We start from the raw sequence: 288,358 nt of genomic DNA on the forward strand, positions 1-288,358 counted from the left end.
AAATAAATTATTCCCTTTATACAAGCTGATGAGCAAAGCAATGAGTTAAGGGGGAAAACGCTTTTTTTTTTCTTATTTTTGCTGCCTTTTTATGCATAAAATTAAAACGAAATTCTTGTAATAACTTCCGACTTAAAAGGATTTCATCGTGGTATACAGAACACTTTGCATTGAAAACATTAAACTATTTTGGGATCGAATAAAACTTCGAAGAATATTCGAGTTTTTAGGTTTTGAGTTATAGAGAGTCGACTGTATTAAAGAACGTGTTTTGCTAATTACCCATATTATCCGGATTTTTGCTTATCCGGATTATTTCTAATCCCAGTTAGTTTGGATAAACGAGGTTGTACTGTACTGATTTTATCAAGAACTGTAAACAAAGATGTTGACTTTCATTCAAAATTGAAATATTCTCTCCCTCCTACTCTCTACGTGACAAAATAAAGATAATGATTTTTGCAATTAAAGTTTATAAGAATAAAAAGTTAGGACACACTATTTGTCAGAAAATAACCTTTTTCATTATTCGGAAAGAAGTACAGAAACTATTGATTTCTTCAAGAAAATAGAAAGAAAATATTAAAATTCACTCAGTTGCGCTTAAACTTCCGCGTTGGTTTGAAAACAATGCTCACGTAAATTGTTCAGATAATTAAAAGTTATCCGACCTGAAATTCTTATTTCATTTATTGACTCTTGTATAATTTACATATTACTGTTGTATTCCATACACAGTACAATTAATTAAAATTATCCTAGAAAATCATTAGCCTTAAATCCATTTTAAATAAAAGAGTATCCCAGGGGATTATGCGACCTTCTTGACATTTTTGAACTGCCAAACTTGTCCTTTACAATTTGAACCGAGAAATCTTTCACTTTCTGGGCATTTGGATTCAGCGTACATTAATATGTCCTTTTAAATGGATCAAAGTACAATTGTGGTAAAGGAACATAAATGTTAATATTAGCCACATATGGCATAAAGTAATTTACAGTAATGCTTTATTACGTCGATTCAATATAATAACCCTTAAGATCCCATTTGTGCGACTTTTTGAACAACTTACAAATGTAACGAAATTTCCCTTTATGGTTGCAATTGCCCTCATGAAAACATTATTTTGTATAATGCCTGAATGTCAACTCTAGTTACACAAAGTTATTGGCTAATTGTGTTAGATGGGATAATAGACTGAATCTTTACGCAGCAATTCACTCTTGAACTTATTCCGTTCAATATGTCTTTATAGACGCATTATAGTTTTTTGTACCTCTATTGTTGCAGTCTGTTTTATTTTCTTGTGAAAAAATAAATTCCTGTGATGTGATGCTAAAACGTTTCAGTTCATACATAAAATTGTTCTGTATTATTTTTTGCGCATACAGATTACATAGTTTGTCAATTCAAAATAGGTTCGAGAAAAAAGATATATATGTATAATAGATATGTATAATATGTAATATCTTTTGCTTTCATAACAAGCAATGAAAAACAAGTTTTGGTGCCGAATTGCATTATATGGAGTAAAACTGAAGAATAGTTACCCTACATAACCCGTTGACAACGCTTTCTCCCAAGAAAAGGAACGAAAAGAAATTGTTTTGAAAATGAATATCAGATTTCTACAGTAAGTAAAATTTATTTACTTTTTTAACAAAGGATTTTTAATTCATAGGCTGCGATAAATACTGTACCACTGTGGTAGTCAATGTTGGGACACAATTAGTTATTGTATCAAAGTTAAGTTGGATTTTTTTAAAAATCAAACTTTCATTTTACAGACTACGCAGCCATAGTTAATGTTGGGGCACATTAGATAAAATCCCAAAGTATAGTTAATTCGGATTGATTTTTTTAATAAGCGCTTTTAACAAAGGTTCAGATGTAATGTATCTCAGTAGCAGATAATTCTGAGGCACTAATGCAAATATCTACTCTAAGTTCACATAGTGTTTCAAAAAGTTTTTTTTTTTTTTTTTTTTTTTTTGACGTCATCAGGTGTTCATTCAACCTTTTACATTTTGGGGACTCTATTAACTAAGAGTTTTCATAAAGGAACCTCTTATAATAGCTATGTGATCTATTGCATCTTAGTTAAAGTAGTTGAAGAGCGGAAATTTCACTAATGATTTGATTTTATCCATAAAATATTTACAGACATTTATTTTCACAAGTAAACCGCCTTTTAAGAATCCGATTGTTTATAATCTACTTTTACTAAATTTTGGTGCTTTGGAAAAGCAAACAGTTTAACTTTTGGAACCCTTGTCATAGTTCCAGGGAACAATAGCAGGACAGTAAGTAGAAGTAAGTTAATACGAAATATACGTTAAAGGCTCAATTTAACGACCTGGACACACGTCTCACTAGTAGCCAAATTGTTCAAAAATACATTTTTAAGGATCAAAAACTTGACAAAATCGCATTCTATATTACATTTACCTTTCTATCGTACAAGCTTAATTACTCATGATACATCCTGAGTGTCCCAATTCGAGAAACTTTAAAAATCTAAAAGTATAAAAGATGCTGATAAAAAAAAAAGAACAGTGCTTTGAAAGTTACTGTAGTTTCCTATTACTGTAGCTTTCACACACACAAAGACACAGAATCTCAACTCAAAAGGAATTTATATAATTACAAGATAAATAAATAGGCAACGAACGCAGCACAAATGCTGTAATTTTAAAAATATATTTTGAAGTGTGATAAAAATAATATCTAATATCACTAAAAAATATACCGCTGAAATATTTCCTTTTTTAAGCAAAAAATATTTTTTAATGCTTGATGTATAATATTCATGCATTTTTAGATACTAAACAAGAGGTTTATCTATTAATTTTACTTACTGAAAAAAAGTTTTAGGAATTTTTAATGAAAACTTTTTTACTTACTTCTAGGGCAGCTAGGAATGAAGATTCTCACCACATGTTGGAGTATATTTTGCATATTTATCACACTAAATGTATCTAACTGTTCCAACTAAATGTTCACACTTCGTAGAAGCGAACCATTTAAATTTTTAAATGTTCCAATTATTTTAAATCCATAAACATAAACACCTTCATTCATCAAGTCTCAGAAGATAATTCGGCGAAAAATACTATCCGCCAAGAAATTCTGGGGAAAACTTCTTAGTAAGAAGTATCACTTCTGAAAATTTGTAACTAAAACATTTTCTTAATTTAAATATACTTTCGCTTTAGTAAGGATCGCTTTCTTTCTCAGTAATCAAAGTAAAAGTTCCTCAAGCGCTTGCCAAGTAGATTTACTTAAAGCTAATGCCCTTTACCGAACGTTTAATTAAACATAGAGCTCCGGCAAAATCTAGACCCCCCCCCTTAAGTAAACACAAGCACAAAACCACGCTTTAGAACATCAGTAATAGAACTGTTGCCAATTTAAGTATTTAAAACTTATCACTCGAGACGTTCATTCGTAACCGTCAATTTAACTTGACAGTTTCCAACTGCTACAATCTAATTGCATTTTTAACTAAAGCAAATTTATATGTTTGGGATTTCTCAAACGGTTTCTCATTCACTCTAATTAAATGAAGTACAATTTTCAATGAAAATTCATGCATGTTTTAAAGAGTGATTTAAATTTACTGTTATAAAATTTTATCTAGTTCTTTTTTTCTTTCTGTTAGAGGTCATTCAAAACAAAAAGGCCATCTATTGGCAAAATAATGCAGTAGCAAAGATGGGGGGGAGGGGGGGCTTAGTGATACTAATCCTCCATGAAGCATTTCAAATAGACGTTGCCCATGTATAACTGCATGTCTGTATGCACTTACGTCTGTAACATAAGTACCCCCACCCCCCACCCCGTGAAGTGTTTGTCACTACGACACTGATATCAAATTCATTTGTTAATGGCATTACATTTCAACCCGTCGGCTGGGTGGCGTGGTGGTAAGGCCTTCTGCCCCGTGGTCCCGGGTTCTAACCCGTGGTATCCAGTCTGTAGATTTCTGAGACGCAGAAAACCGTCAGTCCATGTAGTATGATTAAGCGTCATATAAAAGATCCTTTGGGTATTTCTTTGCCTTTAAATACCCTCGGCAAAATTGAATTCCTTGTGTAGTTCCACATCAATGAGAGCACAGGTGCCTCCATCGGGTAGAAACTGAGAACCAAAATTGTCTGGTGCCATTGATATCCGCATCTTAATGGTGGCGTATGAAAGGCTGGATGGCATTTCGGGGTATTGCATTAGGTCTGTTTAAAGGCTAAGGCACCTAACGCAGTTCCACTTTCAGCCTGTATGAGGCAAAGAGAGCAGGGTGAGGCAGTGAAGAAAAGGGATGCAAGTGGACATTTTCAAGTTTTGAGTAAAACGCGTTTAAAGATTAGCTCCTAGATAGGTTTTCATTGAAATTTTTTTCTAAATCATGCTGTTCCGCAGCACCTACCAGGACAACTAGTACCATCTCTTGCTCGAAGACAGAGGAGAGGTTCACCTACTATGTGTACAGGTTATCTCCAAATTTTTAATTTTGCCACTTACATCCCTTAGCTTCTCACTGCCTCATATCTATTCGGCGTCCTATCGGCAGTTGTCCCTTCCATTTTTTAAGCATTCGAACTTAATTAAATATATCCTGAGCATTTGCTATTGCTATTACATGACAGTGCATTATAAATGACGGAAGGTCCTATTTCAGGAAATAACAGACACCTGAAAAACAAACGTGCCCCAGCGGTAACGTATTTGACCCGTGAACTAGACGACCGTAATTTCTAATCTCGTTGTTATATTGGCTGTTCTGAGAAACGAGAATGTGAGATAGTTGTTCTTGTAGTATTGCTCTCATCGAGTTGCTTGATGAGGGTTTTCCTGGATTTCTCCCATTGAGTACATAAATGTACAACAGACAGCATTAAAATTTTACCAGGCTTTCCTCTAAAGTGCTGGGCACCGAAAAAGCAAGCCATAAATTAAACTAGGTCTGAAGCAATTTAGCCCGTTGAGCAGGACCGGATTGAAATTGAGAAAAAAAAAAAAAAAAAAAAAAACTAGCACTAAGACTCATTAACGTTGCAAATATACTCTGTTGGCCTGTGGTGAAGGGCCTTACAGATATTGTTGCAGCGGCGGTCCAAAATGGATAGATCCGGGCCTGCCATTGAGGTACGTAAATCACTAACATTTAAAAAAAGGAAAAAAAAAACGTGACCTCACATCGTGTTCAAAGAAGAAGTAAATTTTGAAAGACTGAGAATCCCTGATCTGTATACTCGAATCAGCTTGCGTTTAAAAAAACTTCATTTGTTAAAAATTATTCTGAACATATTTCCTTAATGGTATCGCAGCAAAACTAAACATTTCAAACCAAAAACAACCTTTATCAAGTCTACTTCAAAAGGTAAACCAGTTCCAATCGAAAGTGACGAATTCTATTCATTTGAACTTAATGTCCGCTTCAAATCAAAGTACTCTCATATCAGGACACTAAGCTAAGTTTTAATTGCAGCTATCCCCATTGCAACAATCCCCCCCCCCGACTGTTTCTGGACTTGATAGTAATGGAATCATAGACGCAGAAGTCTTTAAACGGGATGCGGGCCTCAGATCATTCAAACGGCAAATCTGAGTGCGGAATAAGTCACGGAATTAAAGAAAATTACGATTGGAAACTGGGTCCCGAATACTAAAAGATTGAGATTCGCTGCTGTTAGAGGTTAAATTTATAACTAACTTTTCAAATAGTATGCAATTTAATAATAATAATAAGAAGAAGAATAACAACACTAATAATCAAAAAAGCTTGTCCTCAGTTTCGATATTTTGCACTTTTGGAACTTTTAAGCTCAATGTCTGCCACAAAGGGGGGGGGGGGGTAACGTCGCTTTTGGAATCAAAGAGAAACTTCATTATTTTAAATGCAAATTACTCATAAAAAATGCAGATTATTTTGTTGGTTACTTACGTTCTGAAGCAAATATTATGAAGATTAAAACTAAAAAGTTGTGCTACTTGAAATGAATGAAAGTTTAGAAGAAAATAATAACAATGATAATCAAAACGTAACTACTCTTTTTCGAATGCCATTAAGTAAGAAGGAAATATTTTAGATATTTATTCATGCACAGTTTATCTAAGTTACGCCTGTAAAAGTACCATGCTATTTTACAAGTTAATTTCTAAAAGTATCGTTAACAAGATCAAAATTACCACAAAAAAAAAAGCTATCTAAACCCTATTATGTCACAATGAAAGTTAATTAAGAAGTAAATATTTTTAACAAATTATTTACGCCTTAAAAAATACAACCTATTTGTGTATTGAAGCATACAACAATACCTTATTTCAAGATCGAGTCTCAGCAAATATTTTCCTTAGAATAATTACTTCTCAAAATAAATATACCCATGTGCGTCGAAAATATTAAATCCCTAAGTTAATTTTCCATTTCGCTATTTCTCGCAAGGATTAAATCATTTTTTTTTATTATTACTATTTTTACAGCGACAAGAATTTCGCTTTCATCTGAGGATGAAATATTAGTATATGCTAAGTTATTTTGTTTTTTTCTCTCCTATTTTTATCGCGTAAAAGAACGGACAACTTGATCTAACTCGGAGATAAGGCATGCGCTTCTTGATGTAGGAAAAAAAACTTTATTAAATGAAACTGTTTGCAGACGAAGGATTTTGACTGACTTTTAATATGGCTTGTGTCGACCGTCGGTCCAGTAATTAATTTCTCTATCATTAAGCATACACAGTGAAAACTGCATTTTGATGTTCTTAATTTAAAAAGCGGATGGCTTTAACGTATAATTTTATGTTAATTTTGCTTACTTGTGAAAAAAGAACGACGAGGAAGAGAATGGAGCTTGTTTATTTTTCTGATGTTCTTACTTTAAATAAGAAACTAAAACTGAGTTTATCAAAGATAAGAAGTTTTTATAGAAAGAGACAGATCGATTTTTTTTTAATCAAAAAATTTTCTACTAATAATAAAGCTGAATGTCTGGATCTCTGTCCGGATATCTGTCGGGATGTCTGGATGTCTTCGACCCACCTGGCGCCTAGACCGTTCGGCCGATTTTCATGAAATTTGGAACAAAATTAGTTTATAGCATGGGGTGTGCCCTTGGGTGGTTCAAAAATACATGTAAAAAAAAGTTTCTCCTAGATTAGAAATTAGCATTTATTTATATTATTTCATTAAATAATTTCTTTCTTTATTTTTGCATTTGTAAACCTTTTGTCTTCTTTTTTAGGGCATTTGTTAAGGTTTTGAGTTTTTCATACCCTTTGCATTTTAAAATTTACTATCGGTTTTTCTCATTTTTATAAAATGAGAAAAACGCTTCCTACAGTAAGTTTCCTTAACGAAAACTTCTCCCATAAATCTATCAGAGCATAGTCACTCAGTTAAGCAAGATTTTATTAAAGCTACAACTGCTAAAAAAAAAAGCTATTTTATCTTTTTTGAAATTAGAGAAGATATGTCTGAAGAAACGGAATCAGTTTTCTTCAATCCCTTCAAAAGCTTCTCCAGACATTTTTTTTCTTTCACTCAAGAGACGTTCTTTTTCATTTTAAACGATCGAAAAACATTTAATAATCCAATACAATTCTGATCTTTGTATTTTTTCCAAAATAGAAGTTTTAAATTACATTAAAGCTCATGAAGAAAATATTGAAGTATCAACATAATTTTCCTCTCTTCATTCTTCTTCCTTTTTTATTTTAATACTTAACTTTTATTTAAAATATTAATAAAAATGAATTGTATCATTTTAACTTATGTATGGGAATGTGGGGCAAAGGAGAATAGTTAAGATGACTGAGCTTTTCCAAAATCAACATAATGGAAGTGTGTTTTGAAAGTTTCAGTATATAAAAAAGAACATTATATTTTTAAATAAAACTTGCATTGAAACATTATTTTTAATTTTTGGCAATAAATTTACGCCTTAAAAAAAGTGAAAGTTTTAAACTTTTTTTTTTCCTTTTATGTGGCAAAGTGAAAAATAAAATATTTTTCTAATGAAATACTTTCTATTCGTTTAAGAAAATATTTTCGATCAAATGAACCAGTAAACAAGAGGTCGAATGAATAAATGAAAAGATTCTGAAACATTAAACGAATAATTGAAAATAATAATTTGTTAATATACGAAGAAAAATAAACGAGCGAGTAAAAGAAGAAATGAATTAAAAAATAACTGAATGAATGAATGAATAAGTGAATCCCTAAATGAAGGAATATAAATGAATTAATTAATAGATAAAAATGTAAGTAAATAAGCAAATGGTTGCGTGAGTTAAGAAATGAACTATTTCACTCTGCCCTCCGTTTGCTTGAGTAATTGCAAAAATTATTTGAAATACAAATAAGCTTAATATTAACTAAAATAATATTGCACCGAATATTAGGAGGTCTACATTAATATTTAACTATTAATAAGAAAACATTTATAGTTTTCTAGTAACAAAAATAATTTTTCATTTACAACAAAATATTATAATACGAGTCTCAAATTTTTAAAATTGTCTGTTTTATCAAATGCATTAATCTTCGGTGACATGGTCTTCCCGACTTGATTCGACTGCATATGGTACTACTTAGTTATAATGCTACCAGATAAGTGGTGCTAAAAGTCGACTTAATATTTCACCATTTTACTTTGCCTCACATTTCCCTACATAAAAATTATTTTAAGACCGAATATTTGATTTAGATAAGTATTCTTGTTCAGCTATTGGAACTTTTTTAAGGAGTATTTTGAAGTGCTTTTAAGAAGTTTTTGTCCTTGTAACTTTGAATATAACTCACACGTGTTACTCCCAGAGGCATCAGAATTCATGTCTTAATGTTAATTGTTTAATTTCAAAGCTTTTAATCTGAAAAAAATATTCGGTTTTTATCCCCTTCTTTTTCTTTTCTCAATTCTTCAGCAGAAGAAAGAAACATGTGCTTAAATTAATTTGCTAACAATTAGGCTTCTTAAACTTTAGGAGCAATCGTAGGATTCTTTTTTTTAAATTAACTGTTAGAACTAATAAGGTCTATTTAAAGCAAAAAGGTCGTTGAAAGAGTGAATCAGAATTTCTCCGACTGAGCACACTGCGTCCTCTACCGGCAAAATATTGAAAGTAGTTTCAGCTTTCAGAATTATGCACTTGGTTGCAACTTATAGGCAAAGATAGTTTTTTTCTCTTTAAATTGCACTCTTATAAATACTGGTTTAAGAAAACACTAAAAAAACTAGAGAGATACAGAGCACTTAAAGATATAGATCAATTCATTTTCACGGGTGTTTAATTGTTATTCATAGATTTGTAATTTATTCTCGGAGTTTTAAACTTTGGCAGTTTAATTGTGACATATTCAAATACAAGAAATCATTACGTATTATAGTAGTAAGTATCATATTTATAAAATTTAAAAAATATGTTATACTTGAAAAGTAATGATTTGCACTCGTAACGGCTGTGACAGTACTGTCACTCCCGCTACAAGTACAAATCATTATTTTTAAACACACGAAAACTTTTCTCAAAGTTGAGAGCTTCATATTATGATACATAATCAGTGGCGAATGCAGGGGGGCGGCTATGAGGCTGCAGCCGCCCCCAGACTAGAATTTTTTTTCCATTAGAATTATTTCTTATTGTGCATGTATCTTAAAGTAAAATAATAAAATATATAATTTCCTATATCCATCATCATTTTATTCGTTTTCACTCAGGTTTATACACGAATTTGCTATAGTAATGGAGATACCTGTTTTCCGAAATTTCCTTTCGAATTTTGGAAATTTTTCCCTGCCTTTTCAAAAAAATTATTTATTTACTCTATAAGAAGAAAGACAAAAAAAAAATTTCAGACCTCTTTAATTAATGCGCTTAGTGTCAATTCTCAGAGTTTTATCTTCTTTTCCCTTTTTTTAACTATTAGTTCACGATTTTTCTGGTTTTCTTACTTACATTTAGTATACTTGCATTTGTCGTGGACAATATTTCTCATAATCAACAATTTTTGCATTCAAATTGTTTAGAAATAATGTCTAAAAATTTTTTGTTTTTTATTTAATTTAATTTTTTTTTATTGATATTTAAATTTTAAAATTTTACCACTAAATAACAAATTTTAGGAAATTTCAACTGTGACTCAGAAAATTTCATTAGCTATTGACACTTCCTGAAAAATAAATATTTTTTTTCAAACGACTTCGTTTACATCAATGAACTTTTGGTGATGTCAAGGAGACATACATTTTTAATGATCTCAGCCGCCCCCAGAACTAAATCCTGAATTCGCCACTGTACATAATTGTTCCTTGTATTTCCATCTATACCCATTGAGTGCCAAAGTTTACAGTTCTCGGAATGAAGTGCAAATATGTGAAATGATGATGTTTGCTGTGTTTTGAAAATGAATATTAATGAACGTCGACATACAAAACATTATTAAATTGCAACTTCTCAATCAAAACTGTGACACAACAAACAAAGAAGTAGCTTTTTAACACCCCTTCCACTCTTTTTTTATTTCTTTGGTAAGTTTGAACTAGATTAAAGATAGAAGAAAAAGTAATTATTTATTTTGAGATTTGCACCTTAACTGTAGTATGGTTCATTATGCGCGATCATGAAGTCCTCAATATAAGACATTAAAGGCGTCACTAGTGCTTCCTTAAATTGATGCTATTGGTTATACACCGAACAGAGTGCCTTTTGTTTTACTCATTTGGAGGCAGCACCATACACTGCACACTCGATGTTAAATTCCATAAACCGAATGTGTTCGGGCTTGCCGCCCAGACAGTTAAGAAGCGAAGCATATTTTCGAGGTTTTCGGGAAAATATAGATGACGCTCGATTTTACGAACTCTTTAGGGCCACGAAAAAGTTAGTAACAACAAGAGTTCGTAAAGTCTAAACACATTAAAAACGTATGTACTACTTATGGTACGCATGTTTTCAACCCAAGTTACATCAATAGCATTAGATATTTCATTTTTCTGTTTTGCGCCAAATAAAAAAATGATGGCTGACCAGCCACCGGATGTCCTATGGATGAACACGGAAATCGGGAGATTCAGATCGTATGGACAAGGTCTGCCTTTGCTTACCGCTTTTAAACTAATTTCTTTCTTTATAAAAGGAAACCAAAAGACGGAGGAAGATGAAATTACAATTTAACTTCTTCTTTTACTGTCTTCATCCCTGAGATTTCTGTTTCTGGTGCTGAAATTCTTAAGAAAGAGGAACTTTGACTTTTTACGTCGAGATGAAAAAGAAATTTATGCCGTTTCCAATTCGTAAAAAAGAATGAAAAAACATTGTTTCAATTTTCGGGACAAGCGAATATTTCAGAAAATCGTGAGAGTTCGTAAATGAAAGGTTCGTAAAATAGAGCGTCAACTGTGTGAATTCTAACTGGAGAACTCTTTCAGGTACTATAATAAAAGTTTAAAGGCTATTTTTGGCAGGGCAGAACTGGGAGGAAGGGGACAACTGCATTTATATATATGCAGCAACAAAAAATGAAAATCTATTTCTTTGTCCGCTAAATTTGGCAGCTTTAGACTCTTGCTGCTGCATCTACTGGACAAAGTAGAAATATTTTTTCATTTTATTTCGCATATAAGTGCAGCTGTGCTATTCTTTCCGGTTCTCCTCTAACAATTGTTCTACATATAAAGAGAAGTAAAATTATCATATAATGTGCACGAGTGTCTTGGCATTCACAATTGCGTCTTGTAATGGCAAAGCACACAATTATTATTATTATTATTATTATTATTATTATTATTATATGTTTTTTTAATTTATTATTTTATTTTATTTTGTTCAAAGAGTTCAATCTTAAATACTTTTGGCGCAAATGAGCAAACTGTATTGAAAAAAAAATCAATAACAGTAATGCCAAACTTTGCAATGGCGCGATTTATCATTCAAAGTAAGAATATTACTGAGTGAAAAGTGTCGGAGATTTCACCTCAAAGTTGCATTTATCGGAAGAAAAATGTTTCACTTTCAAACACAAACACCGGTGAAAAATGAAGCTTCCTGATTTCATATTTGGAAACAAACAAACGAAAAGCAAAAACCCGAGGGCAGGCGGACCGATCCCACAATCGGGAGAAATAGAGAGAAAGTGAAAGTCCACTTCTGCCATATAAGCCAAACCTCAGGTAGCTGATCCATCAAGTGTAATGCCTTTCTGTCCGGCGCACAAGTTCTGTTCCACGTAGGGGTCAACATTCTTTTTGCCAGAATCGATTTCGGAATCGCTATCTCTTCAGTTTCTTTCGTTTGCTGGGGAAATAGGATCGATGGCAAACATCGAAAAGAAAATACCAGATGCTACATATTGGAAAAATCGAACGCTGCTGTGTTTGTTCTTTGTTTGCTTAGAGCTCGACTGAGCTGTTGTGACCCTGAAATAAAGATGTCACGTTGACTTTCAAGGTGGCAATGTTTTTCGTTTGATTAATCAAATGGAAGTCATAGAAAAACATTTCTTCCCTTTCAATTAAATCAGCAAGTGCAATTTAAAAAATAAAAATTAATTAACTCTGTTTTTAACGAGTAAATCATTCGAATTCAAGGATCACTTACAAACCATTTACGATATTAGCCTGGAAGATGGCAAAGTGGTAAGGCGTTAGCTTCTTACACCTAAGTTTGCTGGTCCAAATCCGATCCCAGTTAATGGATTTTTACGAACCAGAAAGATGTCAGAGTTCATGTTATATAAAAAAGCAGCATGTCAAAGATTTCTCGAGGAGCTATTTTGTTTGAATGTCCTCAGCTAAATGAATTTCCTGGGGAAAATTCACATTTTTAAAACGCAATAAGGACCATCTGGTAGAAAACTCTCAAGTAGTAATGGCATCTGCCAACAGTGCTGCTACCTGTTGCCAGTCTCTACTGAATGTACTAAGTCTGCTGATGATACGCAGCCGCATTAGAAACAAACATTAATTGCATTTAATATCTGAAAAACAGTTCCTTGTTGAATTTGAATTTGCAAAAATTGTCAAATTTTTAAACAGCAATATCACATGCGTCATATTCCCGGAATTAAAACACTTGTTAAACTCTTTCTCACCATCGGCAGCATTGCCATACGTTAAGCGGTCATTTCTTTCTGTCAAAAAGAAAGTTTACAATTATTTCTATTTAGTGGTGAAGGTAGGAGGAGGTGAGGAGGGAACTTTCGAGCTACACTACAACCCCCCCCCCCCACACACACAGAGTAAAGCAAGACATAAAAATGATCCCTACACCTCGATTGTTTTTCACGAAAATGTTTCCTGCTTCTGCAGCAAAAAGATTCGGTACATTCTGTGAAATTCTGTTTCTGTTCCTCAGAAACTTTCAGCCCCAATTAAAATTGGTCCACTCCTGTGCTTGTTTTCCTAATCTCTTTTCAGAGCCAAACTTAGCGAGAGATCGTTAAGTTGTGTGCTAAATGTCGTCAAGTCTGGAAGGAAATCTCCCAGAGAACGAACGGGAGTCTGAGTTTAAATATTATTTGATTTCTGTGCTCGAGCAATTGGAAGATGCGCTTAATTTCATTATGTGCTTCTGTCTTAGTTTCTAACAATTCGTAAGTACAAAGCTCATGCTGAATTTCATTCCCTTGTAGCGCCCTGCTCGGCACCCACTGAAGGCGGCTGACTAAAAAAAAAGAGCAATAGAGCAGAGTGGAATGTTCTTTCTTTCTTTCGGTGCTTAATTGCACAGGTTTATTTTGATGAGGACTACAATCTGCGTGCCTTGCCTCCCTTACGCATGATATATTTTCATTACACATGACATAAACAACACATGAAAGAATTTACATCACAAAGAAGAGAAAGTACAACCGGAGCGAGGGTGGGAGTCGAACCCACCGCCTCAAGTGTGCCAATGTCAAGCAGTCACTCAGACCGCTCGGCCACTGAAGCCCCGAATGTTAGTTAAAAAACCAATTTTCAATTTTGTCTTTCGTGGGTGTGGTGGGCGAAGCAAGCAGGAGCAATACTCTCTTATTAAGAAATAAAAACATAGTAAATTTGATAATAATACTCGGGTGCTAGCTGTAAGTTTTAAACAAAAAAAAAAAAAAAAAAAAGGTTCAGAAAATAGGCATTTATTTCCTGAAAATTTTACTTAATCGCGTTTTCATGGAAATAAAAAATATTAATTAATTTTTTCTAGAAAAAATCTCGTTTTCCTAGCATTTCGACACATTTTGAACTTGATGAATTTCATTGCCTTGTAGTAACTGTATTATCGACACAGAAATCCTTTTGGAGTTATCCTTCCCCATTCCAGCATATAAATATCCGAAAACTGTTTTACAATTTTATTTCCTAACATGTTGTGATTTTTAACCTCATGAATTTATATCCGTGAACGCCAGCCACTGTAAATCACGTAAAAACTTTTGCAATTGCGGCGCGAAAAAAAATCCATATTTTATATTCTCAACCGAACTTGTTCGTTCATGCGCAAAAGACGAAAAGCTTTAGGCCGATTGAGATCGATACTATGAAGACTCTGATCTTGGGGCATTGCCCCTTCCTCATACTACCGTATTTGAAAAATACTTAACTAAAACCATAAAGTGATTTCGATGTTGGGCATAAAAGTACATGCAATTCACCGAAACAGCAAACTTCGTATAAGATATAAAAATAATACGATTGATAAATATAGCTGCCGTAGAAACTTGGACGAATGAATGCAGTTGAATTAGAGTTCCCAAAATAAAGAAATTTCTGCGATAAATTGCAGAAATATTTATGTTTTTGTCGTTTGGAAGTTTTGTTCTGCGAGTTTCAATTAAATGCAAATTTTAGAAACACGATTTTATAATTCATTTGCCTTTTTTATGAGTATAAACAAAGACCATATACTTCAGCATTCAATTTTTTATCTCTCTTAATGTCAGATCATGACTTTGAAGGAAGAAAGGCAAAACAGAACGAAAAATATAAGATTGCGTGATAAATCAGACATATTTTTAATGCCTTGAGAATTCTTGCATTTTGATAGCCGATGCAAGAAATTATGTAAGATTATACAAATTTCAGATACAATTTTTTCTTTCTTACAATCTTATCCTGTGGTGCCTAAACTTTTTCTGCCCGAGGGCCACACTTTGTATTTAAATCATTCTCGCGGGCCAGAACTCATTTAACATTTCAAAACAGTTCATTCTTTTCTGAATAATTTGGGAAAGTATGAAAAAGGAAAGAAAATAAAAAACGAATAATTTTGTTATCATCATTACTTGATGCTTATTTTATTGAACGCATGTTTTTAAGATACCAATTTCTAAATATTTGGCTCAAATTTGGGACGCAATCACTAATCTTTTTTTTTTTTTTTTTTTCGGTTTGTAACATTGAACAAATCAACGGACCGCACGGATCAGTTCACCTTTCTTGATCATCTATTTGGCACGCGGGCCAGTTGGGCACCACTAATCATATCTATCTCATCTCAAATTTATTCAATATTATAGTAAAGTCACATAAAAAATGGATTTATATATATATTTTACCCACCATTTTTAAAAATATTTTAATAAACATTTCAAATTTAAGAACTTTTTTAGAAATATTCAAAAAGTATTTTCAACAACATTTGACTCTATATAACAAATCATTGTTATCATTATTTTCATCTTTTTAATCTCTTTATGTCGGATGTGCCCGATTGGGTGCAGTAGTAAAAACGTCGTAAAAAATATTTTCTTGTTCAAAGATCATTCAAAAACTAGTGAACTTAATTAAAACATTCCAATTTCATTAACGTCATGTAAATAGTGGGATAGACTACATTTTGGAGAAAGTTATTTTTAAACGAAAATATATATTATAAATGATAACTGTGTTGAAAACTTGTATTTGACCCATTTCTTGTGATGTCTAACATCAGTTATTTTTCTTTTTTACTTAGAATATTTTACATTGAAGTATTTTATTTTGTTAAGCAAGTCTCAAGCTTGAAATTAAGCTACAATACTTTCATGTACTTTGTGTGTGTATGTTTTTCTGTTTTTTAAGTTCAAATAACAGGAAAAAAATTTTTTTTTTTTCAGTCAAAAATCAAATATGTTTTTCCCAAATTATTTTTATGTTATTAGAGACGCAAGACAAGATTATACAGCAAAGAAATATTTCATTTTTGAGCAGTGATTTTCCGTTGTTACTGAGACTAAAATAATTTTTTTAAGGAAATAATAAAATAAACTAATAACTCTGTTGACTGAAACAAAGAATAACAATCGAGGAGTTACACTAAATAACTGTCTCCTTAAAAGAAAAACTTAAAAAATTGTTTCGAAATCAGCTACACAATTTAATCTATCGATGAGTTCGCCAACTAAGTTTTATATGAATTGGCTCCTATTCGGATAGCTGTTCAAGCTGCTTGATTTCCTTTCCTTTCTCATTCCCCCCCCCCCCCCAGTGAATCGATTATCTCTGACGATAAAATAATCCAAATATTTTTTTTTCATTCGATTGTTAATCATGAGATAATACACGATTCTAAATTTAACATCTACATTTAATAGGAGAGCATTATAAATCACTTTGCAAAAGAATAAAATTAGGAAATTCCAAAGGAAGAAAGAATTATTTTCCAAGGTTTTGTTGATTTTGTTGCTATGGAAACAGAAAAGGTTAACTATTTATTATAATTAAATTACAAACATTTTGGGAATTCTTTTCCAGGAAATACTATCCTTCGAGCAGATAGTAAAAGTATTTTTGAGGCAATTCCAAGAAAATGCAAAACTTTTGATGTCAAAATCAAGACAACACGATGACTTTTTTTTCTTTCATTTTTCCGTTACTAAATTTAATTAAGCTTTCCACGACATTCTATTTTTTTTTCTTTTTTGAGGTGAATGGGAGGAGGGGCGGATTTTGCATCGTCATAATCAATTTCAGAGACAAAGAGAGAATATGAAGGCAGTTTCAATTAGAAACTCGTTTATCTAGATCAAATTTGTAGAGTTCAAAAATTTTAAATTATGATAAAAAAAATCCACACTAAAGTTCGTCAAACATTCACTTTTATTTTGAACAGGGTTGATAGTGAACTTAAGTAAAATTTTCTGAAGACAGTGTGAAATTAACGGAAACTATAAAAAAGCTTGACTTTCCCCCCTCCTTCGTAAAAACTCTTCAAATATGCATACAAAAATCGTTGAAAGCATTGTATTTTTTAAAAATAATTTTTACTTTTAGAATGTGTCATCAGAACAAAATTTCAGAAACGGCAACCCAAAATGTTCAGATAACAAATATCCCTGTTTGAAGCTCCTGCTATAAGTACACAAATCCAATGTAGATTGTACAATCAATTACAGAAATCTAACAAACATTCTGGCGTACTTGGAGCATAATCCCGACATCATTTCAACTGAACCATTAATGATAAAGTATTTTAGTGAACCGAGGGCACAGCCGAAGACAGTGGACCAATTCTGTATTTAGAATTTTTTTTTCAAACAATTTTTTATGCCTTGAAAACAATATTACGTAATTTTGTTACAAAACACGATTTTTTATAGCAATAAATGATAAGTCCGCCAGTTAAGGAATTTGTTTTGCATATTACTCACATTATCCAGATAGCCTTTGATCCCAGTTAGTTCGGCCAAACGAGATTGTATTGTATGTATATACAGTAGGGTTGTCCGAAAATATCGTTTGAAATTTTCAGGCACTCTGCAGTTTTGCTCCAATACATCTTAATGTAACTATAGCAAAATTTAATAACAAGCAAACAATATTTAAATGTAGTTCAAGTTTCATAATTTGTGTCTATGTTGTTGTGTTTTGGGCCTTTCACTTACAGTAATTCAGCTAATTATTTGTATAATATACATAAACGACTAAATTACCGCTAAATAACTTATATATGTTAAGATGGGATCTATATTTGTATGTAAAAGGCCAAAATAACCACAAACTATGTAACTACGTATCTCTGAGCTACCTTTGGCCATTGTTCTTCTGTGATTAAATTTTGCTATAATTATTTTTTGATCAATTTGAATAAAACTGGAGAGCGATAATCTGAAAATTCAAAACCTCGATATTTTTTTGGACCTATTCTAGTTTTGCACACTTTCTAATTCGAACTTGAGTGATTTGAATTATTGGAGAAATTTTCCATTTCTTGCTGCGTTAAAATTGTGTTATTATTTAGAATTTTTTGAAGTGATTCTGGTGAAAGGGGGAAGAGGGGTGCAGATAAATTATAAAATACAAGATTTAGAAAACAATTGAAGTAAAGGCAAAATAACTGAAAAGTTAATCCGCACAAATTGCTATTGGTTCAACTAGACAGCCTTCTGTATTGTTACAAATTCTATAAATAGTAATTATTGTAGTAACGTAACCTGTAAATAGTTTCCCGTAATGAATATACAGCCCCTATACCTTAGGCTGAAGTATATGATCCCCTATTTTTCATTGATAAGATTCGTGAATGAATAAAAAAGAAGAAATAAAATAACGGACTACTATTTTTCGAGAAGCATCTGGAAACTTGTGGAATATTTGAGAGTTCTCTTTCGGTGTGTATAAAAAGCGTTATGCATGATAAAAAGTTTAGTTTCGATTGAGAATTTGTACTGAGAGTGTATTAGCTCTGTTTATTGCAAGGCATTTCGCTGTGTTGTTTTTCGTATTTGGAAGTAAATACGTGTGTAACCGTTGAATTTACGGTGTTGTGTGATATTTGCTTAATTGCTGATGATTAATTTAGCAGTTGTTGACGATCTTTCCTGTACATAGTGGAAATAAATTTCCTGTGCTTTTAATCAAGAACTGTGTCGTCCTTTCAAGAAAGTTGGAAGTCTCGCCGGATCCGTTACAGTATTATAAGAATTTTGGGGCATGTTTGAACCCAAGCGAAACTCCACACGAAAGCTTGAACTGAACAACACGTTTTTTTTTCTCTGAAGTCTCATAAATGCTTGAAGTTTGAAATAATCTTCTTTGAATCACAAACCAGTCAATTAAAATTTTCCAAGTCAAAGGCTTTTTTAAAATGGTGTAAAATCAAGCTAGATGTAGCAAAGGGTTAGATACAAATCTTTAAGTCAGGGGTGATTCTCAACTTGTAGTCTGGGGACCAACACTGGCCCTCGAGTAATCTTCATATGGTTCGTGAGCAACATAAGGAAATTAGCTTACAATATTTTAGTCTACTTTCCCAGAAAAAGTCAGATTAAATATTAAAAAAAAAATGAAAGGCTTACTGCATCTAAAAAAAATGTAGCTAAAAACAAAAATAAAATAATTAAAATCAAAAAATTAAAAATTGGAAAGTAGAGTATTTAAATTGGGAAAGTGTGTGTCCTACCCCCCCCCCCCCCCCCCCAATAACATCGGAGTGAATAGTCCGATTCGATTCAAACAAACTTCTTTTTGTATGAAAGATCTCGGAGAGGACACCTCTTTCCAATACATCATTTTCTGATTTGAACAATTTTCCATCCAATTTTGAACAGTTCAAATCCCTTAACATAAGTGCCTATGGGGAAACAAAAAATCAATACAGATCCGGAACTTAAAGGCGGATTTACTTCAACCAAATTTTGTTGGAAATAGCTCTTGATTCCAGACATTTTTCAATCACATTTAAAAAAAATGAAAATGCTTAAAAAATTTGAAAAAAATTATACTTGCTCTTTGTTAAGAATTTAATAAACAGATACTGAATAGAGGGATCTCACTTTAACTATGCTACTAACCTCAATCTTTCACACATCATAAGAGTGACAAAATGCTTCATTCAAGATTATCAAAAATTTAACTAAAGTAATTAAGAAATAACTGTAGCCTAAATCAAAGTATGTTTTTTGCATGACAAAAAAAAAAAAAACCTCTTCTAAACCTTCCTATAACGGACATTCTCAAATAAAGAACATTTCTTCAAGTCCCAGTCCTTTTATATAGGTTTTTCCATATTATTCACTCTAAATAATGTAGATATTATAACATTTCTTTTTTTTTTCATTTGCTATATTTTAATTCTAAACCTAAAAATTAATAATCATTTTCCCCATCAAGTGTTGCTGTTTGTAACTTTTAATTCTCAAATTTAGAAAATTTTTTACTTAATTCTAGAAAGTTGTTCTCTAGTTTATCGAAGTCAGAAATTTAAAGCAACATCACTTACCTGTTCGAGCAACATTTAAATTAAAAAATGTATAACCAACGAATCTCTGTATGAAAGATTTGTCTGAACAAAATAAATAACTAAATAAAAAAAATAGAATTTTTCTACTGCTACACTTATTTATTGCTCGCTATATTTAGATTTTTTTCTTTGATATCATAATCTTATTTTTAAACTACTGTATTGGAAATAAAGCCTTCTATTTTACTGGATGTATTTCTAGTGCTCTATACATAATGCCAGGCAAGTGATTTCTTTTCTAACCTCTTAATTCAACTACACACTACAAATAAAATTAAATTTTTTTCGTTTATTTAAAACAGAAATGTTGCCCAGGAGAGTGACAGCAAAAATCCAACATACCCCATTTTTGAACTTCAAAATTTCAAAAAGAACTGCAGGCAAATCATATACTTATCCAACAAAATGGTGAGAATAAAGTATTGTACTAAAGCAGATTAAAAATTCCTTTTTCTTTTTTTTTCCTCAATAAAATTTGAACTCATTCCTAGGCCAGGAGAGTGACATGAAAACCTTAGGATAAACTTTAAAATGAGGTGCCTTAATCTTTTAAATAATGAAACAAACTAATAGAATACTGTATTACATCTTTAAGTATTCATAATTTAGTACAACAAATTGAATTTGTGCAATGTTGACATAAAAATTTTAAATACATTTGAGAAATGGATTGGGAGGCGCCAGGAGAGTGACTTTCTCATTCTTAAAAAAATTATGCAGGAAAAAACAATAGAGTTGCTTATTGCTTTAATAAGAATGGAATAACACCTTAAAAGTTTTTTAAAAAAAAACTGTCTGGGTGAAACAATTCTTGTGTTATGCTTCTGAGACATGATACCTGGTAGGATTTTGGAGAATCACCCTACTGCTATTCATCATCAAGAATTCACCAGAGAGGAAATACTGGGTTATTATTTGTGAGTAACTTTTGAAGTAAATGTCCCATTAACACGTTATTTTTTCCCAGACTAGATTTAAAAAATAATATATTTTTTTTCAAAACAAGGTGTTACTTTTTGCAAGAGTCCCAGAGTAACTCTGGTTAAGTAATGATTAACAGTAAGGTAATTAAAATGATAGATACTAGGACAAAAGAGAAAAATTAGTTTATGAATCACAGTAAACATATGTTTCATTTTGTGCTCATGCTTTTAATATTTATAGCATTTAAATAATCTTGTGACCAATCCTGTGATCCTGAACACTGATTTTAAATACAACATGCATAGCTATATGCAGAAGTAATGTTATAATTCAAAAATTATAACTTCTATATTTTCAACCAAAACACAAAGAAATTGTAAGAATTCTTTTATTTATCAAACTAATTACACATTCATGAAAGACAATTTTGCAGAACATACGTTTTAAGAAAAACACACATGCAGAATGAAATTTGTAAAGTTACATATAATAACACACATAATCTACTTTAATATTGCTTACTCAGTAACACCCTCAATCATTATTATACAAATACATTAATGATGGAAACACTTTAGAAAAAAAGAATATACATAAATGCAGATCATTCATACATACATACATACATATTTACACTATAGAAAACAATCCTTCACATTTATTCAAAGTTTAAAAAAAAGATAGTTTAAAATTAATGATAGCTGTTACCCAACACAGAGTAAAATTTTGACACTATATTCAGATTCAGTTTGGTGCAATATGTTTTATTTACATATGCATGTGTATAGTAGCATTTGAAGCCACCCTCAAAACTGTAAAGAAAACGGCGAACTGACTTCTAAACAACAGCAATAGTACAAAAATTTACAATTTTTATCCACAAAGCTTTCAGGGTGAAAATAGAATAACAATTTTTTTCAGGGCTTATAATAAGCTCACCCTGACAAGTTTGGTCTTATGAATTTCAGTAGAACAGGGAAAAAGTGGATATTAATTTTTCTTGTAAATCAATTCCAAATTAACATTTTAGAAAATTGTTAAAATTTTTATCAGCAAATACATAAAGTTGATTACAGCAAGCAATTGGCATGGCAAGTAAACGGCATATGTTTCAGGAAAACAATTTTGCAACCATAAAAATTGTGTGCCAAGTGGCACTTTAATGAGCTGTACAGTGACAGAGCCAAGTATAAGTAAAAAGTTCTTTATAATTCATCATCCTCCTATTATCCCACACTAAAGAAAGAATAAATAGTATTGCACCAAAATACTAAAAAATTACACAACTAATTACGAATGCGATTTGTTGTGTTACCAAATTCCTTAGAACTTTCACGCTGTTAACAATATGGCTTGTTTTCAACAACCACGTCACTATCCATTACCTAATTTTTCAGTATTGCTGCAGCATGCTCAAAAACTTACTAATACTAACTTTTCGGTGCAAAGTAGCACACATTAAAATTAATTTTAGATGGGACATTGGTGCTTAATTATCTGATTTCAAAACAAGGTTTTTTCAATAAAAGTATTATTGCAGTAATAAATACCTTTAAACATTTTTTGCAATATTGCAATTTCGGAACACATTCTAAAACACAACTTAAGTTGTATTTTGTCTCTAGAATTTTATATCCATATTTTTCAAAAAGTAAACACAAAATTTTTTTTAAAGTGTTTTCCAAGGAAATAGTCTTTAAATATTGAAAGTTCATTGTTTGCAGTTTTTAGTTTACATAACTTCTATTAGTCTTTTCTTTCAGCACAAAAAGAACAAAATAAAGATAGTTATAAAAACAATTAGGCAGTGAAGCAAATTCATGTTTGTGGGGTCACCAAAACTTATGAGAAAATTGAAATTCAAAATAAATTGTTTAACATTTAATTATCTTGTCCCAGTTATTGTTATCTACCATATAAATAAATGAGACTGAAAACCAAAATGATGAGTGATGAAATCAAAGTAAAAACATTTTACACCATAAATGCCATAAAAAATGCCATTTGTCTTTTCAGATGATACTAAAGAAATCTGGAAAATAAAATAGAAAACAAATGAGGGATAGAGGAAAAACTTCACTGGACAAAATATTTTTATTCTATAACATTGCAGAAAGTTAGCTATTTAATTTTCATTTAATAATAATTTAAAACAATTAACATTAGAAACATTATAATAGTGTTTTCATGCTGCATCTTAAAACATAATACCATTTTTATTGATATTGAAGCAATAAATTATAATAAAAAAAAGATATAAGTAATGATTTTTTTAAACCAAAATAAAGCAATTGGTTACGTAAAATAAATTTAATTTCAAAATCAATTATTATAAGTTGTCATACATAAATTCAAATATAAAACTAGTATGTTGTGGCCATCATGAAACTTTCTTCTATATTTTTCTTTTTTTTTTCTGATCCCTCCCCATGCTTGACAATATGCAATATTCCCAAAAAAACAAAATTACACATGCAAAAACTAGACGACCATCCCAATGTCTGAATTATTGCAAAAGCAAAGCAAAGAGCGAAAATTGAAAGTTATTTTAAAAGCCTTGCTTGAATTACTTATAAATATTTCATTTGTTAACAAACATAAGATGGCAACAGTTAAAAATTTTAAATCATTGAGATAATATTTCCGATCATTTCCATACAATTAAAATCACGAGAAATACGCAGACGACAATCTATTACGATTTATCTTTCTTATTGTTGCATTAATAAAGCTATTTTTATTCCCCCCCCCCAAAAAAAAAATCAACACCTCTTGGAGCGATTGGCGTCAAAATTGAACCAAAGCCTGTTTACATATGGATTAACATATATTCCAAATTTCAACCAGAACGTAGTATTACTTCTTGAGATAGGGAACTCACAATGGAAAAAAAGAACGGGCGATTGCGCTACTCCCTTTCTAGCTGTTGACACCAATATAAAATCAGCTCTTATACCCACTAAGGGCTACTTGCTGATAAATTTTTCTTTCATTCCGTTCATTATTTCTTGAGATACAGCAATCACAACTGACGACAAAAAACGTTCAATAGCTCAACCCCCGTTTGAGTTATTGACACCAAAATTGAATCAGCACCTGTTCCTGTTGATGGCAACATATGGACCAAATTTTGTTTGATTCCGCCAGTTACTTCCTGAGGAATAGCAAGCATGCGTAACTCAAAAAACGTCCCATTGCTCCACCCCCCTTGGAGGAATTCACGCCAAAAACCAATGGGCACAAGTTCACATAGGGGCACATATGTGTACCAAATTTCGTTCGATTTCATGCGGTAGTTTTTGCTGTAGAGCAGCCACAAAAAACTGGTCACACACAGACGTAACACACACACATAGACAGACAGACATTTTCCAAAAATAGTCGAAATGGACTCAGCACACCTTAAAACGTTCGAATCCGTCAAAATTCGAAATTCGAAAATTTGCACGAATCCAATACTTTCTTCTATATATTAGATATAGAAGAAAGTAATGAGCAAATTACACTATATGCTATGTTAAAATTACATTTTGTTCAATGAATACAAAGGTTTTGTCAATAAGATTTTAAAATAACTTTTTCATTCAAAACATAACTTCATATCATGGCTTAAGTTAAATTAGACATTAAAACTTGGTACACAGGAACTAATTAAATTAAAATAAAAAAAAACACCCGACCCTAATTGCTGACCTTATATTAAGATAAACTTTGCAGGTCAGTACACCATAAAACCTTACTATACCTAGTCATAAAAGCAGACCATATGTCATAAGAGAGTCATAAGTCATACCTAGTAAAATTTGCTAGTCATAAAAGCAGAATGAAGAGGGAAAATTGAAAATCCGTTTAAAAGCCTTTCTTATAAACTGAAATGAATTACAATATTTTATTTGTTGACAAATAGAAGCTAGCATTGGGGGAAATTTTTAAATTCTTGAGCTTTCTTTCCTTGTCAGCCAACAATAACATCACTATCAACTGGCTGAAAAAGGCTTAGGTTGTATTTAAAATGTTCTAAAAAGAGATCATTCAAGTTAGATATAAGTTGAAAATTCCAAATTAATTTTATCAGATGCAAAAAACTTTTGTTCTTGTGATTGGTTTATTTGCAAGTATGCTTTTACTACTACAATTGAGAAAACTCCGCTAATTTTTGAAGTTTTTAATTAATATCTTAGGAAATTGAAATTACACAAACATGATACCTAGCTAATATCACTCTCGATCAAGTCTCCCATTTCGAACAAAAAAAAAAGGATTATCAAAATTGTTTAGGAGCTACGGTCCTACAAACAAATGCATACACACACAAGTCAAACTAAAAGCATAGGGTGTTTAAAAGGAATTGAAATGTGAAAAAGGAATCGATGTTTATTGAAATGGTAATGACCCAGTTTGATTACTACAAGGCACAATTTATAAAGAGATTTAAGAGCTTTTTTTTAACCATACACCAACATATATTTATAGCTTTATGAACAAGATTAAATTGAATATCATACTGACCGAAAAAAAATTTTAAACATTGGAAACAGTTTTATACATGTGTAACATGTTTTTATAAATAAATAAATAAATAAATAAATATAAATATATATATATATATATATATATATATATATATATATATATATATATATATATATATATATAGTTCAAAATAAACATTTTACATTTCATTTTGAAATTTTTTTATTCAACATGATTTGAAAATTGTAATACACATATTTTTAAATTGTTCATATAAATTTTTTAATAAAAAAACAATTATAAAAGTTTTTTTTTTGTGGTAATTTTTTCAAACATAGATTTGAACATATTTACATGCAAAAATAAATCAAAAGTATTTGAAACGCACCTTTAAGCTACATTTGTTTTGTATCAGTAAAAAATGAGATCTAAAAGTGAATGTACAAAAACTTTACTTATACAAAATTACAAAATCCTCCATAATTTTTCTACCTTCTTATATCTCGGACAATATTTTAGAATAATTATATGAACAGAAAAGAAAAAAAAAATCTTATTTTTTGATTTTTCTATTCCCAGCAAAATTTATAATAATTTTTCTAGACGTTGAAAAACAAATCTTATGGTTGCAAATTTTAGACACTGTAAAATTCCAATTTTGTAAAAATATCACTTATCAATGTCAAAATATTCCAGAATTTAGAATGAAATCATGTTCATAAAAATGCATCTGCTAAATCCCCCTCTCCCTCCCAAATTCCCAGTTTTTTTAGTGGATAAAGGTGTTTTAACGTAGATGGACATTACCAATACCTTTTCTTTCTTTTCTTTTTAAAAGGAGGTTTAAACCTGAACTTAGCCAAACAAGATTTTTACTATTCTTTTGTTACCTTTCCAAAATAGTGAAGGGATGGGACTGTACTTTTTCCATGCACAGCAAGCAATTAACCAAATGCAACTCCAACTCATTATGATTAAAAGTGCTCTTATGTTTTCCCAATTGAAAATTCTGTTGAGTGTCGCTAACAAAGCAGCAAAATCTTTAATGGTTTGAAAATGAATCTAATGCTTACCAATATATTCAATGCAACAGTAATTGCAACACTCTTTTTAACTCTGTTTAAATATTTATTAGAATATAACTTTACACATATTGAACACAAAAGCTGGCTTTTTTAGGCCTACTCTAAATGGATCAGATTGGAGGGGAAAAGGAAGACTGTCCTTAGATCAGTGTCAGAAGTAAGTTGTAATTAGTTGTATTTTATGACCAAAAATATTGATTTCATGCTCAGCTTTTCTACACTAATTTTACACCTAAAGTTAAGGATTACTTTGAAGCTTTTCTTTTTTGCCTCATCATAATTAAGACCCGAAGGATAAACTTGAAAAAAATTCCATGACTTTCCTAAGACTCTTCCATGACTTCATAAAAATTTTCATGACCTTGTTACACGACAAGAATAGTGCTATTTAATATCAAACTTGTGCCAATTTTTGGAAATGAGCATTAGCAAAAGTTCTAGGTGAATGCCATTACCTCATCGAAGCACTTACTTGTGACTGAAAAAATATCAGTGTGCACCTAAAAACTAAACTATTTTCATTTGTCTTCATCATATAAGTTTAAGTAAAGTAAAAATATAGTGAATAGAATATAATAATGTTTAAATGTCAAATATATACATATATATATATATATATATATATTACAAACAGGCAGAATGATAATGAATGGGACAAAGGTTGAATGAGTCATTAAATTTGCTGTAAAAGTTGCCTTTTAGTGTCAACAATGCATTTAATCATCCACATAACTTGAAAGTATTTTGGTTCTTTAAATTGAAGCCACATTCCTTAGTAAATTCATATTTCTAAACCAGTCACTTTATTTTATTTTTTTTTTAAATTCAGTAGTGATTTATCTTTAGATTCAAATGTACTTGTTTACTTATTTGCCCATTTTTAAATGCATACAAATTAATAGGTTCAGAAATTTTAGAATATTATGTTTGATTCCTGATGTTGAACATAGCAGATGGTCACATGGATTAGTTTTGCGGTCCCTGTTTTAGAGTATTAGAGTTCCCCTAAACCTGTCTTTTATCGCCTGATTAAAGATTTTTTTTCTAAAACCTTCAAAAAATTAAGATAAACTCTGATAAATTTTATAATAAAGTTTTTACAAGTGATGGGAACAAATTCGGATGCAATTACATTGCGTTTTTTGAGTGGGCGTGGCAAAATGAAGCACGTGCAAGTTCGCTACTTCAGGATGTAAGTTATAAAAAGTTAAGAATAATGGCAAATTCAAAAGAAGTGATTCCCAAGCTGTAAAATCACATTGCAAAAAAAGACGAGCTGCTGCTAGAAAAGTGGATTCAATGCGATTTCAAATTCAGATTTTTTTTTGAGATCGTTCAATTTTTCAGTTTTAATATCTTTTACTGTTAAATCACTCAAGATTTCTAATGCTACTTTAAGCTACCGTCACTTTCTCTTTGCCCAGAATATTTTCCCATGATTTTAAATAAATTTCCATGACTTTGAATGAAAATTTAAATTTTCCAGTACTTTTCCAGGTCTGAAATTTGATTTTTTTCCCATGACTTTCCAAGATTTCCATGACCCGTACAAACCCTGTAATGCACAATAAATACGTCCTCACAAACTTTGAAGAAACAAACCAACAAATTAAAAAGAAAAAGAAAAAAGTATGTAGGTAGCAAGAAAAAAGAAAATATTACCAGCATTTCTTGTTCATTGTGTTTTCACGCTATTATAGATACAATTCTTTTAAACATTCTTGAAGTTTTTTTCTAGCATGTTGAACTTTTTCTTCTTGCCTTTTTATATCCTCTTCATTGACGACAATGGCCTAAAAACAGTTGAGGTGTTTTAAGTTAGTTACAGCAAAAAAGTCATACATAATGTATGTGCAGTCAACTCAAAAATTTGCACTCCAAGGGTAATGGGAAAAAGTTTGAACTTTCTAAAATTTAAATTAAAGAAAAGTGCACAGTTGTAATTGAAAAAGTAGAAAACTAAAATTGAATGGTATTAGCCAAAAAAATCATTTATGGTCATATGTGTCAATAACTTAAATACTTAATTTTACTTCTTTGTTATTATGGCTTTTCATTCATTACTAATATCCCAACTTGTAAACAATTTCCTGCATTCGACAATTTCTCGCCCTGTAACTTCTTGATTTCTGTATAAATTTTTAATTTTGTAATAAAACAAAAGGACAGCAATTTTGTACATCTTATTCCCCCAAATAAAAAAGCAAGGGAGCCAGAGTGATCATGAAATTTTCCCATGTTTTTACGGAAAAATATTTTTTTTAACTAATAACATTTGATTTATGGTATTGGATATGGAAATATGACTTTTAAAATTAGGTTTGCTTGTGAAGTAAAAACTCACAACAGAGTGAAAAATCTAACAGGGCTCATTATGCGGCAGAACAAACCTTTTATATCCAAAATTGAGAGATAAATAAATAACTAAATGATTGGATATCCGTTTCAATTTCATTGATAATGCACTTAAGTGTGGAAGTTCATATTTGGTCAAAAACTTTCATAATACTATTTCAGGATTGAATAAACAACTTGCAGTTGCCTCATTTAATCATAAAAAGCATGAAATCCCAAAACTTTTATTAAATGCTGCAAAACTTGAATCATTTGAGATTGTCCATAAATATGTCATTTGTTTTCTCAAATATATATACATAAAAAAAAGAGACCTTGCCAAGTTTAATTTGAGACTGAACCATGGACCAACATGGATGTTGGACCATGTTTTTCTTTTTTATATCCCCTTTGCATGGAGGGAACCAACAACTAAAATAAATTTGAGAAAAAAGTAAATTATAGAAATAATGTTTAAAACAAACAGATGTAAGGTTGTATATGTTGAGAAATCTTCTAACATTGAAAACAACTGAAACATTTGCAGCATTTTTTTTATGTTTAGTATTTTACATGAAGGATTGAAAATAGGATTAAAAGAGGAGGAAAATAGGAAGAAAAAGAGGATTGAAATCTCAAAGAAGGCATACAATAAGGTGAAGCAGATGTTTGCGTTGGTATGTGCCCAACACATTTTTGGCAGAATTTGAGGTGGATGAAGATTTGAGGGGGGGGGGGGGGGGGGATAGAAGGTATAAGAAAACAAAGGTTGAAAATTTTAAGTAAATGGAATAATATCATATTTTAAAGAAAAATCGGAGCATTGTGAAGTCTGAAAAAGGCAAAACAGAAGGGAAAATTTCAAAAATCAACAGAAAAAAACCGATATTTTGACAAAACCCAGAAGATTTCATCTCCGCAAAAAACATGCAGTTTTTCTAATATTCATATAATTAATTTCTCTTGATTACAATTTATTTTAAGCTATATTTTATGGAATTAACTTATAAGAAAGTTTGAACAAAATAATGTTTAAATACAATTCTTAATGTAGGTAATTCATTATATTTACCTGTACTAATGGTTGTTCCGGATTTATATATACACTGGGATTTTTATCTAGAGCAATTCGGGAATTAGTCTGGCCAACAATAGGTTGTCCACTAACATGTAAAGCTGTAGCAATGCTTCTTAGCAATGTTTCTTCAGACAGATCTGGTCCAATTCCTAAAATTTATTAGATTTTGTTTTCAATTAACAAAATATGGAATTTATCATGAAAAACACAGAAAACATTCTGTTAACATAGCCACATGCAAAAACAATTCAGGGTATAAAATTGTTGCGTAACTCGCAACACTTTAAATTGGCGAAAATGGCAAGTATTTGTAAAAACTGAGAACCAATTACTTTCAGCTCCATAAGACATTTTTATTTTTTAAAAAATAGCTTAAATGTTTGTTTTATGATTTGGGCTTTTTGACCGACATGCCTTATTCGATAACGTGGGATATTCGATTACACAGAGAATACAAGAAGCCAATTTTTTGAAGTATTTTGCTGGTATTAATTCATTATAAGTACGATAAATGTTAAATGACTTTTTTGTTACTTGAATATCGACATGCCTGTCACCAAAATTAAAATAATAATTTTTTTAATGTGACTGATAAAAAAAAAATACACATCTATATAAATAAAACAAAGAATATATGTCTATATATGTGTGTGTATGTATGTTCCCAATACAAATCCAAAGTTTACGTCGGATTTTGACCAAATTTGGCAAGGCACCAAAGAAGGAAAGTGCGTGTGTGTGTGGGGGGGGGGGGGGGGGTTCGAATGGCAAAAAAGTATTGAACCATTTAAGTTTTAATTTTAGGGTCCTTAAGTGGCTCTTCCTACCCGAAATAATTATCCGATGTTCTTGATTCAGTTCCCATTTGAAAGCTTGCGAAAAATACTCCTGATATTGATTTTCTCCCTTTGAGTTCTAAAAATAAAATAAGACTGTGAAACCACCGGGAAAAAAGTTAAAAGCATTTTTAAGCCTAAAATGGAACAGCATTTTCATATCGGAAAATTATCCTTTGCGCGATTTCATTTTAAATTAGCATAAATAAAACTATTCATAAGGTTGCCACTTTTTTTTTCTTGACTCTCACAAAATAAAATTTTGTTTTTGTTTTGAGATAAAAATTCCCCCCTTTGATTATTTTTCACAGCACAACCCACTTCATATCACAAATCTTAACAAAGCTACTAAATGCTGTCGAAAACATAGTTGCCTTTTGGGGTGGGGGAGGGGGATACAAGCCCACCACCTTTCTTTTTCTTTAATTGTTAGGAAGATTTTGGCAGTAAGAGCTAGGTTTTGTATTTTTATGCTACTGATGAATGGAATTCGACTCTATAACAAGCTAAAAGCAATGATTTTATTTAAGTTTTATTACTTTTTAAGTCATTTCAAGTTTTGTATAGTGACATGACAGCATAAAATTTCATTCAAGAATAGAAATTTTTAAAATTTTGCTCACCTTTCATATTTTTTGGGAGTTCAAAATTCGTAAAGGCTTCTTCATCCATGTCAGATGCTCTCAGGCCTTGTAATCTTTTTTCCCAAAATAGCTGAAACAAAATTAAAATAAATAAAAAGAAAAATCAGAGTATTCATCATATATCAGAAATCAGAATAAATAAGCAATTAGAAATGATTCGATTTTACTTCCCCACTAAAAACAGATGATTTGAGGAGGAAAAAATATATAAAACTGTTACATATTTATATACAGTAGAACCTCTCAATAAGAGACACTAAGGGGACTGAACTTTTTGTCCCTTTAATACAGGTGTCCCTTGTTCGGTGGTAGATTAACTGGTGTGTGCCGTGTACTTAACTCAGTATAATATCATTACAAATGTTATTAACATTTAAGATCAAATATTGGAAATGTTTTAAATATGCTTAAAAAAAATTCATAGTTATTCAAATTGAAAACAAAAACATTGCTGTGAAAATCAAAATCAATTAAAGTTACTAATTTATAGAAATATTTTTAAGTATTATTTCTTAGACTTGCTTCATGTGATATAATTTCAGAGGTCTGGCCTGAGGATATTTGGGTCCGTTAACGGACCCTTCACAAAAATCCGATCAACCAAAACGGACCCTTCACAAAATCCCGATCAACCAAAACGGACCCTTCACAAAATTCTGATAAACAAGAACAGATCTTTCACCAATTGTTTATTGAAAGAGCAAATCTGAAAGCAAAATAACGCATATTAAACAATGCTCCTGCAAGCGATAAATAATTGCTACTGCCAAATAAATATAATGCTTATTGTTTGTTTCTTGGAAAGAAATTAACAGCTGAAAAAATAAGTTTGGTTTTAAATAATTTTGTTTGTCTGTTTTATCACAACTAATTAGTAGTAGTGTTGTTATAAACTTTTCTGAAAAGGTATTGGTAAGCACTTTTCTCCTGCTCATGATTGAATAAACAATAATAATATATATCAGCGAAATGAACTTCAGAACTGCAAAGGGATAGTAAGGGTGGGAAAAAATATGATTGCTTCAGATAGGTTCAAAATTATCGCCATTTAGTGTGGTTTTAAACGAAATTCTGTGCTTTTTAAGAGTGTCTTGGGTCAAAAAGGTAAATGCTGAACCCCCTTGTCTGAATTTTATTTATTTATTTTTTTTTTGTTACAATTATTTTAAATGCTGTACAGAAATATTTCTAGTATAATTTAACATATTGTAGAATGGTAGATAAATATTGCTACATGAGAGAGCGATGCCGCCCCCTCCCCTTCCGCCAAATACTAGAAAAAAAACCCAGAATGATATTCTCAACATAGAAGAGGAAAACACTCAACTTTAAGTTTAAATTATACAGTTTGTGCCCTCTCTAAATTCTAGAATTTCGGGGGGGTTTTTTGCGAAATTATCTGATTTTTCACAAAATTAATTCACTTTTCACAAAATTATTTGATTTTTCACAAAAAACGGACCTTGTGAAAAATCCTGACAGACCCCCTGAATTTACAATGCAATGTAATTTAAATAACAGTGTGATCACATTTTAAGTTTTCTATAAAAGATAAGTCATGGGCTATCCATCCGAGCCAAACCCATATGAATGAATTGCTGAGAGGGGAAAAGCATGATTGTAAATTTCAGCACGAGTTTTAAAATACAGATTTGCTGTTTTAATGTCGAGGGAAACTTCTATCGGCTAGTTTTTTGACAAAAAATTATCTTTATTTCAAGGAATTCAACAACATACAGTAAAACCTGTAAAGTTGACCACCCTTGTAAGTTGACCACCTGTCTATGTTGACCGCTTTTGTCAGGAACGGAATTAGTCATATCTCATATAATGAAGGAAAACTTCTGTAACTTGACCACTTCTCTATCTTGACCACCTGTCTATCTTGACCACTAATGTTCGCCAAATTTGGTTCGGAGTATTGCAAAAAACCCTTTGTAAGTTGACCACTTGGTTTAGTTTTTTTAACTTTCTTCAGCAAATTATTTTATTTTATTTTATTATTTATTATTATTATTATTATTATTATTATAGCTTTCCAAGAATGTTTCTAATGCTTTGATGACAGAACAGCATTTTACTAACTAAACAGCAGCATAAAGCTTAATGCTGCTCTTCATTCTCCGTTTTTCATTTGTTGTTCTATTTGAGATAGCTTTTTGTACTCTATTCAATGAAAATAAGTGTCAGTAGTTCAAAGTCTTTCCTTTCAGTTGCAATATGTTGTGACAACACAGGAATTGTGCTAAAAAGAGTAGTCCCGGATCTATATATTTTGATTCCCCTGCATCAAAATATGTAGGGCCCCACCCTAGTGGCCAGCAGTGTCTATTAGTAAAGTGAATAAGTCTTAGTGCTAGTTTTTGTTTTTTTTCTATTTTTTATTTAATTTCTAAGGCCGTTAGCTCCTTTAAGGACGCGGGCCTCTCGCACTGCGGGTACGCAGATCTGGGCTCGCAAATGAGTAAAGTTACATGTTTCTGGTGCAAGGGATTAAGAGATAGGACATTTTTATTTTGCCTTTATGAACTGGGAGAGTCAAGCTTGTTGCTCTTTGTGCTATAAGTTTTACATAAAAAAGCTTCAAAAGGAAAGTTAGCTAAACTTTAGATTAATAAAAAAGTATGAAATATTAAAATTAACTGAAAATGGAAAAAGCCAGAGAATATTAGCTGGCATATATGGAATTTCTAAAACTAAAGTGTCTAATATAGTTAAAAAAACAAGGAAAAACCAACAAAATTATTTAAATAGTATTTTTAATTATTGTTTCACTGTCAATAATGTTAAACAATGAAAGTGAGTTGAACAGAAAGAGTAAGGGAGAATTCCTTAAAAAATGAATACATGGTGCAAGAAATGACAAAAAATAAAAATTATTACCGCCCTTTATAAGTTGACCACCTGTCTAAGTTGACCGCTGAAGTACTGCACCGCGAGTGGTCAACTTACACAGGTTTCACTGTACCTGCCAACCTCCGAGAAAAAAAAAATCTGGAAGATTTTTCTTATCCAGAAGATTTTAACGCAAAATAAAATCAAACAGGATACTTACCCTCTTTACATTTAACAATAAACACCTACTTATGAATTTTATATCAAGTGAACTTACTTTCGTTTAGTAAAAATTACTTACGTTGCTTTCTTTAAAAGTTTCAAAATAACGTTTACTCAACTTAAAAAAAGAACAAAGCAAAAACAACACAAACTGAGTGAAAAAGAAAAATGATAAATGGCGGCAATATCGTTCTCCTAGTTGCCCCCACAACGCTAGCTTCGATTGGATCTTGATGAAGTATTGCACTGTGCCAACATGAAAATCCGTAAAACTTTCAGGAAATCCGGAAGAGTTGGCAGGTATGCAACATGTTTATATTTATTTTTATAAGTAAATTACTGCAATTTTTCTATGTGACTGTCCATTAATCAGAGGCAAATACATAGTGGTCCCTATTCAAAGGGACTGGGACCAGAAAAAGTGTCCCTTAAAGGAGGTACTACTGCACAATGATAATTTGAATAATTCAATGTCTTTCCTTTTCTGAAAAACAAAAAAATTTAGAAGCATTTTTAGCTAATCTAGAGTTTTATTGCAAGCAGAACGTAACCTTTAATCAGTGCAAGAGCACTCAACACAGAGCAATAAACGAATCTTTCGCTCAGAACTTTCTCCTTCTGTGTTGAGTACTTCTTGCACTGATTAAGGATCTCCATGGTAGATTTGAAAAATCTATTTAGAGTATTTCCTGACAAACTGTGCTTTATTCACATTGTTTCATTTAACTCCTACTTTAGCACAAAACATTTTTCATCAAATCTTTCTTCATTAAGCTCCTTTGTTTCTGACTATTTATTTGGTTCCCCAATCAACTACTTAAAATCCTATTGTATACCTACTACTTTAATTGGTGACATAGCTCAGTGTTTGTTATAAATAAGAAAGGTAGTGCTTCAATTCAGTTTTTACTATTGATCATGTTCAAATCATAGTCACATGCTAAGAGATTGTTAGGGACACGGACAGTGCTTTAGAAATCGCTTTCCACTCTGATAAGGATTTTTATCTTAGTAGGTATTTGATTTGAAGATTTGGAGAGATGGTTATCCTTAATCTGTTGAGAATTCTTGGGCACTGTTTGGAAGTTACTTTTGTTCTAATAGCAGTTTTTTGGAATGGTTGACTTTCGTTTGCAGCGATTTTCTCGACCTGTCACCTCCAACCAGCTCCATCATTGCGAAAATTTTCTTGAGGGAGGGGTGGGGGGGGGGGGTCGGAGAGAGAAAGAGGATATACTTCATGACAATTTTATCAGGAAAGAAACAAAAAACCATGCCTGCTTAAACATGAAAAATTTAATTTTTCAAAGTCAGGGAGGCTTTAAATGATGGGCATTTCTGAAGTTGCTACGGAAATTATATAAATTCAAATGTAAAAAAAAAATATTGGGAATTACAGTATAGGACATCAAATTTGGACTGCTTGGAACTGCGACCTTTCCGGATATTGGAATTTTTTAGATTTCGGATTTAAACTCACAAAAATATAAAAATGGAAACTGTCCTGCCGTATTTGAAACGTTTTTCCTCGTTTTGCTAATGTTTTTGCAAAATGTCTTTTAATGAAAGTATACTTAGTAATGCTAAAACAAAAGTCAGAGATGATTTGCAGAGACGTATTGTCTGCATATGTTCTTTTTCATAAAAATACAATGTAGTGATTAATAGGTACAATAAATAAATCATATCGTCACTAAAAATAATTACATACTTATGAGAAGAAAAAATAATCATTGTTAACTGAAAATGGATGTTTTAAGATTGCGGTACAATTACAGCAAAATGCTTATTTACGCATACCTAACCTTTTCATCAATATGTGGCATTAAAAAACTGTCTACTCTCCGACCATTACGAGAAAAGCTAGTGCTGAAATGTCTTCAACTGTCTACTGCTATATCAACGAGGCGAGTCTCATTTTTCCAAGGGAAGCTTAGTGTTGGAAAAACCCGTACGACTGCACAAAGGCGAGCAGACGAGTGGCGAAATGGAGCCAAAAAGCATTTTTGCCTACCCTTACAGAAAATGAATGAAGTCCGTTTCTATGGCAGTAGACGGGCTCAGACTTGATGGCGAGAGCTTTTCTCGTGAAAGCCACAGTACAAAAAGTTGAATTAACAATACTGTGTTTTCAACAAGCAATAGTCGAATGTTAACATTCTTAAACTTTTAAAACTGTAGAAAAAAAAAGAAAAAAAAATTGTTAAAAAATAAATAAATAAAATAAATTATTTTTAATATTATTATTTTTGATATTTAAGGGGAAAATTGGGGTTTCATACTCTACTAATACAAAAATGATTTGAAATTTTGCGATTCATACATATGTAAAATTCTTTAAAGATTTCAGTCGTATTGATATTTATTTGGTCATTGTATGGTACGTGCAACAGATGACTGGGCGAACGACGGGGAAAAACGGAGGGGTAAGTGTACAGATACCAGCATTAGATAGTGAAAAAGTGGAAGAAAACTTGTGCTAAAATTTTAATAAATGGGGAATGCCAGCACAAATTTAAAAGGTAAGGGATGCAGTCCCCCCGGTGCTCCGCCTCACCTATGCAACTGAAAATAAACATAAATTGTGATAATTGAAGTGCTTCAAGAGCTGACACGTTAGACAGATGAATTATTAGGCAGCATACTTGTTTTGGCTTGTCTTGAGGACCATGCTTGAAGTCAGTTCGTACTTTGCTCTCAGCACAACGAACAACAGTAACTGGTTGTTTAAAAATCGAAGCAGTTTGTCGAATGGGCGGCACTAGTGAAGCGTCGTTACGTATGCCTCTGTTGTAATCGAATTGGGTCCCTCTTTGACGCTTGCTTTTCCTCAGCAGCAAAGAATTGATTTTGCCGGTCCGATAATCGAACGTGCTTAGATCGACAGCATCTCCCAAGAAACGAGCCAGTTGTGGTTTACTGCGAAATCTTTTACCTGAAGGACTAAAGAGAATAAAGTACTGAATAATTTTGATTGAAACAAACATATATGTTTTAGAACAAAATTACTATTATGACAGGTAACCAAAATTAAAGAAGTGCAACATAATTATCAATAACAACCGAAGGTGGGAATAAAATATGATCGATAAAAGATGAGAGTGAAGTTCAGAAGTTTCGAAAATAATTAACCTGTAATAAAATACATCAATCTTTCCAGACGACAGACCACTTCGTCTAATTATTTCTTCCCTTTTCCATCCTTTGGGAAGTGCAGTGCACTCAGTTGTAGTTGAAACACAACCTCTCATAGTCAATTGTTTTGGATTAATATAATACGCTAAGTTAGTCAATTAAACGAAATATAACTAAGCATTAGCTTTTGTTACGGATGACAACAAATAAAGTTCCGAATTTATTAAAAATTGCCCGATATTTGTTGCCAAACAGCGGGAGAAAAAGAAAATTTAAATCAACGTATTGCCAGGTTACTATTACGTGGAAAAGTCGAATATTTAACTTCTAAATTATCCATTATTACTTGTTAAATACTTAAATGAGGAAATACGGTGAGTGTATTACGCCATAAACATAACTTAATACTTTTAATGAGCTAGAAATACAAAACTACTTTAAAAATAAGTCCAAAATATTAATACTAGAAGTTTAATGGCAACACATTAAGATGTAAATAAACAAACATCCGCAGCCGCAGGTTTGAACGTCGGTGAACCGATTCATAATTCTACGTTTGAGTAAATCAGTATCAAACACATTTTAGGGAGAAATGAAGACATAAGGATTAGTAAAATTTTCATAGTCCATAAAAATAAACAGTAAGTAGCTATACTACAGAACAAACAAGCATTCAACATTTATAACTCATCAGCATATGCTGTAGTTTAAACAGCTGTGTATTATTGAGAACGACTATTTTCATTGATTTTCGTTATTTTTTAGTTTGTTAGTAGCTAAAGATAGTTTCAATCATTTTGAGAAGCATCAATGCTTCGAAATTCTAATTTTCAACTGAAATGTGTTCTATGGCTGTAAGATATGTTTATGGAATCCAACAGCTGTTGTGGGCGTATTTTCATTTATTCAATTCTTCAACCTCCTTTTTACTTTAGGTTATAGTTTAATAAACTCCCTTACTCATAAAAAAAGCACTTTGCATTTATGCTTCATTTTTAAATAATACTCCAACTTTCGTCTACCTTCAATAAGTGATGACTTGTCCTTGAAATGATGAAACGTGTATTTTTCACTGTCATACCGATTTTTATTTGTTTGCGAAGAGATAAGAATTCAGTAATAATTTACTCTTGTTATAAAGTTATTTAAAAAAAAAAACTTTTATTGAACAACCACTATTTTTTTTAGTGCCTAAAAGTTAGCAAATTTTTAGCCATTGTTACCCCTTCTAAATATGTAAGTGAATTCACACTTTATTACCTTAAGTTAAAAATTCTGCTGTGTAAAAATGTTTTCCTTTTTTACAAGGTTTTTTCCAATGATGGGTTTATATTTCAGATTTCAGTTGAAACAACCATGGTAGTAATAAAAGTGCCAAATGAAAGTAAGTATGAAACTTCTGTTACTGCTTAAAAAAATAACTTAATTTTTTGTTTCTTTCTGTCTCCATTATTATTTTTTCTTTAATTTTTTTTTCCTCTTGAATATAACTTTTAAAATTAATCATGCTTTCTTTGTGTGTGTTCATTGTTCATTTTTATTATTAACATTTATTGTGATTTTCATAGCTTAGAAATTTGTTTATCTATCCTAAACTCTAATTTCTTAACAATAAAAAAATAAATATTTTGTAGTTGAAATTTTTAATGTCAGTTTTGAAATTGACTTAATCTTTTTGGTGTGGCTTTTTGATAAATGGACTAATTAAAATAGATTATTAAATTTATCTATTTTATAAATTTGATTTGATGCATCAATTTTCTACGAACATTTGGCTTGTATAAATGAAACGTCCTTTAATTGTACCTATCTGACATTTTCTGTAAGATATACTAAATTGATTATTATTACTTTATGACTACAATATTTAAGCTAAGTGTTTAACCATAATTTGAATTACTGATCTCGCACTTATATACAAAATGATACAAAACTCTCCATTATTTGTTAAAAAAGTGTTTTAATATTTTAGATAAAACGTTTGCATTTTTGAGAACAGTTAATAAGAGAAACTGATTTATTTTGAAATATTTTTTGTTTCCTGCAATAGTAATTAAAACATGATAAAAAAAATTTTAAGTCGTACCAACTGCTTTGACACTCAATTTCTTTTAGATCATCCGAGAAGTACACATCAATGGATCATTGATGATTCATGAAACTAAGTTTTTTAAAAAAAGGGCTTTCTAAGAATTAATGAATTTAAATTTTTCTTTTTATATTTCTTCTGCTTTTGTTGAGCTCTTTTCATGAAATATTGTATCCATCGACTCAGGGGCGGGCAGTTCACTGCTGCTATTGAAGTTTTATGATGATTTATCTAATGTCCGCAGATTGCAGAAAGAATTTCTGCTGCAGGTGTTGCAAGTAGGGATGTGTTTGAAAAAGATGAACCATTAACACGGGTGGTTGATTACACAATGGTTGAGAATGTTAGAGGTTAGTGTTGGGTTGCCCTTATTCTGGTTGTTCTGCGGTATGCTTTTGGATAATTTGTGATCACTTGAGTACAAATGTGAGGAAACACTCTTTTAGAACTTCCATTTAAGCTGCTGACTTTTGATTTGCCAAAACTGCTGCCTGGTCTAATTAGCTTGTCTGTGGATGTGGTCAATCAACTAGTGAATCTACTGGAGTGGCTTACGGTAGGACCAGTTAACAAGTAGCTCTCATGCTTCTGGTTCAATCCGCCAAGCCCAGGTTAACAGCTCGTCTTATTCGAATACAGCATAGATCTTTGAATTTCTATAAGGGAGAGGGTGGTATGTGTCAAGTAGATGTTTTGTTTTTTTTTAATTTACACAAAAAACTAACCTTTTTCATTTTATTTTCTCAATTTATTTTTATTAACCATAATCTTACAACTAATCCTTTCAAATATGCCTGCTTAAATATTAAGAGATGTGACAACCTTTTGTAAACAAAATGTTTAAAAATATGCAAAAACTGTCTACATGTGCCCCTAAAAAGGGTACATGTGGACATGCTTGGGGCACATCATTTGAATGCCAAAAAAACTCAAGGAAAAAAAACACAATATTAATAATGTAACATGACAAAGACAAAGGGCTTGAACTCATATGAACAGGAAATTTTCTTAATTCTCTCAAAACTGTTTGATTAAATTTTTCTTTTGCCACTTTCAGAAAACACTCTTGACTGGTTAGGATTTTTGAAATTCCTGGCATGTCAAAATTTAGAAACCTGCTTGGAATGAACTTGTACTCTGCCATATTATCTAAACAGTTTTTTTTTTTTTGTAAATTCATCGATATTTTCTACATTACAGACTCTGACTAAATTTTTGTTCTTTGGTCTAGAAAGAGAAAAGTTTGGACACTACCTCATCTAGTTATTTGTCTTCCTTTAATTAATACCAGCTATTCTTATTATTTCTCCAAGCATTCAGAAACTTTCTATTTATAGCTTATGCATAACAAATGCAAGCATTCCGGCTTACTGTACTTATTTAAAATGAGTTTATAAGGCACAAAGATAAAAATTTTTCTTCTTCACTTGTAAAAACATGTTGACTGTTGCACTTCGATCCAAAATTAACTACACAGTTTATACACAAGCAAATTGTGAATGCAAGTCATTGTTAGGTATTTAAAAATTATTTTAAATACCCTATTTTTTCAATTTTCTGTAATAACTTAGAGATACATAACATTCGAGGCACATTTAGACTGTGTATATAAGCCTCCAAAGCTGTGTCTAAATCTGCCCCATAGCTAGATGTTTATACAGTAGAATACCTTTATAACGCCGACCTGTATAACGCAATTCTCTATAAACCGCACAACTTTTTAGAAGTAAACAATAGTTTTTGAAGTTTAAAAAATCCCTCTGTGTTGCTTTGAAAACATAAAAATGGTTAGGCAAATTAAATTTTGAAACAGTTTTTCATCTTCCTATCGTAATTCAAAGCTTTTAAATAAAAATTGGTACTCATAGTAAACAAAAAATACCAGATGGCTCTTGAAAATACAACTGTTATGCAAACCATGAAGCTAGCAGAAGTGCAGGATATTTCACTTTCTTGTAATAAAGAAACATAATTATTTAAGAATGACTCATTGTATAATTAGTGCTTTAATTCTCATTGCAGATAAAACTCATTCTGAAGTGCTAATATATAGATATATTTTAAATATTAGTTTAAAAATTTGTGAAATGAACTATATAACGCCAAAACCTGTATAACGCAAAAGCTCTGGTCCGAAGGTGTGCATTATAATGGTCTTCTACTGTATATTTTTTATACCTAGAATAGTAGAATTTTTGTTTGAAAAATTTGATTAATCTATCATTATTTTCATTTAATAAGCTATTTACTTTTATATAATTAATTTTTAAAATTCTACATAAAGGTGTATTAATTAGTTGTGTCCAAAAAAATCCAGCATAAATTGCTTTTTAAGCATCAAAACGGCATGATTGATATAAATCACAAAAGTTTCCTGCCAATAGCTTCAAATTTTCTTGGGAAGTGAATCAAAGTGCTGCCATTGAAGTAACTTTTTTTTCTTTTCATAATTTTCATTCTTTTAAGTTTGAGAAAATTGAGCTATCCAAAAGTTTCCTCTCTCCTCTACTCTGGTTGTACCACAGTGTAATGATAAGGCCAACTCAAAATGTATTTTATTTTTTTGGTACACTGCTTAAAACGTTTTAATGATGTGGAATAATTAAGTTATATTGTACCTAAAGTGATGTACTGTTTGGCTCTGATGAGATGAATTTTGATGTAAAATTGAATGATTCCATGTACTATAGGAAGGGGGGAGGGGGAGTAAAACTAGTTTGAGAAAAAGCATGCATTTTTATTTTGTTGGCATTGTTGTTGCACCTTTGGTGATCAATGAACTTGTTTGATTACAATTTACTCGTCAGAAGTTGCATCCATTTCAAAAACATTGTGAACATTCTGAAGGACCCAATTGAACATTATTCTCATTTATAAAGACGATGAATTGACAAAAATAAAGAAAAATCTATTCAGAAATTTTAATCACACTTGAAAAGGAAAATTGCTCGTAGTATATAAGATTAAAATAAAAATTGTGTGAAATCTAAGAATTATCCTATAACATACTGCGATGGTAATCCAACTTAGCAAATATACCAATTCCTCATCTTAATGTTTGTGCTTCCCTACGAGTCACAAACTCTCTCACAGTATCTCCTCATCTTATCAGAGCCAGACTCTAATGCTGTGTTAAAAGCAATGTTTTTAATGTTACTACTCTGTGATACTCAGGCCCTGGAATGACCAAAAGAATGAAGGTAATAAATTCCGGATCTGAAAGTTTCTCCTCCGACGAAGGTGGGTGTAGTAATTTTTTATGCATGCTGCATGAACACTGCAATGCATGGTGCAGTTGGCTTTGGGAATCAGTCATTTGTTGAAAACAATCTTCAGAAGTTTCAAATCAATCATCTAGAGCTTTCTAAGCCACCCCCCCCCCCATACTCAACCAGAATTTCGTTTCGGCGGAGGTCCAACTAAATATAAAGCAATTTAAAAAAAAAAAAAAAAACTATACCAATAGCAGATATCTTCAAATCTAGTTTTCAAACCGTTAAAATTTTGTTTTCTCCGTATTTTTCTGAACTAGGATGATTTTCTAAATGTTTGGCGTGCAATAAGTTAACTACTCAATGCTTGTAAAGTTTAAAATTTGAAATATCTTATTGGAGAACTTTGCACATCTCTGCTTGCTTTGCGTTCAAAACCAACGGGCACTAGCCAGAACTCACTCCTGGGAGATCTTTTAAAAAGAGAATTAAGCTGATGTTTCTTAACTAATAACAGACGGGTAAAACGGCACTCCCATAAGAACGGGGGGGGGGGGGGAGAACGGTGTCATTGCAGGTGTTGAAAAAAATAATAAAATAAAGAATTGCAACATTTCTTGTGCATTTTTCATACGAACCAAACTCCCAATCTGACACCTCATAAATAAGGTGAAGAAACTACTGGACTTGAGGTCTTTCTGTCCCAATCGAAGCTGAGCTGATGGGATACGAAAACCTTCTAAAACTACTATTCTAGTCTACACTTATCACGTTACAGGGACAAAAGAAAGAAAAAATGCTGAAAATTTGAGAAGTACTGTCTGTCCACGGATTGTATGGAAAGGCAAACATCCGGTTTACAGGGAGAAATGGACGTTATCTATTAGTTTTTTGGAATGTCAGCTTTTGCAGATGTATGTTAGCCTCTAAATCAAGCAGAGTCTCATTTAAATAAGCGGAACACGCGTATCAAATTTTTACTTTTCCCCCTCATTCAGATTGACTCGTCTAAAGTGGATGTTTGCCAATTCCATAGAATCCGTGATTGAACAGTAGAGTTAAAATTATGTTTTTGATTGTTGTTCAATTATTTCAACCGGACTGTTCCCACCATTGTTTCAAGACAGCAAACCAGTGTCTAATACGTAATCTAGCTCTTAGAAGCTGTGGCTTAGAGCTGCCTACAGAACTCTTTGCATGTACACATTAGTACTCAAGAAGCAGTAATGTATCTCTCACTTTTCGTAATTAAAGTTGATTCACCAAAAAAGAAAAAAAAAATCGATCTGGGTACGCAAAAACAAATACATAATGTGGCCAATCCTGAGAATTCACAACAATGTTACCAAAACCAAGATATTAAAGGATTCTTATGACATTTAACTGAAAAAATGTGCTGCAGTTCAAAGAAGAAATAAGGATCAACAAAGTCAAAAGTTTAAGGTTAAAAATTAAAACATTGGGTTCTGGAATTCTACGATCTGTTCAATTGGGTTCTCAGCCAATATCAGCAAACATCAAATCACGAAGTGTTCATCAGAAGAAACAGAAATAAACATTCCAATGTGCGGAACGGTTTTAGATCTACCGTCTGCTTTCCTAGTTCTTCGCCAGCTGTGAGTAGAAATACAGTAGACCTTCGATTATCCGAACTTCTACTATCCGAATCGCTGATTACCTGAACCGCTTTTAAAATGAAAGCCAAAAAAAGAAAGAAAAAAAAAAAAAACAATTTGAAACGTACTGCACTTTGCAAAATTGATGAGTCTGTGTACCCTGCTATTCTCTCCACGCAGCAGGTTAAACAGTTTACTTTGTGACACTCAGCAAGCAATGACTTTCATTTAGAGTACGGTAAGTACATACTGTACTAATGTATTAATTTATATCACTTGTAAGTGCGTTTAACATATAAAAGTGTTGCCTTTTCATTTGATTAATCAAAAGCTCTTTTTATTAAAAAAAAAGTTTCTTCCCCTCCACTTTTGACATACGTACAGTAATTAATTGAAATAGACTCTTTTTTCGGAAAAACTACAGTCATCCGAATTTTTTATTATCCAGATATTCGGTCCCAGTTGATTCGGATAGTCGGAATTCTACTTTACCATTAAAATAATGACGAAAGCTGCAAATGACCTGAAGGAAAAATGCTTCCATTACAAAGCTGAGAAGTAAAAAAGCTGGAATTTAGAAATTCATCTCGAAAAATGCTTTTTTTCCTTGCCCAAAAAAGTGTAGATAAGACTCTCTGTTGGGAGGGCGGGCAGAAGATTTTCCGCAGATGCACCCCTTTTTTGGTCAGTATCTAGGCTGTTTAACCTTGATTTTGAACGCAAAGCAAATAGAGCTACACAGTTTTCTCTCATAACAGATTTCGAATTTAAAATTTTATAAGCACTAAATATTCAATGTATGGCACACCAAGCATTTGAAAATGAACCATAGGTGACCAATTATATAATTATTTTAAATAAATACGACGAAAATAGTATTTTAACATTTTGACAAAATTTATTGAAAACGTTAAAAAAACAGTAAATTGTCAAATCTTTTATGCATTTGTGACAAAGGAAGGAATTATATCACACATCTCAAATTTTGTATCTGACTTTAGGGACACCAATGGCACCTTTTCCCGACTACCCATTATCGAAGATAAAACACATACTTTTTTTTACTAATTTTGCTTAGAATATCAAAAAAACAGCATTTGGTCGAAACTTCAACGCATTTGCGGCAAATCAAGAAATTGTCCAACAAATTTTAAATTTTTTGTGCACACTTTGCTCCACCAATGCTACCTTTTCCGCACTGCCCATCTTTGAAACGAGTGAAAAAAAAAAGTTTTTTTCGGCGCACCTTACTGTATGGGAAAGAAAATTATATGTGAAAAACGAAACAATTTCGTTTTTGTTCTTTCTCACCTCTGTGAAGATCCTGACCCCTTCAGTATTTCTCTTGGCCCTATGTATCACTTATTGTAATATGTGCAATAGTTTCGAAAATATGATTTTTTAAAATTCACTCCATCATTTGTGCTCTCCCTCTATAACAACTTAATTTATTGTAGTTTTAATACATAAAACGTTTTGCATCTGAGATAAAAACAAAGGCTAAAAATACATAACATTGCTATCTAAGAAAATTGTTCTTGCTGATGTTATCAAATTTTGCAGACGGGATACAAAAATATGTTCGTATCAAAATCATTTTTTCCTATTCGTGTGTTTGTTTTAGAGACATGTACTTGATAAGGAAATATTATGTCACGGAGTCTTATTAATCCTGTCTTATTTCCGAAAATGCAGTGATGTTACTCTCGCGGTAAGTTTGCTGACAGGTTGAACAAAAAAAAAAAGAAAGAAAGAAAGAAAAAAAAAAAAAAAAAAGGAAATGGGAACCGTAACTGATACATTGCAAAATTAAATCGTCACTTTAATTTCATACAACACCTACTTTAAAATTTTCAAAAGAACAAAGCTACTTTTGATTGACGTACTTTGTTGTACTACAAAGATTAATGAATGCTTGCATGTTTAATGAGACGAGAATTAGAGCTGTTTCAAGTTCCAACTGTCTGACCGTAGACGGCTTTTGCACCCAGTGGTTTAACCGAGTGGTGGGAAGGGGGGGGGTGATCATACCCCCCCCCCAATGAGGCTAAAAATTTTATGTGTGCACGCCCATGCAAGGTCTTAAAATTGCGCTTTACGGCCTTTAATTGCGAGAATTTTCATGACCCCCCCCCCCTCCATGAAACATTTCTCGCTACTCAACTGCTGCATCCAAAAAGTGGGGGATTAAAGAAGCTTGGGGGCGCGTCCTTGATACTGAGGGTTTTTTTTTTTTTTTTTTGTAAAATCGTGCTTTATTGTAGGGATTTTAACATTACTGAATAAATGACCTCCAAAAATGGATTATGGCCTCAAAAATCGTAACGGATGGCTACCGTAGACTTCCCACTTTCATTTCAAAGTTCCATTCTTATAAAATAACATGAGAAAAGTCATTGCAATTGGAATTTTTTGTTTTTATTTTCGTTTTACAAATCAATCCACCCAGTTAAAAATCAAAACCAATCATTGATTTGTAACTCTGAAAAGTGAGGGGGCAAGACGCCTATACTTTGGAAGTGTGGGGGCAGTTGTCCCCCTGTTCGAGCCACCTATATATCCGACCTTAAATAGTATTTAACTTTTTAAGTACTAAGAGTACTTAATCTAAAAACAACTATTTTTGAAGAGTGTTGTTCAACATTTAAGTGATGAAATATGTTTTTGAAGCAGAGAGGAATTCAGCAAGGTCGTTTGCGTCCTCACATAATAACAAAGCACTCATTAAAATTCACGCTATGGTAGGTTTAGGTACAGTCCAAACAAACCAACTTAACATTAAAATTCTCCATTCGCGTGCATTATAGTTTCTGTCGTAAAAATATAGATAAACCACCTGTTCTGCCGCAGAAGTAACTTCAACTGTTTTATGTCAGAGATGTCGACAAAATAAATGTAAGCTGACGTTTACCTGAGGGCGTTCATGAATATTCAACAATTTCTTTCAGCTTTGTGTTAAATGGAACCAGATCATTAGAATATTCGGTATTACCATATATCTGAGCTTTCGGGAGCTTTTTTTTTTCCACCCGGAGTTGCTCCCTTTACGTTAAAAAGATGGTCGACATGAAATCATTATGCTAAAGTGACCTTGAAACTGCGTGAAAAAGAGTAGAATTTTTATACAAATGCAACTAGGCTTTCATTTGTTGTAAAACTCTACCTTTTCCACCAAAGAATGCAATAACATAAGAGACTTTGAACCAGGAAACAAATAGTATCCCGCAGTTTAAATCAGTTACAGTACTGTCTGACCACGGATTGTATAGAAAGACAAACATCCGGTTTACATGCGGAAATGTGGACGCATCTATTAGTGTTTAGGGAAGTCAGCGTTTGCAGATGTAAGTTAGCCTCTAAATTAAGCAGAGTCTCATTCATAAAAGTGGAGCACGCGCATCAGATTTTTTTTATTTCTCTCCCTCATTCAGATAGACTCGTCTGAACTGGAGGTTTGCCAATTCCTTACACCCCGTGGTTAGACAGTACTGTTTCATTATTAAATTGAAACATCATGTTTATTGACGATAATACTACTTTTGTGCCAAAATATAAGAAATAAACGTGATTAAAAGCTTAAAATATGTATAATATTGTTTTTTACGTTATTCTATAATGCGAAGTAAAGAGAAGTGTTTATGAAAATTTTCAACTTTTTTTTTTAATTTGAATTTAAACCCTGATTTTAAACAATGATCACGGCCGGCTCATGTAGTTCTGCCTCCCTGGGTGATATTGACAAGTGCCGCCCCCTCCCATTTAATAAAAATAATATAAAACACTAATATATTAATAAAATAAAAGAGATAGTAAAGTGCTTAAAATTAATGTGAGTTTCTCGTTCAATTCCAAACTGGGTTTTGCATGTCCAAGCACTGGTACACACTTTAAACTATTTTTTTTTTTTTTGTATCTTTTTTAACATTAAAGTAGTGCATCTTTTGACACTAAAACATATATTAATGTTAAAATCACGCATTTTGCTGCCTCTAAAATTAAATTGAATTTCTAGTTAGTTCCAAACTATGATTTGCATATCCAAGCACTGCATGGTACACACTCTAAATGATTTTTTTTTTTTAATTAATGAAGTAGCAGTGAATCTTATGGCACTGAAACAGATATCCATAGTTAAAAAAAATGTTTCAACTTCAAAATTTGCTGCGGCCGCCTAAGTCGCCTATCACAGGAGTCGATCCTGTCAACCATGATTCAATTTTGAGTAGTTACTTTGTTGATGTCTGTAATTATGTATGTACCAAATATCAAGGACACATGAAAAACCAAAAAAAAATTTTTTTTTTGACTGTCTCTGTTTAAACTGTGACTAATTTTGTAGTGACGTCTGTATGTAAGAGGGTCAGTCAGAAAGTTAGTTGCACTGCTCAAGAAAACAAAAAGAGGATTGAAAATTTACAATAACTTTATTGTTATCTTAAAATTCCATTAAAAATCTACTTCTTAATGTAACCACTTCTGTTATTTAAGCATTTGTCGAGGGGTGGTAGAAGTTTTTCAATGCCCTCTGCAAAGAAATCCCGTTCAATGTCAGATAACCATTATTGGGTTACAGTTTTCACTTCGTTATCCGAATGTTATCGTCAGTTAGAAAGTTCTTGTTTCGTGAGAACAAAAACATCAGGAGGTGAAAGGTTAAGGCAGCTAGGGGAGGTGATCCCACACTTCCCACCTAAATTTGGTCATCCCTCGCGCTCAGCGTTGCCAAAATATGTACGTCCATTCTCAAACATGTTGCACCATTTCACGATAGCTTATAATGACATTGTATTTTCACCGTACACTTCATGTACTGCCCATAAATTTCGGTGTAGTTGCACTTTTTTGCCAACAAAATTGAATCACTGCACGCATTTCCAATTTGGACGCTACTTGCAGCTGTTGAGATATGTTTGCGACTGATTATCGAAAAAACTAAGCTTGCCTTGGGGAAGCCACTTCGTCACGTAATAAAGGTACATGTCTAAAGAAGTGTTACCACAGAATTGCATCAAACTTGCCTTTGACGGAACAAAGTTATGAAGTAGTGCAACTAACTTTCTGACCTACGTATAATGTATATGCATACGCATCTCGCATTGCTTAAAAACAGTTAGGCATGGAAATTTCGTTTGTAGGTTATTTGGTGATCCCCACTTCCCCCAATTAACTCGAATTTGAATTCTGAAACTTTGAATTCAAATTATGTTTTTCGCAATCACGAGTTGCGACAATACCCTACTCATTGGAGTTATTGTTTCTAGAAACCAGGGTTGGCGGAATTGGACCCAATTGGGTTGGACCCAATGGGTTTTTTTGAAAAAACCCACTTAAAAAAAACCCATTATTTAACCCACTTTTGGGTTTTTTTAAATTTTCTGAGAAGTTTTTTAAAAAAAATTATTATTTTAAATACTTTCACAATTTAAACTTCTTTCTTATTTGTTCTTCACCACCACAGACAATGAACATAAAAAATGAACTTTGAACTTTAATAGTATTTCTTAATTCTTAACGGCATTAAAAAAATACGTCAAAGATTTTAAATAAATGTATTTAACTTTTTTCTTTAACTGGTCAATAAATAACTCAAATTATATTGACCAAGTCTTGTCACTTCTGATTTTCTCAATATTTGTAGATTGTACAGAGGAAACTAATCTAGTTAAAAGGCTTTCACGTGAATTAGTTTCTGTTAACCAACACGTCACAAATCTCGAATAAACACAAGGTATATTTTTTAGAAATAATCAGATTTTTCAAACGGTCGACAGAAAACAGAACGGGTACAGTATTTTCATTATCTTACGAAAAGTTTAGTATTTCTTACTCTGTACACAGAAATAGAAAAACAGGCAACATAAAATTCAAAGAAATGTCTTGATTAAGCTGGAATTTCGTAAAAAGGGATTTAAACTACTTGAGGTTCTACAGTAGTTTTGCATAACAAAATGAAATACAATAAAGTAAAATGCAAAGAAAAAATGTAGTAATTAAAAACAAACAATAGATTTTATCACTTGAGAAGTAACTTTGCCTTAACTGTTGGTAATAATGAAAATTAAAAAACCTCAAACTTCATCATTCTTGGGTTTTTTTCGTCTTTTATACTCCTCTTCAGAAAACGCTAAATTTTAGCTAGTTTTCCAGCTTTTTTTACCCGAAGACACTTTTTACACTTTGTCCATATACTTACGCTACAATATGCTACAAGTACCCCACATTTTCCCTAAAAAAGACAAAAAAACCCACATTTATTTTTAAAAACCCAACTTTGGTTGGGTTTTTTTGGGTTTTATTTAAAAAAACCCAAAAAACCCTGGGTCCATGGGCTTTTTTGAAAAAACCCGGGTTTTTGCCAACCCTGCTAGAAACGCCCCCCCCCCCAAGCATATCCCTCCTCCCGGTTGGTTAAGTGTGTAAAGTTGAGTGTGTGTGTGTGTAGGCTTACGTGTGGTGCACGTAGGCGTGTGTGTGTGTGTAAAGGCGCGCGCGTGTTTGAGTGTGTATGTGTAGTTATGAGCAAGCGTGTGTAGGACATGGATACCACCCCCAGCAGAAGTAGATTCCATGGGACAGTGCTCAGGAACCGCGCCAGTGGACTGAGAGACCCTGGTACAAGCTGAAAAAGGAACCACAACATCAAGGACGGTCAAGTGAAAACAATAAGCAATCGTGATTGCTGAAAAAAAAAAAAAAAAACGGGCTGATATGTGCATCACATGACTTCCTTTTACTCCAATTTAATGTCATTTCCCCATTATTGGCAATTTTAATGTGATTCAATTGTTTACTCTCTAAATGTCACCAACAGTGGCCAAATTGAAACCAAATTTAAAATTTAAAAAAAAATCGCCAAATTTCTCGCGAAGTTGGCGACCAAAAAACTAGCGATATATCGCCAAGTGTCCGACAAATTATAACACCACTTGAGTTTAAATGGAAATTAACAATGATTTCCCCCTAAAAAGGGGCAAAAGACCCCTTAGGAACATCCGAGTGCAGCCAAAAGGGAAGGTGCACAACTAGGCCCCACTAGGAGTCTTCGTACCAAATTTCAACTTTCTAGGACATACCGTTTTTGAGTTATGCGAGATACATACACATACAGACGTCACGAGAAAATTCGTTGTAATTAACTCGGGGGTCGTCAAAATGGATGTTTCGGGTGTCTGTAGGTTCCTAGGCATATATCCACGTGTGGTTGGGTCGAAAAAAAAACTCAACATTCATTCGGGGTTGAGAAAAATGGAAATTAAAGCCGATTTTTGAGTGAATTTTTTTGCGAATACAATACTTCCTTTTTTGTAAAAGGAAGTTAAAAAAAAAAAAAAAAAACAACTTCGAAAACTTTGCAACCCTTCCCTGGGTTTAAACTAAGTTGTCCCAAATTTTGCAGTATGGGTGCTAAGTGGCTCCTGAACGTAGCAAAGTGACCATTTCGTATAATTTAAAAGTCGTTTTCAAATTCGTGGTCTCCTGTAATATTTACCTCATAAGGTCCGTGCTTGAATTGTGTTAATTCAGGATATACGCTATATTAATAACCCTTATATATCATGTTCTATTTGATCGAGAAAATTAGTAAACACTTCATCTTGTGTAATAGAGAAAAAAAAGTTTTTTCGAATGACATATAATGTTTGTTGGAGCTCTTTCATCCACCTTAATAGGCCATTTAGGTAAAAATTTTAGCTTGAAACATTAATTACAAAAAGATAAAACTAAACTTTTGTATAACGTCATAGCTGTGGGGTTTCCTGGACCTGGGACAACTTCAAACATAGTTTAACAAATTCTTCAACAAGTTTTTAGAGCGGACTACTGACCCGCTGGCACCTGTCTCTAAAGAAAAGCCAATAGTAATTAGTGGTTTAAAATGAAGACCTTTGATATTTGCAGTTGCATTTGTGTACAGTGGAGAAGTCAGCCTATAATGGCGATTTTAGTGAAGCATATTTTTTTTCTGTGTTCGTGTATATGTTACCGTTAAAGTATATAATGCAGTTATTTTATAGAACACCTAGTTATTCCATGAAATAACTGATCGTGTCAGTTGAAGTGTGTAATATGTTATTAATTTGACACTTCAACTAGTTATTCTATGAAATAACTAGGTATTCTATAAATTAACTAATGAGAGACAGTTAAAGTGTAAAATTAACAATTTATCTAGAGTGAAATAACTATAGGTATTCTATAAATAAACTAATGATAGACAATTAAAATGAAAAAGAATTATCTAATTTATGCAGCGTATGACTGGTATTTATGGAAACGTACCATTAAATCATTTGTTACAAGAATTATTAGATGACACTTGGAATTACAAAGAACATTATTTCTAAAACAAAAACATTTTTTGTTGACACAATGGGTTTTGGGTTTTACACGAACATTTTTTAAATCCCGGACCAGTACCTGAACTTTGAGTTGTAGCAACTGATCGGTGTGATATTTCTACATCCTGTGCTTCTTCGGTTTTAATTAATTTTTGTTCGCAGACACTGAACTGGGAATATAATTGTTTTATGCAGCCGTTTCTTGTGCCCGATTGGAAAAATCCTTCTTCGATTATTTTTATGATGATAGCTAAAATAGATTTGGCATCACATTTTCCTCTGTCAACTACAGGCACTGGGATACGGACGGGAAACCCCATAGAGGCTTCAGAATGAGATTTATCCGACATTAATTTCATCTTTTTCGCTTGAATTTCTAAACATTTTTTAGATTTTTCTCTTTCTTTTTGAACATTAAATTCATTAAAACTTTTTTTACATTAATTTTTACATTTAAATTTAAAACATTAAAACACTTTATCGGACTCCAGATTTTTATTCTATGAAATAACTAGTTAAACCATGAAATACAAGAGAGTTTTACACTTTAACGAACACGATCAGTTATTCCATGAAATAACGAGGTATTCTATAAAAGAACGGATTTCATACTTTAACGGTAACATATGTATGCAATAATATTTAATAAATATATTAAATTTTTAAACTAACATTTTTTATTTTTTACAGAAACGAGGTTGCTAAATAAAGAAAAGGAGGTAAGTTTTTCAGATTTTTAATCAACCTCTTTTTGTAAGCCAGCGATTCCCTGCCATTTCGCTCATACTTAGTGAACCTATTTGATCATTTCTAATTTGTAGAGAATCGAACTGCTCGTGTACGTTAATTTGTTTTTTAAAAATATCTTTGTGTTAGAGTCAATACCCAATTATATTGACTACGTTAATGATATTATCTTTTTAACACGCTTTTATAAGCTTCACCTGTATGTATGTATGTATGTATGTATCTTGTAACGGAATCTTGCAGCTCAAATTTCGCCCACTTCCTGCGATCGGATTCTTTTGAAATTTGGCACGCGACCTCAAACCCGATGACAATGCAATATTCTATAATCAAATTAATTAATTAACTCTTTTAATTGTTATTTTCCTCCAGTTTTAATCAATATTTTGGCATAAATCCAACAATGTGAAAAAGGAAAAAATTTTAAAAATACATTAAGAAAAGCTCGCAAAAATTATTTTAAAATATCTACAAAAACCTTTAATTTTTCTGCATCAGACAAAATTTGTTCCAATGTTCCAAGGTAATTAGAACATGAAATATAATTGTTTTTAACTAATTTCATGCCAAAATTTAGGTGAGCCTTCAATTGGAAATTCATTGCTGATCAGACCATTGTTGAACAAAACTTTTATTCAAATGCATCTCAAATTTTCAAAGTAATATAAATATGATTTCCGCAGACATACATCGATGACTCACAGTAGCTTCCCATCGGGGTGCCCTTGTCTTAACTTTAATTACCTCGCACTCGTTTTATAAATAATTTCGTCAATTCAACTTTTACGAAAAGAAGTTATTGCAATTTTACCTTATAATTCTCCAACATAAGACTAAAAAACAGAAAAATGAAATAATAGTTTAAAAAAATAAAGAAACACGCTTTTGCAGTAAAATGAACTAAAAAGTGAAAAATAATCTGTGGATGATAGTAGTTGACCAATCACTTAATTTTAATGTAATACAAAAAAGCGTGGGGGGCTTCTTATCAGTTGCCTTGAATTTCTTCCATTTGTTGTCCATGCAAAAATGTAAATGGACGGTTTTACCCCCCACGGTTTTTTGTATTACATTAAAATTAAGTGATTGGTCAACTACTATCATCCACAGATTATTTTTCACTTTTTAGTTCATTTTACTGCAAAAGCGTATTTTTTTTTAGTTTTTAAACTATTATTTTATTACTTCCTTTTACAAAAAAGGAAGTATTTTATTCGCGAAAAAATTTCACTCAAAAATCGACCTGAATTTCCATTTTACTCACCCCCGAATGAATGATGAGTTTTTTTTTTTTTTTTTTTTTTTCGACTCGACCACACGTGGATAAGTGCCTAAGAACGTATAGACATGCGAAATATCCATTTTGACGATTCCCGAGTTAATTACAACGAGTTTTCTCGTGGCGTCTGTATGTAGGTATGTGCGTATGTATGTCGCATAACTCAAGAACGGTATGTCCTAGAAAGTTGAAATTTGGTACGTAGACTCCTAGTGGGGTTTGTTTGTGCACCTCCCCTTTTGGTTGCACTTGGGTGTTTCTAAAGGGGTCTTTTGTCCCTTTTGGGGAGGGGGGAACCATTGGTAATTTCGATGTAAACTCAAGTGGTGTTATAATTTGGCGGACACTTTGCGATATATCGCCAGTGTTTTGGTCGCCAAGTTTTGTCGCCAGCTTGGCGACAAATTTGGCGATTTGTTTTTAAAAATCTGATTTCAATTTTTCCACTGTTGGTGATATTTAGAGAGTAAACTATTGAATCGCATTAAAATTGCCAGTAATGGGGAAATGACATTGAATTGGAGTAAAAGGAAGTCATGTTTTGCACACATCAGCTCGTTCTTTTATAAAACAATTTGAAGGCAGTTTTGATGAATATGTAAAAAAAATCTAGCGGAGTCATTATTTCCTTCGAGCTGTAATTACTGCAGAGAAAGCTGTTTCAATGTGCATAAATCACTTTGAAATGTCTTAACGGATAGCATACAGTAAGTAGTAGAATTTGATGTTGTAGCAAAACCATAGAAAAAGAGCACCCTACTGTTACTGTAGTTAAAGTTACCAATACTTTAATTTTTTACCTAAGAGAAAACTAGCATAGTCAAGGCTCTTGATTTTTTTTATTTATTTATTTATTTTTATTTTTATTTATTTTTTTTTTGTGTGCAAATCTTAAGAACTGTTAAATTTTTTTACCGTGTTGAATGTATAGAGATAGAGAGAGAAAGCTGGGAAGTGTTTAGTGCTTTATTGAATCTTATGTTGAGATGCTTGTAAACTACTACTAACCATATATGGGAATAGTTGGGGGAAAAAAACCGGAATTTTTTTAATCTCTTAAAACATTTAAGAGAAAAAAGAGAAAAAATAACTTCTTTCTTTCAAAAGAAGTCTTTTTTTTTTCTCCCCGTTTTTTTTTCCTGAAAAAGTTTGTTTTTACTTGGAAAAAATTAAAATGCTGAAATATCAGTGCATTTTATAGCATTTTGTGTATGTTAATATATATTTTAGTTTTTCTGTGTTTCTTGATTTAAAATAAGTTGATCTCAACTATTGTAACAAATATTTAATGTTATCTGATCGTTAATATCTTCTACTATCAACAGAACTAGATTTGGAACAACTTATCACTTTTGTTGATATCAATGTATTTTATTTGTTTTTGTATATTTTATAATGTATTTAAAGCAATTGATAGGTGCAGGGGTTTCGGAGGGTGTCACCTGTCATAAATCTAACCTTTGTATGAAATAACAAAGGTGAAAATGTTTGTCAGTGATGCGCCATTCCACTTTATTCTTTTATCCTCCCCAACTGCGCAGACACAAAAAAAAAAAAAAAAAAAAAATGTCTAGTCTCGTCCTAGATTTTCTGACAAGTGATGATTTTTTGATAGAAGCGCTTCAAATCGTGCGACCTCGACCATTTAACTGCTGATCTAGTTTGGATGGAGGTCAGTGACACCTGTTCTAAACCCCCAAGATCTCTCTCTCTTTTTCTGTCGGTACTTCGGGTTCTTCAGTTTTTTCCGAGTAAACATCCTTTTCACCCATTGCTTAGCTGCTCCGTAGAATTTCTGCCTTTGTGTGTCCGTGAATGGGAAATATGCAAATAATCCTTTTCAGATTTGTTTGTTGTCATTTGAAAAGAGGTTAAACTGCGAACAAAATGTTCGCAGTTTAACCTCTTTTCAAATTCTTGTTGACGTTTAGTTTGGTTTGTTGGTCTTTAAAAAGTGTGTGCGGTAAGATTTAGCTGTTGTTCGGTTTTCATGTTTCAAGGCGTTGACTAATAGTCTTAATAGACTTTTCAGTTGTCAATATCGTTTAAATTTAGTTTTTTTTTCCTACACTGCAACACGTTATCTTCTGTAAGGTAGCAACTCTCTTATGTCGTATTATGTTTTATTGTATAACTAGTGGTACCCGCACGGCTTTGCTCGTAGTTGAAAATTAAAAGGTCATTCGGTTCGCCTGTATATTTACAAATAATGGATGACGAATTTCTCGCCAATTGGCTATGTGCATTCGCTCTCCCATTCCACGTCATGATAATTTCGTAATTTACTCGTCCATCTTATGATAATTTTACTCAGCAAAATGTTCTTAAATTTGAAATAGAAAAAGAACAAAATCGAATTTTCTAAAAATTGCTTCGAGGTGCACACCCCCATGCTGCAAACTAACTTTGTGCCAAATTTCATGAAAATCTAGACCATCGAACGGTCTAGGCGCTATGCGCGTCGCAGAGATCCAGCCATCCTACAGACATCCAGACATCCTCCAGACAGAGAGACTTTGAGCTTTATTATTAGTAAAGATTGTGAAGCTTTTATGTATTGTTTTTGTCTACTTTGTTACTTATATTGATGTTAAATTTCCAGAATTTTTGTCTATGGTAAATCAAAATTGTAACTGACAATAATGTAATTTTTTTAATATTTAAATAAAGTTCCTCGGAGACCCACTTGCTCAGATTATCTGAGCATTAAAAACCGATAAACCAAGCAATTGGTAGGTAGATAAATTGCTTCTTTTTTCATTTTAATTATCTATCATTAGTTTATTTATAGAATACCTAGTTATTTCATTTTAGATAAATTGTTTATTTTACTTTAACTGTCTCTCATTAGTTAGTTTATAGAATACCTAGTTATTTCATTTTAGATAAATTGTTTATTTTACTTTAACTGTCTCTCATTAGTTAGTTTATAGAATACCTAGTTATTTCATAGAATAACTAGTTAAACTGTCAAATTAATAACATATTACACACTCTAGCGCACACGATCAGTTATTTCATGGAATAACTAGGTATTCTATAAAATAACTACAATTTACACTTTAACGGTACATATCCACTAAAATCGTAATTTATCTCTCAAATGACCGAATGCAAATAATGTATAAGTTATGAAAAACGAATAATTTATAAATTATATTTTTTCTATGTTATCGAGACATCAGGATCTTAATATGGGGGGGGGGGTATCTAAAGAATGAACCTAATTTATTTGGAAAATATCGCAAATGGAAATACGTGATTGAAATAATGTCATTTCGTAATTATCTAAACATTCCAGTGTTGAACAATAAACGGACAAAATTTTGGAGAAGTGTTGTGGTTCCCTATCGACTCATATGCCCAGGGGTGTACTAATAGGAGATGATGGGAGGTCACTGGGACCTCCCGAAAATGTTCTTATTCGGCAAATTTTGTCTGACGATTCGGCAAAATTTGGAATTTCATTCAGCAAAATTTAGAGCTCCATTCCACAAATTTATCATTATTCGGCAAAATTTGGAATTTCATTCGGCAAAATTTAGAGCTTCATTCCGCAAACTTATTATCATTCGGCAAAATTTAGAGCTCCATTCCGCAAACTTATCATTATTCGGCAAAATTTGGAGCTCCATTCGGCAAACTTATCATTCGGCAAAATTTAGAGCTCCATTCCGCAAACTTATCATTCGGCAAAATTTGGAATTTCATTCGGAAAAATTTAGAGCTTCATTCCGCAAACTTATCATTCTGCAAAGTTGGGAATTTCATTCGGCAAAATTTAGAGCTTCTTTCCGCAAACTTATCATCATTCGGCAAAATTTGGAGCTCCATTCGGCAAATTTATCATTCGGCAAAATTTAGAGCTTCATTCCGCAAACTTATCATTCTGCAAAATTTGGAATTTCATTCGGCGAAATTTAGAGTTCCATTCCACAAACTTATTATCATTCGGCAAAATTTGGAGTTCCATCGGGCAAATTCAGTTTTAGGCCTGTCCGAAATTTAACTTCGGGGCGCACCTGGATATGTCTCATCAAATAACAGAAAATCTGCTGGAACAATGTTCACAATACGTGACACACGCGTTCCTTACGTCGCCATTTAATAGTTTTACAAATAAAAAATGTCCGTAGTCCACTGCATAGCTGATGATTCTTGAAACGGATAAATTTACATTACGCCTTATTTTTTTAAGACCGGTCCTAATATTTCCTGGATATGCCATGAGAAGTATCTAAATTTTTCATTTTTTTCTTTTTTCTTTGCATTTTTTCATCTTTCGTACTTTAGCTTTATTGTACTAGCTTGCTTATCTGGTTTCCTCTGAAAATAAAGCACGAAAATAACGTCTAATTCCATTTCCCTATTGTTAGTATGGAATTCAAAGCGCATTTCTTCAAATACCTCAAAAACTCAATGGAGTTGTTTCCTTCAGTCAAAAGACTTTTAGTCAATAAAACTGATAGAATGAGCCAAAAAAAAAAAAAAAAAAAAAAGTCGTGGTCTTTATGACGTCACAAATGATGTGGTTTGGCGAATCTGTCTACCGCGTTTCCACGTTATGATGATAGAGAAGCGAGTTAAATAATGCGCTCTATGCTTAGGTAACCATAATAGTTAACTAACCATATCGTTGGCAGTACACGTAAGTAAAGAAGCGAATTTAATATTGTGCTCTGTGAATGGCGTCAGTGAATGGCATTTCATCATTTGTGAAGCCATCGGCAGACGCGTAAACAATGAAAGCGCACCGATTAAAATTATTTTTAAAAAATAGTAAACTTAGTCATGTTATTTAAAAAATAGTCACATCCTATGTTTTCAAGCATGCTCTTTTCAGAAAAAAAAAAATGCTTTTAAAATTTCAGAAACGACCCCATTCTGCAGATGTTTTCCTTTACCTTCCCGTGGCAGAATACTGACTCTTTTGTTTTTCATATTTTAAAGGTACCATATAAATCAAATTTCTGTCTTTATAAAGTAGGGGAATGTGGGACAAAGTGAAATGGTTAAGATGACTGAGCTTTTTCAAAATGAACGAATTGGAAATTTGTTTTGAAAATAACAGTTTATGAAGAAAGAGCATTGTATTTTATGATAAAACTTTCATCGAAACATAATTTTTTATTTTTGGCGGTAATTTGGAGCCTTCAAAAAGGAAGTGGAATTTTTTCACTTTTTTTTTTCTGGGGCAAAGTAAAAAATGAAATATTTTTCTAATGAAATATTTTCTATTTGATTGTAAAAAATATTTTTGATCAAATGAATCTGTAAGTAAAATTTTGAATGAATAAATAAAATTAAAATAGTCTTACAACAATATACGAATAATTTAATTAATAAATTAATTAATATACGAAAAAAAATATGACTGAGTAAAACAGTGAATGAGTAAGAAAATAAGTGAATGAATGAATAAATAAGTGAATTACTGAATGAAGAAATGTAAATAAATTAATTAACAAATGAATACGTAAGTGATTAAAAAGTGATTGACTGAGTAAACGAAATAAGCTATTTCACTTTGCCCCATCCACTTTGCCCCGCATGCACTCGACTACTTGAGCAAAATATTTAAAATATAAATCAGCTTAATATTAACTAAATAAATATTGCACCGCATATAGAAAAGTCACAATTAAATATTTAAAATGCTAATAACAAGAACTTTATAATTTTATAATATCAAAAAAAAAAAATTTTTACTTACAATAAATATTGCAATAAGAGTAGCAATTTTTGAAAATTGCCTGTATTATCTTATGCTTTAATCTTCGGCGGTATTTTCTTCCTGACTATAATAGACTACATGTGCAACTACATCGTTAAAATATTACCAGGTAGGTGGCGCTAAACGCAGAGCAAATATTTCCCCTTTTCCCTTTGCCCCGTTATTTCACTTTGCCTCACATTCCCCTACTTCTGAAAGGTCTCTGTTAGAAAATGTCGTGTTAGGAATAGGATATATGTGTATACTTATTGAGCCATCTTTGTTTGGAGGGTTCAACCGAGATTGTGGAAATGCTGGGTTGTCGGGAATGAGCACACAATAGGTTTTGTTTGCGGGTTGTTTTGTTTTTCGAAATGCCAGGGGTGCCCACAGGGGGGGTTATGGCGCAAGTTGCGCCAACCAATTTTTTTTTGGGGGGGGAGCGGTGGGCGGAATTTTTAATTTTTTAAATTTTTGAGCAATCACGATTGCTTATTGTTCTCATTTGACTGTTTTGAATTTCTATGATTTTATTTTCCCACCAGCACCCTCTGCCAGCACCACCGTCGCGTCGACCGGCCTCACGATGCTCTGCTCCTCTAGCGAAAACCGTCTCCAGGTTGCGTCCATATCCTACACACACTCATGCCTGCGCACAGATACAAACACACACTCCTACACACACATACACACACTCATGCCTGCGCACAGATACAAACACACACTCCTACACACACACATACACACACTCATGCCTGCACTCAGACACAAACACATATACCTACATACACACACACGAACGCCTACACACAAACGCGTACACACACAGCACTGCATACACAACACGCACACACATGCATACATACACACACAAGCACCCACACACATGCGCCTACACAAACACACACGCGCATTTATACACACATACGCTCGTGATTGCGAAAAACATAATTTGAATTCAAGATGCCAAAAATTCAAATTAATATTTTATTTAAATTTATTTATTGAGTAATTTGAATTTTTTTAAATTTTTCTTTTATTTATTTATTTATTTATTTATTTATTTTTGTTTATATTTCATTTCTTTTATTTATTTAGCTTGTGTGTGCGTATGTGATTGGCGTAGCACAGGACTTTTGTAATAAAATAATAATAATAATTAAAAATAGATAAATAAATAAAAAAATATTTAAAACATGAATAAATGAAATTAAAAAAAAGAAAAGACGGTTGACACTTTTTTTTGGGGGGGGGGGGGGAGATGGTCACCCCTGCAGAGTGCGGCCGAGTTTTCATGAATTTAGCGGGTTGTCTAGTGCCGAGTTTTCATTGCTGTACTTTATTAGAGAGATAAATGAATATGTGCGCAATATTGTGCAAATGGTCATTTAGTACTGTTGATATAGTACCAAACTGAATCCTTATTTTAATAATTTAGTTTGGTTTGTCAAAACATTTCTGTTTGTCTTTATTTTTGAGCTTGTTCCTGTATTGTTTTTGATTTTTTTAAAAAAAGGAAGAAAAACAGGAACATACCCCTAAACATAGCAAGTAATTGGGCTTGTACCAAAAATCGCTTTAAAAAATAAATTTCTGTTAACAGAAACATATAATTTCGGAAAGGTTCGGATGATGAAGGTTATGTGATCTTCGGTAAAAATGAATGAAACCCTATCTTCTCTTTAGATTCATTTTCCCCTGGAGCTCGCGTTTTTTTTTTTTTTTTTTTTTTTTTTTTTTTTTTTTTTAAATAATCAAAGCATTTTTTAGCCGAATCATCACGTGCAAAGTAAATCCATTTATTTTTTACTATTTAACTAGTTTCATTTTTCTTTTAATTGATTTTGTCAGGTCTCACTAAAATGTGATAAGTTTTATCTATTAATAAACTGAGAGTTATCACAGAAATATTTTCTTTACAACGAAAAAAATAATCGTCATTGTTTGATTTGGGTCTGTTTTGTAATAACATCTTTTTTCGGCCATGAGTTTCAGATTTTATGAAAAAATACGGACGAGAGTCCAGACCGTAATTTAGAATTGTTTTGTATCTTGTCTTTTATCTTTATGACCCAATGGTGGAAAGCAAAAAGAAAGAAAAAAGAAAGAAATAATACTACAATGAGCAGTTGAATATTTTTATCGTATCTTCAACATTTTTACCTCAGTGAAAGAAAACTGTTCAAAATAGAGTTGATATTCTAAAGTTAAATTTTTGATTGTAGTTTTATTTTTAAATCTTTTGGTTTGGCATTGGAAATATGATAGAAATAGCTTTGCAACTTTTAAAAAAGCGTTCAAATCGGTTATTTATATCTAGTTGCTTTTTATCTAAGTCATTGAGAAGGGAAAAAAAATATCAGAAAACTTATATTAATTCAATTTTTTATATTTGAATGACTTACGTTTTGTGAGTTTACTAAAACAAACTTGAAGTAGAAATTTTGTAACTTTTCTCTTATTTTTGATTCAAATGATGATTTCGTTTTCTTTAAAATAAATAAAAAATCTGTACATTGTATTAACTGAAGTCTACTAGTAACAGTATAGTAGGGGAATGTGGGGCAAAGTGAAATAGTTGAGATCACTGAGCTTTTTCAAACTGAACAAATTTAAAATTTGTCTTGAAAATTCGAATGCATAAAAAAAGAACTTCAAACTGAACAAATTTAAAATTTAAAGTAAGATAAAACAACGTAAGTAGAAGCAAATTTGTAAATTAAGCAGACACGTGTTTCGAAGCCAAGAGCAGATAAGCATGCAGCTTAAAAGATAAAAACAGCGGATTAGCCAAACACCAATGACAACGTTATAAACCGATCAGGAACCAATAGGAATGCAAGCAAAGGCCAAGAGCTTTCTCTTAGGTACGAACCCAGAAAGAAAGAATTCAATTGGACAAAGATTAAGCCGAAGCTGAAACAAAAAGAAAAGAAATTGTCGGTAACCGTGAACAGCAAGAAAGGAAAAGCATAATGGAAAACCGTGAAATAAAATAAACAGAAACAAAAAATATTCGGAAAAAGGAAAAATAAAGATAAATAGAAGAAAATTGGGGGGGGGGGGGTTGTCAATCAAGACAAAAAGGTAAAAATAAACAAAGGAAGATAGATAAAAATGAATGAAAAAAAGGGGGGGGGATGGGGAAAGGACAGTATTAAAGATATGGGAGCCAAATGTTAGAAAAATATGGAACTGCACTAAGATCGTTAACTAAGTTAGAACTGTTCCTCAAAATATGAAAGGATTCCCAAAAGTCAAGATCTGATGAATTGGGGCATTTTTGGATAATCTGATAAGAGTTAAAATCAAAAGAATCCCAACAGTGTTGAGCAATACTAGACTTATTTAATTGTTGTTTTTTCACATAATTTTGATGCTCTTTCAAGCGAATTTTTAAAGCACGCCGAGTCTGTCCAATATAGGCAAGTTTACAACTACAATTAATTCTATAAATTCCACAACAATTAAGAGGGTGAATAGGATCCTTAAGAGAAGAGAATGAAAGTTTATTAATAGGAGAGAACACCACCTGGAATTGGAAACGTTTTAGAATCTTAGCAACCTGATAGCTTACAGATGGAAAGAATGGCAAAACAACCAAATTCTTTCTGATGAAGGTTCGGTTAAGAACATTAGTTTGGGATTTATTTGAAAGTTTTTTATAAATGGAATCAATCAAAGTTGGCGGATAGTCTCTATCAATTGCCACAGCTTTAAGATAATTAAGTTCCACTTTAAGAAGCTCCGACGAAGAACAAATATTAATTGCGCGATAAACAAAAGAATTGAAAGCATCAGAATATTTTTGATTTGGAGGATGAGACGATAGTCTATGAGGAGGTAAAGAAACAGCAAAAGGTTTGCGATAAACAGTAGTTTCAAAACCAATTTCAGTACGAGAAACAAGTACATCAAGAAATGAAATGCAATTATTCCGTTCTTTCTCACAAGAAAACTGAATATGAGGATCAATGGAGTTTAAAATAGAGGAAACCTCATCACTCTCAAACTGATTCTGGTTCATTAGAACAAAACAATCATCAACATACCGAACATAAAATTGAAACTGCAGTTTTTGGAACAGCTTAACCTCAAAATAATGCATGTAAATGTCACTAAGAATGGGGCTAAGTGGGTTTCCCATAGCCAGACCATCTAACATAATATAAAATTTCCCATTAAAAACAAAAGAACATTGCTTAAGACAAGTACGGGTAAGGAAAATAAAATCCTCAATTTTCGTACTGGTGAAATGAAATTCAGAAAGTCTTCTACGAAGGCATAACAATGAACCATCGACGGGAACGCTCGTAAATAAGGAGTTAACATCAAAAGAAGCCATAAAAGAATTATTTGGAACGAAACTATGAATTTTTTTAACAAACTCAACAGAATTTTTAATAGTAAATAAATTGTGACTCCTAAGGGGACAAAACACACAGACTAAATATTTTGCAAGTTTGTACGAAGCCGTACCAATATTGGAAACAATCGGCCTGAAAGGAATACCAGCTTTATGCACCTTAGGTAAAGCATAAAATCTAGCACAATTAGCAATAGATGGAACAACAGAGCGTTTAACATTTGAAGGAATAGACTTAACAGACTTGACAGCAGATGAAATAGTTTTTAACTCTTTATCACTAGGATCTTTAGAAATTTCAGCATATGGCCCAGAAGAAATCAAATCATTAGTTTTATCAACATAAGATGATTTGTCAAGAACAACAATTTGGCTACCCTTGTCAGCTTTGGTAACAACCAGATCAGAATTCGAAACTAAGTCTTTAACAGAACGGCTAACAGTATTAGCAAATACAGGTTTAGAAATTTTCGAGTTAAAGTCAATATTAGAAGCTATAAGATGCCGAATCGAATCTTTTTGAGAGGAAGTTAAGGCATTAAATTTAAAAGCTTTCTCAACAGGAGCGATAAGCTTTGAAAAAGAAGGATTAACACTCACAGCAAAATTATCATTACATTTTAGAGCCTCAATTTGAGAATTACTTAATGGAACGCTAGAAAGATTAACAACAACATTCTTATTAACAACAGGTAAATTATCAAGAGGAACGACATGAGAAGATTTACAAAGCATAGCTAATTTCTTTTTCAAAACAATTTGATGTTTATCAGAGGAACGAAGGGTTCTAGACCAAGAATTTCTATTAATAATGTTAAAGTTGGGAATGGAATTGGAAACCGAAAGATGTAAATCATAAAGTTCACGTTCAATAAACGATAAATGTTTCCTAGTTTCCTGGATCGAAGCTCTGAGTAAAGCCAATTTCGACCGAAAGATTACTTTGTCAATTTTGACAGAACGTGGTAAATTACATTTCAAAGAAATAAACTTCGGAATAATTTTCTTGCGCCTACACTCTTGAAGAAATTTTAAATGGTTCAAAAAACGAAATTTCTTAATCCGAAGATTGGCAAACCTATTGATTTGAGATATAATCAAAAGCAAAACCAAAACCAAATGAGAATAAACAAAATCAAACAGTAACAGAATGAATAAGAAACAAAAGCTTCGACTTAATCTTTGTCCAATTGAATTCTTTCTTTCTGGGTTCGTACCTAAGAGAAAGCTCTTGGCCTTTGCTTGCATTCCTATTGTTTCCTGATCGGTTTATAACGTTGTCATTGGTGTTTGGCTAATCCGCTGTTTTTATCTTTTAAGCTGCATGCTTATCTGCTCTTGGCTTTTGTTGGATGTCTTTTCATCCATAAGCTCATTATTTTTTGCATTGAAAAAGGCGTTCCCTGTAACGCCGAAACACGTGTCTGCTGTAATTTACAAATTTGTTGCTTCAACTTACGTTGTTTTGTCTTACTTTACTGTTCAGCACAAAAGTATTTATTTATCAAATTTAAAATTTGTCTTGAAATTCGAATGCATAAAAAAAGAACATTTTATTTTAGATAAAACTTCCATTGAATCATTATTTTTTTTTTTCGGCAGTAAAATTTTGCCTTCAAAAAAAAAAAAAAAAAAAAAAGGAAAATGTTCATTTTTTTTTAATGGGACAAAATGAAAAATTAGATATTTTTCGAATGAAATATTTTCTTTTCCATTGTGAAAAATATGTTTAAGCAAATTAATGAGCAAATAAAAGGATAATTGAAGAAATGAAAAGATAAACTAATAAATAAATTAGTTAATTGATTAATACACTAAGAAAAAATCAATGAGTGAATAAAATAGTGAATGAAAAAAAATAAGTGAATGAAGGATTTAATAAGTGGAAAGAATGAATAAGTGGAATTAAATAAAGGAATGGGAATAAATCAGTTAGAAAATGAAAACGTTAGTGATTTAGGAACTGAATGAATGAGTAAATAAAATGAACTATTTCACTTTGCCCCGCATGCACTTGGCTAACTGTAAAAAATATTAAAAATACAAATAAGCTATATATTAACTAAGCAAATACTGCACCGACTATTAGAAGGTCCCACTTAATGTTTAAAATGTTAAAAAGAAGAACTTTATCATTTGATCATATCAAAATAATTTTTGACTTAGAACAAAATATTACAATTTAAGTATCCATTTTTAAAAATTGCTTGCATTATCACATGCTTTGATTTTCAGAGGTAATTTTTTCTTGACTATAATAGCCTACATATGTTACTACATAGTTAAAATATTGCTAGTTAAGTGGCGCTAAAAGCGGAGTAAATATTCCGCTAGTTCACTTTGCCCAAACATTTCCCTACATATTTAAAAGAAAGTAAAGTTATAATTTATGCCTTTAAATCAACGGCTAACTGAGGGACAGCTATATAGAAACTCTGAACATTTTAACTTTAACTGTAAGCTGGATAAGAAAGGGTTGTTAACTTTTTCCTACTTACACCACTAGCTATAAAAAAATTCCTTCCATTGTGATAGATATCGAGACCACTGATCAATGATGTAGCTTTTATCAAATGTATTTTCATTAACCTAACCGTCATTTTTTTAAAAATAATATTCTGGATTTAATTATAAAGCATCGACATTGTAAAAATATCGTTGTTATAGATAACGTATACCCTTAAAAATCGACATTGAGAAAATATCGATGTTTCGGAAATATCGGCATTTATGTTGCACCCCTCTCCGAATAGTTTTATATCGGTGCCTGGTGCGATATTGATGACAAAACATCGATGTTAGGATTTAAAACGTCGATGACACTGAAAAATCGACCGAAAAAAAAATCGATTTTTCATAACATCGATCTTTTGATAAATATTTAACGTATATTTTTGAACACATTACAGACTTAGATACACGATGATCACTAATAGTAGGGGAGATAGCGACAGTTTTTAATACATTATTTATATAAAGCCAGAATTTTTTTTAATCTTAGATTAGTTTATTTAAAAGAAGAAAACGCGAGTCTACCAAAAAGTTATCGTTGCAATAATTAATAAAAAATTTTGCAATATGTTGCAAAAGCTTGTGAAATTGTCTTATATATATAAGGCTGAAACTCGGTAATATTATTGATTACGTATAAACATAACGAAAAATATATGTCTACCGCGTCCGAAGCGTTGCCGTGCCGTGTCTACCACCCACGCAAGGTGCGAAAAAATCAGTCAATTTTGACTTAAATATTTAAGCCTAAATTTTTTTAAAATAATTTTTTATAATGTATAAAATATAAAAACAAAAGTCTACCAATTGTGTTATGTTGCAAAGGCATGATAGACGCCACGGAATGTCGACCTCGTACCTCTATACGTACCGTTTATAGGGCCGCTAGCGCTCGCTCAAAAAAGTTTGCTTATCGTCCAGAAATTTAAATAAATAAAGCTGATTTATTTTTTAATAAATAGTTAAAAAACTATTTTCACTAAAATTTTTAGTCTACCGTGACTAAGAGGTTGCATAGTCTTTGGTAGACGTTGCTTAAAATGTAAGGTAGTTGGAAAAGCATGATTATTTTATCTTTTCATTCTTTATAAATGGAAATTTTTCAATTATTATTACTTTTTTATGATTACAATTTTCTATCCTATTTAAATTGATATTCATACTTTTGTTACATTATTCATATATATATATTTAACTTCTTCAAAAATATTTTGAATCACCACCTTTTCAAATACATTTCTTAAATGGGGAATTAAAGCTGTTTATTCATCTACTTCGAAGAAAGAAGAGGGGAGAGGGGAAGGACACGCCTATAATAACCTTGGGTCTGGGGCCTGGGCCTGAGTAAGGCCCCTATAGTGGAGGAGCCAATGCATCCGCCATTTTGGAGCAAACTTGATCCAGTGCTTCGCGGCGATAGCATTGCTGCTGATGTTTATATTTCTTTAGCATATGTTAAATTGGATCAACAGATAATAGCCATCTGCAGAACTGAAAAATCTGCCTTACTGCATTTACTGGAAAATAACAGATTTTTTAAAAAATCATAAGCACTTTTCATAATGCACTCAAAAGGACAAAATAACTTTTCTGGGTCAGAAAGGACAATTTAAGAATTCCTGTAGTTTTCAAAAATTTCCAAGAAAATGACACCACAAACAAAGAAAAGTGCGGTTCTAGTCATGTAGAGAATGTTTTACCATTATCTAGCTTTCAATCATAAATTTGAGTGTTGAAACACGCTTTTTTTTTTTTTCTTAATGGGAAAGTTTGGTTTAAAATGACTTGAGCGCACTTTTCTTCGTTTGTGAAATCGTTTTCTTCGAAGAATTAAAAACTACAGGAATACTTAAATTGTCCTTTCTGACCCAGAAAAGTTATTTTGTCCTTTTGAGTGCATTATGAAAAGTGCTTATTATTTTTTAAAAAAAAAATCTGTTATTTTAAAGTTTTTCGTTTTCAAAAAAAAAATTTACTTTAGAATTTGATTTTTTAGCGTTAAGTTGAACCTTAAGGTTAAACAAATCATTTAATGAAATTCTGAAGTCTGTAAGTGGTCTAGTTGTTGAGTATACGCAAAAGAATGGTTCACAACATAAAAGTAACTTGGGATAAAGATCCTAATACGTCTTTTTACTTAGCCCCGTTATCGATTACTGGCATAGATGCATAGATGAGGATAAAAACCCTAAGAAAGCAACGACTGTGAATAAATTTCATTCTTGCTACAGAGAGGACGTTATTCAAAATTTTCATTATGATTACTATTAACATTATATTTGCAAGGCAACAAAATTCGTAACAATGGATTTTATATTTAAGCATTTAATGGGGAAATTACATCAAGTTTGCTATTTTCCATCCTAACCGAAATAATGATGTTATTTCAGAATTTTAAATTTTCAGCCTTAAGTTGTACCTTAAGATTAAGCAAATCATTTAGTAAAATCCAGAAGTCTCTTAGTGATCTAGTTGCTGAAATATAAGCAAAAGCACGCCTCAGATTACTCCATGACAATCAGGCCAAGTGTAATAGAAGTGCTTAAAAACATCAATTCTGAACCACCAAAATTTCTCATCTATGATGGATTCTTTTTATTATATCTAATGAAAGAAATTCCATCATCTTATGCTATGATATTGAGAATATCATTAAATATGTTCAGCAGTATTCGTAGTAATTGTTTTCGACACGTAGCCCGTTTCCTTCCATAAAAGATAACGAACATATCGTCGCCTCAGAGCAACAGTAATATATCTAATCCCAGAAATAACACTAAGATATCTTACTATTGTTCTGAGGCGACGATATATTAAGCGGAACTCACAGAGGACAAAAAATTCATATAGGAGACTTTGCAACACGTCCCTCTGACTTTTTGAATCAATTAAAAAATATTACTTTTAAAGAAGATTCGCTAGAATATTTACTAAAAAACTAGGAACGAGATAACAAAGCGATTTATTTTGAAGATAAATTTGTGTATATTAACTACAAACAGTGCAATAGATTTGAAACCATCAACAGAAAAGTTGTAAAAATAGTAGATCATATTCAATCGTGCCCCAGACCGCGAAGAATCCGACACAAAAATGATTTACCATCTTTAATTTTTGAAGAGCTGCAGCCTCCATATGACGTCCACCTACGATGTTCAGATACTGATGTATTAGTTATAATATTGGCTAACATGAAGTATTTGAATTCTTAAATAAAGGTCTGGATGGAAGTTGGCGTTGGAAAATCATTAAGATGTATCAATGTCTCTGAACTTTACAAGAATTTAGGCGAAATCGTTTGTTCCACCTTGGTTGCTTTACACGCAATGACTGGTTGCGATCAAAATCCGGCTTTTTTCCGAAAAGGAAAAGTCCGGCCTTACGCTCTATTTACAAAGTAGGAAGAATACACAGGAGCGTTAAAAAATTTGAGTAAGTATCAGCCATCGCACAATGTAAAATGCATGTCACAAATTCGAATACAACTCGAAATTTCGGAAGAGTTGTGCGCCGAATGTACAGACAAAATAAAATGGAAAAAATTAATGATGCAAGAACAATTACGTTTTTAAAAGTTTATAAAAATTTCGAAAAAAGATAAAGTAATTCTCGAAAACGTGAAGAGTTTTCATCCGTCATCCTTAACCCTATGTTAATCTGAACTTCGTGAACATTTCCTCAGAACAGCTTGCATTTCGCAAATTTGGACAAATTCTCATTTAAAAAATCTGACAAGCTTATCACCTCTTGATTGTGGGTGGAAAATTGAGGACAACTGAAAAGTTTTTAAATGGTTTACTGAAAACAATTACCGCAAGCAATAAAAGATGTTACATTCGAAGCACAACCTTCTGCCTCAGGTAATCATTTTTTTTTTCAACCAGACTTGACTTTTAATAAAATTCTTTTTTTTTTATCAATTGTTTTCTATTACAGATATTGATAATTTTACCGAGACAGCTAATAATAGTACCGACATTCACAGTGATGATGATTATTGAATTGACAATGATGCTAAGTTGAGCGTAAGACATTTTGAATATAAATTCAGCAACGAAAGCGAAAACGAAAATTATTTGAGCGAGCCAGACGTGAGCGGCGTTCACCTGATGAATAGTTCGTTTAAATAAAATTATGTTCCTTGCTACAGTTTTATAGGTTACAAGTGGTAACCGCACGACTTTGCCCGTAACAGAAAAATTAAAAGATCTTTTGGTTCGCCTGTATATTTAAAGAATGTATGGTGGATTTTCTCGCCAATTGGCTTGTACCCATGTTACAGTTCCACGTTATGATAATTTCGTATCTCGCCAATTGGCTTGTGCCCATGTTACGGTTCCACGTTATGATAATTTGGTAATTTACTTGTCCATCTCATGATAATTTTGTTCTTAAAATTGGAATAGAAAAAGAATCACATTGAATTTTCGAAAAATCGCTTCGAGGTGCACACCCCCATGCTACAAACTAATGTTTTCGTGAAAATCGACCGAACGGTCTAGGCACTATGCGCGCCACAGAGATCCAGACATCCTCCGGACATCCAGACAGAGAGACTTTCAGCTTTATTATTAGTAAAGATTAATTAATATGTAAAGTACTGTTTATTTGATTATTTTTAATTATTTATTGTTATGTAAGATCGATGCAAAAAATTTTATTTCATAAGTACTTGACCATAAAAAATAAATAAATAAAAGAGGCATAATTTAAAAGGTCAAGACATTATTAATGAAAAATAAATTTCACTATAATTTTGTACATAATTTTAAGTTTAATGAAATATTTTTTAATTTTGTTTAAATGTTAAAATTATTTTTTTAAATATGCTTAAATTATTCATACATTTCCAACTACTTTATATTATAAGCAACGTGTACCAAAGACTATGCAACCTCTTAGCCACGGTAGACTAAAAATTTTAGTGAAAATAGGTTTTAAACTATTTATTAAAAAATAAATCAGCTTTATTTATTTAAATTTCGGGACGATAAGCAAACTTTTTTGAGCGAGCGCTAGCGGCCCTATAAACGTTACGTATAGAGGTAGTAGGTCGACATTCCGTGGCGTCTATCATGCCTTTGCAACATAACACAATTGGTAGACTTTTGTTTTTATATTTTATACATTATGAAAAATTATTTAAAAAAAATTTAGGCTTATATATTTAAGTCAAAATTGACTGATTTTTTCGCACCTTGCGTGGGTGGTAAACACGGCACGGCAACGCTTCGGACGCGGTAGACATATATTTTTCGTTATGTTTATACGTAATCAATAATATTACCGAGTTTCAGCCTTATATATAGGTATAAGACAATTTCACAAGTTGCAAAATTTTTTATTAATTGCAACGATAACTTTTTGGTAGACTCGCGTTTTCTTCATTTAAGTAAACTAATCTAATATTTAAAAAAATTCTGGCCTTATATATATTGTCGTGAAATTTCGGTCGCTATCTCCCCTACTATAACAAATATTTCTAAGTGGCTCGGTGAATTCTTTTAGCACTGCCTTAATGCCTTAAACTGTAGCTTATATTTCATAACTGTCGAAGCAAGGCCAATAATTTTATTCATTTATATTATTTATTAATTGTTATTATTATTATTATTATTTTTTTTTTTTTTGTTACTTTTAGCAGTGCAAAAGAATAAGTTCCCGATGCATATATTCAAACATGGCTCCAGTGTTTTTGCAGAAACATCGATGTTTCGGTCGATGTATCGACAGTAAAACTTGACCACGCAGATATGGCGGATGAGCTTGAAACAAAAACATCATTTGTATCTTTTCTTTTTTTTTTTTTAAATACCATGCATTGCCTTCAGTCTTCGAGTTGAACCGAACCATTTCTTTGGTCATACGTCTGGTAAGTGCTAATTCTATATTAGCTACCAGTTTGTTTGGCACTCTTTGCTTCCTTAACAGGTTTTCCACCTCCAGCTCAATCGCTTCCTATTCCGGGCTGATGAGTGCTAATAAGCACGAAACTGCAGTCTTCGGATGGAATGACTGAGCTGGTGGTGTATTTCATGCATCATTTGTATCGTTTGTAGATAGAAATCCAGAAAGCACAGACTGGTGACAGACGCGTTATCGCTGATCCTATCTATTACTAAATGCAGTAATATGTGCTATATATAAAAAATGCTAGATGCCCACTTATTTGAATATCGATTAAAAGAATATGTAATGCGTTTTCAATGTACTGATCCATTGTAATTTATCACTTTAATCCCGGATAATAGAATATCCCGTGTATTAGAATGATTTTTCGTGGCAAATTGGCAATTCCATTAAGCGGGCTCCACTGTAATAGCAAACAACCTATTACAAATGATGTTTCCGCTCTCAAGGTCATCTGCCGGTTTCTCCATGGTCAAGCTTTACCATCGATTTTTTAAGTCTTGAACAGCGGTATTTTGAAACGTCAATGTTTTCCCATCAACGTCGCTTCTCTGTTTCATATTATATTCGATCTTTTATTTTAATTAAAAAAAATAATATGTATATATGTGTGTGTGTATATATATCTAATTTGAATTCTGACACTTTGAATTCGAATTATGTTTTTTCGTAATCACGAGTTGCGGCTGGACCCTACTCATTGGAGGCTCTTGTTTCTAGAAACGGCTCACATGTCCTCCCAAACCTGTCCCTCCTCCTGGGCGGTTACGTGTGTGTGTATGTGTGTAAGGACTTGTTTGTGTGTAGCCGTGTGTGTATGTAGGAGTGTGTGTATGCAGGATATGGAAGTCACCCGCCCAGGAGGAGGGGATTCCGGTGGACAGTGCTGCTAGTGGAGGCTAGGACCTGAGGAGCAGCTCCGTCCTCCGATGGACTGCGGTGCGTGTGTGTAGGTTTACGTGTGGTGCACGTAGGTGTGTGTGTGTGTGTGTGTGTGTGTGTGTGTGTGTAGGACACGGATGCCTCCGACCAGGAGAAGCGGATAGCTCAGGACCAGAGGGCCCGCGCCTGCAGAGGCCCCTGGTTCATTCTGAAAAAGGAACCGGACATCAAGGACGCTAAAATGAAAGCAATAAACAATCGTGATTGCTCAAAAAAACATCAAAAAACTCATCGAGCGCAAACGATCGATGTTTTAACCAAAACATTGACATCGATGTTACGATACCATAAGTTTTGTTACTGCATTTGCCGTTGAAATTCATCATTCGAATCGTATTTGATACCATTGTTTCTGGATAATATGTCATTATGCCATCAGCCCCAAATGTCTATTTTGACCTCTTTTCTTTCCTACCCTAAGATTATCTTTAAAACCTTTTTTTTTATTTTTTGTTCAAATTCACTGCACGATTGTCTAAAAGCTCCGTTCCATGTGATATCTATTTTGTGACTGCGACCCGTGATTATTATTATCTGTGATTATGTTTCTGCTGATGCAAATGTAAAAGAACAATTCCTCGATAGTTCCGTTTAAATGAGTGTGAATCGTGTTCAGCGTATTTGATCTTATCGTTTATTGATATTTTATTGCATTCCTTTTCGATTTATTTTCTTCTTTCGTCAAATTTTATAGTTTACTTACCGAACAACTGATGCTAATTTACAGTATGTTCTGCGATTTTTTTGTAGGATGGTGTCAGGATGCGTAAAGGAATTCTTTAAACAGGTTAAAAACAGGTTTTCAGTGTTTTTTTTTTTTTTTTAAATAATTTTTGCCTTTTCCTTTTTAGTACTATGAATGTGGAAAAGTGGAAAATAGCGCTTAAGAAATTAATTTTTTTTTCTTGCGTTTGTGTGTGTGTGGAGGGGGGGGGGGGATCGTAGCTCATGAGCGGATGAACCGATTTCGATAGTTCTTTTTTTTTTTGAAAGGTGACTTAATCGAAAGTGTTTTTTAGCTTAATCTCGCCTTTGCAGAACTTTAACGAAATGAGATATTAATGAAAAACCCCGATTTAGCGTTTTTCGCTGTTTTGGTAGTGAGAACTTACATTTGAAATATTGCACCAGTCGAAAGAACGAATTTTTTTTACTTATATTGAAATTTGTTTGCAACTTCTAACAACAGAGGAGTTGTGATTTTGTTTAGTTAATTTTAAATACAACTCAAACCTTTATTCACGCGACTGGTAACGATTTCATTGTTGGAAGATGAGAGAAAGCTCAATGATTTGAAATTTTTATGTGCTGCCAGTTTTTATTTTTTAACAAATAAAATGTTTGTGATTCATTTTAGCAAGCAAGGCTTTTGGAAGGATTTTTAATTTTACCTCATAATTCTGCCTTTGCGATCAGCAAAACTTGGTAGTTGTGATTATTTTTTCTTTCTCGTGTTGCTCATGTTATCTAGGGAGAAAAAAAAATGTCTTAGCACTTTATGTGTGTTTTGACCCGCGAAATTCATCTTAATATGAGGTCAGTCCTAAAGTTGAGATTTTTGGATTTGTATTATGCTTCTTTTTGGCTTTTCTAGGCATTCTTCAAAAGAAAAAAAAAAGCTTGTCTAAATTCTCTGTTTACTGTTTGTTAAAATGTTCCCGTATGTGTAATTTCGACGATAGGGGAGAGTCTTTAGAGCAGGAATTAGTAAATGGAGGGAACAAGTCCAATCATTGGCTTAGCAAAAGCTGAGGTAAAGACCCAAAGTGACGTGACTCAACAACGAGGAATGGTTGAAACGTTTTGCGTGAAACTAGCGAACGAAACCCGAGTTCTTTCAATGCTTTGTTTTAAAATCTACTACGTGACTTGGTGACTTTGCTTTACGAAAGAAAGTCTTCACTTCCTCCATTTTATCTCTTCTCGATGGGAGAATCAGGAAAAATGGGACAGTGCTGAACTTATGCCGAAATAGAATGTGAAAAATTATTTCTCGCTTTTTAAAGCGGATTTAGTAGTTTTAGACTCTTGCTATCCCATCCACTGAATAAACTAGAAATAATTTTTTACCTTTTATTTCAGCGTAAATGCAGCGCTGTCCCATTCCTCCATACTCTCGGCTAATGTTCTTAGCGGAGCCTTCTTTTAAGAATGTATCGTATTCTTAAGGATATTTTTACCGTAGATGATTTTTTACAGAAATTGGGCATTTACCGTTACGATAATACCTTCCGTGACAAATTTCACTCGTGGATCGGACTTGAATTCGGTAAAAAAAAGTTCAGCTCCGTATCCGCGGATCTGCATTTTTCACGATCCTTCACATCAGTTGTTGCAATTTTATTTTCATTGTCAATTTTTTTTTACTTATTTATTTAAAAAAGTACGTGAAGCAAAAAAAGTACTTTATATATATATATATATATATATATATATATATATATATATATATATATATATATATATATATATATATATATATGAGGTAGGGGTTTTTTTTTTTTTTTTTTTGACTCTTAAGAAAAAGTATTTGTATACTGCATTTTATTTTTATGAGTGATTGCGGCTGTCCACTAATTCTTCCCCCTTCTTTTTTGTGGAGGGGGGATACACTTATTTTTTTTTATTTTTTAAATTTGATTTTTTTTTGTTTCCCAATTATTTCGACATGAACTGCTTTGAAAAATAGCTCACCAGTTTAATTAATTCTAAAAATAAAAATATTTTGGGCATAATTTGTTTTTTAGAATTTTGCATTTACATTTAGAACGAAACCTTTTTTTTTTTTAATCTTCAACCTCTTCACACCTGTGGTCCGGTGTACCGGACATTAACTTTAAACAGCTGCTAATAATTTAATAATTGATTAAATTAATTGATATTTTTTTGTGGTTGACTCTTTACATCCTAGTTATTATTATCTTAGCAAAAATTTCTCGTTTTGGGATTGGAAGATTAGGATTGAAACTTTTTTTCAACCATGGAGTCTCGACGCAAAGACGAGTTTGTTTTCTTCTGATTTTTAAAAGAATAATCTTTTATCATTTAAAATGCTTGTTTTATGTTTTATTATTGTTTGGAGAATAATGAAATTTGTGAGGTTTTACGGTTTTTTTAAGCTAAAATCTTTATTTTAAAATATATTATATCCGGTATATTGGACGTACTATAACTCTTTTAATTTTTCATTTACAATATCATAAAAAAATTTTTATAAGATAAAAAAAAAGTTCAACTATTTCATAATTCCGACTGAAAAAGGGGATGAAACATGATTTTTTCCTCCCTTTTTTGTTTTTTGATAAAAGTTGAAGTAAATGCCTCAAAGGTGAATTTTAAAGGTTAAGCATGTTTCTGATATTTTTTCAGACCAATTTTGTCCTTCAAGGCGACTTCTCTATTCAAGAACAAACACCAGCTTTCGAAGATGTCGAATAACAATGTGAACAAAATTGAGAAAAATACTTCGATTGTTAAATTGAATTGCAAAACGATTGCGAAACGAATGATTAAGAAATACATTTTGTCTCTCTAAACTGCTAAATATTATCCCTGTACTTTGCGTAACTCTTGTTGCGTTTTCTGTTTATATGAAACTGCTCTTCATGTTATAATGAATATCTGTTTAAGAATGCGTTTTCATAAATGAATGTTTTGATTGATTACTTTAGTGTTCCAAGTCTGTTTGTTTATCATAAATTCAAACATTATTTAGAGTCTGAAAAATAAAACGAGACTATTCTGCCGTGCTAAACGCAAAAGTGGTATCCGCAGCTGAGTTCAAAATGACAAATTCCTGTTTAAAATTGTGTGTCTCCATGTATTCGATTCAGATGAAACTTTTTCATAATTTGAATTTAATGTTTAGCACGGCAGTATTGTACTTAATTGCAATTTGTTACGTGCAAAAGACATTGTAAATTTGCTTTAAAATTGTTAAAGAACTGTCACCCTCCCTACCAGAAAATTAAATCTGATTGTGTCTGCAGCCCTTTATTTAGGGCTGCGGAGTCGGAGTCGGGAGTCGAAGGTTTAAAATTTGTAAAAGTCGGAGTCGGTTCCTTCTGCCAGTACTTGCGGAGTCGAAGTCATAATATTTCGAGGTAAAGGAGTCGAAGTCGGAGCCGGTCATTTTCTCTCCGACTCCGCAGTCCTGCTAAAACTGTCCAATCATTGTACCACCAAAAATATTAATTAAAAAATTCTTCCACTTACGAAATAAAGTACATTATTTTCACCGCATGCTTGCTTTTAATAACGCGTCATGTTTGCGTATTCTTATCCAATCTTTATCTCTTTAATGTACTCTTGAAGCATACAAGCTGGTTATTACCTTTATATTGTGACAGCTGCTGCTAGATAATGTTGAACCAGCAAACGTCAAGATCAAAGATTTCCTTTCTCTGTTCCGCCACACTTCGCTTGTTACTGTTAATGTCTTAAGCTCTAAATAGAGGATGAGAGCTAGAGCTAAGTGATTCATGACGTTTACATTACACACTCTATGATTTAAAAACTGACTCTCCATGATGTAGTTTTCCATATTTTTACTTTCTTCTATATCTAATATATAGAAGAAAGTATTGGATTCGTGCAAATTTTCGAATTTCGAATTTTGACGGATTCGAACGTTTTTAGGTGTGCTGAGTCCATTTCGACCATTTTTGGAAAATGTCTGTCTGTCTGTGTGTGTGTATGTATGTGTGTGTGTGTGTGTGTGTGTGTATGTATGTGTGTCACTTCTGTGTGTGACCAGTTTTTTGTGGCCGCTCTACAACAAAAACTACCGCATGAAATCGAACGAAATTTAGTACACATATGTGCCCCTATGTGAACTTGTGCCCATTGGTTTTTGGCGCGAATTCCTCCAAGGGGGGTGGAGCAATGGGACGTTTTTCGAGTTACGCGTGCTTGCTATTCCTCAGGAAGTTACTGGCGGAATCGAACAAAATTTGGTCCATATGTTGGTATTAACAGGAACAGGTGCTGATTCAATTTTGGTGTCAATAACTCAAACGGGGGTTGAGCTATAGAACGTTTTTTGTCGTCAATTGTGACTGCTGTATCTCAAGAAATAATGAACGGAATGAAAGAAAAATTTATCAGCAAGTAGCCCTTAGTGGGTATAAGAACTGATTTTATTTTTGTGTCAACAGCTAAAAAGGGGGTAGCGCAATCACCCGTTCTTTTTTTCCATTTTGAGTGCCCTATCTCAAGAAGTAATGCTACGTTCTGGTTGAAATTTGGAATATATGTGAATCCATATGTAAACAGGCTTTGGTTCTATTTTGACGCCGATCGCTCCAAGAGGTGTTGATTTTTTTTTTTTTTTTTTTTTTTTTTTTGCGAATAAAAATATTTTTATTAATGCAACAATAAGAAAGATAAATCGTAATAGATTGTCGTCTGCGTATTTCTCGTGATTTTAATTGTATGGAAATGCCACGGAAATATAAGTTCGTTGCTTGAGGCACCTGGGGCCCTGCCCCTTATCCTCTGGTGTGGTATGTTGATAGTTCCCCGGTTGGGGCCATGGCTTTATTTTGGCGCAGAAGATGGTTGCGTGGATGAACGAGAGATGGTGGCTTCCTCTAACGGGAGTACCATAATGGTTAGCCGAAGGCTCTTCAAAGTAAATTTCAACTAAAGTTCTTTATTTAAATAAGTTTAAGTATTATTTTTTTTTCGCTTCCTACATATTTTTTTTAAGTTTAATACTTTTTTTTCCCCGTGGGGGATTTCTAGGCTATTTGAATGAATAAAAATAAAATAAAATTAAGACAATGATAAAATGTTGATAAGAAATTTAAAAAGAAAATAGTGAAATGAAAATAGATAGGAGCATGCTCCCAGCCAGAGTGTAGCACAATAACTAGAGTCGAAAAGAGGTATGAACCCGATAAGGGATTCACGAAATTGTATGGAAATGATAGGAAATATTATCTCAATGATTTAAAATTTTTAACTGTTGCCATCTTATGTTTGTTAACAAATAAAATATTTGTAATTAATTCAAGCAAGGCTTTTAAAATAACTTTCAATTTTCGCTCTTTGCTTTGCTTTTGCAATAATTCATACATTGGAATGGTCGTCAAGTTTTTGCATGTGTCATTTTGTTTTTGTTGGGAATATTGCTTCCTCGTCAAGCATGGGGAGGGATCAGAAAAAAAAAAAAAAAAAGAAAAATATAGAAGAAAGTTTCGTGATGGCCACAACATACTAGTTTATTTTATCTCAATCGATTATGGATAGTTATTCGCAACTCTAATAAACTATAGGGGGCGCTGCAGCTACTGTCTAATGGCGGATGAAAAAGGTAAAACAAACAACTGCCGTAACTTATAACTTGCTTTGACTCTTTGTAAATGATAGTAATTTTTCATCGTGTTTGTGGGAAGCTTCCTTTTCCATTCTTCTGAAATTACACTACACCATTAACTATCTGAAACTTGTACTTCACCCCAAAGAAAACACGTGGAATGGAATGTTTTACCTTTTTCTTTAGTATTGTTAATCACCGCAAGGTAGCGTATTCGAGCTCTGGAGTTTCAAATTTATTATTTTTTTATGGAATAAAAATCCACCTGATACTGAAAACAAATGAAGCAGGCACTTCTTTTAGGGTTAAATAGGTTCAGATAACTGAAGAGAGAAAGAGTATTATATCTAGGGCTTTATTTCAAACTAGTGGTACCTTCACGGCTTTGCCCGTAGTAGAAAAATTAAAAGGTTGTTTGGTTCGCCTGTATATTTACAAATAATGGATGATGAATTTCTCGCCAATTTGCTATATTAATTTGCTTGCCTATGTTGCGGTTCCACGTTATGATAATTTCGTAATTTACTCGTTTTTGCGTCAATAATTGTTCTTACTTAATTAATATCTCGTTTGTTCAAACATTTTCTCAGGAACAATACTTCCAAAAGCTGATCAATATTAATTGATTATTCGGGAATATTATTCGATTAAGCTGCGGTCTTTAACATTGCATATATGGGAAAATATTCGGTTCTAGGACGTTTTATTTGTATAAGCGGGGTATTAATTTATCCGTTACCCGATTAAGCGGGGATGACAGTATTCTACTCTTAATACTAGTCACTCTACCAGTATCTGTAGCAGCAGTTGAAAGGACGATTCCAACATTTAACATGTGAGGACCAATTTAAGGGGCAGTACCGGTCAAGAGCGTCTAAACGGTCTATTTCTGTATGATGTCAACACACAGCGACATCACAGTCACTGATTTATAAATAACTAAAAAAAAATTAAAAAATAAGAGACATTTTAATTCTCAAACTTTAAAAACTTTTTCTTTAGAAATTTTAGTGGATTATCAACACTATTGTAGGTGAAACACATCAGTATTTATTTTCCTAACTATGAAAATATTTTAATCATATAACTCATCCGTTAATTCTGAGATTGTTCATCGCTTTTAAAAATACTCTGAATTACAAATATTAGTGTATTCGTATTTGACAATAATAGATAATAACTGACGCACACAAGGGAGGGGTCCAGGGGGTCCGGACCCCTCCCATAAGTCTTGCTTTTTTTCCCAATTGATTTCGAATCTATGTATTTTCTACGTAAAATAATTTCAGAGGTAACAAAATTTCAGTTCTATTAAATGAACAAATACAATCCTCATGTTAAAAGATTTTTTTTAAATATTGCGCACTTTTCCTATAAAAAATTGATATACGAAGCAGAATGGTGATTATAAATGAATACACTGTAATAACCATGGTTTAAGTTTTGTAATTACAAATTAAACTGAGATTCTATGAACTTATATAACCATATGGTGCTTCTGTAACGATGAATTCACTTTGCTGAATCCATTTTTTATTATAAGAAAAGTAATTCCTTATATTATTATGCTTTCTGATAATTTATTAAAGTACATTTTATTAAACAATGCTAATTATTTACTCAATACTTTATTTTTTACTGTTTTTCGTTCTCGAGAATCGAAAAAATCAAGTCAATATGTTTAACGGCGTATTGGGGTATGAGATGAGAAAGAGGCTTTTGATCTTGGACCCGCCCCTTACAAAATTCCTGTGTGCGCCACTGGATAATAATAATCAGTTATTAACAGTTAGCATCATCTATAATGAAGTCTATTTAATTAGCGATTTAATGACAAGTTGTTAATGTGATAGTCTCTTTGACGAAAAAAACTGAGCTCCCTCTCAAACAGAAACCTAGCTACGCCACTGCAAACTATTAACGAAAAACTAAGGGTTCCGCGAAAGAAAGGAAGCATTTAAAAGGGTTCCATAACCAAAGAAATTAAGAAACGCTGCTCTAACTTAATTACGGCGGGAGTTATTTGCGTTTTTAGCTCGAATTTTTTTAGGCTTAGCTGAAATTTAGGCACTATTTTCTTCATTAAAAACATCAATAAAAAGTGAAGGAAGTGTCCCACAGTTTTCTTTTTGACACCATTGTAAAAAGCGACATTTATTACTCCAGATCTATCTTGACCCATGGTCGAAAAACTAAGCTTCTATCTCCAAAGGAAAAAAAAGTTACAAGCCTTATTAAATCCTCCATTTAAGTTGTCAACCATTTTATTTTCGCGTTTCCACGGTTACGCTTTTTGAATCCATTGTTTATTTTCCATCTCATTTTCATTTCTTAAACTTTTTTTATTTTATGTCTTCTTTTTCATTTTAATTTCTTAAAAGAATTTTAATATCTGTCGTCATTGTTTGGAAAGGAAATTTTGCATGATGTTTTTTTCTTTTATTGATTGCTTCATTGTTGAACATAAATCACTTGATAAAATTTTTTTTTTTCAAGGTACACCGTGCAAAGCCGTTCAACGCAGCTAGTTTATGATAAAAAAGGCCATTGTAATGAGCCGATACTTAAATTTTTTTAAAAAATATTTATTCTATAGAAGCGAAGCTTCTGAGTAATGTAGACGCGTTACTATGGAGATGTTCAGTTTAGTATTTTAGCATTATCACACTAGAGTCACTACACTAGTGGGGTGGTGATTCATCACCGCACTAGAGTCACTCTAGTACGGTGATGGGTGATTAGAGCAGCTATATAAATGTAGGGGCCTTGGCTAGTATCTTTCTCATTAATAATTTCAACTTCGAGATCTAGTTAAGCCAGCTCTAAAACAGCGTTAAATGGACGATGCAGAAAAAGTACACGTAGTTGGTGACGTAGTACCTTAACTGTTTGCTTGTTTATGAGTTAATATTTCAACTGTTTACTTGTTTTTTGCTGTAAGGAAAAAATCGATATTATTTAAAATAATTCGTTGACTTCGAATTAGCCATGCATTTTATTCTTGTGTTGTGACCCAGGGGTTTAAAGATATCTGTACCTAATCCCATTTTCGATGTTACCAAGATCTTTTATGTCTGCTGTTTTTCAAATCTTCTTTTGAGCTAAAAGAAAACATTTGAAATCATTATGTCTTAAACAATTTGTGTGCTTTATCTATTTTCAATTAACCAAACAAGCAGTATCCACATAATGTTCTGAGTGGAAACGAAAAGGACTTACGTTCTTAAACGAAAACTTTTCGACTTTTTTTTAAAATGGAGAATGTGGAAAGTAGGAGGAAGAGGAGTTCATCCCTTCCAAAAGTCGACACCGGTTTTCTGCAGTTGGCAACGTCATTTGATTTGCCACCAGTGCGTCAGGTACGTAAAAATAACAATTCGTTAGATTAAATATTTATTCGTAATACTTTACCAGGATATTTCGATAATTGGGAATCTGGCGATCTTTCTTCATTGGCGTCAAATTTTGGCTCCAGCGCGTGAGCAAGAGATATTTTTCTTTGCAAATCTAAACAAAGACACCAGAAACATCTATTCACATAGGGTTACTATAAATCAACAGCGTTACCAAAATAAAATTATTTACGCCAAAAATGAGACGACCGCGCCAGATTCCCAATTATCGAAATATTTCCCTCTTGGCGTAGAAATATCATTTCGCGGAACATGTCAAATTGGCGAAAACATTTTTTTTTTAATTGAAATTGCTATTGTGCATCTTCGTCCTCATACGGCGAATTGTTATTACGCGGAGCATGCCGAATTGGCGAAAACATTTCCCATTGCCGAAGTAGTTATGGTCGTTTTTGCTTCTCTTACTTTAATTTTACATTTTGAAGGATTTTTTTTAATTTTGTTTTTTTATGTCTTGATATATTTATTTCTTGAATTATTTTACATTTAAAAGCTTAGTTTAATTATTTAACTTTTTTGTTTTTTGTTTTAATGTAACTTTTAGTTTTTAAGTTTATTCACATATTTTATTTTAAAAATAAAGATTAGAACTTTTATTCTTTCATAATGATTTAATGCATTAATTTGGCTGAATGTTTTGCATTTTATACAATTCTTATCTTTTTTCATGGATTCTTCTGTTTTAAAAGTATGAATGCAATTTTAAAATCCTGCAGCAATGTTTTTGGCAACGCTGATGAGCAGAAAAACGCTTTTCTGTGACTAGTTTGGCGAAAAATGCAAAACACTCGCCAAGTGTTCTAAATTATGATAATTCCCTCGCTTGCTGCATGTTTAATACTGTCATTATTTGTTATTATATTTATTACTGCAAATTTGGTCAAAGTTGCATAGAAATTATATGTTTGGCAATGCATATATCATTTTATTTTTTTGATGGACTTGGCACTTATAAATAAAACAAGACTGTAAACGAGTCTTCAATTAAAATAATAAAAAAAAAATTAATTTGAATTTTGACATTTGGAATTCAAATTATGTTTTTCGCAATCACGAGTGAGTGTGTGTTTGTGTATGTGTATGTAGGTGTGTGTGTGTAGGAGTGTGTGTATTTGTGTGTGTAGGAGTGTGTGTATTTGTGTGTGTATGCGTGTAGGCGTGTGTGTGTATATGTGTGTGTGTGTAGGATATGGACGCAACCTGGAGACGGTTTTCGCTAGAGGAGCAGCATCGTGAGGCCGATCGACGGTGGTGCTGCAGAGGGAGGCGGGGGAAAATAAACTCATAGGAATTCAAAACAGTCAAATGAGAAGAATAACCAATGATTGCTCAGTAAAAAATCTCCTAATAATTAAATCAAGACATCAAAAAATAAACTGATCCGCGAAATAAAGAGAAGAAGCCATAAAATAATATGAAAAGTTTCGTTAAAATAAGCCGTCAACCAAAAATGCGCATACTTTCAAATAACCATGCCAAAATTTTTCGTTGAATTGGTTCTAAAGGATAGGCTGCTAGGATTTCGTGTAAAGAGGAAGTTACTAGTGAACCACTTTGTATCTCCGATTTGGTACTCTACCCGGCTATGAGCAAATAAAAGTCTCAGATGTCAGGTCTAACAGAAAGTTACACCTTAGATAAATTTCAATGACATTGATTAAATTAACATCTGCTGTACCCTTCTAGAGGATTGAAACCGGTTGAACTGTCTTCCCCGGAATATTCTGGATTCGGAGCGAACCAGCCTTGTTCTCGGAAAGACCGGGGAAAGTCCAGGGAGACACCCAGACAAATTCGCACAGATTTAATATAGATTTTATTATTATCTTATGTATTTTTCGATATTCTTTTTCCTCTATGAATTTGGTACTTCAGTTTGAAAATGTTGGTTGTTTAATTGTTTTAATCAGCGCTTTGCTGGAACTTTGTCGGTTCAAAAATCTTATTGGTTAATTAATAAACGCTGCCATTGAATTTTCTTTATCTTTATTTTACAGAAGCTATTTTGAATAAAGTATACATTTAAAAAAATCATATAAGCTCAGAACATTGATTTGATGTTTTTAGACATCGAAGTTTTATTTTCTATCTTCACCCCTCAGTTAAGTCCGCCACTTCTTAATATCTGAATTCGACGGTAATTTTCGCTTAAACGTTTATGTTTTTGAGGCTCCTATTACTACGAAGAAAACAATGGCATTCGAAAATCTCTATCAGTTGTTGCGAAAGGAATCCGAGCTGTTGAAAGATGAAGGTATCGCCATCTGTTATTCTGTTGAAAATGGAACATAAATGCCATCTGTCCATCCCTTTTTATTGAGTTAAATACGCGGAAACGCAGACATCTCGCTCGTATTAGAATTGCTAATCTCGTGCCCAGACATTGAAATGTTGCTTTTGTTTTTACTTCTTATCTTTATTACGTCACGAGACGCTAGAGTGTGGCTAGAGATTTTTACAAGTTTCCTTGTTAAGGTATCCGACTGCGTTCGAAGGCATTTTTTCGAAAAATAGCTCGAACATTTTTTTAAATGTTATTTTTTAACTACATATGTTTCAAAACTATGAAAAAAAAATGTAAAAACAAGCTTTCAAAATATTATTTTTTTTTAAAAATGGACAAATTTGGAAAAATAGCTAAAAAAAGTCTTACACTAACAGCTATGGACAAAATTTGGTTCTAATCACGCATTAATCCTCGTAGTAATACATTTTTATGACATTAATGTGTGTTTTTCTCCAAAATATTTCTTATTTTTGAAAAAAGTTCTGAAGTATAGCCGAACAAAGTTCAGAAACTGGTATTTTTTTCATAAACAAACGCTTTTGTTTAAACTTGTTCACATGAAAATATTACTCAATAATGTAATTCAGCTTAGCTTTTAGAGGAAAACATCAAGCATATTACAGGGAACCATCTCAGAAAATTTCACATCAACACTCGAATAACTTTTTGAGATATCATTGTTACAGTAGACAGCTTTCTTCATTCTTCAGAAAATGTATTTAAATACAACTTCCGGTCTGGAGTTTAGTGTACAACTCTGTAGTAATGCAGCTGTAACTCCAGTTGTAAGTCACGTAGAGTAAAAACTAAGACAGTTTTGGAAAGCTAATGAATCAGACTACAAATTGAAATAAAATTTAAAAAAAAAAAAACGAATATTTTATCAAAAATGTCGATTTTAACGCAGTCGGATACCTTAAATAACTTTATTTTCTCATATAAAATGAATTTAAATCATGTTTTTAATTTTTTAACGATGAAAATTCTAGTTTTCAGTGATTTTTTTCCTCTCTAATTTTGAATGCTTATCTATTTTGAAAAACACTAGGCGGCTCCGTCCCCTGCTCACTGCCGCTCACCAACCAGAATTTAAGTAAAGAGCAGAGATCCTTATAATTACTGCAATAATTAAATCCCGCTCCCACTCGAAGACAAAAAGAAATACGCAAAACTCAGTTATTAAAAAAATCTTCTATAATTAACAAAAAGTTCTGTCTAGAACTAGACGAGCCTACTTTCCCGTATACCCATACTACTTTCTAGTACCTGATCAATATTCTCAAAAATAGCTAAAATCGCAAATGTTTTCAAACATATTTTCAAAATACTTTTATTTCTAGGAATAAAATATTCCTCATTCATCTAAAAAAAATTAAATGCGTAAAAAAAAATAAATAATAATAATAAAAAAGAACAAATGAACAAAATAATAGCAGCAACTTTTAAACAAAGCAGCTAATACACTTTTTTCCGTTAAAAAAATCTTTAACAGCTTTCAAAACGAAAAAACAATAATTAAAATTAATAAGCTCATTAAAATAAATACATCATATCAAAAAAAAAAAAAAATCGTTTCTTTTTCCCCTGTTGCCAAAAACAATTTTTTAAATGAATTAATGCACTTACCAAAATAAATAAAAAAAATAAAATGTCAACTTAAAAAAATAATTTTCGGAGTCAGGTGCCCCTAAATTCTCGGAGTCGGAGTCTGGAGTTTGACGTCAAGAGCTATTTCCAACGAAATTTGTTTGAAATAAATCCGCTTTCAAGTACGGAATCTACATTGATTTCAGTTTCCCCGTAGGCGCTAATGTTAAGTTTTTTTGAACTGTTCAAAATTGAACAAAACATTGTTCAAATCAAAAAGTGAAATATGGGAATGAGGTGTCCTCGCCGAGATCTTTCGAACAAAAAAAAGTTTGTTCGAATCGGACTATTCATTCAAAAGTTATTAGGGGGGGGGGACGGAAAGACAGACCGACCGACAGACTGACAGACATTTTTCCCCATCTCAATACCCTGCTTTCCAATTTTTAATTTTTCGATATTTATTTAATTATTTTATTTATTTTTGATTTTGTTTTGTTTTTCACGACATTTTTAAGATGCATTAAGCCTTCTTTCATGCTTTTTTCTTCTTTTTCTGACTTTTACTGGGAAAGTAGGCTAAAAACAAGTCAGATCAACAATAATTATTTCACAGTCAAAACCATAGCTGCGGAGTCGGAGTCGGATTCAATCTCATTTTGGGGTAATGGAGTCGGAGTCGAATATCTAAGAATCGGAGTCAGACATTTGTCCTCCGTGCATACATTTTTGCCAAAGCTACGAAATCAGAGTCGAAGTCGGGGAGTCGGAGTCTGATTAATTGTCGGGCACAGGAGTCGCAGTCGGTGTCAAGTGCCCCTAAATTCTCGGAGTCGAAGTCTGGAGTTTGGCGTCAAGAGCTATTTCCAACAAAATTTGTTTGAAGTAAATCCGCCTTCAAGTACGGAATCTACATTGACTTTCAGTTTTCCGTAGGCGCAAATGTTAAGGGATTTGAATTGTTCAAAATTGAACGGAACATTGTTCAAATCAAAAAGATATTTTATATACAAGTTTTTCATCAAAAGCTTTTCCCTACAAAGCTTGTTTGAAGCAAATTCGCCTCACAGTTCGGAATTGCCTTGAATTTCCCCGTAGGCGCTAATGTTAAGTATTTTTGAACTGTTCAAAATTGAACAAAAATAGTTCAAATCAAAAAGTGAAATATGGGAATGAGGTGTCCTCGCCGAGATCTTTCGAACAAAAAAAAGTTTGTTCGAATCGGGCTATTCATTCAAAAGTTATTAGGGGTGACAGACAGACAGACCGACAGACATTTTTTCCCATCTCAATGCCGTACTTTCCAATTTTTAATTTTTCGATATTTATTTAATTATTTTATTTATTTTTGACTTTTTTTTTTGTTTTTCACGATATTTTTAAGATGCATTAAGCCTTCTTTCATGCTTTTTCCTTCTTTTTCTGACTTTTACTGGGAAAATAGGCTAAAAACTGAGCGTATGTACCTATGTATTGTATGTATGTCCAAGTTATTTCTCCCGAAAGCTAATGAACTGACCATCGAACAAGTTATCGATAGATTCGTATTCGCAACTCCAATAAACTATAGGAGGCGCTGAAGCTACTGTCTAATGGCGGATGAAAAGGGTACAAGAAGTTCCGTCTAGAACTAGACGAGCCTACTTTCCCGCGTACCCATACTACTTTCTAGTACCTAATCAATATTCTCAAAAATAGCTAAAATCGCAAATGTTTTCAAACATATTTTTCAAATACTTTAAGCTGATTTCTAGGAATAAAATATTCCTCACGCATCTAAAAAAAAATTAGATGCGTAAAAAAAAATTAAAAAAATAAATAAATAAAAATAAAATAGCAGCAACTTTTAAACAAAGCAGCTAATACACCTTTTTATATTCAAAAAATCTTTAACAGCTTTCAAAACGAAAAAAAAAATATTAAAATTAATAAGCTCATTAAAATAAATACATATAAAAAAAAATCTGCGCATATCTTTATGTAGAAACATTAACGACTTCGAGTTTATTCGCCGAAAACTGAATACCTAAATTAAAACTTAAGAGTAAAAATAAAAAACAAGTCAAATCAACAATAATTATTTCACAGTCAAAACCATAGCTGCGGAGTCAATCTCATTTTGGGGTAAAGGAGTCGGAGTCGAATATCTAAGAATCGGAGTCAGTCATTTGTCCTCCGTGTATAAATTTTTGCCAAAGGTACGAAATCAGAGTCGAAGTCAGGGAGTCGGAGCCCGATTAATTGTCGGGCACAGGAGTCGGAGTCGTAGTCAAGTGCCCCTAAATTTTCGGAGTCGAAGTCTGGAGTTTGGCGTCAAGAGCTATTTCCAACAAAATTTGTTTGAAGTACATCCGCCTTCAAGTACGGAATCTACATTGACTTTCAGTTTTCCGTAGGCGCAAATGTTAAGGGATTTGAACTGTTCAAAATTGAACGGAAAATTGTTCAAATCAAAAAGATATTTTATATACAAGTTTTTCATCAAAAGATTTTTCCTACAAAGTTTGTTTGAAGCAAATTCGCCTCACAGTTCGCAATTGCCTTGAATTTCCCCGTAGGCGCTAATGTTAAGTTTTTTTGAACTGTTCAAAATTGAACAAAAATAGTTCAAATCAAAAAGTGAAATATGGGAATGAGGTGTCCTCGCCGAGATCTTTCGAACAAAAAAAAGTTTGTTCGAATCGGACTATTCATTCAAAAGTTATTAGGGGGGGGGACAGACAGACAGACCGACCGACAGACAGACAGACCGACAGATAGACAGACCGACAGACATTTTCCCCCATCTCAATACCCTTTTTTCCAATTTTTAATTTTTCGATATTTATTTAATTATTTTATTTATTTTTGACTTTTTTTTTTGTTTTTCGCGGTATTTTTAAGATGCATTAAGCCTTCTTTCATGCTTTTTTCTTCTTTTTCTGACTTTTACTGGGAAAGTAGGCTAAAAAACAAACAAATGCCGTAACTTATAACTTGCTTTGACGATTAGTGAATGACAGTCATTTTTCATCGTGTTTGTGGCAAGCTTTCTTTTCTATTCTTCTGAAATTACATTACACCACAAACTGTCTGAAGCCTGTAATTTAACCCCAAAGAAACCACGTGGAATGGAATGTTTTACCTTTGTTGGCAGTAGTTTTAATCACCACAAGGTAGCTTATTCAAGCTCTGGAGTTGCGAATTTTTCCCGTCTTTATGTTTGGCTATTTAACGTAATTCTCCGGTAATAATTTGCGGAAATATCAATTAAAAATTACTAATTATGATGCTAAGATTTCGACATAAAATCCCTATTTTTCGAAGGCTCCATTCAAATTACACTGGCCTCAAAAAGTTAAGGTACAACCGGTTTTTTGCACCTAATTTGCAAATGAATGAATGTTAAAACAAAAAATTTGGAGGATACATGCTGTTAAAGTTCATCGTTGAATTGTATTTTTTTTATTCACTTTAACAACATGATCACACGCAAGAGGGCAGCACCAGCTGGCATTACTTATATTCAACGAAAGTTTTTCCGAGCCTGTTACATAATGACGTCAAATGCAAAGGCGTGGTAAACGTCAAGTTTAAATCCCAGGATTATGATTCGTCAAAAGTGATAGCGTCCTTTGCCATTTTGCAATCTTGTTTTCGTGATTTATCTTGCTCTAGGAGTGTGTGTTCTTCAAGCGGCGATGATGTGTGGAGGCGAGTTTGTTGGCGGGCTATTTTTGCCTTTTAGAAGAAAACGTAAAAAAAAATTGTATCTTTTATCATCGTAAAATCGTAAAAGATTCGAAACAAAGTGTATAGTGTGATCATCATATATTTTAACCTAGAAATCATATGTCAATTTTTTTTCATAAAACGCCATCAACGAGAAACGACGAAATGTCCTCCTTTTGAACTGACCGCCACCAAAATGAATTGAATGAGTCTGTAAATAATCTCAGACTAATTAGTAATCTCACCGTCCCAGAGAAACGACGAAATGTTTTCCCTTGGAACTGACTGCCACAGCAAAATATATTGGATGAGCCTGTGAAGACTCGCATACCAAAATCGAGAAATAACCATCCCTGAGAAATACGTTGATTCTACCAGCAAGTCTTACGTTGGGATCGTCGCATCCCTTCGTATTTTGTTTCATATATAAATTCATCTCTACATTGGTGGAACTGATTATTGGTCAATATGTGCTCACTGATATCTACATTCATCTCCACATTGGCGGAACTGCTTATCGGTCGATATGTGTTTACTGATGTTTAAATTCATCATCTACGTTGGTGGAATTGCTTATCGGTCAAATATGTGGTTACTAATGTTTTAAATCCATATCTACATTGGTGGAACTGTTTATCGGTCAATATATGTTCAATGATGGTAATTGATTGGTATTCTATGAAATGATATTTAATCTCGAAATTTGAGAATTTATCCTTCGTTAAATTGTGTTTTTAAATGAAGATTGATAATTATCAATTTATGGTATCTTATTGTTTTTTTTATATTTAAAATAAATGGCTTGTTACACATTTATTAATCATTTTATAGTCACCTTCACAACGCAAATGATATTAATATGAAGTTAAATGGTAAACAAATGAAATATTCAAGTTTAATATTTTATTTAAAATTTTATACATTATGCCTCACCAATTTTAACCAAAGTTTTTACATTCTTTATAAGTATTTTACATTTTTATGGTGCCGTGTGTGCCGAACAGGGGTTATTGATTTTCAATGAAATTTTGGGGACCACTCTGAATTGCATTATATAATTTATTGCATTTTATGATTTTTATTATTATGTTTGAATATTTATGTGTCATTTTTTTTCATGAATGCATATATATTTTTTTGAGTTGCATATATATATTTTGAATAAGTACTAAAATTTATATCATGGCAAATTCATTGTTACCCCTTATCCCAACATTTTCTGGAGAAAACTCCGAGAATGTGCATGCATTTCTGGATAACATTTGTGAAATTGCTGAACTCGAAAAATGGTCAGCTGCAAAGAAAATAATAATCTTAAAATTGAGATTACGAGACAAAGCACAGGAATTTATTTCCGAAATCTTAAAAAGAAATGCCAATGCTACATTTTCCGAGCTTTCTCAAGAGTTAAAGAGAAAATATTCTTACACAATTTCCTTCGAATCTGCTCAAAAGGATTTCTGGGGTATATCACAAAAGCAGGGGCAATCCGTAACGGATTTAAGTGAATGTGTTGTTAAAGCCGCCGATAGATTTTTAAACCCAAATAACAACGCAGAGAAGGATCTTTTGGATTTAGTGGATAAATCAAAATTTTCCAAATTTATTGATGCTCTAAGGCCCGACATCAGAATTGAGGTTCAGAAGCAGGGTCCCAACACTTTCAAACAGGCACTTAAAATTGCGAAGCATGTTGAAAATGCCCTTAACAGTTCTGGGAATTTCTGTAACCCCCAACTGGAAATTAATGTTTTATTACAAAGCCAGGAGGAAACTAATCGAAAAATTTCCATTTTGACAGAATCTGTTAACAATTTAAAAAGTTCAAAGGGGATAAATGAGAATGCTGCAACTTTTAATTATGATGTAAATTCTCTTCAGGTGAATAGACCAAATAATTTTCAAGATAAAAATTTTAATCAGGGTCCATCAACTTCACAAAATCAAACCAATTTTGAAAATGTTCAATGTCATATTTGCGGCCGTAATCACTGGACCACTAAATGTTGGTACTTTCCAGGTAATTCCAGGGGTCACAATCAAAACAATTTTTCCCAAAGGAACCGCTCAGGCTATAGAGGTTATCACAACCGGCAGAGAGCTAGGAATTTCAGGCCATACAATAAAGGAAATGCAAATAGAGGAAATTTAAACTAGAAGGGGGTATTCGAGGTTATGCTAGCCATCAGAATTCGGAACCCCATAATCATGTCAAAGTGACTGATGGATGGCAGGATCCAAACTTTAAAGGAGAAAAAAATTTTTCAAATGAGATCAATGATATTTTTTATAGAGATGATGTGAAAATTGTGCAGGAGATGGGAACCTTACAAAAATTTGATACTCACAATCAAAATGATAATGAATTACAGAATTTTACTAATAAGGTACTAATGTCTTGCACCAACTCTGATAATGCATTACCTGTCATTGAAATTACTTTTAAGGATTTTAAATGCTATGCACTCATGGACACCGGTGCGAACATCTCAATCTGCCAAGGTTCCGTTTTAGAAAAGATTAAAGAGATCTCAAAATTAAACTATGTATCAAGGGGTGTGAAAATTAAAACCGTGAATAACGAAAGTATAAGTTGTAGGTCAGCGGTAGATTTAAAATTCAAAATTCAGGGAAAATGGTTTTCAAATCTTTTTTTCACCACAAATTTTTCTTGGAATACTAATTATCAATTTATTTTGGGATATGATTTTTTCCAACGTAACAAAATTATTCTCGACACTGTAAATAAGAGAATAATCACTGACAAAACTAAATTAGATTTCGTTATTATTTCGCCTAATGAGCAAATTAAGCAGGCTAATGCTATTACTGCAACCAATGATACCATTAGTAATGATGTTCAGGAACTTTCAACCAATTATTTCAAAGTGAAATCTGCCCTTAATGTTAAAATTTCTCCTAATTCTTTTGAAATCGTAAAAATGTGTATTCCTAAGGAACTTAGAGATTCCAACCTATTGCTTTTTTCACCTGGCAAGATTCAGGATAAATGTAACATCAATTTTTCTCTACATTCTGCCAAAAATGCTGAGGGAATGTACATCATCGTTGACAACAATTCGGACACTGAATTTATCATTCAAAAAAATCAATGCTTAGGTACTGTTCAGGAAATTTCTGAAGATGATTTTGAACAACCTTCTGATTGTCAAACCGCTCATGTAAACAATTTAACAATGCAGGAAATTAAGGAGTTAAGAAAGAAAGAACTTTCTCCCAATGATTTTTGCTTAGATCACCTTAATGACAATGACAAAAATAAAATGACAAAATTATTAATGGACAACTATGAAGTTTTTTCAAAAAATTATTTAACACTTGGTTCTACGGATTTTATTGTACCTGAATTTAAACTTTTTCACGACTTTCCTCTATCAACTAAACCATACCCTTTACCTCGAATAGCTAAGCAATTTGCTGAAAAGGAGATTAATAAGCTTTTAGAGGCCGAAATTATTGAACATTCCACTAGTAGTTATTCTTTCCCTTGCATTTTTGTAAAAAAACCATCAAAATCAAATGATCCCAATGCAAAACCAAATTTCAGAATGGTAGTTGACTATCGCCTTTTAAACGCTATTACTGAACCATTCAAAATTTGTTTACCAAAAATTTCAGAGATAGTGCAGAATATTTCTGGTAGAAATTTGTATTGTGTGCTTGATTTAAAATCTGCTTTTTTCCAAATTTTATTAAGAACCGAGGATAGGGAAAAGTTGGCCTTTTGCTCTGAATTGGGGAATTTTCAGCCTAAACGACTTCCTTTTGGTGCTAGAAATAGTGGAAGCTACTTTTGTGCTCTTTTATCACATTGTTTAAAGGGATTAAAAGGACCTAACTTACAATGGTTCCTTGATGATATTGTTCTGGCAGCTGATGACATGTCCCAGTTGTTAAATCTTCTACAACAGGTTTTTGATAGACTGAAACTTTTTAACCTGACTCTTGACCCATCTAAACTTCAGCTGTGTAAATCTTCAATAACCTATTTAGGATTCAACATTGACCATAATGGCTATTCTCCTTCTGAGAATAACATAAATAAGGTAAATAAATTTCCCATCCCAAAAGACACCAAAGAAGTACAAGCATTCTTAGGCATGACTAATTACTTCCGACATCTTGTGTTTGAGTATGCTGAAATTGTTGCTCCTATTGTTAATTTGACTAAAAAGAACACACCATTCCTATGGTCAAACGAGTGTCAGGATGCTTTTGAAAAATTACAGGATGCCATTTTAAACAAGCCAACACTAAAAAATTTTGTAAAGGATGCTCCTTTATTTTTGGTTACTGATGCTAGCAAAATTGCCATTTCAGCTATACTTATGCAAAAAATCAACAATCAATTTTTTCCAATTGAATTTTTTTCTAAGCAATTGTCACCTTCTGAATCAAAGTATTCTTCTGTGAGGGGGGAATTTTTCGCTATTTATTCTTCTATTAAACATTTTAGGGAAATTTTATATGGAGTCAAATTCACTCTTTTTTGTGATGCAAAAGCCTTGACAGAATTCTTACACATGGAAAAACAACCTGACGTGGTATGCAGATGGATTTTATTTTTAAGTGACTTTTCATACGACCCACAATTTATCCCTGGGGCAAAAAATCCAAGCGATTTCTTAAGCCGCGTATATGAGGAAAATCAAATGACAGTTAATAACATTAATCTTTTCCAACCAAAACATAACTTGTCGAAGGACATTATTTTCTAGGAACAGCAGAAGGATAGGGAAATTTTAGAAATTATTGGAAGATTGCAAAACAATGATAAAAATACTTTGGAAACATTTTGTTTAGATGATGACAAAATTTTACTTAAGGTTGTTGAGGTAAAGAAGAGGAATAAAATTCAAAAATTTAAAAGGATTTATGTTCCAACTACTTTAAGAAATGCTACTATTGAAAATGCCCACACTCCACATTTTGCAGCTCAGAAGACATATAATTTTTTGCAGAAGTTATATTTTTTTCCATCCATGTTTACTGCGGTTAAAAAATTTTGTCGTGCTTGTCCCAAATGTCTGGCTAATAAGAACAAACGTAATAACACTGTACCAAAATTCATTCCTAAGAAGGATTTAAGCCCTGGATCATTTTTATCTTGTGATTTGGTAGGTAAATTATGTAGGTCGGTTGATAACAAATTTTTTATTTTTACAATTGTAGACAATTATTCCAGATTTTTAGAAACTTTCTGTTTATCAAATATTTCGTCTACTAGTATAATTAAATGCCTGAACACATACTTTTCATCTTATGGAGTGCCTAAGGTAATTTTGACTGATAATGGTCCCAATTTAATTTCTGATGAGATTGAACAATTTTTCAAGGGATTAAACATTGAGCATAGGAAATCTTCAATTTACTATCCCCGTGGGAACTCCACAATTGAAAGAACCCATCGAGTTTTAAAGGAATCTGTTGCATCATTATCCGAAAATACATATGAATGGTCTCAAAAACTTCAGATTTTTAAATTACATTATAACGCCAGTAAACATGGTGTCACTGGTTTTTCTCCTGCTGAACTATTTTTGGGTAGAAACATCAATGTTCCAATGCAAATATTTTCTGATCTTGAATTAGTGTCTCATTATGATGCATATGTTAAGGAAATGGATAAATGTGCAAATGAAAATAAAAAAGCCGTGGCAGAAAATGAAGAAAAATATTTTAAACAACACGCAACCCAACTAAAAGGTAGAAAAATTCACAAATTTCAAATTAATGATAAGGTATTCATTCGGGTTTTGAACAAACCGGGTGCTTTGATGCCTAAATATAAAGGGCCATTTACCATTGAAAGAATTTTTAGAAATGACAATTATTTGGTAAAGCCGCAGGATACAAATGATAAAAGCATTAAACTACATGTTAGTAAAATTTTTCCTGCTGAGTAGGGGATTTTTTTTTGTTTTGTCTCTTCATTTATTATTGTAATATACATTTGTATTGTTTCTGCAAAAGATCTATATGATCACTCTAATAATTAATATCAGATTAGCTACCTGATATACAATTGCAATAATGGTTGATCATTGTCTAAAATTAGCTACTTTGGAGAATGTTTTAACTAACAATTGCAATATTTGTTGTGATTTATCATGGAAATTTTATAGAACATACAATTGTTACAATTTGAAGGTCGAACAGTTTTTCAGTTTAACTATGTTGTCATATATATTAAGAACAACAATTTTTTTTTTCGATTCAATTTTTTTTTTGGAAAATTCTTTAATGCTAATACAGAGTGGTTTTCACTTCCATTGAAATTTTTGGTGACTTGCCATTTTGTTTTTGAATGTCATGTATTTTTGAAATGTTTACACATTACCACAAACATTTGCTCTCCCCATCTTCGTCTTTTTCCTATAGGGGGGGGGGAATGTTAAAGTTCATCGTTGAATTGTATTTTTTTTATTCACTTTAACAACATGATCACACGCAAGAGGGCAGCACCAGCTGGCATTACTTATATTCAACGAAAGTTTTTCCGAGCCTGTTACATAATGACGTCAAATGCAAAGGCGTGGTAAACGTCAAGTTTAAATCCCAGGATTATGATTCGTCAAAAGTGATAGCGTCCTTTGCCATTTTGCAATCTTGTTTTCGTGATTTATCTTGCTCTAGGAGTGTGTGTTCTTCAAGCGGCGATGATGTGTGGAGGCGAGTTTGTTGGCGGGCTATTTTTGCCTTTTAGAAGAAAACGTAAAAAAAAATTGTATCTTTTATCATCGTAAAATCGTAAAAGATTCGAAACAAAGTGTATAGTGTGATCATCATATATTTTAACCTAGAAATCATATGTCAATTTTTTTTCATAAAACGCCATCAACGAGAAACGACGAAATGTCCTCCTTTTGAACTGACCGCCACCAAAATGAATTGAATGAGTCTGTAAATAATCTCAGACTAATTAGTAATCTCACCGTCCCAGAGAAACGACGAAATGTTTTCCCTTGGAACTGACTGCCACAGCAAAATATATTGGATGAGCCTGTGAAGACTCGCATACCAAAATCGAGAAATAACCATCCCTGAGAAATACGTTGATTCTACCAGCAAGTCTTACGTTGGGATCGTCGCATCCCTTCGTATTTTGTTTCATATATAAATTCATCTCTACATTGGTGGAACTGATTATTGGTCAATATGTGCTCACTGATATCTACATTCATCTCCACATTGGCGGAACTGCTTATCGGTCGATATGTGTTTACTGATGTTTAAATTCATCATCTACGTTGGTGGAATTGCTTATCGGTCAAATATGTGGTTACTAATGTTTTAAATCCATATCTACATTGGTGGAACTGTTTATCGGTCAATATATGTTCAATGATGGTAATTGATTGGTATTCTATGAAATGATATTTAATCTCGAAATTTGAGAATTTATCCTTCGTTAAATTGTGTTTTTAAATGAAGATTGATAATTATCAATTTATGGTATCTTATTGTTTTTTTTATATTTAAAATAAATGGCTTGTTACACATTTATTAATCATTTTATAGTCACCTTCACAACGCAAATGATATTAATATGAAGTTAAATGGTAAACAAATGAAATATTCAAGTTTAATATTTTATTTAAAATTTTATACATTATGCCTCACCAATTTTAACCAAAGTTTTTACATTTTTTAATAAGTAATTTTACACATGCATTAAATGGTTTTTTATTGAATGCATCATAGAAATTTGTATAAGTGTATTGCAAAAGCGATTTATTACAAAAAAAAATCAATCTTTGTGAAAAAGTCCATTCTTGAAAAAAACAGAACATCACAGTTTTATGTAGTAAAATGTAAGAGAAACAATACAAAAATAAGTTCTAATAAGAAATGTCCCCCCCCCCCCACACTAACTTGAATTCATTGGCGGCATCGGTTTTCCATTCTGTTAAGTTGTTGGACTCCGGATTAAGAAGCGAAGACCAGACACAGAGTAAGCCTTGTTCCAGCTCATGTAACGACCTTCGAGGAGGATTTAAAGCATCAACCTGTCTTCTAAGATAGTCCCAAAGATATTCTATCGGATTCAGGTCTGGAGATCGAGCTGGCTATTCCATTCGTCCCAAACCGTGATCCTCAAGATACTCCTCAAAAATCCGAGCTCGGTTGAGGTAGTGCTTTATAATCCATCAGAATGAAGTCATTACCAATAGCACCAGCATATGGGCGGAGATATGGATCAAGGATCTCATCCCGATATCTCAGACCAGTCAGAGTTCCTCCATGGAGCACATGCAGCTCAGTGTGACCACCGAGCGATATCCCTGCCTAAACCATGATTCCACCACTTCTATAACTATGGTCTTTCAACAATTTTGGATTGGTGGTATCTATTGTGCTGTTCCCTCCAGATCAGTAGACGCCCTGAATCACTCTCCAATGTAAATCTGGACTTGTCTGTGAACAGCACAGAAGCCCATTGCTGCTGGGTCCAGGAAACATGTTCTCTTGCCCAGCATAAGCGGATCCTTCGCTGTGATCCGTTGAGCGGAACACACACAACTGGTCGTCTTGCATAAAGACCTGCAGTGTGAAGACAAATTCCCACCGTAGCACCAGAGATTCTTCTTCCTGTTGCTACAAAGTGGTGTGTAACGAACTGCGGCACAATAGTGGTTCTTCTCCTTCGGGCCGAAAGAACTAGAAAACGGTCTTCTGCAGGTGTTGTAGCTCGTGGTCGGCCTGGAGCAGGTCTTCTGGACACATAATCTTCGGATTGATATCGACCCTAAAGTAACTGAGCAACATCACGAGACACATTGAAACGTCTAGCAACATCAGCCTAATGAGAAATTTTCTAAACTCTATTGACTATTGTCACCGAAACTGCCAACAACAGTTGAAAACTAACACAACTTACACACAAAAGTACGAAAGCTCGATATTTGCATATTTTTTCTCACTCTTAAAAATAAGTTCTTTTCTGTAAAATAAAAGTGCTAGCAGCTTTTTTTTTTTCATAAATGGATTTCAAGTTCGTTATTATCATTCATGCAAACTATGCATTTTATTGTTACTAACATTTTTTTTTATGGTGAGCTCCGAAAAACATGTTGTACCTTAACTTTTTGAGGCCGCAGTGTATTATTCAGTGCCTCATCTCGACTTTCCGTAACAATGCTTTTATTAAAATTTGTAGCAATGATGAAAATCATTGAGAAAACCATGCTGCCATTTTTTTTTTCGAATATGGTCAAATAAAATTCTGACTTTTGTTTTGAGGCTTTTCCTGTAATCGGGGGATTTAAAATGTTTCCTTTCTGGTTATTTTTCTGCAATCTGCCGCAAATTTTTACTGTTTTTTTTTTATTTTGTTCAAGTCTGATTGTTGAACACGCGTCACTTGACATAACTTTCATTTTCGAGGTAGACCGTGCAAAACCGGGAGACGCAGCTAGTAATAAATAAAATGCTTTGAAAAGCTCCCTTTCTTCGGGTTCCAAACTAAATTTTACAAACTTGCGCAGCTGGTGATGCTAACGGGCTTCTGAGCACTTCACACTCTAGAATCCAACGTACAACACTGCTCTTAGTTTAATTGGTTTGCAAAATTAACATTATTCAAAATAAATATTCATAATAAAACTTTATGAAATATTCACATTAATATAAATTAGTTAATTAGCTGTTATTAACACCATTAAGGTTAACAAAGAAATACCACGCATCTCGTTACAGCATCCAGACACTACAGTTTCAAGCTTATTAGTGACTAGCAGTACCCGCACAGCGATGCCCGTGCTAAAAATTTAATGGAAGTCCGTTGAATAAAAAAAAACTGACGCCCCCTCCCCTTCTGATGTGAAATGATCGTTTTTCTTTGTACACACCTATATGTGTATTGTATGCGTACCAGGGTTGGCCGAATTGGACCCAATTGGGTTGGACCCAATGGGTTTTTTTGAAAAAACCCATTTAAAAAAACCCATTATATAGCCCACTTTTGGGTTTTTTAAAATTTTCTGAGAAGTTAAAAAAAAAAATTAATTTAAATACTTTCATAATTTAAATTTCTTTTTTATTTGTTCTTCATCACAGACAATGAACACAAAAAAATGAATTTTGAACTTTAATAGTATTTCTTAACACTTAACAGCATTAAAAAAATACTTCAAAGATTTTAAATAAATATATTTAACTTTTTTCTTTAACTGGTCAATAAATAACTCAAATTATCTTGACTGAGTCCTGTCTCGTCTGATTTTCTCAATATTTGTAGATTGTACAGAGGAAACTACTCTAGTTAAAAAGCTTTCAGGTGAATTATTTTCTGCAAACCAACACGTCACAAATCTCAAATAAACACAAGGTATATTTTTGGAAATTAACAGATTTTTCAAACGGTCAACAGAAAACAGAACAGGATGTACAGTATTTTCATTATCTTCGAAAAAGTTTAATATTTCTTACTCTGTACACAGAAGTAGAAAAACAGGCAACATTCAATTCAAAGAAATGTGTTGATTAAGCTGGAATTCAGTAAAAACTGATTTAAACTACTTGAGGTTCTCCAGTAGTTTTGCATAACAAAATGATATACAATAAAGTAAAATGCAAAAAAAAAAAAAAAAATGTAGTAATTAAAAACGAACAATAGATTTTATCACTCGAGAAGTAACTTTGCCTTAACTGTTGGTAATAATGAAAACTAAAAAAAATCTGAAACTTCACCATTCTTGGGTTTTGTAGTCTTTTATACTTTTCTTCAGAATATGCTGAATTTTAACTAGTTTTCCAGCTTTTTTTACCCGAAGACAATTTTTGCACTTTGTCTATACACTTACGCTACAATATGTTACAAGTACCCCCACATTTTCCCTAAAAAAAGACAAAAAAACCCACATTTCTTTTAAAAAACCCAACTTTAGTTGGGTTTTTTTGGGTTTTATTTAAAAAAACCCAAAAAACCCTGGGTCCATGGGCTTTTTTAAAAAAACCCGGGTTTTTGCCAACCCTGATGCGTACACATCTTTTCAAAAAAAAAAAAAAAAGGTTTTAAGTTTCTTTGGAATTTAAAACTTTTCGTCAAATCATTAAATTAGATTTACAGTTGCTTTAAAACTCTATTTAGCGAGTGAAGCGGTTGTTACTGCAATTTAAAATATTTCGCCAAATAAACAAAAAAAAAGACATCAAATAATATCTTTCAAATGTAAAATTAATTCCGCGGCTCTATTGTTTATCGCCAAACTAGCTCAGCAACAACGCTATCATAATCCATCCGTCTAAAAAAAAAACATCCCGTGGAACATTCAAAAATCGTCGTCAGAAAAAAAAAAAAATGTCGTACATTTCACTCGGATAAAAACAAATCAAAAGTTTCTTTTCTTTCAAAACAAATCGCCAAAACAATGAATTACATTAACGGTTGCCTTAAAACAATAATCCTAGACTGAACTGCTCAGCGCCCAATGTGCCAAGCGACCACGCTACCGGAACCCAGCCCTTTTGCGAGTGAAGCGGATGTTTTTTCTTTGGCAATAATAAATGTTTCGCCAAACAAACAAAAAGGTATAAAATCACATTAACAGTAGCTTTCAAATCTTTACATATTAAGGGCTGCGTTGCCCGGCTTTGCCCGGTCTACCTTGAGAACAAAAACTGTGTCAAGTGACATATATTCAACAATTAATTAAAAGAATAACTTAATAACTTTAAGAGTAACTTAAATTAAAGGAAAAAAACACCATGCAAAATTACCCTTCCAAACAATGACGACAGATATTAAAATATTTTTAAGAAATTAAAATGCGAAAGATGGATTTTAAAAGCGTAACCATGGAAACATGAAATAAAATAAGTTTAAGAATTGAAAATGAGAAAGATGAAAATGAACAATGGATTCAAAAAGCGTAAACATGGAAACGCAAAAATAAAATTTTTGAAAACCTGAATCAAAATGTCGTATTTCGAAATTGATTTAAAAACGCTTGTAACTTTTTTTCCTTTGAAGATGGAAGCTAATTTTTTCGACCAAAGGTCGAGAGATATCTGGAGTAAAAAATCTCGGTTTTTCCAATGCTGTCAAAAAGAAAACTGTGGGACAAATCCTTCACTTTTTATTGGTAGATTTAATGAAGAAAGTAGTGCCTAAATTTCAGATAAGTAAGCCTAAAAAGATTCGAGCTAAAAACGCAAATTACTCCCGCCGTAATTAAGTTAGAGCATTGAAACAAATTGTTTAGAACGCAGAAAATTCTACCCTTTTCAACGATATATAATATTAATATGTGCAAGTAATTTTTCACCCCTTTAATAGCCAATAATAGGCAATTTACGTGAAATTTAGGCCTAAATTTGAATAAAAAAAAGAACTATTTATCGGATTTTTTCGAATTATAGCCTATGTTACTCAGTAAGAAAGCACCTTTCGTATAGTGAAAGAATTTTTCAAATAGGTGCAGTGATTCCGGAGATTACCTCGAACATATAAACACACAAAAATCTGCCCTCTCTCTTTATAATATTAGTAAAGATATTGATCTGGAACAGCCATAACAAGAGCTGGAAAATAAAACCTCTCGTTACAACTGAGATTACTGTTGGGGGGGGGGGGGCACCAGCGAGGGTCATCAAATGTTACAAATTCAACAAATGGAGGTAGCTCTGTGCATATCATAAAGGATAGACTACGACAGTTAAAACAACACAAGCTTAACAAACGATGCAATCGATTAAAAAGTGCAAACTTATCCCACATAACACAAGCGAAGGTGACGTCTAGAGCACAAGGTGATGTGGCATGGATCAATAAAAATTATGTAAAAGATGGCGACCCTAACCACTGGACCACATAGGTCGTTGGAGCCAGTCTTTCCATGGGTTGTAAATCGATGTTCTAAATAAAGCAAATCGAAGTGTCAAGTTGAGTAGTAATGGAAATGGATGAGATCTCCGTGGATCTGACGTAGAAGCTTCGCTCCGAATGCCAGAGGTCGTGGGTTCGATTCCCAACGGTTCCCTGGATTTTATTTTCTCTCTTTGTGCTGTAAATGTTCCTTGTGTGGCCTTATATAGTATAACTTCGATTTAACGATTTCCTCATGATAGTTTTCACTGGTCCGGATTTCACTGCATTGAGTATCTATGGTCCTCGATTTAACGATATGCTTGATTTGACGATAACTTTTTTTCAGTTCCTTGACAATCGTTAAATCGGGGTTGTACTATATATATATAAATAAAGAAGTCCAACCTCTCGAGCCCAGGGGTGCCCTCTATAGGCGAGAGTGCACCCCTTAAGTAACCCCTCCCCCCAAAAAAGCGAGAGCTCCTCCCCCTCCAAAAACAGTAAAAATTATCCTCAAAACAACGCACCCTAAAAAATTCAATGCCGCTGTCTACGCCATCCTCCCCCCCCCTCCCCTAGGTAGGCATCCCTGCTCGAGTCAATGGCACCCTGTATCTTCATAGGCTCATAGGGGTTATAAACTATAACACGACAACAAAAAAAAAGCAACTACATGAAATGCGATCTACTCAAAATTGCCAGTTTCAAGGAACTGCTTTTGTCATCAAAGCTAAAAACATTTTTTTCGAGAATAGAAAACAGAGGAAACAATATCATTTCTCAAAAGCAGAGGCATTGCGGAAAACGTTCGGGCAATAACACTCGAAGGCATTCCCAAAATTCTTTTTTTTTTCTTCTGAGAGTGGATTCGATGAAAGAAATTGTTGTTTGGTGAGCCGCGGAAAAAAAGGAATACCTAAGAAGCTCGGCAGGTCGTCACTCCTTTTGAATCGGTCGGCCAAGAAGAAAAGCGGCTCAAGATAGCAAATTAGTGTCAAGTTTAACAGCGCCACCTGCAATGGAAAGGTTATTGCGGGATTGAGTATTCGTCCGGTTGACAGAAAGTTTCAAGATCCCAAGCAAGACGGTTGAGCGCTCACTGGATGTAGATCATCCGGAAAATGAACGAGAAACAAGAACTAAAGAGCAATGGGGTAGTTGAAGTCGCCGATGGGGTAAGCAATATAAGAAATATTCTTTCTAGAAAATGGGGGGAATTCATCTTACATTTAAGTGTCGAAAGAATTAATTACGTTCTAATTCCTAAAGGTGTATTTCAATTATTGAAAAGACGAGAAATACATAAAGAGAGAGAGGGAGAGTATTGCTTTTCAACTTTCGTTCAACTTTTCGTTCTTAATTCTTCAATTCCGCCAATAACTCTTAATTTTTAGCGGTTATAAATTGTTCAAAATTCTCGAAAATTACTATCAACTTAGTGGAATTTGTTTTAGAATCAGACATTCGAAGCTTTTTGAATGGAAGTATTTGTTGTTCATCTATGCTATTAATTTTGTGTGTGTGCGCGTCTGTCTGTGTGTCTGTAGTCCTACGTTCTCCGGATTGGCAATGTCTCCCATGTCGATACTAGTACCGGTGGATGCAGGACATCCAGGGAAAGCTATTCTGCCTTGTTTATCACCTCTAAACCTCAAGGGACGTGAGATTAAAGGCTGGACTTGCAAAGGTAAAAATCATTAAGATCCTCGTCACTCGCCGTAGGCGGTATTAAACCTCCACAGGGTGGCGAACGTGCGCAAAACGAGCAGGAACTGGAGCCCCCTAATCTATACTTTTAAAACCCTGTGCGCGTCTATGTGTGGATGTGGCCGTCTGCAACCCTATCTCCTACAGACTGGCAATGTCTATTAGATCTATTCTAGTACCGTTGGATGCACGACATCCAAAGCGATTCTAGTGCGAGTTATGGGAAGTTATCGCAGCCTTCTCAAGAATTTTGGGACTAAATGAAAACTTCGAGATAAACAAGTATTCGATTTATAAGGCTTCGATTTAACTAGAGTTCACTGTAGAGTTCTTAATTTATTCTTTTAGTTTTCAGTGCTTGTAAAATACAGAGAAGTTTCAAAATTTATTCCAAAGTTTCTTCAGTTTCATGTAGCTCGATGCCATTTTTATTCTTATACCTTGTTAACAAGGTTCATAATCTTGCAAGGGCGCCCAATGGGGGGAAAGGGGGGCTTGAGCCCCCCTTCGAAATTAGAACTTCCTTACTTTCAGTACTTTTTTCTTTGCAAAATTGTAAAAACATTTCTTCTCCAGCCATTAATGAATAAATTATTAAAAATGTCAATTTTTAATGACTCTAATCTGTCCTGAAATCTGCTTCCATGGGGAAAATATCCTGCTAAACCTTGGTTAAAATATCTGAGCCCCCCCCCCCCCTTACAATTTTGCATATGAGCGCCCATGTAATCTATCATATGAATGCATCTTTAACCCCGACACACAAAGGAAGGGGATTATAAGTTTTACGTATCTGCGTGTCTGTCTGTGGCACTCTAGCGCCTAAACGCATGGACCTATTTTGAAAAAAACAAATTTGTTTGAAAGCAGAGTTGATCGAGAGTGTTCTTAGCTAGGTTGCATCTTTGGATGACATTAATTAACGAAGATATTAATTAAAAAACCTCTAAAAGGTTTTTCGCGATTTTTGCAGTGAAAACATAGTTAAATTTTTAAAAATTTAATACCAAAATGAAGATATTTTTTTTCTGCGTCTGATAGAATGTGTTTGAAACTTCCATGTATCATAGAATTCGAATTATAACGTTTTTAAAGCAGATTTTAATAACTGCTAACTACCAAACGGCACGATCTTGAGGGTCACGGATTTAGACAAAATCCTAGACATAGGTCGATTCCTATTAGGTATGGACCCAGGTAAAGGTAAAGCGGTTTGACTGCATAGGCCCTAGTTCGACTGCAACGGGGGTCCAAAGTTGCTAATTTGGACCGAGAATTGCAATGGAGTTTTTTTCAGAATTACCATTTTTACCCCTTTTTCTGCTCTTGTACAGCAGTATGAGCAATTTGCGTGCACTTATTTTTGAATTAATTACGTTGAATACTTATTTTTAATAAGTGGTTCTCATATTTAAATTGGCACTACTTTTAATTTCAATAACTTGAATGTCAGAATAACATAGTTACAGGATATTTATCGTTTGCAAATGAAACTAGTTATTTTCGTTTTATATTCGCAACTCCAATAAACTATAGAGGACGCTGCAGTTACTGTCTAATGGCGGATGAAAAAAAGGAAAATAAACAAACGCCGTAACTTATAACTTGCTTCGAAGCTTAATGAATGACATTAATTTTTCATCGTGTTTGTGGAAAGCTTTCTTTTCCTCTGAAATTACATCACATCACAAACTGTCTGGAGCCTGTAATTTGCTCCAGAGAAATCACGTGGAATAGAATGTTTTACTTTTTTCGGTAGTATTGTTTATCTCCGCAAGGTAGCGAATTCGAGCTCTGGAAATGCGAATTAATTCTCTCTTAGTAAAAAGTATTTATCGTTTGCTAATGAAAGCATTTACTTTAACTGGACATTTATCGTCTGCTATCAAAGATATTCCGCAGTGCTAACCAAAAAATGGGAGAGAAGAAAACGCTTTAATTTATTGCACATGACACATGAAAAAACAAAAATACGAGATCGCTTCGACTTATCAAGTAACTAAAATGATGCCCATAAATACATATATTTTCTCCCTTCCGCTCGTTGTACTAACAAAAGATGCCAAATGCGTTGGGACATCGAACATAGTGTCGATGTCTGAAATCCCAATCGAAACGCCATTGCATTTCTGCGGCCAAACTAGCAACTTTGGACCCTCGTTGCAGGCAAACTAGGGCCTATGCAGTCAAACCGCTTTACCTGGGCTCATAACTTGTGGGAATGGACCTCTATCTAGAATTTTATCCAAATCCGTGACCCTCAAGGTCGTGCCGTTTGGTCGTAAGCCTTTATTCACGCAATTGATAACCGAATTCATTGTTGGCCGGCAAGTAAATTAAAAGCAATGATTTAAAATTTTTATCTGTTGCCAGTTTCTATTTAATAGCAAATAAAATACTTGACATTGGTTTTAAAAAATGTAAGGTTTTTAAAAGAACTTTCAATTTTTCTTCTTTTTCTACAGTTGCAACTCAGTCGGGGGTTTTGAAAATTTTTAATTTTATCGTTGCTTGTAGAAGTGTTTAATACAGATCGCTTTGTAGTACAAGTTACGCAATTCGCAAGCTCATGAAACTTCATCTTCGTAGCCTGCTGCTCGAAAGCTTTTCTTTCCACTGATAAAATATATAGCACAGAGCTTTGTGATGGTTTTTATGCCTAAGGTCTAGTTTAGGCTGTGGTCCAATATATATAGGCCGTCTTCCCCCACTTTTTATAAGTACCATTAAAGAAAATTATTGTATTTTCAGTTAAAACATACTTAGTGGTTGATAAAGATAAACAATATGGTTGAATAGTCTCTCAAAATATGTAATATCGAGGATTTAAATGGGGGAAAGTCTAACCCTGGAGTTAATAGCTATTAGAAAAATCTTAGAAACTTCGCTTACTTATAGATTGAAAATGGTCGAAGATATTGATGACAGGTACTCTTGGAATAATATTCGTAACCACACACCCATTTGGGTTGGTTCTATTGGGTTTTTTGAAGCAAGCCTTTGTGAAATGTGTCCGTGTTTACATTATGTATTTGAAAGCGTCATGCTGCGTCTTTAACTTAGGCGTTGAACAGAAAAAAATGATGCCAAGGTAGTGGGTTTTGGTTGGTAAAACTAAATAAAACTGTAGGTGTGCTACAGAAAAATTGAGAGTAAAGTAAAGATCTGAAGGTATGAATTATTCACAGCGAGTTGCATCATTCGAGAGGATTCATCCATTGTTATCGATGAAGTGCTATGACGAAATCTTTCATAAAAACGGTGTCAAACAAAAACGTTTTCTTTTACCCAACTTTTCATTTCGGAACCTCCTCAATTTCATTGAATCCTGAGTGAAGATGAGTATTAGCTCCTCGCCACTTAGATTCTTTGTGATTGGTATCCTATCTTTTCTTGCGTGCACCACTCTAAGCGTGGATCGCTATTACCTCTTGAAAAAATTGATGCCTAGTTTCTTACCAGGAGCATTTGAATTCGTATTTGTCGTGAATTGGAAATAAATCAATTCATAATAACTTTGGGTGATTTATTTCCAGTGATTCATAGGAGTTTTACCTTCAGTGATCTTGGTAGTGAACCTTTAGAGAGGTTATATATGACCAATTCCATGCCAGATCAATAAAGAAATAGGTTTATTTTTCACCTCACCATTTTCTGTATTCATAAAATTTGGCGTAAAGGACACATATGCGAAGGTAAGTAATTCTGCCAATTTTTAGATTTCTGTTTTGAAAATTGCTCAAAATATAGGCCAGTAAAAAAACTCAATGTGCAAAAAGAAGTAGATGTATGTTCTTTCAAATGATTAACTTCTCTCCAAATTTTAGAGGAATGAAAATTCAAAAACCATAGTAAAACTAAAAAATGGAGTTTTCTATTGACAGATTGCAAGATTTTTCACAACAGATTCAAGGTCATTCACCGTGACTTTTGACCTTGAATATCTCAAAACACTTGGAATTTTTTGAAAAAAAAAAAAAAAAGTTTTGTTACCCCAACACTATTTTCCACTGCACCAAAAATTTGCACCTACCGCCTTGTCTAGTGGTCATAATAGTGTGACTGTGGATTGAGAGGTACCGGGTTGAATCTCGGCTCAGGCACGGATGTACTTTCTCTCTTTCCTAGCCTTGTCCTTTCTTGGTGTGATTGTGTTGCTATGCTGTGAATGGTTGCTTGCGTTATAATTTGTATAGCCCCCAAATTTCCAACCTAGCTGACACAAGACAACAACAACAACAACAACCAAAAATTAAGCTGGCACCGCAACGGCTAGGTACTGCAATAATAAGAATAATAAATAAATAAATACATAAATAAAAACAAAAAAACCCACTGTGTAAAAACCAAAAAAAAAAAAAAAAACTAAAAAGAAAAAAAAAAAAAAATATATATATATATATATATATATATATATATATATAAGCCCAGTAGTTTAGAATTTTATTAAGTATTACGGAATAACTACTCTGAAAATAGTTTTATAATCGATACACAAATCATAAATTTAAAAGAAGTATAGAAGGATCAACAGTCGGGGCTCATTCCTTTTGACCAGTAACGGAAACCTGTAAAATTTTAATGGGTCCGACTGTTGATTCTTCTATTCTGCTTTTGAATTTATGATTTGTCTTATATGTATCGATTATAAAACTATTTTCATGGAGTAGTTATTCAGTAATACTTAATAAAATTCTAAACTGCTGGGCTTCATTTTTTTCTTTTTAGTTTTTTTGGTTTTTATGCAGTCGATTTTTTTGTTTTTATTTAATAAATATTTTTTATTTTACCCTTTTTAGTTAATTTTGATTGACTTAGTTATTATGATCATAAGACGGAAAATTTCGCAATCTTGTCATTTTATTGAGAAAGTTTGTATCGTGAGGATTATTAAGTAATTTGCCGGTGGTCTAAACTACTGATTATTAGTCCCTCTAGGGACCTTACTCGGCTTAAAGCTACATATGCTATACATTTAGCAAAAATGCGCGAACTTAAGTCAACCACAGCTATGTAAACAGCCTTCTTAACTCATGATGACGCGAGCGCAGAAAAGTCGTCAGTCAAATCTTTCTCCCAAAACTAAGAAAGCCCGTCAAGACAGTACACGTCACGAAACTCAGTCCCCTGAATCACGACAAAAACAAATGCAACACGTTAGAGATGAAATTCGTAGACTTAGTAAACGAAAAATTTAGACAGTAAAAATGCTACCTACGTTTGTCGCACGCTATGTAGCACGCAGGTAGTGTGCGACATGATCACGAACTGACAATATGGCGACTGGTTGTTGATATGATGAATTTTGATTACTGTCATGTGTTTAGTGACACTCCCAAAGTTAAGACAAATCGATTGACGTAAGATTTATCAAAATCGGCCAAGGGGTTTAGCCTGTACAACGCCACATGGGAACAAACTTACATGCATAGATTCATAAACACATTACCTTTCTTTGCGTCGCGCACGTGCAGTCGGGTAAAAAAGGAATGTTTACATTTTTCTGCGGATGCTCTACATTATCTCTGTTATATATAATACAATTGTTTTTATTTTCGGGTGCATTATTCATGAAATAGACATATTTTGACAAATCGACATGTTTTTTTGATTGTAATAGAATTTTATTTGATTAGCACCGTTCTTATAACAGAAAGAATCCTTAGTTAGTTTTTAAACATTTAGTTTTTCTTTTTTGAGGAGTTACATTCAGTTATTGTAATAAACTTCTCTGGCGGGCATCGTTCCAAAAAAAAAATTAAAAAATATTGTTACAAATCCTGTAAATAGTAATTATTGTAGTAACGTAACCTGTAAATAGTTTCCCGTAATGAATATACAACCCCTTTTTCATTCGGCTAAAGTATACGACCCCTATTTTATTTTTCTTTTCATTGATAACGGTCTACGCATTTCGGGAAGCCGAAAGAAACGTGTAGAATGTTGTGGAAAATTCTTTTCGGTGTATTTAAGCCGTTAGCGATGGATAAACAGTCAGTTTCGGTTGATATTTCGAACTGAGAACATTTTGCTCTGTTTATAGCGAGGCATTTCGCTGTGTTGTTTTCGTATTTGGAAGTAAATACGTGTGTAAACGTTGAGTTTACGGTGTTGTGTGATAATTGCTTAATTGCTGATGAATAATTTAGCAGTTGTTGAAGATCTTCCCTGTACATAGTGTAAATAAATTTCCTGTGTTTTTATCAAGAACTGTGTCTTCATTTCAAGAAAGTGGAAGTCGCACCGAATCCGTTACAATTGGCGCCCAACGTGGGGCTACTTCAGGACTTTCTTGCAGTAAGTGTGACTTTGGACATTTTTTTTTCATAAAGACTTTTTAAATTTGGACTTTATTTTTATGGTGATTACTCGCGCAATGGATGAACAATTAAAACAACTTCTGGAAGCAATTAATGCTGTGAAAAGTGACTTGAGCGAAAGTATGGCGGCTAATCAAGAACAATTAAAAAGTGATCTGACTGCAAGTATGTTGGCAAATCAAGACCAGTTAAAAAGCGATTTAACGGTGCTGAAAAAGGACTTAACGTCTAACCAAGAAGAAATTAAAAACGACCTTATTTCGGTAAAGACTGTGATGGAAAATAAATTTAATGACATAGAGCATCGAGTTGATGCTATTGAAGAAAAATTTGATACCGTTGAAAGCCGATTCAATGCTGTAGAAAATAAATTTGAAGATGAAGATAGAAGATTTCATCTACTTAAAGAAGAGATCTTTAAGGACGTGGAAAGGAGATTGGCGACCGCGGAAAGCAGCTCTGTACAGTTTGGCGCTCCCACATCGGTTGCTCGACCGTCCATTAAACTTGCCACATTTGATGGGAAAACTTCGTGGCAGGTTTACAAAACTCAATTCATGATAGTGGCGGAAGCGAACGGATGGGACTCTGCTACCAAGGCCTGTCATCTTGCAGCATCCCTGAGAGGTGACGCAGCGGACATTCTCCAGACCCTTCCGGACAGCCAGCGCCTGGATTTCGCCGCCCTCACATCTGCGTTGGAGCTTCGCTTCGGTGAGAAGTGCCAGAAAGATTTCAGCCGACTCCAGTTGAAGTCCCGTTTCCAGAAAACCGGGGAAACCCTGCAAGAGCTAGCGGCGGACGTCGAGAGATTGTCTCATCTTGCTTTTTGTGACTGTCCTGCGGATGTTCGAGACAACCTGGCACTCAACTACTACATCGACGGGGTTCGAGATCCGGAAATCCAGAAAGCTCTACGGATGGCGGATGTCAAAGACCTGAGTTCTGCTGTTGTGTATGCGATGAAGTTAGAGGCCGCCCAGCAAGCAACCCGCAAGGATCGCCATTCAATCCGCGGCGTGAAAACTGATGAGCCTGATCCGGTTTCGTCACGTTTTGCTGAACTGGAAAAGCAAATAAAAGAAATTGCAGGAATCCTCAAAAGGACTTCGGCTCCCAAGGACCATAATGGGCAATCACTTAAGTGCTGGAAATGTGGTGGCGAGGGTCACTTACGAAGAAACTGTGAAGCTCGTCAAGAAACCAGAGGGAAGAGCACCTCTCCCTCGCAGGTCCAGGAAAACTAAGCCATGGCAATCTCGCGGGGCGGAGGTCGCCAAATTGGAATGAGCCCCATCCCAAAGTTTTCCAGATTTCATCGACGAGTGGCGGCAGTAATGGACTGTTTGTTTACGCATATGTAAACGGGTTTCCATGCGAATTGATTATTGACACTGGAGCCAATGTTACGATCATTAGAACAGATGTGGCTCGTCAATTTGGACTCAACATTCTGTGGACGCCGCCCTGCGTTACCCTCCAAACTGTGACAGGTGACAAGATCGAGATTGAAGGTAAAGTGAACTTAGAAATTGTGTTTGGAGATGCCATTTACCATCATACCGCATTCGTTGCTGCTATCATAGACCCCTTCATTCTCGGATTGGACTTTTTAAAGAAGTATGACTTCAACCTCGACTTCAAGACTAACGAGCTGCACTCGACGAGAGAAGACATAGCAGTCTTTCCCGCAGAAAGTGATGTAAAATCCGCTCATCAAATAATTGCCCAAACAGATTTATCAATTCCCTCAAGGTCAGAATCATTAATACCCGGCTCCATTGAAGAAAGCAATAGTTTTAGATTTGGACTCATTGAATACCCCAACTTAAGCAATAACCCAAAAGGAGTGCTGGTAGCATCTACGCTTGTGGACCTTTCTAAGGATGTAATTCCTGTGAGAGTCGCCAACGTGAGTGAAAGGCCAAGGAATATCCGGAAAGGCGAAGTGTTAGCAACTTGTACTCCCGTAAACTGCATCATTAGAAGAATCAATTCCCCCGAGACTGTGTCTTCTGAGTCCTTGACATCGAAGTTAATTGGGAGTGCACCCTTATCGAAGGATCAAAGAACTGCTGCGGAACAATTGGTGGACGACTTCAAGCATCTGTTTTCATCTACATCGGAGGATGTTGGCCGTACGAATTTAACGCAGCATAGGATTTACACTGGAGAACACCCCCCTATTAAACAGCATCCAAGACGACTACCGTTCGCTAAGAAGGAAGAGGTTGAAACCCTTCTGAAAGAGATGAAGGAGAATGATGTAATCGAACCGTCATCCAGTCCTTGGGCCTCTCCCATCGTCTTGGTCCGAAAGAAAGATGGCTCCACCAGATTTTGTGTCGATTACCGACGACTGAAGGAAATCACCAAGAAAGACAGTTACCCTCTTCCACGGACAGACGACACCTTGGACACTCTTTCCGGACACAAGTGGTTTTCGACCCTGGACTTGAAGAGCGGCTACTGGCAGGTTGAGATACACCCTGATGACCGAGAAAAAACAGCGTTTACAACTGGACAAGGCTTATGGCAGTTTAAAGTGATGCCCTTCGGCCTCTGCAATGCACCAGCTACGTTCGAGCGTCTTATGGAGACAGTGTTAAGAGGACTTTCTTACGAATCCTGTCTGGTCTACTTAGACGATATCATCATCGTGGGACGCAGCTTCGAAGAACATCTGGCAAATCTTAGGAAGGTGCTGCAAAAGCTTAAGGAAGCCAATCTGAAGTTAAGCCCGTTCAAATGTAATTTGTTCCGCCGGGAAGTGAACTACCTTGGTCACATCATCTCTTCTGAGGGTGTGCAAACCGATCCAGAGAAGGTATCTGCGGTCAGGAGTTGGAGTCGTCCCGAAAACATCCATCAGTTGCGAAGTTTCCTGGGGCTCTGCACGTACTACAGGAAGTTTGTGAAGGGTTTTTCCAACATTGCACGACCTTTGCATAAGCTGACGGAGAGCAAGCAAAAGTTTGAATGGTCCAAAGAATGCGAAGATGCATTTCTACGACTGAAGGAGGCTTTAACATCAACGCCTATCCTCGCCTATCCTCAGCCTGAAAAATCCTTCATCCTGGACACTGATGCGAGCAACGAGGGAATTGGAGCTGTTTTATCCCAAGAAATTGACGGAAATGAACATGTCATCGCTTACTGGAGCAAATGCTTATCAAAGTCGGAGCGAAATTACTGCGTCACCAGAAAGGAGTTACTGGCCATAGTGAAAGCTGTAGAACACTTCCATCATTACCTCTACGGCCGAAAATTTCTGCTTCGGACAGATCATGCCTCGTTAACTTGGCTTTTGAACTTCAAGAATCCAGAAGGCCAGATAGCCAGATGGATACAGCGGCTCCAGGAATATGACATGGAGATCAAGCATCGAAAAGGGTTATCTCACGGTAATGCTGACGCTTTATCAAGGAGACCCTGTCCTGAGAACTGCCACTATTGTTCCCGAATCGAGAAACAGTATGGAACGACTAGCCCTACCGCCTATCAGGTGACAGTGACTCCAACATCATCAGAACCTGATCCATGGAGTGATGACCAAGTTCGAAAAGATCAACTTGAAGACCCCGACATAAAACCAATTTTAGAGTTCATGGAAAGTGACAGTCGACGCCCTAGCTGGCAGGACGTTTCCATCTTCAGTCCTGCAACAAAAAGATACTGGGCTTTATGGAACTCACTCCATTTACGGAACGGCGTGCTACACCGGAAATGGGAATCTGACGACAGCAAGACATCTAGGTGGCAGTTACTACTTCCTCGATCCAGGATTTCAGATGTTCTGAAAGAAATACATAGTAGTGCGACTGGAGGACATTTTGGTGTCTTGAAAACCCTCAATAAAGTTCGGGAGCGCTTCTTCTGGAGCAAGGCGAAGGATGACGTGGAGAAGTGGTGCCATTCTTGTGACGCCTGTGCTGCTCGTAAAGGACCGAAGAAGAGAAGCAGAGGGAAGCTACATCTGTACAACGTTGGAGCTCCTTTCGAACGAATTGGGATCGACATCCTGGGTCCTCTACCAAGAACTGCTGATGGGAACAAATACATTCTTGTTTCCATCGACTACTTCACCAAATGGCCGGAAGCATATCCCATTCCAGATCAAGAGGCTACTACCGTAGCAGAGACTCTAGTCCAACATTGGATCTCGAGATACGGAGCACCTTTGCAGATTCATTCCGATCAAGGGAGGAATTTCATCTCTGCTGTGTTTAAGGGCCTATGTCAAATTTTCGGAATTGAGAAAACTAGGACAACACCACTACACCCACAATCGGACGGCATGGTGGAGAGATTTAACCGCACAATCCTGAATAATCTCTCACTTATGGTATCCAGAAATCAACAGGATTGGGACAAGAAGCTACCTTTGTTCCTGCTGGCCTACCGCAGTGCTGTCCACGAGACTACCGGATATGCCCCATCTCAGATGCTCTTCGGACGAGAGCTTCGGCTACCTTGTGATCTCGTCTTCGGTCGTCCTCCGGATGCGCCTTCATCGCCTGAGGAGTACATCCAGGATCTCCAGGCCCGGTTGGAAGACGTTCATAACTTCGCACGAGAGCGAATCAACATCGCGGCGGAGAAGATGAAGACCCGATACGACACAAGGTCTACTGGACATGAATTCAACGAAGGCGACAAGGTTTGGTTATGGAATCCCATCCGACGGAAAGGTCTTTCACCCAAATTGCAGTCGCATTGGGATGGACCCTACAAAGTCGTTAACCGACTAAATGACGTCGTAGTGAGGATCCAAAAATCACCTAATGCAAAACCTAGGGTTGTACATTATGATCGGTTAGCCCCATACTATGGCCATAGTTCATGAGTATTACGTAAACAACCATGGTTGATAACATCTTATTTGTAGATAATTTTTTTGCTTTTAATGTTTAGTAATATTTCTTGTTATTATTGTGTTTCCTATGCATTATTGATTATTATTTAATGTGTGTATTTGTGAACATGTGATAGAAGTTTGGCACCCTTTCTGGGGATTGTACTGCCCGGGACGTGCAGTCCTTAGGAAGGGGGCAATGTTACAAATCCTGTAAATAGTAATTATTGTAGTAACGTAACCTGTAAATAGTTTCCCGTAATGAATATACAACCCCTTTTTCATTCGGCTAAAGTATACGACCCCTATTTTATTTTTCTTTTCATTGATAACGGTCTACGCATTTCGGGAAGCCGAAAGAAACGTGTAGAATGTTGTGGAAAATTCTTTTCGGTGTATTTAAGCCGTTAGCGATGGATAAACAGTCAGTTTCGGTTGATATTTCGAACTGAGAACATTTTGCTCTGTTTATAGCGAGGCATTTCGCTGTGTTGTTTTCGTATTTGGAAGTAAATACGTGTGTAAACGTTGAGTTTACGGTGTTGTGTGATAATTGCTTAATTGCTGATGAATAATTTAGCAGTTGTTGAAGATCTTCCCTGTACATAGTGTAAATAAATTTCCTGTGTTTTTATCAAGAACTGTGTCTTCATTTCAAGAAAGTGGAAGTCGCACCGAATCCGTTACAATATTCATAAAATGATTCTTTCATGAGAGTTATAATGTATAAGACTTTAAACAAGTTTTGAATATTGTTGGGACAAATTTCAAACCTCGGTTGCTAAAAGAACCTTGCCGTTATACGTAAAGCTTTACCATTCGATAAATTGTGAAATATTCGGAAGAATAGTGTTAAAGCAATAAAATATATTTTTTTCGAAAATTTCTCAATGGGAGTGTTTTGAGATATTCAAGGTCAAAAGTCTCGGTGAATGACCTTGAAACTTAAATCTGTCTTTAAAAGGTTATGTAAATTATCCATAGAAAGCTCTATTTTTAACTTAACAATTGATTTTTGAATTTTTATTCTTCTATAATGAGGAGAGAAGTTACAGTCGTTTGAAATAACACTTTTCCTTTTTTTTTCGCACACTTTTAGTGTTTTACAGGCTTATTTTTTGAAAAATTTCCGAAATAGAAATCTAAAAATTGGCAGAATTAGCTACCTTGGCATATGTGTCCTTGATGCCATATTTTATCGAAATCGAAAATAGTGAGGTCAAGAAGGTGATTGATTTGACATACTATTTTTTTAAGTCGGGCTACACAGCTGGTAAAATTTTGATCGATCACCGCGTTGGATGGTTCTTCCTTTTAGAAGCTTGCTTTGACAATGGGGTTGTTTCCTTCAGTCAAAAGTAGTACTTTAATCACTGAAATTAATAGAATAAGCAAAAAAAAAAAAAAAAAAAAACAATAATAACATGAACCCAGAAAATTCTTTCATTTTTCCAACAGTTATTTTTTAAATAATTTTTTTAAATGTCCGATTTTTCGAACAAGGCGTGGTCTTGATGACGTCACAAATGATGCTCTTTGGCGCATCTTTGTACCCCGTTTCCACGTTATGATAATCAAGAAGCGAATTAAAATTGCGCTCTATGCTTACTATCAACCATATCGTTGCCAATACACGTGAGTAAAGATGCGAATTAAATATTTTGCTCTGTGAATGGCAACACAGAATGGCATTTCATCATTTGTGATGTCATCGGCAAGAAATGTAAACAATAAAAGCGCACCGATGTAAGTAATTTTTTCAAAATATTAAACTTAAATAAAATACATAAAAAATAGTTAGATCCTATGTTTTTAAACATGTTCTTTCAGAAAAAAATACTTTTAAAATTTTGGAAACGACCCCATTGTCTCAAACAGAGTTAACTTACATTTGCATTTAAGACATTAAATTTAGTTATTACAAAGGTTTTCGCTTTTTACGAAAATAACATGAGTAAATAAATGATTGAAAAACCGAACAATAGAGCTTTTTTTTTTCTTATTACTGGTATTATTACTGTGCTATTTTACTAGTATTATTAGTGTAAATTTCCGATTTAATTTGAAAATTTTGTTCTCGAAAAGAGGCTTATTTTCCTTTTTTTTTTTTTTTTGTCCTTAATGTATTCAATCTCTCAGCATATATTCAACTCAAAACTTTGGGATAATGTTTTGTATTTTTCGGATAGTACAGTTAATTTTTGAAGTTTTAACTGTCGCAGAAAATTTTGTCTCCTGTGTTTTCTGCAAACTTTCTTAATTCTTCTACGACAAAAGTTTTACTGCTTAAAGGGAACTTATAACAGATCAATTTATTGCACCGGATATCCGCTGTACAATCGATTGTTATTTTAAGTATCGTTCTAGTTAGTTGCTTCAGGATGTTGCAATTTTGGACTGGGAAATTTGCCGCCTGTTAGTTTTGAAGCTAAGTGTCTATGCGAGAGACATACGTAACCCATGACTTACCCTCTTCAGTTCACATTCTTTTAATAGTTCTTTGCTTGATTATGTAATTGATAGATGGTAGAAATCTTTCTGTGATATCTGCTTTCAAAGAACGTGATTTGTCTATTGCAGATGCATAATTATAACGTCTTCATTTCCGCAGTTCACAATAGGTAGAATGAGAAGGAATTTTTTCATCGTTTCTCACGTGAGAAAGATAAAAGAGATGCTTAAATTCTTTTATCTGCTGTTGTCAGTTGCGAAACGAGATATTGCTGCTTCTACATTGTTAGAGCACCTTTGTTGGGTTGTATAGTTTGGAAAGTTTATGTATCAGTCATAAATTATTCGATATCTCGAAAATTAAATTCAAACAAACACATTTAATGAACTCTTATTTGTATTGTTTAAATAAATTGAAATGTTTTAAAAGTAAGCAACTTAAATTAACGATTAATTTTATTTTATCTATTTATTTATTTATTTCCGCACTGTTTAGTTAAGTGCTTTTATTAATTTTTATTTTAGAATTTGTATTTAAATGTTTTGTACACACGTGTAAGTAAAAATAATGTTCTACTCAATACATACCCTACTATTGGCTCTAGTTTTAGGAAGAATGTCTTTTGACTTTGAAAATCGTTGATTAGCTTTCTAAATTACCTTGTTTTGCACTTAAACCCCGCACTCATTTTAGCTACGTTCACGCATTTTCCATTTTTACTCGTATACGTTATTTTGAACAAAATTTCTAAAATTAGGATGCTTGTGAACAATGATAAGCTTTTGATAATTACAGGGTGACAAGAAATAACTTGGAGACACATACTACATTGTATCTTTAATGCTAATGAAAATATTACGACCAAACTTCAAAATAAATATGAATACATTATTTCTGTCTGATGTAATTACAAATTTTTGAAATGGCTACCTTTAGCCTTAATACAGATCTTTCAACATGTCACAAAATTTTTGGCTATGTGCCGTAACACACTTTCATTTTAACTCATGCCTTGCATAAAGATTTCTTTAGGCCTACCAAAGTTTTATGAGGTTTAGCGCACACCCTTGTCTCTACGATAGACCAAATAGAATAATCCATTGAGTCCAAATCTGGAGACTATGTTGGCCACTCTTGATCTTCATTGAAGTTCGGAAAATGTGTCTTGCGCCAATCTTGAGTGCCTTTAGCTCTGTGTGCAGGTGAGGAATCCTGTTAGAAGGTCCAGCTTTAGTTTCCAAAGAACTTTTGCGACCAAGGTAAGACAACATCTTCCAAAATGCGTTTGCGGTATGTTTCTTGATTAATCTTTATCCCTTGATCAACAAAAACAAGTGATATTTTCCCACCGGCTCATATCCCACCCTAAACTTCTAGATTGGGGTCATTGACGACGTTTAACAATGCATGAAGGTCTTGGAGACACGGATGTGTGCTAAACCTCATAAAAACTTTGGCACCCCTAAAGAAATCCTTATGCAAGGAATGGGATAAAATATCAGTAAGTGAGTTGCGGCCCGAAGTCGAAAATTTTGTGACACGTTTAAAACTCTGTATTAAGGCTAAAGGCGGCAGCCACTTTGAAAGTTTGTAAATATATTAAACAGAAATAGAGTATTTATATTTATTTTGAAGTTTGGTTGTAATATTTACATTAGCATTAAGGTTATGAGGCATTATGTGTGTCCAAGTTATTTGTCACCGTGTACAAGTACGAAACTGCTCTAATAAATGTCAGAATGTCATTAAATCAAAAACGTTTACACTGAGCTGGATGCTTCTGAAAATGCATGAATCAAAACTTGATGGTGATAGTAATGATATTGAATTGTGAAATTTCGTCTTCCATTCGCTGGAACTATTCGAAATAATTCCTCGTGAGCGTTTCTTGTAGTGATAATTAAAAACTAGTTTATTCTGATGCGCCTAGTTTAGAATGTTTCTCGGTTGCGTATTAAGGTGACCTCGAAACATTAGGTAAATCCATCGTCTGTGACCTGCATTAGAGAGTAGAGAGTGATACAGAAAAACACGGAAGGCACACACCGGTAGCTAGACTTTCTACTCGTTCTATTTTCTTAAACGTGCCAAAATGGAATCCTTTTTTATCTTTTTCGCGTTTTCGTCACTAATACGTAATTCTCCGACTTTTTTTGGATTTCTGTTTGGAATATTCTTGATTCGTATCAGTCTTGGGAATTTAAAAAAAAAAAAATAAAAAGAATAAAACTAGACCGATTTTATGATTTCATACATCATCTTCACCTGCAAAACTTGTTTTGCCATTTTAGGGTCTTATTTTAAACATGATGACGTAGAATTGAAGCTAATGTGACTTCGAATCCGATTTGCGTACAAGTTAATTTGAGTGGAAAATATTATCTATCGTTGTTATTTTTATGTTCAGCATTCCATGATTCAATCTATAAGATATACAGCTTTGTGGAAAAAATCTGTTTGCTTAGAGATAAAATGTCTTGCAGTTAAGAAATAATTGCTGTAGAATTAATTTTTCTTTTTCCATTAACCCTTTAAGGCACTGTGGTTTCGTTTGAAGCCATCTAATATTTTTTTTCTTCAGCCAACTGTTGAAGCCACTGTTTCAGTTGGCTGAAAAAAAGCCGACTCATAGGAAGCTAATTCAAAGGTTTAACAGCATTAACATATGAAAAATTTCTCCACGATTGAGGAAATTTAAAACTTTATATTTTTAAGCAAAACAAGTCATTACACAAAACTAAGTATTTCGTTAAAGTGAGTAAAAATAAATTTATCTTTTAAAAATTAATTTTATCTTTTTAAATGTTAAATAATCTGCCAAATGGAATGATTATTTATTTATTTATTTATTTTTAAATGGTAATGTAATGAATAAATGTTTTCTCCAATTTTGCATGCTCTACATTATTATAATTTCCTCGGAAAAATGCTATCGTAGCGTTCATTTTTATTTGTTCACTAGCAAAAATACCCGGCGTTGCCTGTGTCAATAATAATTGTGAGTAACAATCGCTACTTTCATTCATTTTCTATTTTAACAGAAAGAACTCGAAATACACCGCTTTGACGTGATTAAAAAGTTGAGCTTCTTCCTTACGCATAAAAGTAAAACAGCAATAAGTATAAAGAACGAAATAGTATTCAGTTAGAAACGAAAGACCGACATTTAAGCATATAAAAATTTCAAGAAGTTCCAAAATATGAACTGACAAAACAAAGATCACTAAACAACCGTCTGCTTTATTTATTAAAAAAATAGTACACACAAACACACACTCACACACACAAAAAAAAAGCTCTCTACTATGTATCCTTAAGTGTTCATAGAGTTTCCGAATATTTAAATGACTTCAAATTCATGTTTGCTCCTGAGAAGCCTTTATTCAAAATTTCATTATGATTACAATTAATATTACTGTTGTAAGGCAACGAATTTTCGTAACAATGGGTTTTATATTTAATCATTTAAAGGGTAATTACATGAAATTTACTATTTTCCACCATAACGTTTTTAAACTAAGATTTTTAGGGTTAATTATAGCCTAAGTTGCTCCCTGATAATGTAGCTATCTATGGTGAAAAAAAGGTTAAAATCGGTCCAGTAGTTTTGAAGATTACTCCGAACATACATACATACATACAGAAGTAGCCATTTATGTATTACTAGCTGCGTTGCCCGGATTTGCCCGGTCTACCTTGAAAATAAAAATTGTGTCTAAGTGATGTATATTCAACAATCAGGGTTAAATAAAGAAATAAAAAAACATCATGCGAAATTTTCCTTCCAAACAATGGCGACACATATTAAAATACTTTTAAGAAATTAAATCAAGAAAGATGGATTTTAAAAGCGTAACCATGGAAACACAATATAAAATGAGTTTAAGGAATTAAAATGCGAAATAAAATGGTAAACAATTTGAATAGAATGCGATTTCTTGAACTTGATTTAAAAAGAATTGTAACTTTTTTTCCTTTTGAGATAGAAGATTAGTTTTTTCGACCATAGATCGAAATAGATTTGGAGTAAAAAATGTCGCTTTTTCCAGTGGTGTCAAAAGGAAAACTGTGAGACAATTCCTTCACTTTTTATTAATAGATTTAATGAAGAAAGTAGTGCCTAAATTTTAGCTAAGCCTAAACAAATTCGAGCTACAAAAGTAAATAACTCCCGCCGAAAAAAGGTTATAACTTTGAAACAAATTGCATAGAACGCGGGAAATTCTACTCTTTCCAACGATACATAATATTAATGCGTGCAAGTAATTTTTCATCCCCATGTTCGGGAATTTATGCGAAAATTGAGCCAAATTGGAATAAAAAGAGAACCATTCATCGATTTTTTTTTGAACTGGTCTGCAAACCTTTTCAGGACTCAAAGGAACAAACTGAAAATTTCAGCAAAATCGGTCGGGTAGTTCTCGAGTTTTGCGAGTTCAAACACACAGACGCTTTTTAGAGACTTCATTTTATACTATGTAGAGAAGATGAGGATACAATTCCTAAGAAAGCAATAAATGTCATGCTTGCTCCAGAGAAACCTTGATTCAAAATTTTCATTATGATTAATTTTAGTTTTGTTATTATAAGGCAACGAATTTTCGTAACAATGGGTTTTATATTTAATCATTTAATGGGGAAATTACATGAAATTTACTGTTTTCCACCATAACGTTTTCAAACTGAGTTTTTTAGGAATAAACTATAGCCTCAGCTGCTCCCTGATAGTGAAGCTATCTATGGTGAAAAAATGGTTGAAATCGGTCCAGTAGTTTTGAAGATTACCCCTGACAGACATACATACACACAGAAGTAGCCGTTTATGTATAAAGATGACTGCTTCCGTTAGTGCTCTTTCCATTGCTCTTTCTGCTTCTTATATACGCGAAGTTACTAAAGATTTCTCATTTTCTGGTTGCAATGTTTAAAAACTGCTTCAGGTTCAAAAGAGATTGTGATTTCTTTTGGTGACACTTCCATTTTTTTCCCACATGCAAATGATTTTCATTTTAAATGCCGGGTGATTAAGCGGTTGCTTCAGGTTTCAAAAACCATGGGATCGAAGGACGCTCTTTCCATTGTCTTTGTTCCGGGTAAGAAAATAAAAAGGTTCCTCTAACCTTGCACTTCCCTTCTTTCGTCTCATTACTATCGTTTTTTTTTTTTTTTTTGACTTATGTGCAATCATTGTTGTATCATCTTCAAATTGCCAGCACGCGACACGGCATTATTTACGTTTGATCTTATGTTATTGAGTTTAGCTAAAGCTGTGTTTGATTCTATCGTTATTTATGCAGTGTGTATGCTTATTGATGGATGCCAATTGGCACTTTTTAGCATATTTTCCCGTAATTGTATCGTAAAAGGCTGAAAACTCGACAGTTAAATAAATAATCCAATAAGTAAAGTAAGAAAAACAACGTTAAAAAAAGCACAAATTTGCCAATTACAGCAGACACGTGTTTCGGCGTTACAGGGAACGTCTTTTTCAATGCACAAAGTAATGAACTTATGGATGAAAAGACATGTCTTTTTATCGTTGTTTTTCTTACTCTACTGTTCAGCACAAAGGTATTTATTTATCTTATTTATCTAATCCAATAAGTGTTGAAGAATTAATTTGTTTACAGTATAGGATGTTGATATGTCTATCTGTCTTCCTAATAGTTTTTCAAGAAAGTCTTCGATTCGGAGGAAAAAAATTTTTCTTCGAATAATTTCGACTCAAACAGCGTATTCTCGTATTTCGTTTTTATTTTTCTTCCTTTAAGTAATACTTTTTTTTTTAATTTGGGACACTTAAGAAAAAATATTTTTAGTGCCTGCAAAGAAATTTTAAATCTAACTTCAAAAAAAAAAAAAAAAAAAATGGGAGAAGAACTTCTGAGAAGCAAAGGGATGTAAGTGGCAAAATTAAAAATTTGGAGATAACCAGTACACATTTTAAGTGAACCTCTCCTCTGTCTTGGGGCAAGAGATGGTACTAGTAGCCCTGGTAGTTGCTGCTATACAGCTTGATTTAAAAAAAAAAATCAGTGAAAGCCTACCTATGATAAGATAAATAAATACCTTTGTGCTGAACAGTAAAGTAAGACAAAACAACGTTAGAAGAAGCACAAATTTGTAAATTACAGCAGACACGTGTTTCGGCGTTACAGGGAACGCCTTTTTCAATGCAAAAAATAATGAGCTTATGGATGAAAAGACATAAGCTCATTATTTTTTGCATTGAAAAAGGCGTTCCCTGTAACGCCGAAACACGTGTCTGCTGTAATTTACAAATTTGTGCTTCTTCTAACGTTGTTTTGTCTTACTTTACCTACCTATGATGTTATCTTTAAATGCGTTTAACTCAAAACTTGAAAATGTCCACTTACATCCCTTTGCTTCTCACTGTCTCAAATATATCATTTAAATAAAATGACACAAAAGCAAAATTATGACATTTTAAAACTCAACTTATTCTTTTATAAAGTGAACTTTTTGTGCGCATTTGTTCCTTAATTTGTTGCCAAAAACTCTCTATCGTTTACAAATTTAGTGTAAATCAAACGATAGATACTAAACCGTACGATATCTTAGCTTTTAATTAAAACAGTTGTAGACTATTCAGTACAATAATTTTGAAATTTTCCCAAAAACGTGCAAGGAACGAACGCTACACGATCTTGTTCAGTTTATAGTCTGATCCAAAAGAAAGTAAGCAAAATATTTTTCTTTTCTTTTTTTCTCGATTTGCATTGGAGATTCCATGTTGAAGATAGTAGGAGATAGCAAAAAAAGGGTAGGAGAGAGTGGGTGAAAATGTTAATTACGACGAACGAGTTAATGCATATTCAGCTCTATTTGCTAAAGAGCAGTCTGGATCTGATAATAAAACTTCCGATGTGTGTAAGATCAATTAAAATAGTGATGAGGAAAGGTTTTTTGCTTTACCAATAACCGTTATTTGTGTTTTGCCCCAGTGTAAGAATTTCACCTCTTTCAACTCAAACATAAATGAGCTCGTTCAAGATCAAGCGTCATGTTATTAGAGCCAATCTTTAAGGAATTAGAAACGATAAGATTTACGTGTGAATCAAGGAAGAAGGATGTTGAAAATTTATTGTTTGGTCTAAAAAGAAAAGAGTGCAGTGCAAACCTTTATCAAAATATTCTAAGTAAATAAAATGGATTGGTCCATCTTTTGTTTCTTAAAGTTTTTACAGTATTTTACTCTTTTTAAATTTTCTTCTTTTAGATTAATTTTATTCGCTGCCATATTTGTGCCAGCGATTCTATTTTATGATTCGTTTTGTGGTTTTCGTCATTTTTCCGTTCTTTAATAAAATTCCATTTTTCAAGCTAAGGACCTTTTACCTGCCATAATACTGCTAATGAAAATTTTTTTCCCTAGCAAATAATTCTTGATTGTAATGCGAGTAGCCATCAGAAACAATTTAATTATTTTTAAAATATATTTTCACAATACTGATTATTTTACTGAAACACCTCACATGAAGGGATTAATTACTATAGACAGTTTTGTGAATCTTTAAAGTGGAAAATACTCATTCAGAGCCTTTGTTATCTCCGTGAGTTATCATTTGTGTTTGAAAGTTGTTTTATATATTAAAACAAGTGACGTAGACATTTCGTGGAAGGTTTTGTCTCGCATTGCAATTTTTAAGTCCCTGTGTTTGGAGATCATTGACACAATTCTGAAAATGATTTTGTATATTATTACGAAATGTGTTCTGCATTTCGGGAATTTCCTGAGCTTCAAAGCCGACAGGTTAAACTAAATGGATCCGACAATAATCATAAAAATGATTTTTTTTTTTTTTCATTTTTTTAATGTTTAATTCGACCTTCGACATTGTAGATATGTCATTTTTATATCATTATTTTAAATCTATCACTGTTCATAACAGAATTTGAAACTTGCATTCGTCTTCATGGAATGCTTTTTTTTTTTTGCTTTGGCACATTACTTTATTACAAAATAGCATATCATGTTATTTTTACTGTCACATTCCATCATTTACTAAATGGCAGTGTGAATGAATGATTTCGAAAGTGTTATAAGCTTTTTTGAGGGGTTTATGGAATTTTTTCTTATGAAACGACGATGATGAAAATAATATCCGGAAAAAGTGCCTCCATGGTAAGTTTATTACTTACCATTTCTAGAATTGTATTTCATTAGTGTGTTTCTGAAATCTTTGATGTAGAGTCCTTATAAAAGGTCGTTATAGAGATTTTTTAAAGTCGCATCTTTCTTCGAAACTTATTTTCTTTCGGTCAGTTTATACGTTTCTGAAAACTTTCAGGAAAAACCTAATGTGTACAGCTTATTTGTATTTGTTTTGTGACAGTACAACCGACACAATTTGTGAAAATTTTGATGGTGAATTCTATGACACAGTCAAACTTTATGAAGTCTTTAAAAAGATATTTTATCTCTTGTTTATTTCAAAGTATAATTCTTAAAATATGAAATACAGCAAATTATTTTGAAATGCTTAGCAGAAAAACAATTTCAAGCTTTAAAAGCAAAGCCGACTCACTTTTTAATTGACAAAACAATCAAAACTCCCAAATGGGAGGACACTGTGACCTCCTAAAAATGTCCTTAGTCTTGCAAATTTTGTCTTACTATTAAGAAAATTTGAAAATGGTAATGCAACTTTAAAAGTAAATATATAATACAGAGTTTCATTCGACAAATTGAAAATATCCCCCCTCTCAAAAATTTTAGTTTCGGACGCTTCTGATTATTACCAATGTTATGGATGCTTAGATAAAATGCTCCATTTTCTTTAAACTCGCCTCCAGAGCCTAAATATTATTATCTAGTTGAAGCTTTGTTTTAAAAATCACATTTATGCAATCAACAGCTATCAATTTTCTGCAGACGTTTCGTTTGCACGAACAATAGCTCACAGATTTTCCGTCGCCGATAAGATATTGACATATTTTCGAAATCGCATTCTTTATTGATACAATCCCCATTCTTATAAACATTCCTACTCCTTGTAGGTACACCTGTTTTAGACTCCCCGGAAAAGAATTCCTTGTATTTGATTAAAAATTATTTTTCACTCCTTGCTGCAACAGTTGCTGCTATTTATATATTTGTGACTTTCAAGCTTATATATTTTTTGCTCTCCGCTTCTGTGAATGAAACGTATCGGAAATTGAGGGAAGCCCGTATTTTGGCAAGGCTTGTCAGTTCTCCTATGCAGCGGCTGCTTCGTACTTTTGATTTTAAGTTATTGTTCTTGTGTCCAAAGGTTGGATAATTCACAATGGTACGTCGCAAGTGGGTATGTTATTAAAAATTGTAACTTTAAAAAAATATTATTTTAGGCATTGTGTACGTGAAAAATTATAGCATAGAGAAAGCATCTTCAACTGAAATTTCATAAAAATGATAGAGATCACTTCTGAGTAAAGAAAACATCTGCAAATGAATTTCGAGGAAGTCTTTTTAACCAAGCTTTAGAGATGAAACTATTTTTGAGCGGGGGAAAAAAAACATAGCCAACTTCAAAACTGCAGATTGAAATTAAAAAATATCTTTATTCTTTAAACACCATCGACAATATAAACATAATTTTTGAAGTTCGCACAAAAACAAAAATTAAAACCACGAATTCATATTTTCCCGAGAAACCACTCAAAATTAGAAACGTTTTTTTTTTTTTTTTTTTTTTTATCATGGCACAAACATGCTATCATCAATGTATAATGTATACGAGTGGTATTAAAGCATCTGGGTCCGTTTAAAGTTATAATTGTAATTGAATTATATGGCTACAAATGATTTTTTATCTAACGTTTTTGCACCAACTTCAAAAATTATGTTTAAAAGTATTATTGATGGTGTTCAAAGAATAAAAGTATTTTTCACTTTTTTAAGCAATTTCAATCGGCAGTTTTGAAGTCAATTCTATTTTTTTTTTCAAAAAAATTTTTTTTTTAATTCTTTTTAGTGTAAGTATATTTTAAAAATAATGTGACGTTGTCATCACGAAACTTCACCTTCTTTTTTCATACAGCTACTAAAAATCCCCTACTAAAAAAAAAAAAAAAAAAAACTATATACGTGCCTAAAACTTAAAAAAAAAAAAAAAAAAAAAAAGCCTTGTTTCTCCCTGGGATTTCTTTGTGTGCTAATTTAGTTAGAAACATTTAAATATTAATGGTTTCCCGTACTAAAAAATTTATATTTCACGACATACAAGTTCCTCGTTATAAAGATCCTATGTCTCCTTACTTAGCTCCGTTATCTATTATTGGCATACATGAGAATAATAAAATATAAAAAAATGTTGATGTTAATATCTTTATATTTATATTTTTTTCTAAAGCAACCAATAAAATTAAAATTAAAAATTTGAGAGAAGAAATGAGCGGTATACCGCTTTGTAAGAATAGCTTTTACTATATTTCTTTTCCTCAATTTTTGGTTCAAGCTCAATTGACTGCTTCAGAATTAGCATAAACATAAAGATATTAAGATCAACTTCAATTTTTGAGTGTTTCAATCAAGAAATCATATATTTATTTTATTGCGTGCTTTTTAGTGCGAACCAAACTTATAGAAATAGTCTCTAGAATTAAAAAACATTTTAAATATCTGTATTATAACGGTTTTACGTTTCGAAATTTATTTGAGGTGTGACTTTTTTAAATTTAAAACATATTTGCTTGTTACCTATTCTCCTTTAAAGTTTTTTGTTTTACAGTTTGTTTAAAGTGGATATTAAAATGTTTATCATAAAAACAACTTTCAGTATTTGCTCGTTGTTTGTAACGTTGCATATAGTACAGTAAAATCAGGCCAAAAAATGGCCAAACCCAAACATCCAAAAAAAAGGTGAAACCTGTTGCAAATTATTTCTTACCCTTCCAGCAAGAAGGAGTAAAAAGTCCCAGCTCTTTGCGCGTCTGATTTTCGGGGGCATGGGGGGAACGAAATAATCCTCTATTTAAATAAAAATAATTTCTATTACTTAAAAAAAAATTCTGAAACCTCGCAGAAACCACTCTATAATATTTAAACAATAAACTCTCACATAAAAAATTCTAATTAACAGGGGTGCACAGGCGGGGGGGGGGAATGGGGGAGGGTGTCCATGGAGCAGCTTTACGTCATTGGAATTTTGAAGGCAGTTTTTTCAAGGGGTATTTCTTTCTTTATTGAGGACTTTTATTCTGGATGGGTACTCCGTCACACTTCAGGGGTGCGCCATCGCTTTGAGGGGGGGGGACTCTGAATTTACATTCTAAAATCAACTATTGCAGTGAAGTTCACGAAAAACTTTCCATGACTTAAACTTTTCCGAAGTATAAAATGCCTCACAATGATATGGTAATGTCATAATGATAATTCTAAAAGATCTAAGCGAGCTCAGTAACCAAATTATTTGTGACTGGAGTTATTAAACTGTTTAGAGCGCTGGAAAACAAAATTCCTGTGCAGCATAAAAAAGTCCAAATTGACCAAAGTTTCCCTACTTCTTCTTGATTAACTTACTTCAACTTTTCTTCAATCTTTTGCCATCACCGTAAGGCTGGGACAAACCGGAATTGCCAATAGTGAGACGGGCAATGCTGCAATTCTGCACCCTCTAAGTCGGTGGGGGTTCTCATTTGCAAACACCAAGCTACCTCTCTTTTACGCAGCTGGTTATGTGAATTATGCTAAAAATGCAGACATATACTTGCAACACTATCTGAAACTTTTGAGTACATTATGCGATAACAAAAATTTTATCACATCAAACATCAGCTAAAACATCAGCTATCCAACGATCTAACGCAGTGACAAATTCAGGTGGTCTAGAACCTGTAGTGATTCAACGATAGAACAAGTTTAGATGAGAGCAATGAGCAATACAACAATAGAATGCTAAATATTTACACCTTTCTGTCTCCCAGTTTGGAAATCACAATCCGTTTCTAAAGCCCCAGAAGTTTCTTCCCTCTCAAGTTGGTATGGGTATTGCTCGCTGATGATAAGGTGAGTTGCGATGAGACCTTTAACGTTCGGGTAGTAACATCAAATCATATTGAAGGCAAACAATTTTTTGTCATTTCTTTGTAAAGGAGGTAAGCAGTTATGTCTTTAGCTTCTGTTACGAGAGTAGTTACTATCTGTAAAGATGTGTAAGCCCAAACCATCTTTTACACCGAATGGTATGAATAGTAAAGATGGAATAACAAATTGCTAAAAACTTCTCGTACGAGTTATGCGCTGATCCTCCATCAGTATTCGATGAATCTGGTTTCAGAAGAAAGGAAATCCTGTATCGTTAAAGTACTATTATCTGATGCATTAAAGGTTCATCCAACATCACAGAACGAACAGTTGGTGTCATATATGAGGCAGTGAGAAGCAAAGGGATGTAAGTGGACATTTTCAAGTTTTTAATAAATCGCGTTTAAAGATAAGATCCTAGGTAGGCTTTCATTGATTTTCTTTTCTAAATCATGCTGTATAGAAGCAACTACCAGGTCTACTAGTACAATTTCTTGCCCCAAGATTTCTTGCCCCAATGGTTGGAGAGGTTCACCAACCATTTGTACTGGTTATCTCCAAATTTTTAATTTTTCCCTTTGCTTCTCACTGCCTCATATGTAATAAATGGAAGATACCTGGTTGAACATATTTTTGGTAATGATATGTAAGCTTCAATGAAATATGCCAGCAATGCAGTGTGTAGGTCACTTGTAAGTATGGGAAAGCTAGTGTCATTTTTGATGGGTGCAAAGAAAGCACCACAAAAATATAATCTGCTTCCTATTACAACAGCCAAGCCTTCTGCTCTAGAAGACTTTCTGCGTCTCAAATCTTGTGCTTGCTCTGAGGGGTTCATTGGATACAGGGCCGGATTAAGGAGTCGGAAGCCTTTAGGCATTAGAAGTGATGGGGCCCCCTAGAGCTATCGCGAGGTCAGAAAACAGGGGCGGAGGTGTGTAGCGTCTAAATTTTTCACACCCAACGCGCAACACATATATTTTTATTGAATACAAACAAGGAAGGAGCGCCCTCCCCCCCCTTTCTTTTGAAGAAAATTTAACTTTTTTTTTTTTGTATTTGCAACTTTGATATTTCTCCGGGGCCCCTCAGGACCTCGGGGCCCCTAGGCTACTGCCTACATTGCCTATTTGGTAATCCGGCCCTGATTGGATATAGTGAATGTTTGAAAAGTCTGAAAGTAGACTGAAGTGCTCAATTATATGCACAAACTGTGTTAGACATAGCTGCAACAATAACGATTTTGCTGAGAATCTAGATTCCAAAAAACATCTTGATGACGAAAGCTTTTTGTTACAAGCTTAGGAGAAATCATTTGAAAGCAAAAAACAGTTCAACGTTATTTTTCTGGCCATTTAATCAAATGTGCACCATCAGAGGGGGTGGGGGTGGGAGGATAATATTTTAGTATATAATTTCGTTTTGGGACGTAAGCTACTGTTCTTATGGGGTGGACAGTCCTGATTTAATGCATTTTAGATTTGCATGAAATGATACTTCTACTTGAAATAAAAGGTGGGGGGGGGGGGGTTGAAGATTTATTTTATTTGGCAGAGGGGGGGGTTGTAGCTTTGAGAGGAGGTGCACCATCGCTCTTGGAGGATGGACACACTTGATTTCTAACAATTTTCTTAGCATAAAATAATGTTTCCATATGAAATGTATGGAGGGGGGTTCGGGTGTACTGCTTCGCTTTACGGGGATAGGGGGGCTCTGTAGCATTGGTGGGTTATGTCATCCCTCTTGGGGGTCAAACACCTTTAATTTCATGCTTGTAAATTTAGTATAACATAATATTCTCTCTTTAAATATACGCTAAAAATTCTGGAAAAATACCCAAAACAGCAATTTTTAGATGTCCCCCATTCCAAAACCCAACGCACAATGGGGTGGGACTTTTTACCTGTTCTTATTGAGAGGGTAATAAACAATTTGCACCAGGTTTAGCTTTTTTTTTTTTTGGATGTTTGGGTCCGACCCCTATTTTTACTGTACTAATATTCGTACAGGGAAAACACTGGAAAATTTATCTCAAAAGTTGTACCCTGATTTCTTACTAGTGAATACTCACCTATTTCGAAGCATTCATATACTTGTCGACTAAAAATATGTTTACTTTATTATCTACTCTTACGACGTTGCCCGTATATTTATTACAGTAACCCCTCGTTATATCGCGCTTTTTGGGGGACAAAGAAAAAGAGCGATATATCCGAAAGCGCGATATAACGGATGTCATTAAAAATAGTTATAAGTCCAATATACAAGTAAATTAGCATTCGTTCTTTTTGACATGATTCTCTAATGGTTTCGATGTAGTTCACAAACGTACTATCACACCTTTTGAAATTTAAACAAGATTGAAACTTAAGTAAATTTTCACCTTCAGAAAGTTAAAAACATTAAATGGTGAAGGAAGACGATCTTTCTGAGCTGAGCATTCCAATACCCTCTTATTCCGAGTAGGTTTTCTAATCCGTTTTACTTGCTGTAGAAAGGATGTGAAAAGTAAAAGAAACCAGATTGTTTCCAGGAAACTATTTCGCCCGTCCAGATCATTATTCCCTTCTTTGATGCAAATCCTGGTTTGTGCAACCAAGTACAAATCTTTTCTGTACCAAAAGAAGGGCGTATGTTCTCCTCTACATGGGCTACTTTGACACTTGCTTGATGCGTCTCACTCCTTGTAAAGGCAATGTATCAATATAAAAGAAGATGTCAAGTAGTTTACAGACCATCTTAAACTGAAATATACTGTGCGGGTATGTACATTTGGATGACAGGGAATTGCTGCTGCTTTTCCAGCGAATTCAGAAGAGTTGCTTCCTTTTGTTCACTGACAAAATAGAGAAGAAAGAGACCTTCTCTGTGCAATACCATATGTTTTCAGAAATGGTTTCAAACTTAAAGCAAAGTTTTTTTCTTATTTTAGGCTTTAATATTTCGGGAGACAGAAGTAAAGAGCGATACATCCGAATGATTGATATAACGAGGCGCGACATAACGAGGGGCTACTGTATTTTATTTTTATTTACAGTTGTCTTTCTTTTAATGCATTATTTGTTTGCAGGCATTTTGCTATCTTTTTCTCAATGTTTGCTTATGTTAGGGTAGACCGGGGCACGTTTACGCAGTGCCCTTTTTTTAAAACGAATTATAATTGGAGAGCCAACAGTCATTAACGGATTGATGCTACTCCCTAGCAAATATTCTCACAAGTTTTTGAGCATTGTCAAGCTTCGATCCAGCATGCAGAAGGAATAATCTGTTTTCTACCAAGTTGAGTCAATTTTGTGTTGAACGTTTTGAAGTTTATTGTGAATAAATAGTACTTGGCTAAGAAAAAACAAATATATAAAAATGAACATAATTTTATCCTTTTTAGCCTACTTTCCCAGTAAAAATCAGAGAAAGAAGAAAAAAGCATGAAAGAAGGCTTAATACATCTTAAAAATATCCCGAAAAACAAAAAAAAAAGTCAAAAATAAATAAAATAGTTAGATAAATATTGAAAAAATAAAAATTGGAAAGTAGGGTATTGAGATGGGGAAAAATGTCTGTCGGTCTGTCTGTCTGTCCCCCCCTAATAACTTTTGAATGAATAGTCCGATTCGAACAAATTTTTTTTTGTTAGAAAGGTTTCGGCGAGGACATCTCATTCCCATAATTCATTTTTTGATTTGAACAATTTTTCGTTCAATTTTGAACAGTTCAAATCTCTTAACATTAGCGCCTAAGGGAAACTGAAAGTCAATATAGATTCCGAACTTAAAGGCGGATTTACTTCAAACAAACTTTGTTGGAAATAGCTCTTGACAACCTACTCCCGACTCCGACTCTGAGAATTTAGGGCACCTGACACCGACTCTGACTCCTGTTCCCGACAATTAATCGGACTCCGACTCCCCGACTTCGACTCTGACTTCGTAGCTTTGGCAAACATTTATACACGGAGGACAAATAACTGACTCCGATTCTTGGATATTCGACTCCGACTCTTTTATCCCAAAATGAGATTGACTCCGACTCCGACTCCGCTGCTGTGGTTTTAACTGTGAAATAATTATTGTTGATATGATTTGTTTTTATTTTCACGCTAAAGTTTTAATTTAGGTATTTAGTTTTCGGTGAATAAACTCGAAAAATATGCGCAGACGATTTTTTTTTTTTTTTTTGACAATGAAAATTATTTCTTTAAGTTGACATTTTATTGTTTTTTTTTTATTTTGGTAAGTGCATTAATTCGTTTAAAAAATTATTTTTGGCAACAGGGGAAAAAGAAACGATTTTTTTTATATGATGTATTTATTTTAATGAACTTATTATTATTATTTTTTCGTTTTGAAAGCTGTTAAAAAAATTTTTTAATGGAAAGAAGTGTATTAGCTGCTTTGTTTAAAAGGTGCTGCTATTTTATTTCTTTGTTTTTTTTTGAAGAAAAGTAAGGAATATTTTATTCCTAGAAATCAGCTTAAAATATTTAAAAAAAATATGTTTGAAAAAATTTGCGATTTTAGCTATTTTTGAGAATATTGATCAGGTACTAGAAAGTAGTATGGGTATACGGGAAAGTAGGCTCGTCTAGTTCTAGACGGAACTTCTTGTTTGAGAATTGCATTTGTATGAACTGAAATGTTATTAAATATTTTTTCACGTTAAAAATAAATCCAAACTTGTCAATGGGGCAAGTTTACGCGTTGAACGTCGGAGCACTTTTACGATCGTTCTTACTGTGTCTTACTTAAATGTTCCCCTTACACTTTTTTCGCTACAAACTGTCTCAAACATTTTTAATATTTTCCAGTTATTTAGCTTTGAAAATTACCATTTAATTTTAATTAAGTTACAAATCGTATCTTATAAGCTTACAATCATACAGTACTGTCTTCATTCCCCTTCAGCTACAACTTTATACAGTCTGTAATAAATTTGCTTTATTTTAGCGATGGTAAGACATTATGTTCAAATAACTAACAGAACCACGTTAGGTGTCAAAACAAATATGCGTAAACGTGTCCCGAGTCCGGGGCAAGTTTCCGCAACCGACTTGGACTCAAAAATATTTTTTTAACGGTTAAAATCACAAGCTGAGCTACAACTGAATATACCAATTTAGACTCCATTAACTGCTTCATAAAACCGCAATGCCTTAAATTTCCTAAGTTAAAACATAAAAATTAGAAAACCCGGTCTACCCTACTTAGCTTTACGTATCTTATATGAAGCGATTTTAATTGGATGCATGATAAAGAAGATACCTTACATGTCTGACTTGTCGGTCATTCAGACCAAATTTGCTATTTCATCAATTAGTAACAATTCCTTGAATTAGATAAATATTTGCCTTTTTAGAGTAGTTGCGATCGAAAATGAAAATGAAAGTTGTCCATTTCAAAAGCTATTTCAACTGCTTCAGGGGCTAAATATTTTATTGACTTTCGTTTTTAGTTTCACAATGCTGATTAGAAAAATACATGTAAAACGATACCAATTTTTCAATTATACGAGCTCTGTGAGAAGAGTTATTAATGTTTAAAGTTAACTCTAAAAATTTAGCGCGAAATTCTACGAATCAGCATGGTCGCTGATGTGACGTCACTATGCACTCCAGCGAGGTTCGCTTCAGAAGAAGACCTGTTCAGCTTGCATCTTAACATTGCGGTTTCCTACTCTTTATTAATTGTATTACTTATTTATTAAATTTAGAGTAGATATCAAGGTAGTGATTAAAAATAATAGTTATAAATATTCTTTTCGGTTTTTTTTTTTTCTAAAAAAATGAGAAAATTGATTTTTTACAAATTAAACTATATTTATTAGATATATTTTCTTAAAAATCATAAAAAATGCTTAACATTTGAAGATATATGCAGTCTTTTGGATTTTTTTCTATTTAACAGAAATATGCTTAAAGCTTTTGCTATTAATTACATTCACCAACAGTTTTCTTTGTTCAAACAAACACCAAAGATTATCTAAATTTGACAAATTATTAATCAACCATTAATTTTGAGTAAGATGCCACTTTTATAAACTAATTCTCATCAAATTTTTTTAAAGATATTTTCAGCTTTTTAAAAATAGTATGTATTTGTGTACACACACACGTATTAAATCAAAATATAAAAAAAATAGTTAAATTGATAAACTAATCCTGTTTTGTGTATACATTTACAATGTGAATAAGAAAAGTAGCTTACTTAAATTTAATTTATCTTACCGCTTACATTGTCAAAGTTCATATTTTCGCGAGGCATACTGAACGTAAACTTTTTAAACAAAAAAAAGTTTGGAATATAAATGTTATAAATTTCTAAATGCGTATTTTGTGCTAGAAATTGCTCAAAAAATTGAGAAAAAACTTTTTTCTCTCAAAACTTTCTACTTTTTCCCGACCTTTCCCATCTCTAACAATAACATTAATAATAATGATAATAATAATAATAATAATAATAATAATAATAATAATAATAATAATAATGAAACCTGGTGGTGGTTCCAAAACGCGGTACAAAAAAAGGTTTGTGCAAATGCCAACAATGACTTGTATTAACATTTATTGCCGAAAAAAAAAAAGGTTGCGAATACAACCTAAACGTAAGAGTATTTATTTAGTGAAATTGCAAGTCATAATTTAATTTACTTTATGTAAAAGTTATGGCTTAGTTTTGTAATTTATTGAACAAGACTTCATGGTTCTTTAAATCTCGCATAAAACATTATTAAAAATGTTTATAATGGCCTAAAATGTAATATCTATTACAGTATGTTTACGTATTCTGTTTTTGTTTAGTTGGTAAAAGAGAGAAAAAAAATCAGTTCTACGTTTTTTTAAAAAAAAGAAAAAAGAAAGAAAAATTGTTATTAATCATTTTGGCTACTTAGTCATCGACATTGACGTTTTGTTATACGTATACACACAAAAAAAAAAAACATTCTTTTTGTCGTTTGTCAATATCATAATCATTCTCAGCTCGCCGTTATATTTCAGTAAACTCCAAAAATGTGACCTTATTTACCGGAGCATTTTAAATTAGAGGACATTTGCTTCTAATATAGCATGAAGAAGAAAGCCGTAGAACTGAATTACAACGAAAATGCTTCCTCCGCCAATTAAAACTCATTAGCTTAAAAAATATATATTTAAGTACGTACATACAATGTTAATACAATTCCTTTTCAAATATTTTCAATTTTTAAACAAATTGCATTTAAAATACAAATTTTGATTTCAGAAGAAAATATTTTCCGTTTTGATCTTTGATTTAAAAAAAAAATCATAAAAATAATGAAATTCGAAATTTTAAAAGAAAAATAATTGAGGTTTTGGAAAATGTAAAGAGGCCGGAGTTCGGAGTTTGAACCGAAGACTTCGATGTTAGAAAACGCGTTCTTTCGCCCCTGGGCTAAACGAACTATGAACACCATAGCTAAATAAAATTGATATGCATTTTTGTCATGCGCTGCAGAGTTATTAAATGTACGTATGCAGTAAATAAGCTGTTTAAACTTAGTAAGCTTCGTTGATCTTAAGCATGTGTAAAAATTTAATTTCATTATCATTTTTTGAAACTTTAAACTAAGAGCATGTTCAGTAACACTTAATTGATTTTTTGCTACAGGAAATCAGTTCTTTGGTATCAAGTATTTAAAATGTTTCTTTAAAATACTTTTCATCCTTTCTTTTTTTTTTTTTTTTTTTTTGAGTTACTTTTACTAAAAGTAGGCTACCATAAAAGAAACGAGCTGAAGTGTGCACTAATTGACTTCCTTTTACATCAATTTAATGATATTTCCCCATTATTGGCAATTTTAATGTGATTCAATAGTTAACTCTCTAAATATCACCAATAGTAGCCAAATTGAAACCAGATTTAGAAGAAAAAAAAATCGCCAAATTTGTCACCAAGTTGGCGACAAAACTTGGTGACCGAAAGACTGGTGATATATCGCCAAGTGTCCGCCAAATTATAACGCCACTGGAGTTTGAATCGAAATTAACAATGATTTTCCCACAAAAAAGGAGCAAAAGACTTCTTTAAAAACACTCGAATGCAACCAAAAGAGGAGGTGCACAACTAGACCCCACTAGAAGTCTACGTACCAAATTTCAACTTTCTGGGTTTTTACCCTTCTTGAGTTATGCGACATACATAAGCGGATACATACATACATACATACGAGAAAACTCGTTGTAATTAACTCGGGAATCGTCAAAATGGATATTTCGGCCATCTATATGTTCTTAGCTGCACGTGTGGTCGGGTCGAAAAAAAAATTAGCATTCATTCGGGGGTGAGCAAAATGAAAATTAAGGTCGATTTCTGAGTGAAACTTTTTTCGCGAATACAATACTTTTTTTTGTGTAAAAGGGAGTAAAAAGAAAGAGAACCCATTGGTTTAGTTTTGTTAATTAAGTGAATTTCATTAAATAATTTTTAATGAACTTGGTTTTTAGAAGAGACAATATTTAACACGCGCAACTGTTCATTACATGTCAGAAGGAACACTGCTTGCATTACACACAATAAAAATCTATATAAGAAGCTTTAAGTAAATTATTAAATCGTACACACCAACACCATAGAGTAGTACGCTGCGTTACCCGTTACTGGTAGCTAAAATGGAAACATTGGGGCATACCAATCACGTTGCGTTGTTGCGCCACGTGATATTTCGTCAATTTTCTCTTACTTTAAAATTAAATATTAATTAAAAGAAAGCTTTTTTTGCACGCAAAACCACATTTTCATAAACAGTGAATCATAATTTATCCAAATTACATTAAATATTGCGTTTTCCTGACATGTACAAATAGCTAATTGAGTCGAAAATGATAGCGACGTTAATTTGAGGCATACATAGGATGCCCAGATACTTATGATCCAAACTCAGGACAGTTTTCAAAGAAACAACACTCCTCAAAACATTCCTCAAAATAGTATATTTCTGTGTAGGGCATAGACACCACCGCACCGGAGTGGTCCAGCTCGCAGAGGCCGGTGGACAAGGGGATTACAGTCTGACCACCACCGATAAAATGGAAATGCAAACATCCGGTTTATAAGCGTAAATGAACTTAACTGTTAGTTTACACGGATAGTGGTTGGTTACTGATATGCGCTTTTGCCTCTAAATTATTTAGACATAATAATATTTTAACTCTCATTTTTTTGTAAAATTGACCATTTGTTCACGGCAATATTTTTTTAAAAACTAAACTATATTCGATGTCTATGATTTCACCATAAAAAAAGTAATTGGTTTATTTTTTTTTACTACATAATTTTGAGCTTACAATTTTGCTTTTACATACATTTGCGGATAAAATTAAAAAAAAAAAAAAAAATTATTTTTGTTGTTCCCATAGAAACTTACCTCCCCCCCCCCCACACACATTTCAATTAAGAGAATGCAACAAGTTGATAAGGCCCTAGTGCAGTGGTTGGAAAAACTACTTATTTTTTGTAACGAACTACAACTACTTTATTACAAATGCAGTTAACTACAACTACTTTTTTCAAAATGTAGCAACTACAAACTACTATTGAAAAGTAGTCGCTACTTCGCTACTTTTTAAAAAATAAATAAATGAAAGACATACACATAATACACATACACACCCTTTGAGGATTGACCAAAAAAAATTCAAAAAGTGGTTTAGATTAATAAATTGGATCATTTGAAAATGGAATATTACTAAGAATTATTTATTCTTTCATTCCTTTACTCAGCCAATTTGTCAACCAAACATTTTTTACGATTTTTACGAATATTCGCTGCGAGAAAGGATTGAAAAGTTGAAGGACTTCCACCTTCAAGTTTTTAATCCTTTCCTGACAGTGAAAAAGAGAGAAAAGCAAAGATTCAAGAAGTGCAAAGAAAGACATAAATATATGTACATAAAATGTATTTAGATGGTGAAAAACATCTTTTAAACAAAGGAGAAAAAATTTAATTTTCATTATAGGAGTTAATTTTATAGGAGCTTATATTTTGTAGGAACTAGTTAATTGATTTTGAATTTCAAGCTAGTGGTCGGGACCTGGACACCATCTCCTTTCTTACGCTACTGATAAAATGAAATAACAGCTGTATTCAGTTTTACCGAATGACCTAAAAAACTAACAGTATTTAATAATTGACTTTTAGTTTGTTGATATATCAACATTCAATTAGTAAAAAAACAAAAATAAAGAAATAATGAAAATATCCCAAACGTTACTAATATTCATAATCAAATATTAATAAATATCCGAAATGCGAAACGTAACTAAGAACGCTTACTTTACTTCAATGTGCAATTTTAAACTACAGTGGACTCGCGCTCCGACTTACGCGAAATGGCTAAATATAGAGCTTTTGTCGAGTAACGAATTTTGGAGCTTACGCGAATTCCTCATCCCGCAACACGAAAGTTTTTGGAAAGGAATCGCAAGACTTAGGTATCACCTTTTTTATTGGTACTAAATATTAGTTTCGTAAATTCCCTTTCACTTAACCACCACTGAAAGTAAAAGTACCCGGCACTGTACTAGTTGAAACATCGTTTTGTTAATTTGCAAATCGACACTCCGCATCTTTTTCGTTTTGAATATGAAACTGATGAAGCATAATTTCACATAAGCGGGCTGTTAATCTAAATTTTTAAAATGGAAGAAACAATAGAAAGTTTCAGACAACTAAAGAAATTTAAAGATTTTCGATATGCTTGAACAACTAAAAAGTGCGTCGAATATAATTACTGTATCTACTGTAGATTATTATTGTAGTATACTGTATTTTATTATCGCTGCATACTATGACTACAGTCTGTTTAATTTTATGCCATGGTCTCCCATTGATTTTGTGCATTCTAACCATATTTTTATTCAATAACAGAGCTTTTATTTAAATACAGTAAAATTTCAGTTCTCTATGTTTAAATTCGGTAATAGGAAGTTAAGAAATGGGTTAAAACATTTTGAAGGATGTTTTCAACTGTCTAAAATAATTCGTATGTTCAAAAAAATCTTATAGATACCCTTTTCCAAAAAGCGAAATTTCAACCTGCGCGAGCAGTTTTGGAACTCATCCCTCACGGTTGCTGACTGAGATTGTAAGCTGGCCAAAAAGCAGTTCAATATCATCCTCTTACATAACATTTACAGTAGCTTCCATATTAGGAGGATATTGGCACAATAATCTCATTGACGTCTAAAATGTTCATCCACGGGACAATCTCTGCTGACAAAAAACACAAACGTGGTATCACTTGGGGCAGTTATTGCTTATTCTTTTTTTTTTTTCTAAAAGACATGCTGCACTCAAGGCAAATATTGGGGAAATGTGAGCATTTCGGTGCCAAACAAACTAATGGTGTCAAATAGATAGACCGTATGGCGTCAAAATATGTCTGATATCAACTTTTTTTTTTTTTTTTTCAGAGTCTTACGAGTCTGATTGATGCAAGTTTTACTCGCGTAAAATTTAAACTAAATAAATTGTTTGAGAAACCACTTTTTTTTTCTTTTGAAACTTTATTTAAAAGTAGTTTCCAGAAATCACTACAAACTACTTTTTTTTTGTAGCGAACTACTCGCTACTCTTTTTTTTTAAAGTAGTGCCCTACACTACAAACTACTAAAAAATGTAGCTACTACAGTAGCGTCACTACTTGTAGCGCGCTACTTCCAACCACTGCCCTAGTGACATTATGAAACACGTGCTCCAAAATCAGATCGCTGTTTTCCCTTCTCCCATGCTAGATTCATTCAGACTAACTTGGCCGCTTGCTAGATTACACGTCTTCTGTGGTCAGACTGTAAGTTAAGTTTTATGCTTAAGTTAAGCCTTGAATGAAGCAAACGATTTGTCGCCATGGCGACCAAAATTTTTCCTCTTAATAAATATTTAAAAAAACGAACTAACTTATCCTCGTTGTTTTGGTAATATGAAAAATCAGAGCAACATCAACATTGGTCAGACGAGGAAAAAAGCAATTCGAGATTACTTCAAAAATACTCAAAAATAGACCGCACAAAAACAAGTTTGAGTGTAATAGGTATCATTGCCGGGTACAATAGTTTACTATAATTTATGCTTAGCTCTTTTGGACTCGTTTAGGTCTGTTGTTTTTTATTATTTTTTTTTTCATTTTCGGATTCATCCTTGCAGTTAAAATTTATTAATTGTTAACTCGTTTAATTTTTTAAACTCTTTTATTGCCATATGGTTGTTATTACAGTTTGTTTTGTCCGTATGACATAATATATTTTAATTCGTGTTCAAGCGCTTGCGGTCTGTTTTCTTTTAACTATTACTCTTTTATATCGATTGTCCGGCTACTTTAAAGTCAGTGCCTTGTCGAGTGCATAAGCTGATAGCAAACAAAATGAATGTCTGCAAAAAACAGAAATTGATTCAGTGAAACTCATCTTTATGATGACCTGATCAGCAAGGCGTTGAACTCGTAACAGGACAGTCGCGGATTCGATGCCTGCCGATTGAAGATGCTCCGCGTGCGCTAATAGCGAGTGGCGGACGACAAATATGTCGTGGTCACAAAGTCCTTTAAGTTTCTATTCCCAATCAATGCCTCTATTGGTATTGGACCAAGCTTTGCTCGGCTCCTGTTCTGGATCAAAAAGAAAAAAAAACTGTCTTTGGTAAATCCACGTGTAGTGGTAGGTACTGGGAATCGTGGAGTAGAGTGGAGGGTATTTGTGTATGTCTTGCAAAAGTTCTAAAAAGTCTTCTTTTTCTCCCAAAACAGGAGGTGGCGGAAGAAAAAATACCATACCCTAAGGCTGTATTTTTCATAGTCGGCAATGAGTTCTGCGAGAGGTTCACCTACTATGGCATGCGAAGTAAGTTTTTTTCTTTTAATGTTCATCAATTTTGTAAAATAAAGAGTGTTTTTTTTAGAAGTAGAAAACTTTAGGTTCAAATAAAACACAGTTAAACGTTGTTAATTGCCATGAATGTTGCTTTATTCGAAAGATAATTCTTTGCCATTTTTTATTTAAATTTGATTTTCGGCATATGGCCACCTCGGCTGGCTCAGAGAAAGTCCAATCGGAAAGTCCAATTTTCTCACTTTTTGCAGCAATAGAGGCCGTATGTCAGTAATAAGGTGGCGAATGTTCTCTGCCAAGGCGTCAATCGTCTGTGGCTTATCGGTGCAGACCAGAACCTCCACATAGCCCCACAAAAAGTAGTCCAGCGGTGTTAAATTGCATGATCTTTCAGGCCAATTCACGGATCCATTACGCGAAATTATTCGTTCACCGAACGTTTTTTTCAATAAATCACGCATTGTAACACGCGCTGTGTGGCATGTTTCACCGCCTTGTTGTCTATTCTTGAGGAAATGACAAACTGAACTGAATACAAAATAAGTGACAGCTATCAAAATGGCACACATATCAGACAGTATTGTCAACTTAAAGTTCTATACCTCTAAAAAAACACCCTTTAATAGCTTTGGTTGTATGTAAAGGAGCAATTTCGTAATTAACAGCTGTATCAATTACTGGATTGCTGCCAGGGCCGGATTTATGTATAAGCTAGACAAGCTATAGCTGAAGGCCCCCGCTTTGTTGGGGGCGCCCAACTCCCAAAAAATTGTATGATTCGCTCCTGAAAAAATGAGAAGTACTTGAAAAAATAAATTTTATTTTCAAATGCTTGAAAACCTTGAAAATTTAGAAAAGTTTGGCTTCAAAACTTAAATTTTAAAATTTCTAATTAATGGGAGGGGATGAGGGGGAGGAATGCCAAAATACATCAAATTAAGCTCCTTGCTACAGCCTGCATAAAAAATATAAAAATCATGGTTCTCTCGTTTCTGTAACATATTACTTGAGACAAATTTTTGTGACTCATTCACATGTTTCACATCTTGCTATTTAATTTAATCTCGAATGCAGTATTTTGGAAATTCCTTTGCATTGCTTGCTTTTATCTTACTTCTACTGCATATTGCAAATCTGTTTAGGATGAAAATGAAATATTACACTACTTTTATTCCTTTTCGTTTTCTGCACTTTATAAAGTCATGGCAAGCATATTTTGGTTTTTGCAAAATCAGCGCAAGTGACTCAACTCTTCTAAAATGTTGCTTTGATATTTCAGCCATTCTCACCATCTACTTTACACAAGAACTGCTCTACAGTCATGACACAGGAACTATCCTTTACCATCTGTTCGGATTTGTGGCTTATTTCTCGCCCGTCTTTGGAGCCATCATAGCTGACTCATGGCTTGGGAAATTCAAGTAACCCACATTTCAATATTTTGATTTATTTCCTTACCTAAAGTTTGCTGTGTGTACTTTAGTTTATTATTAACTAGCTGCGTTGCTCGGCTTTGCCCGGTCTACCTTGAAAAAAACCATTGCGTCAAGTGAAGTATCTTCAGTAACCAGGATTAAATGTGAGGAAAAAAAAACCATCATGCAAAATTTTCTCGCCAAACAATGACGACAGATACTGAAATACTTTTAAGATATAAAAATAAAATGAGAAAAATGGATTTAAAAGGCGTAACCAGGGAAACACAAAATAAAATAAGTTTAAAAATTGAAAATGAGAAAGATGGAAATAAACTATGGATTCAAAAAGCGTTATCGTGGAAACGCAAAATAAAATGGCTAAAAAATTGAATAGAGAACAGATTTTTGAACTTCATTTAATTCGCTTGTAACTTTTTTTATAATGGAGATAGAGGGTTAAACTTTCGACCTGAAGTCGAGTTAGATCTGGAGTAAAAAAAGCAGCTCCTTCAAATGCTGTCAAAAAGAAAACTGTGTTACAATTCCTTCACTTTTTATTGAAATATTTAATGAAGAAAGTAGTGCCTAAATTTCCACTAAGCCTAAAATAATTCGAGCTAAAAACGTAAAAACCTCCCGCCGCAATTAAGTTAGAGCATTGGAACAAATTGCTTAGAACGCGGAAAATTCTACTCTTTCCAACGATGTATAATATTAATATGTGCAAGTAATTTTTCACCCCCATATTCAGGAATTTAAGTGAAAATTGTGCCTAAATTGGAATTTAAAAAAAAAGAACTATTCATCGAATTGTTTTCGAACTGGTCTGCAAACCTTCTCAGGACTTAAAGGAACAAACTGAAAATTTCAGCAAAATCGGCCGGGTAGTTCTCGAGTTTTGCGAGTTCAAACACACAGACGCTTTTTGTCGACTTCATTTTATACTATGTAGAAAAATGCATTAAATTTAAAAAAAAATGATGTATACTCTTTGCCATTAATCTTATAATTTTCAGAACCATTTTGTACATATCTATCATCTACTGCATTGGAAGTATTATAACTTCTGTTGGAGCTATTCCCACTGATTTACCGACTATGAAGTGAGTAACGTAAAAAATGCTTTTTCTCTCGCAATATGTCCTTTATATCTTTGTCCTACTTGTAGTACAAGAAGACTAAGACATTTTTCTTGTTTTAATTTTAAGACTGATATCTTTGATTGGACTCTTTACCATTGCCCTTGGTACCGGTGGTATCAAGCCCTGTGTTTCTGCTTTTGGCGGTGACCAGTTCAAGAAAGGACAAGTAAGTTTTTCTCTAAATATGATTTGCAATGGTGAGTCTGAACAACATGGCAATACTTTACTGGATGATAGAAAACTTTTAAACAAGCAAGAATATACTGCCTGAACTTCCTGCCTCAAGGAACGTTTAATATAGCTTTTAAGAGAAAAATCTTATGTCCCTTTTAAAATATTTTTTAAACAGAAAGTTGTATTTCTTTTAACTTTGTAAAAATGATAATAGTGCAGTAGAACCTTGTTTATCCGCCCCCCCCCCCCCGTTTATCCGGATCTCTAGTTTATCTGGACCAAATTTGTAGAATTAAAAAATATATATACCTACTATATTCACTTAAATAATTAGTTTAAACTAGAAAGTCAGCCGTCAAGGTATGACGGGTGAAAATTGCTTCAACATTTGAACGAAGCCATTGCCTGTTTGGTGATATTTTGATAGTTGAAATTGTAACCTTAACTCCAGTGGATTAACCCTAAACTCCATTAGGTAGCGTTCATTGTTGACCATTTTATCGTTTCTTCCTTCCCCTGAAATGACATTCCTATCAGCAAAACAATTAAGTTACCGGATCGAGTTATGCCTTGTCACAATAAAGCCTTTCCCTGCACGTTAAACATTACCAAAACATATTATCAAATTATCATGTCGTGGCACGAGTTTTATTGTTGAAACACGCGGGTTACTTGATCATCGGCTAGTATATGTAAGAGGATTGTGATGGCAAGAACGAAACCACAAAATATTAATTATTTATTTTGATCAAATGTAGAACTCCTGCATAGATGGTTCGATTACTTATAGTGATGTAACAGCATGGCGTACTGGAGCGTCAGGCTAACGCCACTGCTGCTGAACTAAAAATGATAAAGTGTTTGGGAGAAACGATACGATCCCATGTAATTTCATTTAAAGCCATTTTTTTTCCAAGGAAAAAAGATAAGTCTGTTTATTTAAGACTGTTTTCTAATTACCCGCATTATCCGATCGTTCGCTTATCCGGATTACTTTTGGTTCCAGTCAGTCTGAATAACCAAGGTTGTACTGTAATCTCAATTTCCCAGTTTCGGGTTCTGCCGGATTTCGTAAAGCTGAATTTTGAGTCCCGTATCGGCTTATTTTAAGCAATCATTACTTATATTAAAAAAAAGACCCTTTTACACCCTAATTTTTCGCGTTTAATTTATCTACGCTAAGTCTTTAGCTCTCTACGTTGACAGCTATGTGTTGTTTTCTCTGCATTGGCACTGCTGCAGCAGAAAAACACTTTTTACAGAATTCGTGTCATGATCAAAAATTAATCGTTCAGCAGAGAGCAGATATTATTTTCAATAGACGGAGTTAATGCAATCATTAGATCATCAAAACCTTATGTAATTATTATCCAAGGCACATGCCTCGCAAAGGAATGTTGTTGCAACAGTTTTGAGCCTGCATCTCGCGCTCTTGCGTTACCGTCGCATCACAAGGGAAAGAATTAGTCTTTCCTCGGATGAACTTTTTATCCAAACACTCACCCTTCTTTGCATTGAAAAAGGGGTTCCTTGTAACCTCGAAACACGTGTCTGCAGTAATTTTCCATTTTTGTGCATTGAAACGTTGGTAATTCAATCATTCAATTCATTTAATCAAGCTATTTGTATTATCCTTAACTAGATCTAAATCACATAACTTAATTTTTAGTCCAATACTTTTTGTCGCGTTTACCGTCACCGCTAAAAGATAAATAAAGATAACAACATGACATGATAGAACAAAAGTGCTTTGACTGCTCCTAAAAATGAGTGAATATGTCTCGCTAATTTATTTGGCCTTTACCCCTTGAGTGCTTGAAACTGAATTATTTGATTGATTCATCTCAGTAATGCAACTAGAAATTACCTTCTGGGTGGAATTTTTAGTCATAACCATCCTTATGTGTAAACAAACTACCATATTAGGATTGACAATATGCGTGAAGGTGACCCCAAAAACCTTCACCCTGACGGCTCCACTGGTTCAACTTACTGATTAGTTAGTGATAGAAAATATGCTTTTGTAACATGAAATCTTTTCAAAAGCATTTTATTAGCGACCCTTATCAAGAGGAAATTATTTTTTCTTTCTAGGAATCTCAGCTTCAAAGTTTCTTTTCACTCTTCTACATTTCCATCAACTTAGGAAGCGTTGTATCAACTGCACTCACTCCCGTTCTTAGAGGTGAGTTTTTTTTTTAAAGACTTTAACTTAACACGTCATCATCAGCACCATCATCTCTTCATTCCAGATGTGTCTGATCGAGTCCATTTATAAAAAATGCGTAGAAATGTGTATTTTTTTTTTGTTCAAAACTTGTTTAAAACTAGTGAACTACAAACATTGAAAACATTCTAGTTTCGGTATCGTCAGTAATTGGCAGCATAGGTTACATTTTTTAAAATGTACCTACTCAAAAAAAAAAAAAAAAAAAAAAACAGATGATAACTTGCTGAAAGCTGGTCCTTTTTGTGGTGTGAAACGTTAAGTGTTTTTCCTCTTCTACTTTAAGTTTTCAATATTAAAGTGTTTTACACTGTTAAGCAAATATCAAAACTTGAAATTAAGCTTTAAAAAAGTTTATGTATATGCTTTAATTTAGTGTATTCTTTTTTCTAGTTCAAATAAAGATCTAAGAATGTTTTCAGCTAAAAAATCAAACCTTTATTTTCGCAATTACTTTTGCTTTATTAGTCACAAGCCGATAATAATATAGATATGAAGTAATATTTTTAAACTGTGGTTAACTTCAAACTTTATAAACTATAAATTACATACCTTAGAGACTTTTAACATTTGTTTTCTTTCTCAAGCCTAGAATTTTGAAGAACTTTTTTCACTACGATGAGCAGCTCTCAGATACGATGGAAAGTCTTTTAGGTAACTCTGCTAAAGTAGATTCCATTTCCAGTTCCAGAGCTTGAACACGCTACATTGCGGTGATTTAAGAAATCATCCAAATAAATAAAAACATTTCAATTTTTTATGGAAAAGGTTATAAACTACGCAAGTGGTTTTACCTCTTGCAGCCGACATTAACCAGAGATTACAGCGCCTCCTACTGTTTATTTCAGTTTGTAAATAGGATCATGAGGGGTATTTTAAACATATCCAGATCGTTCAAGTGTCAAGATGTCCCGGGAATTACCCTATATTATTTTACAAAGTACGCTGGTCTCTTTAGGCTCAAAGGCGCAAGTTCGGTCCTGGCTCCAATCGGTGGATTTTCAAGGCATAGAAAATCAACAGTGTCCATGTCCTCTAATTATGCGGCATGTAAAAGATCCCTCGAGCTCTTTTTTGGCTTAGAGTGTTCTTGTCAAACTAAATTCCTAGAGCAGTTTCTCATCAAATAGAGCACAGGTGCCTTCCTGCCTTCAACTGATGGGGAAACTGGGCATCAAAATTCTCATGCTAAAAGCATCCGCCAATAGTCATCATCTACCGTTTGCCAATAGTCTACACAAAAGAGTGGTGCTATTTCCGGGGAACGCTCTAAGTCTGCAAAAGGTGGTGCCTCTACGCAGCCCCATAAGAGAAATTTTTTTTTTTCAAAGTGACACAATATACTGTCATAGTCACGAGTTCAGTTGAACCAAGGGTCTAATCATTCTTGACTTAAATTTACCATTCTGCAATTCGTAAGAACAAATCTGTTGATATTTCTGCGAGTGTTTGTAGATTGACTCTTTTTTCCTTTTTTCTTTTCATCTAGCGGATGTTCACTGTTTTGATCAAGAAACCTGTTACCCTCTGGCGTTTGGTGTTCCAGCGGCAATAATGGTTGTTGCTTTGAGTAAGTTAACTTCTTTCAAATATCATTTTCATATCATGTGGTTTCAATGTCGTTTTTTTACGAAAATGTGTCTTTGGTCAGCCATTTCATATTAAAAAGCTTGTTGCATTGATTTTACGATATTTTAGTGCGCCACATACCGATTTAGCTTCTTACTTGCGTACGCTACGCCAGAATGGAGTAAAATTATGTACCATCGTTTGTAGCCCATAATAGCTCCAACTTACAATGCAATATGCCACAAAAAATTTTAATGTTTTTGAGGTTTGTAGGAAAACATTACGAAGGATAGTGAATTCTTTCCGATTATGCTCCCTCACCAACAGTTGATGCAGATTTGCTGTCTGTAAAAATTGGTACTTAGTTTTATTCTCCTACATTTTTGTATTTATTTGGGTATGTTCAGTGATGTTCCCATCAATTTTTCTGAGGATATACTCCCAGTAATCCATCATGCACAATCATATACATTAGTGTTCGCCCAGTGGTCAAAATTCGACCATATTCATAAATGAATATTTGAGAAAACTTGCATGAGTTAAACTGTTTCCAACATTTTTATTTCTACTCTTACTCATGTTAACTGCATATCTGAAAACATACAATTTTTATACGGACACACAATACCACAGTAATAATTTATTCCAATTTTGCTTTTTATCTGTTAATCTCAAAATAAATGGATGAAAGGGAATATTTTGGTAATAGGGTCGTTTCCAAAAATTTAAAGTATTTTTTACTGAAAGAGGATGCCTCAAAACAAAGCTTTTAACCATTTTTTTAATAATTTGAAAAAATTTAATATTTTTAACAACTATTTTAATTTTTGTGCAGATTAAAATTAATTTTTGGCATCAAAAGCGATGAAATGCCACTCATTAATGCCATTAGCGCACAGAGCAAATTATCATAACCCGAAAACGCGGTTGAGAGCAAACCTAATATTTAATGTGGCAATGGAGTCGCACGCCAAAATACATCACTTATAACGTCATAAAGACGACGCCTTATTTCCTAAATCATACATTCAAAAAAAGTTTTTAAAAAAAAATGTGGAGAAAATAAAAGTTTTTCTGGCTCATTTTTTTTTCTTATTCTATCTATTTCATTGCCTAAAAGTAGTCCTTTTCATTGAAAGAAACAACCCTATTGAGAAATTGTTGTGGTCGAGATATTACTGGCTTGAATAATTTTATTTTGGATATCATGTTGCTTTGTGCTAACCCTAGGAAAATAAATATTTCCTAACGCTTTGTTTACGTATGCAAAGGAAAAACATTTTTCGCGCTGGCATTGGAAACAATAAAATTGACGCCAATGGATAAAAATCACCAATTATCCAATTTTCGAAATCTTCCCATATGAAATAAAGCATCACAAATTTCAATTTATACATAAAATATCTGTGTGAACAATGTTACTTATAAAACGTCTACCATTATTGAGTAAGTTGCTTCTGCGTCATTAGAAATATAAATTTCCAAGTATCAAATGAACGAACTCTACTCGTGTCAACATATAACTGTCCATTCAAAAACACTGGGCGTCGTAATAATAGAACAATTTTTAAAGAAGGTCGACTTTGTGATTTGTTTATGGTTAAGGGCAGTGAATAACTAATGTCACACTTTTCAACATTTTGGACCCTCTCCCCTCCCCCCTTTGTCACAATGTTTTGCACTTCACTATACCCCCTCTTCCCTTTGTTCCACATCACGCTGTTTTTCATAAACGTTCCTATTAAAAAAAAAGGCTTGTTGTCACGTTCTCCCCATTGTATGCTCCTCTTGTCATATCTTCCCTCTCCCATGTCACAAACTGTTACTATTTCGTGAACCCCACCTTAAAGCGGGACTTCATTCGTGGACAGCCCCTATATTGTGACAACTGTATGCAAATATACATTTCTCTACTCTTTGTTTTCGTCTGCAAAGTAAAAACATTTCTCGAGCTGCAATTGGTACCAAAAATTTGACGCCAATAGATGAAGAGTGCCCGCCAATTTAACAATTATCGAAACCTTCCCGAATGAAATGATCCTGCAAAACTCAGATTATACGTAAAACTTCTGCATGAACAATGCTTCTTTTAATAAGTTTAATATTATTGAGTAAGTTGCCTTGACCTCTGCCGTTAGAATTATTAAATTCCAAACAGTCAAATGAACGAATCCTACTTGCTACATTAAAAAATGTCCATTCATTAACACTGGACGTCGCAATAATAGTGTAATTTAAAAAAAAAAGTGTTTGTGATTTTTGTACGGTTTAGGGGAAAACTGACAAATGCACCTTTCAAAATTTTTGATCTCTCTCCCCTTTGTCGCAAAGTTTTACACTTCACCATAACCCCTCTTCTTTTGTCACATATCACACTGTTTTTCATAAATGTTCTTATCAAAAAAAAAAAAACTTGATGTCGCATTCTCCCCATTGTATGTTCCTCTTGTCATTTATTTCCTCCGCCTTGTCACGAACGGTTACAACTTAATTAACCTCACCTTAAAGAGGGACTTCCTTCGTAGTCAGTTCCTTGCAAATAGACATTTCTGTACTCGTTTTTTACGAATGCAAAAGAAAAATGTTTCTCGTCTTGGCATTATTGCCAAAATGGATAAAGTTTGCCAATTTCACAACTATGGAAATCATTCTGAATGAAATGATGCCGCAAAACTTCCTTAATACGTAAAACTTCTGTACAAACAATATTTTTTGTAAAAGTAGGCATGATCTTGCCGTTAAATATGAAGTTTCCTACAGTCAAATGAACGAACTGTACTCACGGCAACATGTAATTGTCCATGCGAAAGCACTGGACATCATAATAATACGCCTATTTTATCAAAACTTTCACCTTGAGATTTGTTTGTAGTGATAGCAAATGCAGGTATTATTGGGAATTGGAACTGAAAGTCGTCCCTCACTCCCTAAAATAATTTATTTAAATATTAAAATCGCGAAAACATAATCAAGATGAAAATATTTTAAATGTTCGGTATTTACCCAAAAAGCCTCAATAATAAAAACAAATGCAAGTATTTAATTTCTTTATGCTCAAGCGAGAATTGGCAACACCACAATATTATCCAGCAATTTCTTCATGCTAACTGTGTCGCGTGAAAAAGCAAATAAAAATGAATTTTCACTAACTTTTAATTGCTTCTAGGACTTTTTCTAGCGCTTCTAACGGTTGGCGTTTTCGATCGGTAAGACCGGGTTAAACGTGTTTCAAAGTATTTTGCACGAACTTTCCAACCATACCAAGCTCGAAGCATTAAAATGCATTTTTCGTGTAGAAAAAGCGGTTAAAAAATGAATTAAAACTTAATGTTTCACGTTTCCATTAATGAATTTCAACAATGGAAAAAAGATAAAATTAAAAATTTTGAGTTTCGCTAACTAAAAAACGCTTATAACTTTTTTTCTAGTGGATTTAGGTTATTGGACCTTGTACGCCCTGACCCTTTCTTCGCTAGGAGTATTTTTTAAAGACCTTTCCAGCCATATCAAATTCGAAAAAAATGGACCATCCGTTCGCGTAGAAAGAGCCATTTAGGACGAAAATGCGTTTTTAATTAATATCTCCGTTAATTACCGTTCGATTTTAAAGAATTTTGTTGATGACACTAAAATTCAGCAATAGCTATTGAACAAAACAAAATGAAGGAAATCGGTTCACAAACAGAGGAGGAATCGGTACCGAAAGAAAACGGCTTGCCTATCTTACTAATATTATATATGCGAAAGTTTGTCTGTATGGATGGATGTATGGATGTATGGATGGATGTATGGATGTTTGTTACTCTTTCACGCAAAAACTACTGAACGGATTTTGATGAAACTTTACAATAATATAGCTTATGCATCAGAATAACACATAGGGTAGTTTTCATCCCGTTATGGGGGGCAAAACCCCCTTAGGGGGGCAATAAAACACAATTTTTGTATAAATTCTCTAATATTGGGATGAAAAAATACTTGCACATATTTACATTATATGTCCATCGAAAGCTCTGATTTTTCTGCTGAAGATGGCACCTGTTCGAAATTTCAAAGTAGAATAAAAAACGAGTTATGAGCTTTTTAGATCCATGTTCGAAGGCTTTCCTCAACTCAATACAGTATTTAGTGTATCATCTCAACTCCCTGTCAATAGCGACAATTGTTGTATTGTTGACTTTCTTTGCTTTTCGTGATTGTTCAAGGCTTTTCTCAAGTCAAATCTTGAAGTAAGATTTTTGCACAAGATTGGCAAATAATACATGATTTGGCTGATGATTTTCCATTTAAACGGAACTTTAATGTAATTAATGGTTTTTATTATTATTTATGCTGATTGAACACTTACTCATTATCCAAACAACCAGCAGATCGCCAAAATTTTTGCAGAAAGATTTCCGTAGCTGATGCATTTGGCAGTTTTTTCAACGTTGCTGTTTTTGAAGCCGAAAACTACGTCATAATGTTTCTCAGCTTTCACCATGTAAACAAAATATCGCCAATCAAAGAATTTTCAAAAGACTTTTTTTACTGTGTTAAATAATCCAGCAACTAAATTAGGCAAATCCATAAACAGCACAAAAACTTCCATTAATTTTCCTTTTTGCACAATTTCAAACAATCACCAAATTGTATTACTTATTTTGATAACATTTCGGATGAAACTGTTTAGCGCCATTTTAGGGTGACCAAAAATATCTCAGCATCTGGCGACGATATCTCTGTAACGAAAATTAATATCATATCGTTTTACAAAGTAAGGAAAGAATAGGAGAGCATCATCGAAGGTACCCCGAAACGACTTTCGCAAATTCGGTAAAATCGCACCAAGAGCCACAATGATTGAAATTTCCCGAAATAACTAAAGCAAGTATAAGGAGATTACGAGCGCAGCTACTTTTTTTTAATCACTTCGTACTTCATTTGCCATACAGAGAAGGTTTTAGACTCCATGTTAAAAAAAAGTATCAACAGATTAATCTTTTTAAATATGAGAAGATTAATTTCATGTTTTTTAAATTTGTATATGCTTAAATATAGTGCTTTCGTTTCTAAATCAATACTACTTTGTTCTTTATACTTATTGCTATTTTAGTTTTAAGGAAGAAACTCGATTTTTTATCACGTCAAAAAGATGTGTTTTAAATTCTTTCACTTAAAACAGAAAACAAAAGGAAGTAACGATTTTTTCTAATAATTATTACTGACCCAGGCAACGCCGGGTATTTTTGCTAGTTAATATATAAAGATAGGTCATAATGTGAAAATTTTTGAAGCTTGAGGGTATACGCTATGTGTCGAAAAAATGTTTGAGAGCATAGAGTGTACTTGGAGTGTACCAGTGGCATCACTACGGGGGTGGGGGGTGGGGGTGTCCACCCCGGTGTCACCCGCATTGAGGGTGACATCCTGAGTTTAATTGCAAGTTTTTGAAAATACGAAGCTAAAATAAATTTTTAAGACTACAAATTTAAAAATTTTCATTTGTTTTTTGTACATTAGCCCAATTAAAGTTTTGTTCTAACACAAATGTAGTTGTTTCCTGAAAATTGCACAAGTTTCATGTTTTCAATTTTTTTTTCTTTTTGCTTTTGTGGGGGTGGGGGGGGGGAGTGGCACCAAAAATTATCTCCCCGGGTGTCACCCCTGCTAGGTACGCCACTGAGTATACCCTATGGGAACACCACTGGGTATGTTGCATCAAAATATGAGTTCAGTACAGTGTAAGTAGAGAAGACTAGTAAATTCGTGATTTTTTTCGTGTAACATAACTCTTTTTTTTTTAGTGCTGAAAAATCATCAACAATGTTTAAACATTGAATACTAAACACCCACCCCAATTCATTGATTGTAAAAACATCGATGTTTTGAAGCCATCGATATCGCATCCATAGCACAACCATTTCTCTTTCAATTCCAAAGAATTTCTTTTGAGTATCTTTGAAGCTTTAAATAAAATGGAAATAAGCGAATGAATTATTGAATGGAAATAAGCGTATAAGTTATTTACAGATTAAATCATTAGTCGAGCAGAAAATGTTCTTGATCTGGATATTTTAAAAAATCAGGATTTCAATTTTAGTCAACAGTGCAGCATTGCAAGTAACAAGCCAGTGGCATACTTCGGTTTATCAATAGCTCTATATCAAACCAATCTAAAAAGGTTTTCAGCTTTAATATAAGAGTTTAGTAAGACCTCATTTGAAGTATGCTGTTCAGTTTTGGTCCAATATTTCTTTATTGGATGGAGTTCAAAGAAAGGCTACTATACTATGACAGGAACTTTCAGATTTAGATTATGATGCCAGACTTAAAGGGCTTAATGTGTATAGCTTGGAGCAAAAGAGAGTCAGAGGGGACATTATTCAGTTGTTTAAATTTATCAAAATGAAAGAGGGTGTGGGGTTAAATTTTTGCACAGAAAGCAGGTGGAGGGGGCATTGTTTTAAGCTATTCCAATCTCATGCTAACCAGGAAATTAGGAAAAATTATTCTTTAGTAGGGTCGTGGCACTTAGAACAGCTTACCAGAAGAGGCAGTAATGAGCAAGGGGGCGGATCGCTTTAACAGGGCCATTGCTCTTCAGTGGGAACTAATACAGTGACTAGGGCCAGCCTATAGATGGCTCCAGAGCCTGTTGCTGGTCGTCACATTTGTATTTGTGCTTAGAATTTAAATCTTGCTTGTTTTCATGGTATGTTTACTTAACTTCATTTTCTGTTTACAGTACTATTTATTTGTGGAAAACCTTTGTATACAATGCATCCTCCAGAGGGGAATATTGTTGTCAAAGTATCCAAGTGCATTGGGGTAAGTTTAATACCGAGTTTTGAGCTTTTCTGTGTTAAGAAATCAATTTGAAGTTTTGTGCTGTTTAATATAGATACTTATCCTTTTTTTTTGTTTTTTTGCCGAGAATATTTGCAAATTGCTTGAAATTTACATTTTGAAAGACTATCAGTTAGAATAAATAATAACATCAATGGTATTTTGGCACAAAAATAATAAACTGAAAATAAATAACTAATAAACTTAATGGAAGAGGTACTAATGATGGATTTCAAACCATAGTCACAGTGATAAATCGATCGCCTTAGACTTTGAGCACATGTCAATGATTCTACACAGTTTAGTTAAAATGTCCTCATTGGCATTTTTTTCTTTCATCATTAAAAATAACTTTCCCACGGAGGGAAGTGGTTTGTTACTTGTGCTGTGACATCACTTGGAACAGATTAAACTTGTTAGTTGGATATCCGGAGTAACATTCTAAAGACCTATTTTGCTGCTGTTTCAATCGGTGTGAATTACATTAAACACTTGGTCATGTGTTTGCTTTCTTACTTGGCAACAAATAAAAAAGTGTTGCCCACAATGCTGCCACGTTTGCTTCTCATGTTTAATTTTATATTTTAATGTAATCCTTAATGTGGTTTAATGGCTTGGAAACTCTCGGCTTAATTAAACTCCTAGCTCAATGTCATGAAAGCCAAGCTGCCCTGGTAAATTGGTGTTGAAAGCCTCAAGTGGTAATGGCTGTCCACTGGTAGTGGTGCCACCGCAAAACAAGGAATTCCAGCAGGGGCGGATCCAGAAATATTTGGAAGAGGGGTCAAGTTTCAATGCCCCCCCCCCCAATGAGATTAAAACTTATTCAAATACCACCTTCCTACAATTTTTCAATGGTTAAGCTCATTAGAGATGATTGTGCTTTTGAAAATGAACGAAAAAACTGAAAATATCAATAGCCTATTCAAACAAACCCAGTCAATCTTTTATATTGTGATGCAAAAATACCTTACAGAACGAAGCAAAAAAAAAAAACAGGTCAACTTGATTTCATGTACTATTTTTTCAGACGTAAAAATTTGAAGATTGGTAATAATCATAATAAAATTCTTGTCACAGGGGAGTCAGCTGACCCTTTGATCCTCCCCTGAATTCCAGCCCCTGGCGATTGCACTAGGTCTGTAAATAGTGTTAAGTCAACACAGAGTATATTTTGTACTGGCAACTGGCCTGATATATTTATTCCTCAAATTATTCAACATTTTCATGAAGTTTTTTTGGTTGTCTAATTAAGTTTGCTATTTTTTAAAAACATTTACGCGCAACTAACGTTGTTTAACGGCTTGCTTTATTCACTTGGCGGGTTATGTTATTTTATTGGAATGTTACCAAATTTTGATGACTTTATTTTGTTGGCTCATTATTTTACTTTTTGCCAAGTGAGAGGATCTTTGGTCTTCCATGTGGCATTATCAACAGCAACAATAAATTCTTTAGAAGTAACTAAAAGTATTAAAAAAATGAATTGGTGCGAAGTCCACCCTCTTTGGCCAAAATTAGCCTAAATTTTTCATTTATTACAACTAAAAATTGCATAATGCATAAATTAATTTTTACTGCAGGACAATTCCACTGGGAACTGATTGACGTTCTCAAGGAAAAACAGTTAGTAAATTGATAATTTCAGAAAGAGCGTTAGCCCTATAAAAATCAATAGGATTTACACCCTTTCTGAAACCATCGATTCAAGTTTTTTGCAACATTCAATGCAAAATATACATTGTAGAGAAGAACTCTTCCTCTGGATTGCCATGATTATTGTTTTTTGCAGCTGAATTTAATAGTATATTAATTTTCAAAATGCACTATGGATAATTTAAATAAAAAATGTTTAAAACATGGTAACAGACTAGCATGCTACTTTTGTTATTGTCGGTGTTACCACATGTTGAAGAATTTTGTTTAAAAATCATCCAAAATGTATTTTGGGATTTTAATTACGTACCTTTAAAACAAAAACATCTCTTGTGCAATGTATATTTTTGCGTTGAATGTTGCAAAATGCTTACTGTTTTGCTTTTAAAATGTCAGTCAATTACCCGTAGAACTTCTTTATAATAAACTAAAGCAAACTAGTTTGGCAATTCCTTTGAAAATGTTTTTTCTTTCTTACTCTCAATGTTTTAAATAGGAGGTTGATATATTGTACAGTGCAATGTATAACACATGCAGTTCATGCTGTCTAGTCTTCCTCAGCCAGTGATTTTGGTCTTTGAAATTACCAAAAAATCAGCCATAGTGACTTTTTAAGACACATAAAATACTATCCTACTTGGTTTATTTATTCATTTTTTGTTTTTATTGGCGTTTTTTTTTTTATTTATTTTTTTGGTGTGGAAGAGAAGTGCTTTAGTCCACCGAATTTGGCATGTATGCCGTGTATTTGCCGCCCCTGATTTAAGTCAAAAGGCTTTATACAAACTTAAGTATACACATATTATAAAGTTTTATGTACACTAGGCTTTGCTCCTTGGTTCTTTATGAACTTCTTTCCCTTAGGTTCACTATTTTGGTAGCACTTGATTCAAACTGATTGCTCTTTTCAAGAAGTATCTGATCAATATCAGGTTAAAACCACGAATTTTATTCCTCTAATTTAATTTGAACATACTCTGATTAGCAATTGTTTTCAACCAGTACTATTGTTTTAAATTTGCTTAACTTTTTGTATCTTTTTCAGGCTGCAATAAAGCAAAAGCTGTCAAGTAAAGACGAAAAAAAGAAAGAACATTGGCTAGACTATGCCGAGGGTAAATTTGAGGTAGGAATAAATTTTACTGTTGTTTAGGTAAGCACAAATGTATCTGCTTCAAAAGAATACCCTGACTTATTTTGTGTTTTGCAGCATTTTGTTTTATTTTTGAAGAATTTAAAAGCGTATACTTTAAAATATATCTTGTTTTGCAGAGAGAACGAATTGGATCTGTGTATAATATTAAGGGACCAAAACCTTCTTATTACTGTTAAGAACATAAGTTTTGATGTAGTGTATAGGAATTTCATATGCACAAAACTATTAAATGATAGCATAAGTAAGATGTTTATCAAGTTTCGTCAAGATTGGTTCAGTAGATTTGAATAAATTGATGAGTCATGTGTGCCTATGTCAGCCATTCCCAACTGGTGATAAGACAAACTGGCACCGGTTGAACTTTTGAAACAGAAGTGTTCACTCACGACTTTCTTGTTGTGTTGAGCACTTTTAGCACTGATGAAATTATTCCCCTGTAACCTTAAGTTAACTATTTTCAGTATTTTCTTGAGAATTTGTGTTTTATTTGCATGCAGCATTGTCTTTTGAATTTGCTTTATTTATGCGCAGTATTTTTTTTTTTTTTTTTTTTTGGAATTTGTGCTTTATTTACGTGCAACATTTTCTTGAGAATTTATACTTTATTTGCATGCAATATTTTTTTCACAATTTGTGTTTTATTTATGTGCAGCATTTTTTTGGCAATTTGTGCCTTATTTGCTTGCAGCATTTTCATGACAATTTATTCATATGCCGCATTTTTACTTTCTTCTATATCTAATATATAGAAGAAAGTATTGGATTCGTGCAAATTTTCGAATTTCGAATTTTGACGGATTCGAACGTTTTGAGGTGTGCTGAGTCCATTTCGACTATTTTTGGAAAATGTCAGTCTGTCTGTGTGTGTGTATGTATGTGTGTATGTGTGTGTGTCACATCTGTGTGTGACCAGTTTTTTGTGGCCGCTCTACAGCAAAAACTATCGCATGAAATTGAACGAAATTTGGTACACATATGTGACCCTATGTGAACTTGTGCCCATTGGTTTTTGGCGCGAATTCCTCCAAGGGGGGTGGAGCAATGGGACGTTTTTTGAGTTATGCGTGATTGCTATTCCTCGGGAAGTAACTGGCGGAATCAAACAAAATTTGGTCCATATGTTGCCCCTAACAGGAGCAGGTGCTGATTCAATTTTGGTGTCAATAGCTCAAACGGGGGTTGAATTATAGAACGTTTTTTGTCGTCAATTGTGACTGCTGTATCTCAAGAAATAACTAACGGAATCAAACAAAAAATTTTTCACAAGTAGCCCTTAGTGGGTATAAGAGCTGATTTTATTTTGGTGTCAACAGCTAAAAAGGGGGTAGCGCAATCGCCCGTTCTTTTTTTCCATTGTGAGTGCCCTATCTCAAGAAGTAATGCTACGTTCTGTTTGAAATTTGGAATATATGTGAATCCATATGTAAACAGGCTTTGGTTCAATTTGGACGCCAATCGCTCCAAGAGGTGTTGATTTTTTTTTTCTGCGAATAAAAATAGCTTTATTAATGCAACAATAAGAAAGATAAATCGTAATAGATTGTCGTCTGCGTATTTCTCGTGATTTAATTGTATGGAAATGATCGGAAATATTATCTCAATGAATTAAAATTTTTAACTGTTGCCATCTTATGTTTGTTAATAAATAAAATATTTGTAATTAATTCAAGTAAGGCTTTTAAAGTAACTTTCAATTTTCGCTCTTTGTTTTGTTTTTACAATAATTCAGACATTGGGATGGTCGTCAAGTTTTTGCATGTGTAATTTTGTTTTTGTTGGGAATATTGCTTCCTCGTCAAGCATGGGGAGGGATCAGAAAAAGGAAAAATATAGAAGAAAGTTTCGTGATGGCCACAACATACTAGTTTTTTTTAGAAGTTGTGCTTTATTTACATGCTCACATGCATATTTTTAGAATTTGTGCTTTATTTACATGCTTTATGTGCATTTTTTCTTTCTTTCTTTCTTTTCTTTTTTCTTTTTTTTTTTTTTTTGTCATTTTACCGCTATTTTAGCACAAAGCATTTTAATCATTTTTCATGAAACAAACTGCTAGGTACCAAGATGATTTAATTGTTGAATTTTTTAATCCAAGTGTGGCTTGAATACTTTGTTTAAATATTATGATGTTGTTAATTATTTGTGTGGGAATTCTTTTTCAGCTCCAATATTTTTTGTGCATTAATTAATTTACTATTAATTATTATTATTATTTTTTTAACAGAAAAGTTTCATCGAAGAGATAAAGATTCTTTTACATGTTCTCGTTCTATACTTACCCTTGCCTGTCTTTTGGGCTCTTTTTGACCAGCAAGTAAGTACTATTTCAACCATTAAATCATCTATTAAAATACGTAGACAACTACTATCCAAAGGTTTCTTCTTTTTAAATTTTTTACGTCAAAAATTCAAGCTTTTTTCAAAGTGCACTTATTCATCTTGTATTGTGTATTACTTTATACTTTTTTAGTGTCACATAATTCCATTGTTACGAACATATGTAAGCAATTGTAGTTCAACTCTTTTTAAAAATTTCTTATAAAAAAATTTTTTGTTTTAAAATACGAAGTTTGTCATTCGTAAACTTGTATACCATTTTTGAAATTATTTTTTGTTCATAGTTGTTACATTTATAATCAAGCTATAAAAATATAAATAAAAAATAATGAAAAGAAAAAGGGTAACTTAAGGGAAAAGTATCTTAACTATGGCCTCAAAAGAAGTTGTCTAGTACAGTGAAACTTGGATAAGTTGAAATTTGATAAGCCAAAGTGAATCTTTTTTCCTATCTAACTGAATGGGGAATTAAGGTTATTTATTTTTGAGAAGCCAAATTTTAATTCATGACCGTCGTTAAATTTTCTTTTGCTAACGTAACTACATAAGTGAAATAAGTCATCCCCCCCCCTCAAGTAGTATGAACAAAAAGAAAGTCATCAAAAGGTGCCTGGATGAAGCGAATCTAATAAATCTCTGACATTTAGAAATTGAGTAGAGCTTTTTTACAAAAGAAATGGAACTTCAATCAAACACAGATTTTATGGATTTTGTTGCAGTTGATGACAAAATTTAGGTCATAGAGTACCCAACAGATGACGATATTTTATCATGCATAATTACACTTGCTAGTAGTCCTGGTTTTCAGATAAAATCCCAGTGTCTCGGCCGGTTTATTTCATGTCCTGATTTAAGAAATGTTTGATTATAGATGACCAAAAAGTTCTAAAAATAATCAACTGTGAAGGATTATTTAGGATAATTACTTTACCATTTGTAACATTGACATGTAAAATTAATATCGAATCAGCAGCAAAGGTTTTTACAACAAGATTAATACAAAAAAAAAAAAAAACTTTTTAATAAGACTCCTTAGCCAATGAAAAGTACATTTAACTATTGCTCAAATTTTTATTTATCATTCAAAGTGTATCTTATGCTTAAGTTACTTCTAAATATCATCATGTAAAACTTAAATTGTGTAAATTTATATTGCTTGAAATGTTGAAGTATAATGGTTTAGCATTTTTTTAGCATTAATTTCAGTTTTATTTATAATTGCAGTTTAATTAATTATATTATAAATGTTATTTATAAATGTGAATTAATTAAAAACTTAAGTTTCTAAAGTATTTTTGTAGAAATGTAAAATTTTCAACTTAAATTTTAAAAAATCTGATAAAGATTTTAAAACATCTTATTTTTTAATTTTTCAAAAAAAAATCATGATTTTTCAAAACCTTGTTTTATTGTAGTCATCAAGGTGGACATTACAGGCCACAAGAATGGATGGTGTGATAGTAAGTTTTTTCTCATCTTATTCTGGTTATGCAATGTACATCATCTTGGACACAAAGTATATTCGATACTCATTAATATGAGTGCACTTAGTTTGTACATTTTTTCACAAAAACAAATTAATCTTGACCAGAGGCGTATTTGGATGTGAAGAAGACCCCGGGCTTTTGAAACTGGCCGCCCTCTAGTTGTGTTAATTTACAGAGTTGGGGTCAAAAATCACGATTTCTTTTTAATACTTAAATCTGATTTTTTAAAAATTTGAATCAGTTTTTTTTTTTATTTAAATCATTTTTTTAATGAAATCTTGTCAAAATCAAATTTGAAATGCAATAATAATGATCAACATTAAACTAACAAAATTATAATAGCTAGATCTAAGTAATAATAATTATCGTCTTGAAGCATTTCACTATAGTACTTCATTTACTTTTTTTAATTGATGATATTTTTATTTAATTATTTTTTTTATTCCCTAAGATTATTCATAAGAATGTCAAGCTTAAAAAAACAGCAAATAAAAATAACAGAAGTTTCTGAAGTTTTAGATATTGCTAATTATATTGTAATAATAATAATGATGTAGCAGCAAATTATGTATAATAATAATGCAGTTAGCAAATTACAATTTAAAATTGATTTGAGATGCGAAATAGGCAATTATATGTGCAGTTAGTATGTAAATATAAAATTGGTTGGTCATTCTATGAAAGAACCCATGAAAGGCCACTCCTATGACCTTATGACTAAAAAAAAAAAGTTTTTTTGGTTAAAAAAAAAGATATGGGAAAAAGTGGCGCCCCTTCATTATGCCGCCCTGGGCTATAGCCCAGTAAGCCCATATGTAAATATGGCACTGATCTTGACCCTTACATTGCTGTGTATATTACTGGAATTTTCAATAATAATGTGAATTTTTCATTTTTTCACAAATTATTGCCTCAACGCAACAGTTGGATATCTTACTATTGTTTTCAGGTTTAGATCTCTTACTATCCCTTTCAGGTGAAGACATGTAAATGGAGTTCATTTCCATATTTTGTTATTCAATTATTTAATAAATTTATTATTTATTGCAATTTTTCTTATTCCAGAATTATCCACCATTTATTTGTGCTTATACTTTTTACTTTTTTTTTTTTTTTTTTCAGACAGGAAAATGCAATAAAATCTCATTCTTAAAATCCCAATCTTTTTAACTTTTCAAAGTATATATTATAAAAGATTGAATTGAAAAATGTCAACTTTCATGGAGATTCAAAGAAAATATAAAATTTTTGGTGATATCTTTGCTATGTGAATATCAGCATTTACCAGGTTTCGGTTTTTCTTGGTAACATATAGATAAAAATATGTTGAATTTTGGAAACATTTTAGTTTCCTAATTCAGCCAAATTTTTACATGTTTTGAAGGGCATTTAACTCATTTTGAAAACTTTGGTAAATGCAATGAAATTTCGTTATAAAAAATACAAGGCAACAAAATATCCATTTTAGGGAAATAAATTCATAGTCCCGATTTACTTGCAATTCCATTGACGAAATTTCCGATATAGCGAATAAAATTTTGCAGTCCCTTGGAGTTCGTTTTAATGGGATTGCACTGTATTCTTTCACTGCTTGTGTCTAAATGGGATTTCACTTTATTCCTTCACTGCTTGTGTCTGTATGGGTGTGAACACTTTTTGTGGTTATTCCAATTCAAAATGTAATTCAAGGGATTGAACAAATTTGGTTTGCCATACAAATGAACAGGCACAATAGAATGTTTCCTTGTGAAAGGAAGTAAAGTGAAATCCACTCAAGCAAACCAGACAGAGCTTGGCCACTCCAAAAATAATTTTCATTTCTCAGTTGTCTGCTCATATTTGACAGGAAATATGAATTATAATTTTTTTTTATCTTAACTTTCACTGAAAATAGGTTTAAAAAACATTTAATAGTCCCTTAAATGGCGATTTCCCTGTAGCACGTATCCCCAGGCAAAGGAAAGAGAGAACCAAATCTAGCTCATAAATGAGGAAAAATGCAGGGTTGTTACCATGACAACACAGTCACCATGGCTCCTATCCAATGATAGGAGACTGATTGACGCTTCTTCAGATTTGAAACCAAGCAAGCTGTTCCAAACATGGTGAAATTGTTGGGTTGCCAGATTGGCTTTCCCTTTTTTTTTTTTTTTTTTTTGAAATTGTGTGGCTTGAAAAAAAAATTATCTGGTTACTTACCCTTTTTTTCTGCTTTTTTTCTTTTTTTTTTTTTTTGATTTCGACAGGACAAAAGTGGCTTTCTAATCTTGGACTGATTTTGATTGAATATGAAGTGCTAAATGCTCTGAAAGAGAGAAATACATTTTTCAACTTTGTATTTGAATATTTTGATGCCAATGAATGGAGAATGGAATTCATTTATAAATGAACTGTTAAATAAATGCGGTATTTGCTACTAAAAGCTCTAAACTTGGTGGTTATTTTAGTAATATTTTATAATGCTGCATATTCTCGAGCAAAGTTTCAATCATTATTTGTTTTCTTAATTTGTTGCTAACATGCATTTTTAATGTATTTTTGTAATTAATCAATAATATGTTTTTCATATTTGTTTTTGCTACATAAAAAATTTTCTATTCAGTAACTAGAATCAACACGCTTTACTCGAAAAACACAGTTATACTACAAACAAATATTATAAAGTATAAGTAATAATATGAAGACAATTGGATACATTATAGCTGCTTTAACACTAGCTTGGGCTACCACTCATGCATGGTGAAATGTAATTTCTATGTTTGGAAAAATGACACAAAGGTTCAAACAAAAACATCTTTATGGATGGACTCCTGTAAGAAATTGCCCTGATTAGTTTTACAGCACTAGTTGTTGAAAGCGGTTGGCATTCCTTAAAATAAATTGTATTTAGAGCACTCACATAAAAAATAAGGTTAGGATAGAATGTTTCAGGATGGCCATAACCTACTAGCTTTTTGTGGGTTAAAAAATAGGAAATATTTATTTAACTGCGGAAAAATTTGTTTCAATGAAAAGATATTATTCATGTGATGTTATTTTCAACTTGAATGGTTTTCATCCTATGTGAAAAATTAAGAGTCATGTTTTCTTTTTAAGGGTAATTTCCAAATTAAACCGGACCAAATGCAAGTGATGAATCCTATCTTCATCATCCTATTCATCCCATTATTTGACTTTGTGATTTATCCGTTGCTGGATAAATTTAAATTACTTCAAAAGTAAGTTTCTTTTTCTGCTCTGAAACTTCTTAGCAACCTAAATGAAATGAGAACATAAAATAAATTTGGTTGGTAATATATAAAATACAAATGAGAAAGAGACAACCATCCACATGCTCAATGCAATTTATCTTGAATAGCCATAACCAAACTGAAGAAAATTACCTGATATATGAGCTTAGTACATCCTCGCACAGGTAGCAAAAAATATTTTAGTACACCAGCAAGTGGTCTGCTAACCTGTAACTGCTCCTCCTCGAAAAAGTGAATACAGAAAGCTGGGGTCCAAATGGTTAATATTGACTTATAGGACGGTTAATTTGTAGCTCTATATCCTAGCTTTTTCTATTCACTTTTTCAAGGTGGAGTCATACCATGTTTGCAAGTCTTTGGCTGGTGTGCTGAAATGTTTTGATTACCGCTGTGAAGATATACTTAGCTCCTATAGGAGGTTAATCACTTGCAGCTAAGTTGTGGCTGTTATGAACTGGTGATCCCTAAACAAGGCATAACTGCAGTCTTGTCTCTCGTTGCTGTAACTGAACTGTTGATTAGGTTTAATAAAATGTACCAAGTGAACAGCATGTTAAAATAACAAACACTAAGTATGAATTAACTATTTCAAAAAACTGTAAGCGGGAATACCAAAAATTGTTTAAAGGCAGAAGTTAAGCCTTTTCACTTGTAAAATGTGAAAGTTTGAAATTTATATGTAGTAGGAGGCAGATAAATTCATAGAAAGTGTCAGGATTCCAATAAAATTTAGGGCTGAATGATTGCCATATTGAAACATTTATCACGAAAGTTTTGCCGACCCTTACAACATTATACATCAACAAATTTCCCCAGTTCCTGTGTTAAACATGTAACTTAAAACTCAGTTTGTTTTTTATCTTCTGCATAGGCCATTGCAACGAATGGTGGCTGGTGGACTTTTGACAGCTCTATCCTTTGGGTTAGCAGGTTTTATGGAACTGAAATTAGAGGTAAATTTATGTCAATCTTGTATGAAAGAATATGATAAATATAAACAAAAACATGACACAGTTGATGAAAACTACTATGTGTACAGCATTTTCAATGTTCATTTGTTTCAAAATTGTGTACACTTAGGAGGCCTGTCTGAAAAGTATCCGACTTTTGGCCAGAAAAAATTTCAAATATCTGATGGGGTTAGGACCCCAATTCCATTCAAAGTAGGCCCCTTGTGCTTGCACACGCTTAGTCTACCGATCTTTCTAGAATTTTAAATATGAGGGTCAGTCAATAAATAATGATGCAGAGGCTATAAAAGAGACTTTTTTCGTCATTCTTCAAAAATACTGACGGAAATTGTTTAAACACTTATCCCACTGGGAAATTAGTCGCATAATTCCGTGCTCATAAATGTCCTTTGGCTACTGCTGGAACCAGTTACGCGCACACTCCTTTACTTTATGGTCCAAATGAATCATTGTCCCCGAAGTGTCTTCTTGAGTTTCCCAAAGATGTGGGATCATATGGGTATAGATCTGGACTATAAGGGGTGTGGTTCAAGACTTCCCACTTAAATTTCCCCAGATGTTCCTTTTTTGCATTGGCTGTGCATGGTCTTGCATTTTTGTGCAACAGGATGACGGCACGTAAAAGTTTACCGAAACCACACACAGACGATAAAAAAAAGGAACTTTTGTGAAAATTTAAGTGGGAAGTCTTGAACCACCCCCTTATAGTCGAGATCTATCCCCAAATGATCCCAGATCTTGGGGAATTTAAGAAGGCACTTCGGGGACAATGATTTCATTTGGACGATGAAGTAAATGAGTGTGTGTGTAATTGGTTCCAGCAGCAGCCAAAAGACATTTATGAGCACCAAAGTTTGCAACTAATCTCCCAGAGGGATAAGTGTTTAAACAATTTCGGTCAGTATTTTTGAAGAATCTTACATGATTAAAAACTGAGCGTATGTATTTTTGTCCAAGTTACTTCTCCCGAACGACAGTGAACTGACCATTGAACCAGGTATCGATGGATTTGTAATCTTCATGTCTTTATGTTTGACTAGGTAGCATAATCCTTTGGCAATAATTAGCAGAGATATCAATTAAAACACTTAGATTTCGACAAAAAATACCTATTTTTCAAAGACTTTCCTCCATTACAATCATTATTCAGTGCTTCATCTCAACTTTCTGTATCAATGCTTTGATTAAAATTTATAGAGTGAAGAAAATCATTGAGAGGAAAGATCTGTTGCCATTTTTTTCTCGAATATGAACAAATAAAATTCTGGCTATTGTTTTAAAGGCTTTTCTGGTAATCGAGGGATTTAAAATGTTTTCTTTTTGATTATTTTTCCTCAATCTGCTGCAAAATTTTACTTTTTTTTTTGTTCAAGCCTGATTGTTGAACAGGCCTTACTTGACATAACTTCTATTTTCAAGGTAGACCCTGCAAAACTGGGCGACACAGCTAAAGTCGTTATAAATCTGTTTTATATCCTCTGCTTCTTTATTTATTGACTGACCCTAATACAAAAGTGAGATGAGGTTTTTGATGCGTCCAAAAAAAACTACAAATCTTTTGTTACCTGGATCATGATATACATACATAGATATATCTGGATTTTAATTTTGTTGGAAGTAGATTCCATGCTGCATAACATAAGCATAAAGTATAACTTATTGAGTAAGTCCTTATGGGATGTTTTATGCAACAGTTGATGCATCTGTTAAAATGGAATTGCCCTATAGCAGTACAATTTTGTTTGTAATCAACACCATCACAGTTTGCTTTTTTGCATTTGCCTTTATGTGTTTATTTCCTTTCCTTTCTGTTGAGATTTCTCACATTTCTGTTTGTTCTTCTGCTTGCTTTAAATCTGAAGAGGGCAGGGTTTGATTATTGCACAATTCCAAAGGTCCATGAACATACACATAGTAATTTTAGGGGCACCCCAAGCTAACTTTAATTTACCGACAGCCAGGTTTTGCCATCCAGAGATTGCGGTTTCATCCTCTTTATGGACTCGACTGTAACCAAACTGGAATTGGATGTCATCTCATTGAAGCTAAGAGTATTAACAAACTGGGTTACTAAAGTAAATACCCAAGCTTTGTCTTCAATTTACAGCTTGAAACCGACCACTGCTGCAAACTCTTGCTAAATTTACTATGACCAGGCTGTCGGAATATTGGGCCATTCCATGATCACATGCAGGACAAAAATACGCTTAAATTTCACTAACATTTCGTCATATCTTTTAATATTTTAATGAAACAGGGTTAAGCAATTTTTTAATCTTTACATTGGATACAAAGATACTCCTGACACAATTATATTTTTATTAAACAATTTTGTTATTTAAAATAAAATTTATTTACTTGCGTCACGTGCGGGACATCCAAAGTCAACCTCTGGTAACTTGCTTCTGAATAAGCTCATATTTTTGCTCTATTAATACAGCAATGACGAAACAAATTGTAGACTTTGAGAAAGCTATGGTTCCAACGTAAAGGAAACATATCTCATTAGTTTAGAAATAATAATTTAAACCATTGAAAAAAAAATATGTATATGCCCATTCCATTAAAAATAGTCATTTTGTCCCGCATGTGACGGTTCCTATATTTCATAAAAAAGAAATAATTTTTGAAGAAGTTTTTGCTTAAGAAATCACACATGCGTTTGTGATTTCTTAAGCAACAAAATTTCGTTCCTCATCCTTTTAAATTATTATTTTTTATGAAATATAAAGCGTCACATGCCGGACAAAATGACCGTTTTCCGTGGAATGGCCCATTGCATGTAGTTCTGCCTTATCCTTGGCTTAAGGGCAATAACTTAATGCTCAATAGCTTAAACTTCTTTCTTTTCCCTTTTCCTTTAGCATAGCTCATTTTATAAAAAATTCAGTGTATATTTTAGTAGGATGAGTGTACTGTTGTACAATGTATAGGTGTGAATTTTTAATTGGTTTTTTAGTACACAACAACTATTTTGTAAATCTATGAATTTTTTTATATGTGGCAATAACTTTTGCCAGAACCTGGGCATCACTTTGACTTGAACAAGCCCGGGAAGTGTGTGTTCAATTCAAAATTTTAAGTTTTGTTTCTCAAAATTTTTTGTTGATATGTATCATGGTTATCTCTAGCTACATCTTTGCTCCCAATCAAACAATTAAACCAACAGTGCATAGATTATTGAGTGATGTTACTCTATAAATGATGAAAGTTTAAAATGAAGCTGAGAGGTTATTTTTGTTGGCTTACATGTCAACTTCTGAGCTTTGAAACAAGTTTGGATTTTTCCGAAGGCATTGGTGGCAGATTGCAAGGCTCCTGTGTCACTGACATGGCTTTGACTACTGTTAAAGAATGCCTAAGTAATGTTCGATCACTATATCCTATTAGTTTGAAATCCACTTTGTGCTCAACTGTTTAGCCAAACATGAGTATAACAGATGGTGCGACATTCATATTCAAATACAAATGTGACGACCAGCAACAGGTCTTGGCCCAGCTAGGCTAGTCCTAGTTAATTTATTAGTCCCCAATGAAGATGAATGGCACTCTTAAAGCTATCCACCCTCTTGCTCATTACCACCTCTTCCAGTAAGCTGTTCCAAGTGCCAGCTAAACGGTTACTATCAACCTCCTCTGGGTTACTAATCAATAAACCTAAAAGTTTGGGCCGAAAATGCCATTTTTCACTCACTTGGTATTAAACCCAATTAACCATCATTGCATCGTGCAATAGTTGAATGAATTTTTTCTTTTTTTTTCCCACAGAGCCCGCTTAAGTACCATAGCCTTTTTCAAACTTAGTGCAATCTCCCGATATACCATCCGTTCCTTGCTTCCCTCTATTAAGGTATGGATATCAATGACACTGGAGTATTTTGGCAGCCAGGAACCCACTAGATGGAGACACTTAGAGTCTATTTTAGCCGATAGTGCCCAAGGGTTGTAAAAGTTAGTTTTAGTTTTCAAAAAGGGTATATTTATAAAATGTAAGACAAGTTTAATACTTCTTCATTTGCAATTTATTATTAAGCCTAATAGGTACTCAAGAGATTTTTTAAATGCTGCATAATCATGTGACATCTATACATTGACAATTTTCTGCATCACAAAAATCTTCTGACTCAACACTTGTACTGCAAGTTCAGAAACCAAAGGCTTATCAGGCCAATGCACTACCCAGTTGACTAATTTAATGACATTACTTTATCGATGGAGATAATTTAAACTGAAAATTAGAAATTATTTTTATCAACTGAGTATGTCCAGTTTTGATTACTGTACCAAAAACCTCAGTCAATCAAAGATTGCTGCATTGATTATTGAATGTTTGTCTTGTCCCAACTGATTATTTTATTCTAGTTTGAAATGGAACTGAACTTTCTTTTCTTTTTTTAGGCTGGACTTCCAACTATCCCACTTAGTGGACAAAGTGAACTCACCTTAATAAATAATTCTCCTTGTCCTTTGACTATTTCAGGAACTGACAATATTGCTTTGGAAAAGTTCCAAGTAAGATATTGCTTTATGTCATTTTCGTCACCTGTTATCAGTTTATATATAATGTACCCGGTCTCCCTGTACCGGTTATTAAAATTTCTAAAGTTCCATGCTCCAGAAAGTCAAAAATTTCCTCAAACTACCTCTGTAAGTTCTGCTGAAGCTGAAAGAAGTTTCAGTTTGATCAGAGAAAAGAAATATATTGACTCAAAAATATTTGTAACATATTGGGTTACAATTAAAAGATTGGGACCTGGAGCATGTGGAAACAAAAAGTGTTTAAGCAATAACAATCACCACCACAGATGATATTTGAGTAAAAATGAAGAACTTCGAAGAAACTAGTGAACACCAAAATGCTATTTAAAAGTATTTAAAAAATAATATATTTTTCGTTGAATGAAATAAGCTTGAAAAATGTGTATTTGTTTATTTTTAACTAGTGGTACCCATACGGCTTTGTCCGTAATAGAAAAAGTAAAAGATCTTTTGGTTCGCCTGTATATTTACAAATAATGTATGGTGAATTTTCTTGCCAATTGGCTTGTACCCATGTTACGGTTCCACGTTATGATAATTTTGCATCTCGCCAATTGGCTTGTGCCCATGTTATGGTTCCACGTTATGATAATTTCATAATTTACTTGTCCATCTTATGAGAATTTTGTTCTTAAAATTGGAATAGAAAAAGAACCACATCGAATTTCGAAAAATAGCATTGAGGTGCACACCCCCATCCTACAAACTAACTTTGTGCCAAATTTCATGAAAATCGGCCAAACGGTCTGGGCGCTATGCGCGTAACAGAGATCCTGACAGACAGAGGGACTTTCAGCTTTATTATTAGTAAAGAAGATAAAGATAAAGACTGGTGGTACCCGTATGGCTTTGCCTATAGTAGAAAATTAAAAGGTCATTTGGTTTGCCTGTATACAGTCGAACCTCGTTATCACGACACCTTTGGGACTGTCAATAAAGTGTCGTCATAGCCGGAGCGACGTCATAACCGGAATATTTAAAAATTCACAATTAAACATTAGTTAACATTAAAATTAGATTTAATGAAGAAAATAGTAGTATCTATATATACATTTTAAATCAGATTTAACTAATGTAAATTTGAATTATTGGTAGATATAACAAAAATATTTTTTTCTTAAAAAAATCTTTACTTATTATTATTATTTTTTGTGTAACTAAAAACTTTTCTAACTAAATAACTTTTCAATAGCATTTTTAACACTCCTCTTTTCCACGAAAGTATCAGCAAGAAAGAAACTAATTCAAGACTCTCCACCTGCTTTGAATTCCTTTCTATTGTCCCTCTTGTCAAAGTATGAAACCTGTACCTTTCAGAACTTATCTAATCGCCCCCCACCATTCTTGAGGTGTCATGCCTGGTCAAACCTCTTGCAGAGTCCGAAGTTCCTACAACAAACATTTCCTGATGTTTTCATTATTTTACAGAAAATTTAACAATTGCAAAGAAATATTTGATCCAGTCGGCGCTGTTCGAAGTGTCGTCGTAACCGGAGGTGCACCAAAAAGACTGTCGTAAAATCCGGTGCTACTAAACGTTAAAATTATGTGGCATAGGTTCGGGACTTTGAAAAAGTGACATGACATCCGGAGTGTCGTGAAATCCGGGTGTCGCGATAACGAGGTTTGACTGTATTTACAAATAATGCATGATGAATTTCTCACCAATATGCTATGTTAATTTGCTCCTCGATATTATGGTAATTTGCTCGTCCAGGTTATGGTAATTTACTCGTCCATATTATGGTAATTTGCTTGGTGAAATGGGCTTGAAATTGGAACATAAAAGGAACAAAATTGAATTATGAAAAAATCGCTTCAAGGTGCTCACCCCTATGCTACAAAATAATTTTGTGCCAAATTTCATGCAAACCGACTGAACGGTCTAGGCGCTATGAGCATAACAGACATCCAGAGATCCAGACATACAGACTTTATTATTAGTCATAAAGATATTCCATTATTACGTGTTCAATATTTCATCATCATTTTCATTATTATTCCCCTCATAAAACATCTCAAAGAATTCCAAGCATGACGGTTTCTGATTGATTTAAATCCTATCACTGCATCCAGCCCTCCCAGTGAAATGAATTGTGGCCCTAGATGCAAAAAACGTAATCTTACAAATTTTTGTTCTTGTATTTCATCTTTTGTTTTTTGGAGGATTTATGAAACTTTTTTATTTTGATTGCTGTTTGTATTTAGACTCACTACTTGACGGGCATTCCACTGAACAAAAACCATTCTTGGACAATATCGAGCACCAACTGTAATTACACTGCAGCTCAAGTAACAGCCTCTTTCACCTCCACGAATCCAATAGAATCAATGATGGTCACATTGAGCAATGGGAAACTACAGTACATAAAGGTAAATACATATGGCTCTCTATTTAACTATGCTCTATTTAACGACTTAAGCACTTTTCGCCGTCCCGGATGCTAAACTGTAGTTTTAGAAACATTCTACTTAAGGACGATATTTTGTGGTCCCATGAAAGTCGTTAAATAGAGCCAATTGTATATCATTTCATTATTTTGATTCATTGCAGAGGAGTGTCAACTGTAGTCAAGGCCTCGTTTAGTGGAGTCTAAGGGCATCATCGGGCCTTAACTTGGCTTCATTCCATTTGAATCAGCACCATTGTAGTTACTGTTTCTAGAACTAATATTAAGTTTAAAATTTTTTAAAATGTCAACCTCAAAAGACGCACCTTATATTTAATATGGGGGTGAAGAATTTAATAAAACACTATTTTGGACTATCCTTTGGTGACTTAAAGGGCAGGAGATTCAATGACATTCCTCTGCCTAGTTTTTACAAAGGCAAAAATCTTAAAAGCCCTAATTTAAGCAATTTATTAGCTAAAGGAAAGTTTGTCGGTTGGGAGATGCCCCTTAAAATTTTTTTGAAATTGGAGTCTTAAAAATGTTTATGATTTCTTTTTTTTCAAAAGAGAGGAACGCTGTAGTTAACTTATTTTAAATGAGAAACACATTCCTTTGTTTTTTTTTTTTTTTTTTCAGCATTATTCAATAAACTAAAGCAATCCTTTAAATTTTTTCCTTCTCCCCCGGGGCCGAATCTTCTATTTTTCCAACGCATGGCAAAGATTCGAAAGTGAAATCCTTATTCATCTTCCTTCAAGTTGATATTAAGTTTTAGTTTTAAAAAAGGATATATTTATAAAATGTAAGAAAAGTTTAGTACCTCTTCATTTTCAATTTAGTGCTTTGAATGAAAGATAGGTGCCAAAAGTTACTAGTTCTTAAAGGAATTTTAGACTCTTTGGTAATATCTGTAGAAAGGAAGGAGTAGGTAGAGAGGGTCCATTTTCTGGGAAAAATTTCCCAGTTGAAGTTTTACAAACACAGTTTTAGTCAATCATAGATTGCGCTAGAGATGGTAAGAGAAGGTTTCAGGGTCAACCTCCAATTAAATTTTTAATATTCACATCAACATTCGCAATTTTTGGCATTTTTAGTATAGTTAAGGAAAAGGTAGGTTGGAGTTCCCTTCCCAAATTTTTTTCAAAATAAAGTCAATTTTGGTTATCTTTGGTGACGTCAAAAAGTTAATGCTTCTCTCTGGAATTTTTCCAAGAGTAGTCCGGCTGTGATATATTTGTTACATGTCGTATGTGGCTTCATTATTCTGTCTCTGTTGTAATTAATTTTTGACCAGATACTTTGTGAAAACTTCAATTTGATGACACTTTAGGAAATTGTAGCAAAAGGACGTTTGTAAGTTGCTGCTTCTTGATAATGATTTTATAAATGGAGTTTCGTGATTGTCAGGAACCATTATGTGACCCTCACACAACTTTCACATGAGTCCCGTTTTAGTAATTGTGCTATTAGAGAGGCATAATATTTTTGCTATCAGACAGACATGTGATGGACTTAAGAGGAAAAAAGTATTTTCAGAAACCAGTGTCCCTGGTAACTAATATTATCCGCTTTTTTCTTTCTTCTTTTGGTCAGGATATTCTTTGTACTTGTTATTTTATTTTGCTATATTTTTAGAACACTATTTATTTATTTTTGAACACTTCTATAGGTTAATTATGAATGATTATTCTTTAAATTATATCTGCTATAAGAATATCTTCTGCCAAAGATACTTAAATGAATATACTTTTAATATGTTTTTCATTTCCAAATCTTTTGTTTTAAAATAGTAGTTTTGTAAAAATACATAAAAATTTTTAGTGGTATCTTTAGCAGTAACATTAATATTACAGTTATGCACATTTTTTACTGCTTAGGTGTTTTTATGATTTTTTCCTGCATTGGAAAGGGTTCAAAGAAGGGTAACTAGACTAGTAAGAGGACTTTTAGATTTAGATTATGATACCAGATTTAATAGGCTTATATGTATAGCCTGGAGCGAAGGAGAGTTGGAGGTGACATGATCTAGCTGTTTAAATTTATCAAAATGAAAAATGTTAACAGGTTAAATTTTTTCATGGAAAATGGGACAAGAGGTTATTGTTTTAAATTATTCAAATCTCAGGCTAAACTGGAAATTAGGAAAAAATACTACTTTAGTAGGGTCGTGGGCACTTGGAACAGCTAACTGGAAGAGGCAGTACTAAATAAAAAATCTTTCAAGACACATTGAAATTTATACAAAATATTAATTTCCAGAAACATTGAGGAATGACTCATAGCACACAGAACTTCATAAAAGAAAACAAAAAGCATTAAAAACTAAAAAATAAAACAAATTACATAGTAGAAAATAAAATACATAGTAAAAATAAAAAAAGAGTAAAAAATAAAAAGCAATTTTAACGAATGTCTTTTCCAATTTTATTTATTATGAATATTTTTTTCTTTTGCAGACAAATGAGACAAAAGAAAAAGTAAAAGGAGGCGAGGCTCAGGTACGAGTATTTTATTCAACGGATCAGGCATCTGGAAATATCAGTTTTTCCTTCAGAAGTAAAGATAGCGAACAAATTTTGTATCCAGAATCGAATGGCGGATATGGCATGACGGAGTACTCCCTTTTGAAACCAGCATCGTAAGTTTATAACTATTTGCTTATTCATTGGGGACTACTATCACATTTGAGATTTGACACCCTCAGAGACTACCTGCACCCAGTGATATTCCCATAGGGTATACTCCATATATGCTGTGTACACTCAAGCATTTTTTAGACATATAGCGTATACCTTCAAGCTTCTTAAATTTTCATATTATGACACACTATGTATATGATCACATACACAAATTGTGCGTAATGGATTACTGGGAGCATACCCTTAGAAAAATTGATGGAAACATCACTGCCCGCACCTACCAATAGCTCGGATTAACGGTTTTAAATGCTCAGATAAATCTGAGCAAGTGAGTCTCTGAGGAACTTTATTTAAATATGTAAAAACTAACATTATTATCAGTTACAAATTTGATTTGCTATTCACAAAAATTCTGGTAATTTAACATCAATATATGTAATAAAGTAGACAAAAACAATGCATAAAAGCTTTACAATAATTCAATGAAACATAATATGACATTAGAGAGTTGTTACTTTACAGAAGATAACGTGTTGAAGTATAGAAAAAAACTAAATTCAAACGATATTAACCATTGAAAATAGATAAAATATGTGTATTAGTCAACGCCTTGAAACATGAAGCCTGCTTTAGCCAATAGTGCTATTATCACATACTCATTGTCGCTCACCAACCCCCAGCAACGATTAGTTTATACCGGATCACTTTGGGACTGAAGCTCACTTCAAATACTGATCAGACACTAAAATATTTAGTCTAACTTTATCACTATCACAGAAAGAAAGGGTGCTTTGCCAAAAATAATGATCTACCTAGCATATAACTCTCCAGAAGTAAAAAAAAATCACAAAACTTAACACAATACGGCTGTATTTTTATATGTACATCAACACAATTGACATTGGCTGGTTTAGGTTATTTTGAGGTTGGTATGATGGTATTTTGGTTTTCTCAAGCCTAACTGTCAGAACCTGGGTTCAAGGTGTAGAAAACCAACACCTTACCCCCACACCACCCATCCAACTAAATTTTTTTTTAAATATAGTAAGTATGTGCATGGGTAGTTATGAAATAATTTTGCCATTGCACAAACCTCTCGTGATTACTAATTAAACTATGAAGGATTGAAATCGGAACTACAGTTAATCAGGCTCTAATAAGATAACTTCCAATGGCTGAAGAATGAAGCAATTCCATTTGTTAAAATTTTACCAATTTACTTTGTCAATACAAATACAAATAGATGACCAACAACTGGCTCTGGGGCCAGCTAGGTTGGTCCCAGTCAAGAGTTGTTGACATTGTGCCAGTGCATATGAATTTCTTCTCTTTCAGCCCTCACATAAATGAGTTTATATGAGACCAAGGGTCTTTGTTATCAAAGCCATACCATAGTAGAATTTCAAAATACAGTAAACGTCATTTATAACATATTTATAACTATTTGCTTATTCATTGGGGGCTACTATCACATACTCATTGCCACAAACCAACTGCACATTGCCGCACACAGCTGTTATAACATTAAAAATTCAATGTGTCCATATAATTCCATTTGAAAATGATGCTATTCTCGCTTTTAACACCTATACTAGTAGTGCATAACCTACAGTCCATGAGCCACATGTGCAGGGGTGCCCTGATAGAAGGTCACTGTGACCTTTCAAAAAAATCCTAATTTGGCAAAATTTGTCTGAAGATTTGGAAAACTTGGTGACATAATTACAATATTGTAATTTTTAAGTGCCCAAATGCCACTTTTCGTTAGGTTTGAATATGTGTGCATACCCATATTTTATGATTCAGCAAAATTTGGTGTTCCATTCGGAAAATTGAGAATTTCCCCTCTCCCAAGAATTTAAGTTCATGGCGCCCCTAAGCATGTGGCTTGCAAAACATTAAATTATTTTCATTTGACATTGAGAACAATTACTGTAAAATTTGAAACTAAATGGTCAGAAATTAGTTTCTAAAATATGGATAGAAAATTTGTGTTGATAAAATAAACAAACAGTAATGATCACAACATTTTTTTGTGAAACATTTTCTTCCTTTTTTTGGCTTTCCATGTTATGTAATCTAAAGAAAAAAAAAACAAGTAAATTTAAGTTTTATATGCAGTTTGACCCGTGAGAGGCATCTGAATATGAGATGTAGCCTTTGGGTAAAAAAAGGTTGGGCACCTATACTATTTAAACCTGAGCGCGTCTGTCTGTCTGCGTGTGTGTCTGTAACCCTTTCTCCCCCTAACTTTCAATGTCTAGCAGGTCAATACAAGTACCTTTGGATGCAGAACGTCTAGGAAAAGTCATTCTACCCTGTCTCACCTCTCTAAACCTTGAGGGGGCTGGGCATCCACAGTCTTGAGGATGTCCTGGTGACGACCTCTTAGGGTAAAAGCATTAAAATCATCAATTGTCATCCATCGCAAGCGGCACTGAGCCACTCAAGGGCGCTCATATAGGGGAGCAAGGGGGGCTCGAGCCCCCGCCCCCCCCTTAGAAATTAGAACTTCCTTGCTTTTAGTACTTTTTTCTTTGCAAAAATGTAAAAACGTTTCTTCTCCAGTCATTAATGAATAAATTATTAAAAATGTCAAATTTTAATGACTCTAATCTGTCCTGAAATCTGCATCCGTGGGAAAAATATCCTGCTAAACCATGGTTAAAATATCTGAGACCCCCCTTACAATTTTGCATATGAGCGCCTGCCACTGCAGGTTGCAAATGGGGGTTGTCAAGCAAAGTCATAGTTTAAATGGCTACTGTGGTATGTTTATGTCTTCTTCTCTAAGAAAAATGCACAAATAGCATAAGCACCATTTTATTTTCATCTCTCGAATCCTCTTAATTTCTTTCACATTTACAACAACCAAAAACACGCCAACATCTGTGCTTGCGACACAAAACAAAGAGAGCTGATGCAAAAACATAAAAATGGCTTCACTCGATCCATTTACTAGTAGCTACTGAAAATAATAAACGCTACAGCTACCTTGTCATAGTTTAAATGGCGACCCTGATTGTAGTGTCACCTTCTATTGGATTTCAATTTTAATTTTATTGTTTTCCAAATAGAGTTCTTAGAACTTAAGGTGAAATAATGTCATGAGAGACTTATGAGATTGCAGTAAACTCTACAATAGTTAATTTTGGAGAAAAAAAAAATGAACTAACTTTAAATAAGCAATTTTCATTCTTATTGTGTATAAAAGATTGCCAAAAATACCTAAAGATGAACACCTTTTCTTTTTGCAGGTATAAAATCTTCCCGAGTACTGTGGGAGGTTACACATCTGAACCCCTTGGCGAGAAAGAATTCCACACTGGGGGAGTATATATTGTTTACCTTTACCTTAACAGTGATCAGAAAGAAACTGTAAGTATACACTTTGAATTTCTCTATTATTTATTTGAATGCAGAAGTCTGATGTGTTCATCAAACTCACTGTTATGCCTTAAGCGATCTCAATTTTTATTGTTTGCTTATGTCAAAATTTTACTCCAAGGCACAGTGTTTCGATTAATACAAGCTAGGTGGACAAAAGTCATGTTCAAATTTCTAAACTTTGGTATTAGGATAATGCAAACAATAAACCAAAGCATGATACTTAGTTATTTGTTTATGTCTAACTCCCTTCTGTCACGGGAGTAATAAGGTTCAAAGGTGTGTATCCGTTTGTAATTGAATAAATCAGTTGAGTTCCAGATATCATTTCATCACACACAATTAAAGTGTTCCTAATTTCATATGATTTTACTGTTCAAGATCGATATTTTTTACACCAGTAAGTGCTTTTTTTCCCTAATTTAATTAATCTTTCTGATAGTTAAACAATATTAAATTTTTTTTAAAGATGAACAACGGATATTTTGCCTGTTTCAAAACTTTAAAGTGATGGCAATGACTTGTACCCATTTGTTCCCGAGCTAAATTTTCTGTATATAGTCGCTACAGCTTTCCCATTAATAAGACATATTATAGTCAGCACACTCGAGTACAACATATTTTTTTTACCCAAAGCTTTTGGTGCTTCAATTATTCTTCAAAAAAATCCTTACTCGAAAGAAAGTATTCTAGAGAAAAAAAATATGTTGTACTAGAGTGTGCTGACTATAATATGCCTTATTAATAATGGAAAAAGTGCAGCTATTATATACAGAAAATTTGGCCCGGGTACAAACGGGGAAAATCATTACCATCACTTGAAAGGTTTTAAACAAGCAAAAACTCCTTCATTTATCATCAAAATTTTTTTAATATTGTTTAATTATCAGATAGAATAATTAAATTAGGGAAAAAAAGCACTTACCAGTATAATATTCATCTTGAACAATTAATTAATTCATCTTGAATTTAGGAACACTTTAATTTTTTGTGATGAAATGATGAACTCTGAACTTGACTTTTGTCCAGTTAGTAGTCCCAGTAGTCTTGTGTTAATCGAAACACTGTGCAAGGGTGGCCAACTGGTCAATCTATCGATTTGTGGAAAATCGTAAAGTACTCAAAGGTCTTTTCATATGAGAAATAGGGAATTGTTGTGAAAAGTTTGCTTAAAATGCAATAAAAAAAGAGCAAAGTAGAATTAAGAAAAACAAAGTGAATTGCAGACCCTTCAGGAGTTTTGTGTTGAATTTCATGTCTGCAATGATAATTTTTATAAAAAGTGAAACAATACGACTGAAAAAGTAAAACATTAAATAAAATCAAAACCGCTGATCCTGAATTCATCAAAAATGTATCAGATGAAAGAGGAAAAAAATAAGAAGAGAAGTTTTTCTTTTCTATACTTGGCATTGGTGTAAATATTTCGCTTAAAGTTGTAACTAAAAAAAAGAAAAAAGAACATGATTGAATTTAAAAAATAAATTTTGTGTTTGTTAACTTAAAATGAGAGTGCATTAATCTACATTCAATAAATCATCACCAAAAAAATTTTTTTTTGAAAGTGGGAAAAGCTGCGGATAAGCCGTTCATGGATAATCAGGAGTTTACTGTACATTAAAAAAATACTTAGTAAAAAACAGAATAAACGTTTTATTTATTTATTTTTTTCCGAAAAACTGCCCCAATTAGAGTTGTCATTTTATTTTTCACTGAAAGCAGTGGGAAAAGTGTGGAAAATGCCTTACTTATGAAGTTTGATGAATTATTGAGGAAGTTATAGCATTTCCACAAAAAAAAAAAAAAAAATTAACTCTAATTTGAATTCTGAAACTTTGAATTCAAATTATGTTTTTCGCAATCACGAGTTGCGACAAGACCCTACTGGTTAGAGTTATTGTTTCCAGAAATGGCTCCCCCTCCCAAGCATTCCCTCCTCCTGGGTGGTTACGTGTGTATAGTTGTGTGTGTAGGCTTACGTGTGTGCACGTAGGCGTGTGTATGTGTGTAGGCGTGCGTGTGTAAAGGCGTGCACGCTTAGGGGAGTGTGTATGAGCATGCGTGTGTAGGACATGGACGCCACCGCCCAGTAAAAGTGGATTCAGGTGGACAGTGCTTAGGACCAGCCATGCCGCCGCCGGTGAACGATTATGCTGCAGCCCTGGTCCAAACTGAAAAAGGAACCGTAACGTCAAGGACTGTCAAATGAGAACAATAAGCAATCGTGATTGCTCAAAAAAAACAGCTTTAAGAAATAACGTAGATGATTTTAAAGGAAAATATAAAATATGAAGTGGCCTATGCTTTACTCACAGTTATGTTTAGCAGAATAGAAAGGAAAAATAAAACATCCTACTGTAGATAGTATTTGGGGGAGAGACTTTATGTAGTCAATGCCAGGGATGCGACGATCAATCGGCAGTAATCGTAATTGGCCGCTTTGCGATTATTCAACATAATCAGCAACTTGTTGCTGATTAATCATTGTAAAAAACATTTTTAAAAAAACTCTCTCTTTTAAGTATTCTTTGAGCAAGAAACCATAATAACAATGAATAAATACAAAAACTGCATAAAACTGAATGAAATATCTAAAAATATTTCTTACATTTACTTAACATTATTATGAATAATTAAATTCCTCCACTTTTAAATTGTAATGCGAAAGTATGATTATTTTAACATTTTCAGGACATAACCTATATCTTACTGGTTCATGCATATTTCCTCCTATGCTAAATAATCTATTATTTATTGTTTTATATTTTAGCACTTTATGCACATGCTTTATTTTATATATTAATTTTTTATCAAAAATTAATAGTAGAAACAATGTTATTTTTTTAATTTAATTTTTCTATTTTGAATAAATATGCAATAGCATTTTCAGGACATAACCTATATCTTACTGGTTCATACCTATTTCCTCCTATGCCAAATAATCCATCATTTATTGTTTTATATTTTAGTATTTTATGCGGGGGCGATAAAAGGCCGATTAATCGGTAATCAGCCAATTTGCATGTTGGTACGTCCCTAGTCAATGTTGGTGCATCCCAACTCGAATGATATAATTAAGATAGAGATTAAAAATAAAATTGTAAATGTTTTTTACATAACTTATTTTGTATTATTTATATTTTTCTTAGAATTTCTACGTTGAGACATTAGTGGAAGCAAATGTTGTCCATCTGCTTTTTCAAATACCTCAATATTTTCTCATTACTGCTGGCGAGATTATGTTTTCAATTACGGGTCTAGAGTTTTCCTATTCTCAAGTAAGTTTTTTCTTAGTTTAGATAGTTTTTATGAATAATTTAAAAATATTATTTTACTTATAAAAAGAAAGAAAAGAGGGTAGTTGTCTTTTTTTGTTTTTGTTTTGTTTTAGTGACTGCTATTTTTTTTCTCTATAAAAACTGCATCATTTGTGTTCTTGTTTACCTTATCACCTATAATATTCAATAATGCAAACCAATATTTACTTTCAGTAAATAAAGTTATTGGCCGAAGACTACACAATTATTATTAGCAAATGTAAACCCACTTTGAAATAAATAATAAGAAAACACATACATAACTTAATTCATTTGTGCCATTTTAATTCCTATGCATTATTTTATTTTAGTATTTTATTTTCAAATCAAACCTGAGTAGAGAACTGATCTAGAGATCTATAAACTAACTGCTACATCTTGTTTAGCCTTTCCATCAGATTTGAAACAATACTTGAAATTTAATCAGATTTTTTCTTTGTTTACTTAAACCTGTAATAAAAGAGATAAAAACCAACTCATGAAGATTTCTTCTTTTTAATTTTTTTATTATTATTATTTTTCACACATTTTTGGTGTATTTTAAAAAATGCCATTAATTTTGTAAATTTCCCTTTTTTTTCAATGGAAAAATGGTGAATGATATGAAATCAAACACATGGAAGAAATACTAACGAATTATAACATTAACTGTGTGAAAGTAACAAAACAAACAAATGAAGAAAACATTTTTACCCCCCCCCCCCCAAAAAAAGGCGAAGGCTTTAGGCCACAGCCTAGTTGACCTATTCAGTGATCAGTCATACATTTCAAAAACAAAATAAAAATTCACCATATTTGTGATCTTGAATAAATACCAATAACTATTTTATGCTATTTAATTTGTTTTATAGTAATAATTTTTATGTTTCTGTAATTTTAGGCCCCTAAAAGCATGAAGTCAGTTCTACAAGCTACCTGGTTACTTACAGTAGCATTTGGAAACTTGCTTGTTTTAGTTATAGCAGAATTGAACATGTTTAAAAAAAACGTAAGTGTTTTTCTGTGCATACACATCATTTGTCTGGAGTGGTTATAATAAGAACACTAAGTCATTCCAACCTAGTTTCGAGTAAATGAAAATTTGAATATCAACTTGTTTTAAGGGAACTTTAAGTGACTATCTTCGTCACTCTTGGGACAAAGGTCAAATACATGCAGGAACTACCCATGAATGAAAATGTATCAAAAAATTCCAACTGCTGGACCAAACAGCAGCATGGAAACTGAATTACTGTAATTTCTTGTGTGTTACTTGCAGATTTTCTGTTAAAAAAGTGTAAAATTAATGAGTAGCGGATCATATGCTGCCATGGATTGTCTGTGCTTTGTTTTCTCAATACCAGAGTATCTCACCTCAATTTGCAGCATGATTTACAAAAAGAGTCAGCTTCTTCGTTGCCAATAGGCTTGTTTATTTTACTTAGCCTGAATTGTTACCTATATAATTCAGGCTATGTAAAATAAACAACCCTACAAGCAAAGAAGAAGCAGTTTCCATTTACAAAACCGTTTTTTACTGACTTAGTACATTTGCCTTGATTCTTTGACTTAAAGTAAGTAGCGTTCTCGAATCATGATTTCAAGAAAAAAAATCTTTTATTTAAAATTAATTTTGATGCAAAAATTACTACTTTTTCGTGTTTTTAATTTAGTTGCTAAAATTGTATATTTAATCAACTGGAGATAAAATTTTCCTTTTTACTAGAAATTATTCTTAATGCATTGTGTACATATTTGTGATATAGCTAGGATTTTTTCCAAGGCATGTAAATACTCTGACTTTTTTTTTTTTTTTTGAGAAGTGAAGCATACGCAAGGCAAGTATTTTCGCATGGGGGTAGGGGCAGGCATTTCAGCAGGGATACCTTTGACAATTAGAAAATTTTAAAAGTAACATAAAATTAAATTATGAAAATATTATGCAAATCAGGGCCGTAACCAGACTTTTGTTTCGATAGGGGTTTTACCAAACACATTTTTTGAAACATTTATATAGTGTATCAAATTCGGTTTCAATGTGTATTGTATTGATTTTTGTTACAATAGATTATCTAAACAAAGGGAGGGGATGTTCTTGCAAAACGCCATATTACATACTAAATGAGTTTCTCAATAACTACAATAAACACGCAATAAGTTTGTACAATTTTTCAGTTATACTAATTGCATTTCAGAAATAAAACTGAAATAATAATGATAACAACAATATTATTTTTTCAACGAAATATAAATAAGTAATGCATGCGGCCCTGATTCAAATATCTGGGCAGTTGTAAAGTTAATGTACTATGATGTACCAAAGCAACACATCATTTAGCTAATGACTTATTTGTCCCTTTTGTAGTCAAGCAGTTTCTATTTCTTAAAAGTTGTGCTTAAGGAAAGCAAGTTTGGTGTGATGAATGCAACATAATATTTTCGGTGTTCTAAACTTTTTATCACTTTTTCAACAAATTTATCAAAAAAAAAATCAAGTACAAATTTGAGGACTCAGATAAGGTTTGCCCCTGGTTACCGCTGAAGTAATATGGGCCTGAATACACAAAAACTCAATTCCATAAAATTAAAAAACACTTTCACTTTGTAAAAATGAAATGGAATATGGCAAAGAAAGAACACTTTGATTTTCAAGTTCTGGAACATTTCACGTTCTGAATTTAAAAGAGGGAAAAAAAGAATCTTTTAAAAATGTACAATAGCCCTCACCCCCTTTCTGCAGAGCTAAATTTTATTGCAAATAGAAAGCACTAAATTTTTTTGGAGTATTTCTGACTTTCAAAGCCTGAAGTGTGTTTGTTGGGGCATTAAATATACAGTTGGCTCTCTGTTCAACGACTTTCAAGGGACCACAAAAAATTGTCCTTAAGTAGAAAGCGTGCTTAAAAAGAATGGTTTTAACACTATAATGGACCATCTGGGACCGTGAAAAGCGGCCGTTAAACAGAGAGCCAATTGTATCTCAGCATATATAAATATTGTCGCTTCAGAGCAGCTGTAAGGTATCTAATCCCAGAAATAACACTAAGATATCTTACTGTTGCTCTGAGACGACAATACATATATACAAACAAAGTGATAAACACTTTCAGAGGTGTCCTGTTGGGAGGTCACTGTGATCTCCTAAAAACCTCCTCTTTTGGCAAATTGTGCTAAGGATTCGGCAAATTTAGGGACAGTATTGCAACATTTTGATTCTTTTTTTTTTCATTTAAAATTTTTTTTTAGTGATGCATAATGTTCTTTCTTATTAGATGCTTACGTTTTACCATTCGGTTAAAAAGAAATTTCCTTTGTCAAACTGAGAATTTGCTCCCTCCGCTCCTAAAGATTTTAGTTGAAAGCTCTGTTGAATACTTTAATGAGGCAGTGTCCAACCTTTTTCTACCAGCTGGCCACTCCTTCACTAAAATGAATCTCACATCCCAGAACACTATAAAATTAAAACTTTATTGAAAACAACTTATTGAAAACTTTTTTTTATAGATAATGCAGTAAAAGGATAGAAAACTCAGGGGCGCCCCCCCCCCCTCTAGGTGGGCACCCCTGGAAAATTACGAAGAACTGATGTTATCATCATTACATGCCTATTTCATTTTTATTTATTTATTTATTTTTTTAAGAAATGCTAACTATTTCCTTCAAATTTACAAAATCATTTGTTTTCCAAATCAAGACTATCTGTTGTTTTGGAAGGTTCTTGAATGTATAATTTTAATTCGTAACATTGAATATAACCACAAACCTCATGGGCCCATGGGCCGTATATATATAGATTGGGTAAGGCACCACTGCTTCAACATGAAAAAATGAAATAACAGTTGAAATTTCTTTTTCAGTCTCACGAGCTCTTCTTTTTTGGCATACTAATGGCGGTGGACATGGTCATATTCTCTATAATGGCTTACCGCTACAAATACATAAATCCCGAAGACCTAAAAGAACGGAAAGGAAGTGAAGAGAGTGGAAAATCCAACGCTGCCTATGAGGAGGAAACGGATTTTAATAAATGATGAACTATTTAACTGTGAGGTGTGACATGAGTCTAAATTTTTGCTGAATATCAGCAACTTTTGTGGACTCACGAGTTTCCTGACTTCCATTCTAAAACTGTGATAAATACAACTTATTACATCAAAGTTGTGACTGTTTTATAATTTTTGTACATTTATGTCATTAGTAAATTGTTATTTATGTGTTCAAACTTTGTACATTATTTTCACAAGTATTTTCTAATTACAATGTTATTTATGACAAAAACTATACATAAAATCTTATTTCATACATGGGTTTTATAATACTTAAGCAAACACAAGTGCAATATTTTGACTACAGTTTTTCAAATTGTTTTGGTTAAACTGCAGTATGATGATTATATATTTTTTGAAAATTTTCCTTCATGTGAAAAGTATCATTTTAGTTGCCTGTTTTGGTGATCTGAAAATGTTTCGACTGCAAATTAAAATTGTGTACATATTGTGATTTCTCCTACAAACGATGTTGTGTATATTTTTTGATGAAATAAAATAACTTAAGAGGGTTATAATTTGAATTATTTTTTTAATTTTAAAACATGACCAGGAGCTGTTTTATTTCAGACTGAAAGAAACTGAAAACTTCAATATAAATCATGCATTCTAATATTAGAAATATCATATTTCAAGGTAATTGTCTTCATTTTTAAAGTGACTATCAATGAAAGTACAAGTGTGTGTGACCTTCTGTTAGTTTATTCCTAGACAACTTTCACACTGCATGCGTCTAAGGGGTTTAAACCTCTCTAATTGTGGAAGGGGGGACGGGTGGATAAAGTGCAAAATGAAGAAATTTATACCTTTGACTTAAACTAGCTTTAATTTTAAAGTTTTTGTTAAAGTTAAGCTTTAATTTGTATAATGCCCTTTTCTGAAAACATTTTCTCTGAAGTCTTGATTCAATTTACAATTGTCGACTTTAGCGAGTAAAATCATATTTCGGAAAAACAGTGGTGGAATAACTGCTGAATAGTCTGGTAATACAAAGCATCAATTGTGGCAATGTTGCCTCACTTATAAGGGGGTAAAGATTTACACATACATATACAATGCCACTATGAAGAAGCATTGGTTTGGTTTTTATATGCATCTCCAATAAACTCCTTGTTTAGTTCATTAAGCATTGTTTCAGAATATAAAATAAGCACATTTTGTTGCAAAAGACTATTAAGGTTTGATTTTAAAGAAGCTGTAAAATAAACCCTACTGTGCTCACTGGCACAGCCTGAATTTGCCTTCTGGGAGACGAACTCATGAGCAGGGCTTGATTTAAGTGTAAGCCCATGAAGGCTTCGGGCCCCCCAAAAAATTAAAATTTTGCTTTTATAATGAATGTTTTTATTTGTTTTGCACTACAAATTTTTCTGGCCCTGTATTCAGGGCTGGATTTAGGGGAGGGCAGGCGGGGCTGCTGCCCCGGGGCCTCCACAACAAAGGGCCCCCACAATAAAATTTTTATAAAATATCCTAACTTTCACAAGTCGAAAATATCGGATATATAAGTATATATCATAATATTCGGAAATAGAACAAAGCATCGTATATTTTCGAAAATATGATCTTTTCGAACCCTGATTAGGAGCCTCCACTCCTTCGTTGCCCCGGGGCCTCCACAATTCCAAATCTGGCCCTGTCCCCTGTATTAACAAGGTCTATGTGTTCAGCAGAAAACTCTCTCCCTTGGAGTGAGAAAATTATCTAGAGTGCAGGGATGAGATTTTGCCGGAATTCCGGCGTTTTCTGTTGACTTCTAGAACCTTTCCTCCTTCCAGGCCTTATTTTTCTCAAAAATCGAAAAAAAAATACGATTTTCTCAAATTTTCGGTCCCCAATTTCTTATTTTTCTCCCTCGAATCTTCATCTTCCGCGATATCTTCCAAAAACGTATGTTTTGAAATCATGTCAAACACGTGATGCGTCGAAATTTGCATGCCTCCTTTGAGATTTCAATCTTTTTGCATCCTACAAGTATTTCAATTATTTTTAATGTTGGGTGGTTTTTCACTATATGCTACCTTATATCTGCTTATTTTATTCATCATTTCAATAATATTTTTATTTCTTTAATTTATTTTGGAAAAAATGCAAAAGTCAATCAAAAAATGTGGCATGGCACCCACAGTCTCGAATTTTATTGAAACTTGGAATGGTTACTTTTTTTGTGTATTTAAGAAAGTGAAAAATATTTGTGGTGAATCTCAAACCGTTTAGGCTTCACAGCCTGTTAAAAGTTTTGAGATTTCATAATTAAATGAGGCGATTTCAAGTTGTTCTTTTGATTCCGAAATCGTATTAGGAAGTTTTTAAAGACAAATTTTGGGTTCCAATGCAAGGAAAAAGATAACCAATCGTTTATATGCATATATATTTATTTATTTTCAAATCCTACTGTGAAAAATATGTTCTACCACATAAAGAAATTTTATATTTTTCTCTCCATTGTAAATTTTTACTTTACAAACAGACTTAATTTTAAAATTTCTGTTCTCTTTCATTTAACACTATAAACTCAAATGTTTTTAATGGAAAAGTTGACACTATTGTGTGATGCAGCCAAGATTAACCTCTGACTCCCCCAACCCATTGTTCAATAACTCAGGGGTTAGAAATTGTTGCCTCTTTTTCAAAATTTAGATTTATTTATTAATAAACACTCTTGCAAGAAATGGTACAATGCATCAAACTGTACAAAATTATTACTTATACTTAATTAAATACGTATTACCTTTAAAACTGGTAAATTAGCCATTTTTTATTGAATTTTTGAATATCTTGGCTTCCAGGTTCTATTTTGATGCGGTTTTGGATATCATTCCTTTTATGAATTTTTTTTGGATTTCCTCCTTTTTGCTCTCTGACCACTCTCATCCCTAAGAGTGACATCTAGCATAGAATGAGATCACTCAGATTTCACTCCATGTTGGTACAAAGCTCACTATCACTGCTTAAGGCATTCATTTTTTTTCTCATGATTTACATTTCAAGATGTTTAGATCTCTTGTAATTGTTTCTTTGTCTAAGTTTCAAATTACAAATACGTTGATTCAGAAATTAAATAGCTTCAGAACTTCCTTTCCAAGGGTACTTTGTAGACACTTGGAAACATTTTCGGGGACACATAACAAAAGACAAAAAGATGTGCGATTGAGCATGTTCTTTGCTTCTGCAAGTCAAGGTCTAAATCGGGCCCTGGTCATGAGAGTCCTTTATACCACCATACTAGGATTGGTAATATGACTTAAAACCAAGAGTTCTCAAGGATTTTGACCCCCTCCCTTTTCCTTGCTACTCCTCAAAAAACTTTTAAAAAATAACGCAATATGATATAAAATACTGTTACAATATGATATAAACTGAATATACCATGCCTTGCCTTCAATCCTCAAGCTGAACCGAACCATTGCTTCGGTCTTTCGTCTGGTCTGCGCTAATTCTATATTAGCTACCAGTTTGTTTGGCACTCTTGGCTTCCTTAAGAAGTTTTCCATCTCCAGCTCAGTCACTTTCCTATGCCAGGCTGACGAGTGCTAATAAGCACAAAACTGCAGTCCTCGGCTGGAAATGACTGAGCTGGCGGTGTATTTCATGTATGATATAAAATAGTCACAAAATCCAGTTTAGTTGAAAAAAATAAATAAAAGCATGATGTAACAAGTGACAAATGTGAGCAACTCCAATGTTACCAATTTTCAAAGACACTATCTTTGTTTCTATTTATAAATTCAGCTTTTGAGAAACCATTACACTGCATTCAATGCTGAGAAGAATATATATTTTCACTAATTTTAAAATTAGTTGTATCTTCCCTTACAAGTTGATTATGAATTTTCCATTCAATAGCAAATACATAAAAATAATAGAATTACCATATTGTTAAAACAACTATCATGCTGATGCTTCAGAAGATGAAATTTTATAATTCCAAATTTTATAACTCGAATATTCTGTTATCTTGGAAGTTTTCGTTTGGTCCGAAACTCTTATGAAAGCTGTGGGAAACTTTCCATAACTTGAATCACCAACAGCTCAAAGGCTTTAGGCCAATCTCTTGAGACTCTGAGTTATTGAGAATTGAATATAATATTGATACTGACAAAAGAGAGAGTAAAAAGTTTCCAAGTTCATTAATAATAGAAAGCCTAAAGTCAGATAAAAAAGAAAGTAATTAAGAGTTAACGCAAAAAGAAACACTGCAACTAGTGGGCTGAATGTGCAGTTTGAGCCCATGTGAAATTTACATCTCTATAGTGTCCCTAATTTACATAAGAAAAACCAAAACTTTGTATAAAAGTTACTACGCCTTTTAAATATATCACTAAGTTAACCATAAAATGTATCCACTTTAATACATAATACATCAATCAAAAACATTAATTACAATAAATTTCCAAGAACACAAAAATTCTTAATTTATATTATATTAGCTTGAGGTTTAAATAGAAATAATTGTAGTGAAAAAAGTTTCAACTCCCAGTCTATACAACTTTATTTTTCAAAAAGCAAATAATTTCTCGGAAGTAAAAACAGATTTTTGAGAGCTAGGAAAATTTTCTATTCTGCCTAGCTAAAATAACAGGCTTCTGTAGCTAATTAAGTTTAAGTCATTATTCAACTCTTAAAATTTAATTAAAGCTTTTAAATAGAAAATGCAATTGTTACAGCAAAGTATTTTTTAAATTATGAAATAAGTATTAACTTCGTGAATATCAGTGATACTTTTGCGACGTAAAATAATTGTACATAGTAAGGTAACTAATTACTGAAATTTACAGCTTATTCTCAGCTATTTAAAATGCTTAACTTCAATGAGCACGACTGGTTGGTTAATCACGTGACAGCAATGACGTCAGCGTTTTTCACAAACCGATGCTTCATTAAACGCTTTCGGTTGATCACCGGTTGCTTGCGCAGACATGATGCTGACGAATAACACGCAGGTGAAAAATATATAATTGGTAAAAAATCACGTGGTTCCATCAACCAATCAACTAGCTAGTGTGGCAGTCGACCGGTAGATCAACCAGTGAGGCTCATAAAACGACATCGGAAGCAACTAGTTAACTGGTAGCTCTCAAGAATGCTGCAGTTAGCAACCTGTTACTTACCGGTTGACCAGTGAGGTTCATCGAACGCAAGCAATGAACAATGATTTTAAAAAAAATTGTTTTCCTCCATTGGTTGCTGATTTCCAAAATGCACGGATGATTTAACTTTTATTGGAAAATAACAGTTGGAGCATACCTTTTATGTGACAAAAGTTACAAAGCAATTGTGGCCTCTTATTTCTTGAGAAATCCTTAAAAATGAATTTTTGAAAGTGTTTCAATACTTTTTGTCATATAATGTAGGTAGCAAACAAAAGAGCATCTTGAGACACATTTTTGATGCAAAAGTTTTTAATGCATGTCCGTTATCGAGATATCAAGTTTTTAAGCCTGCAAAAATTTCAATAAAAAGCTTCAAATTTAAAGACTTGGCGAAAAATCAATCACACAATTTCACTGTGTGCATCCATCTACAAATCTTGTCTTCCATCACTCACTGTAACTTACTAAATTTGGCGACATTACTTAAAATTTTCGCAGGCCTTAGATTTTGATAACGGGATGCTCCTTCGATTGTTGCGTACTTAATTTTATTTCATTGTTACACTATCATGTGGTTATCAGACTAACTTGGTAAATGCAACCGTGAAGTGTGAAAGACACAGGCAGTTATAGGATATCAGAATTACTCTTTATAGCATAGAATATTTACTTCTATACAATAATGAATGTGAATATGTTGCACAATTTATGTGTTAAATGAATTTGTATTGTAAAATCTGTAAAATCATCCATATAAAGCCAAACTTAATAAAACTAAAACTGAAGCTGTGCATTATTAAATTGTTCTAATGCAATCAAATATTATTCATACACAGAGTTTGACTAAAATTGTAACATCTCAAAAGCCAAAAAAAATATTTTTGAGAGTTTAAATATTTTAGAATGACATGGCTTGTTCACACGTCATTTTAGAATGAACAATTTTACTTTTTTTTTTCAAGTAAAAGAGAAAGAGAATGAAAGGAAACACTTAAACAGAAAAATAAATAAATAAAATGCTCACTGCCAAGGTCAGCATTTTTTTTATTTATTTTTTACTTGAATGGTCACATTTCTCTGTAAATCTCAAGTAATGAAACTGATATATATTATAAGGTTTAAGTTATCAAAAAGCATAGCTGTTTTGAAATATCAGTAAAATTGCTTCCACAAGAAAGCACATTACACTGCAAAGAATTACGAGACTGATAGTTATAAATAAAATTTATTTAAGTACTGCTATAAACGCCTTGATGTCCTAGTACCAACTGTAAAATCAAACAGTAATGGTTGGATGAACTGCCCATTTGAATCAATTAGATAATACATCCACTTATCTTTGACTTTTATTGTAACATAGGACTTAGCTTCATTCCGAGAAACTAAGCAACTAAGTTTGTGTATTGGAGCCTTGAATTGTTTTGTTTTCCCAAATGGACCATAAGTGGTGAAGATGGCAGTTTTTCCTCCTTTGCATAAAGTCAAACTTTTGACGATACGAGTTGGCAACATAACCGAAATCACTGCTGTTCCAACACCTGAAAAAGAAAAGGAAAAACTCTTAAGATATGACAAACTACTTTCACTTTTCATATAGAGGATTTTACGCGCATAGAATTCTCTCAATATTTTTTTTCTTTTCTTAAGACTTAACAAATTTTCTAAAGTTCTAATAAAAAATTGTTCATTTTATTATTGTTATGCTGAGTAAGTTTTTGAATATGATGTAGCGCACACTCTGGCAAAGGAAGAGATTGAGGCCCCTTTGGCAATATCAAATTTTCCGATCTTCCAGGCATTGCTCTTCAAAAGAAAAAAATGAAAACATGGAAATATAGCTTGTATCAGGAGCAGATTTTAATTGAGGAGGCACAGGGAACACATGCCCGTGTACATACCCATACAGGACCCTAATATGAGCATGCAGAAAATGCGAGTTTTAATTATTGTTCTTTTCAGCTAAATCCAGCATTTGTAAGTACAGAAATTATTTGTACAAAATGTAAAAATGATAAAGCAAAATTACTGAGGTAAGTACAAACTTTCCAGAGGTGGATACAGAAATGGTTCTTGAACACTTTTAAGGGATCCTAAATAACATTTTAAAGAACTTCACAAAAACTTAGTTTTGAAAAATTGTATGAAGGGGAGACACTTTTTATTGTGCCCCTTCCAAGGGAATAAAATTAATTTATTTGTCCTTTAATTTCTCAAATACTAGAATTTCAATTGTTGTTCTCTTCGGCTAAATCCGGCACTTTAAAGTACAGCAATCATTTCTACCAAATATAAAAAGCAAAAATTGCTGGGATGTGTAGGAACCTTCCAGAGGCAGATACAGAAATAGTACTTAAAAACTTTTAAGGGATCCTAAAAAACATTTTAAAAAACTTAATGAGAACTCTTTGTTTTGAAAATTGTATGAGGGAGAGCCACTAATTAGTACTCCTTGATTCCCCGTCCAAAAACCATTTGCCTCTGGCTTGCATTACTAATATATCACTGGTAACAGAGCAATCATTCAGGAGGCGCTCTCTAGGGGCATGCACATTGGGTGGGGGGAGGTACACCAGTTGGCTCAGGTCTGAGCCTGAAAAGGGCCCAAGATTTTTTAAATGAGGTGTGAAATATATGTGTGAACGTAAGGATAAACAATATAGAGGGGGCCTGTAAAAGTCATTTGTGATGGGCCCCAAAATTTCTATGGCATGCCCCTGGTGCTCACTACCTTTGGTGCAAACAACAAGAACAAACAACAGACCAGATTTCCGAGTGGCCACCTTCAGAGCCGTGTCCAAGGGGAGGGTTTTAGGGGTTAAACCCCTCCCATTAGGAAAAAATAGTCAAATGAAGAAAATGATCGACTTAAATTAACATTAATGTGAAAGTCTGCGTTTAGCGTTTTTTTCCCCCCTTTCTCTCTGAAGTTTTTCTGTAATTTAACTCAGTAATTGTGCAATTTTTTTCTCTAATTCAACTCAGTTGGACCTAAACGCTTGCATTTCTTTCTTCTTTTTTAACTTTAAAAGTTTTACATAACATTCAAATAATTTGCATCTACAATAAGCTCGTTCTCGTTTAGTTTACAAGTTCTTTTGTATTAAGCATCATTTCAGAATATAAAATCTGATATACATTCTACCCCCAACGCAGAATACTTTACGATGTTTTGCAACGTAAAATCATCTGACCAAAATTGTTCTGCAAGTACTTCAAGCATTGTACGCGAAAAAACGTGACATTTTCCACAAATTGGATGTCAAAAATCAAAATCGTTTCACATAGTTTTTTTTTTTAACTGGACTATTGCTCTTTATTTCTGTGGAAATGAGATATTTCCGGAAACATCACAGCTTTCAACCAAATGACTAACTAAAGAGCACTGAATTTGGAAAATTAGTTGATCATAAAAACTATAAAATCAAAAAAAAAAAAAAAACTTTAAAAAGGTGTCAAACCTAAATCGATTGAGATTCTCCGAAAATAGTTAATATGCTTTCTAAAACGCACAGAAAGAGCAAAGATACAAAATTTTATAAAAATTTGAACCTCGGTGGCAAACCACTTTTTTTTTTTTTTTGGTTAATTTTACATGGCATGAAAAAGCAATTAAAATAATGTTACTAAATAAAGAAATTACTGAACTAATAAATAAAATGAGTCCAGTTTGGGTGGCATATAATAAAACACTTCAAAACTTTCTAAATAATTGAATTGTTTTCTAGATGCAAAGGGATTGAAATCTCAAACAAGACACGCAATTTCCGGCGATGGACGTGTTTCAATGTTGGCATGTTTCCAAAACATACGTGCATGGTGGAAATTGCAGTGGATGAAAATCGATTCAGAAAGTCCTACAAAGTACTTATTGAATTCGACATGGCGAGCTTTCCGCCAAATTATGGTAATTTGTGAGAATTTTAGATTTTCTCCTAGTTTTAAGAAATCTGCACAATTTCTGCAAAATTCTATCTTGAGTTGGAAGATATTTGTAGAAAATCTGCTGTTTCTACAGATTTTCTATACCGTAGTTTCTGCAGATTTTCGGCACTGCAGTTTTAGCATATTTTCGGCACCGCTGTTTCTGCATATTTTCGGCCCCGCTGCTTCTGCAGATTTTCTACACCGCAGTTTCTGCAGTAATTTCACTGAAATTTGCAGAATTTCTGCAGAAAACTTGTCAGTTTTCCTCTCACACTTGAATAGAATTGTTCTGCAGCTCATGCATCCGTTCTGCGACGTACGTCGCAAATTTAGCAGTATTCTGCTTTGGGGCATTCTACATTATAAAGGAATTTGTAGAGAGGATTTAATACTTGAGGCAGTAATAAACAGATTTAATTAAAAAGAAACAAACAAGGTTTGATTAAAGTGAACCTGTAAAATGAAGAATTACTTTGGTCACTTGTGTAGCCAGAATTATCCGAAGAGCGGAAGGGGGGGGGACAGCAGTAATTACAGGTGCATCAATGCCATACTGGGATCAACAATGTGTCTTAAAACTAAAGGTTGTGAGGGATTGAATCCCCCCCTCCCCACAGGTAAGATTAAAACCTGTCCCTTTATGAGAATCTGGACACGGGCCTGCCACCTTACCAGGGTATCATGTATAATAATGAAAAAGTAAATAAATAAATAGGTAGCAATTGAAAGAGCATAAATAAAGGGGTTTTTTTATGCATTAACCATTAGCCCTTGTCTCCCTGTTATTGATATAACAGCAAATTTTTGAGAAATGTTCAAAAGCCAAATAAAGGCTTGGCGAAAAATGGTCGATAGCACTTCACAGTCTGCATGTGACAGGACATCCATCTGTAAAGCTTGTGAATCTGCAATTTCTCAACACAATTCCCTAAATTTGGGGACTTTTAATAAAATTTTGGCAGACTTTTAACTTTATATTTTAAAAACAGTGAGATGAGGGCAAATAACATAATGCGTCCATAAAACATGCATTACTATGCTCTTTAGAGTGCTACTTAAATTAGATATTTTATGTTATGTTGTTCAATGCTATCAATAAAATTTTGTCTTTGATCTGAGAATCCAATTGATTATTATGTGCAATAATAATACAATACATATGTTTTGTGAGAGAAAGGACATACTTTTTAATAGGGAAAATATTTGCATTTCTGGATGCAAAGCCAGGGATTACTTTAAGCATGGAATTGCAATGATATTCATAACAAAATCCATTGATTTCTCAAGACTCTTCAATAATAATTGGTTTCTAGTTAAACTTATAATAAATTGTACATAAATATAGAGAAGAGGTTTTTCTTATTTATATATGCATGTGGTATAACTTTAGTCACAACAACAGCATAAAGATGTACACATTCACATGGAATGGTTTTACATCAATCTACACATGCTTTTGGCAGGCCCTTTCAAGAGTAGGGGTTCAATTGCCCCCCTGGTTTTTAACACAGTGAGTGGAATAATTTTCATTGAGAATATTCCGTTATTCCTCCTCTCCCCAGAAGAATTCGAAATGACAGGCTTGTTTTCTAGGGTTTGTTACTTATCAATTTCTCCCAAACATCATAACAAACATATAGAAAGCACATTAACAGCCTAACAAACATTTAAGAAATTTTTCAAAAGTTGTGGTTTTTATTGAAATGACAATAAAATCAAACAGTTAAATTGCTTCAAAAACTTCTTACCAACGCTTAGGCATGCAATGACTGCTATAATTCTATATTTAATATCTCCAAGATTAATACGTCTCCAAAACGTAGATTTTACTTCTGTTTCAGAAGTAGAATTTTTGATGTCACGCAGGCTGTAAAACATTGTATTAGCATAATAAAGCCAAATGCCTAACTGAGCAATGCCAAAAATTGTAACGAGTCTGAAAGTTTTCGTCTTTTCAAACGTATAAAGTAACACATTTTTTTTCAAATTTTGAACATTGTCAATAGGCAAATATCCAGTTGAAAACGATCGTTTTAAGTTATTAGATGTATTTGAAACTTTTGAAACGGGTTTCGCACATAGTTTAACAGAAATTAATGTCCATTTAGCACAGCTACTAAGGAAACAAGTGAACATAATTATTTCAGTATTTGTTTACACAATCTAGTCTATTGTCTACTGAGCCGGCCTGCCGGTTGAATGGAAAAGATTTAACTGTCGTCTGCTCCTCGAAATGATTAAAATACTGGACAATTTAACTATATCTAGGCCTATAATCTGTGATGGAAACATAGAGTTTTTACAGAAATAAGACTTTAATCTTATCAAAGGCAAGAAATCTTTTGTATTAAAATATTATGATCGGCCCAAGAAAATCGGCTATTCCATCCATCAATCCAGTCATATGCACTTCTACTTCTACTGTGACGGACTACAGACGATGGTTCGGCGTTTCCGTCATGTAAATATTGAACATTGAACTAAAATGTTTTTGCTTTTCAAAAGTTGCAAAAGAAAATTGGAAATCTACTCTTGTTTTTGTTGTTAGTCATGTGAATGTAATTGCATTGTGTATGTAATTTTGTTGCAATTTTCACGCTTCCGGCGCACAGTGGCCGATTTGCCCGATTTAGGTGGACAAAATTATTTAATGAGCCTGCCTTACAGGAAATTTTACGCTGATCACGAATATACCCTAGTTCATAGGTCTAAAATGCTTCCTTCCCTTGTTTTTCGCCAAAAAACCACTAAAAATCTTGTTTGTCCCCCAAAATCATTAAAACTAGTGGTTTTTTTTTTTTAGCGAATTTTCACAGAAAATTCACTTATTGCGTTTGATCGAGTTTGCAGAAAGGGGTGCATCTGGTCAGCGGACCCACTCAAAATGTGTTTCAGACCTCAAAGAATCGAATGGTGAATTTTGAGGATTTTGTCGTATATATATATATATATATATATATATATATATATATATGTATACACGTATATATATGTATATATGTATGACGTCACTTTGCTGAAGACGCACGGTTGAAACCGAAATATTCAATTTTTGTAAGTCGATGCATTTTGTCAATTTTCTCTGTCAAAACCTCTATATATGTATGTATGTATGTATATATGTATATATGTATGTACAGCTTTGCGCTCTACAGGTCGCAATTTTGCATTTAAAAATCGGAAAAAAATTGCACGTATTCTTTAGATAATTGAACTGGCTAAGTTCGAAGACGGACCCTCTAGATCCAATAGCGGTGGAGCTAGAGCACGCTACAGGTGGAAAAACGTTGTTCTTCGTACGTTTTTGGCTCTATCTCGGTCCAGAAGCAAGCTACGAAGACGGGGATGGTCTCAATCGATTCAGCTTAGAAAAATACATGTAACATGATACCCCACATGATGAAGAAATTAGTCCCTACATTCACCCAGAAACGACTTACTTGATAGACAAGGAAAATGAGGAAAATTCGCATATTTAGTTATGCTGCATGACTGACTTTTTTTTTTATTGCAACATTTTCTCTGATTTATTTGATGTGGTAAAAATAAACAGTTCTCACAAATCTATTTAAAATGAGGAAAATTGAATAAAGAATTAAAAATTTTGATGAAGAAATTTCTTTTAATAACAAGTAGGAAGAATATAGAATGGTAACTGTTCACAAATTTCAAAACATAATATGGATTGTCTCTCTATCTCTCTTTCCAAAATAACTAAGGTATACCTTAGTTATTTTGTATAAATAAAAGCACAATTTCTTGAATACAATTAAACATAATTTCGTAAAACAATAGACACTTAATTTCGGAAATAAAATACCTTGCGCAAAAATGTGCAAAAAAAGTTTAGTATGACTGGAAAGAGGAGGTTTCAGTGGTAATTTTGGTGGCAAAATTATTCTGTTTTTTTCTGGTTTTCGTCGATTCGAGGCAATTGAAGTCGCAGATGTGAAAATTTTTCGCTAAAAACTTGACTGAAAAAATGCGCCGATTTCAAGTAGATGATTAAAAAAAATAATAAAAAATTGGAATAGCTTCTTCAGAGTCTACATAACCCAAGAAAATTCACCACAAACGTACATGAAACCAGTGCTTCTCAACCTTTTTTACTTTGCGGCACACTTAAGAAATTTCTAGATCAACGGGGCACACTGAACTTAATTTCGCAATGGTAAACAAGAAATGTTTTTATCATTCACTGGTAAAAAGACGTGGGGGAGGGAGGGGACTTTTTTTCATATGACGAAAACAATTATAACTAACGTAGTGTATTTAAATTTATTCAGAAAGTAGAAATATGTGGAATGTATTGAGGTTGATTATAAACAACAAAGCTACCCATATCAGACTTAACAGAAAATTATACTTCATATGTTTCAAAACATTTCTGTCAAACATGTCATTAAAGTGAACACTGCAGCTAAACGATTTATCAAAAAATGTTTCAAGAAAGAAGCAAGCAAGAAATTAAAGCCAAGCTCCTAACTTCCGTTTGACACTAATGAGACACATGAGTCTGCCTTGAGGAGCAAAGACGTTTGATGTTCGGCTCTATGCTGGAAAGAGCTACCGAAGTTCTTGATTCAGGCTCTTTAGAGATGATCTCTTGCTGTTTTTTTTTTTATAAGTGTGAGGGCTGAGAAGCTGAGTTCGCAAAAATATGAAGTTGAAAATGATAGCAGCACATCAATAGCAAGACAAGAGATGGTGGGATACTCATTTTTAACCAGTAACCAAAATTCGTCCAGAGGCACTTCGCTCAACTTAAGTTTAAGAATATTGTCACTCTTGAGGTTCATCAATACTTCTCGCGCCTTCAAAGAAAGGTCTTTAACTGATGCATCCGCAGATGAAGAGAATGGATCGCGAATCTCGTCTTACTGTTCTATATCAGTATTCTTGAAATGTGCTTAAACTTGTCCTGAAGTATGACTAAATGCTCTGCCACCACATTCAGTAGCTTTTCTTCCATACCATTTCCTTCACATACCATGTTGACGGTCTGTTTGAGCATGTCCAATGAGTTACAATCTACTCCTTCTCTCCACAGCTGAATTTTTGATTTGAACCCGTTTAGCTTGTCCATACATGTAACCCAAATTCTCTCCTTGTTCTTGCATTTTCCGATTCAATTCGTTGTGGTGATCTGCCTCCAGTTTTTCACAAAGTATACGGAGAAAAGGCGAGAATTAAGTGGCCTCGATTTTATGAAAGTCACAATTTTCACGACTTCGGCCAAAGCTTTGCTAGTTTGCGAAGTCTCAGAACCGAGCTTTCAGAAACTAAAATAAAATGAAATTAGTATCAGAACTGGAAAAGAGGAAGACAAAAATTAAGAAAACAAATTCTGGGCGGGAAGGCACGATCCCTGCCTGGGAGAGGGGGCAATATACTAACGTTTGCGAAAAATTTGTAAAAAAATTCTGTATAATTAGTTGATTTCGTGGAAATTAGAATCCGTTTTCAAAATTTGAAAGTAGGGTCACGAGAAGTTTAAAAGAGGTGGGGCAGCAAATCCTCGCCTCTCCCCTTCTTGGGTATGTCTTATTGCACATGATCGATAGGGTGAGTTGAGAAGTTATGGAACGATACAAACGCTATTCGGTCATATCTTTAAAATAAAATACATCAAGGCTCTTTCTTTTTATAACGACGAAAATACTGCGGCACACCGGGTTCCTTGTCGCAGCGCACCAGTGTGCCGCGGCACACCGGTTGCAAAGCCCTGCATTAAACCATGGTCTGCCTGGAGATGAGCTTTTATGAATATAAAATTTTTGTCAAAATCGCCTTTAAAATCGTCGAAAACTCATTCACGCGTTCCTCCACGAGTAACGAACGAACTTCGAAACTTTTTACTGTCATTTTCATTTCTTCCAGACATGTCAGAACAAGATCCAACACAAAAAAATCTGAAATTAGAACTTCAATTTTGTCCACCTAAATCGGGCAAATCGGCCACTGTGCGGCGGCTCTCAGATATAAACTTAGAATCCATCAGGAGAAAAATAGGAGGCACCTCAGTGAAATAGATAGAGATTGTATTTTTTACAAAACGGCAAAATCAAAAAAGTTTTATTTTTGTTTCGAAAAGAGAAAAACAGTTTCGGTAACAAATAGCAGAAAATGATGAAAGTGCTTTGTTAAATATTACAAGACAACCATAGGCAGATTTAAAACTGAGTTCCTGGGGGGTCAGGTTTTTTTTTCAAGCAACATTTTTAAATGCACCCCCCCCCCTTCCTGTTTCTGTTTCCTGTGATGGGCCACGCTTTACTTTTTTGTGTCATTTTTATTAATGTGTTGCATGCTGTCCTTTTTGAATTGTCCTTAAAGAGGGGACTAGTATCAAGAGAATAACACAGGACTCCCTTTTAAGTGGGATATGGAATAGCTCCATCTTTAGGGGGCCTGAAGGTTTCTTCCTCGGAGAAAATGTTGTAAAATTGATCTAAAATTCTGCATTTTGCAGCCTTTTAAGGGGTAGTTGGATAGGCAAAAATCTCAGGAAAACATAAGCAAATAATATTTTTTGTTATATACTTTTAATGTGTTTGGTAATGTAAGTTAATGCTTGAAAAGAAATGGTGTACAGATTTTCACCAACTTTACTCCGAAGTTTTACAATTCGTACACTCGATAAGAAATAAAATTGAAACACTCTTTACTTAGGAGTTTCAAAGACTTATCCAATTCTTTTCAAGGATTCTAGAACAGTTGAAACTATTTAAGGCACCTTATTTGCACTTTCCAGTCTGTGAAATTGAGTATACCGTATATATACTCGTGTATAAGTCAAGAAATTTATTACTCAACTCAATCGGGGGTCAACCAGGGCCGGCTCTTTTTTTTAATAGTTAAGACTATTTAAAAAAAAAGCCTAGACGGTAGTTTTGCCGTCCTAGGCGAGGCTAACCCCCCCCCCCCCCCTCCATTGCTCTAAAGTAAGCAATTCAAATAGAAATCGGTAATAAACAAAAAAATAAAATCCTGACTTATATCCCAGCCTTAACACTGTTTTCCAGGATCAAATACTCCAGCCTGGTGCATTAAAAGTAATCCTTTAACTTGAAACTCGCTTTTCTCCCATTTGTATTTTAAAACTAAGGGCAAAATCATCTCAAATTAAACTTTTTCTCAAAAATTCAAATTTGCCATAAAAACTTTAATGATACCTTATTTTAAAGATGAAAGCTTGCAGATTTTGAAAATGTGTTGATAATGCTTAATACTTGCAATGGATTTTTTTGTTTTAAGTTCATGTTTAGGCCTCTATCAATTGGTTAGAAACAGCAGTACACGAGTAATGAGTTAGACTATGTATTTAAAAATGAAAATATCAAAGAAATTTTTTCTTTTCACCTGCTTTGTTTGCATAATTGTTCAAAGGTTCCGAGTAATTCGAAAAGTTTTTTTAACAATAGATTTAATATGTCTAAAACTGCTGATTAATTCTTTTCTGAATTACTTTGGTACGTCCGTTTCTAATTTTGGTTTAAAATGATGCTATTAATTTATTTTTTAGCAGAAAACTCCCAAATCATAGGCTTACTTTTTGCTTCAATTGAATAACATTATACTAAAAAATAATTATTATTTGATGAAAATAATTGGGTAAATCAATGGTAACGGACGTACCAGTACGTCCGTTACCGAAATTAGGTATTTTTAGATCTTCCATTTTTTATAGATGGTTTTAGATTATTTGTATATTCTAAATACATAAAACTTTTGTTTTTATCAAATCATCCATCACGTAATTTCAAAATTAAAAAAATAATAATAAAATGATAATGTGAAAAAGTATATTTAGAATACGTGAAATACACCGCCAACTCAGTCATTTCGAGCCGAGGACTGCAGTTTCGTGCTTATTAGCACTCATCAGCCCGGCGTAGGAAAGTGACTGAACTGGAAATGAAAAACCTCTTAAAGAAACCAAGAGTGCGAAACAAACTGGTAGCTAATATAGAATTAGCAGACCAGACGAGTGACCGAAGCAATGGTTCGGTGTATTTCACGCATTTTTGCTTTAGCCCTGGCTAATGGGCGGTAATTTACTGAATATATTTAGAATGTTTTGTTTTTATGAATTAAAAAAAATAATAATAATTAATTTGGATTTTGTTATCTTGAATTCAAATTATGTTTTTCGCAATCACGAGTGTGTGTGTGTGTATGTAGGGGTGTGTGTTTGTGTGTAGGGGGTATGTGTTTGTGTCTGTGTGAAGGCATGAATGAGTGGGTAGTTGTGCATGTGTTTGTATGTGTGGTTGTGTATGTATGCGCGTGTGTGTAGGATATGGATGCGACCTGGAGACTTTTCGCTAGAGGAGCAGCATCGTGAAAAGCCGGTCGACGGTGATGCTGCAGAAGGAGGTGGGGGGGGGGGAAATAAAATCAGCATAACACCAAGGACAGTAAAGTGAGAACAATAAGCAATTGTGATTGCTCAAAAAATCGTAAAAAAGTTGGTTATGTATCTTGGTAATGTTTTTAATATTTATTTAGACATTCTTGCTCTTAAAACCATTTTCAATTCAAATTACTGAAAAAGCAACTAAAACCATCCTTAACTCATATGTATAGTAAATACGGTTAAAGTATAGAAAATTTGTAAGGCAAAGTGCATGTGAACAAAGGTGGTTTTGTGCTTAACAGGTGGATTTCTTAAATTTTAAAAGTCAAAAGAAAATTTACGAGTGCTTACTGGGCTAGTTCTCGAAAGACTTGATACACTTAGATATGCATTGATCCTATGTGCTAGTTTCCGACTGTTTAGCTTATGCAAAAATTAAGAGTTTATACCTATCTCAGATATTGAAGGGTGGATAATTTCAGATGGAGTTTCTTCTCAGTTTAAGCAAAAAATTATGATTTTCTCATTATTTGAAAAATTAAACCATCTCAAAACCACTTGAAACTTGTAAATTACTCCGAAAATGCATACTATTTATTTTGCAATTCCAGACATTGATAAAAATTTAACGTGGCTCGACAACAGCTGTACCTAATATCCTAAGACTACATTACATAAATCTATAAAAGACTATCAAATCCTTGTACCTGATGAGTCTCCAGGAATAGATAAAATGAAGGAGTGGAAATTAAGCAGAACAGACTGTGATGAGGCTGAAAATGATCCTAATACTAAATAATTAGGATCATTTTGTCAATGTTAAAATTGCAACTAAATGCAAAGAACTGTTATTCATAGCTGAACAAACTTATCGAATTCTGTAATCTTTCTATCATTTTAACCCACTAATGATAAAGAAAAATGGTTTTAACTGACATGCGAAATCTCTCGAAGTGTTTTTTGCTAGCACAATACTAAAACTATAACCCTAAACAAAATTCGGGGGTGAGCAAAATGGAAATTAAGGTCGATTTTTGAGTGAAAATGTTTTTGCGAGTACAATACTTCCTTTTCTGTAAAAGGAAGTAAAAAGAATTGAAACGTTTACTTAACAGTACGAAATTTCTCGTTTGTAGTGAAATCTAATTCGCATGAAACACCGCGGGCAAAGCAATTCCTGAAACTGTTTGCAAAATGGGGAGGAAATGGTACATGCATTTCAATATTTTTTTCTTGATTCGCTGGAGACAATATTTATTCTAATATTATCTGAAAGTCAATACGCAATCTTATAACCACATACAATACTAAAAAGCCAGTTTATAAACCCGAGACCAGGCGCATTTGAAAAATAAATACAATTTTTCTCTCCCATAAGAATTTAAAGCAACAGCAGAAGAAAAATAAATTACCATAAAATGCATGAGAAAATATAATTATTGTAGTTAATCATATTATGAGTAATTTAGTGAAATGTCAAGCATGAAAAATAAAATTTCTAAATTTCACTTTAACCCTTAAATGCATGATTTTAAAAAAAAAACTTTTACATATTCTTTGGCTTTAAACTTCTGTTCAAATCATCATGAGAAAAATACTAAAAAAATATAGTTTAATTTAAGGAATTGTTTATGGTTGAACAAACACTCGTCAACATTGGGCTAACTGAAAAAACAAATAATTTATTATCTAACGGCTCAAAATATTGATAAAAATTGTGAAAATAGCTTACTAATAAGGTAGTAGCTGTGAAATTTATTCGTAATTTAATTTCAAGAAGTAAGCATTTTCAAGCTTAGTAAACTAAGAAATGAAGTCCTATTTTTTTGAACTTCGGAAAAAAATATGTATTGTTTTCCAACAGGTTGGTGCATTTACAAGTTCAAAATTAATTTAGTAGCATCCTCAGTGAATATTTTTTTATTGGCAACTATAGAATTTCATTTTGTTCTTGTGTTATTTTAGAACAATTATAATGGGGTAAAATACCAAATGACAACGCGATACATTTAAGGGTAAAACTATGAAATAATTAAAACACATACTTAGTCTTACATTAAAAAAAAAGACTTAAATTGCGACATTCTCCCATGGTAAATTCTTTCTGCATAATATAGTGTGATTTTTTTTATAATTACAAAGAATTGTTATTTAAGTCAATAAACAATATTTAGTTTTCACCAGAGGCGGCATTTCAGCATTTCATTTGGGGGGGGGGGGGGGTCGAGTTTCTTAATTATGTATTACTACAGTGCGGTACAAAACATATCTTAGCTAACAGGGAGTGGTCATAAAATCGGTTTACTATGAATAAAAATTTGTGTTTGGAAACAAAATTTTAATTCATTTTCTAATAAATTATCTTACAAAACATTTCGATACTAAAGTTTTTAAACCTCTTGGAAAAGTTTTAATGCATGATTTTTGGAAAGAGCAGGGAATCGTGTTACTAATCTGTCAGTGCTCAGTGTCGTGCTGTTTTGCCAATACAACTAAATAAAAAATGTTTTTTTTTTTTTTTTTTGCCCATTGTGTTTCGAAAATAATTTTCTAACCTCTTGAGACAAAAAAATCTTTCTCTACTAGCTGAGCTGATTGGAATAGTTAAAATATAATTGAAGTAACAAAGTTATGTACGAAAACACTTTTTTTTTCTTGCTCTTCAAAATCACCCAGGAAACTTCAAAAATTGTGAGGGGCTTTTCATCATTGAATAAGCTAGTCTCGTCGGCGCTCTCAGCTTCAAATGAGATGTCATCTGCATCCAGCTCTATTATTCATTATTCCAGACTGATGAGTCCATAACAAGGACGAAACTGCAGTCTCTGGATGTGATAACCGGTCTGTCGGTATATTGCTTGTAATTTTTCTTGCCTAATGCTAAAAATTTTACTCATAATTGAAACATTTTATTTTTCGTTTTCAACGTCCAATCCAGATAATATAGAGCCAACCATACAGAAAAATAATTATCATCAAATCTTGTGTTAATTTCATTCGAAACTGAATATAGATTTCTTCATACAAAATATTTAAAAAACAATGTTTGATTTTTTTGTTTTCGGTTCGCTTTTTTAAAACTGGCTCGGAGGAAGAATTTTTTTTAAAGCTTTCACGATTGATTGAAATATGCATCTATATAAAATATAGTTTCAGTTTCAATTATAGATTGAGCTATATTAGTATGCTGCACAGATCAATTGTAGATTGAACTGTGGTTTGAATAGTTCAAAAATTAAGAGTAGCGGATTGAAGATGTTTTGATAGAGTAAAGCATTTTTCAAAAACTTTCCTCAATACAAATAAATTGAATAAAAATTCAAACGATGTCATACATGGTAAAGGGCATGAGCTTTTTCACCATTGAAAGAATCGTTTTGCAATAATTCTTTCAGTCGTCAAATCACTGCTTTGAAGTTATAGAGAAATAATTTTATGGTTTTAACTCTTGAATACCATCTTCTGTCACGCCGAGATTGCATAATTACAGAGCCCCATAAAAGGTATTTGTTGATATGTTTTTTTTTAAATTCAATAATCATATGCATTTTTAAGAAGTTTCTATGATAGCATATAATGCATTGAGCAGCTGAAACGTGTTTCGAGCAGAAGAAAGCGATAAACACTCATCAAATAAATATACAATTAAAAAATAAACTTAAAAGTGATTGTGAAATATCAAGGTATTTTCTTGTGAAAACCATGCAGCCACACCACTTTGCACAAGCCTCTCATGTTGGACATACCATCATTACACTGCGCACGCAAGTATGAAATATTTAGCCAAAATGAAGAAATGTCTTTTTTTAGTTAAAATAAACCATGGTTCTCTATCACTTTTCTATGTTCTGAAAAGGCCGGAAAATACTTCATGAATTTAAGTCATCATCCAAATAACGAAAAACACTTTTTCTATTCTGGAAATACATCGAGTTTCATCAAATATTTACTGGGAACTAGCAAGATTTTTTAAAATGAACATTGATTTCCGATTTACATAAATTGAATTCCCCATTTTCTATCATTCTGCTTATAAAATTTGGGGATGCGACCGCCCCCTCTTGACCCCCCTATTTGCCGCCCCTGGTTTTCACCCAATGTTTTTTATTCTCAGCAATTTATTTTTATGAAAACAGTTAAAAACAATTAAGGAGGGGGGCGGGGGGAGTAGGGTTTTCAGCTTCAAAAAATTCACTTTTTTTACGAATTTTTTAGAAAATAGTTTGATAAAATTTATTATAACCTTTTCTGGATCATTATGTATGGTTTTAAGAATATTCTATAAATTTTTGATCAAAAAATATTCACAGACAAGCTGGTGACAGAGCTCTTCCCAGAGCACTTTTGGTGAAAGATGATTTGCGGTGTTCTGTGTATCGCAGCTGACATTTATCTGAAATCAACTTCCATTTGAATTTAGTCAAAGTATTAATTAATCCTCCCTCCAACGTTCTCAGATTTTTTTTTTTTTTTTTTGACTTTAAAATTTTTGGCTGCCATTTGAAGTTAAAAGTGCTATTTTTCACAAAAAAATTCCGCTACTTTGTTAGTAAACGAGCTGATGTGTGCACCACATGACTTCCTTTTACTCCAATTTAATGTCATTTTCTCATTATTGGCAGTTTTAATATTATTCAATTGTTTACTCTCTAAATCTCACCAACAATGGCCAAATTGAAACCAAATTTAAAAAAAATAATTAAAAAATCGCCAAATTTGTCGCCAAGTTCGGCAAAACTTGGCGACCAAAAGGCTGGCGATATATCGCCAAGTGTGCGACAAATTTTAACACCACTTGAGTTTACATCGAAATTAACAATGATTTCCACCCAAAAAGGGGCAAAAGACTCCTTTAGAAACTCCCGAATGCAACCAAAAGGGGAGGTGCTCAACTAGACTCCACTAGGAATCTACGTACCAAATTTCAACTCTCTAGGACATACCGTTCTTGAGTTATGCGACATACATACGCACATACAGACGTCACGAGAACTCTTTATGTAATTAACTCGGAAATCGTCAAAATGGATATTTCGCGTGTCTATACGTTTTTAGGCACTTATCCACCTGTGGTCGAGTCGAAAAAAACACTTAACATTTATTCGGGGGTGAGCAAAATGGAAATTAAGGTCGATTTTTGAGTGAAATTTTTTTTGCGAATACAATACTTCCTTTTTTGTAAAAGGAATTAAAAAGAATTGAAACGTTTACTTAACAGTACGAAATTTCTTGTTTGCAGTGAAATCGAATTCGCATGAAACACCGCGGGCAAAGCAATTCCTGAAACTGTTTGCAAAATGGGGAGGAAATGGTACATGCATTTTAATATTTTTTTTCTTGATTCGCTGGAGACAATATTTATTCTAATATTATCTGAAAGTCAATACGCAATCTTATAACCACATACAATACTAAAAAGCCAGTTTATAAACCCGAGACCAGGCGCATTTGAAAAATAAATACAACTTTTCTCTCCCATAAGAGTTTAAAGCAACAGCAGAAGAAAAATAAATTACCATAAAATGCATGAGAAATTATAATTATTGTAGTTAATCATATTATGAGTAATTTAGTGGAATGTCAAGTATGAAAAATAAAATTTCTAAATTTCACTTTAACCCTTAAATGCATGATTTTTAAAAACATTTTTACATGTTCTTTGGCTTTAAACTGTTCAAATCATCACGAGAAAAATACTAAAAAATATACAGTCAAGCCCGCTTATTAGAATATCGGTTAAAAGAATATCCCGCTTAATGTAATACATTTTCAATGTACCAAACCAATATAATGTGTTATTTTGATCCCGTTTTGAACTAGCTTCTTGCTAGTTCAAAAAAATAAAAATGAGTAGAGATATTTTAAATTAACGAGCTCAACTTTGCCCTCGAAAATACTAAAGGTTTTAGGCATTTCTGAAAGTTTTTATGATTTCCTTAAGACTCGATCCGTAGAAAAGCGTTTTCATATGCACACTGAACTCAATCAAGACATCAAACAGGTATGTGACGCGTCCTTGTTGACAGCATAAAGTTTTATCTAATATATTAACTCCTATCATAAGCCAAAACAAACGTGTATCTGCATGCTATCGCCAAAAACATTAGGACACTTTCAAAAATTCACATTTCTAGATTTTTCGAGAAAAAAAAAAGAGCCAATTGTTCTGTAACTTTTGTCACAGTAAATGTATGCCCTAGCTGTCATTTTCCAATAAAAAGTAAATGACCCCTGCATTTGGGGGACCAGCAACAATAGTTTTTTTTTTAAATATACATCACAGTAAATATAGCTGGGAAAAGGCAGTAAATTTCTGAAAAAAGTTTACGATTTACGAAGAACTTAGTTTTGTACTTTCGGTTGAAGTATCACTTTTATTCACGAAGATACATCATAAAATATTTTATACTAGTGGTATCCGCACGGCTTTGCCCGTAATAGAAAAATTAAAAGGACTTTTGGTTTGCTTGTATATATTTACAAATAATGTATGGTGAATTTTCTCGCCAATTGGCTTGTGCCCATTTTACGGTTCCACGTTATGATAATTTCGTAATTTACTCGTCCATCTTGTGATATTTTTGTTCTCAAAATTGGAATAGAAAAAGAACCACATCGAATTTTCGAAAAATCGCTTCGAGGTGCACACTCCCATGCTACAAACTAAATTTGTGCCAAATTTCATGAAAATCGGCCGAACGGTCTAGGCGCGTCACAGAAATCCAGATATCCTACAGACATCCTCCGGACAAAGACTTTCTGCTTTATTATTAGTAAAGAAGCCACTTCATAAAGTATTTTAAAAGCATTTCTTTCGAAAAGACAAATTTTATTTCAAGGGTTTTAGCTGATTTAATATTCGAGCTCAATTGTCTGATCTTTAAAATTAAGCCAAGAGTGGGTTCTGGGCATTATACTTCTCCCGAAAGTAAAAAAAACAGACACTTGCTACGTAGGTAATGTGGGTGTCACCAGGCCCGAAGAGAGGCCATGTCAGTCTAGTCAGAAACTAGGGGCTGGACATTGGAAGGGCCCGGTGGCACTGTCGTAAAAAAAGAAAATAATAAATAAAAAAATTAATTTGAACTTTGACATCTTGAATTCAAATTATGTTTTTCGCAATCACGAGTGCGTGTGGGGGAGAGGGGTATGTTTGTGTCTGGGGAGTATGTGTATGCAGGCATGTGTATGCGTGAGGGTTATGTGTATGCCCAGCTAGCACACGAACATTCGGCCAACGTTAGCTTATTACGTTAGACTAATGTCGGCCTCTTACGTTAAAACATACGTTCAAGTGCACCGTCGGAAAACGGTTATCCAACTATTGGTTTCCAACGTTATCTCAACATTTTTCCAGCGCTGTTCCTACGTAAAATGCAACGGTGAACCAACCAATTCCAAACGTTATTCCATAAAAAAAATTCCATGTAAATTACAACAGTTAACCAACATTTAACATTATTCTAATATAAATTTCGACGCTTATCCAAACAATTTTCCAACGTTAGACTGATTATTTTCCGACGCTATTCTGATGAAAAATCAACATTTAAGCAACTATTTTCCAACGTTATTGAAATTTAATATGCTCAACCTTAATAGTGTGCTACTTCAGATTGCTCTCCAGCCTATTTCATTTGAATTTTTTTATTATTTTCCCTCATCAAATCAATATACTTTACCAAATATATATCAAATCATTAGTTTACAAGCGTAGAAATACTAAAAATTAAAAATGATGAAGCGTGGAAATTCTATTTTATTTATTTAAATAAATATAGTACAAATATAGTTGCATCATGTATAGTACCTATAATTTATGTGACTTTTCGCCCTTTGTGACATCATAGCCTTTATTGCTACCTCTGATTGCTCTCAAACCTGTTTCATTTAATTTTTTTACTATTTTCACTCATTACATCAATACATTGGTTTCAAAGAGTAAAAATACTAAAATAAAAAAAACTGAAAAATTTTAATTGCTAAAATAAAGTACATAAATAAAAAGATTGTTGCATCATGTAGAGCTTAAAATGTAAGGCTTTTTACCCTTCGTAACATCACAACTTGGAAAATTTCAACTGCATGTGTGCGTCCCGTCAAAATTGATATATTGGATTTCACACAATCCCAACTAATGTTTTCTTCGGAGCAGTATAATAAGGAAGAGATTAGTGTCGACTTTCTTTTCAATTTTGGTTTTGCTGTTGTATTACAAAATAAGTGTGGAGAATTTTATCAAAGGAAAAATGATTTATTTCGTTGCATAACTCTTGCTGTACTCATAACCCCCTCAGAATTTAAACTGTTGACTTATTAGGAAGTATAACTTTTAAATTAACAGAATACTATATTAACTGGGCAGTTAGTGCTTTCATTGATGTTCTGAAAAGCAGTGAAACCCAAACAAAAACGTTAGGGCCAAAAAAAAATTTTTTTTCAATATAATTCATTTTTATGTACAAAGTAACTAATTTAACCATAAAAAATGTAGAGATAAAAGTGATCTGTATTTAGTCACGTTATATGCATAATAAAACAAGAAATATAATTAGAAATACTTTTATTTACAATTGATATAAAAAACAAAAAAAACCTATAAAATATAACAAAAACAAAACATTATCAATTTATTTTTTCCTGCTCCCATTTCTATCTGGGACAAATCTCAGCCAGCTTTTTATGAACTGTTCACAGTCATTGAGCATATTCTGGCTTGCAGTTGTTTGTGCTGCACCTGTAAAAAGAAAAGTAAAACTATTAAAAATAAGGTTTAGAAACAACCTAGAACCTCAACAACCTCTGTGCCTAGAACTAAAATACAAATATGACTCATATGATCATTCGAAATGTCTTATCCGGGATCATTGCTACCCCATCTATCTGAATTTCGTGTTTTTTCAGCCAGTAGTGCTTTGTTTTGAAGAGCACTGTTTTGAAGAGCAATCTATACCTAATAAATCTGAAAGTCCCTCTGCCTGTCAGGAGCTCTGTGACGCGCATAGCGCCTAGACCGTTCGGCCGATTTTCGTGAAATTTGACACAAAATTAGTTTGTAGCATGGGGTGTGCACCTCGAAGCGATTTTTTGAAAATTCGATGTGGTTCTTTTTCTACTCCAATTTTAAGAACAAAATTATCATAAGATGGACGAGTGAATTACGAAATTATCATTACGTGGAACCGTAACATGGGCACAAGCCAATTGGCGAGAAAATTCACCATACATTGTTTGTAAATATACAGGCGAACCAAGGCCTTTTAATTTTCTATTACGGGCAAAGCCGTGCGGGTACCACTAGTGAACAATAAGAGACTTGAAAGCTGCATATCAAAGAAAAAAAATTACCTGATTAGTTGAACTACATACCTTTAAATTGATGCATTATGTGCGTACTTTTAAATTTGTTTTAACTAAACAATTTTTCTTAAATTGAAATCTTTTGATTTGGACTTCGAGGTCCTTAAGAAATAAATCAAAACTTTTGATTTAAAAAAAAGCACTTTGATGGTGCATCAGTTTATGTTCATTTAACTGCTTTACTGTTTTATTTTTCTTTTCATAACTTGTTTACGAGAAGGTTAAGACATGTTTGATGTGAAATGGATAAATAGAAACATAAAGAGACATGTAGAAATTTTCTTACAAGAGCAATACAAATATGTAAAATAATGGGTAAGTGTTTGATGTGAAATTTATAGATAAATAAACATGCAGAAATTTTCATACAAGAGTCATACTTAGCATATAAAACAATGGGTAAGTGTTGGATGCGAAATGAATAAATAAATACATAAATATGTAGAAATTTTCAAACAAGAGTCATATACTTAACAAATAAAACAATGGGTAAGTATTAGATGTAAAATGAATATACAGATACATACATAAATATGTAAATAGATTCATATAAGACCCATACTTAACATAAAAAACGATGGGTAAGTTTGATGTGAAATGAATAGATACATAAATCAAAATTTAAAAACCTTCAAACAAGGGTCATAATTAACATAAAACAATGGGCGAGTGCGATGTATAATGAATAAATAGATAAATATGTAAACATATTCATACAAGAGTCATACTTTATTTAAAAAACAATGGGCAAGTATTTGATATGAAATAAATAGGTACATAAATATGTAGACATTTTTAAACAAGAGTCATACTAAGAGTCGGATTTGGAGTTCTGTGCAAATTTTTGCTACGTACTGTTATAAAATCTTTTACTTGAAACCTCGTTTTATAGGGACTTGAACACATAAAACATTGCATAATTGTTGTACTACACCTAAATTACCAACTTAATTTTCTATATTATATATATATATATAAGTATATGTATATGATAGCTTCAATAAATATAACAACATATTCTGGCATTCGTTAAAAATATTTCAAAATTTTGTTCTGGGCAAAACTAATTTAATGCTTTTTAAGCCAATAGTATGAATAAGCAAACAACCTCTTTCAGTTTTTTTACTCCTTAGTAGTTACTCGTTAACGATATAAATGTATCTACTAATTTATATTTGTAAATAATAGAAGGTTTTCTTTAACTGAAGTAGGGTTAAATTAATTTTAGTGATAGGGACTTGCTTTATTGCCTCAAATTTTGTCTACATTTTCATCATTTCTAATGAGAAACGTCAATAAAATATTAAATTAAAATCACGTTTGTGCAGGAAAAAAATCTCAGCTACTTTCAAATTATTGGCTTAGAAAGTGAAATAAGTTAGTTTTAGGACCAAATGTATGGATTTATCTCGTGGGTTAGTTTTAGTGGTGATCATCAACACATTAAGTTAAAAAAAACGTATGCCTTTATAATTATAGCAGCTAAATATTTGATGAACTTATTCAAGGAAGGGCTTAAAATAGTAAGGTTTAAATACTTGATTGCAGTCCAATAAAGCTTCTGCTTTCCTTCAAAAAAATATAAGTATTTCATCATATTTTGAGCGAAAAATATACTTCTAATAAAAAGTTGACATTTAAATGGTTATGAATGTTTTTCCGGTTGGTCGAAGTAAGCTTATTTATAAATAAATCAATTATTATCAGTTTAATTTCAAGCTTATTAGTCTAATTTTCCCCGAGAAAAAACTGAAAAGTTGTCTTTAAAAAAAAACTATTTTGAAGTGAACTTTTTTTTAGTTTGTTTAAAATTTATTTAAAAACAATACAATGTATCTTACCACAAACGCATAACTTAACTGTTTTATTATAGGAACGAAATACATGTAAATAATCATTCTAGATTTTGAAGTAAGCATAAACGTTTTTATGAAAAAGGAATTTTACTAATGCAATAATAGTGCTCAAGCAAGTGTACTTTTCCCCCCTCTTTTAGTTATTTAGAGTTTCAAATTTTTATGAAAAAGTTGAACTGAGGTAGCATTTAAAAGTGTGAAAAACACTTAAAATCTTAAATTTTGGATAATATATTACTTTAAGAGTCAATGCTAGAAAAGATGTATTTCCAGAAATGCTTCTAATTTGTACTGGAAGTTTTCTTGAATTAACAGCACAGTTTGTAATTTGCCACAAATGATACTTTTATTTTTCTAAGTGCACTGCTGTGATAGATACATTATTCCACATACAGAATTAACGAGAATCTTTGTTTACCAATCTCGTTTTTCAATATTTTTCCAACTGTACCCGATTGGAGCTAAAAAGAAATGACGGCATCATGCGGATTATGAGCTTCTTTCGCAAGAACCAGCTATCAGTAACAGTATGTGGCTCAAAGAATGAACATAGACAACCCTAGAAGTTTGAAATTTGATTTTTTCAGATACATTTTTAGGTTTTGGTACCTAAAATTTAAGAAATATTTTTCCGATGTTATAACTATTATTTCTTTCTGAAGGGTTTGTAACGGTTCTGGTTTTATTTCTTTACTTTTTTTTCCCCAATTTCAAGTTACTATTTAATTTTATTTTAAAAGAGTGCTTTTCATTCATTCAGGTCCTCCAAGGAAAATCCACCCAAGGTATAATTACTACACCACTCCAACTTTCGCCTTTTATGGCTTTTGATCATTTCCATACTTTAAGTTCATTTGTTTTTTAAAGTAAACAAATCTTACTTGATGTTTCTGTCAACTCGTTTTCAGTAGGCTTTCAACCTTTCAAATTTCACCATATACGTTACGATCTCCATCTGGAAAACACTCCGAAATTTCAAAGTTGCTAATCTTTAGAACTTTCTTCTTTTTGTGACATTTTCGTCCTCGGAATCACTGCTCACCTGAAAACAAAATATGAAGTTATGTTTCGTCATCAATGACAAGTTTTACTGATGGTTAAGACAGATTTAGGAACGAAAATTGCAAAATGCACAGCACCAAAAACTTGGTTTAAAAAATAAATTTTGATTAAAACAGATTTTAAAACATTTGTAAATGAATACAAATACAAAATTGACGACCAGCAACAGGTTCTGGGCCCAGCTAGACTGGTCCTAGTCAATTTACAATCCCCAGTGAAGATCAATGGCCCTCTTAAAACTATCTACTCTCTTGCTCATTACCACCTCATCCGGTAAGCTGTTCCAAGGTTCCACTACCCTGCTAAAATAATAATTTTTCCTAATATCCATGTTAGCCCGAGATTTAAGTAGCTTAAAACAATGACCCCTTGTCCTGTTTTCAGTGCTAAACTTCAGCCCCGTAACATCTTTCATTTTAATAAATTTAAACAACTGAATCATATCCCCTCGGTCTCTTTGTTCAAGACTGTACATTTTTAGCCTTCTAAGCCTGGAATCATAGTCTAAATGAGAAAGTCCATTTATTAGCCTTGTAGCCCGCCTTTGAACCCTTTCCAATACTTTAATGTAAGGAGACCACAACTGAACAGCATACTCCAAATGAGGCCTTACCAAACTTCTATATAAGGGCAGAAAACTTTAGATTTGTTTGAAATAGATCTATTGATGAACCCAAGCGTCTTATTGGCTTTGTTACTAGCTATGCTGCATTTTTGGCTGAACTTTAAATCCTGACTTATTAAGATGTCCAGATCAGTAACTTTTTCTGCCTGACTAATGACTGAACATTGCAAATAATAACTTGTACACTTATTCCCATGCCCTAAATGTAGCACTTGACATTTCCCAACATTGACAGCCATACCCCATTTATCAGGCCACTCCGTAATATGATCTAGATCCTCTTGCAGCTGATTTGCTTTTTCTTCATTTTCTACTGCTGATGTTACCATAACTTTGACATCATCAGCAAAACAATTCATGTTCCCAGAAATATTTTTATGAATAAATACATTTCAGGACAGCTCTAAAGAAATTATCCATATACAATCGAATATACAAAAAGGATTTGTCCCCCCCTCTAATTTACCAATTAAAATATTTTATTTTAATGTTCTGTTGAACGTTTAGAATGACTGCACCATTCGTTATATGACTGTTACAGAAGTAGAAAATAGAGTTCACTCGAATTAAAATTTAACTCTAGTGCACAAGTTTCTTAAATATCTAAAATCAATAAAAATGTTTTTAGTGCAATTTGAAACGTGTGTCCGATTTTCAGCGAAATTTAGAACTATCTAGCAGAGTTTCTCAACGCGAGCACACTCGAAGGGGGGGGGGGGGGAGCGTGAAAATACCCAAGAGAAAATACTATTTAAAATAATTGATTAACTGACTGAAAGGAAAAGCAGACATAAATAGAAAAGCAAATGTATTTTAACAAATTTAATAATTATCTCATTAAAGTAAACAACTTATGAATCAAAACTTAGTAAAAATATGCCAAATTGAAAAGAAATTTCGTAATTATTGACTTCCTTGGGCCTGTCTTTAAGAACAAAGTTTTTCGGAGGAAGGCTTAAGAGTCATTTTTTTTAAGCTGGACACTTTTGATAGTTGATGTCTTCAATTTTCGTAAAAATTTCAGGATGTGTTAGTGGTACTATGATAAGAAAAAGTGAAGTTTTTTTTCTAAAAAAACTGATTAATTTGTCCTTGAGTAGGGGTCGAAGTTTAAGGTCTTGGAAAAAAAAAAAGAACTAAATATATGATTGTTTTGCTTCAAAAGCAATGATTGAACCAAGCCAATTCCTTTAAGTGTGGATGCTACTTGATACTAGGTAGATGCTAGCATAAATATTTTGGTGACATGGCTTTGAGAACAAAGGTCAATTGAAATTGCTACTTTTTTTTTGCCTTGTTTGGGCCCAGATATATGCTAAAGCCGGATGATATGATTAACTACTCACCACAGTATAGTACTAAGAAAAATATAAAATAGCATTTGTGTCTCTTGGTTTCAGTAGTTAAACAGTCTCAAAGTCGATGATTTTTTTTAAATGCCCAAGTTTAGAGGTCAATAACTTTGATCGCAATGGTTAACAACTTTGGGACACAGCTGTAGTTATAGTTCGAGTGGTGTAGTTTAAGGTCCAGGTTAAAAACCCATGGCAACTAATCAACTTTTTTGATTACGCTGTCTCAAAGTTGATAATTTGAAACAAGAATCACAGTTTTAGGTCAATTACTCCAAAACGCCAGAGTCAATAAATTTTATAACACTGGAAGCATGAAATTTTGGGAGTTTAAATTACATTTGGTTGTTGGTTCGTTCTAGTATTTATGCGAGTTTGAGCTCGTAAGATTTTCAGTAGAAAGCATATAAACTCGTGAAAAACGCTCTTTCACACTGAAATCACTTTTGAGACCATTTAATAAAGTAAGATGACTAGATCTCATGGTTTTCTGACATGATTCTAAAACTACACCACGTAGAGCATAATTACAGCTCTTGCTCAAAGTTATTGACTCTTGCGTTTCGGAGTAATTTACCTAAAATTGTGATTTTTGTTTCAAACTACCAATTTTGAGACCGCTTAATTAAAAAAGTTGATTAGTTGCCATGGGTTTCTAACCTGGACCTTAAACTACACCATCGGACTTGAACGACAGCTGTGTCCCAAAGTTGTAGGCCCGTCGCGATCAAAGTTACTGACCCTTAACTTGAGCATTTTTAAAAAATCATCGACTTTGAGACTGTTTAACTACTAAAACCAAGAGACACGAAAGCTATTTTATATTTTTCTTAGTACTATACTGTGATGAGTAGTTAATCACACTTATTTCCAAGGGTTACTCACGGCTTGAGCAGATATCCGGACCCAAACAAGGCAAAAGTTTCAATTGAGCATTGCCCTCAAAGCCATGAGTGAGCTACCAAAATATTTATGATAGCATGTACTTAGTATCAAGTAGTATCAACACTTAAAGGAATTGGCTTGGTTCCCTTATTGCTTTTGAAGCAAATAAAGCAATCACATGAACTTTTTTTTTCTCACGATCTTAAACTTTGACCTCCACTCGAGGGCAAACAAGTCAAATTAGAGAGGAAAGAAGCTTCACTTTTTCTTATCACAATACTAGGAAAATATCCTTAAGGTTTTAGGAAAATTGATGGTGTCAACTATCAGGCTCCCATTAATTTTGTCCAGCTTAAAAAAGAAGACTTAATATTAGAAATAGCCACTCTCCGATTCAACTAATTTCAGGATGATAGCAACATTAAAGAAACTGTTAGAGATTACTTACAGATCTTTTTCTTGAACCAGATGAAGAGGAGCTGAAAAACAACAGTTCTCTTTTCTTTTTCAGCCTTGGCGATCGGCGGGGAGTACCTATTGAGAAAAAACAATATGGAACTAAGATAAAGCAGATTTGCGACAGACAGCAAAAAAAACTTTTTGGGCACGTGCAGTTATTTACTCCAATAATTTCTAGCAGCATTTTTAAGAAATGCTGGACACATTTTTGAATACTTTTGAGCAAAATGAAAACAAGTGTAACACAAAAAATCATTGTAAGCTTTGAAAAGAAATTTTGTTTCTTTAGCATCTCGATTTTGGATTGAGATTTTAAACTAAGTCTGCATAAGCAACTTGAAGAAAGTTGACTAATTCATTGAGCTATTATGTTTGGTTTATTTCTTGCAAATTTGTGGTTTTCTTTTCATTTTAATCATCTTATAAATTTATTGAATAGAAAGTGCGGAATTTTTTTTATAAATATTCTACAAAGACGTATTTAGGGGAGGATCAAAGGGTCAGCTGACCCCCTTGACAAGAATTTCAAAATTATTATTCAACTAAAAATAATAAATGTACATAGAATCGATGTAAACCTTGCTTTGTTTGGTTCTGTAAGGTATTTCTTCTCAGCTCGTCATAATTCAAGGGATTGACTGGGGCTATCACTATTGAGTTCTTCGTTCATTTTCAAAAGAACAATCATCTCTAATGAGCTTAACGTTTTTCAGAGTACTCTTCCACCAAACCACATGTCGCGTGTGTGTGTTGTGTGCTTTTTCTAACCATTTTATAGCTGTAATGTCATACATTCAAACTTACGGTAACATGACAAGCATGTTTGCCTGCAGAAATATGAATTTTGATGAACATTTGATTCATGGCGCAAGATGCACTATTGAAAAATTTAGCGGAGGGGGGGGGGGGGAGATATATACAGTGGCTCCCAAAATTGTTCGTACACTTCAAAATTTTTTAGTAAAACCAAAATACGCGAAATTGAATTGCAATATGACGTCCAATATTTTTTCACATCATTCCTATGTCATTCTAAATACAACCCAGCAGTTTTTTCAAAATATTGATTTGCCTTCTTTTTGAAATGGGTCAAAAAACGAAGAGACAGAAATAACACGCCACAAAAGTCATCGTACACTCAAACATTTTCGAGTAAATTCATGATTAAAATTATCATACGTCTTTTATCATTTTTGCACTGTGTTGACCCTTAAAAGTCATTCGGCTTTAATTTTTTTCTTATTTATTCCTTAATATTGTGTTTATTACTTTGAAATGGCTGGTATTCGTAAAAAATAAAACACCATTCAAAATTTGAATTTTTTCCTCCCAGTAGCGGTAAATTCGTTTGAAATGTCTCTAAATTAGATAATTTATTCCATTTTATAATAAAGTGCTTGATAAAATGCTTTAAAGAAAAGAATCTTACCGAAAAGAAGGCAATAAAAGGTCAACCGGCAAAGTTGACCAAGCGTGATCGGAGATTTAAAGTTAAAAAAATTATGAAAAATACACATTTGAGTGATGTAAAAGTTTCTACAGAGTTAAATGAAACATTTAGTTTTCACCTAAAATTGTTCGCCAAGTTCTCTGGTTAGCTGGATTAAATGGGATCTCCCTTCCAGCAGAAATTTTCTTGGTCCTAAGAAAAATAGAAAGCTCACGCTTTTCGTCGCAAAATCAATAATAAAGCTCAAAACATTTTGTAATTGCGGCTTACTTAGAGATAAATATGAATAACATTTTAGGTTAAATTGTTGTATAATTGTAAATAGAAGAAATTAGGAACTTAATCTGCTGTTCCTTTATTTTAAAAACCAATTTTAAACTCTTAGCCAAAAATTTGGTTATCGGAAACAATTTTGTTTTTTTATCACGGAAACCCGCCAAGGAAACCAAACGTCAGCAGCCAACAGAAGCAAATCCACCGCCAAAGACGAAAGAAAATAAAGAGACCAAGAACAAGATTACACGACAGAACGAATTTGGTTTTTTACCCCTCTGTATCTCAGCCCCATGAAGACCCCCCGGAGTTGATTTTTGGTACTCAATTTCTAGTGGCCCCTGACGCCGTAAACCAAAATACAATCCCCTAGACCATCAGGGGGAGGAGGTATTAAAGTTATAAAATCGCTGTTCAAAAAAGTTTTCGCTTTCTTTGACAGTGCTACAGCCCAGACGAAAAAAGGAATCAAGCTGAAATTTCGCACACACATTCCTTGTGCCCTACTGATGTGCCTTTTGTGCCATTTGACCCCCTCCCCTTCCCCCCTCGTTTTTACCCCCCAAATTGTACCTTCCCGGGGTTCTATCACAGCCCCCCGGGGGGCTACGGTAATGATTTTTTGTATACATATTCTTGGGGGGCCATTGAGTACATGTACAAAAATTCAACCCCCAGGGACATCATGGGCCGGAGTAATTGAAGTTTGAAAATCACTAATTTTCCCTAAATTCTTATGTACTTACTCTCAGCTCATAGGGTTTGTTTATCTCGGACTGCGGGAATGCTATCCCCCCCCCCCCCCCCCCAGTTTCGCCGATACAAAATTTCTTTTCTTCCTGTTTTTCAGTTTTGATATATTTATGTAAGGAAGAAATTTTAAATGTCGGCGCGAAACTGGGGTTAAACCATTACAATATTTTACGTGACAAATTATATGAAACTGTACGCATATAAATATGGCACATGTAACTTTTTAATTGAAAGCGAAAAATAGCACTTTTTTATTGGTTTGCTTATTTTCTAAATTAATGGATTTTTCACAAACAATACATAATGAATTGAAAATATATGAAACACGCGTGTGGATATCCGTGCTTTGCAGTAATTTGTTAGCTGAAAAATTTTTTGCAATTAATTTAAGCAAGACTTTTAATGAGCTTAGTCCCGCGCGCAACATGCGCATTCTCTATGGCAAATTTGGGATATCCGCGATTTGACATCGAGTAAAGTTTTATAGATCTTCTGACACATTCAAATTTAAAATATTTAATGGCTTAGTTTTTTTTTTTTTTTTTTTTTTTTTTTTTGCTTGGTGATAACATGCGTTATTTCGTTTTTTAAATGAACTTTTAAACAAAACTAGGTATTAAACAAGACAAAGACTTCTATCAAGAAAAAGGAAAATCACCAAACAATTAAAATTACGAGTATCTCATAAAACGTAAAATAATCCACGAATTAAGAAAAAATGTAATTAAACAAAAAGTGCAAAGCTAGATTAAAATAGCCCTCAAGCTGTAAAACATTTAAAGAAACCTTCATAAAAATGTTGAATAATCTGTCAAATAAAAAACTAATAGAATTTATTGCGAAGTTGTAAAATACTCGAAAGCAATATAATTTAAAATATAGTATTTATTATCCAAGAAGTTTTCTTTGCAACAGAAAGGATACAAGAATTGCAATAAAATTTAAACCGCCCAATTCTCGCAAAATGAACATAAAATCTTAATAGTCAGAAAATAACCTGACGTAAAATTAGGCTAGCCATTATTGTTCCTTAAAAACTCAAAACAGCGTTGTTTCAACTGAAAATTTTCTGACTTGAAGTTCTCAATTCTAAAAATACGGACAAAGTAATAATATCAATGCAAAAAAGATGTGATATCTCAACAAAAAACAACCCTGTTGTAAAAATTTCCCCGCCAAGAAAACCTTTAACTTTTCCGCACAAAAAAGAAAACCTGCATCCTAAACCCAAAAACCCTCAGCCATAAAAAGTTATGATATCTAGTTTGCCCGCCAAGTATCTGTCAAACTATCATCCTCCTTCTTTTTCATCACAGCTACTTCCATTAGAACCTCTTCCCACCTTCAACTCCTCCGAAATATGGTAGATCTTTTAAATTGTTTATCTTGTTTGGCGGGAAGTTTTCAAAGTGAAGTGGTTGCTTGGTGAGCAAAAAGCTTCCCGCCAAACAAGCTAAACAATTTAAAAGATCTATCCATATTTCTGAGGAGTTGAAGGTGGGAAGAGGTTCTAATGGAAGTAGCTGTGATGAAAAAGGAGAAGAGGGAGGATGATAGTTTGGCAGATACTTGGCGGGCAAACTAGATATCATAACTTTTTACGGCTGAGGGTCTTTGGGTTTAGGATGCAGGTTTTCTTTTTTGTGCAGAAAAGTTAAAGGTTTTCTTGGCGGGGAAATTTTTACAACAGGGTTGTTTTTGATGAGATCAAGATAACGATAAGAAGCAAACGGTGTTCAACGTTTGCGTCTTGGTCCTCCAAAATTGTCCTAAAATTTAGAAAGTATCCCCTCCATCTCCAGATTTGAACCTAATGTAACATATTTAGAGATATCTGGAGGCTAGATTACGAAAGTACGGCTTTGAAACGAAAATAGAACTAGGAACAGTAAGACTCGAAGAGTGGTCGAACACTTACTTAGAAATTACGCAAAAAAAAAGAAAAAAGAATGAAATATATTCCCAGACGTTTAAAAGGTATTGTTGATACTGCACGATATTCCACTTATTTATAACTTAATAAAAAGTTAGATTATTTAATAATATATAGACATTTTTCAAAGTGTACGAAGACTTTTGTGAGAAAATGGCTTTCGATTTAAAAAAATTAAGTTTTAATATTTTTCAAAAACTTTTCAGGTAGATTTGTTAAGAATTGATCATAGATTTTATAATTACCTATTCCGAAATATTAATTCTAACCAATGGGATAGGGGCCTATTTCATTGAAAGTTAGGTGTACGAACATTTTTGGAAGCCGCTGTATATAATGTGTGTAAAAGGATTTTTATCTCATCTGGGGGGGGGGGGGGATAGGCTCCGTAGCATGAGGGTGTGCGAAATCCCCTTTATCGGCATCCCTGTTTAACTGATACTTTTTTTACGTATGAGGGATAATGTTGGCCCTTGAAACTTGACCCCCGCTTACGAAAATTTCTGGATCCGCCCCTGATATTCTACCTGTTTTTGATAGAAATTATGGGGCCACAAAGCCCCCTTCATAAAAACCAAGAACTTACCGTCCCATGGTACAGATGAAGTAGGGGAGAAGCAGTCGTGGTACAGCCTCCTTGCGGCTTCGGCGGTGCGCGGGCTGTCGGATTTGTAGCTTGGTATACTATTGTGACCTGTAGGAGAAATGGGGGGAGGGGGGTGAAGTGGTATGTTGGGAGGGGCGTGGAGGGGTGTGTTGGATATTATTAGCTTTATGAATTAGGGTGGAGAGGGAATGTTTGGTTTTAAGTGCTTTAGTATGTGTTTCTTCAAGGATTTTGTTTGTCTGTAAGCATTTGTTATTGGTTTGGATAAGGGTAGTTTTAGTATTACTTAGTTCAGTGTTCAGGTCTTGAGCTTCATTAATAATAGATTTGAGGGTCTGCTTAGGTGTTTTACGGGTTTTTGGTTTGGGGTTGTCAGTCTTAGGGCGGGGAGGTCTTTTGTTGGTTTGCACGGCTGTTTGGGTGGTGGTAGTTGGCACATATTTAGAGGAACCTATAAAAGAAATATACAATTTTCATAATATTTTTGAAACACTTAAAAGTTTAAAAGAAAATAGTTAAACATTTTAGCACATAAAACCCAGCCAGCACAAAAAACAAGTAAGAAAATAGATACATTAATTTGTAGATAAATAAGGCTGCAATGAATGGGAAGGATTGACTTGTTGATTGAAGAATCGACTTGAGTGACCAATCAAGGATAATGACTCAATTTATCAGAAACGTACTTGAACGAAAAGGAATACACACTTTTTGGTGTATCACTTAAGGAGTGTCTGGACTTTTTAACCTTAAAAAAATCCCATGTTTTGAAAAAATATACGTTATACTTAACTTTTCTGAAAAGTTTGGTACAAAACTTTCAATAATCGTCAAAATACTTCCGAAGTAATTAATAAAATACACTGTAAAAAAAAATCCGGAAACGTTTCTGAGTATTCTGTGCAGCTGTGGTTCATGAAAGTTTCGAAAACGTTTCCGAGTATTTCGGAATTCTCCAAACAATTTTCAAAAACGTTCCCGAGAATTTCGGAATCCTTTTTCCGTGATTTTTTCTAAAATATAATTCTTTATTATAGTATTGCATGCCATATCAGTTTCAATTCTTTCGTATCTAAGAGCAATAATACAAGCAATTTTAGAATCATTCGTATTTTTTTTTTTTTTTTGAATTTCTAATGACAAACAGCATGGTTAACAGCATAACATATGCACAGTTATAAATTTTTGAAAAATTATGAAATAATCTAGTAGTTTCATTCCTAATCATAAAATCGTCGGGGAATTGGAGGGGGGGGGGGGGGTACCTTCTGAAAAGTGGGGATTGTTTGTTAAAACAATCTTAAACTTCAGTTTTTCTCTCAATATTTTCAAGACAAAACTATCAACATAATGTATTTTTAATGCAGAACTTAAAACATATCTTGTATCAAACTTGATAGCTTTTTTCTTCGGATACAATTTGATAGGACTTACCTACCCTTCGCGTTCCGGAATTCGTTCACCTCAAGTCAATTTCTCTGACGAACAAAGTGTACCGAAAAGTACCAACAGAGAAATTGATGAATTTAAATATGACACCAAGTCCCCCTGCTGGAACCATTCGGGTTGATTCTTCTGTTCTTGCCCTTTTCCAGCTCATCACAAATATAAATACTTATTCAAAATAGGTTACTGATTTTATTTTTATAGTGTGCGCAAAATGCAATATATATTTTATTTAAAACATTGAACTCTATTACATGATTATTCCATTTCATATATACGAGAATCCGCCCCCCCACACCCAGTGGCGGATTGATTCAAGAAATCGGCCCTGGCATAAAGGATGTCGCGGCCCCATAGCTCCTAATACTAATTTTTAACAAACGATTGGGAAACGATATCCCTTAAATATGAAGAAATCATTCGTAAAAATTAAATACTTAAAAAAATATAATAACGGAACGGATCCTTTCTGTGTTTAACTGGTGAACAATTGATACAAGATAAGCAAAATCTTGGTTTGTAAAAAAGAAAAAACAGGTGGGGGGGGGGGTAAAATAATCTATTCAAATATTTTTAAATGATTCCAGCTTCATCGATTATTTCCGTAGTAATATCTTCTAACATAACTTTTGTTAGAATAGAAAGGTTATTAGGGGGGCGGGTTGACCCCTTAATTTTGTCAAACACATGCAGCAATACACAAAGAGTAGATTTATTTTCTTGCTTAAGGCATTCATTACATTAAATATTAGCAATATAAACCTAATTGTAAGTTCAACATTAGATCAGAAATAAGGGGTCCGGGGGTTTCTCCCCGGAAATTTTTTTAAATTGTAGTCTTAAAAACGCAATTTTAGATGATCTCTGGTGATGTAGGGAGAGTGGAAGTTCGAAGGCCCTTCTCTGGCAATTTTTCGGAATTGAAACTCCAAAATTGGATTTTTATATCATTCTCAATTATGTTAGGAAGATGGGAGTCCAGGAAATTTTCAAAATCTTAGCTCTGAAAACGCGGTTTTAGAAGATTTTGAGCGATGTTAGTGAAAGGAGAGATTCGAGCAGCATCCACCAAGAATTTGCTTAAAATGAAGCCTTAAAAACGTGTAAGCTTTCTTTGATAAAAACTAGGGTGTAGAAAGTTATTCAAAAGTTAAGTTCCAAAAACAAAACTTTAACTGACCTCCTATGATTTTAGGAGGAGGAGTAATGGCGGGGCTCTCCCTGGATTTTTTCCAAAACTGAAGCATTAAAACCGAGATTTCTGACGCGCTTTACTATGATGACGAGGGGAGGGAGGGGGGGGGGCTTTCCTTCAAATTTTTCGATGCTGTAGATTCGGAAACGGTGTTTTAAATATCTTTCGTAATGTTAATAAAAAGAAAAGATCGATGGTAAACTTTCGAAACTAAATCCTATCAACCCAACACTGTAGACGATCTTTGGTGTTGTTATGCATATACATACACCTTAGAGACTCCCGTTACCTGTTACAATTAGAATTTGAATGTTACAAAACACAATAAGAAATACAATACAATACATTAAAAATGCAGAATGATTATAATTATAAAGCTGAGTGATAAATGGCATAAAAACCAAAAATTGGCACTAAATGAAAATAATTCTGTTAAACCAAACATAGACAATGTGAATCACTATGTTCTCGGGGTGAGGGGGGGGGGGACTGAAAACAAAAGTTTATTAAATTTTTAAAACACCAGTAATTTTTTTATTACATGAGTTCATAACTAAAATTTAAAAACCCTAAAAACGATAACCCCCTTTAGATAAGAATGAAAAGAGGGTTTGTATAAATTTATTCTCATGAGGATGAAAGAAAGCTGTGCGGAGATTTTCGGAAGGAAAAAGAGAGGGGTTTATATTTAATGTGAAAAGATGAGGTTTATGGAAGATGTAAAGGTCTGGTTTGTACCTGGGAGTTCATGACACCAGACTTGATACAGAATCTGAAAGTGAGAAACGAAGTACAGTCGAGTCCCGACTTACGCGAGGGATGCGTTCCAAGACCCCTCGCGTAAGTCGAAATTTCGCGTTGTGGAACAGGGTATGTGTAAAAACTTTTATAAACATACCGAAATGTTTTATACATTTGTAAACACGACTTCAAACTTAAAAACCATTTCTTAACCATACGTTACTGTTTCTTATATTAAAAAAAAACTGAATTTTAAAGATGTTTTAAATTAAAAAAACCGTTTTATTCAACATAAAATACTGATACGATGCAAAAAGTCAATGATCATTGGGAAAGAAAGACGTAAAATAAACCAGTACGGTACGTACAGTATGAAGTAAGAAAAACAAATGCACACTAGTTTTACATTTGTAACTTTAGAAAATGAAGATGTCGATGATTTAAGTTGCGTGATCAAATTGTTAATTTTAATATATTTTTAAATGCAATTGCTTCGCTGGTTCTTTTATAACGTTTTCATCTATGGCAGCACCCCTGTCTCTGCTTTCTTAAATTCAAAATACAAAAGCAGCTTCCATTTTAATATTTTTTGTGTTTTTATTAGATACTACTTGGTGAACTTTTACGGATTTCTTTTTCTTGACTTTTAATTGTACAAATGGACGATTCACTCATACCTAATTGTCGTGCTACCTTTGACGCATTTTATAGTTGTTCAACCACATAATCTTTAGCTTTTCTTTAACTGTCAGAAACTTTCTCTTTTTCTTTCGATCTTCACACGAGAAAACTTCACTCTTAAATGTCATTATATTTCAACAACTTTCATATTTACAATGAAAGAAAAATAGAAAATGAGGAGTAAGTTATTTGTATAAGCGATGTATCAGAGCAGTACGGTGTAAGAACTTCCGCTCTCAGTGATGCTAAAGGTATTGAAGGTCCAATCACGATTTTTTTTTTTTTTTTTTTTGGAAGCCAATTACGAAGCCGATACTTACACACCACGATTCCCTTCCGAAAATTTTCGTGCTGCGGGCGAGGAATTCGTGTTATATCTAAAAAATTTTATTTGAAAAAAAAATCGCGTTATAGCCATTTTGCGTAAGTCGGATCGCGTTGTAGCGGGAGTCGACTGTACGTAGATAGGGAAATGATTATGGCCAGTTACAAAACTTTTTTGGTGTCTATATTTAATTTAAGGTTTTCATTTAATTTTAGGGAATAGGTCAAAAACTCTTCTGCCATGATGTTGTTATGGGGAAAGCGGAGGTTTGGAGATTTTCTTTTTTTTTTTTTTTTTTTTGAGATTGAAGCTCAAAAAAGGTAATTTTTGACAATCTTCGATGATGTTATGGGAAAATGTTCAAGGGACTCCCGAAATTTTTTTGACCCTGATTTCTGACGCTCTTCAATGATGGGGAGGGGAAGTTTCAAGGTAGGTTGCACCGGAAACGCTCTCCTTGAAGATTTTCGAAGCTGAAATCCCAATTACGCTGTTGTGGGCCATCTTTTATGACGTTAAACTAAAGGGCGTTTTTCCGAGAATTCCTAAAAAAAGCAAAGTTTTAAAAACGCACTTAAAGCCAGCTGTGGTGACTAAAAAGGAAGATATAAGCTTTTGGATCCCATCCCCCATTTTGGCTACGCCCCAATCTTTATGTATCAATTTATTTTAACTACTGAAAAAAAAAAATCACCATCCTACAGTTTTCTCTTTCAAAACCATTTAGGCTTAGATTCCAGCCTCGTATTTTTATTTGCTTGAAATGCAAGCTCATCTGCGGCCGCAGGTAAAAAAAAAACTTCTTTTGAACTGACCTGATGTTTTAATGATCTTAAAGACCTTAGACCTTTTTTTTCCACTCTACATTTTATTTTAATTTCATAATCTTCTTCACCTCTTCATAAAGTTTAGTTTCACATTCAAACACTTAGAACACTGATGTGACTATTTATCTCAATATTTTCAATCTCTCTCGCTGAATTTAAATTTTTCTCCTAGATAAACCATGTTTCGGGGGCCTGTGTATTTTTCTCCACTTTCAGGAACTCTGATTTTCAGGATGAAATTTTTTAATGAAAAAAAAAAAAAAAAAGGAAAGGTAAATGGTAGAAAAGGTAGGTTTGTCGGCGACCCCTGAGACCCATGTTTTTTATTTTTATTTTAAATCTTATCACTTTCAAATTTAACTGTATTAACTAAGGGTCTTAAACTGTGGATTTGAATCCTTCGAGTGATACTGAGGAAAACTAAATGCTTCATTTTTCGTAAAAAGTGTTAGAAACGCACATTTCGGAGGTCTTTACTTGAATAGTCTTAATAATATAGTATTTTGGATGCTCTAAATTGTGTTTTAAAATTGCATTTCATGTTAAAATTTTATTGAAAAATGTCACTTTTATTGCAATTGTTGTGAAATACAAATCATAACAATTGTTAATTGTCATTCATAAGTAAAGTAAATGTGAATTGTCATTCGTAACTGAATCTGACAATTGGGTAAAAGTATTTTAACTTCTTAATACTGCCCTTGTTTTCCTGTTTTTTATTGCATTACTAAAATGAAATTGGCGGCCCCATTTCTGAAAAACTGAGGTGGTGTAGCATTCCCTCCCCCTCGGCCTTCTGGTGCCGGCCTTGCCCCCTCCACCCGCGGCACGGGCTTCAGCCTATGCGTTAAGAGGGATTGAAGCTAGAGAATTAACGTATCGGTATTTACATTTTGTTGTTTGTTGGACAGGGCAACTGAGCGGCCCAAGCATGACCGGCCCACCGGGCAAATGCCCGGTTGCCCGCCGGCTGTATCCGCCACTGCCCACACCATAAGAGTGATGGTGCACCCATAAAATGCTATACAGCGCCCCCCCCCCCCCGTAAAAAAGCAACCCCCTGAAAATGTCAATGGCACAGTCTGCGTGGTGAACGCCCCTCGTCTTCTCCCCATGTGTACATTGCATATTAATAACAGTTTTTTTAAAAATGATCACTTTTAAAACAATGACATGAAATAATATTACTTTTTATTTTGGCATGTAAATGTATCTGTTCCATTTTTGCCACTGACTCATTCCTCTTGACTGTCCTACATTAAACTAGTCTGCATGCAGTAGGTACTGTCCTGAGGAAGACAAATTATAGGGACTTGTTTCTTAATTTAGCCGAGGTAAAAAACCCCTACTTTTAATTTTAGGCTTAAGCTCTTGTTTATTGCATATAGTTTAGCATATGGTGCGTTTGGCTCAATGTAACGCATATATTAGAGCTTAAACACTCTCTATTTAGTAAGTAGTTTAATATCTTTTGGTCTTTTGACCATATTTTTCGAATCTTCCACGGCTGATGAGCTCCGAATTCAACCTTTCAACTTTATTCTAATAATTGCTACTTTTAATTTTCTTTTTCTCATTGCTATTCATTGCTTGTGTTTTTCATATATATACAAAAATATATTATTGAGAAATAGTTCTTGTTTGTTATATTTGCAGCTTCTTTCCCTTAAGGGCAGGTACATTGCAACTAAAATAAATCGTACTAATGAAGCTCTGCTGAGATAAATAATATTTCATGTATAATATACATTATAAATCAAAGTATCATATAAATTATAAGTCAAATACTTTAATATGGCGTAAAAATACAAAATTATTTTATTAAGTCTTTTTTTTTTTGCTTTTGGTAAAATTGAGGCTCGTAAAGCGAAAAAAAATGAAGACACTTTTAAATACATATGAATCTATCTGTTAAAGAAATTAATACACATTTAACTAATTTAAAGCGTTTCGCTAATGCAAATATTTAAAGAGATATCGTCATTTAGATAATACTGAAGCACTATGTTCCTAATTACAAGAGAGTTTTTTTTTTTACTTCATACAATATAGCTACACTGTTTACAAGAGAATGAAAACATGCAATCTTAAAGACGAACTATCAAATCCGACAATTTGCATATTATAACATTTAATTCATAATGCTTGATTCATAAATGTTCAGCCAAATATTAACTGAGATTGACACATAAAAACAAAGTACACAATAACACTTATTTAAAGTTTTTTATAATCTTCAATTCATAAATTTTACAGAATAAAACTAGACACACTTGCACTTTAAATATGTGTTCTATGTAATGTAAAATATTTTCAAATTGCAATAGTTCACAACGAAAAAATGATACTGAGGAAAATAGTTTTTTTAACGAGATTTATATGAACTAAATCACTTTAAAGTAATAGAGTTGCAAAGCGACTTACCTATTCGTCGGTGGTGGTCTTTTGCAGGCTTTGGTCACCAAAAAGGTGATTTTTATGACAGAATAAAATTCTGCCTACAAAAATTACCCATTTGGTAGAAAGAAGAAAAGTATCCAAGAAAAAAGTAAATTACCTACACAAGTTATGCGACGCAACGAATTTACATGGCGTCCTCTCGGCAGGTTTTTGATTTCAGTTTGTATTCCTTCCGCGAGCATGCGTCGAGAAGTTGCACTTCGTACTTAAAAATAAGTGACATAGCTTCAAATTCAATCTCATGACGATACATTAGCAAGAAAATATAAGACTTTAAAATTATCTTCAGTGAATTCATGCGAGGAACAAAACTTCTACTAATCCCCTTGATGAGTGTTACTTCGCATACATGAGTCAGCACTTGTTTTCATTGCGTGCTTTCGAAAGTTTCAGTTTGGATTTGCTGCTGGACTATAAAATTGCCGTGTGAGCTGCACATGCGTCGGCTCTTACTTTCTTGTTAAACGGGAAAGGTTTTTGATAATAGCAGAAAACTGCTGAGGGCGTACGAATCTGTATTACGGAAAGCTATTTTGTATATTCAGAGAGTTTTCCGAGATTTTTTACAGTGTAGTAGAGGCTGTTAACATTGTGAGTTCTAGTAACTTAAGACGCGTTTTTCTCAAAACTTAAAATTTCTGATTACTTGCCTCATATTTAAATTGTTCTATTGCTCTGAAATTTTGCGTACATATTTTGTAGGACCTATACTTCAATTTAAGTAAAACTAGTAGAAAATATGTTTTTAAGAACGATTTTTATTACAATTACGATTTTTATACAAAATTTTAATCTAAATAAAAATATTTATTATTTTAAGCTGAACCCAGTGGTTGGAAGAACTACATTTTTTTTGTAGCGAACTACAACTGCAACTACTTTGTTACAAATGTAGTTAACTACAGCTAGAACTACTTTTTTCAAAATGTAGTAACTACAAACTACTTTTGAAATGTAGTTGCTTCCGAAAAATAAGCAAATAAAAAGTACACAATAGGTTGTCCTTCAAAAAATGAAAGTCAATTTTTCAAGACGCATACACTCTTGTATTTTTCCTCTTGTGTCAAAATATCGTGACAACAAGTTTCATATAATTTGCACAAGGGCAACCCGTGCCGACTTGCACCTGAAAGTGTAAAACAGTACTTGTATGCTAGGCCAAATCGCAAAAAAAAAAAAAAAAAAAGTTTTTTAGAAACAATTTCTGTTGGGAAACGTTGCCCCTGTACCCAACACCCCACATGTAAGAACATTTATTCAAATTAAAAAACATTTAGATATGCCACACTTGACCTAAAATTTATAATTTTATTTAAAAAATTGATTTTTTTTTCAGTAATCTTTTAAAAAATTACATATAAATTTAAATAGAATATCAAGTTTAAAAATGAATAACGAACACATTTACAGATCAACAATTACAAACGAATAATAAAAAATAATATATTTTAAATGAAAAATTTAACTCAACCTGGGGAAAAAAAAAAAAAAAAAAACAGATCTTTGAGTACTATGTGGGAGACAAAAATTGCAGGAAAACAAACATTTCTATTTAACGCTAATTACCTACTTTTCTACTTTACTGTTTATATTTTTTAGCTTGATAATTTCGTAAAATCTTACATTTCTGAAAATATGTATCAAAAACTTAATTTTTTGAAGAAAATTATAAATGTTAGGCACGTGTGGGATATCTAAATGGTTTTTAATTTGAATAAATGTTTTTGTGGTGCATATGTGGGTATAGGAGCAACGTTTTATCAACGGAAATTTTGAGTTTCTAAAAAAAAAATTTATTTCAATTTGGCCTAGCATTATACAAGTGCTGATTCACACTTTCAGACATAATCGGCACTTGCTGCCGTTGTTAAAATTAAATGATTTTTTTTTTGGATGTAAAAGGATAAAATACGAGGCGTATTTTTAAAGTAAGTTCCGTTTTGATATAAAAAAAGAACGAGTACAGATAGAGCAAAGAAATTTATTGCACAAAAATCTACCATCCTTACGCTATTTTTTGACATTGCTCCCGTGATTTTCCAAACATTTGTCATAGCGTGGTACAGGTTTTTGTATACCTATTCATAGAAAATTGCCGCCTGTGTAGTCAGCCAAGGGATAACATGTTCTCTGAGCTCATTATTGCTGTTGTGCCACAGACCACCTTAGAAAGACTTTAGATGCCGAAAAAAATGAAAGATGCTGCGAGCGAGGTGAGGGCAGACCAGAGGATGTTCAAAAACGCCCCAGCCAAAGCCCTGTAAGAGTCCTCATGGTTGACTAAACGGGCGGTAACTTTGTACGAATAGGTATACAAAAACCGGTACCCACGCTATGACAAATGCTTGGAAAATCACGGGAGCAATGTCGAAAAATAGCGTAAGGGTGGTAGATTTTTGTGCACTAAATTACTTAGCTCTATCTGTACTCGTTCCTTTTTTATATAAAAACGGAACTTACTTTAAAAACACGCCTCGTATAAGGGAGTGTGCGACTTGAAAAATAAACTTTCGATTTTTGGGGGGGGGGGAGGGATCCTGATACACACTCACACACCGTAACAAAATTGAACAAAAAGATTGATAAATTAGCTCATCAGAAGACATTAAGAAAAATGTCCGTTATCATACTCTCACACACTGTAATGCTCGTATTTATTTTAAGTTCTCCAGATCAGTTCAATTTCATCCTTTTCTGTAACATTTTAAGTAGCTTCTTTTTGTTTGGTGAATACTGCAAAAAATTTAAGCCTCGCTAAAATATTTTTGTTACTTAATCTTCGGTCAGTTCATATAAAATTCACCAAATTTTCAACTCGCGAAATCACCGATATCTTTATTTTCGCGAAAATAAGTGCTTTTTGCAATATGAATATTGGTGAAATATGAAAATTACAACGGCAAAAAAACTAATGGCATCAAACAGATAGAACGCCTGGCGTCAAAATGAAATGCCTGAGGTCAGCTCGTATTTTTAGGAGTCATTTCTCATTGCATCCGCTGATGTACTTGTGTAAAATTTGAGCCAATCAAATTCGTTTGAACTTTTTTTTTTGTTTTCAGTTTATTTAAAAGTAGTTTCCAGAAATCGCTACAAACTATTTTTTTGTAGTTAACTACTCACTATACTACTTTTTAAAAAAAGTAGTGCGCTACACTACAAACTACTCAAAAATGTAGCTACTACAGTAGCGTCGCTACTTGTAGCGCGCTACTTCCAACCACTGGCTGAACCAAAATATGTATATCACCTTACTGTGACAAATTTAAGGTTTAAATTACTATTTGTAATTTAAGTCAAATTCGAAAAATATAAGCCCCTTATTCAAGTCACAATTATGCGCGGAGTAAAGTATTAACATTTCGCGATTCGGAGGAAAATCATATTACGTTTTGCATCATAGTCCCAATTATTTTTAATGAAAAATTAATTTGATGGCACTACATTACATATTCATATGTAATGTTGACACAAAAGATTAACTTGCCAAAATAGTTCCTTAATTAGATAAACATTTTTAAAAACAGAGCTGTTTTCACATGTTCGTCAACGCAGGAAAAGTACAGAGACCTCTTAAATGGTGCACTTTTAAAACAGTTTCCGCTTTTATAATAAAGCACAGCACGTGGAAGTGAAGAAAGTTTAATCCCAGTTGTATTAATTGAGGCAACTCTTTCGAAGAGCGCTGCAAAAACAATACACATTCTGAACGTAGGGATCGATTAAGCTATTAATGCTGCAAACTGAGGACGCGGATACTTCATAACGATAATGAAATAGGTACATAGGCGGATTTAGGACTGAGTTACTGGAGGGGGGGGGGGCAGGATTTTTTTTTTTTTTTTGAGCAATATTAGTTGTAATCAAGACTGGACTTATATCAACTTAATGTGGCCCTAAGCTGTTTCAGCTTTTTAGTATCTTTTGTAGACTCGGACAACTTTTCTGTTGGTGGCAAAAAAAGCCAAAGTGCCCCCTATCCCCGCTATGTTTCATACATATGGTACATGAAGGGAAATGGTGTTCCCTTTAAGTAGGGAATATACCCAATTAGATATACCAATAGAATACATCCAATTTTAGGGGGTCCGGGGGTTTCTCCGCCGTAGGAATTTTTGTAAAATAGATATAAAATTCTGCATTTTGAAGCCTTGTAAGGAGTAATTCAAATCACAAAGATCTCTGAAAAAATAGCAAATTACTCATTTGCTAATTATTATAACACACAATAAAAATGGTTTTCGGGTGGACAAATCAGTGGCAGCAGTGCTCATAGAGAAAAAGCGAGGGAGAAGATTATATATATATTATATATATATATATATACATAAAATTAAGCAAACAGAATTTCAAATATTAAACAAATTATAAATAATTAATGATGATAAAAAGGAAAATTGCAAACAGCTATTAAGTAGGAAAAGATAAAGTATGAATCCAGAGCTCATCAGCCGTGGAGGATTCATTAATTATGGTCATATGCTATGTTATTTGCTTACATCGGGCTGTCAGTTGAATTCAATTAGTTTTTGGTCACACCTTTAACCCACCCACAAATACAACAATGAATTAAATACAAAATGATCAATAGTAAAAAAGGCTTTTAAAGAAATGGTGTACAGATTTAGAATAGATAACAGGAGAGTACCACGCTGCCCAATTGGACAATTCATAATTTTTACACTTGATAATTAAATTGAAGCACCCTTTGCTTAGGAATTTCAAAGACTCATCTAATCCGTTTCAAGGACTCGAGAACGATTAAAATTATTTAATTACAAGCAGTGCAGAAAACGGAAAGGAATAGAGGTGGTGTTTTTTTCCCCATGATGAAAAGATTAACAATATGTAGTGGAAGTAAGATTTAAGCAAGCAATACAAAAGAATTTCCAAAATACTGCACTGCATTTGGGATTAAATAAACAGCAAGATGTAAAACATGTGAGTCACAAAAATTTATCTCAAGTAATATGTTACAAAAGCGTGATAACCATGATTTTTGCATTTTTGATGCAGGATGAGGCAAGGAACTGAATTTAACATAATTCGGCATTTTATTTCTCTACCGTCTATAAATGTTTAAATTTATGGTTTGTATCCGTACTTTTCCAAATTTTTCAAGCACTTTAAAATTAAATTTATTTTTTCAAGTCTTTCCCCCTTTTCTTTTTGGTAAGGTATAAATCATGAAATTTTCTGCAGTAGGGGGCCTTCAACAAAGCGGGTGTCCTAAGCTATATAGCTTGTTTAGTTTATAGGCAAATCCGCTTTTTTTAAAATCTTTGTTTCAGTTTCTAATTTGTTGAAATAATCCTTGATTATTTTAAGCATTGCAGCTGAACACGTAGCTTGTTCAATCGATATTTTCACTTATATACTTGCCCTAATAGATTTCAGTTCAAAGTAGTTTTCAACACATTTCAGCATCCCAGCGACCGCTTTACTACTTGTAATATATTGTACGGTGCTCTCCCCCCCCCCCAGAAAAGGACAGTTGCTATTCTCATCGTTTTCGCTTCTGAACTATTCAAAAAAGAAAAAAAATCATGATTTTTTTTAAAAAGATTTTGGAAGGTTTATTGTTACTATGTATAAAGTTCTCCCAAGACTGGAAGGGCATTGCCCCCCCTCTCCCCCCCATAAATCCGCCCATGAATAGGTATTCCTTGTGATGTGTCTTAGGGTTGCGACCAGGGTCTTGTTCTTGAATAGGCAGCTAGACCATGGTCTTGGGCCCCCACTTTTCAGGGGCTCCCAAATGAACTAGTGTTTTAGCAAACGGTTAAAAATGTAAGTATGAACTCCAAAGGGGCCCCGAAAAGCCCTGTGACCTAAGGCCCCTGATATCTTAATCGGGCCCTGGTTGTGAGATTGAGCACAACCAGAGCCTTGCTTGTATTGATTTTTTCGCATCCAAGGTACGAACATAATCATTATCAAAAGTTGACCGGTGCACAGAGAACTTAAAATTACTAAAGTTTAAAAATAACTACAATTGGGAAAACAAATTATAAATAGGTTGGGCGCTTGACGTTCCCAAACAAGAATGAAAAACACCAGAATCTGCTTTGAAATGTTCATAGGATAACAGGATCAGTGCTCGGTCTGTCGCCAGAAGTCGACCACTATGACATAATAAACCTCGTAGAAATATGTGCAGTTAAAAGTAAAATAACCCGGATCCACGTTCACTCACCTATCACTAATCATGAGCTAACAGCAATAGATTAAGGGTACTTTTCTTAGAGTACTCATTTTATTTTATAAGCAGCGCGCTTGGCCTTTGCCACGATTCTTATTTTTTATGCAACACTATCTTTAAATGGTTAGCACTAGTTTGTTTTTCATTCTACTGCAGATTTGTATGGGTTAACTATTAGTGGGAAGTGGAATAGGATGGGCAGAAAAATGGATATTTTGATGTGCAGTCAAATGTGCAACCGAGAGTTTCACGATGTTCTTACTGTTGAACTGATTGCCGATACTCAGTTTGCCAAAAATCAGCAATTAAACTCTTAAAATGCCGAATATTAGTGCTTTTATCTTACTACCGGTTAGAATGAGACCCCCTATATATAATATAGGGCCCTATATGTAAAGCGTCTATATAACGGCTCTAAATTAGAATAAGGCCCCTATATATACGAGCCGACGCATCAGCATAAAACATCCATTTTGGATCGGAGTGCCTGTTTGAGTGGGTGTCTTATTCTGGCGAGTTATCGCGTTTGGTGATTGTTCATTGCGAGCAAAGCGGCACGTGAATTGTTTATTAAATAAAATATTTTTTTCGGCAAACTTGGCGAAATCCGAAACTTTGCTGTGGTAACCCTAGCAATGCAACAATGAAAACCCGATACAAAATGGCTGAACTTAAGCTGATGCGTTGGCCTATCTATATAGCGGCTCTAGGTTGGAATAGAGGTGCGACTAAGGGCAAAAACAACTCAAACAGAAGTTTTACGAGTTCCAAAAAGTTCAGGCATTCGTTTGACTCCAAGATTCCAAAACATTTGAGCCGCAAGTCCACGCAGGAAGAGATAAATTTCCCTAATTTACCGTTCAACCAACTCATAACCCCGAGAACAATAGAATTCGGTCTGTAGACACTCCAAGCACCTTAGAAAATGTTAAACATGGCCAAAATCTGAAGTCAGGCTTTGACTGTGATGGAATCGGCAAAAGCGACAAAAAAATCTTGATTTTTCGTGGATGAGAGCCATAAAATGAATAAAAACAAAAAGTGTACCAGAAGGACATTTTAGAAGCTGTTGTACTTCTGTGGACCTAAGAGCATTTCAGCACATCAGTGTAGACTGGACATTTCAATTTGACTCTACACCAGTTCATACGGCCAAAAAGAGTGGTGCAAGACGCATTGTTTTTGACATGATATCTTTAGAGCGGACGCTCTACTCGTTACACCTCACTGTATGGTCTCTAAAACAAACCATACAGTGTACATTTATTACACTGTATGGTCTGTTTTAGAGTCAAAAGTTTACCATAAACTACGCATAAGTTTGGACTCTATAAACCAATTGCTTTATAGGGAATTGGATTGATTAAAGAACTTGCGGCATTTGAAAATTTCAATAAGCAGTTGCATCTCTGTATTACTTCAAAAGGGCACCAGTGTGAACCAATTAATTTATTGATTGCTAAAGGTCTCACATTTTTTGTGTTTAATTTATTTTAAATAAATTCACATGAAAAACTGCTTGCCCAGTTTTTTTTTTTTGAGTAATCACGATTGTTTATTGTTCTCATTTGACTGTCCCTGACGTTATGCTGATTTTATTTTCCCCCGGCCTCCCTCTGCAGCACCACCGTCGACCGGCCCCTCCCAATGCTGCTCCTCTAGCGAAAACCGTCTCCAGGTTGCGTCCATATCCAACACACACACACATACATACACCCACTGCACACACACACTCATGCCTACAGACAAACACACGCATACATACACACTCAGACACACTCATGCCTGCATACAGACAAATACACACGTATACATACACATACCTATACACACATACCCACACACTCATGCCTCGACACAAGCACACACGTCTACATACAGACACTCGTGATTGCGAAAAACAATTTGAATTCAAAAAGCCATAATTCAAATTAATTTCTCTTTTTTTTGCCGCACCCTCTACATTTGGTTCGCACAGTCAGCAGAAACACAGTTCTGTGATTCAAGTTATGCTTGTTTTATGAAGAAGGAAAATAAATTCTTCACTAAAAATACTGTTTTTTTGGCAAAAAATACTAAATGTTTTTTGATCTATATGTAAATTATATTATCTTACAACAACTTGCATTGTCAAAGTTAGACAGTACTTTAAAGTACAAAGAGGGAGTGGGGAAAGGAACATCATATCAGAATTTAAGTATGAGAAATTTCTAATCACTTTTTGCTGAAAATTTCAATTATAACTTCCTGAAAAGTTAAAAAATTTCATTTTTTCCGAGTGGAAATAAACCTCTTCAGAAAAAAACTTTTTTCCTAAATTTTTCTGACTGTTTTCATCCCTGGGTGGGATAAATGTTTATGCGTATGTTAACTTTAAGATAAAAGGTTTTTTAATGATTTTGAATGTTGTTAAAACGTCATTTACATGTCGTTATGCTAACTTCCAGTGGCAACGACTCAACAGAAACAGCTACTTTTAATTAAATCAATTAGTGTAAAACAATAGGGAAGTTGCAACTTATTAAATGTTCATATTTTGGCTATGGGTTATAGTTGATTGACCCTCAAAACTTAAAATTCGGCGATGGTGAATTTTTTTAAACACCGTGATTGATTTTTAATGAATTTTTAAAAATTCACGCGCAAAAGTGCGCTTTTCTGAAACGTCTCGAGCCTACGTCACAGGGCGCTAATGGGCAGCCTTCCGCCGAAGATCCCTTGTTTTCGCTACGGACATTTTAAGCGCGCTGATATTTTTATTTTTTAGAAATTCAATAATCCTTTTGAACACACTATGGAGGTCGGATTCGTTAAAGCACAATCTAAATAATTTTCCTCAAGTAACATCAATGATGATATTCGAATATTTCCGAGAGGAGAGGTTTATCTCGACCGGAAAGGGGGGAATTTTTTTACTACAGTTCAGTCCTGACTTTTTTCAACCAAGCTATTTTGGGAATGGAACCGTCCACTCTGAGACCCCCATTGACAGCATCTCGTCTCAGGGCCATAAAAGTTACAAGGGCTAGCTCAATCCTTTGATCTTTCCCTTCCACCGCCGAAAGGACAGCGAGAGTAGAAAACTCGTTTTTGACGTCATCGGGTACACTCCGCGGGACTAGGGGCCTTACGCGGGACAATCCGAATCCAGTGTGTGTGTGCCCAAAGAACTGCTGTATGCCTTAGCTAAAATACAATTTAAAAATTTGTTCTCTGTACAAGGGTTGTTAAAGAAGCAGTTGAAGGGGCCCAGGCCAATCCCAGACAAGGTTAAAAATCACTTATTATGAATAAGGATATGAATATTGTTTTCAAGGTTTGATTTTAATTTGGAAATGTCTCATAACATTTGACTAGGGTTTCTTCAGAAATATGCTCCTGCGCTAGATCAGTTGCAGGTCATTTTTCCTCCACGTTATGCTAAAGTAGACATTAAAGGTCACATTTTTTAGAATCGAAAATATTTGTGTGTAATTATATTTGAAAGTATTGAAAATGCCTTCACGTGCTGATGGCCTAGTACTGAAAAAGTTCTGGAAACTTAAGCTTTCCCTCAAAATTTTCAAAGAGCTCAAAACACATCAAAAAATTGAGAATACAACCTTCTTTTCTGTTTTTAAATGCTTTTTTTTTATGGAATACTAAATTTGAAGCTGCTTCAATAAATAATTGGAGGAAGAATTTTAAAAAGATAAAGAGCTAGGCAAATTTCATAAAATGTGGTGTACGAAGTTATTTTTTAATGCAGGATTTGGTTCAACCCTGTCACATTGCAAGTTAATGATATTTAATAAGTTTATTAACGGCACTGTGAGACCGTAATAAGTTTCCTTCAACCGTAAAATTACAATATCTAGATGTAATGCATGAAATTTCTTTGTAAATATTATTCAATAGATTTAACTAAATTTCTTGAACACTGTATCCCCATGCTTAAAATAATTAATAATTCGCATGTAAAATGAGCACTGTATCGTGATTATTTCAATCGTGTATCTATTTTTGTAGGAGCTTTTCTTTTCTTTTCTTTTTTTTTTTTTTTTTTTTTTGTGATCATTTAATGCTTTCAAATCAGATACATTAGTGTTTTTGTGATTGTACAAAAGCTTGGCCATTTACCGTATTACCCCACATTATCCGGCATGCCGCAAAATTTGGGGGTTACCAGATTTTCAATAACACTTGCCTGGTCCTTTCCGGCATGCCGGAAAAATCGAGGTTAGGAAAAAAATAATAATAATATAAAAAATATATGATCAGCTTAAAAATGAATATGAATTCTTTTCATATCTTATTGATATTAACAAACAGTTTAATTTTGTGAAAATATTTACTAACAATGCCATTTGTTATTTTAACAAGAAAAATATTGTTTGATAACAAATAATTTTATAAAAATTAAATTGAAACTATGTAAGCAAACATTTAAGCAGTAAGAGTCCGCCCCTAAACCAGTGCTAAATAATTTACCATAGCTCTTCAATAAATAAAAATTAAACTTACCTCTCTGAAAGGAACCTAAAATATTTTTATGTAAAAAAAATATGAATAAATCGCAGTAACGATGATTGTTTCTGAACTGATTACTTTATTGGCATGTAATCAAATCCATTAGTTATGTCCTATCATAAATAGCACGCACATGTTATATGAAATGCACATTTATTTTGAAAAAAGGTTACTTTCGCGATTTATTTATTTTTTTACTTACAGTGGTTTGACTTTTGATTGGACCGGAACGGGAAAATTTACTTTTGTTTTAATGCAAAATAAACCCCGAATTATCCGGCATGCCGGACAATTCGAATTTCTCGGCGTGCTGGTCAACCTCGCTTTTTTCCGGCATGCCGAATAATGCGGGGTAGTACGGTAATTGTTCTTCTGTATTGGAAGACTAATTTCCTGACCCATATAAAAAAGCTGTTGAACTTTTTTATCGCGTAAGAACATTTGGAAGAATCCGATATTTGAACGAAAAACTTTCTGATTACAAAAGGTACGCCGACATTTTTTTTTAAATGGACTTTATCACAGAAGAAAACTTTGTAGAATATTCCGAAAGATTTCAATTAATTACTCTAACGTAATGTTTTGTAGAATTCAGACATGAAGAAATTTTTCAGTCTACAAATAAGTTAGCTTTATAAATTTGGCGATAATCATTGAAACTTTAAACTTGGTTTACGTTGCTAAATTTCAATACGTTATTTATAAATTGAAGTGAATAAAATGTTGATTAATAATTTCAGTAAACACCCATTAATCTGGGAAAACCATTTAAATGTACATACGGTATAAATGAAGAACGCGTTAGTACAATAATGTATTTTTGTAAGGCTGTATTTTTATTTTTTTAATTTTCTTTAATGCAGCTTTATATTTCATTCTCTTGAATTCAAAATACAACTTTTACTGTGTTCAAGTATTTTACTTATGTACATTGATTGAATTTAAAGGTTGTTTTGTTTAAGTCGTTTTAAACAATCTAGATGACCTGGATCCTATATTAGTCCAGGTTAATGAGGTTCTACTTCAGTTTTCAAAAACGACGTTTGTTAAGATTCTTGTTCAGAGTTATAGTTACTTCGTAAAAAATAATTTTCTCTAAAACATATCGGCAGTATTTAGATTCAAATGGTATCGCGAAATTCAAATATGTTTTAATTATTCCTTATATCAATCTTATCTCTTTCATTTTATTTGAGACAAGATTGAAATAACAATGTTATTAATATTATTTAAAGCCTAAACTGACAAAATTATGTACACACGAGAGGAAACTTGACAAGCACAGTAAATTATTTTCATTTCTTTATAAGCTCAATTTTATTGTGCGAAATTTCCGCTTTCTACCCCTTTAAATCAGGAATATTGGCTAAAGAATATCCAAAACTACACAAGAGAAACTAAAAATTTGTATTGTAGATTTTAATCAGGTTTACTGTTTTTCGTATCGCTTATTAACTTGTCGATGGGACTCAAAGCATTTACCCTTGTATTTCATTCCTTTTTGAATCTTAACCTTCAAGAAATAACATAAAAACGGGAAAAGAGTGAGGAATTACGCACGCACGCACAACACAAATGTCCCAGATCGAGTGTACCTAGTGACGTCACTGGCACTTTCCCCCTCCGAGGCGCTAAGACCTAGCCCTGTGCACTAATTGAAGGAGGCGTGGTAAGCTGTCACCTTAATCGCTGTCGCGCTTCAGGCGCACGGCCTTTTTCGCTATTTCCCTAGTCTAGTGTTTATCGCGTATCTTTCTTGTTGGTTCAGCTGTCTGCGATCTATAGAATACATGGGATGTATCAAAATTACGAATAAAACATCTGAACCAGAAAAAAAATATTCAAAAATCAAAAGCAACTTCGGAATGAAGTATTTCAAAAGGAAAAAAATAGAACAAGTTGCGTGCATGAAAAAGCTGGAATGAATATCGAAGTTTCTTCATTTCCCCTTTCTCCCGAAAAGCGAGCATTTTCACAAGTTATTAGCTATCAATCCTTGTAGTTATATTGCCATTGGGAATTGTACATCACTGTCACTTGTCCCATCAGTTAAAAATACTTCGGTCGGAAGAAAGGATCTTTGAGGTGGTCTCACAGCGTGACATTCCATCAGTTCCTACCCATACTGCTAATCAGTTCGTTTTTCTTTTTTTTGATATCATGTTCAGCTTACAGCACAAAATGCCTAACATATCTAGTAGCTTTAGTTTTTGGAAACGTTTCCCTCGATTTCAATTGATTAAAAAAGTTTGAGCACAGCGGATAACTTATTCTTTTGCAGAGTAAATAAATTACAAAACATAGTTCTTTTTAATACATGTTTTTCTTTTTAAGTTATTGAAAAAGGCTACAATAAAATTATAAAATATTCTTTTTTAGAAATGTACATTTTTTTTGGATTTTTAAGAGACATTCTAGAATTACAGAAAATCAGAAAATATATCTGTACATGTGTTTAAATCTATCTATGTCTGTATACATCTATCTATGTATCTATATTTTTCTAATTTCTTTAAGGAAAGGTAAACATTCCCAACGTCGTAGCTCAACTTATTACAGCCGCATTATACATAGCACGACACACAATTTTTTTTAAAATTAAATCTCATGCTTAACTGAACTCTTCCTGAAATTTTCATTGTTAGAGATTTCTAACGATTGTCCCGAGGCAGACAAACACAGAACTACTTATTTCATTATTTTAATATATATAAAGATAGATATGTATGCATAAAAAATATTGCTTTGAGAGTGAGTGAGATGTTGTTCAGAAAAAAATTAGAAAATGCTGTTTTGAGATTACATTTTTAGAAGTGCAAATTTTTAATATATTACTTGTAAGTATGACTTGACTCAATTTTGAACTCAAAAGGAAAAGTGATCCTTCGCTAGATTAAATATTTTATAATATAGTAACAATTCTTTTTTTTCTCCCATTCTGGGAGAAAAGTTGCCAAGGCATTTTCTTTCGTCACCAGAGCGACCTAAACCTTGGAGTTGGTCGGACCATGCTTACATAATATACATATTATGTGTGCGTATATGTAATTATCTCTTGATATAATTATGACCTCTTATCTCATTTTTTGTTGCGCTACTGTTTGTGTAACAGTTGGGTTTGTGGGGGGGGGGGCGCAGTTTATTTTCAGGGGCCCATTCAAGCTCTTTACAGATCTGTTTAGATGCCTTTATAGCTCTGATTTGCTAAGCGTTGCTTTTGAGATTCTAAAACTGGAAAGAAATAAGTACTTTGAGGCTGAAAATAAAAATAATGAAAAAAAAAAGGTTAATAGATGGCGAAATATTGTTAGTAATTGCACAACCATGTTTCGAGGTTCCTTGTTACCCTGAAGCATGTATAGGCAGTTATTTGCAAAGTTTGTGCTTTATTAATGTTGTTTTGTATCAATTTTATCATAATTCGTACATTAATTCATAAACCCTAAAATAGCATTCGTTTTTAAAAAGAGTTATAAAAAAGTGGGAGTTAAAAGTGCAGGATATTGAAACGAAATCGTACAGCGGATTCGTCTTCATTTTTTGAGGAAGTCAAGCGACCTCAAGTCATTAGCAGATCCCCATTCATGCAATTGTCGCTATCACTTGCTAAATAGCTATCGGCGAGAAAAAAGAATCTTCTTCATGGAGGTCTCACAGTAGGGGTCTTCTACCCACCACCCCTGAACTCGCGGAAGTCGGGCGGATTCGGGCGGTCTCGGATCTAAGCTACAAAGGCGTATTCGGGCGGCCTCGGTCATAAGGAGTTAATGTTCCAGAAACGCGAGGAGATAAGCCTTTTATGTTTCTTCTTCTCTATCGGAAGAGCGCATGACGTCACTTCCATGCCATTTGACGTCACAAGTGCCTGAACTTTAAAAATTAATTTAAAAAAAACTACTTACCGTATCGCAAAATTTTTTTCACCTATGATGTTCATACATGTTACTCTATCATAAAAATAAAATTGAAAAATCGAAAATTTCCCTATTGCTGATGCTTAATTTATCTCTGAAGCGTCTTGTTGCATGTGAACTTGGGTTTGTGCGTTTGAAAAGGCGCATAAAGACCCAAATCTCGGATAAAATTGTGTTCTGTAGTTAAAGTAAGATCTTGTTAATTGGGATTTGAAGAATTATCCATCCGGAAGTCGTATTACGCTGAACTAGTGCGAAAAGCTCGTGCTCTTAACGTTTAACTGCACACCCGACGCAAAAAGCTCATTCCAACCTGAAAATCGAATGTTCAAAAACATTTCAACTGGCATAATAATGGACTTCAACGGTGTTTTCGTTATGGTTAAACCCTTTGAGAAGTTTTCCCACAATGATAGAAATACCGAATCAAGCGTCATTGTGTTCGAATTATATATACATTCTTGAACCTAAGCAGGGTTCGTATTCTTTTTTTTTGGGGGGGGGGGGGGGCGATTCTCAAATAAATGTCCCGTGCGTAATGCCAAGTTTTTAATTTTATTCAAGTAACTTTTAAGTACGGGATTAACTGTTATGCTTTGATAGTATATTAAAGCATGTACCCCAATAGCATTTTTGAGCAATCAAGATTGCTTATTGTTCTCATTTGACGGTCCTTGGCGTTCCGGTTCCTTTTACAGCTTGAACCAAGGGCCTCTGCACCACCACCGGCCTCTACAAGCGCGACTGTCCCCCGGTAGCCGCTTTTACTGGTCGGTGGCGTTCATGTCCTGCATACACGCACGCTCACACACACGCATTGTTACGCACATACACACTCCCACACACAAGCCGTTACACACATACACACACGCCTAAGTGTATACACACAGGTCTACGCACACAAAGTCTACACGTGCACGCACGTGCGCCTGCACACACATACCCAAATATACACACGTAACCCCCAGAAGGAAGGGCAGGCTTGGGGGGACAGGAGTCGGTTTCTGGTAGCAGTAAGTCCAATGAGTAGGGTCCTGTCGTGATTGCGAAAAACAATTTGAATTCAAAATTTCAGAATTCAGATTATTTTTTTTTTTTTTTTTTTGAAGTCTTTGGTTAGCTGCTAAAAATAAAAAAACTTAACTTTACGCACGGGAGATTTTTTCGAGAATCGCTCTTTTGCAGTTTTGTCATCTAGTTTACTTCAGCTTTTTGGTAACTTTTGTTCGAAATTTTTTACTTTGAATTCGCTGAAATTAACAAAAAGGACCGTCAAGTTGAAGCCTTTTTAATAAAACTAAAATATGTTGAAATCTCCATGCTGCAGTTTCGGAACATTTAGCAAGTCCTAGACTTTTGCTTCCGCATACATGTTAGCAGAGCCAAAGAAGCGAGACATACCAAAGTTAGAAACACGAATGGCATTTATAAAAACATCTTAAAACATCTTAAGTCACATACGCGTGCAAAAACTTGTTAACTGCCACAACACCGGCAGTTTTATGGATTTTGAGAATACAGTTGGAACACAATGTTAACGTTTAAAAAAGTACATAATGAGCTTGAATAAATTAACATGAACACGAGTTATAACCTGGCGTGGACAACCATCACCACATAAATATTTCTCAAATTGGTATTCTTCAAATCTAATTCCAACCATAGGCGGATTTATAAGGGGGCGAGGGGGTCACTGCCCCCCAATCTTGGGAGGACTTTATACATAGTAACAACATACCTTCCAAAATCTCAAAAGAAAAAAATCATGATTTTTTTTCTTTTTTGAATAGTTCAGAAGTGAAAATGAAGAGACTATAGCGACCTTTTCTGATTATGTGTGTGTGGGGGGGGGGAGGAGAGAAATACCCTACACCATATTACAAGTAGTCAAGCTGTCACTGGGTTGCTGAAAATGTGTTGAAAAATTTTGAATTTAAAACTATTACGGCAAGTATATAAGTGAAAATAACGAGCTATGCATTCAGCTGCAATACTTAAAATAATCGACAACTATTTCAACACATTAGAAGCAAAAACAAAGATTTAAAAAGAAACGGATTTACCTACAAACTAAACAAGCTATAGCTTAAGGCACCCACTTTGTTATAGGCCCCCAACTCACGAAAATTTCATGATTTGTTCCTTTAAAAAAAAGTACTTGAAAAGTAAATTTTATTTTCAAGTGCTTGAAAACCTTGAACATTTAGAAAAGTGTGGATACAAACCATAAACGTTTAACTTGATAAAAAATGGGAGGGAGTAGGGGAGAATTGCCGAAATTGTCAAATTCAGGTCCTTGCCCCACCCTGCATCAAAAATGTAAAAATCATGGTTCTCACCTTTCTGCAACAAATTACTTGAGATAATTTTTTGGGACTCACATGTTTCATATCTTGCAGTTTATTTAATCCTGAATGTAGTATTAAAAAAAAAAAACTACCTCTATTCTTTTTTATTTTTCTACACTACTTGTAAACTTGTAACTGAAAAAAAAAGTTGTTGTAGTGAGAAATCTATAGTTTTTTTTACTTTTGAACTTTTAATAGTTGTTTCTTACAAAATTAGAACAATACTGTAAAACTGTACAATCTAATATTAATTTTCAGAGACTGGAAAGGGCAAATAAAGTGCCTTAAGGAATTTTAATTGTTCTCGAGTACTTGAAAAGAATTAGATGAGTCTTCGAAATTCCTAATCAAAGTGTGCTTCAATTTTATTTTAATCAGTCGTATGAATTATGAATTGTTCAAATGGGCAGCATGTTACTCTCTTACTTATTTAACACCCAATATCTTTTAAAGCATTCTTTACTATTGATCATTTCGTATTTAATTTATTGTTGTATTTGTGGATAGGTTGGAAGCGTGAACAAAAGCTTATGAAATTGAACCTACAGCCGATGTAAGCAAATAACAATTCACAATCTTCTCTGCTCCCTCTGAGGACTGCTGTCATAGATTTGTTGACCCGAAAACTATTTTTTCTGTGTGTTATTGTAAATTGCAAAGGAGTGTTTTGCCTATTTTTCCGAGATTTTTGTAGTTCCAACAACCCCTTTTAAGACTTCAAAATGCAAAATTTTATATTTTACAAAAATTTCTTCCGGGGGAGAAACCCACAGACCTGTTGAAATTGGAAATATTCTATCCTCTACTTAAGGGACACCATTTCCCCTCTTGAGTTCAATTTCAGGAACACAGCAGGAGGAGAAACCCCCAGACCCCTTGAAATTGGAAATATTCTATCCCCTACTTAAAAGGGACACCATTTCCCCTCTTGGGTTCAATTTAAGGAACACAGCAGTCAACATATTAATAAAAACGATACAAAAGTAAAGCATGGTGTTAAAAAAATGGCCTTTTTTGCCACCAACAGAAAAATTGGCCAGACTAAAAGAGAGACCCAAAAACTTAGAATAGCTTAGAGCCATGTTAAGTCTACATCCAGCCTTGATTACAAACAATATTGCTCAAAAAGAAAAAAATAAGAATAATAATATCCTGCCCCCCCCCCCCCAGGAACTCGATCTTAAATTCACTTATGATTCCAACACTTTTTCTAAAGCTCATGATGGCTTAACGCAAATCAACGTTATTTCTTCAACTACCTTAGAAGCACATTTTTGTACGTACTGAGATTTACTTGCCCACGACAGATTAGAAAATTGAAACACGAACTTGAAAAAATCAGCAACAGTTTCAAAAAACCTTACCGTTTCTTTGGTTCCTTCGCATTTCTTCGACCAACTGCTGTAAAGTATCTATTTGCTGTTTTTGTTTTTCTGCTATGCTTCTAAGGTTATGGTTTTCTTTTTCTATTGAGTCAATTTTTTGGCCATGTTCTTTGACCGTTTTCTTGAGTTGAAAACTTTCTTCTTGCACAACTTGAACGTTTACTCTGCTAGCTTGCAATTCATTGGTGAACTCGCTCATCCTCTCATATACTGCCCTCATTTCGTACTCAAAACGTCTGCTATCTACGTAGTCAGCTGAAAACAAAGAGTATCAAATGAATCGACATAAATAAAACAAAAACGTGTGTATATCGTCGTCTCAGAGCAACAGTAAGATATCTAATCCCAGAAATAAGACTAAGATATCTTACTGTTGCTCTGAAGTGACAATATTTATGTGTATAAAAGTGTATGGTTCATATACAAATCCACAGTTTTCGTCGGATCTCGACCAAATTTGGCAGAGAGGTACTTGGGCACCCTCCCGAAAAGGAACGTAGGGGGTTTTCAAACGCCAAAAAAAGAACCAAACCGTTCGAATTTTAATTTTTTTTGCTCATTAAGCAACCACTTCACTTTGAAAAGCTTCCCGCCAAACAGGATAAACAATTTAAAGGATCTATCCATATTTCTGAGGAGTTGAAGGTGGGAGGAGGTTCTAATGGAAGTAGGTGTGATGAAAGGGAAGAGGGAGGATGATAGTTTGGCAGATACTTGGCGGGCAAACTAGGTAATAACTTTTTATGACTGAGGGTTTTTGGGTTTAGGATGAAGGCTTTCTTTTTTGTGCGGAAAAGTTCAAGGTTTTCTTGGCGGGGAAATTTTTACAACAGGGTTGTTTTTGATGAGATATCACATCTTTTTGCCTTGATATTATTACTTTGTATTTTTAGAATTGAGAACTTCAAGTCAGAAAATTCTCAATTCAAACAACGCTGTTGTGTTTTTAAGGTACAATAATGAAAAGCCTAATTTTACGTCGTTATTTTCTCACCATGAAGATTCTATGTTCGTTTTGCGAGAATTGGGCCATTTAAATTTTATTGCAATCCTTGTATTCTCTCTGTCGCAAAGAAAACTTCTTGAACGATGAAATACTATATTATATATTTTTTTCGAGTATTTTACAACTTCGCAATAAATTCTATTAGTTTCTTCATTTGACGGATTATTCAACATTTTCCTGAAGGTTTCTTTAAATGTTTTACGGCTTGTGGGCTATTTTAATCTAGCTTTTCACTTTTTATTTAATGACTTTTTCTTAAATCGTGGATTATTTTACGTTTTATGGGTAATTTTAATTGTTTGGTAATTTATCTTTCTCTTGATGGAAGTCTTTGTCTTGTTTATTACCTAGTTTTGTTTTTAAGTTCATTAAAAAGATGAAATAACGCAGGTTATCACCAAGCAAAAAAAAATCTAAGCCATTAAATATTGAAAATCTGAATGTATCAGAAGATCTATACAACTCTACTCGACATCAAATCGCGGATCTCACAAATTTGCCACAGCGAATGCGTATAATGCGCGCGGACCAAGCTCATTAAACGTCTTGCTTAAATTAATTGCAAAAATTTTGTCTGCTAACAAATTACTGCAAAGCACGGATATCCACACACGTATTTCATATATTTTCAATTCATAAGCAAACCAATAAAAAAGTGCTACTTTTCGCTTTCAATTAAAAAGTCATGTGTCGTATTCATATACGTACAGTTTCATGTAATATTTCACGCAAAGTATTTTAATTGTTTAACCCCAGTATCGCGAAGACATTTAAAATTTCTCCCCCCCCCCCGCTTAAATATATCAAAACTGAAAAACAGAGAAAAAATATTTTGTATCGGCAAAACTTGAGGGGGGGGGGGGGGCAGTATTCTAATCTCATTCATTAATTTGTTTCTCTGCTTAAGTATAAACAAACATGGAATCTTAAAACAGAAAGCCCAATGAGCTAAGTCCGCGCGCATGCGCAGGGGCAAATTAGATATCCGCGAATTCAAGTCGAGTTGCAACTGTTTTTATTAGTCTTGATTGAATTTCATTTCCTAAGATAACTTTTGAATAACTGTTAGATCTGTTCTAACCTTGCAATTGCAGTCAGATTAACAAACCCTATGAGCCGAGTACGTACATAAGAATTTAGGGGAAATTAGATATTTTCAAACTTTAATTACACCGGACCATGATGTCCATGGGGATTGAATTTCGGTATATGTACGCAATGCCCCCCCCCCTAGAATATGTATACAGAACATCATTACCATAGCCCCCCGGGGCACTGTGATAGAACCCCGGGAAGGTACAACTTGAGGGGTAAAAACGGAAGAGGAGGGGAGCAAATGGCACATCAGTAGGGCACAAGGAATGTGTGTGCGAAATTTCAGCTTGATTCATCTTTTCGTCTGGGCTGCAGCCAGGGGCGGCAAATAGGGGGGTCAAGAGGGGGCGGTCGCACCCCCAAATTCTTTGAGAAAATGGGTGAACTTAATTTATGTAAGTCGGAAATGAATGTTCATTTAAAAAAAAAATCTCGCTGGTTCTCAGTAACTATTTGATGAAACTCGATACTTTCCCAGACTAGAAAAAGTGTTTTTCGTATTTGTATGACGACTTAGAAATTCATGAAGTATTTTTCGGCTTTTTCAGAACATATAACACTGATTGAGAACCATGGTTAATTTAACTAAAGAAGACATTTCCTCATATAAGCTAAATATTCATACTTGTGTGCCCAGCGTAACGATGGCATGTTCAATATGAGAGGCTCGTGCAAAGTGGTGTGGATGCATGGTTTTCACAAGAAAATTCCTTGATATTTTACATTCACTTTTATACTCATTTTTTAAGTGTATAATTATTTAATGAGTGTTCATCGCTTTCTTCTGCTAGAAACATGTTTCAGCTGCTCAATGCATTATATGCTTTCATAGCAGCTCTTAAAAATGCATATGATTATTGAATAATAATAACAAAAAAACATATCAACAAATACCTTTTATGGGTTCCTATAATTATGCAATCTCGGAGTGACACAAGATGGTCTTCAAGAGTAAAAACCATAAAACATTTCTCTATAACTTCAAAGCAGTGATTTAATGACTGGAAAAATTATTGCTGAACGACTCTTTCAATGGTGAAAAAGCTCATGCCCTTTAGCATGTATGACTTCGTTTGAATTTTTATTCAATTTGTTCGTATTGAGGAAAGTTTTTGAAAAATGCTTTACTCTATCAAAACATCTTCAATCCGCTACCCTTAATTTTCGGACTATTCAAGCCTCAGTTCAATATACAATTGATCTGTGCACCATACTACCACAGTTCAATCTACAATTGAAACTGAAAACAGATTTTACACATATATATTTCAATCAATCGTGAAACATTTCAAAAAAATTCTTCCTCTGAGCTAATTTTAAAAAGACGCATAAAAAAAAGTGACAAAAATTCACATGATGATGTGAAGTCAAATACTGTTTTTTTTAAAAATATTTTGTATAAAGTAATAGATTCAGTTTTGAATGAAATTAACACAAGATTTGATGATAATTATTTTTCTGTATGGTTGATTTCTATATATTATCTGGATTGGATTTTGAAAACTAAAAATAAAATGATTCAATTATGAGTAAAATTTTTAGCGTGAGGCAGGAAAATTACAAGCCACCTACCGAAAGACCGTTACTATATCCAGAGACTACGATTTCGTTCTTGTTATGGACTCATCAGTCTGCAATAGCGATTAACAGAGCAGGAGGCATATGACATCTCATTGAAGCTGAGAGCGCCGATGAGACTAAATTATTTGATGAGTAAAAACTAAGCCCCTCACAATTTTTGAATTTGCCTGGGTGATTTTGAAAAGCAAGATATAAAAAGTGTTTTCATACATAACTTTGTTAATTTAATTAATTTTTAACTATTCCAAGCAGCTCAGCTAGTAGAGAAAGTTTTTTTTTTTTTTTTTAAATGTTTTAGGAGGTTAGAGAATTATTTTCGAAGCACAATGGGCATAAAAAAAAAAAAAAACATTTCTATTTAGCTGTACTGGCAAAACAGCACGACACTGGGCACTGATAGATTAGTAACACGATTCCCTGCTCTCCCGAATTCCAAAAGTAATGCATTAAAACTTTCCAAAAAGGTATAAAAACTTTAGTATCGAGATGTTTTGTATCTCTACATAGTATAAAATGAAGTCTCCAAGAAGCGTCTGTTTGTTTGAACTCGTAGAACTCGAGAACTACCTGATTTTGCTGAAATTTTCACAGTTTGTTCCTTTAAGTCCTGAGAAGGTTTGCAGACCAGTTCGAAAACAATTCGAGGAATAGTTCTTTTTTTATTCCAATTTAGGCCCAATTTTCACATAAATTCCCGAATATGGGGGTGAAAAATTACTCGCAAATAGTAATATTATATATCGTTGGAAAGGGAAGAATTTTCCGCGTTCTACGCAATTTGTTCCAATGCTCTAACTTTATTGAGGCGGGAGTTTTTCACGTTTTTAACTTGAATTTGTTTAGGCTTAGCTGAAATTTAGGCACTACTTTCTTCATTAAATGAATCAATAAAAAGTGAAGGAATTGTCCTACAGTTTTCTTTTTGACAGCATTGGAAAAAGCGACCTTTTTAACTCCAGATCTAACTCGACCTATGGTCGAAAAAATAAGCTTTTATCTCGAAAGGAAAAAAAGTTACAAGCCTTTTAAAATCAAGTTTCAGAAATCTCGATTCCATTCAAATTTGAACCATTTTAATTCCTTAAACTTATTTTATTTTGTGTTTCCATGGTTACGCATTTTAAATCCATCTTTCTGGATTTAATTTCTTAAAAGTATTTTAATATCTGTCGTCATTGTTTGGAAAGGAAATCATGCAATCATGCTGTTTTTTTTATTTATTTTTTACGCTTGATTGTTGAATATACGTCACTTGACACAATTTTTATTTTCAAGGTAGACCGGGCAACGCAGCTAGTGATAACATATTAGAAAGTGAATCAAAGTTTTAATTGTTTCCAAACACTAATTTTTATTCATATTAAACCGATATTATGACCACTTCCTGTTAGCTAATGTGTGTTTGGGACCACACTGTGGTAATACATATTTAAGAAACTTGACCCCCCAAATGAAATGCTGAAATGCCGCCCCTGGCTGCAGCCCTGTCAAAGAAAGCGAAAACTCTTTTGAACAGCGATTTTCTAACTTAAATTCCGCCTCCCCCTGATGGTCCAGGGGATTGTATTTTGGTTTACGTCGTTAGGGGCTACTAGAGATTGAGTATACCCAAAACTCCGGAGGTCTTCATGAAGCTGAGATATAAAGGGGTGAAAAACTAAGAAAACCCCAACTTGTTCTGTCGTGTAAACTGTTCTCAGTCGCGTTTATTTTCTTCCGTCTTTTTCATCGGTGGATTTGCTTTTGTTGGCTGCTGACGTTTGCTTTCCTTGGCGGCCGAGACGCTCCCGCGTCCCATGATGGGGTGCGATCCGCCACTTATTGGTCTACCATGTATCAAAAAATCTCAAAATTTGCATAACATTTTGAAAAGCATAATTACTTTCAAGTGTACAGAAAGAGTACTTAGCTCTAAATGTTCTAAAAAACACAACTCTTTACGTGATATTACTAATTATATTCGACATTATGACAAGAAATTCACATGCCCTCACTGATTTTAGGAACGCAAGACAACCCCGCGATGATAACATGGACATAGTTGCTCTGTTAATTCTTTTCTCAATGAAGGCTTATTAATTGACCATATTTGTGAAAACCTTCAACATAAAACAGAACATGAATAAAATGTTCTTATAACAAAATAAATTTTAAGAATGATTCATTATAGATATGACGTTCCTAACAGTACTCCTCGATGGTCATTATTAATTATACGTGGAATAAGACTCCATTGCTGCCTGAACAAGGGCCCAGAATGATCGTTTATAAAATAAAATTAGAACAACTGTTGTGATATTTATACACAGTCCGAAAGTGATCCAAGTCGCCGACAGCCAAGGAAAGCAGCCCCTTGTTCAGTGTAATCAGCGTACGTTTCACCCTATAAAAGTCGTTAAACTTGTCTCTTGTCTGAACCCTAAAAAAATATAACTCATTCCAAACCGGACCCCCCCCCCTTCCCACCCAAATACAGGGCCGCTAATTTCCGACTAGGTTGACATGGCCTCTCTTCGATCCTAGCTGTAATATGTTCAATTTCAACAGATTCAAAAACAGTGAGTGATTAGTTCTATTAACTACGCCACAACACACAATAAGCATACAAACATTTAGATCTCAAACTCAAGTCTTTAAATTTTCAAAACTAACGGCTTGAAGAAAGAGCCCCTAGCAGTTTTTTTTTTTTTTAAACGCTATTATGAAATAACATTAATGGCTTTTTAGAAGCAGAAAGATCTTAAAACATGTATCTTGCTTAAAAATAAACCATAATATCAATAAAAGTTTTTAAATGGGTGATTTTTCGGCAAAAATGACTGAAAATTACCTGCTAGGAGAAACATTGTATTGTTACAAATCCTGTAAATAGTAATTATTGTAGTAACGTAACCTGTAAATAGTTTCCCGTAATGAATATACAACCCCTTTTTCATATGGCTAAAATATACGACCCCTATTCCCTTTTTGTTCATTGATAAAATTTGATAACGGTCAACGCATTTCGAGAAGCGTGTGGAATATTTGAGAAAATTCTTTTCGGTGTATTTAAGCCGTTAGCGATGGATAAACAGTTTAGTTTCGATTCAGATTTCGAACTGATAGCATTTTGCTCTGTTTATAGCGAGGCATTTCGCTGTGTTGTTTTCGTATTTGGAAGTAAATACGTGTGTAAACGTTGAGTTTACGGTGTTGTGTGATAATTGCTTAATTGCTGATGAATAATTTAGCAGTTGTTGACGATCTTTCCTGTACATAGTGTAAATAAATTTCCTGTGTTTTTATCAAGAACTGTGTCTTCATTTCAAGAAAGTGGAAGTCGCACCGAATCCGTTACAATTGGCGCCCAACGTGGGGCTACTTCAGGACTTTCTTGCAGTAAGTGTGACTTTGGACATTTTTTTCATAAAAACTTTTTGAATTTGGACTTTAATTTTATGGTGATTACTCGCGCAATGGATGAACAATTAAAACAACTGCTTGATGCAATCAACTCTGTTAAAAATGAATTGGCGGCTAATCAAGACCAATTAAAAAGTGATTTGACTGCAAGTATGTTGGCAAATCAAGACCAGTTAAAAAGCGATTTAACGGTGCTGAAAAAGGACTTAACGTCTAACCAAGAAGAAATTAAAAACGACCTTATTTCGGTAAAGACTGTGATGGAAAATAAATTTAACGACATAGAGCATCGAGTTGATGCTATTGAAGAAAAATTTGATACCGTTGAAAGCCGATTCAATGCTGTAGAAAATAAATTTGAAGAAGAAGATAGAAGATTTCATCTACTTAAAGAGAGATCTTTAAGGACGTGGAAAGGAGATTGGCGACCGCGGAAAGCAGCTCTGTACAGTTTGGCGCTCCCACATCGGTTGCTCGACCGTCCATTAAACTTGCCACATTTGATGGGAAAACTTCGTGGCAGGTTTACAAAACTCAGTTCATGATAGTGGCGGAAGCGAACGGATGGGACTCTGCTACCAAGGCCTGCCATCTTGCAGCATCCCTGAGAGGTGACGCAGCGGACATTCTTCAGACCATTCCGGACGGCCAGCGCCTGGATTTCGCCGCCCTCACATCTGCGTTGGAGCTTCGCTTCGGTGAGAAGTGCCAGAAAGATTTCAGCCGACTCCAGTTGAAGTCCCGTTTCCAGAAAACCGGGGAAACCCTGCAAGAGCTAGCGGCGGACGTCGAGAGATTGTCGCATCTTGCTTTTTGTGACTGTCCTGCGGATGTTCGAGACAACCTGGCACTCAACTACTACATCGACGGGGTTCGAGATCCGGAAATCCAGAAAGCTCTACGGATGGCGGATGTCAAAGACCTGAGTTCTGCTGTTGTGTATGCGATGAAGTTGGAGGCCGCCCAGCAAGCAACCCGCAAGGATCGCCATTCAATCCGCGGCGTGAAAACTGATGAGCCTGATCCGGTTTCGTCACGTTTTGCTGATCTGGAAAAGCAAATAAAAGAAATTGCAGGAATCCTCAAAAGGAATTCGGCTCCCAAGGACCATAATGGACAATCACTTAAGTGCTGGAAATGTGGTGGCGAGGGTCACTTACGAAGAAACTGTGAAGCTCGTCAAGAAACCAGAGGGAAGAGCACCTCTCCCTCGCAGGTCCAGGAAAACTAAGCCATGGCAATCTCGCGGGGCGGAGGTCGCCAAATTGGAATGAGCCCCATCTTAAAGTTTTCCAGATTTCATCGACGAGTGGCGGCAGTAATGGACTGTTTGTTTACGCATATGTAAACGGGTTTCCCTGCGAACTGATTATTGACACTGGAGCCAATGTTACAATCATTAGAGCAGATGTGGCTCGTCAATTTGGACTCAACATTCTATGGACGCCGCCCTGCGTTACCCTCCAAACTGTGACAGGTGACAAGATCGAGATTGAAGGTAAAGTGAACTTAGAAATTGTGTTTGGAAATGCCACTTACCATCATACGGCATTCGTTGCTGCTATCACAGACCCCTTCATTCTCGGATTGGACTTTTTAAAGAAGTATGACTTCAACCTCGACTTCAAGACTAATGAGCTGCACTCGATAAGAGAAGACATAGCCGTCTTTCCCGCAGAAAGTGATGTAAAATCCGCTCATCAAATAATTGCCCAAACAGATTTATCAATTCCCTCAAGGTCAGAATCATTAATACCCGGCTCCATTGAAGAACGCAATAGTTTTCGATTTGGACTCATTGAATCCCCCAACTTAAGCAATAACCCAAAAGGAGTGCTGGTAGCATCTACGCTTGTGGACCTTTCTAAAGATGTAATTCCTGTAAGAGTCGCCAACGTGAGTGAAAGGCCAAGGAATATTCGGAAAGGTGAAGTGTTAGCAACTTGTACTCCAGTAAACTGCATCATTAGAAGAATCAATTCCCCCGAGACTGTGTCTTCTGAGTCCTTGACATCGAAGTTACTTGGGAGTGCGCCATTATCGAAAGATCAAAGAACTGCTGCGGAACAATTGGTGGAGGACTTCAAGCATCTGTTTTCATCTACATCGGAGGATGTGGGCAGGACGAATTTAACGCAGCATAGGATCTACACTGGAGAACACCTCCCTATTAAACAGCATCCAAGACGACTACCGTTCGCCAAGAAGAAAGAGGTTGAGACCCTCCTGAAGGAGATGAAGGAGAACGATGTAATCGAACCCTCATCCAGTCCTTGGGCTTCCCCCATCGTCTTAGTCCGAAAGAAAGATGGCTCCACCAGATTTTGTGTCGATTACCGACGACTGAATGAAATCACCAAGAAAGACAGTTACCCTCTTCCACGGATAGACGACACCTTAGACACTCTTTCCGGACACAAGTGGTTTTCGACCCTGGACTTGAAGAGCGGCTACTGGCAGGTTGAGATACACCCTGATGACCGAGAGAAGACAGCGTTTACAACTGGACAAGGCTTATGGCAGTTTAAAGTGATGCCCTTCGGCCTCTGCAATGCACCAGCTACTTTCGAGCGTCTTATGGAGACAGTGTTAAGAGGACTTTCCTACGAATCCTGTCTGGTCTACTTAGACGATATCATCATCGTGGGACGCAGTTTCGAAGAACATCTGGCAAATCTTAGGAAGGTGCTGCAGAAGCTTAAGGAAGCCAATTTGAAGTTAAGCCCGTCCAAATGTAATTTGTTCCGCCGGGAAGTGAACTACCTTGGTCACATCATCTCTTCTGAAGGTGTGCAAACCGATCCAGAGAAGGTATCTGCGGTCAGGAGTTGGAGTCGTCCCGAAAACATCCATCAGTTGCGAAGTTTCCTGGGGCTCTGCACGTACTACAGGAAGTTTGTGAAGGGTTTTTCCAACATTGCACGACCTTTGCATAAGCTGACGGAGAGCAAGCAAAAGTTTGAATGGTCCAAAGAATGCGAAGATGCATTTCTACGACTGAAGGAGGCTTTAACATCGACGCCTATCCTCGCCTATCCTCAGCCTGAAAAATCCTTCATCCTGGACACTGATGCGAGCAACGAGGGAATTGGAGCTGTTTTATCCCAAGAAATTGACGGAAATGAACATGTCATCGCTTACTGGAGCAAATGCTTATCAAAGTCAGAGCGAAATTACTGCGTCACCAGAAAGGAGTTACTGGCCATAGTGAAAGCTGTAGAACACTTCCATCATTACCTCTACGGCCGAAAATTTCTGCTTCGGACAGATCATGCCTCATTAACTTGGCTTTTGCACTTCAAAAATCCGGAAGGCCAGATAGCCAGATGGATACAGCGGCTCCAGGAATATGACATGGAGATCAAGCATCGAAAAGGGTTATCTCACGGTAATGCTGACGCTTTATCAAGGAGACCCTGTCCTGAGAACTGCCACTATTGTTCCCGAATCGAGAAACAGTATGGAACGACTAGCCCTACCGCCTATCAGGTGACAGTGACTCCAACATCATCAGAACCTGATCCATGGAGTGATGACCAAGTTCGAAAAGATCAACTTGAAGACCCCGACATAAAACCAATTTTGGAATTCATGGAAAGGGACAGTCGGCGACCTAGCTGGCAGGACGTTTCCATCTTCAGTCCTGCAACAAAAAGATACTGGGCTTTATGGAACTCACTCCATTTACAGAACGGCGTGCTACACCGAAAATGGGAATCTGACGACGGCAAAACATCTAGGTGGCAGTTACTACTTCCCCGATCAAGGATTTCAGATGTTCTGAAAGAAATACATAGTAGTGCGACTGGAGGACATTTTGGTGTCTTGAAAACTCTCAATAAAGTTCGGGAGCGCTTCTTCTGGAGCAAGGCGAAGGATGACGTGGAGAAGTGGTGCCATTCTTGTGACGCCTGTGCTGCTCGTAAAGGACCGAAGAAGAGAAGCAGAGGGAAGCTACATCTGTACAACGTTGGAGCTCCTTTCGAACGAATTGGGATCGACATCCTGGGTCCTCTACCAAGAACTGCTGATGGGAACAAATACATTCTTGTTTCCATCGACTACTTCACCAAATGGCCGGAAGCATATCCCATTCCAGATCAAGAGGCTACTACCGTAGCAGAGACTCTAGTCCAACATTGGATCTCGAGATACGGAACACCTTTGCAGATTCATTCCGATCAAGGGAGGAATTTCATCTCTGCTGTGTTTAAGGGCCTATGTCAAATTTTCGGAATTGAGAAAACTAGGACAACACCACTACACCCACAATCGGACGGCATGGTGGAGAGATTTAACCGCACAATCCTGAATAATCTCTCGCTTATGGTATCCAGAAATCAACAGGATTGGGACAAGAAGCTACCTTTGTTCCTGCTGGCCTACCGCAGTGCTGTCCACGAGACTACCGGATTTGCCCCATCTCAGATGCTCTTCGGACGAGAGCTTCGGCTACCTTGTGATCTCGTCTTCGGTCGTCCTCCGGATGCGCCTGCATCGCCTGAGGAGTACATCCAGGATCTCCAGGCCCGGTTGGAAGACGTTCATAACTTCGCACGAGAGCGAATCAACATCGCGGCGGAGAAGATGAAGACCCGATACGACACAAGGTCTACTGGACATGAATTCAACGAAGGCGACAAGGTTTGGTTATGGAATCCCATCCGACGGAAAGGTCTGTCACCCAAATTGCAGTCGCATTGGGATGGACCCTACAAAGTCCTTAAGGCTGCTCTTCAGTGAGGGAAAACTTTGAAGTTAGGGTGTAAATGACTTTCTTCCTTGAACGATGGGCGTGAACCTGAATCAAGTGATTGACACTTCAACAGCCAATGGAGTGGACGGTAATCGATGTAAGGCAGGAACACGTGACCTGTCACAGCTGTCATTGTTCTGGAGGGAAAGAAACCCCTAAATGACCCCCGTCGTGAAGAGCAATCAAGGAAATTAGCTGGCGGCCGAAACCCCACTTGAACAGTACCGATGCGAAGGTTGAACAGAACAGAAAATAAAGTCAGTACCAAAGGGTCTGCCGTAATTTTTGAAACAAATTTCTTTTTTTTTGGATATGCGTTCCCAGATTTTATATTCATGAAAAATTTATGAATGAAAAGAAAATTTATCATAAATTGAACAGGAAAAACGATTGTCTTATTTTTTTTTTTTTTTTAAACGATGTTTTCAATTGCCACGTCCGAATCTTATTTCGTTCATAAAGCTAATTAGTTTCTTGTCTGATGTTTAATTAAAGAATGCAATTTTTTGCGTTAGGATATGATTATATATATATATATATATATATATATATATATATATATATATATATATATATATATATATATATATATATATATAACAAGAGGTATAAGCTTAGTGTAAACCTGTGGTGTAGTCCCGGAAAAAAAGGGTGAGGGGTGAGGAGGGAAGATTACATATCGGTTATCGGATATTTACAGTCAAGAGGTGGAACGATGCTGATTTTATTTTTAATTATTGTGAGAACGGCAGAAATGTCGTAATCAGAAAACAATTTCATATTAGGATATGGTTACATTTCAAAGAGGGGGGGGGGATCCCGCTATTTTTAGTATATATGTATATATATATATATGGTCGAAAAAGGAATACTTCTGCAATTCGATGGAGGATATGCAACGCTGAACTGACATTTTTGTTAATTAATCAATTACTGTTTTAGATATTTATTTATATTTTTCTGGTGATTCATCATGCGCAGGGCTGCATTTGTTTACTATCAGTAAACAAATCATCCCGCAAAAACATAGATAATCAGCATGGTGACTAGAGCAGCATACACAAGACTAAATGATTAATATACTTCTTAAAATTGAAATTCTTTTTCAAAAATAATAATAATAATAATAATAATAATAATATTTTACGCATTAGACGAAAAGTGCAACAGGCTATAATAATAAGTAGTTGGTAAGTCTTTTATTGAAGTGTATTTTCGAAGCAGCAGTTATATGATGTTTGAGAACATTTGAAAATACATTTCGTGGGTGGAATTACACGAGCAACAGGGAATTACTTGCAATAATGTACTTAAATTAAAAATACAAGCTGCAGTTTACTTGCAGTACACTTGGAACAATGTACTTCGACTTATTCAAATGCAAAATGTTAGGAGGAATAGAATAACTTTTTAAAACTTTTGATTTTTTTTTTCTTCTCAGGTCTTTTTTTTTCCTAACGGTTTTCAATTTTTGGTTACATTAGTTATGCATTGCTTTCTGCGATTCAAAATAGTAATAATAACAATAAACATAATCAGAAATGCTTTCCTTTCTGCGGATACTATGGTGAGAAAAGCAACGGCTAAAAGCATAATTTTCAGAAAATTCATTCATGCTCGCATTTCGAAATTAAATGAAACCTCTTTATTACCAGACAATGTTGACAGCTTCGTGCAAACGAAGTCCTAAACTTGATAGCTGCACTCAATCAAGCTTTCATTGATGCAAACTATTGCAATCAATCAAACAATCGTAACAATTACGTGGAATATTCCCTATTTACGTCAATTGTTTGCTTGTAAGAATGTGAACAATGTCTTACATACGTAATTTATATTCAGAAAAAAATATCAGAATTGAAAATATAATTCCACATTTGCAAATCACACACATTAGTATACTATCCTTTAAATTTTAAAAATATTTCAATTTAATTTTTCTCTTTTTGTATAAAAGTATTCATGAAGCATAATTTATAAATTGTTGAGTGTACTAACATTTATTGCTCTAATTTTTCTAATTTTTCTTTTTTTTTCTTTTTTTTTTTGATCTCTTCTCGACTTCCCGGAGAAATTTTAAACTGTTAGCAAAATTAGGGTAACTCAAATAACTCCAGAACGTGGAAGAGAAATCTGTCAGGCCCAATAAAAACTTTTTGAATGATGTAAAAGGCAGAAACACATGTATCTATCTCTATTGATAAAGATGTTCTTAATAACCCCGAAACAAGTGTAATTTAATTTGCACGTTTTTACATTAAAATAGTGTAATTTCTATGTCAATAAATGTTAACATTTAAAATCAACAAAAGTTGAGAGATGTGCGCAAAGTTGCGTGAGACTAATACCAATCATTCGCCCTCGAATACCTTATTGCTTGACCAAGACCAAATATATTCTTTTTTTGAGCGACCACAGTTGGTTATTGTTTTCACTTGTCCGTAGTTGATGTTCTTTCGACTTTAATTTTCTATTCTTTTAATGCAAACTCGTCTGTTCCACGTGTCTTCGCGAGCATGTCCCTCCTCCTGGGCGGTGAAGTTCATGTCCCCGCCATCAATTTTACTTATTCCCGACCCTCTCGATTTTACACAATACTTTTCAGACAAAAACAGCATTCAGTCAACAACGTCCAGCATCCAGCCCCTGGAATTCATTTGAATGTAGACGTCTTGTATTCAAATCATGACTTTTACAAATATAATTCTGATAGGAACCATTTGTAGAAATAAGAAACCCAACGAGTAGGGTTCTACCACAATTCGTGATTGTGAAAAACATAATTTAAATTCAAGACGTCAAAATTCAAATGGAAGCTATGGGCTGGATGCTAAATGTTTCTTTCTTTTCTGTTTAATATTAATTTTTTTTTTTGAATTTTTTCCCCCCATTTATGAATAATATTAAATAATGATAATGTTTCAATGAAGCTTTAACACCATTTTAAATCGGGTGTTCCAAAATAGCTTCAATTTTTAAATGTGTAAATTGTAAATAAAATATGCACTTCAAAAAGCATGAGCTTTGTGCAAGAAATAGATAAAAGTCAAAAACAACGTCTTAAAAGCACAAGTAAAAGATGTAAATTATAAGTGTAGAAAATGCATTGCTTGATTGAAAACTTGTGGCTATGTATTTGTTTTTTTATCCAGGATATTAAAAAACTTTGACCTTTGACACTTTGAATTAAAATTCAACTAGAAATTTGGTTTTTCCTACTAATATTCAAGCCGTATATATCGTATTTATGGTTCAGTTTCCTTCTTGTTGTTTACCTTTTTATAGCGAAATTGAGGCTATATACGAAATTGTTATTCGGTTCCTTAGACTTCACTATGAACAGACGCGACTGCACAGTGCATACACACAAATATATATTGATAAAGATCGGCTAAAATTGAAAAACCTTAGGTTTCGGGGAAATGTTTTAGACGTCAGACAAATTATTTGTCTGAGCTTATGAAAATTTCAGTGTAACACGACTACCGAAAGATTCTTAGAACATGGTGTATTCATCCAGTTAAAAACAAAATGGTCAGTGTTCTCCCCCTTCCCCCATCAGTTCTCTAATTATCTGTAAATTTAAACCAGTGGTTCCCAATCTTTTGCACGTTGCGACCCTTTTTTGACTAAGTAAAGGACCTGTGATCACGTAGCCTACATGTCAGTAAAGTATCGCAAGGTGTGGACCTAACCTGGCAACATTGTGAAAGCTACGTTAGATCCTACATTACAAAACTGCTATGTTAGATTCGATCCACCCCCAACTATACTGTGGTAGGAATAATGTTTCGACCGAAGAAGAAACGCTACACGACCCCATTTGGGGTCACGACCCTGGGAACCCAACCCTGCTTTAAAACAATTTTTTTATACTCATTCATGCTTTAAAGAAATGCAGGTATGTATCATTTTTCTCCTTAGAAAGTCTTCAAAAGAAAAATTCAGTGAAATCCTGTTACAACGTATATCAGTATAACGAAGTACCCGTTTCAACCAAATAAGTTTTCAGTCCCGATTTTGAAGTTCATTGTTACTGGATTTCACTGTATTATGAATTACATGATCAATGTGTACATACCTTGTAAAGAATTTTTTACGAGTTTGGCTCGAGAAATTATTTTCAAAAATGTTTGTTGAGCTGTGGAAAGCATTTTATGCGTTTACATTTGTAGTAACATAGTATAATATAGACAAAAATAGAATCCAAATATCTAGTAAGTATCTAGAATACGGTTTTGGACTCGGGGTTTTTTTTTTTTTTTTTTTTTTTTTTTAAGAAATGGTCGCTTTATTTCGAACAAAGTCTCAAAAGAGTGCTGGAAATATTTTGCCAGATTTTTTATGGAGCAAAATATCAAACAGTACCTACCACCTCTTTCAACGAAATTCATTTTTTCTCGAATTTTAAACAATCAAAGAATGGATATTTCAAAAAAGGAAAAAGTACACGACACAGATAGAGGCTTGAAAAATACTCGGAAAAAAATTTACATGAAAACTTCAAAGGAATTTGTAAAATCTTCATCCAACTTTCCCCGCAGGTTAACATTGGATCCGTAGGCTTTCAGACTCTCAGTGAAAAGCATCCTTAAATTTGCTTATAAAGTAGCATTAATATACATATTTATCTTTCTTTGGATGCACCAGCTCCATTGTTTATGCCTTCTTGATGTTGTGAAAAGTAATGGGGGTAGTGCATCCCCAGAAATAGAAATATTCATTAATGCTATATTATAAGCCTACTTAAGATAATTTTAATCTTAATTATATCCGTGAATGAATTTGAATAACACGAAAAGGTTCTTCACTGAAGGTCTGCGATGCAACTTTACGCAAAATGCGATACTTCCTTTTTTTTAAATTTACAACGTGAAATTTTTTTTTTTCGGATATAGGGTTTATAGGTGTGAGTCCTATACTCTGGTTTCATGCCAAAAAATAAGCGAAAAAATTGTAAAACAAACCCCTAGAAAAAAGGATGGATTTTGATGATTTTAAAAATATAATAAGTGGTAATACCCCCCATGAGTTAACCAATTTCCTTCATATGTTCTTGCGTACAAACGTAGCACCTCTCTAGCCCCTCAGAAAAGTATTAATGTATAATATAACGATAACTTCCCCTCCAAATAAAAATAATGGCTATGAAACTCAAAAACTGAAAAAAATTGCGGGCGACATTTCCAAAAAAAACGGGACGTGTGAATGGGAAAAGGTGGTCATATTTGGATTCAGGAGGTCATTTAGCACAAGAATTCACAAGAATTATCTCCAGAAGCACTCTTTAAAAACTATATCCTTTCTAAACACAAATCAAATCGTGAAGATGTTTCCAAGCATGTGGATTCACTTTCAAAAGCACTCATTCATTCCTTCATTGAAAAATGCCTCCGGAAAAGAGGGGAGTAGTAAATGGAAACGGTCGTTTGCGCTAATGATCGTAAATCTTATACACCTCACCCGGTTTTTCCCCTCAAGGAAGGAGGGACCAGTGAAGGGCGTGGCTTAGTAGAGAAATTGAGCTTTTTCGAAAATATTTCAGATGGTTGGAACTCCGATATTTTTTTAGAAATGGTCGCATCATTTCAAACTTAGTCTCAAAAGAGAGCTGGAAATATTTTGCGTGTTGGGGCGTTCTTAAAATTTCGATAGCACGATTTGCAGCTTTTTTACAGAGCGAAAGGTCCAACAGTACCTCGTTTTCGAAGAAATTCATTTTTTCTCGAATTTTAAAAAATCGAAGAATGGACGTATCAAAAAAGTAAAAACTAATATACACAGACATAGGCTTGAAAAATACTCAGAAAAAAAATTGACCCGAAAACTTCAAAGGAATATTGTAAAATAACCTTTAACTTTCCCCGTAGGTTAGCATTGGATCCGAAGCTTTCAGACTCTCAGTGAAGAGCACCCTTAACCGACTAAATGACGTCGTAGTGAGGATCCAGAAATCACCTAATGCAAAACCTAGGGTTGTACATTATAATCGGTTAGCCCCATACTATGGCCATAGTTCATGAGTATTACGTAAACAACCAGGGTTGATAACATAAAAGTTGTAGATAATTTTTGCTTTTAATGTTTAGTAATATTTCTTGTTATTATTGTATTTTCTGTATCTGTTAGTTATTAATTAATGTGTATATTTGTGAACATGTGATAGAAGTTGGGCACCCTTTCTGGGGATTGTACTGCCCGGGACGTGCAGTCCTTAGGAAGGGGGCAATGTTACAAATCCTGTAAATAGTAATTATTGTAGTAACGTAACCTGTAAATAGTTTCCCGTAATGAATATACAACCCCTTTTTCATATGGCTAAAATATACGACCCCTATTCCCTTTTTGTTCATTGATAAAATTTGATAACGGTCAACGCATTTCGAGAAGCGTGTGGAATATTTGAGAAAATTCTTTTCGGTGTATTTAAGCCGTTAGCGATGGATAAACAGTTTAGTTTCGATTCAGATTTCGAACTGATAGCATTTTGCTCTGTTTATAGCGAGGCATTTCGCTGTGTTGTTTTCGTATTTGGAAGTAAATACGTGTGTAAACGTTGAGTTTACGGTGTTGTGTGATAATTGCTTAATTGCTGATGAATAATTTAGCAGTTGTTGACGATCTTTCCTGTACATAGTGTAAATAAATTTCCTGTGTTTTTATCAAGAACTGTGTCTTCATTTCAAGAAAGTGGAAGTCGCACCGAATCCGTTACAGTATTAATAAAAATATCTAGGTATAAACTATTTGCTCAGGTTTTATTTCACATGTATAAATGCTACGCATGAAACAGACCGCAGGTTAAGAAATATTTCAAGAATTTTAAGGTTTGACAAATTACGTGACTTTGTCCAGAAATTTCTCGAAAACTAATCATCTTTTTTGGGTAAAAAGCTATAAATCAAAAAATATTTCATCATTTACATAATCTGCGGTCTATTCCACTCACAAGTACTTACAAGACAGGCATGCCACATTTCATGCTTCAATACTGAATAGAATTTGCAAAATCATGTTTTCCGTAGCCAGTATCGAGCAAAAATTGCATTCTTCAAAAAACGTAAGTAAAGATTAGAATTAACACGTGTTATACTGCAGACATTTAGTATTAAAATGCTTATAATGCGAATTCTAATTCGCGTCGATTAAAAATCAAAAAGGTTTATGATCTTAAAGAATGGGGCTGTTGAATAAAACTATTTTGAGGAAAAGTGAATTTTGGTCGAAAATCGACTTTTCAACCTAGTCTGATACCAAACGCTTGAACTGTGTTGAAAACTCCGAAGAAATTGAACGAGTTCTTATAGACATGCTGTAACGCAGTGGTTCCCAAATTTCCAATTTGTGGCACCCCTTGAAAAATTGAAAATTTCTCACGGTACCCAGCCTACCTCTAGTGTATTTTAAGTTCTGTGAATGTCCAAAATCTGGTAAGTGTCGATATTAGCTGGTGAAGATCAACATTCACATGCCAAATATATCGGCAAAAACCATAATACTTTCGGTGAATCACCGGAGAAATTCGACATTTTCCACTTTCGGTCTTTCACGGTAACTGTTACAGAGTTATTAATAATTGTGTCAGGAATTACGAATTAGCAATACAATATTTGGTAATGATAGCCATTTACAAAACTGTAAAAAATGTTGATGATTCAAAAGTTTTAAAAACCAATTGACTCACGTTCAACTGCAAACCAAACATTAAAATCTTACACAACAGAATTCTAAAGTTATTTTATTATTTAATCGTCATGTAAAGACGTTTTGCTAGAAAAAAGCTAACGTGCAATTTTACACACAGTGTATTGACACCACGAATCCTTCGTGCCCCCCCCCCTCTCGTCTTTTTCTACGGCACCCAATTTGGAAACTCCTGCAGTAACAGTAAATACTTTCCAAAATTCCAAATGCTCACAGCGATACATTCTACGGACCTCCAGACTACGTATGGAGGAAAGGTTTGAGTTTGAAAACTAAGTTTTTGTAAGTGTATTGTATGTTTAAAGTAAATAGGTAAGTTAGTCACTTTCAACAACGCTTCTAAAATCTCTCAATTCACTGCTGGACCAATAACATAATCATGCAAGTTATTGATATTTGTTTTGCTTACATCGATAAACATTTGAGCACTTACATAAATATTAATCCTAATTTATTTTGATTTATGTTCATAAATTTGTACCACCCATACATGAAAATCTAAACGATACCAAGAGAGTTTTAAACTTAAAACAGTTGCTCAAATAGTCAGAGGCAGTAATTGAATCTTATTTGGTGCCTGAACGTTTGAATAAAAATTTGCGTATTTTTAAAGTCATTTGTAGCAGAATACAAAAAAACTTTTAAAAGTTCACCTGATTGTAATTTTAATCAGTTTTCTTTGCATTTATTTGAGTTACAGTACGATTATCATTCTTAAATCATTTCATGCATCACTTGATACAAAGAGTAGTTGTGCTACAAACTAATCTCCTGAATGTTATAAAAACAAACCTACTTTCATATCTATTTCACCATTATATAGATAGTACTTTTGCTTATTATAAATTAGTTCCGTAACTATATCATCGGGGAATGTGTAAGGTATTATCCTAGTAATACATTGAAAAAACTTTGAACTGAAATGAATATAACTCTCAAAGATAAATCGAACAAAATTATTTCATGATAATTGTTCTTTTACCGTTAGACAAAATTTGGCTTCGTTATTTCACAGCTACGCATTGGCACTAATAGTTCTGTCTGTTTTGGAACGCTGATCCAAATCTTAAATGAAATTTAAGATGCTAGATGTCTACCATTGCAGGCCTCTTAATTTAAAAAAAAATTAAGTATCCTTCTTGAATAATGATTTTAGGCATCCCTTTATACTGCACAGTTGTGCTTGAAGTCTAAATACGAAATTTCTATATGCAGGGTTGCCCACCTCCCTAAGAGCAAGGGCACCCTTAAATATCTTAAAGACCCCCCCCCAAATGAGGAAAATACCTCGCACCCCCTCCCCCCCCCCCCCCAAAAAAAAAAATCAACTGACGTAAAACTGATGTACTTTCAAACAACAAAGGTTTCTTGCAGATTTTGGGGAAAGGATTTTTTTAGGGGGGGGGAGGTTCAGAATTTAACAAACGTAAATGGCACGCTTTAGAGTATAGTTCCTCTCATTTCTCATCACTTTCTAAAGCTTTGAATACTTGGAAGCTTCATGTAGTAATTATGCTACTCTCTACACTTGACATCGAATTGGAATAAACTTCAAAACTGAAGTAAAATGAAGATGAATAAGCTGTTTCTGGCTAGATTTTTATTCATTTCAACTGTTTCTTCGTTCTTAGTACCTTACAAATATCACAATGTTCCAAGTAAAATGTTTAAAACAATATGCTTGTGTAATTTATTATTAACTACCCGATAAACCACTCTGAAAAACCAGCCTCTTGAATTCCTGCGAAGCTGTTGGGGGGGGGGGGAGCATTCTGTTGTCCCGGTTGAACATTTCAGAAATCTGGCAAGCCTAGCCAGAATGTATCGCTTTTCCGTTAAAGTTCTACCAAATAGAGGAAAATATAAACAAACTAAACTTTTTGTCGCTCTCGACGGAATTCATGGTAAAATTAACTAAACCTTCTTTTAACAAAAGTGACCTTTTCTTATTAGCTCAAGGAATTTTTAAAATTTTTCCAGGAAATGAAAATTTCTAAACGCAAATTTATTACAACAGTAAATATGACTGATACCTTTTTAGATATAAATTTGTTGTAAGCGAATTTCATTGACACCCATACATTTCAACTAACAATAAGTTGTTTATAGGTACATCTGCAATTTCCCATACTGTTGCTCCCCATCTGGTTATTTCTCATTTATTAGCTTCATGTTTAAGAACAATTGTCTTTCTCATAAAATAATTATTAATTTCACAAAATAAAAAAAGACCCCCCCCCCCTCCTGTCAGTGAATGTCCTGAATTTTAGTTTGAAAGTTCTGGTCACATTAAGTATCATTGTTCATATTTAGCTTCACAAAACTGGTACCTCGTTCGTCATAATTTTCCGTTTACAATTTATCATATGAAGAATTAACTAAATCCAACCACTAGTTAGATTAACTGTAAATAAACGTTCTGAAGAAAGACATTTTTTTAAGTACATGTAAAACAGATGTAAAGAGTAAAGATACAAGGGCGCCCATATAGGGGGGCAATGGGGGCTCGAGCCCCCCCCCCTCCTTTGAAATTAGAACTTCCTCGCTTTTGGTACTTTTTTCTTTGCAAAAATGTAAAAACATTTATTCTCCAGCCTTTAATGAATAAGTTATTAAAAATGAAATATTTTAATGACTCTAATCTGTCCTGAAATCGGTTTCCATGGAGAAAATACCCTCCTAACCCATGGGGAATTTATCTGAGTCCCCCCCCCTTTGCAATTTTGCATATGGGCGCCCTTGTAAAGATATATCGCTTATTTGGAAGAATACCACAATACGAAGAAATGAAATTTTACAGGAGAAGCGTTTGAAGTTTAACTACAGGATATTTACTGGAAGAAAAGTAAATTGGCTGTGCTCTCCATTGGTTAATATTAGAACAAAAAATCTCATTTTTTTCCAAAGAAGATTACGTCATTTGAAGTCCTTTAAACGAGAAAAAAGGATAGTTAAAAATTTCGTATTGTGACACCCGTCTACCAAAGAAGCGATATATGCAAACCAAGCCTGTGATTTCAAAGTTTTCAAGAGGGGGGGGGGGGCAAAGGATATAAAATGAATACATTTAATAGAGAAGAGCATCAAAATGCAAGCAAAGATTTATACAGTGAAGCACCGTTTATACGTTTTTGAAGGGACTATATAAAAAAAGCGTACAAACGAAAAAACGCATAATAGGTGTAGGTTAATGTGTATTAGACTTTGCAGGGACCAATTTTAAAAAACGTATACTTGATAAAAACGTATAAAAGAGAAACGTATAAGCGGTGCTTCACTGTAATTACATTAAGTTTTAAAATCCAGAAGGGAGGTCTATTGACCCCCCCCCCCGGTTACCTAAATGCTAAGAATTCAGTTTTTTTTTAGTACATCCCTCCCCCCCCCCTCTTCTCAGAGATGTTTCCCGAGTTTTAGTTTGAAAATTCTAGTCACTTTAAACATGCACAGTACACATTTATCTTCACAAAACTAGTATTTCGTTCTTCCATTGGTTTTGCAGTTCATCGTATGAAGAATTAACTAACACCAACTACTATAGACCAAATGTGAGTAAAAACATTCTGAAGATTTTTTTTTTTTTTTTTGAGTTCACGTAAAGCAGACATTTAAAACGAAAAGATAAATGTGAAAATTTTAAAGTTTAAAAATGACATACCCACCTTTCAATCCAGGGATAATTAGTTAGGCACACCATAAAAAGCTGCGAACTAAGATGATACACAGCTCCGATAAGCGACAGCTCAAATGAACCAAAGCACGTGGGCAACTTCAGAAAGTAGGCGGGGTCAGGATTCGGGTACCGCTGAGTTGTATACTGCTGTGGGACGATGAAACACAGTAACTGCAGAAAAGAGTACATCAGATATTTGAAGAAACGAGTTTTGGATTCCATAGGACCAAAATTAGTTAGAATGGGATCGTTTCCGAAATTTTAAAAGTATTTTTTTCTGAAAGAGCATGCTTAAAAAACATAGTATCTGTCCATTTTTTTAAAATAATTTGACAATGTTTAATATTTAAAAAAAAAAAAAAAAATATTCGGTGCGCATTCATTTTTACCCGACTGTGTGTGCGCGTCGCAAAGGAGAGTAATGTGTTTATCAGTCTATGTATGTATGTCCGTTTCTATGTGGCGTTCTACAGGCTAAACAAGTTGGCCAATTTTAGTAATTCTTACGTCAATCGATTTGTCTCAACCTTGGGAGTGTCACTAAACACATGACAATAATCAAAAGTACCATTTCAAAAACCAGTTGCCATTTTGCCAGTTTGGGTTCGGCGACGCTGGGTGTCGCACACTGTGTCGCACGCTACCTGCGTGCGACTAATGAAGGTAGTTTTCGCTGCCTGAATTTTTTCCTGACTATGCGTGCGCGACGCAAAGGAGGGTAATTTGTTTATATGTCTATGTATGTATGTTTGTTCCCATGTGACGTTCTGCAGGCTAAACACCTTTGCCAGTTCTGGTAATTCTTACGTCAATCGATTTGTCTTAACCTTGGGAGTGTCACTAAACACATGACAGTAATCAAAATTCACCATATCAACAACCAGTTGCCATATTTTGTCAGTTTGGGATCGGCGCACGTTGGGTGTTGCACCCTGTGTCGCACGCAGGTAGCGTGCGTCACAGGTAGTTTTCGCTGCCTGAAATTTTTTGTTTACTAACAAGGAGAGGTTACGGTCTCGGAAATTCAGATCGGGATGAGATTTGGCATATTAGTAGTATCCCTTAAGGGTACTCTCAGGGTAAAGTAATAAAGCGCACTAGCCATAAAATTCCGAGAAAACAGCCTTTAAAGATTTACGCGCAACTTATTAACTAGTAGAGATTGTTCGTAAACAAGCGCTCGGTGGTCATGTGGGCAGCGCGCTGGGGTTCCATGCGGTCAATCCGGGTTCAAATCCACTGCGAGTTTTTTCATTTTTGTTCATTTATAAAGTGACTATTACCGCTTTTTGCAGTTTGCAAAACTCTATTTACTATTCTCACAAACAAGTAATTACACATTTTTAGATATTATAAACTTTGACGAAGTAAATGATTTTTGCAATAAAAACATAATCAGTTTCTTTGTGGATGAGTAAGAATGTTGTTGTATTGCATATAAGCAGGTAGTCAAATTTTAAAAAAACCTAACCGTACTTAACGAGCAATGGTTTTGCTCCTTGATTCTGTTATTTGTAAATTTATCGTCTGCTGTATTTTTCATTGAATATTCAACTCTTTATTTTCCATCTATTATTGTTTGCAATGTTCATATTTGTTTTCATCATTAAATTTATTTATCGTCTGTACTGTATATTAGACTGGAACATTCTATACCGTGAAAAAGGATTTCAGTTTTTAAAATATTGTGAATCGAAATGGTCGGTTATTGAAGTAATCCTGAAACAAATAAAATCTGTTGGCAAAATGGATCAAAATTCATTGCACAAGGAATTGTTGAAGCAGAGATTAAAAGATGCGGTCGTTTATTACGAGAGCTTGCTTACTGAAAACCATTTGATTGCAGCAGAATCATCAAGTTCAATTTCTCATGAAGCAGTGTTAATGGGCGATGAAATTTATGAACGTACTATGGATATGCTGGTTAAAAAAATATTTGTAACTGATGACGAACTTGCTCATGAAAATGAAAACTGTGAGGAGGAACCTTTTGAGCAAGTCGAAATTCAAAGCTCATCAGCTGAATACGAACCAAAAGAGAAAAAAAGAAGAGAGGTAGAGCATCTTCCTTTGGATTACAAAATTAAAGTTGTGAACATAGCAACGGCTCACCCCTCATGGAATCTACAAACCTTACAAAAAAAAGGTTAAAAAAAATGAATATTTATCGCAATGGGAGAAAGAAATAAAAAATGGAGGAAATCTATTAGATCAATACGATGTAATCAATTCTTGGACATATGATCGTTTTCTAGAAGCTCGAGAGAATTATCAACAAGTTACTACTCGGAACTTGCAACAGTGGTCTTTAGCAGCAGCACGACAGTTTACAGATTTTGAATTTAAAACATCTGACAGTTGGGTAAAAAAATTTCAAAAGGAAGCATGCCATTCGTCAGCGAAAAGTCACAAAATTTGTTTCAAAAAGAGAAACTGCGACGATCGAAGAAACTTTGGCTTCTGCAGACACTTTTGTAATCCAGACATTAAAGTTGATACCGAATTTCAAAAACGATTATGTTATCAATGCTGACCAAACTGGTAAGTAATTAAAAACTTATTTTACAATCTTCAGACCAAGGGCGGATCCAGCTTCTGGTTTAGGAGGAGGTCATTTTCGGAAAGGGAGGGGTAAAAGGGTAATTTTTGTGCGAAATGGGAAATTTTTTTTCAAAATATGTCCCAAAAATGCAATTTTATTCTTTATTTGGTCATTTAAAAGATGGGTCATGACCCCCCCCACAACCCTCTCTCTGGATCCGCGCCTGATTTTGACAAAATATTTTAATTCCCATTTCCTTTTTCCAGGATGTCAGTATCAGTCGGCGTACAACAGGACTTTGGCTCGAAAGGGAAGTAAAACTATTTTCGTCAAAAGGCACGACATGAATAGAGCAATGCATTCATATACAGCTCAATATTCTTTTACCCTGTCTGGAAAAGTTCTGCCCTTTGTATTTGTTTTTTTACAAAAAGCAACTGGTATTTTTGGCCCCCGAATTCAAAAAACAATTGATAAATACTAACAAAAATATAAAAATGTCAGATTAACATCTTCGAAATCAGGAAAGGTAACGACAAGACTATACATCGAATTTTTAAACCGTTTGCTTGAAGTTTTATGTGGGAAAGGAAGAATTTCTATTGATTATCGACTCTTCGGGAGGACAAACAAAACCTGAACTATACGACCAAATTTTCCAGGATGATGAAAAATCTCCAACTTTTCAGTTAAAGGGATTCCACCAAAATGTACTCCACTTGTTCAACCTTGCGACGTCTATTTTTATAGACAGGTAAAGAATTTAGTAAAAAATATACATAATTGCGCGTTTCTCGTTGAAAATAATAGAGAAATAAATGCCCGTGAAGACTGCATAAAAATACAATCAATTGTCCATCAACTGTCATCGCCAATTTTTGATAAAATGATTCGATATACCTGGTATACTTCTAAACATTCTGACAAAAGAGAAATTTTCCTGAATGTAAATGAAGTATGTTTTCCAACGACTCTTTCACAAAAAAGTTGATCCTGTAAGCAATCTTCCTTTATAAATTGTGCGAGATATCAAAACAGTTTTTGTTTTCCATGTTTTTATGATAAATATCATTCTGGTGTATGTATATAAATAACAACTATATTGTTAAAAATCATCTATAAATTAAGCTCCACAGTAATTTTGTAGCCGTTGTAATTCAAATTTTAACTTGTATCGATTTAATTTATCTCCATTTTCTCTATTGAAGTGCTTTACGTGTTTAAAAATTTCGCATTATCTTCAATTCAAATTGTACAAAGCTGTAACAGTTACTTTATAAATGAACAAAAAAAAAAAAAAACACTCGCAGTGGATTTGAACCCGGATCGACAGCATGGAAGCCCAGCGCGCTGCCCACATGACCGCCGGGCGCTTGGTTACGGACAATCTCTACTAGTTAATAAGTTGCGCGTAAATCTTTAAAGGCTGTTTTCTCGGAATTTTATGGCTAGTGCGCTTTATTACTTTACCCTGAGAGTACCCTTAAGGGATACTACTAATCTGCCAAATCTCATCCCGATCTGAATTTCCGAGACCGTAACCTCTCCTTGTAAGTCTACTAATTGGGATCTCATTGGCCGAGTGATCTAAGCGATTGCTTCTCCCACTCGAGGCGGTGAGTCAAGACACCCTCGCTCCGGATGTACTTTTCGCTCTTTCTGATGTAAATTCTTTCGCGTGTTCTTTATATGTATTCTGTACTGTAATAAAAAAATATATTACGCGTAACGAAGGCAAGACACTCAGATTGTAGTTCTCATCAAAATAAACCCTTGCAATAAGCACCAAAAGAAAGATAGTCTACTAATTCGATTTTCATTTCTAACATGTTACATTTGTTTTTGCCTTGATTCAAAGGGACCGAGTTTCGCGACGTGTACTTTCTTGAGAGGCTTTTTTAGTTTTGCGAGAAAGACTTGACTGACGACGTTTCCGATTTCGCGTCATCATGGGTTATACAGGCTGTTTTTATAGCTGTGCTGTGGTTGACTTAAGTTCGCGCATTTTTGCCGAAGGTCAAACCCATGTAGCTTAAAGCCAAGTTAGGTCCCTAGAGGGACTAATTATCAGTAGTTTAGACCACCGCAAGTTACTTAATAAACCTCAAGATACAAACAAACTCTCCCAATAAAATGACAAGGTTGCGAAATGTACCGTCTTATAATCATAATAACTAAGTCAATGAAAGTTAACTAAAAAGTGTAAAATAAAAAATTATTAAATAAAAACAAAAAACCCGACTGCGTAAAAACCAAAAAAACTAAAAAGAAAAATGTATAAATCCAGTAGTTTAGAATGTTATTAAGTACTACTGAATAACTTCACCGTTGAAATAGTTTTATAACCGTACACAGATAAGGCAAATCATAAATTCAAAAGCAGAATAGAAGGATCAACAGTCTTGGACCATTCAAGTTTTACGGGGTTCTTTGAATCAGAAAGGAATGGTCCCCGACTATTGACCCTTTTATTCTGCTTTTGAATTTATGATTTGCCTTATCTGTGTACGGTTATAAAACTATTTCAACGGTGTAGTTATTCAGTAGTACTTAATAACATTCTAAACTACTGGATTCATATACTTTTCTTTTAAGCTTTTTTGGTTTTTACGCAGTCGGGTTTTTTTGTTTTTATTTAATAATATTTTATTTACGCTTCAGCCCATGACATCACAAGTGATGAAATACCTTTCACTGATGCCATTAGTGCAGAGCGCAATATTTAATTCGCTTCTTTACTCATATGTTGTGGAAACGATATGGTTGATAGCAAGCGTGGAACGCAATGTTTAACTCTCTTCTGAATTATCATGACCTGGAAACGCGGTAGACAGCAAGCGTAAACATTCATTTTGCCAGTGGAATGCGCGCCAAAATTCATCACTTGTGACGTCATAAAGCCCACTTCTTGCTTGAAAAATCAACCATTTAAAAGAAAAAAAAACAATAATTAAACGTTTTTAAAATAAAAAAAAAAAGTTTCGCTCCATCTTTTTTTTTACTCATTCTATCAACTTCAGTGACTACAAGTAGTACTTTTGATTGATGGAAACAACCCCGTTGTACGTTCTTTTGGGCTACATTCGGAAACAGGCACCTGTCGCACCGGTGCCACCGCAAGCGGTCGAAACGGTTGAATCCCTAATTGAAAACATATTGGGACTCGATCGTTTCCGAACGCTTGCGGTGGCACCGGTGTGACCGGTGCCTGTTTCCGAATGTAGCCTTAGTGCTTTACTTTCAACCGAAACCAAATAAACAAACTTGTAATTTTAATTTCAAGTACAACAGATGATAAAATTGCAAAAAAGAAAAATCAAACATTTGCAGATACTGCGCATTACCCACCCGCGGTAGAATAGAGGCAGTGAAAATGGTGCTTCTTTGGTAAAACTTCGTCTTCTGAGCCGGAGGCCGTGGGCTCGATTCCCACCTGTGCCAAGGGTATTACTGTCCGTTCTCGAAAGCAAAGACTAGAACTCAGGATAGATTCCATTTTAAAAAAGTGAGATAGGTTGAAGCAGTGGCGGATCCAGCCGACTGTTTTGGGAGGGGCCATCTGAAATTTTTGAACAAACTCCGCAGGGCTGAATTTAGTTGCATGCCGCCCCTAAACAAATTTGAAATCTGCCCCCCCCCTAAAAGAAGCAAAATATCCTTGACTCAAAAAAAAAAAAAAAAAAAACGTAAGAAAGTGTTCCCGCCCCGATGAAATGATCACAGTGATCTCCCACAAAAATTTTTATTCGGCAAATTTTGCTGACGATTCAACAAATACCATGATTGAAAAACATTTGAATTTCATAAGATGTGTGAAAGTAATCATTATTAAATTACAAGAAAAAATTGTCTCTGTGGAAAATGAAAGAATGCTAATATTTTACGTTCAAGAATAACAATTTAATTCAAAAAATGTGTATTATAATAGCAAATTTGCCGCCACTGAAAATTTTGTCACCCTAGGCAGCTGCCTACTCTGCCTATTAGGAAATTGAGCCCTGATAACTCCACAGAAATTTTGTTAAATTAAGTTTTAAAAACTCAATTTTCGGGGTAACGAGACATTAGGTGAGGGGTGGATTTAGGAATCTCCTTCGAAAATGTTTCAAAGTTTAAATTTCCGAGTAATTTTTGAAAATTAAGAAATTAAAAACGCATTTTGTCTATTTTTGATGATGTACGGAGAAAGGTCAGGTTTCGGCTCCTGGATCCAAAATACTTTTTGAAAATAAAGCTTAGAAACCAAAATATTCTGTCATTATACATTGAGAAGTTAAAAGAGGAGGGGTGTTCTTCTAGCTCTTCAGCTGTCCAGCCTAAAAATGCACTTTAGGTTATGTTTGCTTACATTAAAGGAAGTGTGAAGGTGCTTAGAATCCTTCCTTCCTGGAAATATTTTGCCTTTGAGGCTCTAAAATTCGATTTTTAACTATATTTTAGAAAGGGATGGAAGATTCGTGAGCTCCTCTGAAAAACCTCCTTTTAAAGCTATCATCACGATATAAACTAGGGAAGGAGGGGGTCCTATCAAAACTCGTTTGTAATTGAAGTCCAAAAAAGTTGCTTTTAAGCAAGTTAAGTGATAAGGGCTGGATAAGCTAGTTTCTGTTGACACTTTTTCCAAATAAAAGACTTAAAATGCAATTTTTTGCTACATATCAAGGTATTTGTGAAAGGGCATGGGAAAAGGGGGTTCTCCTCCTAGTTTCGAAATTAAAGCCATAAAAACGAAAATTTACGCTCTCTTTGGTCTTGTGAACAATAGGTATAAGGTATACTCTGAGAACCGCAGCATTTAGAGATCGTCCAAGTGTCTGTATTTGGAATCAATAAAGGATGTAAACGATGGAGACAAATTTTGGAAAAAAAAGTTTTGTTTTGAGGATAGGGGTATAATTTCTCTCCCAATTAAGGCCTATACTTCTTTTTCTGTAAAATACATGTGTTAAATTTTGTTATCTTCTCATAATATTTTTTTCTTTTTTTTTTCTTAAAAAAATTTCTACAATCACAAGGCTTTGGGAGGGGCCATGGCCCCCATGGCCCCCCCTCTAGATCCGCCCCTGGGTTGAAGATGGGCACTTTCCGTTCGCACTGGAAGAACTGCTGAAAACGTCATTTTGCGCCTTTTACTTCCGGGTCTCCCTCCCTTTTTGATAAAATCAGAACAGACCTGACGCATGTGCAAATTGGCGGCAAGTCTCAGCTAACGAAAACAGACAGTATTTCCTTCCCTTGTGTTGTCATACAGTCAGACCCCGACTTAACGAACTTCTATTTAACGAATTTCGCGATGTGGCAAATTTTTCCTTTTCCCCGAATAAAATGAAGGCAAAAACCTCTATTTAACAAATAATAAACCCCGAATTAACGATATATTTTAACAGCCAGTTTTTTTTTTCTTAATTTGAGTATGAAAATACTGAATTGTTTTCCAAATAATATATCCATCTTGTCCGAAGCAAAAAAAAGACTTTTTTTGGAATCAGCAAATTTTGACGGGCGAGGGGGGGGGGGAGGCAACCCATGAATAGCGGTTATGATTCAGAAAGCGAAGAAAAGATGAAACTCCCTTGTTACTCTTTCTAATGGCCTTGAAACAGTAAAATCATATCTCATGCAACAGACTGTAAATGACACAGTATTTTTACTTCCTTTTACAAAAAAGGAAGTATTGCATTCGCAAAAAAAATTTCACTCAAAAATCGTCCTTAATTTCCATTTTTCTCACCCCCGAATGAATGTTGATTTTTTCTTTTTTTTTCGACCCGACCACACGTGTGCCTAGGAACCTACAGACACCCGAAATATAAATTTTGACGACCCTCGAGTTAATTGCAACGAATTTTCTCGTGACGTCTGTATGTACGTATGTGCGTACGTGTGTATGTATGTCGCATAGTTCAAAAACGGTATGCCCTAGAGAGTTAAATTTTGGTACGTAGACTCCTAGTGGGGCCTAGTTGTGCACCTTTCCTTTTGGTTGCATTCGGATGTTCCTAAGGGGGTCTTTTGCCCCTTTTTGGGGGGAAATCATTATCACTTTCGATGTAAACTCAAGTGGTGTTGCAATTTGTCGGACACTTGGCGATATATTGTTAGTCTTTTGGTCACCATGTTTTGTCGCCAACTTGGTGACAAATTTTGCGATGTTTTTTTTAAAATTGGTTTCAATATGGCCACTGTTGGTGATATTTAGAGAGTAAACTATTGAATCATATTAAAACTGCCAATAATGAGAAAATAACATTAAATTGGAGTAAAAGGATGTCATGTGATGCACACATCAGCTCGTTTTCCCTCCATAGAGCTGAAAGAGAATTATTTCGAGTCAATTATCAAGGAAATTGTCAAACACCTATTACCCATTTATCACTTAATTTCAAATTAACTACACTGTAAAAAAAAATCCGGAAACGTTTCTGAGTATATCGTGCAGCTTCGGTTCATGAAATTTTCAAAAACGTTTCTGAGTATTTCGGAATTCTCTTTCTATAATGTCCAAAAACGTGTCTGAGTATTTCGGAATCCTCTTTCAATGTTTCTGAGTATTTTGGACTACTCTTTCTGTAATTTTCAGAAACGTTTCTGAGTATTTCGGAATCCTCTTTTCGTAATTTCCAGAAATGTTTCTGAGTATTCTGTGCAGCTGTGGTTCATGAAAGTTTCAAAAACGTTTCCGAGTATTTCGGAACTCTCCAAACAATTTTCAAAAACGTTTCCGAGAATTTCAGAATCCTTTTTCCGTGATTTTTTCTAAAATATAATTCTTTACTATAGTATCGCATACCATATCCGTTTCAGTTCTTTCATATCTAACAGCAATGAAACAAGCAATTTTAGAATTATTCGTGGATATTTTTTTCTGAATTTCTAATGACAAATAGTATGGTTAACAGCATAACATATGCACAGTTATAAATTTTTGAAAATTTATGAAAAAATATAGTAGTTTCATTCCTAATCACAAAATCGTCAGGGGAGGGGAGGGGGGAGGGTACTTTCTCAAAAGTGGGTTTGTTTGTTAAACAATCTTAAACTTCAGTTTTTCTCTCAATGTTTTCAAGACAAAATTATCAACATATTGTATTTTTAATGTAGAACTTAAAAACATATCTCGTATCAAACTTGATAGCTTTTATTTTCGGATAAAATTTGACAGAACTTACCTTCCCTTCGCGTCAAGTCTATTTCTCTGACGAACAAAGTGTACCGAAAAGTGCAACAGAGAAATTGGTGAATTTAAATATGACACCAAGTCCTCCTGTTGGAACTATTCGGTTGATTCTTCTGTTCTTGCCCTTTTCCAGTTCATCACAAATATAGATACTTAATCAAAATAGGTTACTGATTTTATTTTTATACAATGTGCGCAAAATGCATTATATATTTTATTTATTAAAACATTGAATTCTATTGCATGATTACTCCATTTCATATATACGAGATTCCCCCCCCCCATAAGAGTGATGGTGAACCCATAAAATGCTACAAAGCGCCCCCCTTTAAAAAAAAAAAAGCAATCCCTGAAAATGTCAATGGCAGTCTGCGTAGTGAACGCCCGTCGTCTTCTCCCCATACGTACATTGTATAATAACAACATAGTATTTAAAAAATGATCACTTTTAAAACAATGACATGAAATATTATTTCTTTTTATTTCGGCTTGTAAATGCAGCTGTTCCATTTTTGCCACAATATTTTTAATATTCCTTGTTAAGTAAATTTTAAATGCAATTCTAAGCCTTTATACGCGAGAGTGGTAGCGATTTCATAGTCGGAAGATAAGGAGAAAAAGCTTAATGATTTAAAATTTTTACCTGCTGTTAGTTCATATTTGTTAACAAATGTGTGTTCTGAACCGCGAAATTAATCTTAATATGAGGTCGGCTCTCTGGGACATGTTTTGTTTTTTTAATTTTTAATTTAATATTAGTTTTTGTTATTGATTTGAAGTTTCTGTTATTCTTTATTTTTGTTTTTCTCGGCATCCTTTAAAAAAAGTGAGACTAAATTCTGTATTTACTGTTTGTAAAGGTGTTCCCTGCTCTGTACTTCGTCGGTCGAAGAAGTTCGGTGGAATGGGTCAGCGCTGCATTAATGCTGAAATAAAATGGGAAAAATTATTTCTAGCCTGTCCAGTAGCAGCTTTACACTCTTGCTCCTGTATCCTAAATCTACCGAGTAAGCTAGAAATAATTTTTCACATTCCATCTAAGCATTGATGCAGCGCTGACCCATTCCTTACAACTCTCCCTCAATTTTAACGGAGATTTCTTTAAAGAGTAAATCATAGTCTTGATTATATTTTTGCCGCAGTTGACATTTTTTGAAGAAACTGCCATTATTCTGGCGGGAATACCTTCCGTAACAAATTTTGCACTTGGATAGTTGAATTGGGTAAAAAAAAAAGAGATCCGTATCCGTATCCACGGGTCTTGACACTAATGATCCGGATCCGTATCCGTATCCGCGGATCTCCTTTTTTAACGATCCGGCACATCACTAGTAAGAACATGCTTAAAAACAAAGGATATGACCATTTTTTAAATAATATGACAAAGTTTACTATTTAAAAAAATATATTTAAATCGGTGAGCAGACTCAAATTTTATTTTTTACGCTTCGGCGCATGACATCACAAATATGAACTGCCATTCACTGTTGCCATTAGCGCAGAGCGCAATATTTAATTTGCTTCTTTACTCATATTTAGTGGCAACGATATGGTTGATAGCAAGTGTAGAGAGCGATATTTAATTCGCTTCTGAGTTATCATTACTTGGAAAAGCGGTGGACAGCAAGCGCAAACTTTCAGCGTGTCAGTGGAGTTGCAACAAAGTGCATCACTTGTGACGTCATAAAGACCACGCCTTGTTTGAAAACTCGAACATTTAAAAAAAATAATTAAAAAATAACTGTTGGGAAAAAGAAAGTATTTTCTGGGTCCATGTTATTTATTTTTTCCCCCTCATTCTATCAACTTCAGTGACTAAAAAAAAGTAGTACATTTGACTGAAGGAACCAACTCCTTTACCTATTTTACACTTTTTAGAAGGCTAGCATCCCGGATAACTGGATCACACTTTGAAAAAATCTTTCCTGACCAAATGCACCGTTACGTTCTCCTTATAATCGATTTGCTTTTGGTGCTATCTTCTGTTGCATAAGAGACCAACTAAATTTATACATTTTACAGAAATCGTTCCTTAAGAGGCTC

The 288,358-nt window shown here is 33.7% G+C and overlaps 3 protein-coding genes and 1 long non-coding RNA gene across 4 annotated transcripts; 1 reads left to right on the forward strand and 3 right to left on the reverse strand.

Annotated features, from left to right (window-relative positions):
* Positions 1-21,521: 21,521 nt before the first annotated feature.
* On the reverse strand, positions 21,522-37,966 carry LOC129217612 (methyl-CpG-binding domain protein 2-like). Its single transcript, XM_054851941.1, has 6 exons — positions 37,766-37,966; positions 37,279-37,576; positions 31,556-31,646; positions 30,091-30,245; positions 28,347-28,477; positions 21,522-23,158 (listed from the first exon to the last, which is right to left on the reverse strand). Exons 1-5 carry the CDS (start codon positions 37,882-37,884, stop codon positions 28,379-28,381), a joined length of 762 nt encoding a protein of 253 aa, XP_054707916.1. The 5' UTR covers positions 37,885-37,966; the 3' UTR covers positions 21,522-23,158; positions 28,347-28,378.
* A 318-nt stretch (positions 37,967-38,284) lies between these two features.
* On the forward strand, positions 38,285-189,531 carry LOC129217613 (solute carrier family 15 member 1-like). Its single transcript, XM_054851942.1, has 23 exons — positions 38,285-38,409; positions 39,107-39,152; positions 43,032-43,097; positions 53,715-53,743; positions 144,758-144,851; positions 146,119-146,260; positions 147,274-147,360; positions 147,466-147,565; positions 149,668-149,758; positions 151,290-151,370; positions 158,097-158,179; positions 160,899-160,979; positions 163,234-163,323; positions 164,762-164,806; positions 167,930-168,051; positions 168,956-169,037; positions 173,454-173,567; positions 175,803-175,967; positions 178,444-178,625; positions 181,884-182,004; positions 185,163-185,291; positions 186,211-186,318; positions 189,167-189,531. The coding sequence occupies exons 2-23, from the start codon at positions 39,125-39,127 to the stop codon at positions 189,338-189,340; spliced, it is 2,214 nt and encodes a 737-aa protein (XP_054707917.1). The 5' UTR covers positions 38,285-38,409; positions 39,107-39,124; the 3' UTR covers positions 189,341-189,531.
* A 6,132-nt stretch (positions 189,532-195,663) lies between these two features.
* On the reverse strand, positions 195,664-200,577 carry LOC129217614 (transmembrane protein 223-like). The gene is made up of 2 exons (XM_054851943.1): positions 200,121-200,577; positions 195,664-195,986 (listed from the first exon to the last, which is right to left on the reverse strand). Exons 1-2 carry the CDS (start codon positions 200,506-200,508, stop codon positions 195,688-195,690), a joined length of 687 nt encoding a protein of 228 aa, XP_054707918.1. The 5' UTR covers positions 200,509-200,577; the 3' UTR covers positions 195,664-195,687.
* A 14,787-nt stretch (positions 200,578-215,364) lies between these two features.
* On the reverse strand, positions 215,365-219,251 carry LOC129235315 (uncharacterized). Its single transcript, XR_008581582.1, has 3 exons — positions 219,170-219,251; positions 218,829-218,989; positions 215,365-215,468 (listed from the first exon to the last, which is right to left on the reverse strand). It is a non-coding gene; the product is annotated as an uncharacterized LOC129235315 (long non-coding RNA).
* Between the last annotated feature and the right edge of the window lie 69,107 nt (positions 219,252-288,358).

The sequence above is a fragment of the Uloborus diversus genome, chromosome 2 (genome assembly GCF_026930045.1).
Source record: "Uloborus diversus isolate 005 chromosome 2, Udiv.v.3.1, whole genome shotgun sequence".
Taxonomy (NCBI): Eukaryota; Metazoa; Arthropoda; class Arachnida; order Araneae; family Uloboridae; genus Uloborus; species Uloborus diversus.

What these genes read in the sequence shown, in the direction of transcription:
- LOC129217614 (XM_054851943.1), bottom strand. Translation starts at nt 200,508, where the DNA reads ATGTTCACTTGTTTCCTTAGTAGCTGTGCTAAATGGACATTAATTTCT. An exon ending in CATTGCATGCCTAAGCGTTG is followed by an intron (nt 195,987 to 200,120) that starts GTAAGAAGTTTT and finishes TTTCTTTTTCAG; the next exon opens with GTGTTGGAACAGCAGTGATT.
- LOC129217613 (XM_054851942.1), top strand. Translation starts at nt 39,125, where the DNA reads ATGGTAGTAATAAAAGTGCCAAATGAAA. An exon ending in CACCTACTATGGCATGCGAA is followed by an intron (nt 144,852 to 146,118) that starts GTAAGTTTTTTT and finishes TTGATATTTCAG; the next exon opens with CCATTCTCACCATCTACTTT. An exon ending in TTATGGAACTGAAATTAGAG is followed by an intron (nt 169,038 to 173,453) that starts GTAAATTTATGT and finishes TTCTTTTTTTAG; the next exon opens with GCTGGACTTCCAACTATCCC.
- LOC129217612 (XM_054851941.1), bottom strand. Translation starts at nt 37,884, where the DNA reads ATGAGAGGTTGTGTTTCAACTACAACTGAGTGCACTGCACTTCCCAAA. An exon ending in ATTGATGTATTTTATTACAG is followed by an intron (nt 37,577 to 37,765) that starts GTTAATTATTTT and finishes TATTCTCTTTAG; the next exon opens with TCCTTCAGGTAAAAGATTTC. An exon ending in CTCAAGACAAGCCAAAACAA is followed by an intron (nt 31,647 to 37,278) that starts GTATGCTGCCTA and finishes ATTTTGTTTCAG; the next exon opens with CTATTTTGGGAAAAAAGATT.